Source organism: Chiloscyllium plagiosum, unplaced genomic scaffold, assembly GCF_037043375.1.
Source record: "Chiloscyllium plagiosum isolate Xiang-an unplaced genomic scaffold, Cpla_swu_hap1 HiC_scaffold_12, whole genome shotgun sequence".
Taxonomy (NCBI): domain Eukaryota; kingdom Metazoa; phylum Chordata; class Chondrichthyes; order Orectolobiformes; family Hemiscylliidae; genus Chiloscyllium; species Chiloscyllium plagiosum.
Window position 1 is genome coordinate 42,593,784 of NW_028270150.1, and position 288,358 is coordinate 42,882,141.

At 40.1% G+C, this 288,358-nt stretch overlaps 3 protein-coding genes across 5 annotated transcripts; 1 reads left to right on the forward strand and 2 right to left on the reverse strand.

Moving 5' to 3' along the window:
• Nucleotides 1–10,012: 10,012 nt before the first annotated feature.
• ildr2a (immunoglobulin like domain containing receptor 2a) lies at nt 10,013–138,111 on the reverse strand. 2 transcript variants are annotated; one of them, XM_043701023.2, is made up of 10 exons: nt 137,800–138,111; nt 81,094–81,432; nt 73,618–73,737; nt 54,546–54,602; nt 31,647–31,793; nt 30,785–30,940; nt 27,142–27,255; nt 19,861–20,056; nt 13,732–14,377; nt 10,013–12,394 (listed from the first exon to the last, which is right to left on the reverse strand). In XM_043701023.2, exons 1-10 carry the CDS (start codon nt 137,846–137,848, stop codon nt 12,359–12,361), a joined length of 1,860 nt encoding a protein of 619 aa, XP_043556958.1. In that variant the 5' UTR covers nt 137,849–138,111; the 3' UTR covers nt 10,013–12,358. The 2 variants fall into 2 exon arrangements, with proteins under 2 accessions (XP_043556958.1, XP_043556959.1); XM_043701024.2 differs by lacking the exon at nt 54,546–54,602.
• Nucleotides 138,112–153,862: 15,751 nt separating this feature from the next.
• On the forward strand, nt 153,863–215,682 carry LOC122555243 (protein maelstrom homolog). 2 transcript variants are annotated; one of them, XM_043701028.2, is made up of 12 exons: nt 153,863–153,994; nt 162,855–162,953; nt 171,904–171,976; nt 175,000–175,155; nt 177,549–177,590; nt 184,255–184,385; nt 184,698–184,752; nt 186,404–186,545; nt 201,835–201,897; nt 202,625–202,754; nt 212,140–212,215; nt 215,112–215,682. In XM_043701028.2, exons 1-12 carry the CDS (start codon nt 153,863–153,865, stop codon nt 215,237–215,239), a joined length of 1,227 nt encoding a protein of 408 aa, XP_043556963.2. In that variant the 3' UTR covers nt 215,240–215,682. The 2 variants fall into 2 exon arrangements, with proteins under 2 accessions (XP_043556963.2, XP_087848521.1); XM_087992395.1 differs by lacking the exons at nt 212,140–212,215; nt 215,112–215,682 and adding an exon at nt 204,491–204,621.
• A 1,609-nt stretch (nt 215,683–217,291) lies between these two features.
• On the reverse strand, nt 217,292–267,131 carry gpa33a (glycoprotein A33 (transmembrane), paralog a). Its single transcript, XM_043701022.2, has 7 exons — nt 266,981–267,131; nt 242,977–243,143; nt 230,553–230,763; nt 227,764–227,928; nt 225,352–225,468; nt 222,052–222,178; nt 217,292–220,274 (listed from the first exon to the last, which is right to left on the reverse strand). Exons 1-7 carry the CDS (start codon nt 267,012–267,014, stop codon nt 220,067–220,069), a joined length of 1,029 nt encoding a protein of 342 aa, XP_043556957.2. The 5' UTR covers nt 267,015–267,131; the 3' UTR covers nt 217,292–220,066.
• Between the last annotated feature and the right edge of the window lie 21,227 nt (nt 267,132–288,358).

Consider the following 288,358-nt stretch of genomic DNA (forward strand, 5'->3'; position numbering starts at 1 on the left):
CTTGAGGTGTTGGGGAACGCTGGCCAATGTGGATGCCAAGAGAAGATGCAGATCCACAAGTACCCATTCAGAATTTCATTTTGGGAATTGTTGTCGAGTCTCTCTCCACTGCCCAAGAAAATAGAACTTGCACATAAAATGTTGGCTCGTTGATCCAGGGGTATGACTTTCGCTTTGGGGGCAAGAGGTCCCAGGTTCAAATCCCAGATGAGCCCTGCTTTGGGCGGCTCGATAGCTCAGTGGTTAGCACTGTTGCCTCACAGCACCAGGGTCCTGGGTTTGATTCCTGCCTCAGGCATCTGTCTGTGCGAAATTTGCACATTCTTCCCTTGTCTGCGTGGGTTTCCTCCCACATTCCAAAAGATGTGCAGGTTAGGTGGATTGGCCATGCTAAATTGCCCATAGTGTTAGGTGCATTAGTCAGGGGTAAATGTAGGGAAAATTAGTCTGAGTGGGTTACTCTTCGGAGGGTCGGTGTGGACTTGTTGGGCTGAAGGACCTGTTTCCACACTATAGGGAATTTAAAATATGTGAAATTAGAAATTCCTGAAACTAGACCCCTCGCCACTCACAAGCACTCATCTTGCCATCTAATCCTATACATAATTTTTCTTTCCTCATGTCAAGAATTTCTTTTTTTTATTCTTGCCATACTTTCCCAACTGACTCACTATTTCCCAGGTTCAGCTCCAGGTTTCAACTTCTTATTCTGATAGTTGATTGAAAAGAAAATCAAGATTGCATTTGGATTTTCATATTGGTTTGCACACATAAAAGATGTAACTGATATAAAGATTTAACAGAGGTTAGATATGCCAGATTTCTGCCCATTTCTTGCCCTATTCAATTTACAAGTTAGGTCCAGACTGGTGTCAAAAATACCTGCTCGTTTCTAGTTAATTAAATTACGGTGTCTCCCATGTGATGATGTAGTGAAGCTGGTCTCCGTGGAGGTGAGTGGTAGAGTGAAGTGTGCAGAGGATTATGAAACTTTGCAAAGGAACATAGATAGTTTAAGGATCTGGCAAATGGAGTGCAATGTTAATAATGTGAAGTCATCTATTTTGGTAGGAATAACAGTAAAAAGGACAATTACTTGAATGGTAAAAATTGCAGCATGCAGAGGGACCTCAGTGTCCTTGTACATGAATCACAGAAGATTGGTCTGCAGGTGCAACAGGTAATTAAGAAAGCAAATGAATTTTGTCCTTCATTACTAAAGAGATTGAGTTTAAAAGCAGAGAGGTTATGTTGCAGTTGTACAGGGTGCTGGTGGGGCCACACCTGGAGTACTGTGTGCAATTTCAGTCTCCTTACTTGAGAAAGAATGTACTGGCACTGAAGGGGGTGCAGAAGAAGTTCACTAGGTTGATTCTGGAGTTGAGGAGGTTGGTTTATGAGGAGAGACTGAGTAGACTGGGATTATATTCATTGGAATTTTGAAGAATAAGGTGGGATCTTATAGAAACATATAAAACTATGAAGGGAAGAGATAGGATAGAAGTAGAGAGGATGTTTTCACTGGTGGGTGAAACTAGGACAAGAGGGCATAGCCTCAAAATTATGGGGAGCAGATTTAGGACTGAATTGAGAAGGAAAGTCTTCACCCAGAGGGTTGTGAATCTATGGAATTCCCTGCCCAGTGAAATAATTGAGATTCCTCAGTAAATGTTTTTAAACCTGAGATTTTTTGAAGGAATTAAGGGTTATGGTGACAGGGCAGGTACTGGAGCTGAGGCCACAATAAGATCAGCCATGATCTTATTGAATGGCAGAGCAGGCTCGATGGGCCAGATGGCCTACTCCCGCTCCTAGTTCTTATGTTCTTAAGCAGCATGGTCCACCCGAAAAAAATTTTGCCCAATGCTGTTTATGGAAGTAAATTTTAAAAGTCATATGGCGAAGCATTTGTAATCATTCCTATTTCCACTTTATTAGTGGAATTAGAATGGATTTTGTCAACAGCTCTGCCATTTTAATGCACATTCACAATATTATGATCATTGGTTTTCCTGAGGAATGTTTGTTCTGCAAATAAAATTTTTGAAAGCCTGAAACATACATGAAAATAAAGGCTGCAAAATGTGTCCACATAAAAGACCACATTCTTTTAAAGAGGTGTTTGCAATAATGATGAGCTAAAGTCATCATGAATTCAAATGCAATTTTAAGTTTCCTTTCCTTCCTTTCTGGTAGATTCACAGTATCAAGTCCAACATAGACAGGAAGAAAGAACACTTGATGTTAAACCAGCAGTGATCAACACATTAAGATTGACCAGGTACTAATACATTGATGAATTTGTATTGCCCAATATAAAGCTTAATTAGAAAATCAAACTAATCTCATCTTGCTAAACAGTGGTAGACACTTGAGATGTTGTCTAAATTATAACCTTTTTTTAAAACAAATGTCCCGCTATAAATAGGTTGCGCAGTTTGACTGGGTATCAAATTAACATTTTCTAATGGTCATATTTTAATGGTTTCTGAATACAGTGTTGCAGCTTTATGTCCGTGAAATAGCACAGTTTATTGAAAGGTTAAAAATCATGATTTTTAAAAAATGATCAAACACATTGCATTTCAGGCACAATTTTATGATAGCCAGATTTTCTGTGAAATTAGCAGTAATTTTATCAACACAGTTTAATAAATCCCCTGTTTATACTATAGCAGCAGGCTACTTACTGTCTTCAAGCACAGATTATGATAGAATTAAACTCTCTTAGTTCTGGAAAGAAAAGTAACAGTTTAATTTTAAAACCAAAGGTATAAGAACAACAATAATCTGAAATGTGACAGGAGTAATTTTTACCCAATCCTTATAGCTGTAAGATTTTAAAGAAATTTAATAATAAAATTCATTTAAAACCATTCAAAATACAATTATTACACAAACCTGAAATAACTTGTAGACTATAGATGCTCTTAAAATTGTTTCCTCTGTTTAGAAGTCTTAATTACAGGTAAGAAGTACACAACTAATACTGTACTCAGACTTTCATTTTCAAATTCTGAGAGATAAGTCACTTGCCAATCTTTGACAATGTTAAGATAATTTACATAGGAATCTTGATTATCCGGCAAAATCGCAAGGTCCCAATGCTTGGCTGAACTATGTTATCCAACATTTGATTGTCTGGAATTCAATTAACCAAACAAAATACTCCCTGCCCGTGTCCTTTGGATAATCGAGGTTTCTCTGTACTATGTTCTGCCTCAGTGAAGATCACTTTCCTTTTTAAAAGTTAATAATTAGAGACAGACTCCAGCAGCAGTGTCCAAAATAACCACCTTTAACTTTGAACAAGATTAATTATATACATTTTTTATGTTGCTTGAATCAATAAACAAATGACACTATTTCTTATGGCATGTTCTTCTACAGTACATCAACCTGCTACACATTACGTGAATTAATACTGAACGCAAGTACAATATGCACCATAATAAGAATTCCTGCTTTGAGATAAGTCAGTGATAGGTTCAGCTTTTAAAAGGCACCACAACAACTTTGCAGAGGAATTAATCAATCCCCGTTGGAAGGTTTTTATTGGGTTTAATGTAATATTTTCTTACACCAGCATAAACTTGTTTTTGCTTATCACAATTGTGGTAGTTCACCTTAATCTAAGACTGTGCCAATGCTTACAGATTTAATTGTGATACGTTTTTGGGAGCATGTCTAAAATTAAGAACAGTTCTCCAAGATGGTATATGGTTTAGTTTGGTGATATGGGGGAAGCTGAGAAAATAAATAATCCTTTTAAAGTAATACAATGTTCTTACTCACTCCCTTTGAATTAGCCCTGAAAACGTCAACTTTGGTCACTATTATTGTCAAATATAGATTTTCTTTCAATTTCCTCCACCATTTTCTTCCTTTATCACTTGTACTAGCTGTTTTCTCATCGACCTTAATATTGTCATATTCACATATAAGCTTTGGCAATGTCAGAAGGTTGTTTAGTCACATGGAACATCACAACTGAGGTCAGTTGGATATTTGTGCTTCAGCAGAAGATCATTGAGTAGCAATTGGGAACAGGAAACCTTGGCCAATTTACCCCTTTCCCCTGACTGCTGAGGATACTTGTAGTATCATTGCCCTCAACACAACTAAGAAGGCTTGGCTCAAGAATGAATCTGAGGCTTTCTCACTGTATAGTTTACTACTCAATGGAAAGACTCAGTGAGGCATTGGGAAAGGTAGCTCCAGAATAATGCTGCGAACATCTAGCTCATTATTCATAGTCATTGATTCATACAACAGAGAACCAGACCCTTCAATCCAACTCATTCGTGCTGACCAGAAATCACAATCTGACAATCCTATTTGCTAGCATTTGGCCCATACCATCTAAAACCTTCCTGTTCATATACCTATCCAGATGTTTATTAAACGTTGTAATTGTACTCGCCTTCAACACTTCCTCCGGCAGCTCCTTCATACGTGCACCACCCTCGACAAGGAAATGTTATCCCTCAGTAGGTCTTAAATATAGTTTTTCATTTAAAGAATTAAAATTTTAACTATAGAAAATGGGGTACCTGGTTTTGAGCAACTAGTTAAAGAACTGAAGTAATGGAATTCAAAGAAGCTTGAAGTTTATAACATTTAAAATGTTAGGGACATGTTGACTTGGGAAATGTGAAATCACAATCAGAAGGTGTACCTACTTAGTTAGATTGCTGTATGAGAGCCAACATGAATTTGATGGGCAAATAGCCTCTCTCTGTGTTAGAGTGATTGCCGATTTTTTACTTTCGTTATATAGATAAATAATACAACAATCCTGAATTGAGATAAAGGATCTTATTCATTTGTTTTGTTTGTTTCTAACACTGGAACCAGATAGGTGGTTGAAATCATTTGACAATACTTAGTCATATGTTCCAGATGCAAAATAGCTAAAGACTCATCAGCCTGCCATGACATTGTACATGGAGAAAGTGAGGTCTGCAGATGCTGGAGATCTGAGCTGAAAATGTGTTGCTGGAAAAGCGCAGCATCCAGGGATCAGGAGAATCGACGTTTCGGGCAGGCAGCATCCAGGGAACAGGAGAATCGGCGTTTCGGGCATAAGCCCTTCTTCAGGAATGAGGAAAGTGTGTCCAGCAGGCTAAGGTAAAAGGTAGGGAGGAGGGACTTGGGGGGAACCCTCCAACCACAAGGGATGAACTCGGATTTCACCAGTTTCCTCATTTCCCCTCCCCCCACCTTGTCTCAGTCAAATCCATCGAACTCAGCACCACCTTCCTAAGCTGCAATCTTCTTCCTGACCTCTCCGCCCCCACCCCAGTCTGACCTATCACCCTCACCTTGACCTCTTTCCAACTATCGGATTTCCGACGCCCCTCCCCCAAGTCCCTCCTCCCTATCTTTTATCTTAGCCTGCTGGACACACTTTCCTCATTCCTGAAGAAGGGCTTATGCCCGAAACGTCGATTCTCCTGTTCCCTGGATGCTGCCTGACCTGCTGCGCTTTTCCATGACATTGTACATGCGAAGTAAAAAAACAGGTACAGTATTTAGGTTAAAAAATACCAAGGGTTGGGGGTAACTCTGCTCAGATATAAAGAATGAGGTTGCAAGAATGGTGAGGGGAAGAGGGAAACTAGCTGAGATGTTGTTCAGTGGATCAGGTTAGCAATTCAGTAAGAGATAATGGGAAGAATAAGCCTTGCTGAATTAAAATGCTATTGGCGGAGGCTAAAATAAAGTATTGTAACATTTCTTAAAATTAAAAAGATCTTAAAAGATGCATTAAAGGACATTCAAGGATTCATGATGGAGAGTCAAAGTAGATATTGTAAATGAAGGATTGGGCCTGATACTCTATAAGAGGCTGTGGGAGAATAAAAGTATTTCAAAGTGATGTATGGGACATAAAGTGTTCTACACAGTGGGTGAGAGAATTACAATAATGCTGCTCAGTAATTGGGGAATTGGAGAAGGGATGCAAATACTAGTGAAGTAAAAGCCACAGAGAGCTGACTTATTCCCCCCTTGCTGGCAGGATTGATGTCTGCAGGGGCACTTAAAATCCAGCAGGTGCTCTTCCTGTTGTCTATACAATCTATAACTCTATGCACTTGTTTAAAATTTACAGGAGGTGGGGGTAGGCATTGGACAGTACACCACTCTGGGTTTATTGAATTCTTTAAATTACTAAGTCTTGGATCATTTCACCTCTACAGTATATTAGCCGTGGTGAGGTGAGGTCCAAATCATGTTAGAAGCCTGATGTCAGGAAAGATATTTGGGAGACGGGATGGCGAAGGTAGTTTGCTTCTGAAGGTCACTCAGATGCACTTTCTTAGAAGCAACTCCGTGACCATCCCCAACCTCCAACCCCACCATCGGTCTTCTGCCTATTTAACCCCTCCTCTTGTTGTCTTGAATTGGGGTCCCCCAACACTCACATTCAGCCGCTCATCCTGACTCATCCCTCACTATCACCCCTAAACTTGGACTTATCGGTCAGTTCTGGCTTTTCCAAATTGGTTATTGTCTGCTGGGACTACATGACTGCCACCCAATTGGACTGGAGGCTCTCTTATGCAGGATTTTCTCAAAGGGTGAAAAGCTTGCTTTGAAGTCATGTGATTGCTGTGTGTCAACTATCAGGATCATGAGTGGGTTTCCCATTGTCTTTTCAGACAGGGTCAGAGGGTAAGGTAACACAGCAACCATGGCACCCTGTAAAATTGTGCCCAAAGTGTGTGTAGGTCCTTCAAAAATGCTGGGCAGCAGATGTCTGCTTGGACAGGTGTTCATGGAAGGCAAGTGACAATGGGCAAGTAATGCTGTTTCACTTAGTGTGGAAAGAGATGGCAGGAAGAGCAATTTTCAAGCAGACCACAGAATCTACCAGCATATGGAGATAATTTATTTTTGTTGTCTGGACCTAATGGAATGACAGTAAGGTCATGTGAACAGTAGGTAGGCTGGCAGTTTTATATGTGAGGGCCTTAAAGGCAATGACTTTGGTTATTGATTAATGAGAAAGGCGTTTTAGTCAGTGACCATTTGCAGAGACCAGATGTGGCACACTTCTGAAAAGGTGCTCAGAACAGGCAAAGTGGACAAAATTCAGGAGAACTGCAAGATGCCAGGAAAGCTTTTTTTAATGAATTAATTTAATGTCTTAATGTTCAAAATGTACCTTTTCTCACTCCTACCAACATGACTGAGTTTGGAAAAACAGCGGCTTATAGAAAAAAGACTGTTTTGTAGTGCAACTCCATGATCAGACTAGATCAGAAATTACACTGAAACTGAACCAGGTTGTTTGGTGTTAACTTCCAATATGCAGCACAGGAGCAATTCCTTTATCCACAAACATTCATTGAGGAATGCTTTCACAGTATCAAATATGTTCATAATAGTTGACACTTTTATGATGGGTTTTCTTAATGAAATAGTATAACATGTGACTTTAATACATTTTGAAGGAGAACGTTATACTCATTCAGAATTTTCAATTCTGTTTCATGCAGTTTTGAAATCAATTTGGAGATCATGCTGGCAGCAAGCAAAATATTAAATAAGGCCCATTGTGTTGCATTTGACCAACTAGTAGGTTATTCCATACAGACCACATAGGCAGAAATAGTTTCCTTCCAACGCAGTACTGAGATACAGGCAGCCCTCTATTTTCCTAGTTACCGGGTCAACCAAATCAATCAAAATACTACTATTTTGCTTTTCTACCACCTATTTTTTTCTTCCAAAACAACAATAATAAAATGAACATTGTAAAACTTTGGCTGCCAGTATCATACAGTAGGTACAATCATAAGAGGTATTCAGAGAGAAATACATAAAATGTTGCTAATGCAAATAATCTTATTTTCTTATCAGTGTACGTCATCAAAGAGGAAATCTGGAAGAGGTTCGATAGGACAGTCAGCCAACCTCTCCTAAAGCAATAATGATATTCTCCTACTAGCATTCAGAAAGTAATGAAAATGAGATACAATAGTTAGTAAAATATTAAATACCTGACTAATTATCAAGTACCTGACAGTGCTTTAAATCTACTACAACTGTCAGATGGATAAAGTGAGTCACCAGACATAACAACACTATTCTCAGATAATAACCACAGGAAATTACAGCCATTTTTTTACATCACCAATGACAGAAGGTGGAATTAATACTAGACAGGCACTCTAATAGACCCATCCTTCAATGTGTTAATTATATATATATATATGGCCTCTCCCAAGAAGTTACATGGTTCTTGGGTGAGGTAGGAGTCTTTATATTGTAATGCACAAGGCATTGCAGTTGTGTGGGACAAACTGGGCAGACCAGTGGGTCTTCTCCTGTCCATTGATTGCAAATGTTCTATTCTTGTTGTGAGAAAGATTGGCGTATATGAACATGTAAGAGATAGATCTGATAGTTCGTATTGCTGATTTGTTTTTTTTTTGCTTCTCTAAGATTGTCATTGGAATTAGCCCCGTTTTGTAGTGGAGTGTGATTATCCTACCTCCAACTGTTCCATTTTAATCAAGCTATCCAACACTAATACTAGACTCCAAATAAATACCATAGCTAATTTATTCATTTTATAAAGCACTAGTCCAAATTCTACTCCTAAAATTCAACCCAGGTTACTTTTATATCAAATTACCAACCAGATTTTAGGTAGAAACTTTATTGACATATTGTAAATTGGGCATTTTAGATTTTATAAATCGGAGATCGCAAAAATTTAGTTTGTAATGTAATCAGACAGCAGCTATTAAATATGATTGATTGAAAACGTTGTTAACATGTAAACGTTCTTGCACATAGCTTAGAACAATAGGTTACTTCTGTTGGTATCATATTCAGATTAAAACAAAAAAGCCTTTGTGGCTTTGGGTGCATTGTGTCTGAATGGCTTGAAACATTTTACTCTACTTCACTGTGTTCTGAATTTCACCTAAGTGAAGGGGTGTAAATTTTACATGGGAATCTGATTGGCTATGCAGCAAATAAGTTACGAAATCTGCCAGTTGACTGCAAAACAAGGCAGGCCCTGGAGGGACATGTATGGGAGTGTGAGTGATGAGGAACACTGGGAAAACAATTAGCATACAAATGACTAATCCAAATCAAATGAGGATCTACTATTTAGAGAAAATATCTGATATCACATTTGTCCTGTGTGAAACGAGAAATCAGATTTGATAAAATGTAATATTTGCATTAAATAAAATTTGGTTTAACTAAGATTTTATCTGGCAGCTTCAAGTAATATGTTCAGCCCTTAGACATTCATCTTCACCACCAGACTGCTCCTTTACTGTTTCTCTTGAACAGATCTAAGGCAAGAGATGTGTGGAGAATAAGTTAATGAGGCATTTTACTTATTCACAAAATACACAAATTATAAATGAATCGTTCGTGATGTTGGATTACCACATATAGTGGGTCTAATTAGGAACATCTGTAGTTTCAATAAGCCTAACCTTAAGCCAATTGAATTAGGAAAGATTCACAATATTTTGAGATAGACAGCTGACAAATTCAATAAAATCCAAAGAAACTTAATACTTTGTAATCATTTATGGTAATGAATTCCATTAATGAATACTATCTTAAAATCAATTATTATAATGATTTAATACTTTAATGAAAGTGATTGAAAGATTTAAGATCATCTGTGATAAAAGAAAAGCTGTGAGGTTAGAAGAAACCAGTTTGAAGTTGCTGTAGAGAGGGAGGGGGAAGTGAAATCTTATCAAACAAGCATCAAATTCACTGAGCTTAAAGTCATGACCAAAGACATTGATGGAGTCCAAGCCAGAAACAGAGGTAGTTATGGGTCAGTGGAAGGGAACTGGGTGGTCACATTGTCAGCATACAAGAGGAAATAAGTCCATTTGCCTGGATAATGTCACCCAAGACAAATGATACATGGTGAAGATGGGGTGGAAAAAGGGGAGTCCAAGGATTGTATATGTCAGGGATGATGATGGAGGAGAGTCGGACCGGTTGCTGCCATAAATGTATTATCTTAAATACATCAAAAATTACATCACTTCATCTGACAAAGAGCAGTGCTCCGAAAGCTTGTGATTTCAAATAAACCTGTTTGACCATAAACTTGTGTGACTTTTTTTATTTATTCATTCATGGGATGATGGCGTTGCTGACTAGGCCAGCATTTATTGCCCAGAGGGCAACTATATTACTGTGGGTCTGGAGTTACATCTAGGCCAGACCAGATAAAGATGTCAGTTTTCTTTCCTAAAGAACATTAGTGAACCAGATGGGTTTTTCTGACAATCAAAGGTTTCATGGTCATCAGTGGAATTCAAACTCCATCATCTGCTGTAGCGGGATTCAGACCTGGTTTCCTAGAACATTACCTGGGTCTCTGGGTGAACAGTCCAGCAAAATTACCACCAGGTAATTGCCTGCCCATATAGACTTCTGACCACATCAAAAGAAACCAGAGTGCAGTAACCTGTAGGAGGACTTCAGGGGAGAAAAACTGGGATCAGATGAAGCATAGATAAGAAGGATCAAGAAATTTGATGAGTAACACAGTTATGCCATAAATGTGTCTTTTGAGGTTTTGATGAATAAGAACTTTGCACATTAATCAGACAGTAGTGTGTGTTAAGGAACTGAGAGAAGATATCCACATTTTTTTGGGGACGGCAAGGTTTTGGGGGAGTATGGAGAGAAAGTGAAAAGTTAGGTTAAGGTAATAATGGATAACAGAATTGAAAGCTGGAAGTTTGGAATGTGCGATTGAGGATCAGTGGCTGCTAAACGAACACCCTCAATTTTGGATGCAAACAAGGGGATATTGTGAGAGTAAGGGATATTAACGTTTACAGATGAAGTTGTGGTTGAGAAGTTGTTTTTGTTCACCGAGGAAGTTTTGGGAAGAACATAACAATAATGTAACTGGAGGTGGTCCAGACATGGACGTGTTGGATAAAGAGGCTAATGGTTTTTAGTCTCTTGGAGGCAGCAGAGAGATATTTATATTGGGTAACTGTGGGCATGTGAGATTGTATGTGCAGTTTAGCATTTGGAACATCAAAGCAAGAAAGGTGAGAAAGCCACTGAGAAGGTGAATTGTCATATTAATAATATTGCAAGTGGCAACAGAATTGGAGAATTGTAGTGTCCAGGATTGTAAAATTGCACTTGAACGATGTTGAAACTTTTTAGGCATTGATTCATAGAATTCAATAGATGAAAATTTATTATCAGTGGTTAATTCTCAGGATAAATTAAGAAACTGGGGCTCTTTTCATTAGAAGAAAGAAAATTAAGGTGATGTCAGATTAGATTCCGTACAGTGTGGAAACAGGCCCTTCAGCTCAACCAGTCCACAACGACCCACCGAAGAGTAACCCGCCGAGACCCTTTTCCCTCTGACTAATGCACCTCACACAATGGGCAATTTAGCATGGCCAATTCACCTGTGGACTGTGGAAGGAAACCAGAGCACCCAGAGGGAACCCATGCAGACACTGGGAGAATGTGCAAACTCCACACAGACAGTCGCCCAAGGCTGGAATCGAATCTGGGACCCTGACGCAGCAGTGCTAACCACTGAGCCACCATGCCACCCTCAAAGAGTTGAAGGAAGGATTGTAATGGAGACGGAATTTAACAGAAATGTTCAAGTTGAGGGGAGTTAATAAAGTAAACAGTAAATGAGCAGGGCATAAATTTAATTTTATCACCAATAAAACTAGGAGTTAAGGGAATTATTTGTATGCGGTGGTTAAGATGTGGGATTCTACAGCAGATACTGTTGCAAAACTGGTTCCATTGTGGTGTTTAAAGCGATGATGCATAAATATTTGAAACAAGAAAATAGTTCAAAGAACTTGGGAAGATAACTATGTAAATAGTTCCTTCAGAGGAAAAGCATAGATGATGATTACCTGCATGACTTTTTTTTTCTGTACTACAAAACTCCATGATTCTATGGTTCATTTGAGATTTTATAATGACAGCTAGTGTCTGGACCAAATGGGTAAGGTAATGTTCACACTCCGCTGTATTGAATTGGTAAACCAACACAAAAAAATTGTTCCTAAGTTCTAGAATGTCATCAACCATCACATAAATTATGGCAGGTACTAAAACCACCATATTAATACTGTACATGTAAACCAATCTGACAAATTTCCCAGAGACTCATAATACTTCAAAATATGGAACTGTTGTAATCAGTTCCGAGTGTTTTGCAATCCATTTTATCAAGTGTTGTAGAGTTCCCATGTAGAACAGATGTTGTCCCCAACATTCCGAAATCCTTGGCATTTCTCATTTGTCAAGCAGTACCATCTTGGAAACAGAATCTTCCCTTAATTCTTTTTTAGTTTCACACCACAAGAGCATCTCTGGCTGGGAAATGATTCTGGGGAAAGATGTTCAAAGATATATGTGATGGGGCAAATTAAATGCTGAATATTTTAAATATCATTGATTTAATATTTCTTATTCAAAATGAGTAAAACTTTCAATCGACATATTACATAATCATCGGTCAAATTAATAGAAACAGTTTTTTTTATTGTAGAATCAAATGTGATTGCATGCCAAATATGTTTGAATGTAACTTGCTTGGTCGAGAAACCACTTTATTTAGACTATAGAACAAACAGTATGTCTGAAACTAGAGAAAAGAAGGGGCTTGATAACCAGCACTTGTCATCTACTTTTTGCTGCAACCAGCATTATTGACTCCAGAGGAGTCCTTTGAATACCACTTATGATGGTGGTTCTCTGCCTCTGTGGTGGCAGCTGCACTATTTCCTTTCTATGATAGCACTCCTGCAGCTCTTGTCACACACAGACCAAAATGTACAAAGAGCTTACTTTTCAGCCTCCAATGTATTCTTTTTGTTTTCAATGAATCAGAATTCATATCAGCTTTTATAAATTGACTATATTGAGAAAGATGATTTTCCTCTTTTGTAGATATTTTAAGTATGCCTGATAAACGTTTCATTTAAAAAATGTCATTACAACTGAGCCAATTTATTTAAAACATTATTACAACACACTTACAATGTAATTTTTTTAAATAAAAAAAGTACTGCTGAATTCTCAGCATTATTAAAATCAGTGGGCCAGTTTTTCTTGACAGTGATGGTGGAAAGCTGGTGACTGTGCTAGTTACAGATACTTTATGTTCTTCCTTCCCATTGTTTTAATATTCAAACCACCATGGACGGTCTCCCTGGTTCTAATGCAATTTCCTTTTAGCGTAGAAGTAACAGAAAAAAGTAAAAGAAATATTTCTGCCAAGTATATGCCCCTTTATATTAGAAAGTTATATTCTTGTTATTTTTTTCTGCATTTTCCCATGAAAATGTAAATGTTCCTTCTCTGGGAATGTCTGTCAAGAGAAGTTTCTCACTGCATTCTGGAATGGTTTAATTGTAGACAAAATTTCAATTCAGCTCGTGAGTTTAAGCCATTCAATTCTAGAATCCACCAATCCCAGGGACTACAAGAAGCATTGTACCTTTATCCAATGATATGCTTTAGCTTCTGTAAGATACTAAAGCCTTTAGGTTGCTTTGATTGGATGCCAGAAGTGAGAAAATACTCTGTTTGCTAGAGCTGACAAGCTGCTCCTTGGCAAGCATAGAATTCATTAGCACAAAGTTACGTTTAAATCCAGCTAACACAGTTCTTTTCAAATAAAGTAAAAATACAATTCTTTATTAAAAATACAATTGAACTTACAGCTTTCTTCTGCCTTGGTTGTTCTTTCCTCTCATGAGTGCATTCCATTTTCTGGTAGTAAGCCCTTCCTGCCAGTTCTTCTGGCCTAAGCCTCTGCAAGTGCATTTCAGTATATGGAGGCAGTGTCTCTTCCTCTTCTGCCCTGTAGCTTGGAGGTTTCCCATAGTAATGGTCATTCCCTCGCTTGATGCTGGTTTTGGAAGGGGTTTCACTGCCATAGCTCTCGTTGTAAGATTTGCATTTGGCTTTTCTCTCCAAAACATTGCTCATAAAAGCATCATCATAAGCTCTGACGCCCTCATTTGTGCACCTTAGTGGATATTCTTCCTGCCTGTCTCTCTTCCTTTGACTATTATAAATATGTGCCTGATCAGTATCATAAAGCTCATTCCTGCTTCGACTCCTTTTGTTATAGTAATCATCCAAAGAGCTATCTTGATAGTGGTACCGGTCTCTGAGTGCTCTATAATACTCCCCTCTGTCTGTACTTTTTCTCTCCCACCGTTCAGGCTCTAGGGAATTACCCCTCCTCCCCTTGTAATGGTATGATTCTGCAAATTGTTCTAGTTCATCCAGTGACCTTGTTTGGTCTTTGTCATGGAATTCAATTCTTTGTCTTTCACAAGATCGAGATCGAGACCGTGACCTAGTGAACAACAGAAGTGAAATTATCTTAGTGGTTTTCTACTGCAATTCAAACCAAATTAAATCTGGTTTGATGATGTTCCTACTTCAACTAAAGTTCATTCACTTCTGTGCACTTTGTACATAGAAAAGACATTTTCCAAGTAAAGCTTTGCTAAACAATATTCATATCAGTATACTTCAGTTCCATCTTTATTTTGGAATGTTGGAAAATGGAATATATATAAGTCACAAACACAAATCAAGTACTTGTAGTCCTTGGAACCGAAACCATTAAACTAATAGCATGGAAAATGAATAGTAAGCTTGAGATTTGAATGGATTGTTAAAATTTAGTAAATTATGATCAAGAATTTGAAATGTAGGATGTGAGTAGATATTAGCTGTAGAATAAAAACAAACTGCAAAACAGAAGAGATTAGAGAACATAATTGTGGGTCCCTCACAGGCAATGAAAGATGAAAGTGTAATGGAGCATAAAGAAATCACAAACATTAAACAATTATTTTATGTCTTTGTTCATGTAGAAGCCACAATGTATGTAGGATACTGGGAAACCAAAAGAATTACTTGCTAATACTAATTATTAAAGAACTAGAACTGATGAAATTAATGGAACGAAATGCTGACAAAATCCCTCGGATCCAATGTGGCAAGAAAAGTAATGGTTTCATGGGTTTTGAACATACAGAATTCCCTGGGTTTTAGACTTGTCCCCAGAGATTCAAAGGTAGTAAACATGATCTCATTGTTCAGAAAAGGAGTGAAAGTAAAAACAAGAAACTATAGGCCAGTTAGCTAAATCTTAGTGTTGGAAAATTACTCGATTGCATGATTTCAGATGTAAGAAAAAAATCGTTTTGATAAATGTGCAATAATGAAGTAAGTCAGCATGGATTTATTAATGGCAAATTGTGTTTAACTTGGTTTAATGAGGTAACAATGGGGATTGATGACAGTAATACAGTTGATGCGATGAACATGAAATTGAAAAGAATGATTATGTTAAATGCCACATTACAGGCTTGACAACAAGCTTGAAGCTCAAAAAATAAAACTTGTCAGCCTGAATAATAAATTGATTGAGTAACAAGATTAGAAATGAACAAACTAGTAGAAGATATATATGATATAACAAGATGATGACCCCTTTTCTTGATCTGTATTCACGGATTTTCGTGTGTAAGGCACAATTACAATGTGTATCAATGGGTATTATGAACTATGTAGAAAATAGTAATACAGTTTAAGATAATGTGCGCTGGTGGATCAATTGGATATGTAGCAGATTACATTTAATACAGAAAAATGTGAACCAAAACATTTTAGATGGAAGAATGAGGACTAGATGAAATTAAAAGATACCATTCTAAAAAATGGTGCAGGTACAGAGGGACTTGCACAAAACATTGAAGGTAACAGAGCAGATTGAAAAAGCAGTTGTTCATAAGGTATAAGGGCTGGTGGGCTTTATACATCAAGGAATTGAGTACAAAGGCAAGGATGTTACGGTAAAGCACTAGCTTAAACTCAATTAGAGCATTGTGCCCATTTCTTGGCCCCACATAATTGTAATGATGTGAGGCCACGAGAGAGAGGCTGGAAAAAAAGATTTATGAGGATGGTTCAAAAGATGAAGGAGTTTGGTTACACAGATTGGAGTAACTTGGGCTTCTCCTTGGAGAAGAGAAGGTTGAGAGGAGATCTGACTGAGATGTTCAAAATCATAAGAGATTTTGGTTTCTACCCACATTCCAAAGATGTGCAGGTCATGATCATCTGGAAAGGAACTATTTGATTAGGGATAGTCAACATGGTTTTGTGAGGGGATAGGTCATGCCTCACTAACCTTATTGAGTTCTTTGAGAAGGTAACCAAACAGGTGGATGAAGGCAAAGCAGTTGATGTGTTGTATATGGACTTCAGTAAGGCATCTGATAAGGTACCACATGATAGACTATTGCATAAATACAGAATTTCAGGATTGAAGGTGATTTAGCGGTTTGGATCAGAAATTGGCTAGCAGAAAGAAGACAGAGGGTGGTGGTTAATGGGAAATGTTCATGCTGGAGCACAGTTACCACTGGTGTACCGCAAGAATCTGTTTTGAGGCCATTGCTGTTTGTCATTTTTATAAATGATCTGGATGTAGGTGTAGAAGGATGGATTAGTAAATTTGCGGATGACACTAAGATAGGCAGAGTTGTGGATAGTGCCAAAGGATGTTGTGGGTTACAGAGGGTCATAGATAAGATGCAGAGCTGGGCTGAGAAGTGGCAAATAGAGTTTAATGGGGAAAAGTGTGAGGTTGTTCACTTTGGAAGAAATACCAGGAATGCTGGGCTAATGGTAAAATCTAGATGAAGAGAGAGATTTCGGTGTCCTGGTGCATAAATCCCTGAAAGTTGCCACCCAGGTTGATAGGGTTGTTAAGAAGGCATATGGTGTGTTGGCGTTTATTGGTAGGGGATTGAGTTTTGGAACCACAAGGTAATGCTTCAGCTGTACAAGACACTGGTAAGGCCGCACCAGCAGTATTGTGTGCAATTCTGGTCACTGCATTAAAGAAAGGATATGGAAGCTTTGGAAAGGGGTCAGAGGAGATTTACTAGGATGTTGCCTGGTATGGAAGGAAGGTCTTACGAGAGAAGCTGAAGGAACTGAGGCTGTTTTCGTTGGCGAGAAGAAGGCTGAGAGGTGACTTAAATCAAGACGTATAAGATAACCAAAGGGTTAGATAGGGTGGACTGTGAGAGCCTTTTTCCTCAGATGGGGAAGGCTAACATGAGGGGACATAGCTTTAAATTGATGGATGAATGATTTAGAACAGATATTAGGGGTAGTTTCTTCACTCAGGGAGTAATAGGGGCGTGAAATGGCTCACTTGCAACAGTAGTAGACTGGCTGACGTTCAGGGCATTTAAATGGGCATTGGACATAGATATGGATAATAATGGAATGGTGTAGGTTAGATTGGCATCAGATTAATTTCACAGATCGGCGCAACATTGAGGGCCGAAGGGCCTGTATTGCGCTGGAACTTTCTATATTCTATGCTCTATGTTAGGTGAATAGGCCTTATTAAATTGCCCATAGTATTCAGGGATGGGTGCATTAGGAAGGGGTAAATGTAGAGTAGTAGGATAGGGGACTAGGTCTGGATGGGTTACTCTTCAGAGGGTTGGTGTGGATTTGTTGGGCCGAAATCCCTAAAGGTCTGGACAGAATAGAAAGTGAATTGGTGGAACATTTGAAACTGGGCTGAAAATGTGTTGCTGGTAAAGCACAGCAGGTCAGGCAGCATCCAAGGAACAGGAGAATCGACGTTTCAGGCATAAGCCCTTCATCAGGAATGAGGCGTTTGTTTAGTGTATGGATTCTTCTGTGGATGAAGAACAGTAGAGGTCCTTTGCAGGTCTGTGAGAGTTTTGTCCTGAGCTGGGGTAGGTCCAGTTGCAGGGAATATAGGTAGCGGCGCATGGCTGCAAGTGTGGAGCGGAGGATCCGGAGGGAGGTCCGTTGCTGAAGGCTTCGGATTTGTTGCAGGTACTGGGTGTCCTGGTTGGGTCCAAATTTTGTTGGTTGGAACATAGTCCGGAGTCCGTGTGGAATCAGTCGGTTCCATAGGCAGGTGCTGAGGAAGGCGATGTGGCTGTGGTAGCGGGTTTGTTTGAGAATGTGGCTGAAGAGCTTCTGTGCAGAGGAGATGACCTGGGGGGTGCAGTGAGAGAGGGACTCATTGAAATCCTTGTAGAGGGAGGAAGAGAGCTTCTTCAAGGAAGGCATCCTTTTAAGAGGATTCGCAGTAGGTTGAAATCCTTGAGGAGAAAGTGAGGTCTGCAGATGCTGGAGATCAGAGCTGAAAATGTGTTGCTGGTAAAGCACAGCAGGTCAGGCAGCATCCAAGGAACAGGAGAATCGACATTTCGGGCATAAGCCCTTCATCAGGAATGAGGCTCATTCCTGATGAAGGGCTTATGCCCGAAACGTCGATTCTCCTGTTTCTTGGATGCTGCCTGACCTGCTGTGCTTTACCAGCAACACATTTTCAGCTCTGATCTCCAGCATCTGCAGACCTCACTTTCTCCGGAACATTTGAAAGCCAGAGAACTTTGGCTTGAGATGAATATGAAAAGAATAAAAAGGGGCATGAGGGTTTTTTAAATAAATAGAGCAAGTGGTTAGCTATGGAATGCATTGGCTAAAAAATGGTGGAGGCCGTTTCAATGATAGCCTTCAGCAGGGAATTGGATAATCACCTGAAGAGATACAAGAAATACAGGGCTACAAGAAAATACAGGCTGTATGACCAGATGATTTGCTGTTGCAGACAGCTGACACAAACACAAAGGTCTGAACAGCTTCTTTCTGTAATCAGTCTGTGTTTCCTGAGTTTTGTTGAGCTCTTCTGCCAAAATAAAGTGAATGAGCAAGTAATTCCTGAACGCGTCATGTGTCATAACGATAACTTGCATCTCCTTTTTAAACAAACTAGTCAGCTACAATTCTGATGTAAATGTTGGGATTTCCGCCACATAGTTTTGATCCTCATTACCCTGCTATTTACAAACATGGACCACTTTGGAGCTGATATCTACTTCTACTGGAATTTATTGTGCATTTTACTATCTGCAAAAGTTTAAGTGCATAGGAATATCATCACCACTAAGTCACATGCCATTCTTATTCCAAACTAAAGCAACATTCCTTTCATCTTGGCCATTATTGGGTGAAAATCTGGGAACTCCCTAGTTAACTGTGTGGTCTCAGCCTTTAAGATCTGATAAAGGGTTTGATTTTCCTGCTCCTCTGATGCTGCCTGACCTGCTTTGCCTTTCCAGCTCCACATTTTATCGAACTCTGACTTCCAGTATCTGTAATCTTTACTAATCTCCAGCCTTTGGGATCTGAAGTTTTAGCCATGTCAACCCTTTCTGTCTACTGGGATCCCTGTCCTAGGAGCTCACCATAGGTGAAAACATGTTTGGAAACTAAATATTAGAGAAAATGTGAAACTTCACACACAGGAGACCATCTAATAAACATTTTATGTATTATTTATGCAATAGAAAATTTAAATCTGCAAACTAATGATTCTGTTATATTTAGGCAATTCTGAGCTGTTTATTCTTTGCCCTGCTTTACTAAATTATGTACATTTAATCAAACATGAAAAGATAGCATTTATTATTATCCTTCAACTGCATAATTATTCAAATGAACTTTTTATAGAAAGCATTAATCGTAAACAACAGTTTAAATCTATACTTAGATTTTTTGACTGGCTGATTTGCTAATACAAACGCAATAATATTTCTTTACCATCCTAAAAAGCAATGCCATATTTAATAAAACGGTCATGACTTTATGATCGGTGAGAATATGAATGGCCAACAGTCTTCATGTGAAATAGTACAGGTTCTTGTGAAGAAACGTGTAAATGTTTTCATGATTTATTTCAAACTGAGTAGTTCATTGCTCTACCTGCTACTGCAACATTCGTTGTCTCTTCTTTCTTTGTTCTTGAAATGTCCCGACCCTCTTGTCAGCTGACCCCTGAATGCTGAGTCATCGTCCTGGGCAGTAATTGCAGGGAGCACTTGTTTTCGACCCTGAGGAAAGGTCTGGCGGAAATCAGTGTCCTGATCGTGAAGTGAACTGAGCTCCGACATGTTACTGGCTGTATAATATAAAAACGTTTAAAATATTTACTCATATTCTTTGTCTAACGTTTTCCTGATAGTTTCAATTACAAACTGGCAGCGCTCGGAAGCAACCCAAGTTTTTTTCAAAGCTATAATGCAAATCACAGCTGCTAATTTGCATTTGAAGGGGGAAAGAAAGTCAGAACAGAAAGTCGAGGAAAACTTTCTTCCTCTCCCACAGAGATGGTCTCTGACTGAACCCTGCAATGGCATCAGCTGAGCATCTGTTATTGTGCAATGTCAGTCTGCTTGTGAAGCAGCTATATAGTATTAGATTATTGTTCACAATAAATCTTCCCATTAAAATAAATCCCGTGAAGGCTGTAAATGAATAACTGCAGTCAGATATTTCAGATATACCATTTGCACCTTGACATCCAAAAACCAAACACAAGACATAATACTAATGATAGCACAATTTTGAGCTGGAGAAGACGCTCACATTTGCCAAATAATGTTTCAACACAAGTCAGTCTTTTCAGAACAAACTATATATTTTCCAGAAGGTGGTAGGAACCAGTTTAATTTTGAAGACTACAATTGAATTTGTTTCCACCACAAATCTTAATGATTTGTTGAATTTATCTTTGTGTTACACCCAGTTCTTTTGCAAATCACCTGAACTGTGTGCCCTCTGGTTAGCATTTGGATGTATTGTAGTGCTCCTGGTGCTGGGCCTGTAGGCCATGTCCCATCTCAGGATGTAATGGCCACTGAGGTCTACCATAACATGTTCAAACAGTTAAAAAAAACACATCTTCAATCTATCCACGTAACAGTAATTCCTCTTGCCTGAGGAATTCTTATTAACTTTGTTTTGTACTCTCTCCAAAGAATTCACATCCTTCCTAGTGTCCTGTCCACAATTAGATGTAAAGCCGAAGATGGGGTAGAAATATTGTAAACAAATGGTCAGCATTACCTCTTTACCTTTGGAGTCTAAAGTGCATTCTCATGCTTCTGATCATGGGCAGAATAGTGACAGGCAGGCAGGTGCATTTTATAAATAGTATACAGGGCCCAATTCGAGAAGTTATGCTCCCATTTCTGTCATGTTAATTCTGGTAGCATAGGATAAGGGTGCAGTTTTTCAAGCCCATAAATATCATTCCCTACCTTGCTGGCTCCACTGTGCGGTTGGCATTTTAGAAACCCCCATTATGTTCATGGAGTTGGGTCAATTTTGCTAAAAAAAACATGAGTTATGGCCTCCAAGATGGCTACTGATCTCCATGGAATCACAAACTTTTGTTGTAAATTCAAAACCTTCACATGCCGTCATTCATCCAATCAGGTATGATAAGTCATAGTTATAGTGTAGAAAGCATGGAAACAGACTTTTCGGTCCAACTAGTCTACGTTGACCATGTTCCCAAACTAAACTAGAACCACTTACCTGCGTTTGACCTCCAAATCTTTCCAATTTGTGTCCTTATTCAAATGCCTTTTAAATGTTGCAACTGTACCTGCATCCACTGCTTTCTCTGGCAGTTCATTTCAAACATGAATCACTCTCTGCACAAAAAAAGTTGCTCCACTATCCTTTTTAAAACTTTCTCCTTTCTCACCTTAAAAATATGCCCCCTAGTTTTGAATTAGTTTTACTATAGAAGGAAGGTCATTGGTGGTTGGGCAAAAGACATGACCATGTAGAAACCCTGTAGTGAGATGTCCTGCTACTAAGATGGTTGACCTCCAACAATCTTCCTTTTTTGCTAGCTATAACTCCAACATATTAGCTTTATTAACTGCATCATTAATCTATCTTGACATTTCAAACATGTTTCATTATACACCCCAGAGCTCTCTTTATTACACCATTTAGCCTGGATTGTCTGTCCTCATTCTTATCAAAATGCAGCAACATGCAGCTTTCAGTATTGAATTTAATTTGCCACATTCACTCATTCTATCATTTTGTCATGTCCTCTTAAAAGTTATTCCTATCTTCTTCACTGCTTCACTACTCTCTAAAGTTTCATATCATTTGCAAATTTTGAAATTCTGATCAAAACTTGTCATCTGATCATTGTGATATTTAGTTTATCTTCTGTGTTTTGGAATGATAGATGAAAATAAGTGCTTTTGCCTTGTAAATAACAAGCAGTTACTGGAGTACTATGATCAAATGAATCAAATAATTATTTGCATAGTATTTAACTTTCTGCATTTTGCCACAGAACTTGCAAATAAGTCACTACCATTATACCAGTGATTAGTGAGTTTGGTCCTTCGGAGCAGGCAAAGTGGGGACCATGAGACAGGAAGTCAAGATCAATGTCATCCTAGAGAGGGAAGTGATCTGACAGCTTAAAAACGGCATGAGAGGTGAGCAATCCAAGATAATGAAAAGGTGAATGTGGAGTCTTGCATAAAGCATATTGGCGTAAAAGCGAAGAAATTGCTAAACACCAGCCAGTCTAAGACATCCATGCTGACTGTGCAGCAGTCCTCTGAGTCTATTGTGTTTCTTCATTGGTATTCCATTTCAGTTACTCAATTTGGTGACACCAAGTATGACTCAGCCATTCAGGAGGTGAAGGAAGAAAAATAGAGGAGCAATAGCAATAGAGGATACCATAGCTACAGCATCAGGTCGGTGTTTCTGTGACTGTCCGTCTGACTCCAGGGCAGTGCCAGGGTCAGGTTTATTACTGAGCAACTGCAAGACCTTGTTCTGGGAGAGGTGATCAATCAGAATTCATAGTCCACATTAGTGCCAGTGACTTGGGTAGGAATGGGAATGAGATCATGAAAGCAGATTTCAGGGTGCTTGGAAGAAAGGCAGGACTTCTAAAGCAGTAATCTCAGGATTACTCCCAGTCCCAGTGCTAGTGGAGATAAAAATAGGAGAACCAAGCAATTGAACACATGGCTGAAAAACTGGTGTACAAGGGTGAGCATCAGATTTTGGTCATTAGTACTGATTTTGGGGAAGATGTGACCCATACAAAATGGTTGGTCCCTAAACAGGACCATGATACATATCTTGCAGGGAAGCTAGTGCCACTAACAAACTATCAAGATTGTCAGGGGTTTGGAAAACTGAGATTAAATTCAGCAGGAACGGGAGGAAGAAGCTTCACAAGTGACTCTGAAAGACAGAGGAAGTAGAGGTTAAAAGAAGTGCAGCAAAGCAAATTGGCAGTCTTAAAAGGTAGATATGTAAGTGCAAAGAGTATAGTAATTAAAGGTTGATGAGGGCACAGAGACAAAAGACAGCATGAAATCACAGCCAAAATTGAACATTGGCTTAAAGATGGCCAAGGATGATTGCTCAACAGGCCTGGATATTTTCAAGCAGGATAGAGAAGGGGATAAAAAAGGTAGAGGTGCAATATTATTGATTAAAAAATCAATCACAATTGTGAGAAGGGATGATATACTAAACAAAGCATCAAATCAGATCATATGGGTTGAACTGAAACAAAAAAAGGGGGCAGATACACTGCTTGATGTGTACTATAGACTGCCAAATAGTGAGAAAGAGAGTTAGAAGAGTAAATAGGTAGGCAAATGTCTGACTGTGAAAACAACAGGACAATAATAGTTGGGGACTTCAACTACACAAATACCCTTGGATTCAAATATTGTGAAGTACACAGAAGACACAACATTCTTGAACTGTATTCAAGAGACCATTTTTAGCTAGCACATCAGAAGCCCAATGGGAGAGGTTGCAATTTTAAGCTTAGTCTTAAGAAATGAAGCTGGGCATGCGGAAGAAATAGCAGTGGTTGACCACCTAGAAGACATTGATCATAATATAGTTACTTTTAGCATCATTATGGAAAGGGACAAAAATAAAACAGGAGTAAATTTCCTACATTGGGGGAAAGCAATCTTTACAAAGCTAAGAATTAATCTATCAAAACTGGACTGGTTGCAGCTACTTGAGGGAAAATCAGTGCCAAATCATTAGGAGGCATTTAGAAATGAGATTCTGAGCCACACTATGGATATGTCCCTACAAAGAAAAAGAGTAGAACTACCAAATCTAGAGCATCCACTTTTTCAGTTATGGAGAAGCATGCAAGGTAAAGGAGAAAAAAAGAGAATTTAAGATAATTTCAAATGTAATACATTAGGAAGCTTAGAGGAATATGGAAAGTAGAAGGATGAAGTGAAAATGTAAATTAGGAAAGCAAAGGAAAATCTAAAAATGTTTTCTCAGTAGATTAAGAGCAAAAGGATGACTAAGGAACAGATTGGATCCATTTGATGTGCACAGGGTAACTTGTGTGTATAAGTAGATGATGTAGGTAGGGTTCTAATTGAATATTTTGTCTTTGCCTTCACAGAGAGAGATGATACAGACATTCCAGTTGAAGATCCAGGTAGATATTAGATAAAATATAATGAAAAAGGAAGTATTGGAGGAACTGACCTTGAAGAGGGATAAACACCAACACCAGATTAATTGTATCCTAGGATGTTAAAGGTAAAAAAGGAGGGAATAGTGATTGCTCTGAGGATCATTTTCCAGTCCTCACTAGATTTTGAAATTCTGATCAAAACTTGTCATCTGATCATTGTGATATTTAGTTTATCTTCTGTGTTTTGGAATGATAGATGAAATTAAGTGCTTTTGCCTTGTAGATAACAAGCAGTTACTGGATTACTATGATCAAATGAATCAAATAATTATTTGTACAATGTATTTTGAAAATTGCATTACATAACTTCCTGCATTTTGCCACAGAACTTGCAAATGAGTCACTACCATTATACCAGTGATTAGTGAGTTTGGTCCTTTGGAGCAGGCAAAGTGGGGACCATGAGACAGGAAGTCAAGATCAATGTCATCCTAGAGAGGGAAGTGATCTGACAGCTTAAAAACGGCATGAGAGGTGAGCAATCCAAGATAATGAAAAGGTGAATGTGGAGTCTTGCATAAAGCATATTGGCGTAAAAGCGAAGAAATTGCTAAACACCAGCCAGTCTAAGACATCGATGCTGACTGTGCAGCAGTCCTCTGAGTCTATTGTGCTCCTTCATTGGTATTCCATTTCAGTTCTCAAGTTGGTGACACCAAGTATGACTCAGCCATTCAGGAGGTGAAGGAAGAAAAATAGAGGAGCAATAGCAATAGAGGATACCATAGCTACAGCATCAGGTCGGTGTTTCTGTGACTGTCCGTCTGACTCCAGGGCAGTGCCAGGGTCAGGTTTATTACTGAGCAACTGCAAGACCTTGTTCTGGGAGAGGTGATCAATCAGAATTCATAGTCCACATTAGTGCCAGTGTCTTGGGTAGGAATGGAAATGAGATCCTGAAAGCAGATTTCAGGGTGCTTGGAAGAACTACCAACTACAGATTCCTGAACTACAGATTCCTGAAGAAGGGCTCATGCCCGAAACATCGATTCTCCGGCTCCTTGGATGCTGCCTGACCTGCTGCGCTTTTCTAGCAACACATTTTCAGCTCTGATCTCCAGCATCTGCAGTCCTCACTTTCTCCTCACTAGATACAAGCAAGGTACCAGAAATGTTTTGCCATTATAATAAAACAGTACAAGGAATAGATCAAATACTAAAAGGCCAGTCAGTCTGACCTCTGTAGTAGGCAAATTACTGGAATCAACATTGAGAGACAGTGTTAATTGATTCGTGTCGAAGATTAGATTAATTGAAGAAGTCAGAATGATTTGTGAAGGGAAGGTCACGTTTTGCCAACTTAATTGAACGTTTTGAGGAAGTAACAAGTATTCATGAGGATAGTGCAGTGAATATTGTCTACATGGATCTTAGTAAGAGATTTGACAAAGTTTCGTACTTCAGATGATGAATAAAAATTAAAACTCATGACATACAGAGGAATGTGGTGAGTTGGATCCAAAATTGGCTCAGTGACAGGAAGCAAACAGTAATAGTTGACAGATGTTTTTATAAATGGAAAGCTGTTTCCAGTGGTGTTCTACAGCTAGCAATTATGGGTCTCTTGTTTTTGGTATGCAATGAATGGTTTTGACTTAAATGTACGAGACATGCTTAGGAAATTTGCAGACAAAAATGGGTTGAGTATTTGATAGTAAAGAGGATGGCCTCTTTCTGTGCTGTGACTTCTCTATGATTCTGTGATACAAGGGTCAGGGGAATGGATTCCATCTTTAGATTCTTCAGGAGACGAGGAAAACTCTCACGGAATTTCAAAGGTTGTTATATACTACAGGGTGGACTACCATAATGTATGTTTCATTAACACAAATTTGCTATGACATGATTGACGAATTGGGGACACTGTTTCTACAGCACAAAGTCTTAAAGTATGTACTGGTTATAACATGATTCCAGCCCAGTAGTTTAATGGTGCTGCTATTACACTATTTATTCATAACATAGGATTGCATGAGAACAGAACTACTGCATTATAGCAGTATGGAAATGCTAACCATAACAGGGTTAGCACTGCTGCCTCATAGCACCAGGGACCCCGGTTCGATTCCAGACTCAGGCAACTGTCTGTGCGTAGTCTGCACATTTTCCCTGTGTCTGCATGGGTTCCCTCTGGGTGCTCTGGTTTCCTCCCACAAACCAAAGATATGCAGGTCAGGTGAATTGGCCATGCTAAATTGCCCAAAGTGTTCAGGGATCTGTAGATTAGGTACATTAGTCAGGGATAAACACAAGATAATAGGGTAGGGGAATGCATCTGGGTGGGTTACTCTTCGGAAGGTCAGTGTGGACTTGTTAGGCCGAAGGGCCTGTTTCCACACTGTAAGGATTCTGTGAATACACTTGGGGATTCTATGAATGAATACAATAGAATATTGCAGATTAAAATTGGTAGGTGGGTCACAGCATTCTTTTTCAAAATGTGTATTTAAAAATCATCCACATTTATGAAATGCTTTTAATAGTCTTTTTACAGGGAGAGAACATAAATGAATTTAAATAGCTACACTGCTAAAGCTGCATTGATCACGGCAGTGCAAACTTAAATGAAACATTGGAGGTTGAAAGTCTCTAATGAAGTTAATGCTTTTGCTGAGCTAGTATATTATTAGAAAATAGCCACAGTAAACATGCCTCAAATCTATCCTATTACAAATCACCCATACATTGTTCATATTTTCTCCGAGAGGGGTCAAATTGTGCCAATTCCTTTTCCACATAATAAAGGACCTTCATGGAGTCTTGCTCTTTGTTGGCTTGAATCCTGTAGCCACTTCGTACTAGAGAAGAATGAGAAAAAAATAGGTGTGTTAAATCAATCTATTGTTAGTAGATTACTATATAATATATAGCTGCAAGGACCAGGAATAATCCACTCAATTCCAGGATACTGCTTGCTTCTATTCGTGTTTTCCCTCAACTTTACCTCGCCCCCATTTTCTGGTCACTACCACATTGATAGCTGATTTAATGTTAAAGAAGTCCAAACTGCTAACAGCTGGTGGTTTTGCCTCAACAGACAAGACATCATGTTTATCAATCCATATCTTATATATAGGAGCCACTTTTAGTCAAATGCAGCTTTATTTACAATCTCCCAAGAAGGTTCAGAGTATTTTAAATTGACCTTCTGTGTATAGTCATCCATTTTAGAACTGCATGCGCACTTGAAAAACTCTAGTCTTTCTTTCAAATATAGTCTTCCCATTTCTCGTAGTTTAGGTGCATGTGGGGGTGTGACTGATTAACTCCTCAACCACAGAACTCATGTGCCTTAATTTCAAGTTATCCGCCCAGTGGCTCTAACCTTCATAATTCTGAAAGTGCTTCGAGAGGTTAGTCATGGCTCACATCAACTCCAGCCTAACAAGTTGCCTTGACCCTTTACAATTCACCTACCGGCACAACAGGTCCACAGCAGATGCCATGTCCCTTCCCCTGCACTCATCCCTGGAACATCTGGATAACAAGGATACCTATGTCTGGCTTCTGCTTATGAACTACAGTTCTGTCTTCAACACTATAATCCCAAACAAACTCATCACGCAACTCTGAGACCTAGGTCATGGCTCCCCTCTCTGTAACTGGATCCTCAACTTTCTGAGCCATAGACTGTAATCAGTAAGAATAGATGACTGCATATGGAATAGAGGGAGAACTAACCATTTGGATACAGAATTGACTCAGAGATAGGAGACAAAAGGGTGGTGGTGAAGGGTTGCTTTTCAGACTGGAGGTCTGTGACTAGCTTTATGCCACAAGGATTGGTGCTGGGTCCACTGCTTTTGTTATTTATATAAATGATTTAGATGCGAACATAGGAGGTAGTAAGTTTGCAGATGACAGCAAAATTGGGGGTGTAGTGACAGCAAAGAAGGTTACCTCAGTACAACAGAACCTTGATCAGATGGGCTGACGGGCGGAGGAGGCATCTCATTGCAGCTTTGATTAAACAGAAGTTGTCATTTAAAGATAAAGAGAACGCAATCACTTCCTAATCATTTACAACTCATGTGTCACAGTCTAATCCTGAAGGAATGGAGAATTGTGCACTGTCAGTTAGTTCTGATATAGAATGAAAGAAGTAGTATTTACATTTTCCTGTGAAAACACTATTAGTACTGGCACTTTGTTTTCTCATGACATATAAAATAATCAGATATTGATTGATAACAGTCAGAATCTCACCGCGAGCATTTAATAATTCCTCATAAGAAATTCCCTGGAAAGGCAGATATATGTATACCAGGGCTCAGATATACTAGCAGAGAAAACTCTGGCTTAATTTGTGTTCCAAAGGGAATCCTGAGGATAACTATATCATTCCTTTTGCAATGCGTTCTGAGATCAGCTGATTTAACATAAGCCTTGACTCATTTCCAGATGTATTATTGATTACATTTACCAACCAAAGGCTTCGCGAGGTTATACAGGGGACTGGTGAGACTGAGAATGTATCTGGAGTATTCTTGGATTATTCTGTACTGTTTAGGTCTCCTTATCTGAGAAAGGATGTTCTAGCTATGGAGGGAATATAACAAACCAGACTGATTTCTGGGATGGCAGGACTGAATATGGAGAGATGATGGATAAGTTAGGTCTATATAGGTGAAAGTGAGGACGGTAGATGCTGGAGATCAGAGTCAAGATTAGAGTGGTGCTGGAAAAGGCAGCATCCGAGGAGTGATGTTTTGGGCAGGAGCCCTTCCTCAGGGATCTATATACACTATCGTTTGGAAGAATGAGAGGAGAATCTCTGAGAAACCTATAAAGTTTGAACAAGGTTGGACAGGCTAAACACAGGAAGGATATTCCTGATGATTGTGTTGTCCACAACCAGGGGCTACAGTCTAACGATATGGGGTAGGACTAAGATGTTGATAAATTTCTTCATCCAGATGGAATTCTCTGCCATAAAAAGTACTTGAAGCCAAAGTACTGAAATGTTGAAGCATTGAAATTCCTTCTTGAAAGGAATTGTGGGTGTACGTACAGCATGTGGACTGCAGCAATTCACGATGACAGCTCACCACCTTCTTATAGGCAACTAGGGTTTGGGCAATAAATGCTAGCCAGCCAGGAACACCCATGTCCCATGACTGAATAAAAAAAATTTCAAGAAGGAGTCATATATGGTTTGTGGGACTAAAAGGATAAAAAGGTACCAGAGAAAGCAGAAATGGGAAACTGAGTTGGACAATTGGCCATGATCATGTTGAATAGCAGCACAGGCTCAAAGGACCAAATGGCCTACTTCTGCTCCTATTTTCTATGTTTCGAAGAGTCCTCATGAGGAAGTAGAAACAGAGTGTTTAAATATTTTTAGGGCAGGGATAAATAAGTTCTTGATAAGTAAAGGGATGAAAGGTTACCTGGGATATGAAGTTAAAGGTTACAATCAGATGCACCATGATTTTAGTAAACAGCAAAGCAGGTTCAAGGGGTCAAATTATACACCTGTGCTCCTACCCTGTACGTTCAGTATGTTTGTGTACAATCCTCACTGAGTTTGTTCTCTGGAATCAGCCTTAAAGCGACCTTATTGTGGCCATGCCTACTGTGCTCCAGGAGAGTAAAACGAGGAAAAATGTCCAGTTTTCAGATAATTCCGATTTTCATAGTGCCAGATTTTAGATGTAGTACCTGTAGTTTAACTCTGAAAACAAACAGCAACACCGAGTACAATTTTCCTGTGGCCTCCTAAATCCCAGTGTCAGACTGAAAGTGCATAACCTTATGGGAAACAATCACTCAGCTGTGAGTTTTCCTGAATTGGCCAGTTGTAACGCAGGTTAAGGAGAGGCATTCCAGCTTGGAAGCAGCAGCAGCAACATCCAATGGCTGGCAACTGAACAAGAAGATGCTTCAAAATTGAGGTGCTGTCTTCAGAAGATTTTCAAATTTAAACTAGAAAAAGCGGCCTTAGCTGCCATGTCACCATTGTGGATGTGGAGAAGTCATCAAATGGTGACCTGTGACTGCAGGCAAGGAAGAGGACCTCTAAGATGGAGCTGCAGACCTGCCTCACCTATCCCAAGGAATTAGGTTATCACATAAAATGATTGAGTATGATTGAGTAAAATCCAGGATAATGAAGAAAGTGTGGTTAATAAATGAAAAAAGGCAAATTATTAATGCTAGTTACCAATTTGTATCATTTCCACTAGCTGTTATTATGTAGTTATGTTTGGAGCTTTGTCTAGAATAAGTTTAAGAGCTTCTTTCTATACACGATTTGATATTGTTGATATTGGACGTGGTAACCGAGGTCCTAAAAATGATTTTTGTTTTGAGTAAAAGTTTTCTTACCAGATCCTCCCATATCATTGTCCACATGTGCAGTCGAAGACAGAGGTTTTGAATCAATTACACTTGGTGATATGGGTACCCTGGGGATGTAATACGGTGGATAGGCTGCAACATTAGGAAGATGTCCAGCTTTTACTGCTTTCCCAGCTGCATATACTGGTTAAGAGAGAAGAATAATATTGAACATTTCTCTTTAATTGGTAAAGGCCTTGTTCCATACAGGAACATTGATTTTCTTTTCTTGTTTAATAAAAGACTGCATGCCCTTGAATGATTATTTGTGTGAAATTAACCCTCTTGCTGTTACTCATAGCTGCACTATCACGATGTCCCAAATAAACTGATGACGGCTCCCACAGTTTCAATTTATCATTTCTTTAGTCACTTTAATATTTAATTGCCATTGTAGAGTTTTGTACAAGTGATGGGGCATTTTGCATCTTTTGAAATTATCAGCTGGTGTCTACCGAGTCCCCTGGCTTGATTTCTTTCTGCCAACATGATATTACACTCCAAAATGCTTTGTGTTTAGTCTGTAACATATTAGAATGAAAGTATTGGAAGGTAACTTTTTTTCTGTGTTTTATCTGTTACGTAGCTTTATTCAATGAACACTATTTCTTTTCAGATCAGTGCATAATTTTTGTTTGTATCACATAAAATCATTTTCTAAGGGCAGACACGTATATAGGTGCACTGAAGAAGAAACAATCTTGTTGATTGTAATTCCTGAAATTTATGAACAATCCTATTAATCTTGTGTCTTTAACTAAATAAACCTTCCTAAAAGGTAATGAAAAGAAGAAGTCAAGAGACAGAAAATAATCCCTTTCCCAACTGAACTGTAGAAAAGTGTACTTACAGGCTCGAGGGCAACAGCAAGACTCTGGACAACATGGGCAGCGGACGTAACAACAGCATGTGTGAGGACAGCACTGGCACCAGCATACACCAAGTAAGATGAGGAATATTAAAGATCCTGAGAGCACTAAAGCAACAAATGCCCATTCTGTAATACAAAAAAAATTGTGAAAATTATATAAAGAATTATATTGCCTTGCTGATCACAATAGCTGACATAATTTGTGTTTTTATCCCTTATTACACAGCACAGCATGCTAGATTATTCATAACTGCTTTCAATTATTGTATTTCCTGGTAAATATAATCGTTTGATTTCACTAATTCATTCTCCCTAAAAGTGTTTGGAAAATTATCTAAATAAAGAAGTAGCATTTCTATAAAGTTTAAGGAATTTGCAAGGGATGGCACGTTTACATTAAATGTTGATGTGGTATTAGAAAATGATCCACCATTGTACTTTGATAAATCTCATTATGAGTTGGGCTTTAAAAACAAGTCCAGAATGTCAACACAGTGATTATCCCATCCCATTCTTCTGAAGTCAGTCACTCATGCTAGGATATGGTTCCACAGGGAGCATTCCAGAGCCACTTATTAATTGATGCAATTTTTGTTGGAAGAATGACTTCACTGTAAATATCTGTCTACTCTGCAGAATCTGGTAACCTTAGTTTGGCATCAACCTTGTTAGACCCCCACAAAGTACTGTTGAAGTACTTTGTTCCTGTGGAACTGCACACTGAATCAGCAGGGAGGGAATCAGAAGGACTTTACCTTCACCCAACATCCGCATATACTGACCGTACAAAAAGAACACTAGAGTGTGGTCAGAGTGGGACTTTATGCCGGTTTTCTCCACAGGAGCCTGTGATGGCAATTATAGTTCCCATATAGTTCTTATGGCTGAGCTCAGCTATCTCAGCTCACACCTGGGAAGTAACATGGAACAAATAGTCTGATTCTGTATGTCTCAGCATTCCATGCTAACAGCTGTTCACCAACAAAGCCCAGTAATTATTGTGGCTTTACTAAAACATATTTTTATAATGAAATTTATTAAAATCAGAGTAAAGCATTAAAATGAGCTCAAATGTAGATGCTATATTGTGCGCATAATATTGTCAGTGATGTTTAGCCAATAAAATTAATGTCCTTAAAAATTGTATGTCAGTCGTCCAGTTCTCTATTGCAGGAGGCAGCTATAATGAAGTCCCCATGGGAAAATTTGAGAGAACAAATTACAATAAAAATAACAGAAGTTTAAAATTGTGTTTTGTTTTCAATTTACACTGAAGATGAGGTGATGAGAATCTATGAACACCACCACCCATGTAAAACCCGGAGGATTAATCAGAATTTTGCGTGGTTATATATTTCTTTCATCACTATTTTTGTTGAGGCAGAACTTTTCCAGCTCATCTATTCCCATAGATGCTTTCTCAATAGAAAATACATAATAGGATTTGGTATTAAGATTTTATTCACTGCCTTAAACTTAACTGTTCCAAAAATTTATTTTGAACTTACTGTCCTTTCTACTCGTAGAATCCCTCTTTCAATCTCCTGCTGCTCTTGCTTGCTGCTTCCTTGTCTATACTCCATCAGGCTTGCTGTTTCCCTCTCCTGGCTACCTTTTACTGCCTTGCTCCTTTCCTGTTCTCCCTTGTAATCCCTCAGCTGAGTGATTGCTCAGTTTGAGGGCATGAAAGAGGTACAATAGCCGGGAAATAACAAGGAGGTTGGAAGAGGGAAGTCGTGAAAGGGGTGACAAGTGAAAGGGAGTGAGGGAAGGAGTTGGGAGAGGTGTTAAGCAGACAAGTGATGTATGTAAAAAAGTCTAAAGAGCAAAATCAGTTATAGCATGGGTGGGGAACCTGCAGCCTTAAGGCCGCATGTGGCCTTTTGAATGAATCCAAATTTTGCCGAACAAATCTTTTATTTTTTATTAATATGTTTTCTTCGTCCTTTATTATTTTTATTTTAATCTTAAAATGAATGTATTTAAAATACCAGAGAGTAAAAGAAAATTCAACGAAATAATCCTCACAGACCATTGGTAAGTCATAAGGGCTATTTCGACACCTGTTATGCTCGTGATTTAGTTATAATGTGACTCTAGTTAGATTTTTACAAAATAATGTGAATTTTGAAGAATATATGATTGAAGTTTCTTGGATGTGGCCTTATTAGATTACAACTAACATAATGCGGCCTTCCAACATGAAAAAGTTCCCCACCTCTGAATTACAGTGTTTTTTTGGTGCACAGTAACTGGACTAAAACAAAAATGTAGGAAGTGCTCTTCAGGTAGGTTTCATTATTTACAAATTGCTTTAAATATGATATTTGAATCATTTTAAATAGGGAATACCTGTAAACTAAGAGGCTTCCTCTTGGTCACTGATCCACATAGACAGTATTCCCTGCCTGGTGGAGCTGCTGAGATTTCAGAAATGTTGGTCCTGTGAGTTGACTGACAGCATTGGCAGCTAGTCTGCCATCATTAATTGGTGACGTCACACATCCAATTAGGAGGCCACTCCAGGAAAATATCTTTCTTGGTCTCATTGCTAGCGTGAGGACTTGGGATCCGATTTGTCAAAACATCAAGGTCTGTATTCCCTTATCCCGCTTTTGTTCCATACAAAGTAAAAATGTAAGAAATATAAGTAGGAGTAGACTATTCTACTTATTAAGCTTACTCTAAATTTGTTTAGATCATGGCTGACTTTCTACCTCAGCCTCCCCTTCCCATACTAGCCCTTCTCTCCCTTATTTCTGATTTGAATACAAAGAACTGAGCTTTCACTGCACTCTAGGTTACAGCACTTCAGAGATCCACAAACTTTTTAGTGAAGAATATTTTCATGTCATTCCTAAATGCCTAACCCATTATTCTTAAACTGCACCCCTCTCCTTCATGTAAACTCCCAATCAGGGTAAGCATTTTCCCAATAGTTATCTTGTCAAACATCTTAGAAGTTTTTTGTTTCAATTAGATCACCTATCATTCTTGTAAATTCAGGGAATGTACCATTCATCAACTGAATATCTCCTCAAGGACAATCCTGTTATGCTAAGAATCAGTCTGGAGAACGTTACTTGCATTGCCTCTGACACAAAGATATCTAAGAACAAAACTGTTCAGTTTTCACCAACATTCATATCCACACCCTTTAAACCTCACTCTTTGAGACAAACATCACAACATGCCAAAAAACCTTTTACAGAAATGGTGGGGTCCATGCAAGGGCACTGGAGACAATTGAGAAACATCCAGGAAAGAAATAGTGACGCAGTTAAATATTTGTGCTTATGCTTTCCGCACTAATTTCTAAGAGGTAGGGAGTGGATTTGGGGTGCACATGAAAGTTTCTGATTCGAGAGATTTTTTAATTTTCAGAATTCAGACATTGTAATAATACCATGCTACCCCAGTTTGACCTGAAATTTAATATTTTATCCATGCACAAAAACATAGTACCAGCCTTCCAACTGAAATTACTAGCTTTTCAAAACAAGAAGGTTCCCACTGGTAAACACTGACACTTGTATCATTTATTTTTAAAACATAAGCTACTGGTTATCTAAAACCAGATCAAATGTTGGCATACTCATGAATTTTGCTCTAATTGTTTTCAAAGAAATTGATGCTTATCCAGTGTAGAGAGCCCGGTTATCAGCATCTACGTTCATAGCTGAAGTACAATACAAGTTAGTCGTGTAAATGGTCCGATATATTTTTGGTGACTGTTAATCTAAATCAGAATAGGAACTTTTTATTAATTAATTCATCACTTCCATTTCCCATACTAACTAATCTTACAATTCCATGAGTGAAATGGTTTATTATTCAACAGTAATTCATTCTAAGCACATGGATGATGATGGGATAGTGTAGGGGGATGGGCTTAGATTAGTTTAAAGTTGGTACAACATCAATGCCGAAGGGCCTATTCTGCACTGTATTGTTCTGTGTTCTATATTAAATAATTCAAATCACACTGCAAATTTATTTCAAACACAAGGGCAAAAGAGTCAAGTCTCCGCTTCGGAATTGAGATATTTCATGGGATAGTGATGGTGGGTTGATTGAAATGTGGTTTCCTCCCCAATGTGATGTTGATAAAATATAGCTTTCATTCATTGTTTGCAGTCTAGTGGACATATATCAGATTGATAGTTAGTGCCAATGCTCTGGTCGCAATTTTTAATTTTGCCAACAGCGATGTTCCAGCAATAGTGGGCTGAATATTCATCCTGGAAACAATAATGGGAATTGTGAAAATTGCAGTTTTCACATGCTCACCAATGCTGGAAAATCTGGGACTAGAGATGGGACCTTCAATGCCAGCAAGTGGTGCTGACTGACATTGGGGCAGTTGACTCTGGGAAAAGCCACTGGGATTGCCAGCTGTGAAGGTGAGCAGTTGGAAAGGTCCACCTCAATGCCATAGGACTATCCAGCTTTAATAAAAAAACACAGGTTTTTAAGCCTTCAACCCTCACACCCATAACCCCCTTCCCCACCCCCACACACACCCATGTCCAATATATCCATACATAAACAGGTGAATATTTAAGATATTTAGGATATTCAAACTAAGATTCAATCACAAATACTGCCAGCCTGTAATATTGGTCAAACATTTAGAAGTCACTGAATTAAACAACATGGCCATTTCTATCTCAAAGGATAATAAAGCTGATACATGGGAACACCACCACCTTCAAGTTCCCCTTCAAGTCACTCACCATCCTGACTTGGAAGTATATTACTGTTCCTTCACTGTCACTGGGTCAAAATTCTGAAATTCCCTCCCTGAGGACATTGTGAGACAACTTTGGACTGCAGCAGTTTAAGAACACCAGTCCCATAAGTGAATTAAAATAAACACAAGGAAGTGATTCACCCCGTCACATCTGTGTTGGCTGTCTGAAAGAGCTAATCACCTAGCTCAAAATAAAAAAAAACTGGAGAAACTCAGCAGGTTTCTCAGCTGGAGAAACTGAAACAGGTTGTGTTTTTTTTAATGCAGCAGACAGAGGGTAAAGGAGAACAAATGGAACAGATTGTAAAGGTGCTAAGAGCCAAAGGGTAACTAAAGGTGGTGAAGGAAAGACAGAGATGTAAACATGTGTAAATTAAAGTGTGAAAAGGAAAATGGTCAACAAAATAAGGCTGTGTGTTGGGTGGGGTGGTTGGAATTTGGAGGATGCAAGAAAAATCAAAGATACAAAAGTTTCCACTACAAACCCACATACTCTGATAGTTACCACAAGTATACCACTTCAAACCCTGCCTCTTGCAAGAATTTCATTCCATTCTCCCACTTTCTGTTTTTCTCTGTTTAAATGATGCCACCTTCCACTGGAGTGCCTCTGATACCTTTTTCCACAACCAAGGATTTGCCCCTTCCCCCTCCCAGGTTGACAGGATCCCAAACAGTTCAACATGTCTCCCACTCTTCATCCCTTAACCCTTCCCCTTCATCCCTGAACCAATAAAAAGATAACTTTGTTCTCACTTGCCACTCCACTAGACTCTGTATTCAAAAGGTAATTTTCTGCCAACATCAAACACATATTCCCGTCCCCTTCACTGTCACTGTTTCCTCCGCAACACTCTAGTTGATTCCTTCGAACACTTCCTCTCTTCCCAATTTCACCCTCCTCTGCAATATGTAGATGATATACCACTTACCCATTCATTTCCTCCCTCCTCACTGTCCAAGGACCCTAACATACCTTCCAGGTCATAGAATCATTGATTCATAGAGATGTACAGCATGGAAACAGACCCTTCGGTCCAACCTGTCCACGCCGACCAGATATCCCAACCCAATCTAGTCCCACCTGCCAGCACCCTGCCCATATCCCTCCAAACCCTTCCTATTCATATAACCATCCAAATGCGTCTTAAATGTTGCAGTTGTACCAGCCTCCATCACTTCCTCTGGCAGCTCATTCCATACATGTACTGCCCTCTGTGTGAAAATGTTGCCCTGTAGATCTCTTTTATATCTTTCCCCTCTCACCCTAAACCTATGCCCTCTAGTTCCGGACTCCCCGACCCCAGGGAAAAGATTTTGCCTATTTACCCTATCCATGCCCCTCATAATTTTGTAAACTTCTATAAGATCACCTCTCAGGCTTCCGACACTCCAGGGAAAACAGTCCCAGCCTGTTCAGCCTCTCCCTATAGCTCAAATCCTCCAACCCTGGCAACATCCTTGTAAATCTTTTCTGAACACTTTCAAGTTTCACAACATCTTTCTGATAGGAAGGAGACCAGAATTGCACGCAATATTCCAACAGTGGCCTAACCAATGTCCTGTACAGCTGCAACACGACCTCCCAACTCCTGTACTCAATACTCTGACCAATAAAGGAAAGCATACCAAACACCTTCTTCACTATCTTATCTACCTGCGACTCCACTTTCAAGGAGCTATGAACCTGCACTCCAAGGTCTCTTTGTACAGCAACACTCTCTAGGATCTTACCATTAAGTGTATAAGTCCTGCTGAGATTTGCTTTCCCAAAATGCAGCACCTCGCATTTATCTAAATTAAACTCCATTTGTCACTTTTCAGCCCATTGGCCCATCTGGTCAAGATCCTGTTGTAATCTGAGGTAACCCTCTTCCCTATCCACTACACCTCCAATTTTGGTGTCATTTGCAAACTTACTAACTGTACCTCTTATGCTCGCATCCAAATCATTTATGTAAATGACAAAAAGTAGAGGACCCAGTACCGATCCTTGTGGCACTCCACTGGTCACAGGCCTCCAGTCTGAAAAACAACCCTCCACCACCACCCTATGACGACTACGTTTAAACCAGTTCTGTATCCAAATGGCTAGTTCTCCCTGTATTCTGTGAGATCTAACTTTGCTAATCAGTCTCCCATGGGGAACCTTGTCAAATGCCTTACTGAAGTCCATTTAGATCACATCTACCGCTCTGCCCTCATCAATCCTCTTTGTTACTTCCTCAAAAAACGCAATCAAGTTTGTGAGACATGATTTCCCATGCACAAAGCCATGTTGACTATCCCTAATCAGTCCTTGCCTTTCCAAATACATGTAAGTCCTGTCCCTCAGGATTCCCTCCAACAACTTGCCCACCACCGATGTCAGGCTCACTGGTCTATAGTTCCCTGACGTCCATACCACCCTTCTTAAACAGTGGCACCATGTTTGCCAACCTCCAGTCTTCCGGCACCTCACCTGTGACTATCGATGATACAAATATCTCAGCAAGAGGCCCAGCAATCACTTCTCTAGCTTCTCACAGAGTTCAGGACCTGGGGATTTATCCACCTTTATGCATTTCAAGACATCCAGCACTTCCTCCTCTGTAATATGGATATTTTGCAAGGTGTCACCATCTATTTCTCTACAGTCTATATCTTCCATATCCCTTTCCACAGCAAATACGGATGCAAAATACTCATTTAGTATCTCCCCCATTTTCTGCGGCTCCACACAAAGGGCCCTATTCTCTCCCTAGTTACCCTTTTGTCCTTAATATATTTGTAAAAACCCTTTGGATTCTCCTTAATTCTATTTGCCAAAGCTATCTCATGTCCCCTTTTTGCCCTCCTGATTGCCCTCTTAAGTATACTCTTACTTCCTTTATACTCTTCTAAGGATTCATTGATCTATCCTGTCCATACCTTACATATGCTTCCTTCTTTTTCTTAACCAAACCCTCAATTTCTTTAGTCATCCAGCATTCCTTATACCTACCAGCCTTTCCTTTCAACCTAACAGGAATATACTTTCTCTGGATTCTCATTATCTCATTTCTGAAGGCTTCCCATTTTCCAGCCGTCCCTTTACCTGCGAACATCTGCCCCCAATCAGCTTTCGAAAGTTCTTGCCTAATACCTTCAAAATTGGCCTTTCTCCAATTTAGAACTTCAACTTTTAGATATGGTCCATCCTTTTCCATCATTATTTTAAATCCAATAGTATTATGGTCGCTGGCCCCAAAGTGCTCCCCCACTGACACCTCAGTCACGTGTCCTGCCTTATTTCCCAAGAGTAGGTCAAGTTTTGCACCTTGTCTAGTAGGTACATCCACATACTGAATCTGAAAATTGTCTTGGACACACTTAACAAATTCCTCTCCATCTAAACCCTTAACACTATGGCAGTGCCAGTCTATGTTTGGAAAGTTAAAATCCCCCACCATAACCACTCTATTATTCATACAGATAGCTGAGATCTCCTTACAAGTTTGTTTTTCTATTTCCTTTTGAATAGGGGGTCTATAATACAATCCCAATAAGGTTACCATCCCTTTCTTATTTCTCAGTTCCACCCAAATCACTTCCCTGGATGTATTTCCAGGAATATCCTCCCTCAGCACAGCTGTAATGCTATCCCTTATCAAAAATGCCACTCCCTCTCCTCTCTTGCCTCCCTTTCTATCCTTCCTGTAGCATTTGCATCCTGGAACATTAAGCTGCTAGTCCTGCCCATCCCTGAGCCATGTTTCTGTAATTGCTATGATATCCCAGTCCCATGTTCCTAACCATACCCTGAGTTCATCTGCCTTCCCTGTTAGGCCCCTTGCATTGAAATAAATGCAGTTTAATTTATTAGTCCTACCTTGTCCCTGCCTGCCCTGACTGTTTGACTCACTTCTGTTCTCAACTGTACCAGTCTCAGATTGATCTCTTTCCTCACTATCTCCCTGGGTCCCACCCTCCCACCTTACTAGCTTAAATCCTCCCGAGCAGTTCTAACAAATTTTCCTGCCAGTAAATTAGTTTCCTTCCAATTTAGGTGCAATCCGTCCTTCGTGAACTGGTCACTTCTATCTCAAAAGAGATTCCAATGATCCAAAAATGTGAATCCTTCTCCCATACACCAGCTCCTCAGCCATGCATTCATCTGCTCTATCCTCCTATTCCTGCCCTCACTAGCTCGTAGCACCGGGAGTAATCCAGATATTACTACTCTCGAGGACCTCCTTTTTAAATTTCTGCCTAACTCTCCGTAATCTCCCTTCAGAATCTCAACCTTTTCCCTTCCTATGTCATTGGTTCCAATGGGGACAATGACCTCTTGCTGGCCCCTCTCCCCCATGAGAACATTCTGCACCCTCTCTGAGACATCCTTGATCCTGGCACCAGGAAAGCAACACACCATTCTGCTTTTTCGCTGCTGGTCACAGAAACGTCTGTCTGTACCTCAGACTAAAGAATCCTCGAACACAACTGATCTCTTGGAACCCAACATACCCCTCGTTGCATTAGAGCCAGTCTCCATACCAGAAACTTGGCCGTTTGTGCTTTGTTCCCCTGAGAATCCATCACCCCCTACATTTTCCAAAACAGCATACCTGTTTGAAATGGATATATCCACAAAAGACTCCTGCACTAGCTGCCTACCTCTCTTGCCTTTCCTGGAGTTAACCCATCTATGTGACTGAATCTGAGACTTTCCCCCCTTCCTATAACTGCCATCCATCACATACTGTTGCTGTTACAAATTCCTCATTGCTTCTAACTGTCTCTACAACCGATCCATTCGATCTGATAAGATTTGCAGCCAACAGCATTTATGGCAGATATAATCTGCAGTAACCCTTAAACTCTTTAAACTCCCACATCTGACAAGAAGTATGTATCACTCTATTAAAGGCTATGTTTTCTCCTTCACAATCAACAGACCCAGAAAATAACACCATCTTATTCTTCTACAAACACTGCCCCAGGTTAAATTAATAGTTATGGATTATACTTTAAGTTTAATCAAGAGACATATCTTCAAAAACAAATAATCAAGAAAGAACCCACTCTACTCACTACTGCAGATTCTTTTTAGGCCACACTAAAAAGCAACGATTAACTTATCTGATTCTGTGCTGTGAACTTTGCTCAATAGTTCCTCCAAGATCAGTTGTGAATTTCACTGTTTGTTAATTTTCCCAGATGCACTTCAATGTCCAGTGATATATGTATTCAAACAGCAAAGGCAGTAACTGTGCAGGTTCTCTCTATCTCTCTCTCCTGCAATGACCTCACCATGTACTTCCTTTGTCTGTTCTTCTCCCTTTTAAAACTGTTCTTGTTTTGACTTTTTTTTCTCAAGTTCCAAAACAATGGAACAGCATATAAAACAGTAATTGCTGCTCCTGGAATTCAAGGAAATCACCTCCAGCACCTAAAATACCTCAAAAAAGGAGCAGCTGTTACAGCCAGAAATTCTTCCCATCCTCCATCTTGGATTACCCAGAACCCTTGGTGAAGCAGCATTTTATTGTACTTCTCTCAATGTAGTCTACTCTATTCACTCTCCACAATGTGGTGTCCTTTACCAAACGCAGACTAGGTCCCCACATTGCAGAACATTGATACTTCCTCCATAGGAATGATCCAGATCTTCTAGTCACTTGACATTTCAATAAACCACTGTGCTCCCATTCAAACATTTCCATCTCTGGCTGATTACAGTATTCCAACAGAACTTAACACAATCTGGAAGAATACCACCCGATTCTAGATCCCCAACCAAGGCAGACATCTGACCTGCATCTACCCTATCTATCTTTTTAGGTATTTTGAAAGTTTCAAGTAGATCACCTCTGTTTTCTTCAAAGCTCTAGAGATTATAGGCCCAATTTATCCAATCTGTCTTCACGGGACAGTCCTACCATGCTAGGAACAAGTTTAGTTAACCTTTGTTGCACTCTCTCTCTGGCAACAATATTTTTGAGATGACACCAAAACTGCACACAGCATACCAGATATGGTCAAACTAACATTTATTACAATTGAAGCAAGACTTCATTAATTGTGTACTCAAATCCTTTTGCAATAAAGGCTAAAATTCCATTAGGCTACCTAATATTAGCTTGCTGCATCTGCATGTTAGCTTTCGGTGACTTTATTGACAAGAATATCTAGTTCCTTTCCTAAGTCCACAATCTCCACCCTTTTTTCGTTTAAGAAATAATCTGCACACCTATTTCTCCTGCCAAAGTTGTTAGCTTCACATTTTCATATTTTATTCCATCTGCCATGTATTTGCTCAATCATCAAGTCTATCCGGATCCTTTTGAAATCATTTTACATTTTCTGTTCAACACACATACATTAACTTTGTATCATACATCTCCCTCTTAATTGAGATATGAATTGATACCTGTTTCTCACATGCAGATGGCAGAATCTACTCACAGCCCATCAGCAAACATTGCCCCTTGTAGAGGGAATAAATTGGAGAATCAAATCAATACATGAGACTTTGACATTCTCATCTCATTCCATCCACATTCCCCAATCCAATAAAACTGTTTTCATGGGTTTGGATAAGCTACTACCATAGTCTGTTGCTGCCCCTGCCTAAGCTAAATTGACGTTGAGACTCTCATTCATGCCTTTAATTTCGGCCTTTTTACTCCTGTGTTCCAGCTGGCACCTAATCCTTGCACCCTTCATAAATATAAGCTCATTCAAAGCTTTGATGTCTATATTCTAACCAACAGCTTGTGTTTGCTGAACAGTGGTGTTTTTCCCATTCCCATTCCCATTCCCAATACCTCAAGTTTAAAATTCTCATCCGTGTTCTCAACTGGATGTAAAGAGGAGAGCAGAGACGTTTTGTCTCGTATGGCCAATCCTTTAAGCAGCATAGGTAAGACAAAATACCTGGTCACTATCACAATTTTGTTCATGGGGTCTAGCACATTGTTCATCATTCTTCCTACATTACAGCTGTGACTATGCTTCAAAAGTACTTTGTTGCTTGGAAAACTCTTTGGAGCATCCTGATGTTGTGAAAATCATGATATAAATGCCAGTTCTCTTTCTCTGAAACAACAAACTATCCATTTGTCTGATTCTGACCTTTTCTGTAACCCTCCTTTCTTCAGCCTGCTGTTGGTAGCATTCTAAGCTGTGTGCAACATGGCTGTGGGTTCAGGTCCCATCTCAGAAAATTGAGTGCAATATCAAGTTTAACATTTTAAGCACTGTACTGTCAGAGTGCTTTGTGGTTGGTGGTGCTGATTTTCAGGTGGGACATCAAGCCAGGACGTCGTTTGCACTATCAGTTTGTCAAACATCTTCGGGTGCTATTTTGAAGTTATGGAATTCTGTCTCGTAACCTTATTGGTATTTATCCCTAAATCAGTATTACTAGAAATGGATTACTCGCTCATTCGTTTTTGTGTATGAAACCTTGCTGTATGAAAATTGGTTGCCACATCATGAACATTATAACAATGACTACAAGTTGAACGTACACAATTAGCAGTGACATGTTTTGAGACATCTGAAGTTACAATAAGAATGTTCTTGCTTTCTTTTAAATGTATTTGTAAAAATGGTTTGAGAGTTTCTGTGAGATTTTAGAGGTCATGTCTTATATAAAATGTCAATTCAAGATCCTATCAAATTATTCAAAGTAATTAAAACGTTTCCATCCATGTTTTTCACCTCGCCTTTCAATTAGCCTTTGGCTGATTTTAGATCAAATTTGGCTCCCTTCAACAGGAACAAACCAACCAAATCCAACAGTTGACAATCTAAGAAAACCTCCAGATACTTCCAGGGCCAATCCATAAAATGTCCTGAGGGGGGTGTACCTGAGCAAAGTCTTTAAAGTGAGCAGTCAGGCTGATGGTTACCCACCATAGCTGTGCACCAGACCCTAGGCAGCACTTGAATAATATCAGAGATCAGCTTGGTGATCCAAATAAATGCATTGTTCAGTTAAATAGAATCATGTCAAGGTGCAGTGGATTATAGCAAAACAAATTCATGACGCATTCAATATAATTATCTCATCATTACATCATTCGAGAATTACAATCTGCTGCATCATTCAGAGGTTGATTTTCCATTATTCATGGCATTCTAATTATTTATTGTCATATATGTCTAGAAGATACAGTGCAAAATGTTTTGTTGCCACAATGCATTATGAATTACAAAAATAAAAATAAATTACATAAAGAGAGTTTATCTTCTGTACAAGGGGTCTTCAAACACAACTCCAAGGCTTCTGCAAGATCAGTAATGAGTACCTGGCCTCAAGGCATCGCTGTGCTTCAGGCCTACTGCAGCCACTCTGGCCACTACAGCTCTGGGCCTCCTGCGGCCAGCAGTCCTCACTCTGGACACCGCTGCAGCTGACGACCCACTGAGCATTGCTTTAGCTTCCCCACAAAGTCAGAAGGTGATGGAAAGAAAAAGATGTGAAAGGAGAGAAAGAGGATGCAGCCAGCCTGCAGCAAACAGGCTCAGGAGCTCGATGTGGGTCTCTTATAAAACCCACTCAAAAGTTGATTTTTTCAAACATAAAGTAGAATACTTCAGGCAGTAAGTCTCCCTGGGTGAAATGCATATCTGTGATTTGTGACTCTCTTGTTCCAATCAGATCATTCAGGCATGAAACAACATCATTCAAGATCAGCAGCAAACAGAAAAGCAGCTACCTGGAAAAATCAGCTCATTTGCAAGCTATATCCCAAACTCTGGCCATTTCCCTTTGATCATAAAGTCCTTTAAGAGGTAAGTTAAAATCCACACTATTTCTTCTTTACTTGTATAAACTGCCATACGAATAAATGAAATATTCTGACTTATCAGATCGGAGGAAGTAATATGAAATAATATTTCATTAGTCATGTTCAGAATTTCAGTACAATTCTTGTCCAGTTGAAAGCATTGTTGGTTCTGGATTCAATGCTACTTCAGCTTTAAGTGCATAATCTGAGACTGCACAAAGGAGTGTTGCATTATTCAAACTGTCATCTTTGGCTAAGATGTTAAAATGTAGCGCTATTAATCTAATTCCAGTGGATGCTAAGATTGCAATATGGTGTTTAACCAACATTTCTCGCTCAGCCAATGCCAAAATGACCACATTAAGCAATTAATTATCTCATTGCTGTTTGAGATCTTGTGCACAAATTAACTCATTTAATTATCTAACAATAATTGTATTGCTAAGCAGGTCATGAAGAGTTTTGGGGCTGTTTACAAAAAACGTGGTAAGATATTACATAAATGTACATTTGATTTTGAGCTGAACTTATGACATATGAAAGCAATTACTTCTGGTGAACAATTCTTCTAAATATGATACTATTGCTTTAGCATGTGTAATCGCACAAAACAATTTGAACTTTCCTTTAAAGCTTGAAAAATTCTTAACTTATTTTTGTTACATTATTTTGCTCTGAACTTTCAGCAAGATACTCTCACATGGACAATCCAATGATGGATAATTCCTTTCTTTTGATAAATTGTCAATTTGATGTGACCACAATGTCCTCTGTGCTATTTAAACAAAATTAATGATACCTTTGCATCAGACCCCATTTATAATTTGGCTATAGAAACATACAGGAAATATTGTCCCTCTGACTTAATCAGCCACATGCTCTGATTTCTCTCACAGTCCAAAGATGTGCAGGTTAACTGGATTGGCCATGGGAAATTGACTCAGTGTCACAAAGATGTATAGGCTCATTTGATTAGCCATGGTAAATGCAGGGTTGTGGGAATAGGATGGGTGAATGCTGGCTGGAACTGGGTGGAATGCTGTTTGGAGGATCATTGCAGTCTTGACAGGCCAAATGACCTCTGTTTGCACTATTGGGATTCTATACAGTTAATGGTCCATTAGTAGCTTGGTGTTGAGACCACTGAAGGAATTCTATCAGCAAGGCCTCTGCTGCATTCTTTGGCTTCAATAGCAGGAGCAACACATAAATGCTAGTATCCTCCTTGAAGCCAGCTTCACAAGCTTTCAATCAAAACTTCTAAAAAACCAACTACGGTGACTGGACACTGTCCAGATGGTTAGAAAGCATCTAGGAGAAAGTGAGGACTGCAGATGCTGGAGATCAGAGTCGCAGAATGTGGTGCTGGAAAAGCACAACCAGTCAGGCAGCATCTAAGGATCAGGACAATCAACGTTTCAGGCATAAGCCCTTCATCAGGAAGGGCTGCATCTCCCTGACAGATCCTGTTTTCTCAAACTCTCAAATGGCCAATGTTCCAGAAGAGGACAAAGAAAATACTACAATAGCACAATGACGCTTTCCTACAAACAAGCAGGTTTGACATTAATGAATGCAAAGAACTTGCTATTAATTGTTCAAAATGGGCCATTTTAAGCTACATCATGCTTTGAGGTCAAACACTTCAAGATGAGGCAGAGAGACAGCAAAGAAGGAAAGAAAAATATTCTGAAATCCAGATCCTGCCCTATGCACCCCGAGAATTGAGTATCAGGATTCAGTCTGTTCAGTCACATGAAGATCCCCGAGTAGACTTCACACACAAATTGAGGGACAGCTGATGATTTACTTGGACTGGCACATTCTTTCATGAAAAAGAGTCAATTAAGTGGGGACAGCTTTGACTTTGGATCAATGGTTCTCCAGGGATTCCAGTGTATCCAAGGTCACCTATTGTTCAAAGTATTTCCCTTAAATAGCTAACCAGTATAAGAGAAATAAACAGCATTTAGGGACAGGTAATGAATGCTGACCTGCTGGTGATGCCCATGTCCCACAAGTGAATTTTTAAAAAATCTAATTTATGCAGGAAGATTCAATGAAGATCAATGTAAAGTTTATGCTTTGGCTCTGTGTTCACATAGGAGGACACAAATAAGATATCAAAAATGTTGGGGAATACAAGGTTTAATGTTAGGAAGGAACTGAAGGAAATCAGTATTAGTAGAGAAATTGTATTGGGAAATTGATGGGATTGAAGGCAGGTAAGTCCACAGGGCCTCATAATCTACATCCCACAGTACTTAGGGAAATGGCTCTAAACATAGCCGATGCTTTGATGGTCATCTTAGACTCTGGAGCAGTTCCTATAGATTGGAAAGTGGCCAATGTAACCCCACAATATTCAAAGAAAGGTCGAAGAAAACTGGGAATTATAGACCAGTCAGCCTGATATCAGTAGTGGGGAACATGCTAGAGTCATTATGAAAGATTTAATAGTGGAGCATTTGGAAAACAGTGGTAAAGTCAAGCATTCCTGAAGAAGGGCTTATGCCCGAAACGTCGATTCTCCTGCTCCTCGGAATCTGCCTGGCCTGCTGTGTTTTTCCAGCACCACATTTTTCAACTCTGGTACTCCAACATCTGCAGTCCTCACTTTCTCCTAGTAAAATCAAGCATAGTCAACATAGCTGTACGCAAGGAAAATTATGCTTAACAAATCCACTGGAATTCTTCGAGGATGTGATTCATAAAATTGATGAGGAGAAACCAATGGATGTGGTTTATCCGGACTTTCAAAAGGCTTTTGACAAAGCCCCTCATAAGTTAACAGGATTGAGGTAGTGTATTGACATGGACAGGTCTGATTCCAGACTGGAAAAAAGAAAATGAATAGATGGGTGTTTCTCTGAATGGCACGCAGTGGCCAATAGGGAACCAAAGGGATCAGTTTGGACCCAAGTTTCTACAATATGTAACTAAATGTAATGTCTCCAAATTTGCAGATGTCACAAATTTAGGTGGGATGGCGAGCTGTGAGGAGAATGCAGAGGTGCTTAAGTGTGATTTGTCCATGCTGAGTGAGGGGGGGCAAATGTATGGCAAATGAAGTATAACATTGATAAATGTGAGGTTATCCACCTTGCTAGCAAAAACAGGAAGGTGGATTATTATCTGAATGGCTATAAATTGAATGAGAGGAATGTACAACGAGATCCGGGTATCCCCTTACACTAGTTGCTGAAGGTAAGTGTGTAGGTGCAGCAGGTGGTAATGAAAGCCAATGGTATGTAGGCTTTCATAGCGAGAGGTTTTGAGTACAGATGCAGGGATGTCTGGCTGCAATATTGTTCTCTGAATTCTCTGCCGATTTACTTAAGTCGAAATATGACTTCCCAAGTGACAGCCTTGGTGAGACCACTTGGAATACTGTGTACGGTTTTGGTCTCCTTATCTGAGGAAGGATGTTCTCACATTAGAGGGAGTGCAGCGAATCCAGACGGATTCCTGGATGGCAAGACTGACATGTGAGGAGAGATTCAGTTAGGATTGTATTCACTGGAGTTTAGAATAATGAAGGGGAGGAATCTTGTAAAAACCTATAAACGTCTAACGGGACTAGACAGGATAGATGCAAGAACAATGTTCCTGACGATGGGGGAGTCCAGTACAGTCTAAGGATATGGAGTAGATCATTTAAGACTGAGATGAGAAATTTCTTTATCCAGACAGTGGTGAGCCTGTGGAATCGAGGCCAAAACATTATATAATTTCAAGGAGGAATTGAAATGGCCTAGTATTGCTCCTATTTTTGATTTTTGATTTCTTTATATAAAAAAATGCATATTATGACAGGACGTATGAAATGTGTACAATGAGCTATTTCACAAATGAGCCAGTAGAATGTAGAACTAGGTGAAAGTTCTACTCATTGGATGTCAAAAATTCCTCTTTTAGGAAAAGTCAGTAACTCAAGGAGGTGAAAAGTAGAAAGCTGATCAGAACTAACTTTAATCGTTTGGGAATTCTGACTAAGACAACACTACAACAACCATCAATCAATTTGGGAAGCTCGGATGGAAAAATAATAAGAATTTGTTGTGATAATTAATCATGCATTTAAATATTTTGTTTACATGCTATCAATAAGAGAGTTAGTTTGAAAACAAAGGTATTTCAGAGGTCAGTTCAAACTAATCTCTTAATGCTCAGGTTAAATTAAAACAATAATTCCATTGATTTTTGGACCAAATTTGGCTACAACAGTGGGGTAAACAAGACAACATTGCTGGAGGCACCAATGCTGAACTAAGAGGCAGCTTTGTCAGTGTCCTATGATTTCCCAAGTGACAGCTTTTAAAATTTTCTCCTATTGATGGAAATGATTTGGTGGCCAAACATTAATTGTAATCAATCACGCATGATTTAAAAAAATATACATGAGGAATTAACACTTACCCATTCAACTTCCTGCACTATTAAGCAAATCTTTGTGAATGCTAAGGTGGTTTTGACTCATTTGTGAGAATGTGACGTTATTTGTCTGAGAAAATGGGGACTTATGGTTGGGTAGTTACATTTTCTAATGGCAAGTAAATCAGTTTGATTGGTTCAGAGTAAGCCAAGACATAGTTTTGCAAAATAACTAATTATGTAATATTTGTTGGTTCAAAATAGTAATAATTTCAGTTCAAGCAAAACTCTTCAATCCATCTAGTCCACTGATCCACAGCATTTATTCGTTTTTCTGTTAAATATGAAAGATTGTCTTCAAATATTGACAATACGTTGTCCAATTCCTACTGGAAACTCATTAACATTCTTGGTCTATCACTCATACTGGCAATCTGTTTCAAACATTTAATATCCTTTAAGTAAATAGAAGTCCTTGTGCATTTCCCAATTTTCTTTATTATCCTTAATTTGTAAATAGGACTTCTTGGGCTTTTATTTGATACATAAAAGAAAAATGTTCTTAGATACCAGTTTTGGCAGACACTGTGGCATGGACATCAGTACATGTGCAGAATGGTAGAAAATCAGCACATGCGCGGAACGGCACAAAGACATCGGCGTAGACATTGCCGCATGTGCAGAGAAGCACAAAGAGTGGTACTGGCATCGCACAAGCGTGAAATGGTGCAGACACTGGTGCATATGCAGAATGAAGCACGCGGATCAATCCGCACTGGAATTGTTCTATTGTGAATGAAGGTAAGCGTTCTCAAAAATGCCATTCCCTAATTCTTCAGTGACATTATAGTCCTTTAGCACTGCTGAAACGCATGTTATCCTACAACCACCTGTACTTAATTTTAGACTTTATCAGCTACCCCAGTTCACTATTTCTTTTGGTCAATTGGCATGCATAGAACCTCTAAGCATAACTAAAAGGGAATGTGGTCATTCATTTCATCAAACTTGCTCTGCTATTCAATAGGATCATGGCTGATCAGTTGTGGACTCAACTCCATTTTCCTGCTCCAGTCTTTCCTGTCAATCTAAAACATGTCTAACCTGGCCTTGTTCATTAACCTTAACCCCAATTTAATGAACCAGCTTCTACTGTCTTTGGGAAGAGTATTCCAAAGACGATGGACCTCTGAGAGAAAAATTCCTACTCATCTAGAGCAGCACAGTGGCTCAGTGGTTAGACTGCTGCCTCACAGCACCAGGGACGTGGGTTCGATTCCTACCTCGGGCGACTGGCTGTGTGGAGTTTGCACATTCTTTCCGTGTCTATGTGGGTTTCCTCTGAGTGCTCCGGTTTCCTCCCGCAATTCAAAGAGGTGTACGTCAGGTGAATTGGCCATGCTAAATTGCCCATAGTGTTAGGTACATTAGTCAGGGATAAATATAGCATAAGTGAATGGGTCTGGGTGAGTTACTCTTCGGAGGTCGGTGTAGACTTGTTGGGCCGAAGGGCTTGTTTCCATACTGTAGGGAATCTAATCTAATCATCTCAGGTTTAAATGTGAGACCCTTATTTTTAAACTGTAGCCCACCGTGATTCTAGATTCCCCCATTTGAGACAAGAACTTCTGTCAAGCCCCCTCAGAATTTTTGATGTTTCAATATGATCGCTGCATTCTTCTAAACTCTGATGGATACAAGCCTGACCTGCTTACACCTTCCACATAAGACAATCCCCTCATCCCATGAATCAGTCTAATGAATCTTTTATGAATTATTTTCAATGTAACTACATTATTCTTTAAGTTAGGAGATCAAAACTAAGTACAGTACTCTAGTTGCAGCAAGATTATCCAATTTTTATATTCCATCCCACTTCCAATGAAGGTCAACATTCTGCACTCTCTCTCAATTCAATTAATAATCTGTTTTACAATGCATCCTGCCAGAGTGGATATCCTCACATTTTCTATATTATACTTCACCTATGAAGTTTTTTGTTTTGCAATTGTTTGCAATTTACATAAATGGTTTGAATTTGGGGACCAACCGTACTCCGTCAAAGTTCACATGACAAGAAGGTGAGTGGTCGAGCAAGGTGTGCAGATGATGCTGCAAGTGTGTAGAGGACATAGATAGGTTAAGTGAGTAGTAAATGTCTGGCAGACAGAGTATATGTTGGTAAATGTGAGGTCACCGTTCTGGTAGGAATAACAGAAAAATTGCCTGTTATTTAAATGGTGAAAAATGGCAGCATGCTGCTGTACAGAGGCACCTGGGTATCCTTGTGCATGAATCACAAAACATTGGTTTGCAGCTGCATTCGGTAATCAAGACGACAAATGGAATATTGTCCTTCATTGCTGGAAGGATGAAGTTTAAAATCAGAGAGGTTATGCTGCAGTTGTATAGGGTGCTGGTGAAGCCACACATTGGAGTACTGTGTACAATTTTGGTCTCTTTACTTGAGAAAGGATGTACTGGCACTGAAGGGGATGCAGGAGGCAGTTCACCAGGTTGATTCTGGAGTTGACTTATGAAGCAAGATTGAGTAAACTGGAACTATACCATTGGAATTTAAAAGAATGAGGGGCAATCTTATAGAAACATATAACTATTATGAAGGAAATAGATAAAGTAGAAGCAGGAAGGTTGTTTCCACTGGTGCGTTACCTCAAAATAAGGGGGAGCAGATTTAGAACTGAGTTGAGGAGGAACTTCTTCACCCAAAGGGTTGTGAGTCTGTGAAATTCCCTGCTCAGAGAAGCAGTTGAGGCTACCTCGTTGAAGGTTTCTAAGACAAAGATAGATAGATTTTTGAATAGTAAAGGTATTAATGGTGAGTGGGTGGGTAAGTGAAGCCGAGTCCACAAAAAACAATCAGCCATGATCTAATTGAATGGTGGAGCAGATTCCCTACTCCTGCCCCTGTTTCCTATGTTCTTAATTGCACGCTAATAAGTGTCTCAAACAGACTTTTCTTTTCACAAAGTCATGTTGACTATCTGGGAATATAATTTTTCCAAATGACTTTCTACTTCCTCCTTAATAATTGATTTCCAGCATTTTCCCAATGATAGATGTTAGACTAAATGGCCTGTAGATTACTGTGTTCCATTCACCTTTTTTCTTGATCAATGGTATTACATATGAGGCTTTCAATCCATTGGGATCTTTTCAGAATCTAGGGAAATGTTCAAGGGTAGTGAATCCTAGTTGTTACATCAATCCCCTCAGTTCAAGGATTTACAATATAGCTCTTCTCCCCTACCCCACTTCAACAACTGAATATCTTTCTAAAATCGTGTGAGTAAAAATGCTATCAGTTTTTATGTGGTTTCATCAGGGCAGAAACAGTTCTTAAAATTACCTCTTTGAATTTTACATCTTATTCTGTATCCCAATACCCCGTTCACTTTAAATCTAAGAGGCTTGAGAACATCATGCTGATGATTTTAGAGTGGCTTTAAAGTTGAAAATACCAATATCTCCCTTTTGCTCCAATAAGGAAGTTACATTAATACATTACATTCAATACGTCAGCAGATGACAGGGAAGGCAAATGGAATGTTAGCCTTTATTTCGAAGGGAATGGAGTAAAAAAAAAGGCTCATCTTGCTAAAATGTATAAGGCAGCAATCAGACCACACCAAGAATACTGTGAACAGTTTTGGTCCCCTTGTCTAAGTAAGGACATGATGTGGAGATGCAGGTGTTGGACTGGGGTGGACAAACTTAAAAATCGCACAACACCAGTTTATAGTCCAACAGGTTTATTTGGAAGGACAAGCTTTTGGACTGCTGCTCCCTCATCAGGTAGCTAGTGGGGCAGGATAATAGGACACAGAATTTATAGCAAAAGATCATTGTGTCATTCAACTGATTTGATAAATTGAACAAACCTAGATTGCTGTTAAGTCTAGGTTTGTTCTATATATCACATCTGTTGTATGACACTATGATCTTTTTGCTATAAATTCTGTGTCCTATTATCCTGCCTCACTAGCTACCTGACAAGGGAGCAGCACTCCAAAAGCTTGTCCTTCCAAATAAACCTGTTGGACTATAACCTAGTGTTGTGTGAGTTTTAACTAACTAAGGACATACTGTCAAATGACATAGTCCAGAGAAGATTCACTAGTTTCATTCTGGGTATGGTGGGATTTTCTTTTATGAAGTGAGGTTAAGTGGGTTGGGCTTGTACTCACTGGAGTTTAGAAGGATGAGAGGAAGTCTTATTGAAACACAAGATTCTTGGGGGGTGAGGGTTTGACAATTTTTTTCACCTTGCAGAAGACTCTAGGACTGTCTTCTGTTCAAGGTAAGTGAACCTGTGGAATTCCTTATCACAGAAGCTGCAATGGTTGGGCATGAAGAATATTTAAAGCTGACATAGATTCTCAATCAATAGGGATAAAAGGTTCAAGAAAAAGGCCAAAAAAAAATAATCGATCAGATCAAATATGATCTCACTCAATGGCAGATAAGACTCAATGAACCAAATGGGAAAAAATGAGAACTGCAGGTGCTGGAGATCGGAGTCGAGAGTGTGGTGCTGGAAAAGCACAGCAGGTCAGGCAGCATCCAAGGAGCTGGAGAATTGATGATTCGGGCATAAGCCCTTCATCCTGATGAAATATCAATTCTCCTGCTCCTCGGATGCTGCTTGATCTGCTGTGCTCATTGGGCCAGATGGCCTACTTCTGTTCCTCTGTCTGGTGGTATCACTAAGTGTATTCTAATTTACCACATAACCCACATCAACATTTTCTTTGCCAAACCTCACATTATTGTGTTAAATTGTAGCTGCTATTTCTCTGCTGATTTATTACCAACATCCGTTTAATACATAACTCTTGGTGCAGTCATAAAAAACATAACGATAGCAATTTGCGTAAAATGTCAGGCCGTGATGACAAATAGAAGCATCATGGTGAATATAAATGATGGGAGTAGGTAAGAAACAAATGGACTTCAGAAGAATACCAGTACCTGGCATAATCTCTACATCAAAACTGGGCAAGAGATCTGCAACCACTTCACTCCTACCTAGGAAATCAGAAAGAGAGAGAAAGAGAGAGAGAGAGAAAAAGAGAAAGAAATATTACTAAGCATGAATAGAGTACAGTTCAATCTGTACTTGTGACCGAAACATGCTCAGTCCTTGAACCTACTGATGTCAGCGGTTAAAGCTACATTCTGCAAAACAATTCTGCCGCTCTAGATTCTGCAGTTTAGAAAAATAACTATGCACATAGATTTGATTGAACACATTATATTGAAAGAACAGAAGAAAATAAATTATCCAAAAGGGATTTGTAAAAGATCTGGATAACTGGAATTTAATATAAACAACATGACCTCCCCCATTTGCTGTGGTGTGCAAGAGACCAATATGCATTCCAATATAAACAGGCGTTTCACTATAGTGGCTTCTAAAGTTACCACTTTATGGGTGCACATAATTTATTTTTGCTTATCAAGATAAAGAATGACTGTACAAGGAGTATTACATATTCTAAAAATATTTACTCCCTTTTTTAATGTAAAGGTCAGAATCATGAATTTATATATCCATCTTTGAATGGCTCGGGTTACGTAGAGTGTAAACTTTACACTTTCAATGTCTTCCAGCATTGGCTTAGAATTCATACAATGTCATCAATTTGAGGGAGATTATCTGTTAATTTTTATGATCATTATTCAGTAGTAGTCATTTTAGTTCCCCTTCCCACTCACTTTCTGACATGACTATCCTTGACCTCCTCCCTTGCCACAACGAACCAAACCCACAAATTGGAGGAACAATGCTTCACCTTCTGCCTGGGCAGCCTACAGCCTGGAGGACTCAGCATTGAGTTCTCCAATCTCTAAAAACCTCCCTTCCCTTCCCCCGACTCCCTTCCCCTACCTTCCATTCCTCCCAGCGACTAAGGTACCTTCTACCTGTCTTCACCTATCTCCACTTCACTACCCTGCCCCCACCAACCCCTTTATCAGCAGCTCCCCCCATACCCACCCCCATTCCTGAAGAAGGGTTACACCCAAAATGTCAACTTCTCCACTTTCTGATGCTACCTGGCGCAGTGTTCTTCCAGCCTCCTGCTTGTCTAACTAGACAATAAGGCCAGGTTGGTAGAATTGATGAATCATTATCTAGTTTTGTATTCTTCTCATTATGACTGATGCAAGTCCAGCTAATTATGAGTCTTATTTCTGCAACACCAGTTACATTTTTTTTTAAGGTCTCCTCTCTGTTACAAGACAGACACAAAATAAATAGTACTCTAGTACTGTTAAAGTTGAAGTCATTTTGAATTCCTCATTTCAAGACTGTTTAGATCAGATTAGATCAGATTTAGATCAGATCAGATTAGATTACAGTGTGGAAACAGGCCCTTTGGCCCAACAAGTCCACACCGACCCGCCGAAGCGCAACCCACCCATACCCCTACATTTACCCCTTACCTTACACTAGGGGCAATTTAGCATGACCAATTCACCTGACCTGCACATCTTTGGACTGTAGGAGGAAACCGGAGCACCCGGAGGAAACCCACGCAGACACGGGGAGAACGTGCAAACTCCACACAGTCAGTCACCTGAGGCGGGAATTGAACCCAGGTCTCTGGCGCTGTGAGGCAGCAGTGCTAACCACTGTGCCACCGTGCCGCCCAATCTCACTGTTGGATCTCATGTTCTAATATTTATTGCTGTTGCTAATAACTGATATTTTAAGTTGGTGCAAACTCAAAGACATTTTCAAAATGGAGTTTAGACTCCTATTTCTTCAAAATTTCAAGTGTTAGAGTGATGGCTTATTTCAAATGACAACTTGATTTTGAACTGAGCATTGTTTAAAAATCTAAACTGTAAAGTCCTGAGCACATATTTAGTTAATGGCAGTTTTAAGATTAATATACTGTAATTAATTGATAGGAGGATAGGTGTGCATTAGAAAAGTGTTTATGGTAAAGGTAAAACTACATGGAACCAAAACTGGGTCAGATTGTTGTGAATTGCATATTCTATCAAAATGTACTGTCACTTATTGCCACAAAAAGCACTAGATGGCACTGTTATAAAAAATTCAGTTAACATCAGAGCTTGTATTTAGGTCAGAATTAAGGGTTAATCAACAGTTGAGGTTTTGTTTGGAAGTGCATTGATACATTTTTGTGTTTTCTTCAAGAATGCGTCATCTTTGCTAATGTCATGCATTTTGCCACTTTCATAATATTTCCTTAAAATAGTAGATTCATTTCACCAGTTCAATTTTACAATTCCCTTCAATCTAAACCAGAGCTATGTAAAGATGCAAATAAAAATGAATAGATCACTAATAGTTGAAAGAGAATGACAGTTTCAACAGGTGGCTTGCCTTCCATTTTGTACATACACACTATCCAAAATAGCCAATAAAAAGGCCAGAAGGAGGTATTAAATGCAAAACAAATCAAAATTGGAGACCAAAACTAAATGAAATACTGTAACATTTTGTGACTAAATTCACAGTTATCGTAAATAATCCAGAACCTATAGCAGCAAAACCTCAATTAATTTGCAGATTGAGCCACAAACATTCCAATAGCATAATATTTAAAGCATATGTGAAATTTGAAGCATAGAAACAGACGGTTGGCCCTTATTTAAAGAATTTTATACTTTGCATGAGCTTCCTCCCAATCTACTTTAAATTAAGTAGTGAGACACACAAGGAAACTTCTGGCTGATTATCTAGAGAGGTCTTGAAATAGGTTATGAGCTTGGGTAGTATAGTAGTCTATCACCATATGCAATTGATGACTATCACAAGAAAGTCTGGCATTGTACAAAACTGCTCATTTAAATATAACTGTCTACAGATGATCAAAGAGTGATTGAGATTAACTGGATTAAGGTTAATGATTAGTTCTCACTTGTTTTCTGTTATTTTATTACATATTATTTTAAAATTTAAAAAAGGAATTTTATTTTGTTTTCAACAGTATATTAAAATGTCTATATATAAATAAGTGTGTAAGTGTTTTCTAGGCTTTTTATAAAAAATCCTCATCATTAATTCTTTATTTCTGTTGGCTTAGCTGATTCTAAAGCTATTTCACCTGAAGTCAGATAGTTTTTGACTTAAACTTCACTCCAGGATTCGAGAAAGTAAACTGGCCTGACGCATGTTTGCTGTCTCAGTGATAAGGTACTGCTTTTTGGATGAGATATTAAACAGCTCTGCTGTATCAAGATGTTAGTTATCATACAGCATTATTTGATGAAGTGTGGGAGGGGACTGCAATATCTGCAGCATCAACCACTGATGACATTGATAGATTGACAAGTCATTAATTCCATTGCTGCTTGAGTGCTCAATGTGCTGGCCACACTTGCCTGTGTAACAACAACTGTCACACTTCAATGTAATTTATTGTAAGTGAGATGTTTTGAGTTATTTTAGAGAGAAAAATTCCAGAAGCATTTCTGAAGTAGCATAATATGAATGTCTGCAATTCACTAATGAAAGCTAATACAGGTTTGATAGAATTACAACAGATCCAATCTTCCCCAAAGATTGTTTGTCTTATTTTGTAGGACTAAAAATTGAAGAAATGGAACATAAGGCTTTGCTTTTCTGAAGAAAGGTTAATGTCTTGTTAATAATTGTACTTTAATTAAATGTGAGAGAGCTCTATGGTGTGCACCTAAGTGATCCACAGATATAAGAAGCTTCGGAATTAAGACCATAAGACGATGAGAAATATGAATAGGAATAGGTCATTCAGCTCCTTGAGCCTGTTCCACCATTCAGTAGGATCATAGCTGATCCAACATTCCTTATATCCACTTTCCTGCCTTTTCCCCATAATCCTTCCTTTCTGCTATTGACAAAAATCTATTTACCCCAGTCTTAAATATACACAAGGACTCTTTGCCACAGAGAGCTGTGGGACAGAGTTTGAAAGACTCTGAGAGAAGAAATTCCTCCTCATCTCAGTCTTAAATTGGCACCCCTTTATTCTGAGACTGTGTCCTCTGGCCCTAGACTCTCCCAGGAGGGAAAATATACAAGATTCACCCCCATCAAGCCGCTTAAGAATGATAAATGAAACTACCTCTCGTTCTTCTCAACTCCAGTAGTAGAACCTGTTTAACCTTTGCTCATATAGTCATAGAGATGTACAGCATGGAAACAGACCCTTCGGTCCAACCCGTCCACACCGACCAGACATCCCAACCCAATCTAGTCCCACCTGCCAGCACCCGGCCCATATCCCTTCAAATCCTTCCTATTCATATACCCATGCAAATGCCTTTTAAATGTTGCAATTGTACCAGCCTCCACCACATCCTCTGGCAGATCATTCCATACACGTACCACCCTCTGTGTGAAACAGTTGCGCCTTAGGTCTCTTTTATATCTTTCCCCTCTCACCCTAAACCTATGCCCTCTAGTTCTGGACTCCCCGACCCCAGGGAAAAGACTTCGTCTATTTATCCTATCCATGCCCCTCATAATTTTGTAAACCTCTATAAGGTCACCCCTCAGCCTCCGACGCTCCAGGGAAAACAGCCCCAGCCTGTTCAACCTCTCCCTGTAGCTCATATCCTCCAACCCTGGCAACATCCTTGTAAATCTTTTCTGAACCCTTTCAAGTTTCACAACATCTTTCCAATAGGAAGGAGACCAGAATTGCATGCAATATTCCAACAGTGGCCTAACCAATGTCCTGTACAGCCGCAACATGACCTCCCAACTCCTGTACTCAATACTCTGACCAATAAAGGAAAGTATACCAAACGCCTTCTTCACTATCCTACCTACCTGCGATTCCACTTTCAAGGAGCTATGAACCTGCACTCCAAGGTTTCTTTGTTCAGCAACACTCCCGGGACCTTATTATAAAGTGTATAAGTCCTGCTAAGATTTGCTTTCCCAAAATGCAGCACCTCGCATTTATCTGAATTAAACTCCATCTGCCACTTCTCAGCCCATTGGCCCATCTGGTCCAGATCCTGTTGTAATTTGAGGTAACCCTCTTCGCTGTCCACTACACCTCCAATTTTGGTGTCATCTGCAAACTTACTAACTGTACCTCTTATGCTCGCATCCAAATCATTAATGTAAATGACAAAAAGTAGAGGGCCCAGCACCGATCCTTGTGGCACACCACTGGTCACAGACCTCCAGTCTGAAAAACAACCCTCCACCACCACCCTCTTCTACCTTTGAGCCAGTTCTGTATCCAAATGCCTAGTTCTCCCTGTTTTCCATGAGATCTAACCTTGCTAATCAGTCTCCCATGGGGAACCTTGTCGAACTGAAGTCCATATAGATCACATCTACTGCTCTGCCCTCATCAATCATCTTTGTTACTTCTTCAAAAAACTCAATCAAGTTTGTGAGACATGATTTCCCACGCACAGAGCCATGTTGACTATCACTAATCAGTCCTTGCCTTTCCAAATACATGTACATCCTGTCCCTCAGGATTCCCTCCAACAACTTGCCCTTCACCGATCTCAGGCTCACCGGTCTATAGTTCCCTGGCTTGTCTTTACCGCCCTTCTTAAACAGTGGCACCGCGTTTGCCAACCTCCAGTCTTCCGGCACCTCACCTGTGACTATCGATGATACAAATATCTCAGCAAGAGGCCCAGCAATCACTTCTCTAGCTTCCCACAGAGCACTCAGGTACATCTGATCAGGTCCTGGGGATTTATCCACTTTTAACCCTTTATACTGGGGATTATTCTAGTGAACCTTCTCTAAACTGTCTCCAATTAAATAATATCGTTCCTTAAATAAGAGGACCAAAACTGCTCATAGTACTCCAGACATGGCCTCACCAGCATCTTACACAGTTTCCTGTAAGACTTCCCTGCTGTTACATTCCAACCTCTTTGAAATAAGAGCCAACATTCCATAAGCCTTCCTGATTACCTGCTGTCCCTGTGTCTTAACTTTTTGTGTTTAGTGCAACTCCCACCAAGACCTCTGTGGTGCAGTTTTCCTCCATTTATTCTTGTACCAATTCAGGGTGCAATGAAAATACCAATGCAATCTGCCTATCAGAAGAGCTGGACTCTTCTCAGTCCAGAAAATAAACAGTGTCTCAAGGATGCCAAGGCCTATGTAAATAACATGAATGAATTAGTAGGTAGCATAATTAAAATACTCATAGGAAATATGTGAAAAGGAAGTCTAAAGCTAAAGGTAAACCACCATAAGAAAAATAAATTTGTTGTTGATGCTGATTTACCTTTTCAGAGAATGACTAATGTGCACATACACTGACATATTGATCTTTCAGCTTGGAGACAAAAGGTCATTTTCCAAGTCCTCATATCTGCAAGCCAAAAGTTAAATCTTATTTAATAGTTTTTGCAAAGCACATTAAGGGTTGGCAGGGAGAGGAGCTCACTTTGACTTTGGGCATTAGTGTAAATCGGTGATGTTGATTCATCTTTCCTGAGTTTGAATTCTGTTGTGGAAATGTGTAAGGGCGGAGAATCAATATTGCCTGTTTAACAGCATCATCAAAAGTTAAAATTATTCTATCATCTGTGGCAAATGGTTTAAAAAAAATTTTTACTAACAACCCCAGGGTGTATGTTCATCAATCCACATATCCTAAGAGCCAGTGAACTGCAATGAAAAGTTAACGATAGTCAGATAGGTAGGACAAAATGTTGTCAAGAGGAGGTTAAGAAAGAGATCAAGATAGATTAAGTGAGTGGACTAAAGTTGATAGGTGGAATATAATGTAGAAAAATGTGAACAGTGTTTATTTAATAGTTTGCTTTAATTTTTGTATAGTGAAATTAATTTGTTATAAACTTGAGTGTGTGTATTCCTCTTTACATATTAATGGTTTTCTTGGGGATCATAACACTAGCCATAAAATTAAGCTGGACTTTTGTCGTTAATCATAACTAATATCAGTGACAGTCAAGAAAAAGCATCACCTTGCTGGGACATGGGAGTTGGCAAAGGTACTGTCCTTTTTAAGGAAATAGACACTTTCCAAACAATGAGAAATGATGAATATTGAGAAAAGCTGTCAAATTCACACTTGATAGGTTTTCCCATATTATTTATATAATCCTTCCTTTAGTTGTGTATGACAGTCAGAAATTAAAACCGATACCTTTGTATATCTATTTAATTTTAAAAGCCAATGCATACCTTGGATATAAAGTCTTTGAACTTTCCTTAGTATACAGGTAGAATTAGTAGTTTGCTCTTAGAATGATTAAGAACCACATTACATACAAACATTCTTTGGCAGTTTAAAATTGCACATTACTATAAACCAGATTCTTGACATAATCACTTTTCTTCCTTCACTGCATCTGACTGAATAGAGGAATCCAACTCATATTTGACCTTTGACTCTACCCTCCACTTAACCCAACAGTTGTCATACCAACAGCCGATGAAGTTGAGAGACCCAAAGAAACAACATTCTCTAATTGGAAACTGATTTTCCATTAAACTTTTGCAGACAGAATATCATTGCAGATTTTCATCACAAATTTATGTTTGTTTATTAAGGAAAAAGATAACCACCATAGTGAAAGATTACTATAGATTTATTGCTTGGAGATGTGAGTTCAATTAATTTGTTTATTTCTATTTTCCTGATTCTATTCTCTAAGAGCTTTAGAAACCTTCAAGAAAGCAGCAGAGGGAGGCAAGTACACAAAAGAAGTACTTTTGAAAAGATCAAAGGCCTAACAGGCGACAAGAGGCTTGCAAATGCAGTTGCTATAGAAACTCTCGTAGCAGAGGCCTTAATCCTCAAAACCTATACTGCTTACAGCTTATTATTTTTATCCTTACTGAGAATAAATCTGCAGTTGCTGTACCTCAAAATCAAAAGATGCCTTGCCATTTTATATAGAAAATTGTTGAGGGTGGCTGATGTTAGGACATGTTTGGATTGCAAATTTAGGAAAAAATACAATTTCACCATGTACAAAAGAAAGGCCAGTTTAAAAGAATTCCATGTATTAAAGCTGTGTTCCTTGATTATTAGTGCAGCTGAATGGACACCTGCCTTGTTTCTTACAGAGTTGAAGTAATTCTAAGTCTTATCTTTTAAATGTAAATGAAACATTACATAGAGTTGAGGTTTTCAATTTTCGGCAGGAGTAGGGGGAGGGGATGGAGGTGGGAAGAGAGGGGATTAGGGAGTCTGGCTCTCCTCAGCCCAATAACATTGTCTGACAACCAATCACTCAGCAGTACTGATAAAACCAGCACACAACACTGCATCACGTATCATTCCATCCTCAGCTGGAGGAGAATAAGAGCTTGTGAACAGTCAGCAGGAAGAGGCAAATGAGAGAAAATGGTGATGAACAATAAACGGATAAGCTAAGCAACACAATGAGAAGGGTACTGACCGGTAAAATTAGATCACCAAGTTTGAATTTGGTGGACCAATGATGCATTTGAATTCCGGTAACTCTCCTTACAGCCAATTGTTATTCACTTTCCATTTATTATGAAACTACATTTCTTTATCAATTATACATAGAAGTTATAACCCTCTCAATAACATAACTATATAGATTTAATTCACACTCAACTAGGTATTGGGAAGTAGGTACAATACTAAAATTTTCATGAGACCCCTCTGATCTATAATAATGTCATAAAGACATGTTACACGATCACTAAAGTTCTCAGTGGAGATAAGAAACTGTAGAGGTAATAGAAGGCTGCTTGATCCATTAGAGCTCACCTAGATGTGTCTTTCCCATCATACTATCTGGAAAATAATAAAAGCTGACAGCATAGAAGGCATGCTGCTAAATAAATCAAATTATTTTGAATGGTGGTTGTCCTTTTTCCCCATTCTTACCTGAGTCAGAAATTTGTGGTTCAGTTCCCATTTTGAAAAGTTGCGCACATAACCTAGGATAGTATTGACGGGATGCTGCGCAATTACAAATACTCTCTTTACAATGTGTTAAGTCCCCATCTGCCCTAAGATGGATGTAAAATATCCCCAAGCAACAATTGAGATCTCCTTGATGTCCTGGCTGTTCTTAATCCATCAATCAAACTAATTAAAACATTTATTGGTTATTATTCCTTTACTATCACACTGTGTTCACCTTTAAGTCCATAAGTTGGCCACATTTCTTTTAAAAAGTACTTCATTAATAAAGTGCTGTTGCACATCCTGAGGTCATGAAAGGTGTCACATAAATGCAAGTTCGTGTTTTCTTATACTTCTGGTTTTGAGATATGTCACTCAGTAATTGTATTGGCATTTTTTGATCACTGTATTCAAAAACAAACGTACCACAGATGAATGTGCTCACTATTTAAATTTGCACTGGAAACAGATGGTAGATCTAACCAAACTATATTTCAAAGAATATAAATGGTGAAATAAGGCCTATTAATTATAAAATAGCCACCACCAAACAAACAGTGTTCATATTTTCAGGCCTTTGTCGTTTGCTCCACAGTCATAGTGCAGTTTGGGTTACGCTGAAAATAAGAATGATCCATTTCCCATCATGTTTCTCCAACCATAAGGTTGGCCCTAATGTATATTAAGTCTTTGCAATTCATATATCACCCTTCATAATGTTATCTGAATCTGGTCAAAACTAAATTTGACATTTTGGTTAAGAAAATGGATTGCCAACACTATTTCTTAGACTGAACTCTTGCACTGTCCTGCAAGTCAGTCAGGAGACTTGTTAAAGGTCCCACGTTCTACCGTGGTTGAAATTATGAAGACTATGGGTGTTGTGGTGCTGACGGCATCGGACTAGTTGAAAGTAGGCATGGACCATATCAGGTGTGCACCAGGGATTCAGGACATGTTTTTGCAAGTGGAGCTAAGGGCTGATCAGACAGCAATGGAGTTATCCCATTGTAGGAAAATTTGCAGTGGTCCATTGCAGGTTAGGGGAAGAGTGGTTCCTGCTAGTCCAGAGGGGTTATCATGCTGCTGGAATCACATGGGCATTGGAACAGTGGGCAAGGCAGTTGTACTCTACCTGAACACCAGGAACATGGTAGCTGGAAAAGAGCTCTGCACCCTTTAAAATCAAGAACCTTGGAGACGACGAGCAGCAGCCTGGGTTAGAATCCCAGGCATCCGGAAGTTTGGGTGCTGCAAGGAGGAGATATTACTTAAGCACAGGGTTTTACTGCTGAGGTGAAGGGACCTACACGTTATTGAGAACCATTAGTGTGGAAGTAGACTGTGACTCGCCAGGCAGACATTATAGTTCTCAAAGCAGACCATGCTGAGGAATGAGTCGAGAGTGTCGTGCTGGAAAAGCAAGCAGGTCAGGCAGCATCTAAGCATCAGGAGAATTGACGTTTCAGGCATAAGCTCTTCATCGGGAATGAGGCATTTGGGCCGGGAGACTAAGAAATAAATGGGACGGGGGTGAGGAAGGTAGCTGAGAAAGCAATAGGTAGATAAGGGTGAGGGAGAAGGTGATAGGTCGGAGGGGAAGGTGTGGAGCGGATAGATGGGAAAGGTGATGGACAGGTCAGGAGGCGGTGCGAATTGGAGGCTTGGGACTGGGTAAATGTGGTATGTAGATTTAGTTTCCTCATTTCCCATCCCCCCCACATTATCCCAATCCCAAGCCTCCAACTCAGTACCACCCTTCTGACCTGTCCATCACCTTTCCCATCTATCTGCTCCACCTCTTGACCTATCACCTTCTCCCTCACCTTCATCTACCTATCGCTTTCTCAGTTACTTTCCCTCAAACCCTACCCTCCCTCCCATTTATCTCTCAGCCTCCCAGGCCACAAACCTCATTCCTGATGAACAGCCTATGCCCGAAACACTAATTCTCCTGCTCCTTGGATGCTGCCTGACCTGCTGTGCTTTTCCAGCACTATACTCTCGACTCCAGGAGCAGCAGCAGTCATGAACTGTGGCTTTGAATTTCTTCACCTCTAGAATCTTTTAAGGATCAACTGTGAATCTCTGCAGGACCTGTCAGGCAGCTGCACCCTGATGCATCACCCAACTGACAGATACCTTCTTCACCAAGGCTGTACAGCATAGCACATTCATAACTTAGGCTCAGGCTGAGTGGGCACCTTGACTGAATTAACCAAAGTGCAAGGTATGAGCAAAAACACTCACATCGTTACTGCAGACTGACTAGCAAGACCAATACAGGAAGAATTTGCACAACGTCAACATCTAACTAGTCTGTAATCACAGCTTCCTCTTGGCATGTGCTTCCATTCTTAGCAGCTGCTGTCACTCTTTCATCTTCCACCAGTCCAGCCTGCGTCAGATTTTTGTTTCAGCCCCCAAGTGCATAGATGTTAAGCAAAAGGAAAATCATCTAAACAGATAGCATTACAGCCAATGCCAGCTACTCAGCACAACCATTGAGCATACAAAAGGTGCAATTCCTGTTCTAGCACATTTAGTGTTCTGCAGTTGTCTCCTACACAGAAACTGAGACATTGTAGTGGTCTCTACAATGTCCATAACATGGCCAAGCAGAGGGGTGTGCAACAAAAGGTGTGAGAACTGGAAGGAAGTGGCTGATCAAGGGAGAGCAGCAGGAAGATCTGGATGCACATAGTGTTGAAAGCAAAGGTGTTCCTGTCTCTGGGAAGAAGACACCCTCCGGTATTACATCCAGGTTAGCACCGATGAAGCATGGGGCAGCCCTTCCCCTTGTGCTGGACCTCAGGCTTTGCTATGAAATCTTGCTTCCCTCTGGTGAAATGGAAGGCTTTGCCAAAAACCACTAATCCTCTCTCAGGTCAAACAGCAGCCTCAGTAATGGCTGCTGTGATGTATCTACTGACTCTCCCATTTAGTGATCTGGTTCTATTCACATTCTCATTGCTTCTAATTGGACAAGAAATTTGCTTCCATAACAATAAAAGTCTCATCCCAGTAAAATTCTGAATGTCATTCATTTTCCTTGGGAGTCACATTTTTGACCCTGTTTGCTCCATCACTGGTTATATTCTGATGCAAAGCATTTTTCGAACGTTTTGTGGTGCTTCACAGTTACTAATATAGGTCATGAAAAATTGAGGCCTCAACACTGGTTCCTGTGGTAATCCAGTAGTTTTAATTTGTCAAGTTGAAAATGACCTATTTATTCTCACTCTGATTTTTGGTAGTTAATCAATCCTCTATGAATGCAAATATCTCACCACCAAGACAGTGAGCTGTTGTCTTGCGTAGTAAACCTCTTTGTGGCACCTGTTATGAAACACCTTTTAAAAATCCAAATATATCACTTTTGGTGGTTCCACTTGCTTTCTGTATTCTCAAATTACACTAATAAATTTATCAAACATGATTTTCCTTCATAAAAACATGCTGACTGCCCGATTGTATTCTGATTTTCTAAATATTCTGCTGCTACTTTCTAAACAACAGATTCTGGAATTTTCCAACGACAGGCTTTAGTTTCCTGTCTCCCTCTTTGCTATTATAGTTTTCCGGTCTGTGTGGGACTTTTCCAGAGTCTGTGCAACTTTGGAAGATTATAACATACATTCACCATCCCTGTAACACTTTTTTAGAGACCTTAGGAGGCAGGCAGGAACTTGGTACTTTATAGCTCCTTGAATTTTCCTGATATTTTTTTCTCTAGTGGTTGTTTTCAGTCCTCTCTCCATGTTGCCTCTTCATTTTCTACTATTCATGACTTTTTTATGTATTCCACTGTCAAGACAAATGCAAAATACTCATTCATTATTGCCATTTCAGTCACTGCATTTTCTTTGTTTCCCATGGTTAACTCCCCAGTCGCTTCCTGTAAGGGACCGATTATTTCTTTAGTTACACTTTTTTAATATACTTGTAGAAGCTTTTATTGCTAAGTTACTTATTTCTTGTTGATTTTCTCTCATACTGTGACTTTTTTGAAGTTATCCTTTTCTAATATTTACAAAGTATCACACACTTCTGGTCTGCTTTCAAAACTTCAGAACTCGGAGAAGACAAATTCCTGATAACTAATTCCTACATTATTAAATCTTTGCAGCATTGTATGTTTTTCTTTTCAATTTAATATTATCTTTAACCTTCTTAATTAGCTATGGATGGTTCTCAGAGTTTTTAACTTCTTAGCAAAATATATCATTGAGCTCTGAACTATTTAATTGTCTGCCCCTACCTCTCTATCATCTTCTCTTTCAACCTGTCTTCATGTCCTTATAATTGCCTTTAATTACTCATTTCTAATTCCCAAACTGAATGTGAAATTCTATTAAAGTATGTTACTGTTGCCCAGAGGATTGTTTACTATGAGGTTATCAATTAAAGCTGAGTATTATACAATCTGTCTCATATGTACCAATATATTTAACGTAAGTGACTTCCATGACTGGCTTGCACTCTAAAATGCCAGGCAATTTAATATATCTGGGGTCAGATTCAAGGTAATTTTCCTTTTTGATTTTAAAGAATGGAGACTTTGGGTAGACAGAGGCATTAGCTTTGACTCAGAACTTCTTTTACTTAGTTTTGGGCAACCTTCTAAGGTTGACATTTTTGGTTCAATTGACATTTTTTGTCTTATTACAGCTGAGAAGCATCATGGGACATTTTGCTATTTAAGGGCTTTATATAAATTTACATATTATTGATCCATTGCATCTGGGAGCAAATCCAGGAAATCTCCAATTCTACCCTCAGAAATGCAATCATATATTCACTTTAATTCATCATCTTCACAAGTGGCTAATCTGCCCAGTAGTAGATTAATGATGTAATCAGTAAAAAGTGTTTCTTTCCCTGTTCATTTATTGAAGGGTAGGAATAGCCTGGAGTAACAATTACTTTAACCTGGAAAAAATATGTTTTATAATAAATGGGTGTAACCATAACAAAGTAGAGCATATTATTTAGGAATAAATTTGAAATGATTCAAACAGTAACACATTTATTCTGATTAAAATTATAATTTATGAGTGTGTTTGCTATTCAGATAAGCACTTTACAAATTCCATCAATCAAATGTTTACAGGCATCCAATGCTACTTGCTGGCTACATGAGACACAAAAGTGTTTCATTCTTTGTAGATATGTCCAAAGAAACACTGTCAAATTGCTTTAACATACAACCAGTAAAGATACATAGAAACCCCTTTAACAACATGGAAATTAGTTGCCTGGAAATTATGGTTTCTACATTTTCATTGTGAATTTAAATCACTGAAGAATAGCATGGGACACATTTTAAGTGTAAAACCCACAAGTCAAATAAATTTCTATTCATTGACATATGCATCCAGAATTGATTGGACATCCACAGGCATTTTATTCTATTTTTAACAGTTCTTGAGAATTTACTTCTCATCTAGTGACGATGGCTATATTTACTGGAGATTTTTACATCATTAATAAAAATGAATTTATTAGCTCAGAATTTGTAGTGATAGTGAAACTGTTGGAATCACTGTCTAAACTGATAGCAACTTCTGGTGTCCTCATGTGCATAGTTAATCAAGGAATTCAGAACTTGCTGTCAATGATAATTCGCTCCTCCACAGATTGGGCTGCTGCACTCCATGTAGGTATAATCAGCACAGAAGCAGCGTGGTTCTATAAGTGTACATATAATATAATATAAATTTGTAAGTGGAAATGTGGAACATGCCTCCATTTCTAATTTCCTGATAAAAATTCAATATATTCTTACAATAAAAATAAAACAAATTACGATATTTCAGCAACCATTACTCTGTCACCCTGACTGCATATTCAAGTGGTAGACAGGATAAAATAATTGCACAACCAATAGATCAGATCTAAGCTCTGCAATCTTGCCACATCTACTCTTGAATGGTGGTGGACAATTAAACAACTCACTGGAGGAGAGATAAAAACAGGTTTACCTGTTCACTGCCAGCTCTGGCTTGACCATATGAAACACTGTGAAGCACTGTTCCTGTCTGCAAATACTGCTCACTAATCCAGGATCATTCTAGGAAGCAAATACAACTTTCTGGTTTATGTTATTTACTATTAGTTGTCACACTGAACTGCTTTCCCTATCTCTTCCATCCTCACCTCCGGATATTGTATAATAATTTGTGCACATATAAAGAGGCCATTATTGACATTGATGGGTAGGTTGATCGAGGGTTAGGAATTTTATATTTGTAATGTTTCACTTTATGAATAAATCTGAAACTGAGTAGGGGTGGACTTCAGGTCTGTTCCTTCACCAATTAACTGTAAGAAGATTAACACACAGCTGGTCTAAACATCTTCAAAAGTCCCCCATTCACATCCTAAACACATTTCTCTTGTTTCTCTCCTATTTCCCCTCATGTCCTCACCAAGCTCATCTTGTCTATTAAAAGGTACTCACTCCTGTTGATCCTATTCAAACAAAATTGCTGATCATCTAATATTCTTTCCTGACTCCAATAAGGTTGACATTGTTAATCATCATTTCTTCTCAGGTTCTGATCCACTGTTATTCAAATCTGCTGGGATCTCCTCTCCTCAAATAACAACATTTGACCACTATATTGATGTAACTACCACCCCTTCAACAACCCTCCCTCTCTTCATTGTGCAATTTCTTCTGGAACTCTATGCTTGAATCCATCCTATTAGGTTCCGTAGTATTGAAAAGGCTTTTATCAGAATCAAGTTGAATTCCACTTCATGACCAACTCTCTTCACTCTACTGTCTCTAAATTATCATACTGCTTGACCGATGTTCTGTACTGGATGAACAGAAGTTGCTTGCAAATGAATTTTGGGAAGCCCAATGTCATTGCTTTCAGTTCCTGCACTAAACTTCATCCCGAGCTATTGACTCCTTATGTGTCCCAAGCAGCTCTATGAGGTTAAAGTGATTGTTCACAACCTTGATGCCATATTTGATTTGAGGAGATGCTGATTGTATATCTGGTTCATCACTAAACCACTTATTTTTATCTGTGTAACATCATCTGTCATCACCCCTCTCTGAGCTCACCTGGTTCTGATATCCTCATTTTGCCTTTGACACCTCCAGACTTGGCAATTCCAAAATTCTTCTGGCTAATCTCCCACATTCTACACTCTGTAAACTCGAGCTCATTCAAAAATCTGCTGCCCATATCATCAGGTCCTGTTCATCCACCACATGTGCTGAATGACCGACGTATGTTCCCAGTTAAATAAAGCTTCCATTCCAAAAACTCTTATCCACATTTTCAAGTTATTCCAGAAGATCAGCCCTCACCAGTGTTCCATCCAAGTTGTGTGGTTCCTCTAAAGTTCCATACAAACTAATCAGCATGAACAGCATTACCAACACAATGATTTTTGGTTTTGGAATTCCCTGGCGAACTCGACTTTGAAAGTCGACACACTGAAAATAAACTAGAGGGAATATTGCCCCTCAATATCTCTAATTTTCTTTAGCCTCAGAAACCCTCCTAGATATCTGTGCTTCTTTAATTCTGGTCTCTTAAACATTCTCCATTTTAATCATTCCATTATTGGTGATTGTGTCGACAGCTGCCAAGACTCTACATTCAAATTCTCTCTACAAACTTCTCCAGTTTTCTGCCTTCCTGTCTTCCTTTAAGATGCTCTTCAAAAGCCTCCTGTTTGTTCAAGTTTTTTGTTATTTGACCTAATATCTCCTTAAAAAGCTCAGTTTCATGCTTTGCTTCATCGCACTCATATGACATGCCAAGGGATGGTAATTAAGTTAAAGTTAATATGTACACAAAATCTTGTTGCAGTGATTTTATTTTTATCTCATCTGTAACTCCAAATCTTCATTTCTCTCTCTTCAAAAGTAATTAAAATACTTAACAGACAAATGATACTCCATGGTTTTCTTAATATGACCCTTTTTTCTATTTAATTAGCTGCTCAACCTGTTTGATGACTTCACTGATCCAAACACCAGAGATCACAGATGGCGCAAGGATGAATTTGACTTTTTTAAAGGGGAAATTCATGCCAGAAGTCACTAAATCCTTGTGGGCAGCTTTTTCAGTATCCACAGGGAGAACCATCCTGTCATCACTGATTAAAAAATCTGGGCTATTATATTTCTATAACACGGTCTAAGAGTTTGAGTCATTAACCACCTCCAGAGTTTGAGTCAGTCTCATGTAGTATTGTTCCCCTATTTATTGCATCCATCAAATCAACTCCTGTGTGAAGGTTGTATTAGTTGGGTGATATTACAAAGTTTAAAATTACAAATTTAAAGTTTACTCCAGTAATTATACCTGCTAAATGTATGTCCTAATTATTTAACTAACTATTTTCTCTCCATTTCACGGTAATTAACAGTCACAATAATTAATCAGGTATGAATGACCAGTTTGATCTTTTACAAGTACTGAACTGGTATCAAAATGTTCACTTGACCAGATTAGTATAAAACAATTTTATTCATAATATTGTACTACAATCAGACAAATGTAAATGCCATTCAATAACAAGTTCAATAACATCTTTTTAGTGCTTAGTCAGTGTCCTGCATCTGAGCACCAAAAAGTTATGGTCCACTGAAGCACAAACAGTGGCATATCAATGACATTTGAATCAAGCATTTAAACTTAAGCATGTTAAGAATTTTTCTAGTGCCAAAGGATATACTTTCTGAGGTTAACATTTTTATTATGTATAATTTTTCTAAATGATTTTACATTTAATACTTCGATATTTTAAATATTAGCCAGAATTATTCTTTGCAGTTACAACATAAATACTATAATATTCTTTTAGATAGTAATATGCTTGTATATAATTTATGAAAAATAATCCAGATGTGCACTTCAGAAAATGTTCTGACAAAGAAGCTGTGTACAAAACATCAACTTGCATCTTCCTTCCAAAATCCCAATAGACTCAGTTCACATTAACAGGCCACCTGTTGGTGAAGGGAAAAACTAATATCTAAAATTGCTAAAGTCAGAGTTCAAGCTGGAACAAGTTAAGGCATTGAATTGAATTATACAAAGTACTAGGTTCCCTAGCCAGCAACTCCCACTGACTCACTCTCAAGCAACAACACCCCCCCCCCCCCCCCCCACAATCTAAAAGGCAATTGGCTGTTAATAAACTGAGAGTAGCAGTTTTGCCTCTCAAGAACAGGAAGTCCTGTCTCATGGAGCTACCAGCCAGAGGTTAGCAGCCCTACATTACTTTAGGACAGAAGTGCACTGTACTGATTGGGCTTATGTGATCACTCCAGCTGCCAAGTTGACAAATCTTGATGGCAGGGGTTGGGATGAGCTGGGTTTTCACATGTCAGTGTGATGGAATGCAATCTGGAGATGTGGTCAACCTTGAATCTGTCCTTCAATAGCCCAGGGGTATGTTAAGGAGCTGACCATTTGGCTGGTTAAATTTCAACAATGGTGTGATGAGGTACTTTAGTAGGAATAAATTGGCCCACTGACAGGCAGGCTGCGAACTGGTTTTAATGAGACACCTTGCCTTCCAACTCACTGGCAAGGGAGCAATAAAATTCAACCCAATGTTCTGGTGCTTAGGCCAAATTTGATTGAAAGGATATTTAACAGCATATGAAATATTAAAAAACACAGCCCAATTGCCCCTTTCTTCTACTTTAGTCAATTAGTTCTGATTAAAGTTTGAACAATGGACAATTTGTGAACATAATACAGGAAAGTGAATGGTGTTAAATGTGTGCACTTGAACTTCCTTAGTTTAAGGACCAATTCTAAAAAAATGCAATTATGCAATAATCAAACACTAAAAATGTGAAAAGGTTAGTTTAAAATGGAATTTACTATAAGTACAAAAATTAAAAATTAGATCATTGTTGATCCTTAGTAGCAGTATCTAGATCATTTCTACATATATTTCCTGTCCAAAGAACTGTTTTAATAGTCTATACCAGCGCAGTTCTCTGGGTCATATAACATGTACTCAAATCTTTACAGTAAGTGAAAGAAAGATTTGTACTTATACATCACAATAAATAAATGTGTGTGCATATAAAACAATATAATACAAAAATCCTTGAGGATTAATCCAGTTGCTATTTATTTGTAATCCCATTTGCAAGTACCTCCTTAAACATACTTGTTATTTATACTCACCCAACACAAGAAGTTCCATTCTTTGTTCGTTGTTACCCACAATGTCATCTGGAGTGATAACAGAGCAGTAATAAGCCCCACTATCTCCCCAATGTAACCTCCCAATCTGGAGATCTGCATCTGTAAGAGACACATAATTGATACATAATTGACCTGGACAAAAAAAGAGGCCAAACTTTCATCTACAAACATGCAACATATTGTCATTAATGTCATTTTACCATCAATTTAGAAAGATTACTGCAGATAGAGAAGCCAATTTTGTAACATCACAAATGGTGACAGACAGCTGCAATCAATTGTAATTTGAAATTCTCAACAGACTGAAAATCAGGAGCATTTTAAAATTTCAAGAATGATGTGTGTTGTGAAAATGATTAAGTTTACAGTGATTCATCTGACACAAACACTGTCAAACAGGCTGCTGTTCACGATCACCCATTCCACACTCCTGTTCAGGGCAAATTGCATTGTCAAAATTTATGCTCGAAATTTTTGTAATAAGAGAATATATTTATATATATTTTGTATTTTTTATTCATTCATGGGATATAGACACTGCTGGCTGGGTCAACATTTATCGCTCATCCCTAGTTGCTATTCAGAAGGTGATGGTAACGTGCAACCTGTGTGTTGATGTAAAAACCACCACAGTATTAAACACAAAATTCCAACCAGTATCACCAGTGAAGATACAGATTAAATTAAACACAAACATTGGACATCACTGATTAAACATCAGCTAAGAGGCGAAGCTAAATGTATGCACTTATTCCAAACTGCAATTCCAGTAACATGAGGGAATTAGAAAATAAATAATTTCTTCCCCTCTTCCCACCATGCATGCATGCCACTGGATTGTTTAGCTCTTGGAGTAAACTTTTTATTCCAAATTAATTGAATGATGTTCTCCTTTAGACTTCCAATTTCTCACTCAATCTTATTAGCCAATTTCCATCATAATCTGTTTGAAGCAATGAAGCAAAGATGTGCAGGATATTTACATTATATTTTGCATAAAAATAATTTGAATTATTTAGGTGTCCCCAACACCTATTGTTTCATGACCACCAGCTCAGATTGACATTGCATGTATCTTAGAGGACAACATTGGGGCAGAATTTACATGTAGTGAAACAACACTCATAAATCCCCTCATGTACTTCTAGGATTACAACTTCTACCTGCGAGTATCTAAGGGTTCGATGTCAAAGAACAATACAAACTAGGGTCACAGATTTCTGATGCCGTTAGCGCACTTCCAAATTCAGCTAAGAACAACGATATTCTTCTTGACTTACAAGTGGATATTGTTGAATCCAGGTGAGAAGACAGTCTCTACATTAATCTCATTCATTTTGGTCATTGCCAAGCAGAGCAGTTTCACCAAGCTATGTCTGATGATGTCCTGTTTCAACAACTCAAGAAGATCATCATCAGCGATTGGCCTGAACACATCCATGTGCAAAGGTATTCTTTCTAGTCAAACTAGAAGAGACAAACTAGGTCTCTCTACATATTATTTCCAAAGGCAAAATGTAATAATTCCATGTGCTTTAAATCAAGATACGCTTGATTATGGACACAGATAAACATGAAGAGATATATAAAGACATCAATCAATTGGTCAAATCAAAGTTATGTAAAACATGTCAACTCCATCAATCTCAACAACATGAAAGGACCTCTTGTTTCACATGAGATTCCTTCTGTGCCATAGTGCAAGATTGCGATTTAATATTTTCTATGTCCACATTCTGTGGACTGACTATTTCAACAAGTTTCCTTTTGTGAGATAATCAAAGATTCCACTCCTGCAACAGTTGTTGACATATTGACCATTATATTCAGTATGCTTGGTGTTCCCTGACAAATTGTCTGACACCATTCTGCAATACACTATTGCACCAATCCAAGATACATGCAAAAATTGGAATATTCATTGCATTACCTCCTCCCCTCACTGTCTGCAATCTAATGGTCTTGCATTGTTCGCACAGTGAAGTCCATGATCATTAAGGGCAAAGCCACTTGCCAAGGTTTTCAGAAAGTCATATTAAATTTATGAGCAACTCCTCAGGGCAATAGTTTACCAGAACTGCAGCTCTCATGTTTAGAAGACAGATCCATGTGGTTATTCTATCACACATTATGGACATGATGTATTATTGGAAAGAAAGGGGAAAGTAGTACAAAAGCATGTTCAATGAGCAAGGAAACAGTTATTCCAACATGATTTAGGGCAAAGCAGTTGAAATATTTTGCACAAATATATTGTTTTGTGGAAAGATGCTATGAAATTGTGTCCAGAACAGATTATACATTGTTGTCACAAACAGTGGCACAGTCCCTCGGTGGATACCATTGCTGGCTCACAGAGCCAGGGACATAGGTTTTATTCTACGCTCGGGTGAGTGTCTGTGTAAGTTTGCACATTGTCCCCATGTCTGTGTGGGTTTCCTCTGGGTACCCCGGTTTCGTCCCACAGTCCAAAGATCTGTAGGCTAAGTAGATTAGCCATGGGGAATGTAGGGTTGCAGGGATAGGATGGGGATAGGTCTGGGTGGGATGCTGTTTAGAGGCTCAGTGTGGACTGGATGAGCCAAATGGCCCAGTTTCACACTGTAGGTATTTTATGATTCTATTCTATGGTCAAATTCAATGATGAAACTGATGACAATCTGAATTGTACATGTCCAAATCCTTTGTCATAGAAGGTGATGACTTTGATGTTGAAAGTATTACATCAGGCAGTAACTAGAAATCCATAATATAAGATATACATCCATAATGATAGATGGCATGGTGCAGAGTGGAGCTACACAGCCGAGTTGTGATAATTGAGTAAAAACTAGGTCCAGTTGCACTGTATGACCAAAGTGTATGCCCATCAAGTTTCCTGTGCTTCTAATGGAAAAAGGGGGATGGTGTATCATTGCAAAGGACTCAGAGGGGCATTTCACTTTTAATGGATGGCATATGATATATGACCCTTGAATCTAAAAAGACTCCTTCTTCCTATTCATTCATTCAATCATTTATTCTGTTAGCAAGCAATCAGCCTGTCAGCTGTGTATATCATATAATAGTAATGTAAATGGAATAAAACCCAGATTGTATATGTAAGTGTGAGATGTAATTTTAGTGTACATAGCTAGTTGTTATAAAAACGTGTAGACATCGGTGTGAATGCGAACCTGAGGAGTATGTTCCCTGGTTTAACATATGGTAAACTACAAGCATAACAGAGAGTGTGTAGCTAGTAAAACATCTGTAACAGTGTGCATTGAGAGAGTTAAACAGCATGAGAGTTCACCGAGAGGGACCAAATTAATTGCAGTAAACTTTATTATTAGCAGTAAGGTTCATTGGTATTTGTAAAGTTTATTACCAGTAACAACGTTAACTAATAAATAGTGAAATGACAGAGCTGTTCTGTTCTCAGGAAAGCACATTCCATGCTATGTGGGAACTCCAGGGCACTAGAGGGGTCCTGGATAATTATTTGTGCAGGAAGTATTGTCAGTTGCAGCAGCTTGAGCACAGCTGGAGTCATTGAATTGTATCCATGAAGATAACAGCTTTGCGGATACAGGTAGGACATTTATAATTGGGCAACCCAGAGTTTAAAAGGGTGCAAGAAGAGAGGCATTACAATCAAAAATGAATAGGCAGGTAGGGGTTGGACTACGGTCTAGAGTTCTGGTCACCCTGCTATAGGAAGGATGTTATTAAATTGGGGAATGTTCAGAAAAGATTGACAAGTATGTTGCCGGGACTGCAGGATTTGAGTTATAAGGATATACTGGATAGACTGGGACTTTTTTCACTCGAGTGTAAGAGATAGAGGGGTGACCTTATAGAGGTTTATAAATTCATGAGGGGCATAGCTACAGTGAAAGCAAAAGGTCTTTTCCATAGGGTGGGGGAATTCGGAACTAGGGGCCATATTTTTAAGGTTAGAGAGGAAAGATTTAAAACAGAACTGAGGGGCAACCTTTTCACACAGCGAGTGATTTATATGTGCAACGAACTGCCAGAGGAAGTGATAGATGCAGGTACAGTTACAACATTTAAAGGACATTTGGATGGGTACATGATTTATAGAGGTTTAGAGGGATATGGGACAAATGCAGACAAATGTGACTCGTTTAATTTGGGAAATTTGATTGCATGGACTATTTGGACCGAAGAGTCTGTTTCTATGCTGTATGATTTATGGCAAGAGTCCATGAATGCACCCCACTTTCCAAACAATGTTCATTTCTGAATACTGATGACAGTGATGATTCACCTGGAGAGTGCAGTGAGAGCTTAGTCCATAGCTCCAGGAGTATTTCAGCTGTACAGAAACTCTGAAAAGCAATAGTAATAGGTGATTTAATAGTTAGGGAAATAGGTGGGCCTTTCGTCAGCTGCAGATGTGAATCCAGAAAAGTATGTTGCTGCCCAAGTGCCAGGGTCAAGGTTGTCACTGAGCAGCTATAGAGTGCCCTGAATGGGGAGGAGGAACAGTCACCAATTGTTATCTACTTGGAACCAATGAAAACTGGAAGGAAAGATGCGGTCTTGCAGTCAGACCTTCGGGAGCTAGGTAGAAATTTAGCAAGCAGAACACAAAATTATTAATTACCAGCTTTTTCTCTGTGCAAGTGTGTATTGAAATAAGAGGATAAAGCAGATTATTACAAGGCTGGAAAAGTGGTTCAGAGGAAGGGTTTTAGATTCTTGGGATCAGCTTTGGGGGAGATAAAACCTATACAGACCAAACAGTTTGCACGTAAATACAGCTGTAAGTGAGTTACATGCAGGCATTTTGCCAGTGCTGTTGGGCAGGTTTGAAACTAATTTGACAGGGGTGTGCAAACAAGAGGTAACAATCAAACAGGAACAGCAAGATACACAGGATATTAAGAGATATGGATGGCACTAGAATAGAGAATAGCAAATTCATGATTGGGCTAAAGTAAGGGAGAAAGTAATAATGTCTAAATCAGGGCTACATGCATGTATGTAAGTGCACTGAGCGTGGTAAATAACATTGGTGAATTATAGACTCAGAAAGCCATGTGCAAATACAATGTTGTGGTGTAACAGGTACAGTAGGAACATGGATACAGAATTAGCTGAGTAAGCAAACATTGTAGCAGTAAATAGATACTTTTTGGGTTGAAGAAGGGTGTAATGGAGTGTCCCAGGGATCAGAATTGGGACTTGGTTTTCCTGATTTATATTCATGACACAACTTGAAAGTTTGCAGCTGATACCAAGCTTGGTAGCATTGTGAACTGTGAGGAGGATAGTGTAGAATTTCAATAGGACATTTAAAATTTGGTGGCAGATACAGTTCAGTGCATAGAAATGTGAAGTGATTTGTCATGACTAGAAGAACATGGGAGGAGACAATATCAAAGGGCACAATTCTAAAGCCAGAGCAGTGGGAATTGAGTGCATAAATGTGTAAGTCATTGGAGGCTGCAGTACAGATTAATAAAGCATACTACATCCTTGGTTTATTAAAAGGAATATAGAGTAAGAGGGAAGGAGTTTATGTTGAACTTGTGCAGAATGCTAGTTTGGCCTCAGCTGGAGTACTGCATTGAGTTTTGGCACTATACCTTAGGAAGATGTGTAGGCATTTGAAAGAGTGTAGAAAAGATTCATGAGAATGTTTCTGAAATGAACCATTTCAGTTACGAAGAGAGATTACAGGTATTAGGACTGTCCATCTTAGAGAAAAGAAAGCTGAAGGAAGGTTTGATTGAGGAACTCAAAATCATGATGGTTCTGGACAGAGCACATAAGGGTTCCACTCATGAAAGGATCAAGGACAAAAATTCATAAACTTACAGTGACTGATAAAGAAGCAAAAGTCACATAAGGAACTACACATAAGTTCCCATATTGCTCTCATTAACCCTCTCTGCTACCTATTTAGAAAACTTTAGTAAGTTGGTTAAACAGGATTTTCCAATAAAAAAACACATTAACTTCCTTCAATTCACTCCAAAGTTGTCCATGTGATTGTCAATTTTGTCCCAATTATTGTTTCTAGACGTTTCCCCACCAAAGTTAAACTGACAGTTAATCTGAAGCTTCAACTAAAACATTCAAAAAGGGCACTAGACTGTTACCTGAAAATGAAAAGTAATGTAGGGTTACAGAGGTTAAAGTGGAAGAATAGCACCAAGTGACAAATTGTCTGTGTTCACAGGGTAACTGCATCCTCAGAGAATGGAATCTCTTCCTGTTCCCATATAGATCAGAGAAGACACCTGCAAAGTCATGTGTCTGCAAGGATACCATATACCATGGAGAAGCCTCCAAATCATTATGCTTCCTGCATCTACTTCTTGTTGACAAAAGGAAATAAAATCAAGTTACATGTTTTTGTTTGAGTAGAGAACTCAGTGACCTTCCTGATGTGACAATGGATTACGAACTTTAACATGCTAGAAACATCTCTAACTCCAGCCTGGAAGGATGCCGTTGCATACAAGATCATAACAATAGTCATCATCATTGCAACTCGCAATGCAGTCCTTTAATGCACGGAATTTGAATTGTGACTGCAGCAGACAGCTGATGAACTATTTCATTTCACACACATCTCAAACATTGATTCGTACTGAGGTTCAAGCAGCAGAACTGTGCTATGAGTAGATTTGGCCTCCTGCTGAAAGTCCTTCATTCTTCTCCTCCATCTTCCATTTCCAGTAGCCGGTTCCATTGTATGGGCCCTCTCTTCATTCTTTCAACTATGTTGTAATCAAGGGGAATGCCTATTAGGGTGCCCATGCCTGGGTGCAATTGGTCTATGCGATACCCATGAACTCTGCAAAAAGTACATCAGAAGTACATTCCCCCTTGTCATTTGAAACTTGAAACAATAATAGAGAGCATGAAAAGGTGTGTACAATAGTAGTGAAGGTAAACCAACTATTAAAATGTAAGCAGTTAATGATCACTTTAAACAGCATTGCTTACGGGATTTCAGGCGGTTTAATATGCCTATGGTTGTGCCAGGTTAAGAGAAAATATTGACTGGCACATCCAGCTGCAAAATAGCAGCATTGAGGCATGCTGATTGACATCTGATCTGCCCACTCAGATTGCAATAGATGTTGAGTGCATGTGCACAGAGTGACAACTGAAGTGTGTTGCATCAACCTCATGCACACTGTTGACACCATTGTGGATCCCAAATGGCAGTCACAATGGCCTAAACAAATATTACTGAGCTCACTTTTATCCCATCAATTGTGTAGAAAGGGGTTATGTTTATGCAAGCTAGGAATGTCACGACAGCATCAACTTGAAATAGAATGGTATGATTGTTCTAATGAATATTAATTAAGTCATTATTTAAACCCCTTATGCAAATAATTATGCAGTAAAAAGTCAGTGATAAAAACATCCAATTCACTTATCATCCTTATTCATAGAATGCAATTTGTTGGAAATAAAATTCCTTACTATTGATAATGGTGATTTCTCGTCCTTTGTAGTACTCTCCTAAGGTGACTGCAGAACCCTGACGGGAAGCCACAATTCGGACAGTACGACTGTTGTCTGCACAGTCTAGATATGGGTCCCACGTAGGACTCTGTTCTTTCTGGCTGATGACGTGTGCAGCTGTGCTGTGAATGCTGAAGGCATCTCTAGTACGGTCCTTGCAGTATGATTTAAAGCGCCACTGTACCACTGGTTGTTGGGCAGATGTAGTAGAATACTGGCAATGTAGGACAACAGGCTGGAACAACATAGCTATCTTCTTCTGTTCTGAAATGGTCACTTGAACACCAACGGATACACCTGTAAGTATGAGAAAAAAAATGATGTGGCATGAAAAAGACTTCAGTTTACTTCAGGAATAAATGTTCTTATGTTCAAATCATGTCACATCAATGATTCAAAATCTCATTCAATTCAGATTCTTGCAATCCAACTTCGATAGGCTGTTATATTCCCATTATATTGTCACAAGGTTAACCAATGTAGCAAGTACGATGAAAGATTCATTTTGAATAAAATTTCTGGCAGACATTTTTATGAAATGATTTATTGTCTATTGGCTTATAATTGGACCCACATGGTTTCAGGAATACCCTTAGTTGTTGTAATATATTTGGATGTACTGTAGAGACTATTTTGGGGGGTTCAGTTGTGTCAGTTATTCCCATAAATAGTCTGGATGAATTTTAAAGTCAGAAATCACATGACACCAGGTTATTGTCCAAAAGTTTATTTGAAATAACATGTTTTTGGAGCGTAGTCCCTTCATCATGTGAAGTGAGAGAGAAGCACACAGAACACAGAATTTATGGGCAGAGAGATCAAAAGATCATACAAATGGTGTGAGTGGGGAGTATCAAATAATAAGTCTCTGCAGGTGACCAAGGGTGTTAGATGGTGTGAGTAAAGTGTAAAGTTGAATAACAAGTGAAGGGATGATCTATAATCTGATTAAATGAAGCAGAGAGATAATGACAAAAACTTAAAACTAAGGTGATGCTGGAGACAAACCAAATGACTGGAATAACATGAGACAAAAACCAAAGGTACTAGTAAAACCCAGAGGAAGGGTCACCAAACCTGAAATGTTAACACTGATTTTCCTTCACAGATTAACGCCAGACCTGCTGGGCTTTTCCAGCAACTTCTGTAACTACTTGACAGCCTTGACAAGTCTAGAGTCACCAACTTCAAAGTCATTGTATTGTAATGAAAATTAATGGCATGAATTTTTGGGTGATGGTGAACCTCTCGGTCATTGCAAAGATTAGTCTGGAGGCCTCGATCCTGACATCATCCTCATGAACAGAATACTTTCTGTTTTTACCGGGTGAGCGGTAAGGAGGGTGGGATAGCTTCTACATTGCATTCTACATAAAAACAGCAATTGCCTCTGGTCATGTTATTATCAAGATATGTCTAGTAGGAACTGATGAAATGTTTGAGAATTTACTTAGTTAGTTAAGATGCCCTTTTGTAGAAAGATACCCTTCTGCATGTATTCTTGCATTTTCAATTCTATCTTCATTGATGAATATTCCACATACTAATTTATTAAAAAAAGGTTGAAAATTATCTCATACACAGGGATCACCTTGCACCCTATTTAGATTTATTAATATACCACCTGATTTGAAAACATACTTGCAAAACTACTTTAAAAAGAATCTTCTACTCAAATATGTTAATTTTTCAGCTTTCTACAGCAACTTTTTCCAGCACATATAGAATTCAACCCAATAACTTTCTAATATAGGCATCTTATTGTGAAGCAGTACGTCATAATACAATTTTATAGTGGTGTTCAACTGGATGCTTTTAACAGAAGTTCAATAGCAAATGTAAAGAAATGGGAAATAAAATCAATGTTCTGAAGGACTTGTTCCTATCCAAGCTTATTCTATATTGAATAACTTTAAAAACTTTTTGCTATTTCATCAAATGGATTTTTGAAAAAAAATCATGTCATTAGTAGAATTACAAAGTACTGTAATATAGTTTTGATTTTAGACATATTTAAAACAAATATTTTGGTATTTTGTGAATTCTGAAAATTGCAACATATGTAACTGTTTTTGTAAAGTCCAATCCCTATTCACATGTTATTTACACTTTTATAATATTACTTTAGGAATTTCCATATTGATTGCTAACATGTTGAGGAATTCATTACTTTTCTATACCTTGTTTCAGCCACTTGGAAGAGGATTTCACCTGTGTGACAAAAATGTACTCCAATCTTTTTTTTTGTTATTGATTTATGATCCATTAAAAAGAATTCAAAGGAATTCCTCCCACTCAACCAGAAGTATAGCATTGACTAATTAAAATGCCTCATTCCAAGTTTTCGGAAGTTACAGGGATAAAATTGGATTTTGCCAGTATTGCCCTGAGCTGAGATTTTTGTGTTTATTTTTCAAAAATATTATTTTTGCAATAATAAATCAAAGATTTAAATCACACTCTTCCTAATTAGCATTCTAGTACAATGGTAAAAGAAAGTCATAATTTATCTTTGGTATTTTACACCATGTAATAAATTACTCTTTTTTGTAACATCCAAGCACATGGGTATTATAATGCCTGATTCAGACTACAAGGCCATAAGACGTAGGAGCAGAAGTAGGCCATTCAGCCCATGAGGATCTGCTCTACAATTCAATAAGATCATGGCTGCTCTGATATTCCTCAAATTTACTTTCCTGTCTTTTCCCTATAAACCTTGATTCCCTTACTGATGCCAAGCCTCTCCTAATGACCCTCTTGACAGCCCTCTGCTTTTATACATAGAAATAAAGAAGGTAGGAGGAGGAGGAGGCCATTCAGCCCTTTGAGCCTGCTCCATCATTCATCATGATCATGGCTGGTTGTCCAACTCAATAGCCTAATTCTGCTTTCTCCTCATAATCTTTGATCTCATTGCCCCATGTGTCATATTTACTTGCCTCTTCAATGCATTCAATCTTTTGGCATCAACTACTTCCTGTGATAATAAATTCCACAGGCTCATCACTCTTTTGGTGAAGAAATGTCTTCCCATCTCCATCCTAAATGGTCTACCCCAAATCCTCAGATGGTGACCCCTGGTTCTGTACACACCCACCATCTGAAATATCCTCCCAACATCTACCTTGTTTAGTCCTGTTTGTCACTTCCCAGGAACCAAAAAACTATCTCATGTTCTTCGCAGCCTGCAACACTTATCAATGAGGATGAGCACCTTGCCAAGACCTGCCCCATGCCTCCACTTTTCACCTTTAAACAAGTACCAAACCTCAGACAGATCATTGTTTGCAGCAAATTGCCTGGCTTTCAGGACAACACCATACAACCTTGTCACAGTAGTCACTGCAAGATGGGGCAGAGTGTTGACATGGATTACACGTGGGGACACCAGGGTGCCCTGAGGCATGGTACATTGGAGAAACAGGGGCTATGGCAACGGATGAATGAATATCACACAATAATCAACAGACAGGAGTGTTCCTTCATAATTGGAGAACACTTCAGCGGTCCGGGACATTCGACCTCAGACCTTCGGGTGCCCATCTTCTAAGGCAGACTTCGGGACAGGCAACAAAACAAAGTGGCCAAGCAGAGGCTGATAGCGAAGTTCAGCATCCATGGGGATGGCCTCAACCGGGACTTTGGTTTCATGTCACACTGCAGGTGATCCCACTGCACTACACACACCAACACATCCATATACACAAACTCCTTAAGACCCATACACTCATGTAGTCCCTCTCTCATACACACGCACACTCTCACCCTCTCACAGACTTAAACCCCTTTACACTCACACACACTTTCTCACAGACACTCATACCAACCCCCCCCCCCCCCCCCCACACACACAAACACACACATGCACCCACACACATATATAGGTTTGTGGAGTGAATTTGTACTTGCAGAATTACATTCTATTTTGCTCAAAAACTATATGAATCCATGTAAGATTCTGTAAATCCGTTTTTTAGGAATAGAATCAGTCTGAACATTGGGGCACAGACAGCCTCACACAGGGCATCTCACACCTTCAATGCATTATCTGGGCTGACATGGCACCAATTGTTAAAGTTCACTTGAGAATGTTCTGGGTTTTACGTATGAAAGAACTGAAACCAAAATGGTCATTCTAAAAGATGAGAGACTTAACAAACAATCCAGGGCTTTTTAAATAGAAAGTTCAGTTGTAAACTCTTGCTATAAATTCTGTGTCTTACAATCTTATTCTTCACAACCACCTGATGAAGGAGCAGTGTTTCGAAAGCTAGTGCTTCCAAATAAACCTGTTGGACTATAGTGTGGTGTTGTATGATTTTTAACTTAGTCTTGTTAGAATTTTAAAAGTTTCTATGAGATCCCCCCCATTCATCTGAACACCAGCGAAAACCATCCTAACCTAGTCAACGTCTACTCATATGTCAATCCTGCCATCCCTGGAATCAGCCTGGTAAACTTTCGCTGCACTCCCTTGAGAGCAAGAGCACACTTCCTCAGAAAAGGAGACTAAAATTGCATACAATATTCTAGATATGGCTCACCAAAGCCTTGTATAACTGCAATAACACATCCCTGCTCCTGTACTCAAAATCTCTCGTAATGAAGGCCAACGTACCATTTGCCTTCTTTATTGCCTGCTGCACCTGCCTGCTTACCTTCACCAATTGATGCACAAGGACACCCAGGTCCCGCTGCACACTCCCCTCTCCCAATGTACAGCCATTCAGGTAGCAATCTTGTCATTTTGTTTTTGCTCTGCCTTGTTGTTTTTGCTTTAAAGAAAGCTTAGCTCAGGCTGAAGATGAGGTGCCTTACACTCACATATCACAGACTTAATTGATTGATTCTTGAACTTTACCATCTCAGGTGAAAGATGTATTACTTATTTTCCCTACAGGACCCAAAGTGGCAAAAAGGTCATTAAAGTTCACAACTATATTACCAAAACCATAAATTTAAGAGTTGCAGTTGAAAAGATACAGGAGTTGAAAAATGTTGCAGAGATGGAAAGATGTGATATTAGTGACAAATAAGATACAGGTTTGAACTTAAAACTTGAAGTTGAAAAGACCAATAAAATGGCATACCATTTCAACTGACTTCAGCAGTTCGGGATAGAGATGCAGCCAGCAACAAAAGTACAGATGTTTTAGCATGAGCTAAATAAAATGTGGGTTTTCCTCAATATTTTACAAGAATAAATTATATAATACCTATATCTTTAATTTCATAAAAGTAAATAAATATAGGCATGGAACAGATAGAGTGGAACAGGAGATTTGAGTTTTGTCAACATAACTATGAATCCAGCCCTGTCATTCCACTTGCAAATTGAGCCAAAGTGATTATTGGTCGAGACTATTTGAATGTAATCCATAACATTTCAATTAGAACATTATACACCATAATGTTTCATTAACACATTTGTTTTAGTCTATAATTTTAGTTAACCTACATAAAAGCAACAGTTTTTGTGCTTACATTTTTTGATATAAAAAAGACATTTCAATGTAGATTTTCTCATCATGGTATTATGAACTTAAGTTCTAAGAAAATGTAAGAACAGAAGTTTTTTGATATTTTTTGAAATATTGAATTATGTAGATCAATTGTTTTATCTGGAGAGTTCAATTCCTTTGTTCAGCTTGAACTTAGAAGACGTGGGAGACATGGCAGGATTACAAAATAGCATTTCCTCATCACGTACTTCCTAAAAAGCCACAATGGTATCCTTAGAAACAAAGCTCGTGGCCTTTTTTATATGATACATAGTGGAGGTCATTTTCATCTCAAACATACCTAAAGGAATTTTAAGCCTTTGTGGAAATCTGCACCAAGATAATAAAAAAGACTGAACTACAATTACTTTGAATTTTATAAACAGTAGTTAATAAAAAAAGGTGAAAATGACAACATGGTTCTGAACATTACTATGATTCTGCTGAACAAATATATTGGAGACCATTTTTGCTGATCTGTATTTCTTTGAGAGGATGCGTATATTTAAAAAGTTGCAAAAAGTAATCAGTTTGAAAATGATTGTTGCAGTTGCCACAAACAACAATAGCCCATTGTAAAACCTGATGTTAAAACATATTACTGGGTAGCATATTGGAAATTCTTGGTCAAAACTGATAAAGAGGTAAATATATTGTAATGTTTGGTCACAGTGTATTAAAGGCTAAAATGAATTACATATCATTTAACACGATTCTACTTATTATTAACAAAAAATTATTACCTCCAGTTGCCAGTTTTTTGCTGTTTCATTTGAAGGCTATTGGTGGAATCTGCCCAGCCCCGAATGACAAGGGCAATGGTGAGAATGGAAAATTAGATTCTTGGCATCCAGAGATAGACGATGGATTTCCATTCATGGTTTAAACAGCAAGATGTGAATCTCACCAGTGAGCTTTGAGAGGCCCATTTGCATACATTTACATATTGTTATAAGCATTTCTCAGCTCATTTATATGCAGTTTGCTATTCTCCCATGCGGCGGAGAGTAACCAGACAATGATAATCAGCAATATGAAAGTCAGCGCAGGTACCTGGCAGCTCCAGTTTATTTGCTCTCTCAGGCCTCTATTGTGTACAAAAGTCCCCAGGATCTCAGGGCATACTTCTGGATAGTGACTGCCTACACAACCCCATCCATGGAGATTGGCATCAGACATGCACTAGCCTCATCATATTATCATGGTACCTCTTCAATTCACTTAAAACACAGTTAACCACCAATACTAAGTCCAATATCTTCCATAGCAATGCACGCAGGGAAATATAGCCAGATAATGCATTGGAGCAGGCTGCACCTCGGGGCTCTTTGCTTCTCTCTTAATGTTCGTTCACTTTGCGTCTACTTGGATGTTCACAGCACCTCTTCCATGCCTTGCCTTTTGTACTTCGCCACCTCATTCAGAACTTAGATGCTTACAATATTCCTGTCTTGCCTTTTAGTACAGGAACAAATCCAGGCTATTTGTCATGATTGTCAGCAATGATCAGTCAAGAGGGCAGACATGTTCCACAACATTATTCATGCTACCTCAATGTCACACTGACAGCATGTGCCAATGCAGCAAAGACACTGCATGGGATTTTATCAAATGGCCATGCCTCAAAGTTTAAGAGGAATAGTCCTCAGTCAAGTTAAGGAGCGGGCTATTATCAGTGGCACAGTGAGTCAAGGGCAGCATTCAATATCAGTTCAACGGCTTGGACATGATCACTTGGGTAGTCAGGGTCAGGGGCATTGTATAATTATAGATCAGGGAGTGGGCCATGGTCAGTCATGTATGTCTGGTGCAATAAGTCTGGAATTAGTGAGTCAGTCAGGGAACTCAGAGATCTGTCAGGGGTCTGATCATTCATTTTCATCCAATTAATCAATCATCCCGAACCAGAGGACAGAGTTTAAAAATAAGGGGTGGGCCACTTAGAACAGAGTTGAGGAGAAACTTCTTCACCCAGAGAGTGGTGGGTGTATGGAATGCTCTGCCCCAGAAGGCTGTGGAGGCCAAGTCTCTGGATACTTTCAAGAAAGAGTTGGATAGAGCTCTTAAGGATAGTGGAATCAAGGGTTATGGGGATAAGGCAGGAACAGGATACTGATTGAGGATGATCAGCCATGATCATAATGAATGGCAGAAAGGCAGAATGGCCCACTCCTGCACCTATTGTCTATTGTCTATTATCAGGATAGGTCATTATCAGCCCAGACAGACAGTCTATTCACAAACATCAAGGGGGACCATCATGGTCGACTCCTGTGATAAGGATGTTGGGGATGTCAATCTTGGGCAGTGGAGACAACATACTGGGCTGCTGCAGAGGGGACAATAATTGTGATATAAAGGTAGGAAATGTCAGTGCATTGGAATACATGAGATAATGTGGGAGGGTAGTCATCAACTGGCTTTAACAGAATGGATGTGGTCAGTGCAGCACAATAGTTGTCATGGCTAGGGTCAAGGCAACTTCTCTATCCTTCCTTCTGTATAAAGATCAAAATGTAGTCCAAGTGTTGTTTTCCTAAAGTCAAATACAATTACAGCAAGGTTTCTCTACTCTTGTACTCAAAACCTCTTGCAATAAAGGCAAATAAACTACTTATCTTCTTAAAACTATCTGCAAGTTAACCTTCTTGTATGAGGACTAAATTTCTTTGAACACTAACATTAAATAACTTATCAACAATTTTTAAAAATCCTTTTCTATTCTTCCTCGCAAAGTGAATAGCCTCATTTCTCATATTATATTTTATTTGCCACCTCTTGCTCACATACTTAATTTGTCCTTATCCCTTTGCAGACTCTGTCTCCTCCTCACAGCCTTCTTTATCATTTAGCTCTGTATGGAGAGCAAGCTCAGAAATATTATACACAGTCCCTCCACTAATAGGAACATGGGTCATTTGGCCCTTTGAATTTGTTCTACCATTCAATAAAAAGCAACAGTTGCCAACCTGAAAACAACACATTCTTACTCTGTTGTTTAGTTCCTTCAATTGGTCATCTATCCATGCTAATATATCTTCACCATCAGCCCATAAGGCCTTCACTTGCACAATAATCTTTCATTTGACACCCCATTAAATGAAAATCCACTGATGAAGTGGCTTCTGCCCGAAATGTTGATTATCCTGCTCTTTGGATACTGTGCTATTCCAGTGCCAGGCTTTTCGACTCTGATCTCCAGCATCTGCAGTCCTCACTTTCTCCATATTTCAATGGTTTAAGGAAGATCTTCTGTACAAGAAAACCTTAAACAGCATAAAGTAATATACCACTTATGCATTGGCATCATGAAGGCTAGGCAGATATTGTTGCAAAGTCATTGCAGCCAACTCAATCAGAGCAAATAGCTTCCAGGCCGAAACTTTGGATGAGTGCAGGTGGGCATAATCATTTGTAAAAAGAGGCGCATTGATATTCTCATAAAGGCAGCAGGTCATCTGCAAGTGTCATTAATAACTCATGATTGGTTTAAATTTTCTGTCGGCACAAAGCAGCAACAATCTCCAATCAATTCAAAATCTGACTCTTTGACTCAAATGACCAAGAGTGCAAAATTGGATCCACATTGTCTGTGGAGACAGCACCACAAAGCTGATTACAATTCCTAAGGATGCCACTACACTGCCAGCCACTTTGACACAGTCTGCCCTATCCACAATCTTAGAAGAGTGCTCATGCTAACCCACCCTGTAAGTAGTGGAGCTGCTGAAATAATTGTATCATGACATCACACAAACCAACCTGATGATGTTATGTCCATTTTCCAAACTTGGATCATGAAAATCCATTCAATGAATTTGTACTTTGCCCACAAAAGGTCAAACATTCAGCTATCTTGGGCTAGTGTTACTTAAAGGGCTAGATAAACAACTTGTAGGAAGATGATTTTGAAAAACGTACACTATTGAAGATATGTCAGAGTGCTGTGGAGTGTTTTTGCAGGTGTAATGAGCTGCTGGCTTTGTCAAGGAGTGCTGCTATGTTGGAACAGGAGTAGGTGACCTCTCCACACAAAAATCGCAAAAGGGAGAGGGACACCAGTAGCTGTGTCTCTGGATCTCCAACAGGTAGATGGAGCACAGGTGCTGGACTCCTCCATACTCTTTGACAGTGACAGGAGGCTTTCCGGCAGGATAGCTAAACACCCATCAGCTTGGTGTGCAAGTTCATCAGAATCCTACTATACAATGCCCCATCACATTCCTCATCTGAGACCCTGTAGGAGAATTTGTCCATGGCATTTCCCTCCAATGACCTGCACATGTATCATCTATTATCTGCTGCCTTGGCTGCAAACCAATTGTGCCTAGTGACTATCCAGACAGAGGAGGAAGTGCTGGATGTCTTGAATGCATAAAAGTGGATATATCCCCAGGACCTGATCAGGTGTACCCTAGAATTCTGTGGGAAGCTAGAGGAGTGATTGCTGGGCTTCTTACTGAGATATTTGTATTATCGATAGTCACAGGTGAGGTGCCAGAAGTCTGGAGGTTGGCTAACGTGGTGCCACTGTTTAAGAAGGGTGGTAAGAACAAGCCAGGGAACTATAGACCAGTGAGCCCGATGTCTGTGGTGGGCAAGTTGTTGGAGCGTATGCTGAGGGACAGGATGTACATGTATTTGGAAAGGCAAGGACTGATTAGGGATAGTCAACATGGCTTTGTGCGTGGGAAATCATGTCTCACAAACTTGATTGAGTTTTTTGAGGAAGTAACGAAGAGGATTGATGAGAGCAGAGCTGTAGATGTGATCTAAATGGACTTCAGTAAGATGTTCGACAAGGTTCCCCATGGGAGACTGATTAGCAAGGTTAGATCTCATGGAATACAGGGAAAACTAGCCATTTGGATACAGAACTGGCTCAAAGGTAGAAGACAGAGGGTGATGGTGGAGGGTTGTTTTTCAGACTGGAGGCCTGTGACCAGTAGAGTGCCACAAGGATCGGTGCTGGGTGCACTACTTTTTGTCATTTACATAAATGATTTGGATGCAAGAGGTACAGTTAGTAAGTTTGCAGATGACATCAAAATTGGAGGTGTAGTGGACAGTGAAGAAGGTTACCTCAGATTACAACAGGATCAGGACCAGATGAGCCAATGGGCTGCAAAGTGGCAGATGGAGTTTAATTCAGATAAATGCGAGGTGCTGCATTTTGGGAAAGCAAATCTTAGCAGGACTTATACACTTAATGGTAAGGTCTTAGGGAGTGTCGCTGAACAAAGAGACCTTGGAGTGCAGGTTCATAGCTCCTTGAAAGTGGCATCGCAGATAGATAGAATAGTGAAGAAGGCGTTTGGTATGCTTTTCTTTATTGGTGAGAGTATTGAATACAGGAGTTGGGAGGTCATGTTGCGGCTGTACAGGACATTGGTTAGGTCACTGTTGGAATATTGCATGCAATTCTGGTCTCCTTTCTATCAGAAAGATGTTGTGAAACTTGAAAAGGGTTCAGAAAAGATTTACAAGGATGTTGCCAGGGTTGGAGGATTTGAGCTATAGAGAGAGGCTGAACAGGGCTGGGGCTGTTTTCCCTGGAGCGTCGGAGGCTGGGGGTGACCTTATAGAGATTTACAAAATTATGAGGGGCATGGATAGGGTAAATAGGCAAAGTCTATTCCCTGGGGTCAGGGAGTCCAGAACTAGAGGGCATAGGTTTTGGGTGAGAGGGGAAATATATAAAAGGGACCAAAGGGGCAACTTTTTCACACAGCGAGTGGTACATGTATGGAATGAGCTGCCAGAGGAAGTCGTGGAGGCTGGTACAATTGTAACATTTAAGAAGCATTTGGATGGGTATATGAATAGGAAGAGTTTGGAGGGATATGGGCTGGGTGCTGGCAGGTGGGACTAGATTGGGTTGGGATATCTGGTCGGCATGGACAGGTTGGACTGAAGGGTCTGTTTCCATGCTGTACGTCTCTATGACTCTCTGACTTATCATGTGCTGAACCCAACTCCATACTAGTATTTAATTGATGCACAATGCCAATATCTGAACTAGTGCCTGCATGAGTCAGATCAAACAGCCTCTTTATAAATGCTGAACTGTCTGTTGTTTTCTTTCCTCCTCCTCCTCCAACTATGGCTGCTGTTTTATGTAGATGACCAATTTTGAGTGCCTGGAAACTGAAAATCAGAAGATGAAATTTTGGGCCAGATAAGGAGAAGTGGAATAAGAAATATATGGTAACCTAATCTCAGGCACAACCATTCCATCATCCTCAATGTTCTCAGCAATGACAGATGCCAAGGGCTTTGTAACAACTGCATCTTGATGCACTGAATAATTTCTTCAGTTGGGCTTGGGAGGTATTGAACTCTATTTCATCACTAGCATGACTCTCTCTCTCCTCTTCCAGCACCACTAATCCAAAGTGTGTCACCTTATCCTACAAGACAGTGGGGAAACTCCCAGTGAGCATCATGTGTTTGGGTCAAGTGCCTTCCATAGCTAAGTATTTGGAGATATGTACAGTCAGTAACAGGAAGTTAGCAGCATTGGAAACGTATATGAGGATAAGATGGAACATCTGGATATTAGGCATGAGTGGTGGATGGCAGGGTGTGCTGCTAGGTAAGTGATGGTGTCCTGGTGTTTTGAACAGAATGAAGTCAAAAAGTGTGGCACTGAAAAAGCACAGCAGGTCAGGCAGGATCCAAGGAGCAGGAGAGTTGATGATTTGGGCATAAACCCTTCATCAGGAATGTTGGGGGGTAGGTGGGGAAACGGGGCTGAGAGGTAAATAGGAGAGGTGTGGGATTGGGGGGGGGGGGGGGGGGGGAAGGGTAGCTTGGAAGGCCATAGGTCAGAGAGGAGGGTGGAGCAATTAGATAGGAAGGAAGATAGATAGGTGGAACAGTACAAGGGGGCGGTCTTGATAATCACATGAAATCGGCAAACTCCTTTTGGTACTTTATTTGGTATTCTGGTTAATTTGCTGGGGTGTGACCTCCCTGAACATCTATATGGACCTCCAATTTCCCATCCACCCTCCAACTGAATCAAGATATTTGTTCTCTTGCCCACTTCTATGACAAAGAAGTGTAGATTTATCTTTGTGATCCTGATGTCCCCCTGGTTACAAGGGCTCCTTTTTATTTTCTTTGGATTGCAGCGATAATATTTTGCTGCAGCAGCCACCTGTCATTCAGTGTAGCTTCCCTTTAGGATGAAAAGACAGACTTTAAGAACAGAATGCTAACTGCCTCATAAGTTATTAGCAAATGCTTCTTGTTTCCCTGCTGAATTCAGGGCCAGCCAACAGCACAACGTACGCACAGTCTTACGTTACAATCATAGAATTTATGTGACAGCATTAAATTTGCAAGTTACTATCTCCAATGGAACTGGGATAAGGAGGGAGTTCAAATTGTGACCCCCTATACCTAAGAATTGGAATAGACCAATTTTTCGGTCCTTAGTATTTCTTACATTTATAGCAAAGCATTTCTTTGCTAATGTAATTGTTAAAGTTTCTTCTTCCTTATCTGCATAATAGCTGTTGCATAATTGGCTCCAATGCAATTATTCTCCTGAATATATTCCATGGTGCTCTGCTTATAGTGCCAGTGATTAACATTGACATTAAGATTTCAAGCTGTCACTAAGCAGTTTTCTATCAGTATGATGTGTGTGCTTTTGGATGAAGGAAAAAGATGTCAAATGAGGAAATAGACAATTTTTTCCCCTTTTTTAACAGCATTGACTGTTACAAGCCAAGTATAACTCAGGAAGGTGTAGAAGATCCCATAAAATTTCCTCAAACGTGATTTTTTTCCAAGGATATGCTTAACATAAAGTATGAATTTTTCATTGTCCACCTTTGTGATCTCTCTGAGTGAGATACTGTGTTCTATGCCAATTAATGAGAACTTTATTCTGTCTCCTCAGATTCATTCAGAGCTGGATTCTGACTGCCTGCACTCATTTTAACTAAAACCTTGGCCAGAAAATTCAATTATGAAGCACCTGGAGTCTCATTTGTAGGTTTGTCTCTAAAATGCCTTCTGTGTCACATGCACACTTTACGAGAGATATGTTTGATACCATTTTGAGCAGGTCATTAGTGTGGGCAGTGGAAGCATTTACTCTGCACTGTTGGTACTGTTAGTGTGTAACATTAATTTGACTCTAATGTCATTATTTACAACCCGAATATTCAATATCATGCATTCTCTTAAACTTGCACAACTGAGCTTACAGGAAGGACTGCCCATCCCACATATTCCTACACAAAGCTAATATAGTGTCTGTGATATGGCTTGAAGAAGCCTGCACATATCCTTGTACATGGACTTGCAAGACAACTCCATGGAGTTCTGGGTCTAAAAAGCTTAGCTTCAATCTGCGCCGCCTTAGTGTGGGTGTCAGCAGTCTGGGGCTGGCTGGATTTTTGCACTGGCAGATTAGCAGTAGTGGGAGTACCTGAAGGGAGACAACTACTTTGCACTCTTTTGAGCTTCTGATATCCCTACCACCAACTTCCCAGTTATCCCAGCAGTTTTTTATATGATGGATTGCAGGATTGCTGTGAGACCCTATGAGCTATTTTAAAGACTGGTATCTGCAGCCAGTCTGCACTTGTATATGGCAACAAACCCCTCTTGCATGGTAACAAGCTAATGCTACATGACCTCAATCTGAGTACATCATTCAGATCTTTAAAATTTCTTTCAGGTGTTGCTAGCTAGGACAGCATTTATTGACCAGTCCTAATAGCCCCCTTGAGAAGGTTGTGTTGAGCTGCTTTCTTAAACCACTGCAGTCAGTAGGGAGGCACATATGCATATATTAAAATTCATGTGGGATTGGGGCGTCCCCTAGCTGACCAGAATAATTTATTACCCAGCCCTAATTGCCCTTGAGAAGATGGTGGGTGAGCTGCCTTCTTGAACCGCTGCAGTCCACATGTTGTAGGTTGACACACAGTGCCCTTAAGGGGCACTGAAAAGAATATATCAAAAAAGTTATAGGTGTACCTACATTCCATAGACTGCAGTATTGTTACAGTGGGAGTTCTAGAATTTTGAAGAATGACATGTTGTTCCAAGTCAGGATGGTGTTTGGTTTTATGGGGAACTTGCAGGTGGTGGTATTCTCTTGCATTGACTGCCCTGTTCTTCTAGATGGTAGAGACTGCAGATTTGAAAGGTGCTGTTGGAGACTTGATGAGTTGTTGCATTGCATTTTACAGATGTTGCCACTATTCATTGGTAGTTGAGGTAGTGAATGTTGAAGATAATGGGTGTGATGTCAATTAAGTCCTAGATACTGTTGACCTTCATGAGTGTTGTTGAAGTTGCATTCATCCAATAAAGTGGACAGTATTCCATCATACTCCTGACTTGTGCCTTCTAGATAATTGTCAATCATTTAGGAGTCAGAAGCTGAGTTACATTTTGCAGAATTTCTGGTTACTGACCTCTTGTGGCTACATAATTTATTATAATTGATCCCATTTGGTTCTGGTCAATAGTAACCCCAAAACGTTGATAGTGGAGCATTCAGCAACGGCAATACCTTTGATTTGATTTATTATTGTTACATGTACCAAGATACAGTGAAAAGTATTGCTTTGTGTGCTAGCCAGACAAATCATACCTTACATATGTACATCAGGGTTATAGAACAGAATACAAAATATAACGTTACAACTGTAGAAAAGGTACAGATAAAGACCAACTCTAATATATAAGAACATCAAGATATGGAGGGAGTTTGGGGTGTTGGCGATGGGAATGTCTCATGTTTGAGACAATCATTATCTGGCATTTGTGTAGTTCAAATGTTACTCACAATTTATCAGCCAAAGTTTAAATGTTGTCCAGTCTTACTGCATTTGGACATGGACTTCTTCAGTGTCTGAGGAATTGGAAATGATACTTCACATTGCATACACAAGGTAACATCCCACTTCTGACCTTATAATGGAAAGAAGGTTATTGAAGAAGCAGGTGAAGGTAATTGGAGCAAGGATATTATCCTAAGGACCTTGTACAATGGTGTCCTAAAATTGTCCGGTGACCATAAGCATCTTGCTTTGTGCCTGCTATGACTCCAACCAGCAGTTTCCCAGTTTTACTGGGCTTCTTGATGGCATACTTGATCAAATGTTGCCTGGATGTTAAAGGAAGTAATTCTCACCATATCTCTGGCAATGAGCTCTTTTGTCCATTTTTGGACCAAGGCTGCAATGAGTTCCAATTCTGGAACTGAGTAGCTCTGGTACGTAAATAAGGGCAACTTTGTGAGCATAAAAGCTGAATCATTTGAAATGAAATGGCACACTAGGGTAGGGGATAGATCAATAGAGATACAATGGGGATTTAAGTGGATTTTCAGAATACATGAAATAAATGTTTCCCTGCTATAAAGAACTATTCTCAAGGGAGGAAACACCATCTAGGGTTAACTAAATATTTAGAAATAAAGCATCAAATTTCAGGATTAAGTGCGTAGATGATTTGTTGGCCTGATGGATTCTTGATCAATAGGGAAATCAAAGGTTATGGGGAAAGGGACAGAACATGGACATGAGGAATGTTGGATTCACCATGATCGTATTGAATGGCAGAGCGAGTTCGATGGCCAAATGGCCTACTCCTGTTTCTATTTCTTTTGGTCTTATGGTTGGTCAGGATATAAAGAACAGTAGTAAATTACTGAAAGTTTAATTAGGATTAGCTAATCAGAATTGCAGAATGCTGGCTAGGAATGTAGAAACTGATAGCAAGAGTTTCTCTTTGCATTTAAAAAGGAAATGAGTGAGTAAAGTGTGTTTTGGCCCCATAGAGAGTGAGAATGGGGAGTTAATAGGAGATAATAATGAAATGGCAGGTGAAGTGAACAAATATTTTACTTCTGGCTTTACTACAGTGGATATAAAATCATTCCAGTCATTGCTATAAATCAGGGGAGGAAGGAAGAGGTAAATTTAAAATTACAATCCTGAGGCAAGTGGCACAAAGCAAACTGATGCAGCTACGGGATCTCAAATCTCAAAGTCCAGGTGTACTGCATCCTAGGGTCTCAAAAAAGATTACGAATGAGGTTGAGGTGTTAGTGCTAATTTTCTAAAATTCCCCAACACAGGAAATGGTCCAACTGACTTAATGATTCTCAGTTTGGACTCCACCAGGGACACTCAGGTCCTAACCTCATTACAGGCTTAGTTCCAACATAGACAAGAGAGCTTGAATTCCAGAGGTGAGGTGAGAGTGACAGCCCTTGACAGCAAGGTTTCATTCGACTGTGTCTGGCATCAAGAGGCCCTAGCAAATATGGAATCAATGGGTATCAGTGGGCAAACTCTCCAGAGATTAGAATCATACCTGACACATAGGAAGATGGCTGTGGTTATTGGAAGTCAGTCATCTCAGAACAACTCTGCAGGAGTTCCTCAGGGTATGTCCTTGGCCCAACCACCTTCAGCTGCTTCATTGATAACCATCCCTCCATCATAAGGTCAGCAGTGGAGACGTTCATCAATAATTTAACAATCTTCGCACTATTTGCGTCTCCTCAGATACTGAAGCAGACCATGCTCAATTGCAACAAGATCTGGACAGTATCTAAGCTTGCACTGATAAGTGGCAAGTAACATTCATATCACACAAATGTCAGGCTATGACCATCATTAATAAGAGACAATCTAATCACCACAACTTGATATTCAATGATGTTCCAATCTCTGAATCCCCCACTATCAACATTCTGGGAATTGCCATTAACCATAATCCTCACTGGACTCAACACATTATTACAGTGGCTACAAGAGCAAGTCAGAGGCTATGGATACTGTGGTGAGTAACTCACCTCCTGATTCCTCAATACCATTCAGGACAAAGCAGCATGCTTGATTGGCACTACATCCACAAGCATCCACTCCCTTCACCACCAGTAGTAGCTGTGTGTACTATCTACAATAGGCAATGCAGAAATTCACCCAAGATCCTCAGATGGCACCTTCCAAACCCACGACCACATCCTGACTTGGAAACATATTGCTGGTCCTTCACCGTCGCTGGGTCAAAATCCTGGAATTCCATCCCTAATGGCATGGTGGGTCAACCCACAGCAGGTGGACTGCAGCAGTTCAAGAAGGCAGCTCACCACTACCTTCTCAAGGGCAACTAGGGACAGGCTGGCTAGCCAGCAATGCCTACATTCCACAAATGAATAGAAAAAAAAAAGACATTTCATAACAAATATGACTCCTCTATTCAAGGAGGGAGGAAGGCAGAAAACAGGAAACTATAGGCCAATTAGCTTGATGTCTGCTGTGGGGAGAGTGTTAGAATCGATCATTAAAGTGATTGTAGCTGTATTCATGGTAACTAGAAAGAGTAAGCATGACTTCATCAAAGGCAAATCATATTGGATGAATTTATGGGAAGTCTTTGAAGGAGCTACATACATTGTGGATAAAGAGGAGCCTGTAGATGTATTACACATTAATTTCCAGAAGGCATTGATAAGGTGCCATATGAAAGGTGATTGTAGAAAATAAAAGCTCATGATGTGGGAATGGGGGTAACATGAATAGAAGCTTGGCTGGCTAGCAGAGAACAGAGTATGCAAAAATGTGTCTTTGTTTAATTGGTAGGCTGTGATGACTGGGATCTGACAGGCCTCTGTGCTGGGGCACCAGTTTTTCTTTTACAATTTACATCAGTGATTTAGATGAAGGGGACAAAAACATGGTAGCTAAATTCACAGATGACACCAAGATAAGTAGAAAAGTACATTGTGAGGGAGACAGAAGGAGGTTGCAGACAAATATAGATAGGTTGGGTGTGTGGACAAAGATTTGGCAGATTGGAATACAATATGGAAAAATGTGCAGTTGTTCAATGTTGGATATGAAAAATGAAACAAGTGGACTATTACTTAAATGGAGAACTGGAGAAGTCTTGGGTGCAGAGGATTTAGGTGCTCTAGTGTTTGAGTCACAAATGTTAATATCAGGTACAAAAATTAATCAGCAAGGCTAATGGGGTGCTAATATTTATTACAAGAGAATTTTAAGACATGAGGATATTAAGCTTCAGTTAGACATTGCTTTTGTGAGACAACATCACAAATACAATGTGCAGTTTTTATCTCCTTATTTGAGAAAATATGTAACTGAATTAGAGATGGTTCAGAGGAGATTCACGAGATCAATAAAAACAAAGGGTTGGAGAAACTCAGCAGATCTAACAGCACCTATGAAGAGAGGAACATTTAAGATATTGTTAAATTCAGAGTTCTGAAGAAAAGTCATAGTGGACTCAAAATATAACTTAGTTTTTCTCTCCACAGATTTCCTTTTTAAACATCCCCCTACATTATTTGTGCTTTTAAAGGGATTCCCCTGTTTTTATGCTTCTTTCTTTTGTTTTATCAAACTCTCAATATTCCTTGAAATCCAGGGTTCCCTTGGCCTACCCACTGCCCTTGCCTTTCACTCGTGGAGGAAAATGCTGGCCCTGAACTCACTATTCTACCTTTAAAAGATTCCCACTTTTCAAATGTAGACTTGCCTGCAAGTAGCAATTCTGAGTCTATAGTTGCTAGATCCTGTCTAATGATATTGAAGTTGACCTTCTCACAATTTAGACACTCAACATCAGCACTATGCTTATTCCTTTCCAGAATAGCTTTGAGAATTAGAGTTACGGTCGTTATCCCCAAAATGCTCAGGTCATTGCATATTTGTAAGACAGAAATAGATGAATTCTTATTAGACAGGGCCACCAAGGCATCTAGGAGGAGATGCAAATGTGCAATTCAAAACAGCAACAGAGCAGCCATAATCTTACTGAATGATGGTGCAGTCTGGAGAGGATGAATGAACTACTTCTGCTCCTATTTCATATGTTTCCATCGACAAGGTTCCCCATGGGAGACTGATTATCAAGGTTAGATCTCATGGAATACAGAGAGAGCTAGCTATTTGGATTCAGTACTGGCTCAAAGTTAGAAAATAGAGGGTGGTGGTGGAGGGTTGTTTCTCAGGCTGGAGGCCTGTGACCAGTGGAGTGCCACAAGGATCGGTGCTGGGTCCTCTACTTTTTGTCATTTACATAAATGATTCGGATGCGAGCATAAGAGGTACAGTTAGTAAGTTTGCAGATGACACCAAAATTGGAGGTGTAGTGGACAGTGAAGAAGGTTACTTCAGATTACAACAGGATCTTGACCAGATGGGCCAATGGGCTGCAAAGTGGCAGATGGAGTTTAATTCAGATAAATGCGAGGTGCTGCATTTTGGGAAGGCAAATCTTAGCAGGACTTATACACTTAATGGTAAGGTCCTAGGGAGTGTTGCTGAACAAAGAGACCTTGGAGTGCAGGTTCATAGCTCCTTGAAAGTGGAGTCACAGGTAGATAGGATAGTGAAGAAGGCGTTTGGTGTGCTTTATTTTATTGGTCAGAGTATTGAGTACAGGAGTTGGGAGGTCATGTTGCGGCTGTACAGGACATTAGTTAGGCCACTGTTGGAATATTGCATGCAATTCTGGTGTCCTTCCTATCGGGAAGATGTTGTGAAACTTGAAAGGGTTCAGAAAAGATTTACAAGGATATTGCCAGGGTTGGAGGATTTGAGCTATAGGGAGAGGCTAAAAAGGCTGGGGCTGTTTTCCCTGGAGCGTGGGAGGCTGAGGGGTGACCTTATAGAGATTTACAAAATTAGAAAGGGCATGGATAGGATAAATAGGCAAAGTCTTTTCCCTGGGGCCGGGGAGTCCAGAACTAGAGGGCATAGGTTTAGGGTGAGAGGGGAAATATATAAAAGAGACCTAAAGGGCAACTTTTTCACAGTGTGGAATGTGTATGGAATGAACTGCCAGAGGAATTGGTGGAAGTTGGTACAATTGCAACAGTTAAGATGCATTTGGATGGGTATATAAATAGGAAGGGTTTGGAGGGATATGGGCCGGGTGCTGGCAGGTGGGACTAGATTGAGTTGGGATATCTGGTCGGCATGGATGGGTTGGACTGAAGGTCTTTTTCTATGCTGTACATCTCTATGACTCTAACTGCACCTGCAGCTTGTAAATCAGAATTGTGGCATTAGGGGCAGATGGGATGCAATAAAGAGGATAAAATGAACATTGTGTCATCTTCAGAAGTTATGGCTATTCCACTAAGGGTATATTCTATCTCCCCTCAGGATGAAGACATGCAGCCATGCCTAGCCCTCTCTAGCTATGGCATTGCATGGAGTTCTGTACCATTTTGTCTAGCAAATGCAACCTGTTAGTGATTTGCCTATCGTGGTTGATGGGCAATGTGTTGATATATGATATCAAAGTTGTGATATATGGGTCTGGAGCTTGCAAGAGTGTGAAGTGTGTGAGCATGAGGTGTAGCTGAGAATATGAAGTTTGAGTCTTGATCAATAAAGATTGTTGGTAGGTGTGTGAAAGAGGGGTGGTGAAGTGAGAAATGTTTGAAATTAATAGCTCAGGTGCAAGGACATCGTATTTGAACATGGTTACAGTAGCCTTAACCCTTCACATGAGATCACTGAATTTCTTTTGGCACTGTATTTAGCCCTTTGGGACTTGTCTGCTGGCATAGATGTAAACAACTACCTGCTCCCACTGTCAGTCTGAAAGGCCTTCTGGTCCATACAGATAGAGGACCTGTCTTCTGTTGTCGACCTTCTGCACTCCAGTGCTCCTTGGAGAACATTAGAATACGCTGAATGAATAACATGCCAAAACATTGTTCTTTTTTCTTATTCTTCCCCATCTTCCAGAACCTGTCACAATCAAAATGCACTTCTCCCTTTAAGAGATGCTGGCTGGTTTTAAGTGGCTCGAGTCTCACACAAACCTGAGACTACACATCCCCGCTGGAGTGGGCAGTCACTCAACAGTGAGTTTAACACTGTCTGCACGTACCATCATGGTAATGAGCAGACAGCATGATATTTGCATGCTGCCAGCATCAGAAAGAATGGGCACAGATTAATAATGCACCATGAATCTATATCCATTTTCAAGGATCACTAAACCTCATGTTCCCTTCCCTTCTACTCATTAGAAAAATGAGATTCACATCCAATTAGGATCATGCCAAATTCAAACTTTAAAAACAGGTGACAGGGAAGCAGTCTAACATTGTGGCACATGAGATGGGCCAAACTTAATACTCCCATTCACTATTGTAATAAAAAACATCAGTGCTTTTGATTGAACTGATTTATAACACAACTTGTCCTGGAGAAACTACTGTAACAAGGCAAATTCAAGAAGGACTGAACTCCTGTAGGATGTGTCATAGTTAACACTGATTTCAACCCACATTGGGAGTATGCACTTGCTGAATTTACTTAAATGAGAAAGAACAATAATGTCAATAGTGCACTTTTTTTATTTTTGCTGATGATACGGGAGTTTCATTCTGAAATGAACCACTCCAAGTACAGCAACACAATGTCAGCATTAAACACGCCTAGATCATGGACAATATTTTTGCTGCAAAGTAAGACTCAGTGTTCCTTGGCCCAACAATGACCTCAAAAAAGCAACTGCTTCAGTACTACTTGGAAGCAAAAATAAACTATTTGTGTTGTTCTTTAACTTTGTTCAAAAGCAATCCTATTATTCAACTGATACAAATATTTATTCCTTGTCTCAGCCACTGCCTATGACAAAACATTAGACGTTCCAAAATTAATTCTCTGAATATTTGTTCTCACTTTTCTAGTTATCATTTTAAATTGATACCTCTCCATCAGATATCCCGTATCGAGGAAACTGTATTTTCCTTTCATGGTACACTTTAAAAGTCTTCTGTCAAGCCTCACCTGGTCCAACGGAAATTGGACCATTATCTCAACTCACACCCATAACTATACTGTAACATTTTGGCTTCATTCTAGTGATTTTATATTGCATGCTGTCCATGGAATTCATGTGCTTTCTATAATGGACAGCCACAAGTTGTATGCAATGCATTAATTGTTACCTAATCACTACTTATGGATTCAACATTAGTTCTTTGCTCTTGTAGTTTTCATCTTTATTGCTTAAATCATATATTCAGAAGTTTACAGACATAAGGAGTAGTAAGGCTTTTAAGGATTTGTAAACAAGGATGTAAAGTTTTGAAAAACAAGATTTTTTGCTTAACTGAGAGTCAATGTTGTTCAGTGAGCAACTTCACCTGAAGTGTGTTAGGACACAAACAGCAGAGCTTTGGATGACCTCAGCATTATAGAACGTGAAGGGAGGCCCATTGGGAGAGCATTGGAATTCTCAAGTCTAGCGGTATTAAAAAGATACGGATGATGATTTCAGCAGATAATGAGCTCATAAAGAGGTGGAGTTGGATGATGTGATAGAATTCTAATTTATTTTAATAACTTGGTTCCAGTGGACTGACTAGCTTAAGTTTTTTATTATTATTTTTCAGATAATTTCTTTTTTGAAAATTCATTTCATCAGTCCTTTTTTATCTTCTCCTATGACAATTGTATTCTCAGTTCCATGATCATTTGTGAAAAGAAATGCAAAATATTTATTTAATCTCTGCCTTACCTTTCTCGTCCCAAATTATAACTTGCATAATTCTACCATCTCTAAACCATTTTTTAAATTTGCTTTTAAAACCACATTATAATCTATTTTATCAATTTGTCACGACATAACAAACCCTTGTTTGCCTTTTCTAGAACTCCACTTTTGAATCCCTCAAGTCAGGTTTCCAGCCCAGTCGTAATTGACATCCTATGTGATTGTGAAAAAAGTAAACTATTCCTTCATGGATGACCTGTCTGCAGCCTTTGACACAATTTACAACATCATCATAGAACATAGAACATAGAACATAGAACAATACAGCACAGAACAGGCCCTTCGGCCCACGATGTTGTGCCGAACTTCTAACCTAGATTAAGTACCCATCCATGTACCTATCCAAATGCCGCTTAAAGGTCGCCAATGATTCCGACTCCACCACTCCCACGGGCAGCGCATTCCATGCCCCCACCACTCTCTGGGTAAAGAACCCACCCCTGACATCTCCCCTATACCTTCCACCCTTCACCTTAAATTTATGTCCCCTTGTAACACTCTGTTGTACCTGGGGAAAAAGTTTCTGACTGTCTACTCTATCTATTCCTCTGATCATCTTATAAACCTCTATCAAGTCACCCCTCATCCTTCGCCGTTCCAACGAGAAAAGACCGAGAACTCTCAACCTATCCTCGTACGACTTCCTCTCCATTCCAGGCAACATCCTGGTAAATCTTCTCTGCACCCTCTCCAAAGCTTCCACATCTTTCCTATAGTGAGGCGACCAGAACTGCACACAGTACTCCAACTGTGGCCTAACCAAAGTCCTGTACAGCTGCAACATCACTTCACGACTCTTGAATTCAATCCCTCTGCTAATGAACGATAATACTCCATAGGCCTTCTTACAAACTCTATCCACCTGAGTGGCAACCTTCAAAGATCTATGTACATAGACCCCAAGATCCCTCTGTTCCTCCACCTGACTAAGAACCCTACCATTAACCCTGTATTCCGCATTCTTATTTGTTCTTCCAAAATGGACATCCTCACACTTGGCAGGGTTGAACTCCATCTGCCACTCCTCAGCCCAGCTCTGCATCATATCTAAGTCCCTCTGCAGCCGACAACAGCCCTCCTCACTGTCCACAACTCCACCTATCTTCGTATCATCTTCGTATCATCCTCTTCCAACTCCTCTATACTATCATTCAGCTTCGATGGGACCACAGTTACGTGGTTCCATTTCTACCTGATCAAAGTCAAAGAATCACCTTTAATATTAACCTACTTCCCTGGTCCTCCAGAACTGTCTAATAGCAAAAAGGACACCTTGGTCACTTTCTGTTTCTCATTAAGGTAATATCCACCAAGAAAGCTTCCCAATACCATGAGAAAGTCTCAGGAGTAAAAATGCGCAATAGCTCAGCTACCCACCTCTCCTCAGCAGGTAGAGGTTAACTGATTTCATTAAGCAGCTGGTTAATGAGCAGGATCTGACCCCCCCCCCCCCCCCCCCCCCCCCCCCAACCCCTCTGAAATGTCACCATTACTTGGACAGAACCCTGCTGCATTGAGCCAATGCTGTGCCACATTGAGAGGCAGTCAGGTAAACATTCAGTCCTAGCAGTCGAACTTTACTCCATCGTTATTTCTGAACATCACCAACAACCCTGCTCTCCTGTCACAGACATCATACTTCACTGGCTGTTGATAAGGTTGATACTTACGTGTCATATTTAACCCCAGATGAGCTTTCAAAACATACATACATTCATGACTAAGACTGTCTACTTCAACACTGTAACATTGTCCGACTTCAACCTCACATTTCTCCCTTCATCCATGCCTGGTGACTTCTTCCTTCCCCACCCTCATCTCTTCATTCTATGTACCAAAAATTTGATCCCATCCAAAGTTCATGTCCTAACTTGCAACAAATCTCTTCCACTCACCATTCCTTTGCTCGCTTGGCTATACTAAGTCACAATGGCTTGATTTTAAAGTTCTCATCCATGTTTTAAAAATCCTCCCTGGTCTCAGCCCTGCACCTGACAAAAGGGCTGTGCTCCGAAAGCTGGGTGATTTCAAATAAACCTGTTCATCTATAACCTGGTGTTGTGTGACTTCGGGCTTTGTCCACCCCAGTCCAACATTGGCACCTCCACATCCCTACCTGATCTGCTCTTGTCCCATGACTATTTGCATTTTTTTGTACAGTTTTAATTCCGACTGTTGAACATCCTGATTTTAATTTCTCACCCATTGATAAGTGTTCTTTTTAGCTGCCTAGCCCCCAAGTTTTGGAATTCCCTCTCTAAACCTGTTCACCACTTGGCCTTACTTTTCTCCTTAACAGAATTCCTTTGAACCTATCTATTTGACTAAATATTTAGACACCTATCCTAATGTAGCTTCATGTCAAATTATGTTTTATAATGTTTCATGAAATGACTTGAATATTTTGTTACATTAATGTAACTATATAAATGCAAGTTGTTATTGTACTACACTTTAATATTCCTTATGACTTTTAGTACTATTAATCCTAATATCGCAGCATTTTAAGTTTAATGCCATGTTAGTATTTCCATTCAAGGAAGACTTTATTTTGATGCCCTCTCTTTTCACATTACGGGACTATTGTTATTTTGTACTCTTTGCATCTCAATTATATGATTTCCCACTGCTATGTTATTCTATAATTTATCTGCCAGTTAGTTTGAATCAGAGTTTTGTACATGTTGCAGTGCATGGAGGGTGAAGGAAGAGAGATTAACAAGAACATTTGACTAAAGTCCAGAGGTCAAAGTAGCAGATATGAAGGTGTCAGCAACAGAGTGGCTAAAGCATATTGGTGAAGTGAAGTTAACAGTCTTTTGTAACTGCAAAGGGTATGGGATTGATCTCAAATGAGGGTCAAATAGAATACCACATTCATAACCAGTCTGGTTTGGCCTAAGGGAAACAATCTCCAACATAATTGCTATTGCCACTCAAGGAACTCTCCTATTAGAGAGTGAAAGGATTCACTCACTAATAACATTTTTTCCATTCAATGCATCATCTTCTGAATTTTTAGTTATGTTCAATGTTCACATTGCTGCTTCACTGATTTTCCAAATTTTAAGTTATCAATTAGATTAAAGCTCTGCTGTTATCCAGATTACATCCTTTGAATTCAAACCCCTGCTCTCTGTTATTAAAATTTTGCATGATTTGGAGATGCCGGTGTTGGACTGGGGTGTACAAAGTTAAAAATCACAACACCAGGTTATAGTCCAACAGGTTTAATTGGAAGCACACTAGCTTTCGGAACGACCTGATGAAAGAGTGTTGCTCCAAAAGCTAGTGTGCTTCTAATTAAACCTGTTGGACTATAACCTGGTATGTGATTTTTAAAATTTTGCAGAAAGACTCATTCGGACATAGTGAGAAGCCTAAACAGAACTGCCCAGAAAGAAATGGTTAAAATAATTTTGCCATTGTAGTTATATTTAATGGAAAAATAAATAGCTCGATGCAGTGAAGTCCACTAAAATTTAATGCTTTTATAATGGGTAATCCGTAGGACCTAATTGACCCACAATTCAGAATCAAGTGGGGACTTTGCAGTATTTCTCCTCCATTATTTTTACAATTTTTGACCCTTTAGCTAAGTCCCTTTCTTATGTCAGGTAGAACACAATTTTTATTTTCAGGTGTACAGGTTTACAGAAGACTGCGCAAAAAAATAGTATTTGTGTTGAACTGGAAATTAAATAGGAGCAGATTCAGCAAGCGACTAAGGGACATTACTTGGCAAGTTTCATCCTCTCTATGGCCTCTTGGAGAATTCCATTTAAAACTTCTGAGTTTAAAAGGTCATGGTCATTAAGCAATTCTGGCCCAGAGAATAACAGAATGTCTTTAATGCTGTGAGTTAATTTTATATACTTCAGAAGCTCCACAACTTTTTTTTAAAGAGGTCACAAAGAGTGATGAGAATGCTGTTTGATTTTGTGATAGGTTTAAAGCCTAATTAATTCTCAACTGCTGTTATTAGCCACTCCTTGAAAAAAAAATTCCCTTAGCCCCATTATTCTTGGAAGTGGAGATGATAAATGGTTGTTGCAATGAAGGAATGGCATCAAGATAAAGGATTAAATGAAAATATTTTAAACTGGACATTTTAGAAATGGTTGTAATTGAGTAGTCCAGAGGGTGAAGAATAAAATGTACAGAGCCAGAGAAACAGGCCAGATGACTGAAAAATTATGAGAATCAATGACACATCAGATCTTCAGAAAATATGCTTTTTAAAAAAGGTACACATCTGAGCAATGTACAGTAGTTAAAGGTTGTAGAACATGTGCACTTAAGATCTGTAAATAGTATGGAAAAGTTTTTGATTCCTTTCATGTTAGGGATATTCAACAATTAGGATTAAACTCATTGGCCCTCGACTGTTTACTTCCTGCTGACCTACATTTTTCTACATCTCATATTTTTCCATTTGGAGTCTATTTCAAAAAAGCTTGTCAGAAATCTGTCATTTTTAAGAAAACTTTTAAGCCCAATAATTAATGCCCAAGCAGGCATTAACTATTTTAGTTTGATTAGAGTTATATTTAGTTTTATTCTAGAAGCGATGATTACTGAAATTCATGCATGGTATAACAGTTTTATTCAACATATACCAGCATTTGAATGTTATTAGTTACGTAGTGCACCTGATTTCAAATATTAGCTAATAAACATCATGCTATCATTTTTATGCTTATTAAACAAAATAATTGAAAGAATATCTGAGAATAATATCCTATTTCTCCAGCAATATTCTATGTAGCTAATATATCAGCTAATTCTACATGAGTTTTAAAATGAATGTTTACAGCAGAGACTTAGTCAAATAGCAATAGTTTAGTCATGCGTGATGGAATATTGTGACCTCTCAATATGAGGAATACTGCAGGTTCTAATCAGATCCAATGATGTCAGCTTTCCAAGCTATCGCTATGTAAATGAAGCCAATTGTGCACTTCATGGTTTGGTAGTACATCTTCCCATTCTGAAATCTGGTCATTAGTTCCCAATTTGTTTGTATCACTAAGGCCCAGATTGAATGGAGTTTTCACAATCAATAGGTGTCTGTAGAGAGAACATATGGAGAAAATGTTCCCACTCATAAATGGATCGAGAACCAAAGGCTTCGCTTGGTCATGGTAGGCACTGCAAGAACGTGTCAGAGTGTGGACATAGATACCACCATTACACGTGGGGACACCTCCCACCTTGTACATGGCAGGTACTCGTGTGACTCAGCCAATGTTGTCTATCTTATACGTTGCAGGATGCCCTGAGGCATGGTACATTGGGGAAACCGAGCAAAGGCTACAACAACGGACAAATGGGCACCGCACAACAATCAACAGACAGGAGTGTTCCCTCTCAGTTGGGGAACACTTCAGTGGTCCAGGACATTCGCCTCGGATCTTTGGGTGACCATCCTCCAAGGCGGACTTCGGGACAGGCAGCAGTGAAAAGTGGCTGAGCAGAGGCTGATAGCTAAGTTCGGTATCCATAGGGAGGGCCTCAACTGGGACCTTGGGTTCATGTCACATTACAGGTGACCATCATTGCACTGTACACACACACACACATATACACAGACGTGCACACAGATACCCACACACACCCCCACACTCACACATGCACCCCCTCACAAACTTAAGACACTCTACACTCAGTCCACACACAAAGACCCAGATGCACACATATATTTTGTGGGGTGAATTTTTACTTGCAGGGTTACATTGTACTTTGCTCAAAAACTGCATGCATTCATGTAGAACTGAGTTCAAAAACTGCATGAATTCATGTAAAACTCTTATCTCACTTTTTAGATTAAAGTCAATCTAAGCATCATGGCATAGACAGAGAACACAGAGGGCTAACACCTTCAACATATTGCCTAGCTATCACCATTGTTAACAGCTAACCTGAGAATGTGACTTTTTAAAAAAAAAAGGTTTTGTGACTTACACATGAAAGAAGTGAAACTATCATGGAATTCAAACAGATGAAAGACTTAACAGACAATTAATTTTTCCAATGTATAATTTCAGCTACATCACACTGTAAATCTTTACTATAAATTCTGTGTTTTAGGATTGAGCCCCTCCATTATCACCTGATGAAGGAGCGATGCTCTGAAAGCTAGTGTGCTTCCAATGAAACCTGTTGGACTATAACCTGGTGTTGTGTGATTTTTAACTTTGTACACCCCAGTCCAACACCGGCATCTCCAAATCATAATTAGGATGGGGAATGCATTTCTTAGAATTGTGATGGAAGCAGATGCAACTGAGGCATTCAAGAGGGCATTGGATGATTTCTTAAATATAAATAACATGCAGGATTATGTGGAAAAAGCAGGGGATTGGCACTAAATAAAAATGCTCAGAGCAAGTGCAGACATGATGGGCTGAATAGCTTGCTTCAGCATTGTAACAATTCTGTGATTCAATGTCAACTCACTGAAGCAGGCCTTCTGCACAACCCACCCCTACAACCAGCAGCCTCTGCTCTTAGTCTGAGGTTGCAGAGACCAGCAGAGATGTCCCAATTCTGCTACTGACCTGGGAACAAAAATCCAGTTTAAATTCTTTTAATATATAAAATGTCTATAGAATTGAGGGCACCCGTACAACCTGTTGTGATGCTGAACTAGAAAATCAAAAATAAATGGATGAGCAGTTGTGCAGAAGTAGGGCACACAGATACACAGAATGAGTTCATAAACCTTCAGGCATAAAGTAGGCCATTGGAACTTCTTTTTGTTACTGTCTAGGCACATACACCAAGAAGAGATGCTTAGAAAAATTAAGATATAAATTATACTCACATATAAAACTGAACTGTATGCTTAATACAATAGGAATGAATGTTCACAGAATTCTCCCAATTGTTGACTATAGCTCCAAGGAAGATCTACAATTTAAATGTACTTTGGGTTGTTGTTCAAGGGTTAATGCAGGTACAATAGGTAATTTGGATTGGATTTTCTTGGAAAAGGAAAATTGGAAATCAATACTAGAACATTTAAAATGTACTAAAACTTTCATGTGGGATAATGTGCTTTCAAAAGAATAATGGTGCAATTATTCATCAAGAATTATGCTGTCAACATATGTCTTGGAATGATATTGACCCTTCTCAAACTAATACTATGAATCAATATTAATTTATGTTAGAACTGCTTGATTAACTTAGCTAATTTTTAATTATAATTATATTAAGCCTACCTTTATAATACAATTTTTTAAAATGTCTATATTACACAGAAGCAGCTACCTCAAAGGAATAAAGTTGAATTGAAATGTATTTGCAGTGGAAGTTAGTAAAAAAAAACTGGAATATTAACAAATCTGATCACATTTTAACATATTTTGCTGTTTCATCATGAGCCAGAATACTATATGGACCAGAATGCATTATTTAGTCCAAAATGCAATCAAAACTACTATTGCCCCAATGAATATTTTTCAACCACTTTCAATGCAAAACCCATTGTGTCGTGTGTAAATGTTTTTCAATTTGATCACTTTCTGGTAGGTAAATTAGTGGAATTATAATGAAGAAGTAAATAGGCAGCAGGGTAAATACTGTGATAGAAAATCAATAGAAAACGATTTTCCTAAGAAAAGGAGAAAGGTGCAAATTGGTGTGAAATATTACTCTTTTACTTCATTTTCTTTTAAGTAAATAAGGCATCTGAAATTTAAATGTACATTTCTGTCCATATACGAGTTAAACTTGCATTAATTGAAAGGGCAAAAAGGGTATTCAGGACTCAATTGGAGTGACTATATTATAGTATCTGCTGAAGGCAGCACAGGATCCACATCCAAAATGAAGAGAAACATGTATTTTGGTCTCAAAGTAAGCTCGCATCTCTGCAGAATTTCTGGGCTAATTTCTTTGAACTGCGATGTTTGTTTGTTTAATGTCAGCTTCTGACTTTTCCCACTGTTCACTGCTTTCAGTGAGCGTGTACAGGAGTAAGCCATCAATTATGGTGCCCCTAATCAGAGATGAGATCCATCTCTGTTTTTAAATTAGAGATGGATGGTTTTTGTGTGAACACAAAGATGAGAAAGTCTTTATTTTATAGAATTCTTTTGAGCCTTGAACTACGAAGTAAAAGATAAAAAGGTTGCAACAGCTTAGTACAATAGTCTAATAAAGTCAGATGAATGAGAAAATAAGTATTTAAAAAGGCAACATGTTTGTGCCAAACTATTCAGCTATGTTTGAATAATTCTAAATGACAGTTTTATTTTAAAAAAGTTCATTGCATATTATTTTTAAAAATGCGACAGCTAGAACAGAAAAGCAAAGCATAAATTACAAAACAAATCCCAATGAGTCACAGACAAAGTCATAAGGTAAAATGAGTCACTATGAGCAACACTATGGGAGATTTGCTTACAGCAGTTATTGTTTCATGGTAGTTTTGAACTTTTATTTTGACGTGTGGTGCAAAAGCAGCTTTTACCATTTTTAGGAAGTGGAGAATTGGCTGAAATAATTCAGTAGAAGAGGTTGAGTGAGTTAATTACACTCTTCACTTTTATTGTTCTTGCTCTGTTCCTCAAGCATGTCTAACAAAGGAAACTTGATACCACACCAATGCTGTGTTTATTGGTGTATTCCTTTTTGTCAATGTTGATCATTTATTCCTTTCTCTGTGAAAGTTCTCAATTCTATTAGATTGCCACTGATCATTTTCTGTGGCATTACATCCATGTCCAAATCAAGTAAATTCTGTCTGAATTAGTATGTTTCTTATTAACTGTTATTTAAGTGGCAAATAATGTAACTAAAATTCACACTCCTATCTTACCAAATGCAGCAAACAAGCCAGATGTGAAGAATTCTCAACATGGATATCGGAATGGGTAGATGGTGACTTCATCTTGACACTGACAGTCTCTGGTTCACTCAGCACCAAATGCCATTCAGGGTACAATCTATGGCTACCAAACACACAGACCTCTTATCCAAGGTCTTTGCCATCTGCAAATCCCTGATGACCATCATTGCACACCTCCAACCCAATTACAGGCTGCTAAGGAAGCACAGACATGCACTACACAGCACACTGACAACGAATATTAAAAGGCTGAGGTGACACTTTGTGCACACGGAGAAACATCCAGCACATGGATTAGACCAGGCCGCATCTCAGAGCTTGTCTTAATACTTGCTCACTCGAATGCTCAAAATATCCCTGCCTTGCCTTGCCTTGCCAATTAGCACAATCAAACCACCAGGCAGCTTGCCCTGCTGGTTCGGCAGACCTCATTTGAGGGGGTATATGCTGTGCTGTACAGCAGTGTGCTAAACCAATCTCACATTGCTCATGTACCAGCAACTTATGTGGCAAATCCTCTGCACATCGAACAAGCAACAGCCATGTATCAATGTCTTAGATGAGTGGTCCTCATAGAGGTCAATGGAAGCACCTATCAGTCAGGAGGTTCTAGCACAGTAACTCGAGCTCATTGAATCTGGAGATTTGGTCAGTAAACCTCAGGTGCATTATGTCTGGTTTGCCCAGGCTGGTTAATGGCGTCATTGAGGCAAGTAGAACCTCTCTAGCTTCAACTTCCAAGAGTTGTTTTGGGAGAGGGGGGTTGTTGGTGGTGAGGGGGTGCAGGCCAGATGGAGGTAGATAGCCTAGCAATGAGGGGCCTGTGAATGGATTCTCCTCCACTGCGTCTCTCTGGATACCACCTTGACTCCTTGTGAGGAAGGGGGAAATTCTTTGATCTTGGTCTCATGTCTTCAGTCCTGAGAATAAAGGACTGGGATGATGGAGTGTGTGTGTGCATCTCTCCAGCAGAATCTGAGGGTGCTGGACTGGTCTGTCTCTCTGGCAATTACATCCTGTCCATGGAAACAGCAAAATGAGCACACACGTAGCAGCTCCAGAGGCAGCCAGGTCAGAAAACCTGCTTTGGGATGCCAAAACTATAGTCAAAATTTTAAAATAAAACCAAAATATATAACATCCCTCCTGACTATACACCTTGCCCACACACACACCAGGCCCCAAACAATCAATTCTATGCTCCTCTAAACATCCCATGACTCTTCATATGCCTTATGATACTCCATAACAATACATCCACTCCCATGGTTCCTCATACTCCCTGTTCCACCCCAGGCCCATTTATCCATCCTCCAAGGTTTATATAGCCCCATGGCCACCCTACATCAATGTACACATCCCCCAATCTCACTTTAGAGGGCCGAAATGTCTCTATGCCCAGCTACCCCTTCCCATGGCCTTCTTTATTCTTAGGCTGGTTAGAATGTGGAACTTGCTACCACAAGGAAAAGTTGAGACAAACAGCATCAATGCATTCCAGAGAAATCTAAACAAGGAGACAAGGGAGAGATAAATTAAAAATACATGTTAATGGAGTTAGATTCTTCCTGCATCTTGCTGCTTGACAAATTGAAGTCTGAGGTGGATAATCAATTCTATGCTGTCATTTGGACTGTCTTGAAATCTGTGATGAATTTTCTTTAGTACATTAGTTTGCAATGGAATAACCAGTCTAATCTGGGTGACTACAATCCCATACTGGACTGTCCTTGAAATTCCGTTTGGGGAGAACGTGTTAAATTCTTGCTGGATTATGCAGATTCTGTTGAATGTAGACTATTGGAACTAAAGTTGAACCCAGATGCTCTGCTATTGAATCATTCCCAGATCTTTGATAGCAATATTGGTGTTGACTCCGAAGTTGTGCCAATTTCCTTTTTAACATTTAAAACATCCTGTCTAAATTCTGTCTCCTGACAAGGTCAGAAGGAAAAAAAACAGTGACGAAATTTGATTGCATTGAACTCATCTCAGAACAATCTATGGAGATCTATGGAGATCTTCAGAACGTATCTAATATGTAAGTTAAGCCATACACATATTCATGGGGTTAGGTGAAGAAGAGTGGGAGGAGGCTCATGTGCAATAAAAATATTGACATGGACCTGCTGCGTAGAATAGCCCATTCCTATGATCTATACACACTGAAATCTGAGTATCTTAGCTTACAGTCACCACTGAAAATGCCCAACAGTCCAATGAAATTATCTGCAGCAAAATGAACAGCATTGCTTCGATTTAATTCAATACTTTTTCATTAGGTTCCACTTGAGGAACTGAATTGTAAAAAGCTTTAATAAAAACAAATTAATGACCAATAAAGAAAAAACTAAATTATCCTAAATTAAACAGAATTCTTTTCTTGAGTTACATATATGAAATGTCCATTTAGCATTCAGGATAATTAGTAATTAAAAGTGCTATTTCAGGAATACAAAAGCCAAAGGTTTCAAAATTTCATAACTTCCATAGTTTCCAGGAAGGAGATATCTATTTGGGGAGTGTGATGTGATAAGTGATTTTAGAAACATTTTGCAGTTTTTCAGCTCGATATATTTTGCAAATTGCTGTTAACAGTTTTGTCATAGTAACAACCCAATGATTCTCAGAACTGTAACTACAACCTTTGTGTCACTTACTATTCCAAATGGTTTATGTAATTATCCAGAAAGAGGGAACCGGGCTATTTTAAGTAAAATTTATGTTTAATATGTACCAGATTGTGAAGTTTGGAATGCATTGTCTTTACAATAGATATAAAAAGGATTGTTCATCCTTTTTTTTCTGCATTATTGCACTATGTTTCATAGGAATTCAGAACGAGTGGCACTTTGTTTATTTTCTTGTTTTGATGACTATAATCATCTGAGACCATTTTAAATTGTTTACTCTTAAGAGATAGAATTCAGAATCAAAGCAGTTATGATAAATCTCTGCAATGCAATACTTCAGCCAGAGTTAATATACCAAGTACACTTTCAGACATCTTATTATAGAGAGAAGGTTAAAGCTATGGAAGACACAGTATAGATTCACACAATAATATCAAAGATGGAAACCTATGGCTCTGACAGAATTGAAATACTGGAATTATTTATCCTGGAGCTGTGAATTGGAAGTGATTCAAGAAGACTTTTACATTTATAAAGGCTTTTTAATTGGTTAAATAAGGAAAAATATTTTCCCCGTATTGTGAAATCAGTTGTTAGCTATTAAAGGTATGTAATAGAGACGGGGGTGGCAGTTTCTTCACATAATTGTCAGAGTAGGAGATTTACTTTCAAAAAGTATGGTTGAATTCAAGACCTCGGACTTGCTCTTGCAGCCATGCTATTTAAATAGCTTGTTCAGTTTCTGTTCAATGGGAAACTCTACTTTTCATTCCAGGCTATTGATGTTGGGGAATTCAGTGATAGTAATGTCACTGAATGTCAAAGAGCAATGTTTAGATTCTCTCGAGGTTCTTGTTGGAGATGGTCATTGCCTAGCACATGTCTGACATGAATATTGCTTTCCACTTGTCAGTCCAAACCTGGAGATTGGACTTGCAGCATTTGGACATGGACTGCTTCAGGAGTTATGAATGGCGCTGACCATTATTGAATCATCAGTGAACATCTGGGACAGCATGGTGTCTCAGTGGTTAGCACCGCTGCATCACAGCGCCCAGGATCTGAGTTCGATTCCCGCCTTGGGCGACTGTCTGTGTGGAGTTTGCACATTCTCCCTGTGTCTGCGTGGTTTTCCTCCGGGTACTCTGGTTTCCTTCCACAGTCCAAACAATGTGCAGGTCAGTTGAATTGGCCATGCTAAATCTCCCATAGAGTTAGGTACATTAGTCAGGGGTAAATATACAGTAGGGGAATGGGTCTGGGTGGGTAACTCTTCAGAGGGGTGGTGTGGGCCAAAGGGCCTGTTTCCATACTGTAGGGAATCTAATCTTCCCCCTGGTCTTATAAGGGAGGGAAGGTGATTGATGAAACAGCTGAAGATGGTTTGATCAAGGATGTTATCTTCAGGAACATCTGCAGAGATCACTGACTTTCAACAACCACAGCCATTCCCCTTTGAGTCAGGGATGATTCGAACCAGCAGGTTTTCTCCTGATTCTCATTGATTCCAGATTTAGGGCTCTGTGATGCAATAAGTGCCTGCAGATTATACAGTAAACCCTCAGCATGTGCTTCCACCTATTTATAAGAGTTGAAAATCAAAGGAGACCAGTGCTTAGTGGGGTCAAGGAGGACTATAGTAAGTCAGAGATATAGCTATAGTCAGTCAAGAGGCTCATCTAATCCCAGTCCAGGGGATTGACCACTGTCATTCAGGCACTTGGTCCTAGCAGACTGTGGGGACTGGGCCATAGTTAGTCCTGCAGGTCAAATGCAAGCAGTGTAGGGAATATAAAGAGGTCAGATTGGTGCTGTAGAGACATCAGTCTTGCAGATGAGTGAAATCTTCCTGCAGTTAGAATGAGGGAGCATTGATTGTGATGGAAGTAGATGGAAAAGCAGATGGTGATAATGCAGCAACAGGGGAGATGGTGAAGTGTCCCCAGTAGGAAGTGCAGAGAAAAGGACAAGTTAGTAGTTTTGGAGGATAAGGTTGGTAAGTGCTTGAAGCATGCAATAGAATTGTGGTTCATAATTCTACAGAGGCAGAGTTAAATGGAAAAAGGGCCCTCTGCGTGAAAGATAGTATAGAGAAGGTGATGGCCTTGTAATAGCACAGAATATCATTAAATTTGCTACTGTACTACTGGGCATTCTTTTTAAACCTGGAACACAGCACTGATCTGGGTTACTGTCTAGGTCCAGGCTGGCTATGTTTGGTTGTGTGGCCTCCTGAGGCAGTAAATAACTGCCCTCCTCTCCACCATTCTATTCCAACAGCCCCAGGTCCCTATCCACGAAGTGGGGAATGTGATTTGCTTTCTGAGCCTACTCCTTAGTGCATTTCAGTGTCAGGGCAGTTCCTAGCTTGCAGCATCTTAGGTGGTGCACAGATAGGTTTTAAATATGATATTACTGATGTGAACCTTGAAATGTCTTAGTAGCAGCAAGCAGTTCTGCCTATCCTGCCATGCAGTTCCATAAGAAGAGCACAAAAGAGCTTGGATGAATAATTAATTTGGTGAAAAACAGAAGATTACTTAATGAAGGTTGCTCTGAGCATTGGCAGACCAGGTGCCATGCATTTTAATCTTTAATAGAAAATGGGAAAATTCTGTCCCATGTTTTGATGGGAACACATGGACCAACAGTTTAGTATGTAGTAAGTTTTGCTTCATCCCATGGAATTGATGGGATGGAGTTGGGCCGCTGTGTAGATATCTGATTAAGTGCATCAATGCTGAGATATAGCAGATCACCTTCTAAAAGTGGTCTTACAATGATTGTCTGTGTATAGGGTGGCACATAAGGATATGAATCTGATGTAAACCTAAGCTTTGACAGCTCCAAGGCATTGGAAATATTTTATTGATAAATTTTCAAAAATTTGAACATTAAAGGTGTTCGGATTCATGCTTACTTCCTTAACATCGTTTTATGAGATGATCTAGACTGTATAAGTCTATGTTGCATACACATGCGAGTCTCACTTAGTATCACAGCACCTAGAGTCTTTCTTTCATCAACTACAAGGATTAACAAAATAAATTTGGACCACTTCTAATGTGTAAAGGAATGAAGAACAAAACTGCTCATCACATGGCTCTCAATTAGTATTGCTACCCAAGGAGACAGAGAAATTTATATTGATGCTGTGGATGAATGGTTTTTTTTGGAGCTTGGGGTTAGGTTGCATTGCTGAGGAGATAGGAAGAATTTTACTCCAATCATATCTGAGTGTTTGATAGTCTTGGAACCCACAACAGAATCCGAGTCAGCTAAAGTTCAGCATTTTAGACTTCTTATGATTCAGACATCACTGTTCAATTGGCATTTCCATTCTCTATCTATATCCAACAATTCTGTGTGTTTATTGTTCTTCATTATTGCAGTTAAATCAAAATTAAAAACAAACCAAATGTCCAATGGTATAGAATTTGATTTATAAACATCTCACTTATTTTGTGTTTAATGATAAGAAAACATGCAGTATATTGTCTGGGAAGTTAATGGTTTCATGGTTTTAAAGTGTTTACAATCACCTTTTAAACAAAGCAGCAATGATGTGAATGAAGCTAATAGTACTGTTGTTGAAAAATGAGCCACCAGTAGAAATATTTAATATGGTATTTGTTGCACCATCCAAATAATTTTGTAAATTTGTCAAATAACTTACATTTGTTTTTAAGAAAGCTGGAATTAGATTTTTGGTAATACAGAAATTAAACATTGCTAAAAGGAGCACAAAAATTGAAACTTTTCATCTTGTGTTCATCAAAACTAGGATGCAAGAAACAAACTTGAACAAAGGTCACTATTTTATAAAGGATGAGATGATCTTGCTGACTTGTTGGGCCATTGCATGGCTATGTAGCAGGAACAGTTAACTGCCAATCTTAATTCTCAGAGCAGGCAGGTAGATTCTGGATTGATCAGTGTGTTGTCAGGGAGAGCAGCTGAGTCTGGCTGTCTCCATGACCATTTATTGTAGAAGGTGTAATGTATGTACAAATTCCCTTTGCCTCCGTAAAACAGAGTCCTCAGTATTTATGCATGTAGCTCCAGCAACAGCAAATACCATGGGCCTGACTGATGATATTAAATTAGTTTCTAGTACAAATCTCAGCACAGTCTCATGGTGGATATAATTTCTTCAGGTTTGCAAGCTCAGAATGGTTGAGCATGAATGGGCTGTCAACATTTGTTGCAGTCTACCATTCTTTGGGACATACAGTTTACATACCTGGCATCACACTTGTTCTTTTCCTTGCATCATGTCAGCTCTCAGAAATTTAACAAAATTGCTTTATTTTGTGCCTAACACTTAAAGACTGGGTGATGAATATAATATTGCTGTTGAGATTGCAGTAACTCCAATAGATACAATTGAGCAGTTAAGCTCTATCACAATTCTTCAATAATTCCCAATCTGATTTATGATTGTTTTACTATGTCACCTACATATGCTACATTGCAATGGCTGAGAATATACATGATGGGGATTTAATCTTCTCTGATAGTTTTACTTTCTGTTAAAATGCTCTGAACATTCTAGATGAATACCAAGGAATAATAAGTTCTTATTTGTATTATAGATAGATTTTTTAGTTGGCCTCAAAGGATGAGTGAGAGGACACTGTGAAATTAAAATACACAACATACTGTACTAGCACATAAACTGACCTAATTAACTACACTTCACTAAAGTTTAATAAAAGAATTCAGGTTAAGTTAGTTTTTTGGTATATTGTTACTGTATAGCTAAGACAAATAAATATTATGGCATTTACTCAACCAGAAATAAGGAGGTTAGAAAATTTACAATTTTCACCGACAAACATTTAATCATAACTTGATAACAGATTAAATATTAACTTTCAGTGTTAATAAAAGTGAAGTTTAACTACTTTATATATTTTTGTATAAATATGTTGCAAGAATATAGCAAAGTTTTAAAGTTAACCCAATATGCGAGTAAAAGAAATAAAAGGGATATGGGAAACATTCACACGCTGGTTGAAGTCTGGAATGAAGATATTCAAAGGGGAAATAGACAATTAAGTTGGAAGGAACATTGTGCAGCATTACAGGAAGAAGGCAGGAGAATGATACTAAGTGAGATGCTCAGTCGAAAAGCCAGTACACACATAATGGGACAAATGACCTACTTCTGTGCAGAAATGGTTCTGTGATTCCATGTTAAGTTTTCTGCATTTTATCAATATCACTGGTAAACTATTCAAATTCTATTCTGCAACAGCTCTGGAACCTATGTATTTGCATTGAAGAATTAATGTTTGCATTGTAGCACATCATAGCCTGAGCTTGAAGAACCTGAGTTTAAGGAAAGAATTGTCAGTGATTAATCTGACCTTTCACAGTATGTGCAAAGGGACATAAATTTGTGTCAACAATTATTTTGAAGAACCCTCGGGTGGTGAGTTGACCAGCGAAACAATAATATTTAGAGTAAAAGGAGTCAAGCCATTCATTCTTCAGGGTAGTGTAGGAACTTAAACTGGATCTTTGAATATTTTTCTGTTTTGAAAAAATCATTTTCTCAAACATACATGAGCACTAATAGCAATTTGAATGCTCAGCAATGTAACATTGTGAATGTATACAATAGATCTAAAAAATAATTCAGAAATATGGTCATTTCTGGCAAGGTTGAAATTTATTCCTCCTTCCCTCAAAAAGGTGAGAGTGGGCCTTCTTCACAAGCAGTGGTGTGATACAACTGAGTGGTTTGCTAAATCACTTCAGAGCGCAGTGAGGAGTGAACCACATTATGTAGGAGTGGACTCATTTAATTCTGAAAATGTTAAAGATGGCAGTTTTCATTCTCTGAAAGTTAGGAAACCAGCCAGGTGTAGCCAACTGAAATCTGAAGTAAACAGTGCAGTGTCCACGGTCTGCAAGATCATGCACCAATGCCATAAGCTAAATGATCTTTTGTGCTTCACACATATATGCCAGAATTTGTGGTACACCAAGTATGCAGCTACAGCAAATGATTAGGAAGGCAAATGTAATGTTTGTTGTAAGAGGAATGGAATGTGACAATAGGCAAGTTTTGCTGCATTTGCACAGGACTTTGGTGAGACCAAATTTGGAATGTGTGGACAGATTTGGTCTCCTTATTTGAAAAAGAATATAATTGCATTAGACACAGTTCAGAGAAGGTTCACTCAATTCATTCCTGTGATGAAGGTCTTATTTTGAGGTAAAGTCACGTAGATTGGGTTTATACGAATAAATGGTGATCTTTTGAAATATGAGTAGACTTGATAGGTTCATACCATGTGCATATTTCCTCTGGTAGGGGATACTAGCATTAGACGGCACAGACAATAAGAATAAAATGTCTGCCTTTAAGATAGAGATGAGGAGAATATTTTTCTTCTCAGAGGGATGTTAGCATTTGAAATTCTATTTCCCAAAAAGCAATGGGAACTGGATCTTCAAATTGATTCAAAGCTGAATTAGAGTGTCAAGGTTTATGGGGTGCAGACATGAAAGTGGAGTTGAGAACACATGCAGAACAGCCATACTCCTAATGAATGGTGCAGCAGCCTTGAAGGGCTGACTAGCCTGCAAGTTTCACATTCCTATTTAAGTTTAGAACCACTATTGTAGTAGAAAAGTAGTGAGGCTTGCATCCAGTAGTTCTGGTTTGAATTTTAATTTGAAAGAATAATATTTTAATCCAGTTACATTTTTTCCCTGAGCCAGTAATCTTAAGGTTGCACATTATGATGCAACTGAGTTTTTGCCATCTTTGTGGAATAACAAAATGATGCAATCTCACTAGATATCTTAAAGAAAACCTGCAGCCGAGTCCAAAGTATCATTTCACATTGTTACACATGTCATTGTACAAAAGATTTGTAAAACTTGCTGTGATGTGATCAGGCCTTTAGAAATGTGGCATTAAATTTTAGCAAATGCAAGTTTTTTTTTAAATTATTGAATTTAATGTAAAATGTTATTTGAATTTAATTTACATGAATTGTTACTTGAATGTAAAATTTTGAACATTGTGGATATTTGGAACTGGTCACAAGTATTTTTAGAAAATTTGCAATTGAGCTACATTTCCATTGTCATGGAGCTGAAGCTGTTCTTATCTGTTACAATACTGAGAATATTTCCCAATCTCTCCATGAGAGCACATTGTGCCTTTAAGATAAACACAAAGTCCTTGTGTCTTTTATTAGGCTAAAGGTAGTGAAGCAGAATGGAATGTAGAATTGGAATGAATATTTGTGTTCCTTTATATCTAAATTAATTAAAATCATAAAACTTGGATCTAGGCCATTGCTATTGTTACATAACTGAAAAACATAAATTAGAGATTAACGATTTTGCTGTCCATAATTGGATAAGGCCTCATTTGTTAGAGTGAAACTCTTCTTATACCTAATAATTTGGTGCATTTTTGACATTCAGATGTTCTTTTCAAGTCTCCCTATAAGAAGCATCATTCCTTCAGAGATAGAGAGAAAGTGTCTTTCTCCCAGGTTTTCACCTAAATCTTTCTTATATCATTTATTAAGAGTAGTGAGACTAATCAAGTTGAGTTGTCCCAGGATTTCACCCACACTTCTCTTAAAACAAAAAAGGGTGAGAATGGAATGGCAATGTGCAAAATGATTGCAGCATATGAGTCACAGAATACTCTGTAACACTAAGTCACCATTTTAAACACTACTCCTTGAACAGAAAAATTACATTTGAGGGCATAGTGTTATAAAACACTACATTTAATGGTTTTGACAGTCCACTTCTTTCTCACCGTAAATCAATATAAAAAGGAACATTGTACAACAGCTCTCCATATAACATTTATGCTTCTGTTAAATTTAATTCTGAAATCTTCCCCTTCATCTTAGTCCATTGCTGCCTTACAATGAAAAACAAAAAAGTATGAGGCAATATATCATATTCCTTAAATATAGAAGAAAGAAAATATTGTTTTAAACAAATAAAATCCTCAAACTTGCATGGAATAGACATGTGAAAATCATGAAATGAAAACTTGAAAATACTTAAACTGAACAAATATTGGTTAAAATAAGTAATTAACAGTGTTAGAATGTAGTTTTGATAATAAAATGCTGCAGAAATATTGGTGCCTAAATCTCTACACACAAATGTTATTCTATATTAATAAAAAGTGATATTTTACAAGAATCATTATTTCAGAAATGCAAATTATTCTGATCTACCATATGTACTTAATTTCCTGTTGCCTTTTATAAGATGAAAAGTAATACAACACTGTAAAATTCTCAAGTTTACCCGTTGCTTGCTGGACAAAAAGTGCCTAAAATTTGGCCTCCAGCAGGAGCTGAATTAGCAAATCTTAAGCAAGGCTGCAGTAGATATGAATTTTAACAATTGGCTTTAGTGTCCCTACAGAGAGAATTTGATGGGATTTTCTTGCTTCTTGTGTACTTGTTTTAATCACTTATGGGCTGTGCTTCATTACCTGGATTTATTGCCCATTGCTAGTTGCCATTGAGAACTTGGTGTTGAGTTGTCTTCTTAAACTGCTCCAACCTATTTGGTCTAGGTAAACAACAATGTTCCTAAGGAGGGAGTTCCAGAATTTTGATGCAAGTAACACTGAAGGAACTTTGATATGTTTCCATGTCAGGATGGTAGGTGGCTTGGAGAGGAATTGCAGGTAGTGGTGTTCCCATGTATCTCTGCTCTTCTCTTTCTTGTTGGCAATGTTTGTGGCTTTAGAAAGTACTGACTAAGGAGCCTCGGTGAATTTCTGCAGTTCATCTTGTAGATGGTAAACACTGCTAGTTCGGTACATTGATAGTAAAGTGCATGTCTGACTTGATTGAGTTTTTTGAAGAAGGAACAAAGAAGATTGATGAGGGCAGAGCAGTAGATGTGATTTATATGGACTTCAGTAAGGCGTTTGACAAGGTTCCCCATGGGAGACTGGTTAGCAAGGTTAGATCTCATGGAATACAGGGAGAACTAGCCATTTGGATACAGAACCGGCTCAAAGGTAGAAGACAGAGGGTGGAGGGTTGTTTTTCATACTGGAGACCTGTGACCAGTGGAGTGCCGCAAGGATCATTGCTGGGTGCACTACTTTTTGTCATTTACATAAATGATTTGGATGCGAGCATAAGAGGTACAGTTAGTAAGTTTGCAGATGACACCAAAATTGGAGGTGTAGTGGACAGCGAAGAGGATTACCTCAGATTACAACAGAATCTGGACCAGATGGGCCAATGGGCTGAGAAGTGGCAGATGGAGTTTAATTCAGATAAATGCGAGGTGCTGCATTTTGGGAAAGCAAATCTTAGCAGGACTTATACACTTAATGGTAAGGTCTTAGGGAGTGTTGCTGAACAAAGAGACCTTGGAGTGCAGGTTCATAGCTCCTTGAAAGTGGAGTCACAGATAGATAGGATAGTGAAGAAGGCGTTTGGTATGCTTTCCTTTATTGGTCAGAAGTTGGGAGGTCATGTTGCGGCTGTACAGGACATTGGTTAGGCCACTGTTGGAATATTGCGTGCAATTCTGGTGTCCTTCCTATTGGAAAGATGTTGTGAAACTTGAAAGGGTTCAGAAAAGATCTACAAGGATGTTGCCAAAGTTGGAGGATCTGAGCTACAGGGAGAGGCTGAACAGGCTGGGACTGTTTTCCCTGGAGCATCGGAGGCTGAGGGGCGACCTTATAGAGGTTTACAAAATTATGAGGGGCATGGATAGGATAAATAGACAAAGTCTTTTCCCTAGGGTCAGGGAGTCCAGAACTAGAGGACATAGGTTTAGGGTGAGAGGGGAAAGATATAAACGAGACCTAAGGGGCAACTTTTTCACGCAGAGGGTGGTACGTGTATGGAATGAGCTGCCAGAGGATGTGGTGGAGGCTGGTACAATTGCAACATTTAAGAGGCATTTGGATGGGTATATGAATAGGAAGGGTTTGGAGGGATATGGGCCAGGTGCTGGCAGTTGGGACTATTTTGGGTTGGGATATCTGGTTGGCATGGACGGGTTGGAACGAAGGGTCTGTTTCCGTGCTGTACATCTCTATGACTCTAAGATGTGATGCCAATTAAGCATATTGTTTTTTCCTAAGTGGTGTCAAACTTCGAGTGTTGTTGGAGCTGTACCCATATGGGCAAGTGGGGAGTATTCCATTACACTCCTGACTTGTGCCTTGTAAATGGTAGACAAGCTTTTGGGGGTGTGGGGGTGGGGAGGTGCAGGGGAAATGAGGTGAGTTACTCACTACAAGATTCCCAGCTTGTTACTTTCTCTTGTAACCGCAGCATTTATATGGCTAGTTCAGTTCATTAACTGGTCAATAGTACTGCCAGGACGTTAATAGTGAGGGATTCAATGATGGTAATGCCACAGAATGACAAGGGATGGTGGTTAGATAGTCTCTTAATAGAGATACTTATTGCCTGGCATTTGTATGGCACACATGTTACTTGCCACTTTTCAACACAAGACTGGATATTGTCTAGGTATTGTTGCCATTCGACATTGACTACAAAATCTGGGGAGTCACAAGTGGTGCTGAACATCAACAAACATCCTCACTTCTGACCTTATGATGGAGGGAAAGTACTTGAGGAAATAAGCCGAAGATGTTTAGACCTAGGACACTACCCTGAGGAACTCCTCCAGTGATGTTCTGGAGCTGAAATGACCAACATCCAGAAATCACAACTTTTGTGTAAGATATGCCTCTAACCAATGGAGTTTCCTCCCTGATTCCCATTAAATCTAGTTTGCAGGGCTCCTTTGATGCTGCATTTATCAAATGTGGCTTTGATGTCAAAGGCAGTCACTCTCACCCTGCCTCTGGAGTTCAGCTCTTTTGTCTGTTTGAACCAAAATGATAATAAGGTCAGGAACTAAGTGTCACTGGCAGAACCCAAACTGAGTATCAGTGAGCAGATTATTGCTAACTAAGTATTGTTAAACAGCACTGTTGATGACTTCTTCCCCTTCTGTGAGAAACAAGGTATAAATAAAGTTAAAGAGAAACATGCATGTACAAACTGGTGTACTGTACATGGCTGTAAAAAGTCCTTATGTTGTTCTCAGACTATTTCTTTTCAAGTGAGGGCTATATAATAGAATATATTTAAATCAAGTGAGGAAATGATTGACTGAATAACGTGTGATTAACTCAGTGTCTGTCTGCAGATGCTGCCTTATCTGATGAATATTTCCACCATCAGCAGTAATTCACTTGTAAATTAACTATTCACTTCCCATCATTTATTCAAATCCTTTTTCTTCTTAGACACTTTCTCAGGATTGAGGATGACTTGTTTGCACACTGGTTTAAATGGATTCTGAGGTGACTGACCAGTCCAATGTGCAATCTTCAAACTGCCACTGTAGTTCCTGGTGGTTACAGGCTGGGTGTTTGGCAGTAAAAGTGCTGACAGCAAAATGTCACCCTGATACATCTTCAAGGTATTCAATGTTAACTTCTTATTGCTTGAAAGATTAGGTAGTTGGAGTTTTGTGCATTCCCAGTGAGGTTTGATTTCACCTCTGCATGTTCTCAAAGTTTCTCAAAGTGCCTTCCTGATGAGTTTTTCCATTTTTGTCAGTCACAAGCCAGGGACTCAATTGTATCAGCAGGGGCATTTTACTTCTTCAGGGATGCTTTAAAGATATCCCTAAAGTCTTTCTGTTGTTCACATCTGAGTCTCCTGACATAAAGTAGTACCAAGTAGAGCAGAAGAGGACAATGTTGCAGCAAAATTAACATTGACTATCTCAAAGACCCTATCAGAGTGGCTTTTTTCTGTCACACCTCACCATCAAGGTCTGGTGGAAATGGACTCTTGGCATTGCTTTATACATTCATGTCACTCAACTGAGATGAAGAGCACATGCAGGTTGGATGTCCAGGTTGCTGGGATGTTGACTATATTCAAGAAGAAGTCCAATTGTAGTAGCTGAGTATTAAACAAGTGATAAATAAATATTTTTAGAAAGACGGGAAATACTGACAAGGAAAAGTTTTTAATTTGCAATGTAGAAAAATGAAGTTAACAAAAGCACCTTGTCATGTAACAGGGTGAGTTTGTGTAGAGAATGTGGCCAGGTCACATCAATGTATTGGTTCACAATTATTTTCTCTTGTTGAGACCTAACGTATGAAGTGCACTTTGCGTGTGCTTCACCCATCCAAGACTCAGACAATAGGATTAGACCAGGAAAATTAGCATCATTAATCTTTCTGATTATTCCCTAGTGAGGTCACTAGAACTCAATGTTTCAATGCAGAGAAAGGATTTTTGGAGTTACTCATATTTATTTTTAAACGCTTGCGATACAGTTCGAATAGTTAAACTCCTACTCCTTGAGTGGGAGTGTTGTTTCTGGAAATTGTCTGAGGTAGATCACTCCAGGAGTAAAATAGTTCAAATCTGCTGAATGTTTTTGGCAGTTTGGAAATATAGATGTAAACTTAGAGTTACAGTTACTTAAACAACACAAATGTGTTTGGGATTTCAGATTATATTTTCATTGTCAAGACTTCATGTCATGAATGTGCTGAGTTTGTTGATAATGCTGAAAAGGACTATACATTATGAAAATAATGAGAGTATAACATTTCAATTAGGGAAAAGATGTCACAGGAAATAAAAAAAAATGGACAGACAGCTGATCCATATAATAGATTAATATTAATAGGAACAGATTCTCTCTGAATGTTCTTCCCCCATCTCCTACTGCATATAGTTGCTTAGCATCAGCATTTACAAACTTGTAATAGATTAAAAGTTGGTGCCACAAAACAGTGCTATGGAGGAGTACCACATTCTTCCGGTGTCACATTTGTTTTTAGTAACAGCTCCCTGTCATGCTCTTTCTTATCAATTTCAGCATTAATAGTTTTGCTTCTTTAAGTAAAGCATTATTGTATGTATAGGAATTCAAGATTTGAAGGAGTGTGCATGGTTACTGTCCTTGATTGACTCAGTAGGGGTGTGTGACAGAAGCCCAGTGTGAACCCTATGTTGGATTCTTCTGCCTCCACAAAATCCCACTACTTGCTGTACTGTGTGGGTTTTGTTTTCTGATGCACTGCACCTGCACACTGCCTCAAAAGAACAGGTATGAATTTAAAGATAATAATAGGGATGGTCCAGAACGTAAATGCTTTACTTGGTATGCATTGAATTATACAGATCAAGAAGGTTGCAGTGTTATTCCTTGGTTTTTGCTCAGACAGGCAACAGTAGAAATGTTAGGCCAGTAAATGGTGATAATGTGCTGAGGACATGGAAGCAAGGGAACTTGGGGAATGAATAGTGATATCTTGAAAAGAGTTCATATTACAGAAGAGAATTCTTAAAATGCAAAAACATAGATAAATCCCTGCAACTGGATCAGATGTTTCCCAGAACTTTATGGGAAGTTAGGGAAGAGATTGCTGGGCATCTTGCGGAGATATTTGTATCATGGACAGTCACGGGTGACGTGCCAGAAGACTGGATATTGACTGTTGTAGTCCCATTATTTCGGAAAGTCTGTTACAAAAAGCGAGGGAACTATAGACTGGTGAGCCTTACATCAGTGGTGGGTAAGTTATTGGAGAGGATTCTGAGGGACAGGATCTACATGAATTTGGAAAGGCAAGATTGATTAGGGATAGTCAACATGGTTTTGTGCATGGGAAATTATGTCTCATAAACTTGACTGAGGTTTTTGAAGAGGCAACAAAGATTGATGAAGGCATGGTGGTGGATATTGTCTGCATGGACATCAGCAAAACGTTTGACACGGTTTCGCAGGGTAGACTGGTAAGGTTACATCACATAGAATCCAGCAAGAACTAACTGATTGGATACAAAATTGGCTGGAAGGTAGGAGACAGAGAGTGGTGATAGAGGGTTTCTTTTTGGACTGGAGGCCTGTGACCAGTGGTGTGTCACAAGGATCGGTGCTGGATCCATTGCTTTTCATCATTTATATAAATGATTCGGATGTGAGTATTGGAAGTATGGTTAGTGAGTTTGCAGATGACACTAAAATAGGCAGTTAAGTGGACAGTGAAAAAGATTATCTCAGAGAATAAAGGAACCTTGGTCAGATGTGCAAATAGGCCGAGGACTGGTAGATGGGAGCTTAATTTAGATAATTAATGGTTGGCCCCTGGGGAGTGTTACTGTACAAAGAGACCTAGGGGTTCAGGTGCATATTTCCTTCAAAGTGGAGTCACAGGTAGACAGAGTAGTGAAGAAGGCATTTGGCATGCTTGCCTTCATTGGTCAGTGGAGTGAGTGTAGGGGTTGGGATGTCATGCTATGGCTGTATGGGAAATTGGTGAGGTCACTTCTATAATACAGTGTACAATTCTGGTCACCCTTCTATCGGAAGGATGTTGTGAAACTGGAGAATGCAGAAGAGATTTATAAAAATGTTGCAAGGACTGGCGGGTTTGGATAATAGGAAGAGGCTGAATAGGCTGGGACAGGTAGCACTGTGGAAGTGAGGAGGCTGCAGAAGGATTTAGACAGGTTAAGAGGGTGGTTAAAGAAGTAGCAGATGAAATACAACATGAGAAAGTGTGAGGTCCAGCACTTTGGTAGGAATGGGGAGAAAATATGAAGTGCAAAGGGATTTGGAAGTTCTCATCCAGGATTGTCTTAAGGTAGACTTGCAGGTTGAATCAGTAGTTAGGAAAGCAAATACAATGTTGTCATTTATTTTGGGAGGACTAGAATATAAAAGCAGGGATGTACTTCTGAGGCTTTACAAGGCTGTTGTCAAACCACATTTAGAACACAGCAATTTTGGGCCCCATACCTCAAGAATGAGATAATGGCCATGGAGTGAGTCCAGAGGATGTTCACAAGAATGATCCCAGGAAAGAAATATATGAGGAATATTTGAGGATTCTGGGTCTATCATTGCTGGAATTTAGAAGGATAAAGGGGGATCTAATTGAAACTCAGGATACTGAATAACCTGGACAGAGTGGACGTTGCGAAGACGTTTCCAATAGCAGGAGAGACTAGTAACCTGAGAGCACAGCCTTAGAGTAAAGGAAAGACCCTTTAGATTAGATTACTTACAGTATGGAAACAGGCCCTTCGGCCCAACAAGTCCACACCGACCTTCTGAAGAGCAACCCACCCAGAACCATTCCCCTACATTTACCCCTTCACCTAACACTGCGGGCAATTTAGCATGGCCAATTCTCCTAACCTGCACATCTTTAGACTGTGGGAGGAAACCGGAGCACCTAGAGGAAACCCACGCAGACACGGGGAAAATGTACAAACTGCACATAGACAGTTGCCCAAGGCAGGAATTGAACCCGGGTCTCTGGCGCTGTGAGGCAGCAGTGCTAGCCACTGTGCCACCATGCCGCTGGAATAATCAGGTTATTGAATATATTTAAGAGAGAGGTAGATAGGTTCTTGATTGTCAAGGAGATCAAAGGTTACATGGAGAAAGTGGGAGAATGGGGTAGAGAAACATATCAGCCATGATTAAATGGTGGAGCAGACTCGATGGGCCGACTGGCCTATTTGCTCATATGTGGAGGGACGGCATGGTGGCTCAGTGGTTAGCACTGCTGTCTCTCAGCGCTAGAGACTTGGGTTCAATTCCAGTCTCGGGAACTGTCTGTTCTCTTCATGTCTGCGTGGGTTTCCTCCAGGTACTCTGGTTTCCTTCCACAGTCAAAAGATGTGCAAGGTAGGTGAATCGGCCATGCTAAATTACACATTGTGTTCAAGGACATGTAGGTTAGATGCATTAGTCAGGGGAAATGTAAAGTAATAGGGTTGGGCAATGGATCTGGGTAGGATACTCTTTGGAGCGTCAGTGTAGACTTGTTGGGCCAAATGGCCTGATTCCACATTGTACGGATTCTATGCAATGATTTATGGTCTTATAGAGATTTATAAAATCATGAGGGATGTGAATAGTCAAGGTCTTTTTTCTTCGGGTGGGGGAGTCCAAAACCAGAGGGCATAGGTTTAAGTTGAGAGGGGAAAGATTTAAAAAGGATTTATGGGTAAATTTTTCACGCAAAGGGTGGTATGTGTATGGTATGGAACAAACTGCCAGAGGAAGTGGTGGAGACAGGTTAATTACAACATTTATAAGCATCTGTATGAATACGTGAATAGGATGGGTTTAAAGGTACAGGATCAAATGCTGGTAAATGGGACTAAGTCAGATTGCGGCATCTGGTCGGCACAGGTGAGCTGGATGGATGGGTCTGTTTCAATGCAGTATGACTCTATGAATACGTGGGAATGGGTGACTGTGTTAAAAGTAACCCATGTCATAACATTGAATTTGCAGTTGAGTAGTACAATAAATTTAGAACATGATTCCATCTTTTCATTTTTTTTTCACCCACCCCTTGCCTGGTCCTGTTATGATATGTATTGCTTTTAGCACAGTCTGCCATTCCCATATACTCCTCAGCTCATTATCACATTAAATGGGTTGCATTCAGCATAGATAACCCATTTTCTTACCCTTAGCTCTTCATTATCACCTTTTTTCTGTCATAGAGATATACAGCACAGAAACAGTCCCTTCAGTCCAACTCGTCCACGCTGATCAGATATAATAAACGAATCTAGTCCCATTTGCCAGCACTTGGCCCATATTCCTCTAAACCCTTCCTATTCATATACCTAAACAGATGCCTTTTAAATGTTGGAATTGCACCAGTCTCCACCACTTCCTCTGATAGCTCATTCCAAACACGCACCACCCTTTGTGTGAAGGTTGCCCCTTAGGTCCCTTTTAAATTTTTCTCCTCTCACCCTAAACTTTTGGTTCTGAACTCCCCCACCCCAGGGAAAAATCCTTGTCTATTCACTGTATCCATGTCCCTCATGATTTTATAAACCTCTGTAAAGATCACCCCTCAGCCTCTGATGCTCCAGGGAAAACAGCCCCAGCCTATTCAGTCTCTCCTTATAATTCAAACCCTCTAACCCTGGCAAAATCTTTGTAATCTTTCCTGAACCCTTTCAAGTTTCACAATATCCTTCCGATAGGAGGGAGACCAGAACTGCACACTATATTCCAAAAGTGGCCTAATCAATGTCCTGTACAGTCTCAACCTGATCTCCCAACTCCTATACTCAATGCTCTGACCAATAAAGGAAAGCACAGCAAATATCTTCTTCACTATCCTATCTACCGGTGACTCCACTTTCAAGGAACTATGAACCTGCACTTCAAGATCTCTTTGTTCAACAATGTTTCCCAGGACGTTACCATTAAGTGTATAAGTCCTGCCCTGCCTGGCTAATCAATCTCCTTATTTACCTATCCATTTTAATCTCTCTCTCTAGGTTCCATCTGCATCTTTGCACTCACCTCTCCCCACCATTCCTACCACCAACTTTGGCTTCAGCATAAATATCACTTTTTCCTCACTACTAACAGTTCCAATGAAGACATTATTAACTCTGTCACTAGACATTGTTAACTCTGCTTTCTTCCCACAGATGCTGCCAGACCTGTTGAGTTTCTCGAGCACTTTATGTTTTTTGTTACCTTTGAATGTTGGATCTTGTATCAAGATAATGTGATGTCCAAGCTTCTGGAATAGCAAAGTAACTTGCAAAGCATTTTGTGGATTTCCTTATTTAACCATTCATCTCCAGTCACCAGTTGATATTGTTCAATTTACACCTTAATAATATAGATTTTTTATTACTGCAAAATGCCAGTTTCAGTATGTTTATGCTGAATGTGAGGAACACTATTTGGGAAACTGTGTAATAACACTTAGTGCTATGATGTCCCCATTTAGTGAAAAGCCTGTTGACTCTCACAGTCAAGGTTCGCACATGAAAAATGAGACAAGAGGCAGTTCGTGCAGGAGTCTCCAACTGAGATAGTTAGTTCAGGACAGCAGAAAAGATATTGACGTTGGGGAACAAATTAATAAAATGAAAGTAAATGCATCTTTTCATCAAAAGATGAAACCATTTTTGATCCTTAAAGTCATAGAATGTTTACAGCACAGAAAGAGGTTACTCAGTACATCATGTCTGTGCCAACTGAAAAACAAAACATCCAGCTTATTTCCATTTTGCAGCATTTGCTCCATAGCCCAACAGGTTGCAGATCTTGAAGTACATACACAGTCACCTTTCATATGAATTGAGAATTTCTGCCTTGACCGCTATTTCATGCATTGAATTCCAAACCCTTACCATTTTCTGGGTGTAAACAATTCTCCGCTACTCCTCTCTGATCTTTCCACCAATCACTAAGTCTATACTCATAATCACTGATCTCAATGCCAATGTAAATAGGACTTTCCCATTCACCCATACAGGACCCTCAATTTTGTACACCTCAATCAGTTAAATTCAATTGAAAGCTAGTGTCAGTAATGATAATCTTGAAACTATCATTGATTGTTAGTTAACTCTCAACCTGGTTCAGTAATGCCTTAACAGGTCCCTTAGTTCAAGGTAATAAATAAATAGGCAACAAATGCTGTCCTTGCCAGTGATGTCAATATCCCATGAAAGAATAAAGAAATATTAGGCATAGACCTTCACATTTCAGAAGCTAAAAACTAAACTTGAATATAATGAAAAGGGGAGCGTGAACAATATTCTAATGAAAATGTCACTGATAGTAAAATATATGAATTACTGTAGATGGATCGGCTAGCCACTTAAGTTTTCTCTGTCATTCAATAAAATCATGGTCGATTTGATTGCTGAACTTAAACATTGCTAAAAACAGTCAAGAACTTGAAGCTTTTTGTCTTGCACTCGTCTGAACTAGGACATAAGAAATAGACTTGAACAAATGGGCATTATCTCACACAGTATGAGAAGAGGGTGTTGATTGGTTAGGCCATGATTGGCATGGAGATGCAGCAAGAACAGTTAACTGTCAATCTTAACTCTCAGTGCAGGTAGATTACGATTGGTCAGGGTGTTGCCATGAGAATGGAGCAGAGACTTCTTGTCTCTCTTTTGGAAAAAAGTGTAATGTTTGTACAAATTTCTTTTGTCTACGTAAGTGTGCTTATATATGTAGCTTCTAGAATACACAAATGCAAGCCCAGATTTTAATTGAAGTCAAACTCCTCCCCCCGCCACCCCCCCTGCTGTGGCAGGATTCAAACCCATGTCCCCAGAACATTTCCTGGGTCTCTGGATTAACAGTCCAGTGATAATGCCACTCGGCCATCACCTAGCTCCCTGGACTGTAAGTCTAATTGATGATTTTAAATTGGTTTCTAGTGTAACTATTCACACAGTCAAGATTATTTATTACTTGATTTCCAATAGCAGAATCATTTCTGTTGGCTGTTATTTTCTGCTGCATGCAAGCTTGGGATGGTTAAATTCAATTGGCATACTGCCAGCTGTGTAAATTGTATGTATGTAAGCTGCAGGTCCCAATGACTGCTGGTTGGTATGAAACAACACATCCCATTGACCATTCACAGCAGGTAGCATTCCAACTATGCTCAATCAATCTGACTTGCAAGCCTCAGAAATATACATCCATGATTAGAAATGATTCATTAAATAATCTGTGCTAAGATTTGCACCAAAAACCAAATTGAGATCATCAGCCTTTGAGCATGCTCAGAGTTACATGTATTAATAATCAGAGCCCTGTTTTATGTAAGCAAAATAAATTTGTATATACAATACATCTTTGTGAAAATAAAGGTTATAGAGTCAGCCAGTTGCTGCTGTTTTCCCATGGCAATGCCCTAACCAATCAGAATCTACCTACCTGGTCTGAGAATTAAGATTGACAGTAAACTGCTCTTGTTGCATCTCCATGCCAGTGATGGCCCAACCAATCCGCACCCTCGTCTTATTCTGTATAAGATTATGTCCTTTTGTTTGAGTATCTTTTTTCTGTCCTAGTTTTGATGAATACAAGATGAAAAGTTTCAATTTTTTATGTCCTCTTAATGTTTAAGATTGGATTACTTCACATTTCCACTTAACCTTGATAACATTGCACCCTCCACACACACACACACTTTTAAAAAAATATTCAAGGTTAGAGTTCAAAAAATTCAAAATCTTCTGTGAGAAAAGCATTTCTCCTCAAATGTATCTCAAATGGGAGAACCCTTATTTTTAAATTAATTCTACATTCTCCCATAAGTGGAAACATCCAATCCACATGCAACCCACCAAGGACCCACAATATTTTGTATATTTCAACCGAGTCTCCTCTTCCTGTTCCAAACTTCAGCAGATAAAAGTCTAGCCTTCCAATCTTTCCTCACAAGACTGGCCTCCCATTTCAGCCTTAAGTCTGCTAAACTTTTTCTGAACTTCTTCCAACACATGTATATCCGACATTATATAAAGAGACCAATGCAGGGCACAATAATCTAGGGGTGGTCTCACCAATGTTGTTTATAGCTGAAAGATAAATCACTTCTTTTGTATTCAATTCTCCTCACAATAAATGAAAGCAATTTATTAACTTTTTTAAAAAATGCTGTATCTGCATATTAAATTTTAGCACTAGTACATCCAAATCATTCCCCACCTCAGAGATCTGTAATCTCCCACTGTTCTGATAAATTTTTTTTGTTCCTCCTGCCAAAATGGACAATTTCACATCTTTCCACATTAAATTTAATTTGACAATTTTTTCCCCACTCACTTAACCTATCTATATCCCTTTGTAGTCTCTTTATGTCCTTTTTCATTTAATTGTTTCTTCCCAGCCTTGCTCTGTTCACTTTTCATACTGTCATTATGGCACAGAATGAGGCCATTCAGGTACTCCCTTTTTTTTGTTATTTTCACTTTCAGACAGCAGCTGACCTTATCCAGGCAAATCTTTTGTTTCTTTTCCCTCCCTTGTCCCAAAACCATTCCTTTGGCTGGAAGACCAGCTCTGCTGTCATTCAATTTCTCCTGACTTTCAACCTATCACAGAGGTTTCTTTTGTCCTTGTTCCACCCACTCCTTGCTCATAACCTATTACATCTTCAACTTTTCCATTTCTGATAAAAAGCTCATTGACCTGAAACACTAACTGTGTTTTTCTCTCTCCATGTAAGTTGCTCTTCTCCTGGATTTACTGTTTCTATCTCGTATTTACGGCCAATGTGGTATTGTGCTTTTCATTCTTGTAACCAATTGTACTCATGTGCAGTTCCACTTGCAGCCCATTCCAGCAGAAACTCCAGCAAAATACCAGTAGTCCTGCAAAAGCTTTGTTCCAATCAGTTATAAAGTTGAACAATATAACTGATCGGAGGCAATCACACGCATTTGTATAGCTTTATTTTAGATTTTAAAAAAATATGTTCTAAGACTACAATTGGAATTTTGAGTAAGAGAATGTACGTGCTAAAATCAGGCCTTGAGAACAAACACAGAATTTCGAGATGCGGGTTTTCATTATTCATGTTCAGTTGCAGTCTTCAGAATTTCTGATCCAAACGTATAATTAATTTGGGGAAAACAGGATTCATCTAGTATAATAGTCGCAATGCAAGTCTTTTCCATCTATGATTCAGTACATCGATCGTGTCTTAAGAATGGCATGAGTCACGTACTGAGTTTTAGAAAATAACACATTGTCTAGTATTCCGGTGATTAGGATTTCAAATCTTTTGTAGTCACTCACTGAAAAATGCCATTTAAAATATCTAAGATTTTTAATTTAAAATGAATGGTCCCTTTTTGCTGAAAATTGTAAGAAGCTATCAACTAGCATATTATGCTGCTCAAATATACATATTCAATCGGTCTTGGTACGTATAACGGTTTCGTTAGCTCTGGCAAAGGAATAACTTTGAAGCAAGTGTCGATCTTCAAATTAAATACTCGAGAGATAGTAGAGCATAGTAACAAGTTGAACAATCATTATTTAACGTAGGCAGGTAGAGAGAGGATTAACGGGTAAATTGTGAAACATCCCCAAAATAGCAGGTGATCTCAGACATAAGGTACGGAAGGAACGATAAACCCGTCGTTGGACAGCCATGTTCATTCATCGTTTTTTTTTGCGGGAGCCAGCGGTACCATCGCATTTACTAAGTTAAACGTAGTTTAACTCTTACCTGCCAGGCAGATAATGGGCATCCACCATGAGAATCCAGAGACCCACATTTTCAGCGCCTTTCACATCCCAAATATTTTGTTAATACTCGATACAATTTAATCCCCGATGATGAATTAAATTCCGATTCCTCATTGTAATCTGTGTGTGTGTGCGTGTCCCTCTGTGAAACTGACAGACACAAAAGTATCAAGCAGGCTTTAACTGGCACCTGTTACTCATCTACCGTGGCGAGGGGTGGGGATTTCTATGCACCCTAAGACAGACAGACCAAAGGGTGGAACGTAGCCTTAACCATTCAAATAAACGCAAACTCGACTTTGAGTGTTTTTCAATCAGTTTACATATCGGCTTGAAACAATATCGAACACGTACATTCATTCCAAGTACGAAGGTCGAAAATCCCCCTCTCTGAGGATGGACCTTTCTGATCACATGGCTTCATTGATGCTGCTTTAGGTTTTGCCGTAGCTGAAACTGACAGCATTACAAAAACATGCTCATAATCCAAGCATCCTTATTCTACTCATTTCTCAATTTTCATTTTTGTTACTGAACTGGTTAAAGCCACTGTTTTCTGTGGGGTTGTATTCGTATGTAATATATCTCAATTCTAATGAAAATGTACAAAGCGCAGACATCTCCGAATGTAATAAACGCTCCAATTGCTATGCAACCGCGTATGTACAAAGCCAGTTTGCCGGACGTTAATGAATTTAATTAAGAATGCCCGCTACACTATTCCCACCAGGAAATCCTGACAGTTCACAAACTGTTTTAAATTAAAATTTGTAACGCTCCACTTGTGTTTGCGATATATCTGTATGCACAACGTACAGTGTTACCCAATTTTACTGCAACAGCGCAACGAACTTGCGGCATTCAGACACATAATCCAGTAGACGATGATCAGAATTTACAACCTTGTCAGGAAAAAAATGGGACAATCATCCAGATTCTGAATGTTACATTCTAATCTACTGGGTTCCATAACAACAGAAACTTAAATACACACGAAGGGGTCATTTCCCTACCTTCACTCATCTATCCAGCCTCAAAAACCTCAACACTCACCACAACCCCCTTTCTGAAATGTCGAATCAAGTAAAGACCCCTCTCCCCTCCCCACGCCTTTGCATGTCGACAGTTTTTGATGTGAACGTGCTCTTTACGCTACCAGTTCGGGTTTGACCTTACTCCTGCTCTTTTTTTGTACTTTGTTCTGGCTCAGTGGTGCCATCGAACAAAGCCCACTGACCGACATTCAGTTCTGATTTCGTAAACGCCACTGGGCTCCAGACCACATCACTACCTGATTCAAATGTGTACGAAAGAGCTAAACGCTCAAGGACCGGTGAAAGTAGCTCTCCTTGACTGGGCAGAACTCTAAATAGCATTTGTAACACCGAAGTGTGGGAATGGTCAACTGAAATTAAATACTCTTCAGTGGTCGGAATGGTACCTGACACAAGAGGAAATAGACAATCAGTTGCTTGTCAATCACAGCAACCCAAGGACATTCTCCCTCCGACCAAACTGCTGCTTCATACGAGAGTTACATGAAGATCCTTTCCAATCACACCAAGATGAACGCAATCCATTCTCATTAATGAAACTACCAAAACATCCAGGATATATATATATATATAGTGACCAAGAGCAGCATGAGGCAAACTTAAAATGGCGGGTCAAACTGATGAAGCGACAAAACGGAGCTACTTGCAAACCAGAGGCAAGATTAGAATGGTGCTGGAAAAGCACAGTAGATCAGGCAGCATCCGAGGAGCAGGAAAATCGACGCTTTTGCTCGAAACTTCGATGTTCCTGCTCCTCCGATGCTGCCTGACCTGCCGTGCTTTTCCAGCACCACTCTAATCTTGACTCTGATCTCCAGCATCGGCAGCCCTCACATTCGCCTACTTGCAAACGAGTTTAAGTAGCAAATGATCCACAGTGCTAAGTGATTTCACAACCAATGGATCAGACCTCTCCTCTAGAGACCTGCCGCAATCAGTTATGATGGTGGTGGATAATTAACCAACTCACTGTAAGAGGGGGCACCACAACCATTGCCACCCCAAATGATGGAAGAGCTCAGTATTACAAAATGCTGACGTGTTTGCAACAATCATCAGCCAGCAGTGTCAAACAGATGATCCATCTCAGCTTCCTCCAGAGGTTCCTGCATTACAGAGTCCAGCCTTCAGACAATTTGATTCACTCTACATGACAGTACGATTTAAGGCACTGTTTACTGAAAAGGCTATGGGGTCTGACAAACATTCCATCAATAGTACTGAAAACTTGGGCTCCAGAGCTTGCTGCACCCCTCGCCAAGCTTTTCCAGTGCAGTTAGTACTGGCATCTACCTGACAATTGTCCAGGTATGTCCTGTATACAAAAAAGAAAACAAATCCAACAGTCAATTACCACCCCATCAGTCCACTCTCGATCATCAGTAAAATGATGGAAGGTGTCATCAACATTGCTATACGCAGCATCTGCTCAGTAAAAACCTGTTCACAGATGGCTAGTTTGGATTGTGCCAGAGCCAATCAGCTCTTGACTTCATTACAGTCTTGGTTCAAACATGAACAAAAGAGCTGGATTCCCACAGTGAGGTGAGAGTGACAGTCCTTGACCTTAAGGTCATATTTGTCCAATTTTGGCATCAAGGAGCCTTAGCAAAACTGAAGTCAATGGGAATTGGGGTAAACTCTCTAATGAGTAGTCATATCTGGCATGTAGGAAGATATCTATGGTTGTTGGAGGTTAGTTATCTCAGTTCAGAGACATCCCTGCAGGAGTTCCTCTGTGTAACGTCCTAGACACAACCATCTTCAACTCCAATATAAAGTCTGAAGTATGGATGCTCGCCAACATAGAGTCATAGAGATGTACAGCATGGAAAAAGACCCTTCGGTCCAACCCGTCCATGCCAACCAGATATCCCAACCCAATCTAGTCCCACCTGCCAGCACCCGGCCCGTATCCCTCCAAACCCTTCCTATTCATATACCCATCCAAATGCCTCTTAAATGTTGCAATTGTACCAGACTACACCACTTTCTCTGGCAGCTCATTCCATACACATACCACCCTCTGCGTGAAAAAGTTGCCCCTTAGGTCTCGTTTATATCTTTCCCCTCTCACCCTAAACCTATGCCCTCTAGTTCTGGACTCCCCAACCCCAGGGAAAAGACTTTGCCTATTTATCCTATCCATGCCTCTCATAATTTTGTAAACCTCTATAAGGTCGCCCCTCAGCCTCCGACACTCCAGGGAAAACAGCCGAAGCTTGTTCAGCCTCTCCCTGTAGCTCAGATCCTCCAACCCTGGCAACATCCTTGTAAATCTTTTCTGAACCCTTTCAAGTTTCACAACATCTTTCCGATAGGAAGGAGACCAGAATTGCACGCAATAGTCCAACAGTGGCCTAACCAATGTCCTGTACAGCCGCAACATGACCTCCCAACTTCTGTACTCAATACTCTGACCAATAAAGGAAAGCATACCAAACGCCTTCTCTAGTCGGTACATCCACATACTGAATCAGAAAATTGTCTTGGACACACTTAAGAAATTCCCCTCCATCTAAACCTTTAACACTATGGCAGTCCCAGTAGATGTTTGGAAAGTTAAAATCCCCTACTATAACTACCCTATTATTCTTACAGATAGCTGAGATCTCCTTACAAATTGGTTTCTCAATTTCCCTCTGACTATTGGGGGGTCTATAATACAATCCCAATAATATGATCATCCCTTTCTTATTTCTCAGTTCCACCCAAATCACTTTCCTGAATGTATTTCCGGAAATATCCTCCCTCAGCATAGCTGTAGTGCTATCCCTTATCAAAAATGCCACACCCCCTCCTCTCTTGCCTCCCTTTCTATCCTTCCTGTAGATTTGTATCCTGGAACATTAAGCTGCCAGTCCTGCTCATCCCTGAGCCATGTTTCTGGAATTGCTATGATATCCCAGTCCCATGTTCCTAACCATGCCCTGAGTTCATCTGCCTTCCCTGTTAGGCCTCTTGCATTGAAATAAATGCAGTTTAATTTATTAGTCCTACCTTGTCCCTGCCTGCCCTGATTGTTTGACTCACTTCTGTTCTCAGCTGTACCCGTCTCAGATTGATCTCTTTCCTCACTATCTGCCTGGGTTCCATCCCCCACCTTACTAGTTTAAATCCTCCCAAGCAGTTCTAGCAAATTTCCCTGCCAGTATATTAGCCCGCTTCCATTTTAGATGCAATCCGTCCTTCTTGTACAGGTCACTTCTACCCCAAAAGAGATTCCAATGATCCAAAAATGTGAATCCTTCTCCCATACACCAGCTCCTCAGCCATGCATTCAACTACTCTGTCCTCCTCTTCTTGCCCTCACTAGCTCGTAGCACCGGGACTAATCCAGATATTACTACCCTTGAGGACCTCCTTTTGTAAATTTCTGCCTAACTCTCTGTAATCTCCCTTCAGAATCTCAACCTTTTCCCTTCCTATGTCATTGGTTCCAATGTGGACAATGACCTCTTGCTGGCCCCTCTCCCCCGTGAGAACATTCTGCACCCTCTCTGAGACATCCTTGTTACTGGCACCAGGGAAACAACATACCATTCTGCTTTTTCTCTGCTGGCCACAGAAACGTCTGTCTCTACCTCGGACTACAGAATCCCCTAACACAATTGATCTCTTGGAAGCCGACGTACCCCTCGTTGCATTAGAACCAGTCTCAATACCAGAAACTTGGCTGTTTTGCTACGTTCCCCTGAGAATCCATCACCCCTACATTTTCCAAAACAGCATACCTGTTTGAAATGGGTATATCCACAAAAGACTCCTGCACTAGCTGCCTACCTCTCTTACCCTTCCTGGAGATAACCCATCTATGTGACTGTATCTGAAACTAACCCGCCTTCCTATAACTGCCATCCATCACATACTGTTGCTGTTGCAAATTCCTCATCGATTCTATCTGTCTCTCCAATCGATCCACTCGATCTGATAAGATTCGCATCCAACAGCATTTATGGCAGATATAATCCGCAGTAACCCTTAAACTCTCTTTAAACTCCTACATCTGACAAGAAGTACATATCACTGCAAAGGCCATTTTTGCTCCTTCACAATCTACAGACCCACAAAATAACGCCATCTTATTCCTCTACAAACACTGCCCCAGGTTAAATTAATAGCTATGGCTTATATTTTAAGTTTAAGACTTATCTCCAAAAACATATAATCAAGAAAGAACCCACTGTACTCACTAATACAGCCTTTCTCTTGGACATACTTAAAACAACAATTAACTTATCTGATTCTGTGCTGTGAACTTCGCCCAACAGTTCCTCCAAGATTAGTTGTGAATTTTATCAGGAAATGACCATTTCCAGTAAGAGACAATCTAATCACAGCCTAATCACAGTTACATTCAATGACGTAACTGTATTAACTCAGGATGCCTGACTGGAGAGAAACATCACTTATTGCTGAACAGTCAAACAGAGCTACCATTTGTGGCATACATAGGATAGTCTCAGTCTGGGACAGTTAGTTCTGCAGACCCATCCCTGGGTCTGCTTATTTTTTTAAAAATTAACCTATTTTCCTAATTGGTCTGTTCAGATGTTATTACACACCTCTGGAATAGGTGGGACTTGAACCCAGTTCCAGGGGTAGGGACATTACCACTGCGCCACAAGAGGGCTCCTACCTAGGTCTGCTTATTATTTTGTGTGGAAAGGTCTCTACCTTTTCTTTAATTTAACCTATTTTTTCCTAATCAATCTGTTCAGAGATATTAAAAAGAGTAGGGACTCTACCTCAGTGCCACTTGTTACACTAAACTACAGAAATGATAACCTTGGTTAATATCTCAACATGACCGAAAACCCCATGCCACATACAGCATGCTTTCCTGAGAGTTACAGACTTTTTAGGAAACAACCCCCACTTATTTCCAACTTCTAAAGTATTCACCTCTTCCTGTTTAGCCAATTCATGACATCAAGCTACCACCAAAAGATCCGAACCTCAGTTTTTAGAGATTTCCTCAACCAACTGCTAGCAGTGAGATCCAATTCAATGATTTCTCCTTATGACTTCACCTTGGCAAATTTGCCAGAGTTTTTAGAATGCTACGGGCAGCATCTCTCTGACAGGAGACTGTTTTTTCTCCTGTGATCTGCTTGGTAGCTTGCAGAGAGTCCTCTGCTGCCTTATCCAATCTGCAGATTTTTCTGCCTGTGAGACCACTCTCTGTTTCTCTTTCTGTCCAAAGAAATGTAAGACAGAAAGTCTCCCACCTTTGTTTCCAAGTGTGAAATATGGCACATGGGTTCATTAAATCTTAACCTCAGTCCTGTGTCATGATTGTAACCACGATTAGTCATTAGACAAAGTCCAATGCAACTTCACATCAACCCCTTCTTCGTAACATTCTGTTTTTCTTTAACTTAAAAAAGGACAATTAAACATGACCATCTTACAAGCACTACATTTGTAACTGAAGGATGACCAGGTTGCAATATTAGAATATTTTCATCTCCTTGATCGGTTCCAAATCAAAGACAATACTATAGAAAAACATTATGAGAATTATGTTTGTTTCCAAAAATGAAATGGCATCACAGCTGGACCTTGTTACTAAGGAATCTCTGATTTTCTTTTATTTTTAAGAGCAAAGTGAAGATTTAAATAATAAATTTAAATAAAGAATTGATTAAATAAATTTAAATAATAAATTTAGGTAAATAATTAATTCTTATGGAAGCCAAGAGAGCTCCACACTATGAGCAAATTTACGGTGCATTTAACCATATTATGGCAGAATTCCATTGTATCTTGCAATTCCTCTGCAACTGATAGATCAGTATTCTAGAAAAAATATAGATGTGTTCATTGGGAGAAGCTACCATGACGAGCACTGTGATGGTTCAAAGAAAAGATCACAAATATCCTCTCAGGGCAACCAAGGATGGATAATCAATATCATCTTCACTGTGTCATCCAAGACCAAATAAAGAAGAAAAAGTGTAACCTATTAAATGGTAACTTCACTGTCAACTCCCAGATCATTTTTAGTTTCATTTTTATTTTAACTGCACCAAAGTTTGCATGCGGCAGCCATTTCAGTTCCAAATTGCAGTTTCTTTTAGGCACCCATAACAAGTTTCACCTGCCAGTGAACTGTCAAAAAGCACAAATTTAATCTGGTTAATTATACTGTAAAGATTGTTCTGCTAGAACAAGCATTTCATCAACGTGAATTCACTATAATGCGATTGACGAATTTGGGATGCTGTTTCTAAAGCACAAACTTTTAAATCGTGTGTTGGCTGTAATGCGATTACATCATCAACACTTTAAGCGCAGTTTCTAAAGCGCAATTTTTCTACAACACGGGGTTGCACAAGAATGCAACTACCACATTATAGAATAACTGACAATGCTCATCCTCATATTGGCTGCCCAATTCATCCAATATCACCTGTGAAATTTATGAGATTACATTCTGTTTCTGAATTAATCAATAATTAATTGGAAAGAATTAATTATTAGTATTGCTGAGGTATTCCACTAAACATGTACTACCTTGTCCCTTTTTCCTGGGCTCATTTTCACTGCTTTCTTCAGAAAACCTCTCATCCATATTTACTTTGAAGAGCTACTACTTTCAACTTTTGTAACTACCTTTCCTGAGGAAGGTTATCAAAAGATTCTGGCTTATGTTATATCATCCTGTTATTTCTTCAAACAAATAAAGGAAGTTAGTCAGGTACAAACAATTCTAAACTATTGTTTGCTTTTCATTTAAATATTATTGTCTGATAATTCTCATGTTTCCTCTTGAGTTATGTCACTATATTGCTAGCTGTTGATTCAAAACTAACAGGTTTCAGTTGCAGATGTAGATTTATCGCCTTTTAAAATGGATTACTGTACAACTTTAGCCAAGTTCTCTATAACTCCCCTACATTGAAGCTTCCTTGACCCACAAAGATGTCATGCAGGTCATAAGTTTTTTTCTTTAGTACCATGTGAGAATGATCATACACCATCACTAACATATTTGTTTTAATGACTTCAAAACTATATAGAATCATCATTTTGCTGATACACAAAGCCTTTCGTCCATGTGGATTATTTCTGTCCAGAGAAGGGATATTACTTAAAGGGTTAAATGTTCTTAGTCCATCTTTACCAGGTTCTGTCAAAGCTGATTGTGCAGCAGAAGAAGCTCTGAGCAACCTCATGCCATAATCTTTCCGATGGATGTTTCAAGGAGTTAACTGATTATATCATTTATTCTCTCCTTGTCTTTGATTTCAGTCTATTAGGATCTTCAAAGGTCTTTATCCTGGTCAGAAATCCTCCTAATGGTTGGAATTTTTCACTAAATTTTGAACTGAAAAAATGAATAATGCAGGCACAGAGATTCAAATTTCTTAGAAACCAATAAATTTGAAAAGAGACTTGAATTCTCAGTGTCTGACATAATGGAATCACATGACAAAATTTCGACTTATACTGTAACAAACAAACGAAAATTAACATTGTTTAAATATTAAGCAACTGTAGAACCAGTATTCCTTATTAATGTCAGAACATAAAATTGATAACCTCACCCCTCATTTATGCATTATTACTGTTCTCTTCTGCAGATGGAAATACTTTATCTCTTGCTAGTATATTTCCCAACATTAAAAAAACCATAACCTAAGACACAATCTCTCAACTATCAGAAATTAAAGCAATTCATATTAACTTTATGCCATGGAGAAATTAATCTCACTTAGTACACTGCATCAACACATTTTCATGTGGCAAACCTTCTAGAGGGAAATCTCCCATCATCTGTCACCATCAACAATTGACTTGTCCCTATATCTTTAAAAGTATTTATTACTTGCCTGCTTTAGCAGCTAAAAATAGAGATATCTTACTCCAAAGACAAAAAAATTTCTGTTTATATATACTCGAATTCATTCCAACAATAAATATGTTCAAAGCTCTAGTTTGTTACATGTTCTTTTCAGAGGAAAGGTATTATGTGATATCTTTGCAGGACAGACATAGGACACAGCACATTTGAAATCAAGACTCATCAAAAGCTGGGTAATTCTAGAATCACTTAAGAAAGCATAAATGCATAAACGTCCACAGGAGGGTGCTATTGCACTCACCCCTCCTCAAAGAATACATTACATAATGTTCAAAATTCCATACAACATAATGTCAATATTTTTCATTGATTTCCAAACCTAACTTAACATGTATTCCTTTTTTAAAATTCATTTAAAAATCTAACTTAACCAGTCATTTCCTATTCTTAAGAGAATCCTTAACCCAAACTTTCTAACATTAACTTTGTTCTCAGACTTGATAATCTATATGCAACAATTGAACTATACAAAATATCTAGAGTTTTGAATTTTGATTTATTGGAAATCTCTCAATCCACTCTGAGTGACAATCTACCGCAAAGAACAGCTGTTGTCCTTCAAAGTTTGCAATGTCAATGTGCAGCCTCTGCCACACTCCAGCTGGCTAATTCCATGGCAGCAAAGGTACCAATGGCAGTTTCTTTTCTGCAGCTTGACATATTCGATGTTGTTTTACTACATCTTCTATGTTCTTATATAACCCTGCCCACCAAAGGTAGCTTCTTGCTGGACTCTTTGACAACTCATCCCTTCGTGTTGATCACAATGGTCACAAAGCAACCGTGTTCTGTACCTTTCCAGAATTACAATTCTGGCCCTCTGCATAACACAACCATTATCACCTGACAACTTACTTCCTTGCGCATAAAATGCATTGAAAATGTTCACCACCAACTGTTGACCCTCTGTTATGGAGGCTTTATATTTAATAGTTTTTGTAGACTTGAGTTTGCTGAATTGTGGAAACCTGGATTTTTTTAAAATGCAGGTCAATTAAAGTACCTTGGAACTTTTCTTTAACAAGGTGTTCTTATAATAACTACTTATTTATTGGAGATCCCTGCTTGGGTTTATGACTGTCAGGTTGCAGTGTCTGCTTTAAATATTGTTTGTTGTAGTTAGTGACTAGCCTACTGAAGCAGAGAAGCTTTCCAGTTTAGCTTTCCTGTTCCTGTTCCTGGAAAGATACTTGTTGTGGGTCGAGTGTCATAACTGGTTCAGCTGATTTGGTATGAAAAGCCTTTGAAAGAGTTTGTTGAAATATCCTGAATGGCTGTGGCTGTAAAGGGTCCCATGACAACTACTTGTTCAGCAACACTGGTCTTTTTGTGCCAGAACAACAGATCAACAGCCATATCAATCTGTCAAACCTTATACTTTTTGTGTTCCAGAACTAATGGTTATCAGTCAAAAGTATTTTTTTCCCCTGAATTACATCTCTGCAGAGAGAAATCCATTTTGTTTCCTTTACCTGATATGGTTTGTGTGTGTTTTATGTTTTGGGTTATTAGGAGAGATAGACATTTATATTTTCATATTGTAAGCTGTGTGTGTTAACCATTTCTGCATCTATTTTATAATAAACCAATAAATTTGTCTTGATTAAAGGATCCTGATTAATGGCTCACTTTATTCTAAATCTAATATTGAGAAAGAGCATAAAATTGCCTTTTCAGGAACTGGATAAAATAATTAACTTTATGTTGTGACCCAAGGTATAGTTGGATAAGTGAGAAGCTGTGCATTCCTCCAGCCTTGGTCATAACATGAAAGTCAGGACTCCAGCAGGAAATGCAACACTGACAATGTTTAATTGGAAATAGAGTAACAGTAATTCGAGAAAGATAAAAGAAACAAAGCTATGTTTCTTGTGCACTATTAAACCAAAATGACTTTAGCAGTTGGAAGATTTATCCGAGTGATTTATAAACAATAACCTAGGCTAGCATTTTAGAATTGGTGGACAACCTGAAGTTAGAATTAAAAGCAGGAGGTTAGGGAAGCAAGCATATTTGGGATAATAGCACAGCTTTTGAAATTGGAATAGAAGGAAGACAATCTACTTGGTGTTTCAATTGGATTATCAGAAATTCAGTTTCACAGGAAAGAGCTTCAATATGAATATGAAATGAAAAAACCTGAGCTTGGTAAAGAAAGAGAAACATAAAAGAAAAATCTTGAAATTGAAAGAGAAGCACTTTTGTGAGAGGACAAATAAAAGGAAAGAGCACTTCAGAAGGAGGAAAAGGAAAAAAATGAGAAGCTGAAACTAGAATTGCAAAGGGATAACGAATGGCAAAAAGAGAGATGGGAGAGATAATGAGAGAGGGAATATTTACTTAAAAAGGCTGGAAATGAAAAAAAGGAGGCCTCTGGCTACAGAAATATTCTGATGAAGAATGATCAGTGTCTAATCCAAGACCAGTGGTGGGGGTTGTTAAAATTTTTGCCAGTTCCCCCCCCACCCCCCCCAAGTTTTTATGAAAGAGATGCTGAGGTAAGCTTTAGTTTTTTGAAAGACAGCTAAGCAATTGAGGTGGTCAAAAGAAAACTGAAAACTGTTTGTCCAAAATGGTCAGAGGATGTGAGGTTTATACCTTCCTTTCTGAGGAGGCTGCTATAGATTAGAAAATCGTTAAAAAAAAGACTATTCTCAGTGAATACAAGTTGTCCCTGAGACCTACAGGTAGAAGTTTCAGAATATTCAGATACAGCTTGTGCAAACTTATACAGGATTTGAGAAGGCAAACCAAAATAATTTTGACCATCAGTATAGGCATTAAAGGTGGAGACTACAATAAGATGCTCAGGGAAATAATTCTCCGACTGAAAATTAGAAGAATGAAAGGTGATCTCATTGAAACATTTAGGATTCTAAAGGGGCTTCCTCATTCCTGAAGAAGGGCTTATGCCCGAAACGTCGATTCTCCTGTTCCTTGGATGCTGCCTGACCTGCTGCGCTTTTCCAGCAACACATTTTCAGCTCTGATCTCCAGCATCTGCAGCCCTCACTTTCTTCTTCTAAAGGGGCTTGACAGGGTAAATGATGAGAGGATGTTTCCTCTTATGGGAGAGGCTAGGACCTGAGGGCATAATCTCAGAATTAAGGGGCACCAATTTAAGACTGAGATGAGGTGGAAATTCCTCTCTCAAAGGTTTGTGAGTCTTTCTTGCCACTAAGGGCTCTGGCTCCAGGTGTCCATCTGCATCTCCATTCGCCAACATTTCATTTTCAGTGACAGCCTCGACCCTTCATTCACAGAAGTTGATGCTGGCAAAACACCAGCCTCATCACATCATCATGGTTGACCTCAGAATACACTACAGCACTTCAATGTACAACTTTGGAATTCTCTGACACCTTCTATTACAATACTATTGGGTCATTGTGCACATGGGGACACTAACACACTTGATGTATCTCAGGTCTCTTAGCTTGCTTTTTTAGCGCTCGCTCACTTTGAGCTTACGTAGATGCTCTCTGCTTTGCCTTGCCCTTTAGCACATTGCCACTGCATTCAGAATGCATAGGCTTGCTGAATCCCCGAATCACAGCCACATATTCTTACAGTACCATCTGCCTTTTGCACTACACTATGGGAGTAACTCAATTTCTCTGTTCAACTTTTGCGATCATATTGTCTGTCTCTAGTCTTTTCAAAACTTGCCTTAGTTTCTCCCTTAGAGAATAGGCACAGGGTAAGGTCTGCAGTAAACCGGTCTGGTATTTCTCTACAACCTGTATTGTTGTGCCTTGTATCCTTGAATTGGGTTGCTAGTTTCACCAAATAGCTGAATAGATTCAGTGGTCATGCTATCCTATGTTGTCAGTTTCACATCTATATGACTGGAAGTGGCAGAGCTTAAATGTTCACTAGGATGATCCATGGTATGGAGAGAATATCTTGAGCAAAGGCTAAAGAGGTTGGGATTTACTTACTGGAGATGAGAAAAATGTGAGGTGATCTCATTAAAACATATAGGATCCTTAAGGAGCTTGACAGGGTAATTGCTGAGAAGATGTTTTCCCTCATGGGATGGTCAAGGACCAGAGGGCATAGTCTCAGAATAAAGCAGGGCCACTTGAAGACTGGATTAGGATGAATATCTTCTATCAGAGGGTTGTGTGTCTTTGGGGGAATTCCTTGTCACAGGCAGCTGTGGAGATAGAGTCCTTGTGTAAACTTAAGGCTGAGAACTATATATTCTTCATCATTAGGGTAATCAAGGTTTATGGGGAAAGGGCAGGAAAGTGGACATGAGGAATGTTGAATCAGCCATGATCCTATGAATGGCAGAGCATGCTCAAAGGGCTGACCAGCATGCTTCTGTCCATACTTATTGAGTCATAGAGATGTACAGAACGGAAACAGACCCTTCGGTCCAACCCATCCATGCCGACCAGATATCCCAACCCAATCTAGTCCCGGCCCATATCTCTCCAAACCCTTCCTATTCATATACCCATCCAAATGCCTTTTAAATGTTGCAGTTTTACCAGCCTTCACCACTTCCTCTGGCAGCTCATTCCATACACGTACCATCCTCTGTGTTAAAAAGTTGTCTTTTAGGTCTCTTTGATATCTTTCCCCTCTCACCCTAAACCTACACCCTCTAGTTCTGGACTCCCACACCCCGTGGAAAAGACTTTGTCTATTTACCCTATCCATGTCCCTCATAATTTTGTAAACCTCTATAAGGTCACCCCTCAGCCTCTGACGCTCCAGGGAAAACAGCCCCAGTCAGTTCAGCCTCTCCCTATAGCTCAAATCCTTCTTATGATCTTAAATCTGATCCATTTGTCATGGAAATGTTTACCTACAATTTATGCTGCTTAGCATGCATATGGTCCCGTTTTGTAGCTTCACAAGATTAAAACCTTGTTTTAGGTATGTTTCACGCTATTCCTGACTTGCCCTCCTGCACTCTTCATTGAACAAGCATTGATCCCTTAGCTTGATGGTAATGGCAGGGTGATGATTATGGCCATGAGTTTGCAAATTGTGTTGATGTACAATTCTGCGACTGCTGATGGCCCAGAGCACCTGCTGGATGTTCAAACTTGAGTTGCTATATGCGTTCAAAATCTATCTCATTCAACATGGTGATACTGCCAGACAACATAGTGGAGGTTATTCTTATTGTAAAGAAGAACTTCATCTTCACCATCTGCCACAGACTCGATTTATTAGCCTTTTAGGACTCAACCAGCTTGCTCAGTAGAGCTACTGAGAAAGTCTTGGTGGTGGACAGATAAGTCCTCCGTCCAGAGTACATTCTGCACCCTCAGAGCTTACAGTATTTAATATAGAGTATTAATTTATCTGGGGGTAGTGGTTGGCACACGGTAATCAGCAGGAGGTTCCCTGGCCAGTGTCTGACCTGATGCCATGAAACTATATTGGGTCTGTAGTCAATGTTAAGACTTCCCAGAACTTTCTCTCAATAGTTTACCACTGTGCCACCATCATGATAGTGTTGGGACATTGTCAGGTATGACTTTGTGAGTGTGTCTACGTCAAGTTGTTGTTTGATTCTGAGTCAGCTCTCCCAATTTTTGCGTTAGGCTCTAGCTAATAAGGCTTGCAAAGTTGAAAAAACTGTGTGTGCTGCTATCATTTTCAATGTCTTAACTGATGCCCGGTGTCACTAAGATTGCATTCCTTTTTTGAGGTTTTTGAGCTGTTAATCCATCTGAATGGCTGTTAGGTCTTTCAGAGCATTGATGTGGGTTTGCATTCACATGTGTAGGCCTGACCAGGTAAGGGTGGAACATTTCCTTCCCTGAAGGGCATTAGTGAATCAGAGGGGTTTTAACAATCTTCAAGAATGATCATCATTAGACTTTTAATTCCAGATTTTTGTTGAATTCAGATTCCACCATTTACTGAAGAGCATTTAGTGATTCAGAGGGGTTTTAACAATCTTCAAGAATGATCACCATTAGACTTTTAATTCCAGATTTTTGTTGAATTCAGATTCCACCATTTAAATGGTGGAATCTGAATTCAACAAAAATTTGGAATTAAAAGTCTAATGATGATCATTCTTGAAGATTATTAAAACCCCTCTGATCTGCAAAACTGGATCTGCAAGACGTTATCTGTGTGTCTGGATTACGACTTCCAGCAGCAATACCAAGCCATTGCCTTCCCATAAACAATAAATGACCCTTGCAAACCATATCTATGTTGCATTTGAATGTATACTGTTACATCATAAATGCAAGAAAGTATTGAAGGCATTTGTTTCATCGCAGATATTTTAGTAAGTTATGGTACACAAAACATCAACATCAGTTCATCAGTTCCAATCTGTCTGATCTTTCCAAACAAACCTTTAAAGCAGCCAAAGACACAGTTCCCTAAACTTACCTGCACGAAGAAGGGTTAGTTCTCTGTGACTCCAGCTGTACCGGAGCTTTGTGTAATATCCTCCATCTGTTTCCCAGCTTGTAAAAATATAGCTTCAGCATTCCAGATGTAACAGCAGATTTATTTTGCTCTGTACTGTGCAAATGACCTGGTTCTGCATTATAACCCAATCTTGCGACATTTAAAATTCAGACAAATTATTTTTAAAACTTACATATGCATAATAAAATTAATGGCAATTATTTCATAATGGCCATGCCCAGAAGTCCTAGCAATCTCTTGATATTAATCATATTGCCACAGGGAAAGAAAAGTAATATTTTGCACGCAATAAGTTATATTCCCAGTGGAGGAAACTCAGTTAAAGTGATCAGCAGAATATTTTCTCTACATAAAATATTGAACTCGACTACATTACAGCCTGCAGTGGACTGGGAAGAAGAAACCAGCGTAAGTGTGGTTATTATGTCAATGGACAGAGTTTGAAAATGAGACCATAATTTGGTTGCAATTGCCTGGATTGAAATGCAGCAGCAATAGTCACTAAAGCTGCAGGGTGGTGATTGCATCTCGAGCGCCTGCACACACCCACCCACACTCACGTGCTCTGTGCCCAAGATTTGCCGCCAATTTGTCGCGCCTGTTGCTGATTGGCTGGCTTCCGGATTGAGCCAGATCTGACCGGCTCGATTCTCTCGGCCCTTTCTCCCTCCCGCCCAAGCCGCTCCCGGATCTAGGTCACGATGTCGCGGAAGAAACCGACGAGAAATCCTTTCTATTTCTTCATGTTGGAGAAGATCCCGGAGCTGAGGCGGCAGGGCTTTGAGGTGAAGGGGCTGAAGGACGCGGCTCCCCTCTGCAGCTCGGCCTGGACGGTGAGGAGAAACAAAATAACAGAAATTGCTGGAAAGGTCTCAGTAGGTCTGACAGCGATTGTGGAGAGAAGTCAGAATTAAAGCTTCAGGTTCAGTGACCCTTCTTCAGAACAGTTAACTCGAAATGTGAACTGATTTCTCTCCACAGACGCTGTCAGACCTGCTGAGATTTTTCCAGCACTTTTTTGTTGTTGTTGCAAGTTTTAAGCTTCCGCAGTTGTTCTTGCTTGTTTTTGCTTGTGAAGTCTTGGGCCACGGACACGACTTTAGCTATAAACGGGTCAGTTTGTTGCATGGACATGAAGTTGACTGATTGGTAAACAGTGTGTGGCGATGAATGGTTGTTTCTAGGCTGAGAGAGGCATACACCTGGGTTCCTTCAGACGTTAGTTTTAGCCCCACTGTTACTTTAAGTCTGCATTAAAGAGCCAGCCTTGAGTTTACAGGGCATAGTTTGAAGATGACAAAAAAACCTGGAAATGTGTTTTGAGAGGAGGATGGCAGTAGACCTCCAAGAAGACACGGATTTGTGGAATGTGTAGGCATTTCAAAGATCCAATTTTAATGGAGACATGTGCAATGATGTCTTTTGGTAGGAAGAATGTGGATTTTTTTTTAAGGTGTAGATGTTGGCGGCTGGCCAGCATTTATTGCTGATTTCCAGATTCTTATTGAGAATATTTAAAAAAATACAAAATAAAAGGGATTTTTATGGACGAGATCAAACCCCCTCGAAAATATTCAGAGGATGGTTTAGACCGGAAGTTGTTCTTACTTTAAAAGTAAATATATGGAATTGTGTTCTAGCTACAATTCTGCCGATCACATTGGATTTAAAGCAAAACCCACTTTGTTTGTGCTCAATAGTTAAAATACGACAAAATGAATTGTAATAACAACTCTGGAAACCTTAAACAGAATAGTCGATAAAACAACTACAGAGGAACCTTGAGAATCCGGCATTCGATTATCTGATTGTGCAGCAGGATCACAAGGTCCTGATCCTTGGCTAAACTGTTTTCCAGCATTTTTTATTATCTGGAATTTGATTAACCGAACGAAATACTCCTGGCCTATATCCTTTGGATAATTGAAGTTCTTCTGTATTACTAATTAACTGTTCCAACATAGTAACATCCAATAAACACACCCTTGGCGAAAGGAAAATTCAGAAGACAGATTATCTCTCAAATAACTCCCTGGCAGAGAACCTGCAGCTTTTTTCTGTAACTAAGAAGGGGAAAGAATAGCTTTCACATCAAGACCCCCAACTGCAAAAAGTTAAACCTAAAATCTCTTTGGGTGGGAGCGTGACCACACAAGTTGTTGCTTTTGTTACAGCTTTTCCTTAAAAAGCACCCAAGATTTCATAAGTTGTTGATTTTTCTCAAAGACCGCTTGGCACCTGCACCCCAATATCTTGCTCAAATAAACCAGACCAAAACACATCTCTTAGAGACATAATAACATTACAGGAGCAGAAGAAACTAAGAGTATATATTTTTTGATAGATCAAAGAAATCAACTCCTTTAAAGTGGCATAAATATTATTACAACTAAAACAAAAATACAAAAACTTATCATTTCTTTATATCTTTACTCAATTGAAGTAGAACAAATGAGGCATTGTAACAAGCAAATCCTCAAGGATCTGTTCGCCGAGCTGGGAATTTGTGTTGCAGACGTATCGTCTCCTGTCTAGGTGACATCCTTAGTGCTTGGGAGCCTCCTGGGAAGCGCTTCTGTGATCTTTCCTCTGGCATTTATAGTGGTTTGTATCTGCCACTTCCGGTTGTCAGTTCCAGCTGTCCGCTGCCGTGGCCGGTATATTGGGTCCAGGTCGATGTGCTTGTTGATTTTAATCAATGGATGAGTGCCATGCCTCTAGGAATTCCCTGGCTGTTCTCTGTTTGGCTTGTCCAATAATAGTAGTTGTTCACTGATTCAATCAACAAGCACATCGACTTGGACCTAATATACCGGCCACGGCAGCGGACAGCTGGAACTGACAACCGGAAGCGGCAGATACAAATCACTATAAATGCCAGAGGAAACATCACAGAAGCGCTTCACAGGAGGCTCCCAAGCACTGAGGATGTCACCAAGACAGTGGACAAAATGTCTGCAACACAAATTCTCAGCTCGGCGAACAGAACCACAACAACGAGCACCCGAGCTACAAATCTTCTCCAAACTTTGAAAACCTCAAAGATCAAATTTTGAAATCTTTTTTTCAATTAAAAATATTTTAAAGTTTTTTTTAACAAGATTACAAAACCATTACAAAATAGTATAACCACTTCCTAATATAATAACAATAGGAAACAAACTATTACTCTACTCCACAAATTACCAAAACATGGAAAAAAAACTCTGCAAAAACTACAATTCAATAAATAACCAAGGAAAAAGAAGAAAAATAAATAAATAAAATTAAACCAAGTTATAGCAATGGAACTTAAGTTATATTCAATTAAATTACTACACTCAGTGAAATCTCACCGAAGCTCCCCACCACTGGGAGCAATAGTAAGTAAACCAGTGTTTGATCAGGAGGCCCCGGACCACCAGACACAACCCTCACGGCTACACAACGGCCCTGATCAGTATAGCCGACAAGTCTGTATCAATATAATTCAAAAAGGGCCACCTTGTTTTGTAAAACAATTCAGTTTTCTGGTGCACCACACTCTTAAGGATGTCATGGGGAATGTGTTCCATGACTAACCTATGCCAGCTCGAGAGCCCCGGGGGATTCTCTGACACCCAGCTCATTAGAATGTTCTTCCCCGCACAGAATGAAAGAATTTTAAACAATTCTTTCTTACGCACATCCAAAGAGAAGACCCAAAAGGAGGGACACTGGATCCAACTTAACTTCAGTTCCCAAAACCTCTTCCAAAACACTCACTATGGCATCCCAATACCTGCGAATCTTGTGGCATGACCACAAGATATGATTAAGTATGCCAACATACATTATACACTTGGGGCGCAATGGGGACACTCCTGTCTTGAATTTCACAACCCGTTCCGGTGCCAGGTGAGCCGTATGGAGTACCTTCAGTTGAATGGCCTGGGTCCTATTGCAAATCGAGATCTCCTAACATTTTCCCAGATATCCTACCACATCTCTGATGAGATTTCTACCCCCAATTTTGAGTCCAGGTTCTGCATAGCTACTCTATGTCCTTCGAAATATTACTTCCTAACAAGTGATAGAGAGTACTACTGAGAGGGCGCTCGTAGACCGGAGTGCACTCCTCTCCATGTTCGACTTGTAGGGACTAACCATCATTGTAGTTTTTTTTTATGAAGTTTCTAATCTGGAAGTAATGAAAGAGATCGCTCTCCTGGGTAGCTCAAATTTCTGACTCAGCTGCTCAAAAGACATCATGACCACTCCGTCAAATCGAACTACCAAACAAGAGATTCCTTTGGACTCCCAGAACTTGAAGCCAGAGTCCATGTGGAAGCTGCAGTTTATCCAGCTTGATAAGAGACTGGTGCCAGATAAAAGATTCAAGCTAACTGTAAAGCCTCTGTAGTGCTCTGCCTTGGCAGCATCAAAGGGAGCATTTGCATGGGATATAATAAGCAAGGAAGAACATTCATTTTAACCACAGCTATTCTACCCAACCAAGATATCGGAAGAACTTCCCAGCGCTGAAGATCCTGCCTTATCTTCTCTAACAACTGCACATAGTTTGCTTTTATATAGTTGATTGAAGATCAGGGTGATAAAAATATCTAATTACAAAAACCTCCCTGTAACCACTGGAAAGGGAAACAGGTTCCATCCCTAAAACTGGATACACTAGTAAGGCCCCCCACAGGCATGGCCTTTGATTTTCATGGAATTAATTGTATACCCTGAAAACAAACCAAATAGATTAATCACTTGTATTAAGCGGGGCACAGATGGCATTGGATCAGTTAAAAAGAACAGGATATTTTCCAAAGAGAGGGTGCCTGACTCTACCTCCGGGTCAGTTATATTGGGATCCATCTGGGTGGCCTCCACCAGCAGCTCGATCACTAATGTAAATAATAGTGGCAAGAGAGGGCACCCTTGTCAGCAGCCTCTGCCAACACTAAAACTATCTGACTTCATACCATTAGTAAGAACCGCTGCTTTCGGATCACAGTGCAACGCTACCCCACCCATTTGGCAAAAACCCCTCCAAGACCAAATCGTTTCATGACATAAGAGGTATGGCCACTCCTCCTGATCAAATGCTTTCTCTGCATCCAGGAAGACAACCAAATCCAGGATCGATCTTTGATGACATATTTGGACCATATTTAGTACTTTTAAAAAATATATTTTTGGTAGGCCTGTGACCCTTCATAAAACCTGTCTGGTCCTCCTTTACAATAAAAGGCAATGTCCTCTCCAGCCTTAATGCTAACATTTTCGATAAGATTTTAAAATCTGCATTCACTAATGATATGGGCCTGTATGAAGTGCAATCCTCTGGGGTTTTTCTTCAGAATAAGAGAATAATTTGCTTCTCTCAAAGAAGATGGGAGACAGTCCTGACTGAATGAGTAATCGTACATATCCAAGAGTGGCCCAGCCAGCTTGTCTGTAAACATCTTTATAAAACTTTGAAATCCATCTGGGCTGGGTGCTTTACCACTCTGGAGCAGCCTCCCCGCCTCCTGTATTTTCTGAGTTGTCAGGGGGGCATTCGGAGGACGCCTGCTCTGAAGTGACGCCCGGAATGTTCAGAGCCTTAAAAAAGGTTTCCATTTTCATTCTGTCATCACAGAATGATCAATACAGCTCAAAGTAAAACTTTCTAAATGCTGCGTTAATCTTTTTAGCATTGCAAGTAAGAGTACCAGCACTCTCTCTGGATCTAATAGATTGGGGGGGATTCTTCTTTCTGGCTAAGTTCTGGCCATCTACCTGGTTTATCACCATACTCTCACAATCTCTGTTTCGCAAACAGAGATTTCCTTCTTTGCTATCTGGGTGCGTGCAGCATTCAAAGTAGCCCTCAGGGCTGTAATCTGCTGCAATTTAGTTACAGACGGTCTGTCAAAGTATGCTAACCCAGCTGCCTTCAGATGAGCCTCGAGCAAGCGTTGATGTTGTCCCCTCTGTCGCTTTCGGGTCGCAGAGTAAGAAATAATCAAGTCCCATGCATAGGCCTTGGCAGTCTCCCACTGGATGACTGGCCGTACCTAAATAATATCCCAAAGGATTTTAAACGTCCGCAAAAAATATTGTATAAACTTGCTATCTTTAAGGTGGAAACTATCCATGCGCCAGTGCCGAGAGCCCATCCCGCAACCACTGGCCTTGACCTCCATGTACACTGTTGTGTGATCAGAAACGGCGATGTTCCCTGTTCTGCAAGACAGTACTGAGTTCAAAAAGGTTGATGGGACAAAAAATCCTGTCAATTCTAGTCTGGCACTTATGTGGATTAGGAAAAAAAAGGTAAAATCCCTACCTTCGGGGTAAAGACATCTCCACATAGCGAGTTTTGAGAAGATTTGTAGCTCAGGTTGAGGTTTTGGATGAAGGCTTACTCGCTGAGTTGGAAGGTTCATTTCCAGATTGTTTTGTTACCCTACTGGGTAACATCTTCAGTGGGCCTCAGGCAAAGCAATGCTGAAAATTCCTACTTTTTATTTATGTTTGAGTTTCTTTGGTTGGTGATGTCATTTCCCATGGTGAAGTCACTTCCAACTCCTTTTCTCAGGGGGTGGTAGATGGGGTCTAACTCGATGTGTTTGTTGATATAGTTCTGGTTGGAATGCTATGCTTCTAGGAATTCTCGTGTGTGTCTTTGTTTGGCTTGTCCTAGGATGGATGTATTGCCTCAGTCGAAGTGGTGTCCTTCCTTCCTTTGAATATAAGAATACTAGTGAGAGAGGGTCATGACTTTTTGTGGCTAGTTGGTGTTCATGTATCCTGGTGGCTAGTTTTCTGCCTGTTTGTCTAATGTAGTGTTTGTTACAGTTCTTGCACGGTATTTTGTAAATGATGTTAGTTTTGCTCGTCTGTGTAGGGTCTTTCAAGTTCATTAGCTGCTGTTTTAGTGTGTTGGTGGGTTTGTGGGCTACCATGATGCCAAGGGGTCTGAGTAGTCTGGCAGTTGTTTCAGAAATGCCTTTGACATAGGGGAGAGCGCCAAGGCTTTCTGGACATTTTTTATCTGCTTGTTTGGGTTTGTTGCTGAGGAATCGGCAGACTGTTCATTGGGTACCCATTCTTTTTGAATACACTGTATAGGTGATTTTCCTATGCTCTGCATAGTTCCTCTGTGCTGCAGTGTGTGTTGGCTCGTTGAAATAATGTTCTGATGCAATAATTATGACACTGACATATATTAAAACTACCCCGCCCCGAACAACCAGGTAAACCAGGCAAATTTGGAGACAAAACAAAATAAACATAATTGTCCATATTATTCAAGCCAGTCAGTGTATTTTAAAGCATCCAAGAAGTCTTTGCCTTTTCCAGTGAATCAAAATTGAACACGGATCTTCTGTGCCTGAAACGCAGTATTGCCGGATATCTAAGGGAATACTGAATATTCGAGTCCCTCAGCCGCATTTTTACCTCCTCAAAGTCCTTTCTCTTATGAATCATGACCAGAGAGAAGTCTTAGAAAATCTTAATTAGTGATCCTTTTTATATCAGAGCCTGAGGATCCTTCCCCAGTGCTCTCAAGGCTTCAGCATCATTTATTTATCTCTGTAACGCTGGAGTCGCACTATGACCAGGCGGGGGCACTGCAACGTGGTGGGCCTGCTTGACCTGCACCTGGCCCACCTTGACTTCCAGCTTCAGATACTGCAGGAGCCATTGCTCCAAGAAGCTGATGAGCTGGCCTTCCTCTTCCTGTTCAGGAAGCCCCCGCCAAACAGATGTTCTTCTGACTATCTTACTTTTCGAGGTCATTGACCTGCTCCTCCACGGCCCGCACTCTCCATTCCAGGGCCTGGACCCAACCCGTCAAGGATTCTGCCGCAGTCTTTGAAGCTGTGGCCTGTTGCTCCACCTCCCCGACACACTGCCCGAGGGGCTGGATCTCCTGGTCATGCCTCTGCAGCATGACCGAGATTGATTCAAGCCTGGACTGGCTGTCTTTCATCGACAAACAATCTTCTGAGTTTCACGAACTCCATGGTCAGCCTCTGCTGTACAGGTGAGTCCCCTGGGGAAGTCATGGAGGCCGACGCTATGGCCACTGGTGTGTCAGTTGTGGGGGGGGGGGGGCTCCCTGCCTGATGTGATCCTCAATTTCAAACTAATATTAAGATGGTTCTAGGGTCAAGAAATGGTTATTTCCAGCGCTTTAAGTAGTAAAGGGAGGGGGAGTGTCCCACTTTGTTTGGGTTCTGGTGCAGAGCTCAGCAAAGCAGACTTACTGGGTCGCTGCCATTTTGAATCCCCCCAACTGATCAAATTTTAAATAAAGTTCAAAGGACTGCTAAGAGCCCCACTATCCCTGAAAATCTAATCTTATAATTACAGAATGTAAAAAGTTTACATTTTAAACTCCTTAGGCTGAAATATAATAAATTGACATACCTGCATGTGCCAATCATTTATTTCTTCTCCAACAATTTCAACTAAGTTGACTTTGTTCTGAGTACTTTGATGTGGTTGACTGCTTACCCTGTTTGATATTGCTGAATGCTTGGAGATCCCTGGACCAGGTACTAGATAAAAAAATTGTTTGCAAAGTGGAAATAGATGCCACAGATGGCAAGGTATTTGGCGGGGGCTGTCAAATCGACTACTCAGCGTCATAACTTAGTTAACTTCAAAATAAGAGCCAATGAATTTTGTGTATTTAATTCTGCTGAAGCAAAATTGTGATCCTTGCAGGAAGAAAGAAATTACATTATAGATATATAGTATATTTTAAGTTCTCTTCTCACTTATACTAAAACTTTTTCTTTTCCTGTTTTTGCAAGCATCTTTTGATCTTGTTACAATCACTGGCTGAGTTTCTGTTTATCTTACCACATTCTCCCTTCCCTAATATTGCTTCTCTTATTCTCTACTCTTTTTTTTCCTCTTTGTTTTGTTTGGGTTTTCCTATCTTAAAATAGCCTTTCTTGAGATTCTATTTTGTAAGTGCCTAAGAAACTGCTTGTAGACCGAGAAACTAGCATGTGAACCAAATAGGCAAATCCAAACTAACACACTGGATATTCTGAAAGTGGAGGTTTGGCATCTGTCACGTTGCTGGCCATGCAACATACACTGAACTTGCTTGATTCGTTAAAGTTCACCGTCAAGATGCAAGTTTTTGCCTTCTGTCCGTTCTTGTATTAAGTAACCAAACATACATTTTTGAAATATGATTAATTTGTAAGTGCTGGAAGGAAAAACTTCCAGCAATTATTTAGTCTTTTTCTTTACCATCTCCTTGTGGGAAAACACTCTTCACTCCACCAATTACAGGTCAATACTTCCTCCATCCATACCTGCTCATTGGTTACATTGTCTATTGCCATTTATCTTCATTCTTTCTTGATATCAAAATTCAACTTCTTCTTGAGACTGAAGTGATCAACTAGTTTTAAAATAGGATCCAGTAGTATTTTGTTTCTTACTGCCTATGGATGCTGTAGTCAACCTCCTATACAACCTCAAACTTGGCAGTAGATATTGTTTTACATATGTTCATTGCATTGCTCACACCAATCTTTTGGTCATACAGGGCCAATTGGGTTTTGGCTTTCAATCTTGCAATATAAAATGTCTTACAAAAAATCCAGCACTCCCCACTGGATCGATTTTGTTTTTCGTACTTGTTTAAAAACTAGGAGATAACATGCATAGGTGTAATATCTATAGTGTGATTCAATTTATTTTCTGTTGAAGTCACTGACGGTGTTGGAAAAAGAGAAGTTTGCACAGATGGCCCACGAATGGAAAGCTGAGAAGGATGACAAGACATTTAATGAACCTTCAAAGAGACAGGTCAGTGCTTTTGTTACCATATAGCTAAATTAATCTAAGTAGAAATAATATAATATGACTTGTTTTGCTGAATAAGATTTTTTTTTTCTTGTCTCCACTCAAGTTTTAATGCGTTTTGAGAGGATTTGTAGCTCGGGTTGAGGGTCTGGATGTTGGTTTGCTCGCTGAGCTGGAAGGTTCATTTTCAGACATTTCATCACCATACTAGGTAACTTCTTCAGTGAACCTCCAGATGAAGCAGTGCTGATGATTCCTGCTTTCTATTTATAAGTTTGGGTTTCTTTGTGATGGTGATATCATTTCCTGTGGTGATGTCATTTCCTGTTTTTTTTCAGGGAGTGGTAAATGGGGTCCGACTCAATGTATTTGTTGATAAAGTTCTGGTAGGAATTCCATGCTTCTAGGAATTCACATGCGTGTCTCTGTTTAACCTGTTCTAGGATGGATGTGTTGTCCCAGTTCTTCCTTTGTATATAAGAATACTAGTGAGAGAGGGTCATGTTGTTTTGTGGCTAGTTGATGTTCATGTATTCTGGTGGCTAGTTTTCTGCCTGTTTGTCCAATGTAGTGTTTGTTATAGTTCTTGCACGGTATTTTGTAAATGACATTAGTTTTGCTTGTTTGCATGTAGCCACCAGAATACGTGAACATCAACTAGCCATAAAACGACATTACCCTCTCTCGCTAGTATCTTTAGGTAAGGCAAGGAAGGTCACCACTTCGACTGAGCCAACACATCCATCCTAGGACAAGTCAAACAGACACACACGAGAATTCCTAGAAGCATGACATTCCTACCAGAACTTATTCAACATACATTTGAGTTAGACCCCATTTACCACCCCCTGAGAAAAAGAACAGGAAATGACATCACCAACCCAAAGAAACCCAAACATAGAAAGGAGGAATCATCAGCAGTGCTTCATCTGGAGGCTCACTGAAGTTGCAGCTCAGCGTGCAAACCTACATCCAGATCCAAGTTTTAATAATGGATTTGGTAACTTCTGATTGAAGGATTGCTTGGTAAAAGCTTTTTTTTAAAAAAAGTTTAGTCTTCTGGCCTTCCACACATGGAGGGAATAAAGGCATGAAGAAAACTTCAGCAGCATGAGAGATGTTCATCTTCTCTCTTCCAAGCTAGTTCATTGTCTTCATGAGTGCACTCACTAGTGCAAAGTACAGTCGCCGTACTGGACCATAAGGCTGCTTTAGAGAGAGATGATTGGTGATTTAACCTGAGGGTCTCCATGCCTCAGACAAGGGGGAAGATTGAAAAGGAAGAGTACTTCATGGTAACCTCAGCTGGTGCAGGGATTGAACCAACACTGTTGGAATGACTCAGAGTCATAAGCACCTGGGGGAAACCCAGGCAGAAACAGGGAGAATGTCTGTCTGTGTGGAGTTTGCACAATTGCCCACGGGTAGATTTGACCCTGGATCCCTGGCGCTGTGGAATGGCAGTGCTAGCCACTGTACCACCTATAACCACTGAACCACCATGCTGCCCACAACTTCTGAGTACCACCCACTCTGCATCACAAACCGGCTACCAACCCACTGAGCTAAGTCATCCTCACCTGTCTGGAAATTGAGTGCTAACAGGATTGTTTGGATTTTGGCACCTTTTTAAGAATCACCTGTAGGGGGGATCCAAGATGGCGGCGACCCAGCAAGTCTGAGTCTATAGTGCTCCTCCCAAGACTTGGACAAAGTGGGCCACCCACCCCCACCACACTCATCAAATCATTTAAAATTGCTGTTTAATTTAATTAGTTGCTTAGTATTAAATTTAAACAATCTAATCTTTAGTAACAATGACTAAAGGGAAGGGAGCCCGCAGCTCTCAGCAAGCAGGAACCCCTCCTCCACCCTCTCCAGCTGCAGCAGAGGCGTCCGCAGCTGCCCTGGGGCACTTACCTACGCTGGCGAGCCTCGTGGAAATCATCTCTAAACTGGATGTGAAGATCTACGCTTTTATTGAAGAATCCCGAAGCCGATGGGACTCACTCTCGGCCGCGCTGCAAAAGCACGACCGAGACAGTAAAGAAATCGAGCGCCAAGTCGGAAGGGCGGAGCTAAAGGCCGCGACCTCCGAAACTACAGTGCAATCGGCCGTGCATCAGGTCCGGACTCTCGAACAGCAAGTCCAGACCTTAGAGAATCATATTGATGACCTCAATAATCAAGGTCATCAAAAAAAATTCATTTGCTGGGCCTTCCCGAACGGGAAGAGGAAGGCCAGCTTACAGCGTTCCTCGAGCAGTGGCTGCCACAGCTTTTAAATCTGGAGGCTGGATCAGGCCAGGTAAAGGTGGAATGGGCCTACCAGGTTGCAGTACGCAGGCCCGGTTTGAACCAGCGCCCCCGCCCAGTCCTGTTCCAGCTGCAGAGCTATAAGGAGAGGCAGATACTCTTAGAAGCCTCTAGAAATCTTGCAAAAGATCCCCAAGCCATGATCTATAAAGGATCCAAGATCATGTTATTTCAGGACTTTTCCCTAGCTCTGGTCCAAAAGAGGAAGGCATTCGATGAGGCGAAGAAGTGTTTAAGGGACTTAAATATTCAGTACCCCTTACGCTACCCAGCGACGCTATGCTTTAACCATGAAGGATCCGTGTATAACTTCGGATTGCCAGGAAAGGCTAAGGAATTTTTGGACTCTCTTAGATAAATTGTAAGAGATGTTGGTTTGCCTCCCCCCCCCCCCCCTTCACTCCGGTTTATATCCCCCCCTTTTTTCTTTTTTCTTACCTTACTGTTTAATATTATCTTGGGGGGTGGGGAGAGGGATTTATTTATTTGTTCTTTATTTAACGAATATATGGGCCGGGGGGTATAGTTAATGTTGTTGGGGGGAGGTGGTTACCTTATTATATTTTACCTCTGTCTCTAGGAGCGGGGTTGTTTTCCCTTGTTATTTTGTATTATTATATTTAATTATTATTTGTTGAGGTTGTAATTTTATAGTTAATATGTTTACACATGGTATTAACATTACCAAATATAGCCAGGTGTTGGTGTGGGTGGGGGTAGGGTACTCACTGTTAACTCTCTAGCTTTGTATTATATCTGAATTCTCCTCATCCTATTGAGGAGCGCCTGGGTCAAGGGTGGGGCATTGGTTGGGAGAGGATATGCTAGACCTTTGGAAAGTGACACCCCCTGGAAACAAGGGGGAAAATCTCCATTTAAATACGTTTTATTTTTTTTATTGTTTAGAAATAGTTTTCTATTATACTGTTGTGAGTGTATTAGAGAGCCTTTAGTTTTGTGAATTTTATATGCTCTATGCTTGGGAGGTTCTGGATAGGGTTTCCCCTCCCGAAGGGTCTCAGATTTGCCCGGACGATTATGGTTGTTCAGTCGGTTAAGTGGTGCACCTGGAATGTCAAGGGGAGTAATTCGCCAGTCAAAAGGAAGAAAATATTATCAAATCTCAAGAAAGAAAGGGTTGATATAGCTCTCCTACAGGAGACACACCTGTTGGATAAAGAACACTTGAAATTACGACAGGGTGGATTTGATCAGGCCTTTTTTTTTCCTTCTTTTAGCTCAAAAAGTAGGGGAGTTGTTATTCTTATTCAGAAGAATTTCCCTTTCAAAATCCTAAATCAGATAAAAGACGAATCTAGACGATATATTCTGATTAAAGCCCTTATAAATGGAGAGGAATATGGGATTTTAAATTTGTACTGCCCCCCGGCACACCCCTTTAAATTTATAACAAAGCCTTCTCAAAATTGATGGCTCTTGGTGCCCGTCATACAATTATAGGAGGAGACTTTAATTGTATTATGGATCCGGAAATAGATAGGATTCCCAAGAGTACTGCAGGAGTATCTCCCAGATCTAGACAATTGGTGGATTTGAACAAAGAATTAGGATTAGTAGATGTATGGAGATGTCTTCATCCACAGGGCAGAGATTTTTCTTTTTACTCCAATCCACATAAATGTCATACCAGAATTGATATGTTTTTCGCCCCCTCGATTTTCTGTTTTAAATTCCATATCATCCTGTAAAATAGGTAGTATAGCAATTTCCGACCACGCTGCTGTATATATGGAAATCAAGGCGAGGAACAACGGGACATCCTCTCGGTATTGGCGTATGGACCCCTTCCTAATGAAAGATAGTAAATTTGTAAAGTACTTCTCTCAAGAATTTAAAACTTTTTTAGAAATTAATTTAGGTACGGCTAACAAGCCATCAATGATGTGGGAGACCATCAAAGCTTACACACGAGGTTTGATCATCTCCTACTCAGCGACCCAGAAAAAATTAAAGGGAGAACAACAGCGTCTGCTCGAAGCTCGCTTAAAAGCAGCTGAAACAACATACGCTGATAGATCTTCTATCATCAAATTGCAAAGGATTACGGCCCTTAGGACAGCTCTAAACACGCTTACCCAAACGGCTAAGAGGGAAATATTATTTGCAAAACAAAGGTTATATGAATTTGGCGACAAACCGGGTAGATAGCATTTCTTGCAAAGAAAAAAAAGGCCCCTCAAACTTTCATGTCTATCAAGGAAAGTATGGATAGTTTGACTCATGATCATAAAAGGATTAATGCAATCTTTAGAAAATTTTATTCTGATTTATATAAATCGCAAGATTGTGAAGACAGGACTAGGAGGATGCAATCATTTTTTAAAAATTTGACCTTTCCAGGCCTAACTCCGGAACAGGTATCGGTCTTAAATGCTCCCCTAACAGTCCAAGAAATACATGATGCCATCAGGCAACTTCAGAGCGGTAAGGCAACTGGCCCAGATGGTTTTCAAGCTGAATTCTATAAAGAATTTACAGAAATATTGGCTGGTCCACTTATGGACATGTGTAACTACGCATATAGTCAGGGCTGTCTCCTGCCTTTGCTGAAAGGGGCAAATATCTCTCTTATCCTTAAAAAAGGAAAGGATCCAGAAGATTGTGCGTCGTACAGACCAATATCCTTGCTAAATGTAGATTTTAAAATCCTTTCTAAAACGTTAGATTTGAGACTAGAAAGGGTACTGCCACATATCATAAAAGAGGATCAGACGGGGTTTATTAAGGGCCGTAGATCATCCAATAATATTAGAAGGGTTTTGAATATGATTCAAGCCTGCCATCAGGGAAAGATACCAGGAGTAGTAGTCTCATTAGACGCGGAAAAGGCATTCGATAGGGTTGAATGGTCATATTTGTTTTACACATTGGAAAGGTTTGGCTTTGGAAAGGTGTTTAGCAAATGGATCTCAACATTGTATAGTGATCCCAAAGCAGTTGTGGTTACCAATGGATTAGGTTCGGATAGCTTTAGTGTGAGCCGGGGCTGCAGTCAGGGATGTCTTCTCTCGCCATTGTTGTTTACGCTAATAATTGAACCACTAGCAGAAGCTATACGGGCTGATCCTAATATAACGGCCCCGAGGATTGATACAGGTAAACATAAAATTACCCTTTATGCAGATGTTCTTCTATTCCTCAGTAATCCTCTGATGTCTGTACCTCGCTTAATCCAAGTTATTAATACATTTAGCGCATTCTCAGGCTATAAAATTAATTTCTCAAAATCGGAGGCTATACCAATGGGTGGCCTTGCTATGATACCCCACTTAGTGGACGGATCCCATTTTCCCTTTCGTTGGTCCCTGGAGGGTTTCTTATATTTAGGCATTTTTATTGCCCCAGAATTTGGTCAGTTATACAAGGCTAACTTTGCATTTACTGGAGAGGATAAGGCAGGACCTCCAGCAATGGGGAGACCTTCCAATTTCCTGGCTGGGTAGAATAGCACTAATTAAAATGAATGTCCTGCCCTGTCTCCTATACCCAATGAGAATGCTTCCGGTGATGCTGCCGAGGCTGGCACTACGTAAATTATATGGTTGGTTGGGTTCCTTTATTTGGAATCATAGATGGCCCCGTATTAAGCTGAAGAAGCTACAGCTGCCACAGGCAAGGGGAGGATTGGACTTCCCAGATTTTAGGAAATATCAGTTAAGTTCCCTATTAAGTTACATAGCTGATTAGTTCTTGTCTGATCCACAATCAATCTGGCTGGACATCGAGGCTTCTCAAGTACAATGCCCACTTATTAACCTTTTATTTTCAGACAAGAGGAAAATCATTACGGATCACTGTAAAAACCCTATAATACTAAACACAATTAAAGCTTGGAATATAATGCGGCAAAATGAGGGCAACTCACATAAAACATCCCCCTATGCGCCAATAGTGGGAGTGGGGATTCCAACCGGGGTTTACAGATGCCACTTTTAAACTCTGGAGATCCAGGGGTATCTCATGTCTAGGGGACCTATTTAAAGATGGGGTCCTGATGTCTTTTGAGCAGCTGCGTCAGAAATTTGGATTACCTAATGGAGACCTCTATCGATACTTCCAAATTCGAAGAAGACTACATTATTAGATAGTCTTTATAAATCAGATAGAGAATGTAGAGTACTACGACGGGGTATCCTCCGTCAGTACTATTTATCATTTACTACATAATGAAGTATCGGGAGATATGGACAATCTGCTTAAAACATGGGATCAGGAATTGGGACTAGAAATCTCTATAGAAACGTGGAATGACATTTGGGAAAACGCCCGAAGAATCACCATCTGTAACAGAACTCAGGCTATCCAACTGAAGATACTTCATAGGGCCCATATAGCACCGGATCGATTGGCAAAATTTAAGGCAGGAGCAACTCCAATGTGTCCCAAATGTAAAATAGAGGTGGGTACTCTTGTACAATGCCTATGGTCCTGTCATAAGATCCGTAGATACTGGACTAAAGTAGCGAGTACCCGGACAGAAATTTTAGGAATGGAAATTAAAGTGGACCCTGTATCTCTCCTTTTGGGCTTTTCGAACTTTCCCTCCCAGGATATGCACAGGAAGAGACTATTTTCTATTCTCTTTTTCTGTGCAAGGAAAAATATTTTGGTAAACTGGGTGGCTGAGGGCCCCCCTGGACTTTCAAATTGGCACAGATTAATTATGGAATGTATTCCCCTTGACTTCCTTACAAATATGGTGCACCGAAAGACCGAATTATTTTATAAAATATATCAGCCTTTCTTGAATTATATGAATACAGATATTTCGGCTATCCTAACAAAGGCTTTTATTTAATTGAGATTACGAACCTGGCTGGTCCGGGGCCCCTTAGGAGAGGAATCCCGCATGAATACGGGTTTTGTTACATGTGATGTTAACACATTCCGAGCATGTATCTCACTACCCAATTTCTATGTTATCCGTTGTTTTTTTTTTTGTTTTTTTTTTCTTTTTCTCTTATTTGAATAATGTAAGAGACTTAAATATAGACTCTGGTTAATTGTAGGTTAGCTTAGTAGTTAGTTGAGTTTTTTTTCTTGGTATTTTTCTTCTGTTAAATTTTGGTTATTATATATTTAAGATTTAATTGTATATCCATGTTTGTACTTGAGAGTTTTGTTTATTTTTGTAAACTTGTAAAAAAGTTAAATTTCTAATAAAAATATCTATATAAAAAAAAACCACCTGTAGATGCAGTGCCTGTGCTCACATGTAGAAATGCGATCATTTGGGCAAGCTATTGAAAATTGTTACTGTTCCTTCCCCTTTCTCTTATGGTGTCCCTTTCCTTCCCACTTCACTCTTTCTTCCATCCTTCCCTCTTGCAGCTCTTGTCCCAGGTTGACTGATTTTTTTTTTAAATCACCTATTCCATTATATAGGCTTAATTTAAAAAAAAAACTTTTGACTATTGTTTGGAATCTCACTGTTAATTTTTAATTTTAAAATAAAATTCAACAGCATATTCTATATGTGATTGAAGACAGTGAGTGCTCATGCATTATACACTCTCCTTGCAGTTGGGCCTTTTCTTACCACTTTCATCACATATAAGCAGCTTTTAATTTTGTGAAGTGTACCTTTTGTGGAAATTTGTCTTGGAGTTAAGTATAAAAATAACTATTTCCTCCATTTCTACTATCATTGTGCAGTGTTGAAAGTCACTATCAATACTCTATTTTTGACCAAAGTAGAACTGTAGATTATAGAAATTAATTTTTAAAGTTTAGATTGTTAATTTAACACACTCTAAGGTGACCTGTTTCACTTCCTTGAATTTCTAATATTAGAAACCTTTGATTTAATCTTGCATTGGAAATTTCAACTTCCTTCAAATGAGAAAAAAATAACTTGATCAAAGTCTTTTGCTCACAAGCAATACACCTTCATTCAAGTATACAAGAAGGGGGCCCTTTTTTCTGAATTGAGTGGGATGAATGCCATTTGCTGCATTTCCAGAATTGTTACAAATGATTGCAATGCCTGGTACAATTAGCTATTTGTCTTCATTGACATTGGTACCTCCCTGGAATAGAAATGCACAATGAGAACACTGCAGATTGATTGTAGCTTTCCATCTGTGCTTTTAAGTACTGTGGCATTAGTACTCAACAGTGTAGAAAATTTTCAAATCTGAATGAAAGTGATCAAAAATAATGCTTTGAGGGGATAAAGACGGGCTGTAGTTGATGCAGTAAATCCTAACAGACTGGATACTTTCTGCTGTACAAGCCATAAAGAAGGGCATAAGTCTACATCACTGCCTGGAAAACTACATTTCATTGAGGAGTAGGTATTTTCCCTACTTGTTGCTCCTTCAGTAGTAGTATTTTCACCTGCTCTGGCTTGATTTTCTGTGCTTTTCTCTTATAAACACAACAGGGCCTTTCCTCCATTTTGAAAAGCTTTCTGAAAAGTTAGTTCCTTGACTAAATTAACTCTTTGCTTACTTATAATTTTTAATCTAACATACTCAGCATCTCTTTATTGAACCCTGGGTTATTTTATTCGATTAAGTGTGTTTTGTCATCTAATTTTCATAACAATGTTTTTGAGCTGTCTTTGTATTTTGTCCCACCTATCACTATATTTTGTTATTACTTTGTCTTACAGTTGCTGAACCCAATATTCTCTGTAACAGCAAAGGGAACAAATAATCCACCTATGTCCTGGTCCAGTGATGAAGGTAGATCATCATTGTGCAATTTAATTTTTATATTGACAGTAAAGGGGTTAGTTTTTACTCTTGAAGTGCTCAATAATGTTTTTTTTTCTGTAGATGTCCATGACAAAAGCAACCTCCAATGGCAGTCTTGAATATGACTGTCACTGTGAATTATCTCTTGAACAGCTGCAGTTGTGTGATTTAAGGTATTGCCCCAGTAGGGATAGAACTGTAGTATATTGACCCAGGGGCCTGAAAAAATAGCATTATATTTCTAATTCATGGTGTTTTATATCTTGGGTCACTTGAAAGTATTAGCGTCATAGAGATGTACAGCACGGAAACAGACCCTTTGGTCCAACTCGTCCATGCCGACCAGATATCCAAATCCAGTCCCACCTGCCAACACCTGGCCCATATCTCTCCAAACCCTTTCTATTCATATACCCTTCCAGATGCCTTTTAAATATTGCAATTGTACTAGCCTCCACCACTTCCTCTGGCAGCTCATTCCACACATGCACTACTCTCTGCGTGAAAAGTTGCCCCTTTGGTTATCTTCTATATCTTGCCCCTCTCATCTAAACCTGTGCCCTCCCAGTTTTGGATTTCTCAGTGCCAGGGGAAAGTCATTATTTATTTACCATATCCGTGCCCCTCATGATTTTATAAACCTCTAAGGCCACCCCTCGGCCTCTGACACTCCAGGGAAAACAAACGTAGCCTGTTCAGCCTCTCCCTGTAGCTCAAATCCTCCAATCCTGGCAACATCCTTGTAAATCTTTTCTGAACCCTTTCAGGTTTCACAACATCCTTCCGATAGGGAGGAGCAATATTCCAACAGTGGCCTAACCAATGTCCTGTACAGATGCAACATGACCTCCTAACCCCTGTACTCAATACCCTGACCAATAAAGGAAAGCATACCAAATACTGCCTTCACTATCCTATCTTGATACTCCCTTTCCCTTTACAACTTAGGACAAGAATAGATAAGTCATTGGTTGAAAGTTACCATTGGCAATTTTTAAAGATTGCTGAAGTATACCTTGTAGCTAGTGTAATGAAGTCAATGTTTTCTTTGGCATCCAGCAAGGCACAATGTCATTGGCAAGATCAAAATTTATTGTTCAATGTTGAACCACAGCAGTGCATGTAGTATAGGTGTGTATGCAATATGCTTGTGGGGAAGTCGTGAAGTCTGCTTTGTCTTGGATAGTGTTGTGCAAGAGCTCAGGAAGTTACTGAAGCTGTACTCACTCGGGTAACTAGAGATGACTTGTGCTTGTAATGGTGGAGAGGCTTCTTATTTTGCATTTTTCCATTAGCATACCTTGAATGATGTCTTTGGTCTCCATCCACTGCCATCTTCTATTAGGACTAAGACATTGTGGGTTAAGTCTAAGATAGGAATAATTGGTTCATAAGCTGTTAGCTCAGTTCATGACTCAAATTCATCCATTTGTACTTCTAATTGGTTGTAAAATGCAGTCAATTACAATTAGTCCAACAATAGTTGTAAAATCTGACAGTGTATTGATCTGTCACACCGTTATCCAATTTCTTGTCTTATTTCTCCATGGTTAGCTGTAGTATAATACTGTCCATTCCTTAGTGATCTTATTCCAATCTCCAGCTTTTTGAGTTACTAAAGTGGCTTAAAAACATTTTATTAATTGTTCAGTGTTCCTTAATTTCTTGCACATGATTTTAAATTTCACATTTTAAGCCATTGTATTGAAATTGAAATATTGGAACATACACATGGTTTAAAGATGAAATGGAAATATTGGATTGCATGTTTGTAGATCTTTTTCAAATATAAAACTTTAATACATTTGAGGAAATGAGACTAAAGATTCATAGTCATACAGCACAGAAACAGATATTTTGGTCCGACTCCTAACCTCGTCCTATTTGCCAGCATTTGGCCATATTCCTGTAAACCCTTCCCAGTCATTTATCCATCCAGATGCCTCCTTAAATGTTGTAATTTATACCTGCTTCCATCACTTCCTCTGGCAGTTTGTTCCATACAAATATGAAAAATGTTACCCCTTGGGTCCTTTTTTAAACATTTACCCTTCTCACCTTAAACCTTCATCCTCTAGTTTTGGACTTCCCCAACTGTAGGAAAAAAAGATCTTGGCTATTCACCCTATCCGTGTCCCTCATTTTATAAACCTGTAGAAGACTGATGTAATATTTGTATCTTCAAAGTCTTGGAATGTTCTACAGTAATTTTATTTTGTATACTGCTCTGAGATTCAACAAAGATTAAATCTTTCGTTGCCTTACAGTAACAAAGGTTCATAAATGGCTGACATCATCAGTGACTTAGCCTATTCAGTTTATGAAGTCTTCAACTTGTGATGGACCCTCACCCATAACCATTCCTTGGTTTGTGCATTTAACTGGTCATTTGTGAATTCCAGGACTTCCTGTCAATTTTATAGAATAATGAATGCTATTACTTGTGTGGTTATTACAACTCCAGATTCAGCACCGCAAGCTTGAATTAATTTCTCAACAATTGATTTCATTAATTAGAAATAAATTGGATAAACAGTAGTTAGATTATTTTCAAATAATGTCTCATTGGGGCAAGAGAGGTCTGCTTTGTCTGTAGAAACTTAAACGAAAGAGCCAAGCAAATAACCTCCAAAGTACCTTTGTTAGAGATGTCAGTCCATAAGTCGTAAGGTTAAGAAACAAATGGATTTAATACCTGGCTTAGGGAAGAAAGTTGACAACTGTAGGAATGTACGTGGCCCTGAATGGGAAACTAGAATTTGCTGAGGGGAAAGTTGAAGGAGAACATGGACCTGACACGTCACTCTGACCAATAATAAAAATATGAATGTGATGCTGATTTATACTGGCAAATCAGTAGAGTTTACATTGCTAAAATTATACAGAAGCTACAGAATACTCTCATCTGACTGCTGAATCTGGTTTCTGCAACCTGACCAATATTGTTCATATTTTTTAATTGTAAAATTGCCCTACAGTGGTGAAATTATGCATTTTTCTTTCTTCCAAAGGAGTCTGTGATGAAGTTTTCCATTTTGTTAGTTTTTTGAGCCTGGCAGATCTCCCCCCAAACTCTGAACAACGCTTCCTTCCTTGTGAAATGGCTTGTGTTAAATATTCACTGAAGAATGGCATCATCAGTGAATTTCATTACTTCATAGATCCAGGTGAGTAACTTTCCATTTTCATTCTCATTGAAAATGTAGTGGTGAGCTGCCTTGTTGAACTGCTGTAGTCCATGTTCTGCAGTCTTGTTCTCTAAAGGAGTGTGGAATGGGGCCTTTAGGGGATAATGAAGCAAATTGTGACTCTTACAAAATGACCTGTTTTATTTTACTTTTATACCCAGACTCCCTCTTCTGTGTACTATTGTAGATTTCCGTTTTGCTGGAAGAATGGAAGGAAATGCTATGCAATATAATGTGCATAAACCTTTACTTTATAAATGAGAAATGAAAATGAATCTTCAGCAATGTTTGTTGTGAAATTGAAGATATGATAATAACACAAGTTTGCTGGAGGATGTCACCTTCAGTGTATGTGAGCATCACAGATATTAAAACTATTTAATTAAGCCTTGGAAGGAAGGGCTTAATCTTGCTCACAGTTGTCACATGTCTCCGAACATGGGTGGGATCCAGTTTTCTTTTGTTCAGGTAATGTGTAGATCAGTGAGACAAAAATAATGAATGAGCCTAATGAATGAGTCTTGAGATTAGACTCCAGTTTAGGCAAAACTGCTGCAAGTAAATAAATGCTATATATGGATTTGGAGGAATGGAGCTATTGTTCCCTGTTCTTCTGGAAATTCATCTACTGTAAACATTAAAAATGCAGAAAATACGACTGGTATCTGTGGTGAATGAAATAATGAGTAGAACCCCTGTGGAGGTGGCGGTTTCACCTCCTGACTGCAAAATAGCAAGAGATTGCATTGTCTCCTCTTTGAAGTAAGCCTATTGAACTGTGAGCCAGTCTTTCAGAGAGAAGAGCAGCAGGCTACCTCTGGGATCAGAACCCTTTAGGGTGGGAGTTCCATCTACCAAGAGCTGCTGGCCAGTGAGAGACTGTTAGCTGTTTGTCTCAGCAGCAGTACAGGAGAGACAGTGGTGCCAGAAAAGAGAGCCAACAGAGGATGATGGAACAACCCAGCCAGTGGTTATGGTACAGGAGTTTTATAGTGTATGGGTTGGCATTAAGGGGTGCATTGTGAGGTGAGTTCCTTGATCAAAGTTTTTTCTTAATTCACTACTTAAAGATCTTGATTAGTTGCTGATTGGGAAATACATCAATGGAGCTTCCTGCTCAAAACCTAATTGCTGACATGGCAAAGAAGGCAATAAGCCCTTAGATGCAGCATGCCCAACTATTTTTAGTCCTTGCCACATGCCATGCCATTTCTAGGGAGGGGAAAAGTTCAATCTACAAATCCAGCATTTTCCCTTAATGCTAATGTTCATGTAGTCTCTATATGCCTGAAATCGCTATAAAGTGACACATGCTGAATGTTGCAATTAAACGCAACAAAAACTACCTTTTATTCTCTCCCTTGCAGGGGAGAAATATAATTTTGTGGAAAATGTATTGTGCAATATCCAAATTCAATTTCAATGTGACTATGCTGCATTAGTAGCTGTTTAGTAAACCCTTGTACGATTAGCAAATCCAGCAAATGTCCAATTGCAGAATCAATATCATACTATTTGTGGTGTGAGGATAGAAAGTGCATTATACAACTTTGTGCTATGAGCTTTACGTTGGTCAGTTGACAAAGGACCAAGTAGCCCAATTAGGTGATTGATTAAAAATTGTGCATTAAGTAGGGAACCTGCCATTGTATATTGCAAGAAATATGTATTAATTTTAGTACAAAAGAGGCAAAGCAGCCTAATGGGGATTTAAGAGAAAATCTCAGTGACTAAATTTATTACTCAACCATGACAACCAGTGAACGTGCGTTTAAGACTAAATCATGTGGCTGCTTGCCATTCTCTAGCAGATTGTTCTTCATTTGATTATAGGACTATTAAACAGGGTTATTTTTGATAGTTATGACCTCCATCATATGTAATGTGTTCCTACTGCAGTTGCTTAAATTGCCATTTTATTTTATTGCCTTGGTAAAGAGCCTTTTGGGATGCTAGACTTGTGTATATATTGAACGTGGATAACATTTATAGATTTTAAATTTATTTTGAATTTGTTTGGGCTATGGATTCAGATACTTCTTGTGCAGTTAATGTTTACATTTTTGAATTCTGAAGAATTAATCTTTTTATGTAATGTTTTAAAGTGGTCTTTGGAAATTATAAATGAAGCCAGCATATCTCTACTTTTAAGTGGGCTGTAAAACTCTCAAGGCTAATTGAGTTGAAGATAAATTTTCCCTTTTAAATTCCCCTCATGATACAACAATGCACCTTGAAGCTCCCTAACATTTTTTCCTTAAATGTTTGCAAAATCCTAAGTGCAAACACGTGCTATCTCTGTGTACAAAGACTTAATTTACTAGTAATTTTGTTTCCTTCTCTTTCTCTTCTATTCCGTCACCTGAGCACAGGTATGATCCCTTGTGGTTTTCGGTACCATTGTCAAGTATCAAGTAAGTAACTGAAAATAATTATTTGTATCGGAGTTCAAAGTACAAAGTTGGAAGGGATGGGAGGAGTCATCCCTAAACTGCCCAGGAAAATTCAGTCATGGGAACGACCAGTGTGATGGGAGAGATGGAATCTGTAGGGAACTGATTCTCCAAAAGAAATTTACTTTCTCCAGTTTCTCCAATCAGTGATCCTGCCTCTCTCCTACTGTCTTGCTTCCCGAATCAGAAATGTTGACTTGTTATGCTTCTCCAGTTGTAGATTACATACAAATGAGGAACATGAGGAGACCATTCAATACATTGAGCCTCATCAAGGTTTGTGTGAAGATTTGTAGCTTTGGTGTCAGTTGCTGTAATTGTAAATGTTTGCCAAGCTGGGAAGTGGATTTGCAGACATGTCTGTGACATCTTCATTGCTTGGAGCCTTCTGTAAAGTGCTGCTGTACTGTTTGTTCTGGAATTAATTTGGTTCTGTTCACGGAACCAAACAAATTCCAGAAGTGACCATATGGAAGCGCTTCACATCAGGCTTCAAAGCAATGAAGATGTCACCAGACGGGGGATGAAATGTCTTCAAATCAACTTCCCAGCTCGGCAAACATACCCACAACTATGGCAGCATTGAGCCTACTGCGACATTCATGGAGATCATGGCTGACCTGAATGTAACTTCAAAAGCACATTCCCACTTTCCTGATAACTTTACAACCCTTTCTCAACAAGAATCCGCCTATCTCTGCATCATAAATACTTGAAGGACTCTGCTTGCACTACATTTTCAGGAAGAAAGTTCCAATGACTCGAGAGAAAATGTTTTTGCCAAATCTGTTTTAAATGAGCAACCCCTTAATTTTGAGTGCCCCCACTTCCAGATTCTCCCCTAGATGAAAAAGATCTTCACACCTACCCTTTCAAGACACTTCAGGATTTTGTTTTGATCAAATCACCTCTTATTCTAAAACTCAGATAAGAGCCTAGTTTGCCCACTTTCCTCAAAAGATACTATGTCCATTTGAAATATTAGTCTTCTAAACCTAAATTGCCTCCAGTGCAGTTGCATCCATCCTTAAATAAAGTAACCAGTACAATGCATGTACAGTACTTCAGATGCAATCTTGTCATAGACTTTTACGATACAGAAAGAGGCAAGTCAATCTATTCTGTTACCTGTTCTCCAGTCTGATCTCTGTAGCCCTCTAAATTCATTCTTTCAAATATGTATCCAGCTCTCTTGTAAAACCTTCTAATTCATCTTCTATAGTATCTGCCTCCACTCTTCCAGGCAGCATATTCCAAATCCTAAAAACAGAGCAAGTTTCTTCTCGGTTTACTCCAAGCTGTCTTGCTGACAAGTGTGAAATTATGACCCATAGTTACTGACATACCAACTGGTGGAAACAGAATATCCTCCTTCACCCTGTCAAAATTGTACATAATTTTGAAGAAAGGATTGCGAGGATGATTCAAGAGAAGAGTGAAAGTAATAGGGTGGTTGTTATGGGGGACTTTAACTTTCCTGATATTAATTGGGAAAGCTATAGCTCAAGTTCATTAGATGGTTCAGTGTTTGTCCAATGTGTGCAGGAGGGTTTCCTGACACAATATGTAGATAGGCCAACAAGAGGTGAGGCCATACTGGATTTGGTTCTGGGTAATGAACCAGGCCAGGTGTTAGAATTAGAGGTAGGTGAGCACTTTGGGGACAGTGACCACAATTCGATGACTTTTACTCTAGTGATGGAGAGGGATAAGTGTGCACTACAGGGCAAGAGTTATAGATGGGGGCAGGGAAATTATGATGCTGTGAGGCATGACTTAGGATGTGTGGCCTGGAAAAGTAAGCTTCAAGGCAAGGGTGTAATTGATATGTGGAGCTTGTTCAAGGAGCAACTATTGAGTGTCCTTGATAAGTATGTGCCCGTCAGGCAGGGAGGAAAGGGTCGTGTGAGGGAGCCTATGTTTAATAAGGAATTGGAATCCCTTGTTAAATGGAAGAGGGCGGCCTATGTAAAGATGAGGTGTGAAGGTTCAATTGGGGCGATTGAGAGTTATAAGGTAGCCAGGAAGGACCTGAAGAGAGAGCTAAGAGCAGCAAGGAGGGGACATGAAAGGTCCTTAGTTGGTAGGATTAGGGAAAACCCTAAGGCTTTCTATAGGTATGTTAGGAATAAAAGAATGACTAGGGTAGGAATAGGTCCAGTCAAGGATAGTAGTGGGAAGTTGCGTGTGGAGGCTGAAGAGATTGGGGAGACACTGAATGAATACTTTTCGTCAGTATTCAATCAGGAACAGGACATTGTTGTCAATGTGAGTACTGAGTCACAATTAAGTAGAATGGATGGCTTTGAAGTATGTAGAGAAGAGGTGTTGGAAATTCTGGAAAGGGTGAAAATAGATAAGTCCCCTGGGCCTGATGGCATTTATCCTAGGATTCTCTGGGAAGCAAGGGAGGAGATTGCAGAGCCATTGGCCTTGATTTTTATGTCCTCGTTGTCTACAGGAATAGTGCCAGAAGACTGAAGGATAGCAAATGTGGTTCCCTTGTTCAAGAAGGGGAGTAGGGATAACCCTAGTAACTATAGGCCGGTGAGTCTCACTTCTGTTGTGGGCAAAGTCTTAGAGAGGATTGTAAGGGATAGGATTTATGAACATCTGCCTAGGAATAATGTGATCAAGGATAGTCAGCATGGTTTTGTGAAGGGCAGGTCGTGCCTCACAAACCTTATTGAATTCTTTGAGAAGGTGACTAAGGAGGTGGACGAGGGTAAAGTGGTAAATGTGGTGTATATGGATTTTAGTAAGGTGTTTAATAAGGTTCCCCATGGTAGACTACTGCAAAAAATACGGAGGTATGGCATTGAGGGTGAGTTGGAGGTTTGGATTAGGAGTTGGCTGGCTGGAAGAAGACAGAAGGTAGTAGCTGATGGCAAAGGTTCATCTTGGAGTGCCTTCACTAGCGGTGTTCCGCAAGGATCTGTTTTGGGACCATTGCTGTTTGTCATTTTTATAAATGACCTGGAGGAGGGGTTAGAAGGTTGGGTGAGCAAGTTTGCGGATGATACGAAAGTCGGAGGAGTTGTAGACCGTGAGGAAGGATGTGGCAGGTTACAGCGGGATATAGATAAGTTGCAGAACTGGGCAGAAAGGTGGCAAATGGAGTTCAATGTAGCTAAGTGTGAGGTGATTCACTTTGGTAGGAGTAATAAAAAGATGGGGTACTGGGCTAACGGTCGGATACTTGGTAGTGTGGATGAGCAGAGGGATTTTGGTGTCCATGTACACAAATCTTTGAAAGTTGCCACCCAGGTAAATAGTGCGGTGAAGAAGGCATATGGCGTACTGGCTTTTATTGGTAGAGGAATTGAGTTCCGGAGTACTGAGGTCATGTTGCAGTTGTATAAGACTCTGGTGCGGCCGCATCTGGAGTATTGTGTGCAGTTTTGGTCGCCATACTATAGGAAGGATGTGGAGGCACTGGAACGGGTGCAGAGGCGGTTTACCAGGATGTTGCCTGGTATGTTAGAAAGATCGTATGAGGAAAGGCTGAGGCACTTGGGGTTGTTTTCATTGGAGAAAAGAAGGTTTAGGGGTGACTTGATAGAGGTGTATAAAATGATTAGGGGTTTAGATAGGGTCGACAGTGAGAATCTTTTTCCACGTATGGAGTCAGCTATTACAAGGGGGCATAGCTTTAAATTAAGGGGGGGTAGGTATAGGACAGATGTTAGGGGTAGGTTCTTTACTCAGCGAGTCGTGAGTTCATGGAATGTCCTGCCAGTAGCAGTGGTGGACTCTCCCTCATTATGGGCATTTAAGCGGGCATTGGATAGGCATATGGAGGATAGTGGGCTAGTGTAGGTTAGGTGGGCTTGGATCGGCGCAACATCGAGGGCCGAAGGGCCTGTACTGCGCTGTATTCTTCTATGTTCTATGTTCTATGTCTCAGGAAGGACCCCTCTTAATCTTCTCAGTGCCAAGGAAATAAGCCCAAATTCTTTAGTCTTGCCTTGTATCCAAAATCCCTAATTCCTGTTAGAATTCTAATAAATCTCCTTTTGAGTTCTCTCTCCAGGCTTCTAGTATCTTTTTTTTTCGAAAAAGTGCCCAGAACGCAATACAGTACTCCAAATGGATCTGACCATTGATTTGAAGAGGTGTAGCATCATTTCCTGGCTTTTTAAATTCTACCTCTATTTAGAAACCCAAGGACCCTATATGCTTTTGTAACAATTGTTTCAACTTGCCTGGCCACCTTTTAGAGAGCTGTGCATGTGAGCCCTGAGATCCCTCTTCTGCTACACTTGCCTTAAAATTGTACCATTGAGCTTATTTTTCCAAAATAAATATATTTTTTCATTTTCTGCATTTAAATTCATTTGCTGGGTATCTGCCCATTTGGTCAACTTGTTTATGTTCCCCAGAAGGCACTCCGCATCAGCCTCGCATTTCACTGTCTTCCCTAGCTTAGTCTCATCTGCAAATTGAGATTTTGCCATCAATGCCCATCTCCAAATTGCTATTTCTGATTTATGTGAACAAGGGTCCAAGCACTGATTTCGAGCAGACACAACTTTCAACTTGCCTCCAGTTTGAGAAATGCTCATCTATACTTACCCTGCATTTCTAACCTTTTTTAGGTCCTTGGCAGCATTAGAAGTTAACTATCAATCCCAAGCATTTAAATTGCTAACCAACCTGCCTTGTGGCACCATATCAAATGATTTCTGAAAATCCAAATATACAAAGTCCACAACACTGCCCTCAACCACTGCCTGTGTCACCTCGTCAAAGGAATCAATCAGATTTGTCAGATGTTACCTGTCCTTGTCAAGTATTAACTTTCTTTTTGTATATTTACCTTATCCTGTATTATGGTCTTCATCAGTTTTCCCACTACTGATATTAAGCTGGCAAGTCTGTTGTTCCTTGGTTATCTTTCCTTTAAGAAACGAGCAATGCTGTTGCATTTGCAATCCTCCAGTCCCCTGGGACTATATTGCTGGAACAGCACAGCAGGTCAGGCAGCATCCAGGGAACAGGAGATTCGACGTTTCGGGCACAGGCCCTTCTTCAGGAATTCCTGAAGAAGGGCCTGTGCCCGAAACGTCGAATCTCCTGTTCCCTGGATGCTGCCTGACCTGCTGTGCTGTTCCAGCAATAAAGTTTCAACTTTGATCTCCAGCATCTGCAGACCTCACTTTCTCCTCCCCTGGGACTAAACTTGTATTGAGAGGGATTTGGAAACTTTTTGTCTCATGCTATGCTATTTGCTCCCTTCCTTCTCTTAGCAATATAAGTGCATCCTATCCGGGCCTGGCAACTTCTCTACTTGCAGTGCTGCCAGCCTTTTTAGTACCTCCTTTATCTATCCCTATACTACACAGCTGCTCAACATCCTCATTTTCAACAATGCCATTGTCACCATTTTCTAATTTGGTAAATGCAGAAGCAAAGTACTTTATCCTTCACTGTCATTTACTGTTAATATATTTTGTTTTAGCGCAGCATGCCATACTTGTACTGTCTCTTAGCCTTCCTTATTCCAGCATTAGTGTGTCTCTTTCTCTCCCCCCCCCCCCCCCCCCCCCCCCCCCCCCCCCACCCCCATTTGACACATTCTCCCTGATTTTGATCGCTATTATTAGTCTGGAATGCATCATATGTCTTTTTTTTTTCTTCTTACTTTCACGTTGACCTCTGATACGGGAATTAAACCCACATTGTTATAGTCACTCTGCATCATAAATCATTCCTTCAATCAACTGGGCTAACCGACCCCACTCCTGATGAAAACGTGTCCTTACTGGAATATGAAACTTTGTTCCAGAGTAGAATGATTAATTCTGATTTTAATCTGCATTTCAGCCTGTTTTATTTGAGATTGGAATATATTCACCTATATCTACTTTGTTTATTACTAAGGGAATAAAACATTTTCTGTTTCATCACAGTTGAAAGAGTACATTTATTTCCTGTTGATCCTAGTTTAATGACAAGTGATTGGTAAATGGGGTGATGGTATTGTTACTGGACCACACTTCAGTGGCCTAGGTTAAACCACGGGGACATGCATTCACACTGCACCATGGTAACTGGTATTCATCTGTTCGTTGAATTTATGGAATTAAAAGCTAATTTTGGTAATTTTGACCATAAAACACCCCAACAGTTTTAGAAAAGTAATCTGGCTCACTAATGTTCTTTAGGAGAGGACATCTGCAATCTTTGCACTATCAGGCCGAGAATTAATTCCAGTTGTCCAGCAGTGTGGTTGACTCTTAATTGCCCTCTTCAATGACCTAGTAAACTGCTTCATTCAAGGACAAGTAAGGGTAGAAAAAAAAGATGATCTTCCCTGTCAACTTGCATCTCTTGAAAAGAATATCTATTTTAAAAAAAACTATTTTAAAAAAATGTTTTTATACACTGCCCCTTTCTCCAGACTGAGAGAACAGGACTAGGACTAAGAATTTGACCTGTTAAAGCCTAAACTGAGCTTAATTGGGAATGGTCAAAATTAAATATTTTTAGAAATAATGTTCACTTCATTGTGACATGGAAGAGAAAAACAATTAACGGGAGGGATTTTTGCAATGTTTTTGACTAAATCCAAGTGATGCTTATGTAAAGGAAGTTATTTCTATTAAAACACTTTCTTTGCTAGGTGATGCCACTCACAAAATTCCACTTTCAAACTTTGAACTTGCAAGTTCCAGTTACAGTGAGATCTTTCAACAGTTTTGTGCTTTTCTGAGGCAAGAAAGAAGCTGTGGTTTCCCTCCAGTTTACTGTAAGGTAATATATTACATGGTAAAATTCCACTGCTTGAGGAAATAACTGCAGTTAAATTGGAGCAAGGAAGTAGAATTGTAATTAGCAAGCTTTGTCTTCCTAGTCTCAAGAGAACCATGGATTTTTGGGGGGATTGGTGGGGGAGGGGGAATGTTGTTGAAGAAATGTTCTAATTTATTTCTATACCTTCCATTGAAGATAATTAAATAAGCATCTGCCTAGCGGTATAGAAAGGCTAATCTTGTGTAGGTCAGTGCATGTCTTTGTTCAAAGGTCACCTTTTTAAATTTGATAATCTGTTTATTTCAATTCTAGTTAGCTGAGTGCTTCAGAGTGAATTGGTGTTTGAACTGGTTGGCCAGAAAAGCAGGTATATTATCTTTTCCCCTTTTTTAAAATTTAAAACAAAAGCAAACTAGCGTTGAATATTTTGATCATAGTGAACAGCAATACTTGGTTAGGAGTTCCTGCTCTATAAACGCGATGAATTTTCCTTCTGATCACTAAATTTCAAATCTCAATAACATTAGCTATCTCGTGCATAATATGAATCTCGTATTAATTAATAATAATTATAAGTTTTATTTGAGGATTTAGGGTGGAAGTTGAATATTTGAGCAACATGCGTTGTAAATTAGTGAATATAAATTCATAAGACCAAAGACATAGGAGTGGAAGTAAGGCTATTCGGCCCATCCACCATTTAATCATGGCTGATGTGCATTAGAACTCCACTTACCTGCACTCTCCTCATAGCCTTCAATTCCTAGTGAGATCAAGAATTTATCAATCTCTGCCTTGAAGACATTTAACGTCCCAGCCTCCACTGCGCTCCCGTGGCAATGAATTCCACAGGCCCACCACTCTCTGGCTGAAGAATTGTCTACTCATTTCTGTTCTAAATTGACCCCCTCTAATCCTAAGGCTGTGCCCAAGGGTCCTAGTCTCCCAGCCTACAGAAACCACTTCCCAGCGACCACCCTTTCTAAGCCATGCATTATCTTGTAAGTTTCTAATAGATTTCCCCTCAACCTTCTAAACTCCAATGAATACAATCTGTAGATGATACAGATGGGTATAATCTAGTTGATTTCCAGATGTTTTGCCTATAATACTTTATAGTATAAGCCTCAGTCAATGGTTAAAATGCCAAGTATTTTTCCCCAGTTTGAAAATGATCTGCAATGTAAGTTAGGATAGCATAACATTTTTATTGTGAAACCATTTCGATTGGCAACAGTAAGTGAGCACATTTTTGTTTAAAATACCTTTGTTTTTTGTTTCTCATGGATAAAGGAAACAGAATTGATGTTTTGATATTTTTAATTTATAGCTTAGCTAGCTACTAACGTGGCATTACCACGTAGTAGTACAGCTACTGTATAAAACATCTAATGTTGGTGCATCTGTTGCAAAGAAGTTAGGAATACCAAGGTAAAGAAGGAACTATTGATCCATGACTTGGTGGGGCCAAAGGTGTGGGTTTTATAAAAGATCTTAAAGGACAGGTGGACATGGAGGGGATTCCAAACCATGGGGTCTGGGGAAGCTTTGATTACGGTTAGCGAATTGAAGAATGAGAGCATTGACTTCCAGGGTATTCCCTTTTTGTTAAATAGGGCATTCCCGATGTCTTGAAGTTGACTTTTTTTAATTGCAAACTCCCTTTTTATGAGTGCTGTATACTTGTGGTTGACAACTGTACACAAAATCCGAAAACTGCGGATGCTGTAACTCAGAAACCAAAATAGAAGTTGCTGGAAAAACTCCGCAGGTCTGGCAGCATTTGAGAAATTAGGGTTAACATTTTGGGTCAAGTGACGCTTCCTCAGAACTGAAATGTTAATTCTGATTTCTCTTCACTGATGCTGCTAGACCTGCTGATATTTCCAGCAACTTCTGTTTATAATTTTCAAAATATATAGTTCATTTGTTTTTTCTGATTTTAAAAATAAGAGAAATAACATTTTTATTGTTTTCTTCAGTTATTCAGTGTCCTAATTTTAGTGTTTTTATGACAGGTAGAAGCACTCCTGTGAATGTTTTTGAGCTTGAAGAACTGATAGAGAAACTTTATGAACACAAGTTAAAAGAGAAACCTTCCAAAGCTAGTGTGGAGAGAATGCTGGATGTAATGATTTGGGATTATGCTGCAAATACTAGGTCTGTCAATTTTTAAAAATTGCACCCTTTTTAAATATGTAAAAATGAAAGAAATGGTAGCATGATATAAATCTTCTTGGCCAGGGATAAGGAAGCTTCCTTTTTGGCTCTATTCTAGGTGACTGTATTTCACATGATTATTGGCTACTACCCATGTTCACCGTCCTAATCTATTCTAAATTTGTGAACACTTAAAAGTAGGCTTAAGACCTGATTACCTTACAATTAACCTGTACTAAAACAAAAAGGTTTGAAGATTCAGCAATGATTAACAGTTGGGTGGCATGAACCCCAGTCAGTCAAATGAACAGTTTGAAGAAGGATGCTGGATGTTCTGGAACTGAATAGTTTTTAAGGATCAGATAATCCAATTTCCTGATGCATATCACAAGCTGATGTTTGGTCCTGGTGTGTAGTGGAATATACTGGCGTTGATAAATGCAAATAATCCATGTATTTATTTTTATCTGCTCATTTGTTATAATGCTGTGATTCTCAAATAACTGAGTTATGGGGGTCTTTTGAAACTAAGTACCATATATACTCCAGTAAAAGTAAATCTCATGTAAAAGTTGACCCTTATTTTTGGCCAAAAAATCTAGAGTTTTCCATATCTCGTATAAAAGTCGACCCTAGTACATAAATTTTAAGGCTACAGTGATTGGTGAGACTGTATGAGAGTCAAATGTTTAACTTTTTTTATCAGAAATAAAAGCTTAAAATGTTAGTTTGAAAAACTAAAACAACTGCAAATGAAGAGTATGGAGGGAAATGGAAGAAACTGCTGGGAAAGTTTAAGTTCCATCAGGTCCGAGTCCGATGAGTGCAGTTCAGCTGAGCTCCGTTCCCTTGTAACACTCATTGATTACAGTCATACCCTGTCAGGCAGGGAGGAAAGCGTCGTGTGAGGGAGCCGTGGTTTAATAAGGAATTGGAATCCCTTGTTAAAGGGAAGAGGGTGGCCTGTGTAAAGATGAGGCGTGAAGGTTCAATTGGGGCAATTGAGAGTTATAAGGTAGCCAGGAAGGATCTGAAGAGAGAGTTAAGAGCAGCAAGGAGGGGACATGAAAAGTCCTTAGTTGGTAGGATTAGGGAAAACCCAAAGGCTTACTATAGGTATGTCAGGAATAAAAGAATGACTAGGATAGGAATAGGTCCAGTCAAGGATAGTAGTGGGAAGTTGCGTGTGGAGGCTGAAGAGATTGGGGAGACACTGAATGAATACTTTTCGTCAGTATTCACTCAGGAACAGGACATTGTTGCCGATGTGAATACTGAGTCACAATTAATTAGAATGGACGGCTTTGAGGTATGTAGGGAAGAGGTGTTGGAAATTCTGGAAAGGGTGAAAATAGATAAGTGCCCTGGACCTGATGGCATTTATCCTAGGATTCTCTGGGAAGCAAGGGAGGAGATTGCAGAGCCATTGGCCTTGATTTTTATGTCCTCGTTGTCTACAGGAATAGTGCCAGAAGACTGGAGGATAGCAAATGTGGTTCCCTTGTTCAAGAAGGGGAGTAGGGATAACCCTAGTAACTATAGGCCGGTGAGTCTCACTTCTGTTGTGGGCAAAGTCTTAGAGAGAATTGTAAGGGATAGGATTTATGAACATCTGCCTAGGAATAATGTGATCAAGCTTAGTCAGCATGGTTTTGTAAAGGGCAGGTCGTGCCTCACAAACCTTATTGAATTCTTTGAGAAGGTGACTAAGGAGGTGGACGAGGGTAAAGTGGTAGATGTGGTGTATATGGATTTTAGTAAGGCATTTGATAAGGTTCCCCATGGTAGGCTACTGCAAAGAATACGGAGGTATTACATTGAGGGTGAGTTGGAGGTTTGGATTAGGAATTGGCTGGCTGGAAGAAGACAGAGGGTAGTATTTGATGGTAAAGGTTCATCTTGGAGTGCAGTTACTAGCTGTGTTCCGCAAGGATCTGTTTTGGGACCATTGCTGTTTGTCATTTTTATAAATGACCTGGAGGAGGGGCTAGAAGGTTGGGTGAGCAAGTTTGCGGATGATATGATAGTCGGTGGAGTTGTTGACAGTGAGGAAGGATGTGTCAGGTTACAGCAGGATATAGATAAGTTGCAGAGCTGGGCAGAAAGGTGGCAAATGGAGTTCAATGTAGGTAAGTGTGAGGTGATTCACTTTGGTAAGAGTAACAAGAAGATGGGGTACTGGGCTAATGGTCGGATACTTGGTAGTGTGGATGAGCAGAGGGATCTTGGTGTCCATGTACACAGATCTCTGAAAGTTGCCACCCAGGTAAATAGTGCGGTGAAGAAGGCATATGGCGTACTGGCTTTTATTGGTAGAGGAATTGAGTTCCGGAGTCCTGAGGTCATGTTGCAGTTGTATAAGACTCTGGTGTGGCCGCATCTGGAGTATTGTGTGCAGTTTTGGTCGCCATACTATAGGAAGGATGTGGAGGCACTGGAACGGGTGCAGAGGAGGTTTACCAGGATGTTGCCTGGTATGGTAGGAAGATCGTATGAGGAAAGGCTGAGGCACTTGGGGCTGTTTTCATTGGAGAAAAGAAGGTTTAGGGGTGACTTGATAGAGGTGTACAAGATGATTAGGGGTTTAGATAGGGTTGACCATGAGAACCTTTTTCCACGTATGGAGTCAGTTATTACGAGGCGGCATAACTTTAAATTAGGGGGTGGTAGGTTTAGGACAGATGTTAGGGGTAGATTATTTTCTCAGTGAGTCGTGAGTTCATGGAATGCCCTACCAGTAGCAGTGTTGGACTCTCCCTCTTTGTGGGCATTTGAACGGGCATTGGATAGTCATATGGAGGATAGTGGGCTAGTGTAGGTTAGGTGGGCTTGGAGCAGCGCAACATCGAGTGCCAAAGGGCCTGTACTGCGCTGTATTTTTCTATGTTCTAATTAAGGTTTTGAAATTTCTTTTTTGTGTAAAAGTTTCCTCCAGAAAAAGCAAAAAATATACAGCAGTGTTTAAACTTAACGTTACTGAAATTGCAGAGAAGACAAATAACTGTAGCAGCAATTTGTTGTTTTTTCTAATTGTTTAGAGATCAATTTGGCTTCTGCTGATGATATAGTATTTTGGACGATAGCATGAATTGCAACTCCTCAAAAGTAGTATCCATGTAATAGTTGACCCCATAAATTTAATCTTAAAAAAAGTCTTTTAAAAATTTGACTTTTACACAAGTATATACGGTATGTTTGATTATTTTGTAATATATTGCCTGCTCTCTGTGAAGCAATCTTGCAATTAACATTGTTCCGTACAGCTCAGTTACACCAAGAACTTCACCTGTCACTAACATAGACAGTACTCATTCTTATTTTACAATCAGTGAAATTGATAAACAAATACTCAGACACACAGCAACGAGAAAGGGGTAGTAACAGTAGAGACCGTGGGGTTAAAGGGTCAGTTAATGCCTGATGTGATTTCAACAAGTGTTCTGGTATACCAGCAGGACCATGTTCTCTAAAAGAATGGGTAGTGGGTATGTTTTGAGGTAATGTCCTGCCATTTTCCTTATCAGTAATATTAGTTTGTTAGCAGTCTGTATTGTAATCTGCCATTGTTAATAAAACGTCAGAGGTAACTGCAGTGGGCCTTGTATTTAAATAGACTTCATTGCACATAGTAAGCGGGAAGGTATGATTTCAAAATCCCGTCCCCGCATTGTTCTATGTTAAGGCTGACGATTGATTATGACTCTCTGCAGCAGTGATGGATCTCTGTGATAGAGGAGCAAGTGAATGTAGTAATTTCGGTCATGAGCAATTCCATAAATGGGATTCCAATGCTGACATGGATTTATTAATTTTGAATGTTAAGGACCAGACCAAATCTTCTCAGAATTATTAAGGTGATAGTGCCCATACTAATTTTTTTCATTTCAAAAGTAAGTGTAAGGCGTTGCAGTTTAATTGGTCAAACTACTCGACTTTAAGTAAAGCACACTTTATTTTTTACACTACAGTTAAAATACAGACACAAGAAAATAATTGGCTTAACTGTAACTATCAATGCTTGAAATATATATAAAACTGCTGCTAATTAACTGTTTCAATATAGTAACATCCCATAAACACCTTTGACAAAGGCAAATTCTGTAAAATAGATTTTCACATGCAATTCTAGCACCAGGAAAAAACCTGAGCTTTTAGTTGTAACCGGAATAAGAGCTTCCACATGCAGCTTCAAGATCCCAACAACTGCTGAAAGGTTAAACTTAAAAATCCTGGTTGTGTGGAAGCTTGATCCTGTCTGTTCAGGCTCTCAGGCTGTTTACTTATTGGCTTTGACTGGATTGCTCACCAAGTCGGTCACAACCTTTTTGTTCATAAAAACCAGGACAAAATATACCTCTTAATGCTTAAGATTCATCTAATACCCCCCCTCCAACCCCACAGCCAAAAGAATGAACTATCAATAAGAGCCTTGGTCTTAACTACTAGTACACTACAATATATGTACGTTACATTGACTCTAAGCATGCAATCATTCACTACTACAGTCCATTTCAGTCTTTATTTTCCCACCACCAAATATTTCTGCCTTTGTTCATCAAAGTTGCAAAAATACATTGGCAATTGCGTTCTCTTGGTACATCACGTGTTTGATTTTTAATTGAATGGTTGCTACAATAAGCTCCATCTAAACAGTCTGGAATTTGTACCCTATTTTCCCCAAAAATTTAAGGTGTTGTGACCAGTATATACGATTGTCTCCAATACATTACTGGCAAAGAAAATGTCGAAATGCCAACACAAAACTCATGGGTCCCCTTCTGAATTTTGGAATATTTTTAATGGATTATTATTCACTTTTCAGGAAAAATACACAATAGGTCTTTCTATCTCTTTGTAAAAGTAAAGCACTGACACCCATGTCACTTTTATCGATAGCCATTTTGAATGGCTTCATGTAATTAGGCATGGCAAACATTGGGGCAGTGATTAACACAGCTAACAGGCTATCACATGCTTTCTGAACATTCCTCCAGCCACAAACTTTCTGCACCGCTTCAAGTCACTCAGTGGGGCAACTGCATATGCTGAAATTTGGTGCGAGCCTTGGTCTTAACTACTAGTACACTACAATAATTCACCAAATTAAAAAACACTCAGTCTCGGGAATTTTAGTAGTTCCCTCTTTGTCGATATGGGGAAGCTCCCCAATAACCTTTATTTTCACGAACCATGGGGGTGATCCATCAATATCCAATGACATGGCCCAGGAATATGACTTGGGCTTTTGTGAACTCTCACTCTCAGCTGGGTTTATTACCAAGCCTGTTTCCTGAAGTCAATTGAACATTTCCAAAAGATGCTCCAAATGTTCCTTCCATATATGATTTAAAAACCACCGATTGTCAATATATGCAACACAATTGGGTAATCCTGAAATGACTGTATTGGTTAGTCTTTGAAATGTGGCTGGTGCATATTTCATTCAAAATGGTATAACTTTAAACTGGTAGTCCATTTGATGTCTCAAGCTGAAATTTCCTTCACTCCTTTTTTGGATAAAGTACCTGCCAGTACCCTCTGAATAAGTCCAACTTTAAAATAAAGTTGCTTGTCCTACCTTAATATAGTCTTCCAAATGTGGAATAGGATATGAATCAGATTTTGTGACTGTATTGACTTTGTGATAGTCCACATTTTTGGGTACCATGTGGTTTTGGCAACATTACTATGAGTGTGAGCTCCATTTGCTGCAACTCACTTCAATTAATTGTTTTTACACCAGTATTCAAGCTCATCTTGAACCTGTATAGACTTCACAGGGTTAAGTTTGTAAGGATGTTGCTTCATTGGAACAGCATTTCCTATATCAACATAGTCCGATTAATACTTCCCAGCTTATTCCCACATATTCCCCCCCCACCCCCCCATATGATTGTAACAATCCCTTTTTTTACAGCTCATTTTGATTTTCCAATGGAAGGTATATCAATTAGAGTCAGAGTCATGGAGATGTACAGCATTGTATCAGACCCTTCAGTCCAACCCGTCCATGCCGACCAGATATCCTAACCAATCTAGTCCCACCTGCCAGCACCTGGCCCATATCCCTCCAAACCCTTCCTATTTGTATACCCATCCAAATGCCTCTTAAATGTTGCAATTGTACCAGCCTCGGATTTTCATTAGATGTTCCCATGTCCGGACAATTTTTTAAAAAGTGTCTCCGTTTTCACTTTCCCCCTTTTTTGGTCAATTAGAAACAAGAAGGGAGAAAATCTGAGAAAGATTTTGTCCTTTTCCGTTAACACCCACTGCACCGCAGACTATTATGGGCAATCGAACCATATCGCTGCCCCACCACCTAAAGCTACCATTTTAATGGCTTCAATGCTGATGATGCCTTTGAAACCATGAAACAGGATTGCTAACTTTGATAGGACAACTGTCATCACATTACCTCCCATCATAATCTGTCCCTCCCCAGAGTTCAGCCAATGATTGCTGAACACTGCAATTATCATGAGGCCCAACCTAACCATAATTTTTCAAAATCTGGTCACCATACTAAAGTGCTACAAAATGTTAGGCTTTCTAAGATGGTTACATCTTACATTGTCTCCTTTTAATTCAGGTTAAAATGGGGTAGCTTGGAGATGTGATCTCCATACTAAGTCTGCCCTGCAACAAACTCATCCTGCTTGTTATCAAGGAAGGAAGAAACTCAACAAAATTCATTGAATTGTGCAAATTTTAACACCTTGAAACAAAGAAGGCAACATGCCTTGCTGCATGCAGGCTTTCAAAGTCAGAAATTTGGGGAAGGATGCCGTTGCTAAAAGACTAATGATTAATGTGGAAAGAAAAATCAGAGTACAAGAAAAAGCTAGCAAGAAATTTTAAAACATTTAGTAAAACTTTCTACAGACATTTAATAACAAGATGACAAAGTGAATGGTGGTGCTATAAAAATGAGTATGGGGGCACTAAGGGAAAATAAGCTCATTATTAATAAACAGATAATTTGCACACCAGAAGATACAGTAACACCCCACAAATACTGGAAATAAGGAAATGGAATGGAATTAACTCAAGAAAATTTGCAGTGGTACTGGGTGAAATTGTTTGGAGATACAGGCTGATAAGTTCTTAGAAGTGGCTAAATGAGATACTTTTCCAAGATTCTGGGAAGGTTCCATTAGATTGGAAAATAGTCAATGTAACTCCTTTATTCAAAAATGAAAGGAGACAAAAAGCTGGAAAGTAAAAGCAAGCTAGCTTAATACTTATAGGGGACATGTGATAAGTTATTATTTAAGACTAATGACAAGGCACTTGGATAAATTCAAGGTATATGGGCAAATCAGCATGGTTTTGTGAAAAGAAAAATCATGCTCAACTAATTTCCTGGAGCTCTTTGAAGAACTAAAATGCTGAGGATCAAGGCAAATCAGTGGATGTACAATATTAAATCTCATAGTAATTTGATAAACTGCCATATCAAGAGGCTACAGTGGCAAATAAAACCTCATGGTGTGCAGTTTTATCCCAATTTTTGACAACTTCTCATCGTCCAACTTAATTTGAGGAATGTCCATTTCAGAACTATCTGAACTTGGTTCTTCGCTCTGGTGTAACTAGTAACAGATTCTCATTTTGCTTTATTTCCCTATCAAAGTACCTTTTGAGCATATTCACATGACAGATTTCTTTCTATCTGGCATTCTTACCAAATAATTCACCTCGCTCACTTTCCTTTTGATCTGATTTAGGCTCATTAAGCTTTGCCTTTAAAAGTTACTCCACTGGGAGTAACACTGATATTTTATCTCCACTGGCAAAATTAGGAAATTTTTTGATTTCTTGTCTGCTTCTGATTTCATTACAATCTGTGCTATTTTTAAATGCTGTCTAACCAACTCGCCTTTTCTTTTTAACCTTGCCCAAAAATCTGATACACAGTTCAAATATGTGGTCTCCGAACTCTGACTTGTCAATTTCCTCTCACCACATGCCCAAACTAATTCAAATGGACTGAATTGCAAATTGTGCATGGGACAACTGAATTCCTTTATCCTAGTCCTCTGGATAGGTCTTGTCTATAAGCCCTCAACATGGTCTTTAGAGGTTTGATACTATCCTTCTAATGCTCCCTGTGATTCTGGATGGTACGCAGCTGATGTGAATTGTTTTATTCCTAAGATATCCATAACTTTCTTGAATAATTTTGATGTAAAATTTGATCCTTGATATGATTGTATTCATGTGGGTAGTAAAAAAAAAAGTAACTTCTACAATCCATTTAACTGGGATACTGCATGATGGGATGGCCAATGGAATTCTAATAGCCTCATTTATCATGGTCAACAATACTGCTTCCCACTTTTTTGATTTAGCTAGGGCTCCTACTCGATCAATTACGACTGTTGTAAAAGGTTCCTGAAATGTGTGAATGGTTTTATCACTGCCTGAGATTTTCCAATTACCTGACATATATGAATGTCAAACGATATTCAACTAAATCCTTCTGCACTCCAGGGCAATAAAAATATTTTTGTATTTTGGCGTGAGTTTTCCTTACTTCCAAATGACTTTTACTGATAATTCGTATGCTACCCACGTGGTAGAATGCACTAAGTGATGTATTTTCAACTTGATGAACTTCTGCCCGTTTCTCATATGCCTGATTGTGTGATAGTCTCCATTTCCTCTTTAAGACATCATTTTTAAATAGTAACATTCTTGGATACACTATCTTTGTTTGTTTTTAATACAACTTTCCATTGTCCTCTTTCCATTGTAATTCAGTTAATTTCTTTGAACTAAAAATATCCATTTTGTCTTCCACCTTTTGTTTTTTTTTTCTCAACCATTTAATCAAACACAGTTTCTGGTAATTGAATTTCAGCTTCCTTAACTTTATTCTTTGATTTCTCCTGTTTCCAACTGTGGCTTTGTGACCTTGTTACCATACAGTCAGAAAAGATTCCAGTGTATGCTTTCTTCATATCTCAATTACCTGATTTTTTTTTTCCCCATTGATTTTTCAACCACAGTAGGCATCACCCCCAACTGTGATCCCACGCTATCACTACGAAGGATAAACCACTTCTGGAACCAAGAATTTCCCTCCTCTGACTACCACTTCACCAAACTTTCCAACCTCCATTTACATTATGGGTCACTGCTCATATTTATTCTGGCAATACTCTTGAATTACTTGTCTCCTCTTTCACTATCAAAGATTGACATGCTCCCATATATCTGAAAATCTTAATTTCTTTCCGATCTTTGACTCTGATGGGATTGTTGTTCATCATTGTGATCATCATTACTCCTATCTTCCACTTTGACCTCTGGCATTTTAAGTCTGCTTTGAGTTTTCAGTTGCAACCTCTTAAGTTTTTATTTAAAAAAAAACTCTCACCCTTTCTTCTGCCCTGAACCTCCTTTTTCTTTCTGTTCTACTAGAGCTATTTATCTGCTTTCAATCATAATTCTAACTGTTTCATTGCCTTTTTGTTTCAGCTGCTTCATTTGAATCTGAATTTTAGCCATTTACAATGTCAAGCTATTACTGCAATTGCCTCCATTTTTTTGCATGGGAAAAAGACAACCCCAACTCCAGAATCTTTGCCTTGCTTCCTGTCAGTAAAACTCCTGAAGTGACTTCTTCCATCCCCAGGAAACCCAGTGACTGAAAGAGCCATTACTACACAAGGTACATCCTATTTAAGCCAACCAAATTCAACATCTGAAAAAAGAAAGTTAACCCTGACCTCTTACTCCCTTTTGAGCCCAATAATCCAAAATGCAACCTGCAATTTGAGATTTTCTTCCTGACAAGAGCAGCAGTTTATTATGGACAAGAGCAGCAGTTTATTATGGACCTGACCAAATCCCCTCAGAATAAGTTAAGAAGGTAGCAAGGACCTTTTTCTTATTTTAAAAGTGTAGGATGTTGCCTTCCAGATGCAGTTCAGTTGGTCAAATTACTTGACTGTAAGCAAAATACATTTGTATTTTGACTGTAGAGTAAAATTAAACAAAAAAATTGGCTTAACTTTAACTCTGTCACAATGTGTAACAAAATGATATATATAAATTACTAATTGTGTTCCAATACAGTAACATGCCATAAGTACACCCTTGGCAAAGACAAATTGCATAAGAGGTTATCTCTTATAGTGACAGGAAGAGAATTCCAGGTTTTAGCTGTAACAGAGGAATAAGAGCCTCCACATCCAGCTTCAAGACCCCAGCAACTGCAGACCACAAAAACTAAAAATACTGGTCATGTGGGAGTTTGACCCCACTCATTCAGGCTGCTTCTATTGTTCCAAAGTTTAAAAAAAAAAGCTAAGACCCCTCTGTTTATTTTATTGGCTTTGAGGAGACCACTTGACCTTTGTGTCTCAACCTTTTATTTTAAAAAAAATACTAAGTGCACCTCTGACGATATTTTATTATCGCTTTAATAGAGTCATAGAGGTGTACAGCATGGAAATAGATCTTTCGGTCCAACTCGTCCATACCCACCAGATATCCTAAACAAATCTCGTCCCATTTGTCAGTATTTGGCCCATATCCCTTTTAAACCCTTCCTATTCATGCATCCATCCAGATGCCTTTTAAATGTTCTCGCCTCCATCACTGCCCCTGGCAGCTCATTCCATACATGCCACCATCCTCTGTGAAAAAGTTGCCCCTTAGGTCCCTTTTTAAATCTTATCTCTCTTCCCCTATGCCTTCTAGTTTTGCACTCCCCAACCCAGGGGCAAAAACCTTGCCTACTTACCCTATCCATGCCCTTCATGATTTCATAAGCCTCTATAAGGTTACCTCTCAGCCCCTGGCGCTTCGGGGAGAAAACCTCCAGCCTATTCAGAATTTCCCTACTGCTGAAATACTCCAAAACCAGCAGCATCCTTGTAAATCTTTTCTGAACCCATCAAGTTTAACGGCAACTTTTCTATAACCGCGAAACCAGGATTGAATACAGTATTCTAAAACTGGCCTAAACAGTATCCTGTATAGTGCAACATGATGTTGCAACTCCTTCACTCAATGCACTGACCATTTGAAGGTAAGTTTGTCAAATGCTGCCTTCACCTTGTCGACCTGTGACTCAATTTTTAAAGAACTGTACACCTGCGCCCCTAGGTTTCTCTGTTTGGCAACACTCACCATTAACTGTATAACTTCTGCCCTGGTTTGCCTTACCAAAATGCAGCAATGCACATTTATCTAAATTAAATTCCACTGCCTCTCCTTGGCCCACATGCCCACTTGATCATGGTCCTGTTATTTTGCAGCAGCATTCTATTGGGTGTAGTGAGGTATTTGGATTTCTTTTTAAATGTTAATGATCTCAAAAAGTATATGCTTTGAAACCAAAGATTCCATCACATTACAGTACATTTGTGGAAAAATGTTTTTGTATGTATTTAGATTACTTTGTACAGTTGCTGTTTGTTATAAGTGGATGCAAAATGTACTTCAATTTAGCAAGCATGTCATGCACTTAATATCGTGCATGAAACTTAGCAAATGTGTAAAAAATCAAGTACTTGCAATCATAATTCTGAAATTATATAATCACAGTAGGAGCATGTCAATTCTGTATCTACAGTTGCTTTGCTTCAGTATTGTTGAAATAGGACAATATATTTGTTTTAATATTGAGCTTCAGTTTTTGTTTCCCACAGACTGTGTTCAATTCCTGCTTTCAAGATGACTTTCCCCATACTTCTGCTCCCATATTCCATTCCTCTGTTCATGTCTTTAATCCCGCTTTGCATCACTCCACCCACACTTTTAAAATCATTAAAGTTCTTAGTTTAAAACCCCCCAGTGTTGCTCTCTACTGTGTATCTTTTTGGAATTCAGAATTAAGTCCTGGCCTCTGCCCAGTGGCAGATGTTGGTCAGTGCATGTAATTCTGTTTGCACAGAACAAATCCTGCTGCTAGATGGCACCAGTCAATTAAAACTGATCCATCAAGTAAATTTAAAGCACACATTTGGTAATACGACATATTTTAAACGGTGTTTTATTTACGAATGTAGGCATTTATGAATGTACACCACTTCATTATTGTTTAAAAGTTGTTTTCTGCTGCAAAGGCCCTGAAGTACCTAACTGAGTACCATTTATAGTCTCAAGTTATTTTGGCTAGGGATGCACAGCATACACAAGCCATTACAGTATTTTATAGTATTTAAATTTGTTGTTTTTCCAAGCAAAACTGCAAGAACTTAAGCTATGTTTCACAGTTATTTTGTAGAATTTGTGGCTGCATGCTAAGTGGAAATTCTGTAACGTGTCTTTTGTATTGACTAGTTAGTTAACTCTGCAGTCATCAATTACTAGTTAGCTGAAAGAACAACCAGAATGTAGCATATGTACAGCAACACACCAGTTCTTTCACTATAAGAGACCAATGTATGAAGAAGCCACAATAATCAAAAGCTATTTACACTACATAATTTATATCCTGTACAGACCAACTGGTGGAGGTATTCAGCAATGTCGTCAACCTCTCCTTCCTGCAAGTTAAAGTCTCCACCTGGTTCAAGAAGACCGCTGTTATCCCAGTACCTAAGAGAGCACATGCAACATGACCTAATGACTATTGCCCAGTGGTTTGAGTTCCATAATTACTAAAGTGCTTAGAGAGGCTGTTTTAAGACCCATGTCAACTCTGGTCTCCCAGCTTGCCTCAATCCTCTACAATTTACCTACCACTTTAACAGCGGAAGCTATATCCCTAGCCTTGCACTCATCGCTAGAGCATGTAGACAACAAGGACACCTACATTAGATTCCTGCTCATCAACTACAGCTCTGCCTTCAACACCATTATTTCCTCCCTCCGATCGCAAAACTGCGAGACCTAGGTCTTGGCTCCGCCCCCTGCAACTGGATTGTCAGCTTTCTGACCCATTGACCGCACTCATAGACAGCTGCATCTCCTCCACAATAACTTGACACAAGCCTCCCAAGGAAGCATTCTCAGCTCTGTACTGTATGCTCACTGATCTCAGCTCTGTACTGTACGCTCACTGTGTTGCCAAATCCCGAACAAACGCCATCTACAAGTTTGCTGATGACACCACCATGGATATCAAATAACAACAAATCAAAATACAGAAAGGAGGTAGCAAGCTTGGTATTGTGGTGCAGTGAGAGCAACCTCTCGATGTCGGCAAAACTAAAGAACTAATCATTGACTTCAAGAAGAAGGGAATAGAACACACCTCCATCTACATCAACAGAGCTGAAGTTGAGAGCATGGAAACATCAAGTTCCTAGGACTGGCTATAACTGACAACTTGTCCTGGACTTCCCATGTATATGTAATGGCCAAGAAGGCACAATAAGGCCACCTCTTCCTCACCTGGCTCAGGAAATTTGGCCTGTCCACAAAGTCCCTCGCCAACCTTTGCAGATGCACCATTGAAAGTATAGTGTCTGTGTGCATGCCGGCTTGTATGACAACTGCTCTGCCCAGTACTGTTTTTTTTTTTAAAAATCCTACAGAAGGTTGTATGCATAGCCCAGACTTTCATGGAAGTCAACTTTCCATCTATGGACTCCATTTACACAGCACGTTGCCACGAAAAGACTGCCAACATCATCAAAGACCCATCACATCCTGGTAATGCTGTCCTACAATCTCTTCTGTCAGGTAGAAGATACAGAAGCTTGAATATGCACCAGCAGGTTCAAGAACAGCTTCTTCGCTGCTGTTATTAGACTGATGAATGGACTCTCTTAAGTTCAAATAATACTGATCTTGCTAATGTTGATCTTGCCAAGCACACACCCTGTGTGATGTAAATTGTATGCTTCTGTCTAGTTATTTTTTCCACCCTATGATCTATGTCTTTGCTTACTATGATCTGCCTGTACTGCTCGTAAACTGTTTTCACTGTACTTAGGTACATGTGTCAATAAATAAATCAATCAATTTAATAAAATACATTAACTTCAATGTGATTCCTTTGGTAAGACATTCACTTATTGTGTAGGGAAGAAGGCATTGATGTTTACAAAAATCAATTATTGTGATATCAGTGCAAAGCTACTGACCTTATCTTTTAAAAGTACATTACAGATTATTCTATTTCCGTTGTAAATCTCTGTAGGCCAGTCTAGTTACTACAGTTGCATTGCCGTTTGAAGTGGTTCTGTCATGTTGTGGGAGCTGGTTGTGTTAGGAGGAGAAAGTGAGGTCTGCAGATGCTGGAGATCAGAGATGGAAATGTGTTGCCGGAAAAGCGCAGCAGGTCAGGCAGCATCCAGGGAACAGGAGAATCGACGTTTCGGGCGTAAGCCTGAAGAAGGGCTTATGCCCGAAACGTCGATTCTCCTGTTCCCTGGATGCTGCCTGACCTGCTGCGCTTTTCCGGCAACACATTTCCGTAGCTGGTTGTGTTATACTTGCTACTGAATTCAGAACTGAAACAAAGTACATATTTCCTATTCTTCTGTACTCTCAGCTGTCCTCTGCTCCAGTACTGCATATCCAAAAAGTGTTGCAAAATCTATATTTAGAGCAAAAAATGAACTTGTTTGTTCTACAGCAAACTTTATTTTAACCATCACCTTAGCAACCAGGAAAAACTATATATCTCAAATACCACAATTTACCACGATGTCAGAATATTTTTGCTGTAAATAAAGTATTACAGCGTGTATATCTCCTACATTATGTTTCTGTTACTGTGTGTTTTTACATAGATCTTTTTTAAGGGATGTTGATGACTTGAAACATCACTTTGTCAGGGGTTGACTGTGGTTATGTCTCTCGATGATCTGGAATATTTGATCAACCAGCATGTTTCTTTTCTCAGAAATGCCAGTTAATAAAAAGTGGTACTTTGTTCTGTTGCAAGTTCTCAGGATCGTTCTGTTCATTTAGTTCACTAATCCTAGAATCAGCCTGTAGTAGGTTGCTTCAGCCTCCTCTAAATTATTTTTCATATCCTACATGAAGTTATATTGTTTATTTAAGGAAGAAAGGGATGATCAAAGCATCTCTAAACATTTCTAATCAATCGTCTGTACTTTTCAAGATTAATATCATTATGTTTTAATCCAGATTGTTTTGTTAAAAGTGGTGCAGCTGAGAATTTCAACTCTTTATCCCTGCAATTGATATAATGATTTTGATTTCAAAGGGAGACCAATTACAAGTCATCAGTGTATTATCTGATACTTCAACATGATGTGATATTGTTACAAGAAATGTTAAATTTCAGCAGGTCTTGGTGATTAGTGTAATTCTTGACTTTATCGAATCTATAAATGTTTACTCTTTCTCTCAGATGCAGATGGCATGATGAGCACGACATTGTGTACTGTGCCTTGGCAACAACCAAGAAATATGCGTAAGTAAGATCCTCACATTTTTCTTCAGGAAAATTGCCTGATTTCTATATTTCTTGGTTAAACATGGGTAGAGTAGTTAATAAAGTTATAGGATTTTTAGGAGCTTGCATCACTTTTAAGTTTCATGCACTATTCCTATGTATTATTGTTAAGCCTTGCATTAGTGAGAAAGTTTTGTCTCTGATATCTTGCAGCACTAATTTCATCAAAATGCATTTGTGAATAAACATTTTCATGTATAGTACTGCAAATATTCTTTTTGCCAGTGAGTTCCTCTTGCAACAATTCCATCCAGTATCTCTGAATCATGAGTCTCATGCGATAGGAGAATACATCAAGTACTGTATTTTGAGCTGGGAAATGGTTTTTAAATCTTTTCCAAGTCTACTAATTACGCAATTTGTAAAAAGTAATTCTACACTCTGTGCCTACTACATAGGGTACGAAAGTTGATATCATTAATTTTGAAAGGCTTTTTGCTGCCACTAATTTACCTATTGTACAGAATATGAATTGTGTAGGACAGAACTACCTAAATGGAGTTACTTAATACAGTATGTATTGCTGTACTATTTATTGCATTTGGCAAAATTTTTTCTATTGTATCCACAATTCATTACAACATTCTTTGTTAATGTGCTGCTGGCTTCCAGTCAAGGATCTGTAATATGCTGGTATTTCAGTTGTTATTGCAAAAATGTTGATCATTTTTATTGCACATTTTAGGTATTGTATCAGTAATTCTTTGGCTTCCATCTATAAATTTGAGGTTACATCAGCACACGTCCCAAAAAAGGAGTTGACTTATGGCACAAAGTTGAACCCGAAAGTGCTAGTACTGGACAATTACTATCAGGTATTTCTTCAATAGTTTTAATCAGTTATTTTTCTGATTTAGTTACTTTGTGGTTAGGTCCTTGAACAAATTAATTTTGACAAAATTCAAAAGATTTAATAGTTCTTCTTCCCAGTTTGTGAGAAGATTTGTAGCTCGGGTGCTCAATGTTGTGGTTCTGTTCGCCGAGCTGGGAATTTGTGTTGCAGACATTTCGTCCCCTGTCTAGGTGACATCCTCAGTGCTTGGGAGCCTCCTGTGAAGCGCTTCTGTGATGTTTCCTCTGGCATTTGTAGTGATTTGTATCTGCCGCTTCCGGTTGTCAGTTCCAGCTGTCCGCTACAGTGGCTGGTATATTGGGTCCAGGTCGATGTGTTTGTTGATAGAATCTGTGGATGAGTGCCATGCCTCTAGGAATTCTCTGTTTGGCTTGTCCTATAATAGTAGTGTTGTCCCAGTCGAACTCATGTTGCTTGTCATCTGAGTGTGTGGCTACTAAGGGTAGCTGGTCGTGTCGTTTCGTGGCTAGTTGGTGTTCATGGATACGGATTGTTAGCTGTCTTCCTGTTTGTCCTATGTAGTGGTTTGTGCAGTCCTTGCATGGGATTTTGTATACTACGTTGGTTTTGCTCATGCTGAGTATCGGGTCCTTTGTCCTGGTGAGTTGTTGTCTGAGAGTGGCTGTTGGTTTGTATGCTGTTATGAGTCCTAGTGGTCATAGTAGTCTGGCTGTCAGTTCAGAAATGTTCTTGATGTATGGTAACATGGCTAGTCCTTTGGGTTGTGGCATGTCCTCATTCCGTTGCCTTTCCCTTAGGCATCTGTTGATGAAATTGCAGGGGTATCCGTTTTTGGCGAATACATTGTAGAGGTGTTCTTCTTCCTCTTTTTGCAGTTCTGGTGTGCTGCAGTGTGTTGTGGCCCTTTTGAACAGTGTCTGGATGCAACTTCTTTTGTGTGTTGGGGTGGTTGCTTTCATAGTTCAGGATTTGGTCTGTGTGTGTGGCTTTTCTGTATACCTTTTGTGGTGAATTTTCCGTTTGGTGTTCTCTGTACCATCATGTCTAGGAATGGGAGTTGGTTGTCCTTTTCTTCCTCTCTATTGAATCTGATTCCTGTAAGTGCGGCATTGATGATCCGGTGTGTGTTTTCTATTTCTGTGTTTTTAATGATTACAAAGGTGTCATCCACATATCTGACCCAGAGTTTGGGTTGAATTTGCGGTAAGACTGTTCTAATCTTTGCATTACAACTTCTGCTATGAGTCCAGAGATGGGTGAGCCCATGGGTGTGCCGTTGATTTGTTCATATGTTTGGTTGTTGAATGCGAAGTGTGTTGTGAGGCACAGTCCAGTAGTTTGAGTATGCAGTCTTTGTTGATAGGTTCACCATCTTGTTGTCTGTTCTGTATGTCCAGCAGGTTGGCTATTGTTTCTCTGGCTAGGGTTTTGTTGATAGAGCTGAACAGTGCCGTTACATCGAATGAGACCATAGTTTCTTCCTTGTCTATGTGTATATTTCTGATGATGTCCAAGAATTCCTGTGTTGACTGTATAGAGTGTCTGGATCCGCTGATCAGGTGTCTGCTGTAGTTCTTTAGCCAGTTTGTGTGATAGTGTCCCTGGTAGTGATACTATGGGTCTGAGTGGGATGTCTGGTTTGTGCACTTTAGGTAGTCCATAGAATCTGGGGGTGGTATTGCTTTCAGGTTTCATTCTCTGTAGGTCAAACCTGGTTATCTGTCCGTTTTTTTGTAGGTTCCTCAGTGTGTTGTTTATCCTATTGGTGAGCTGTGGGGTGGGGTCAAACACCCTCTATCAACGTAGTGTACAAAATCCCATGCAAGGACTGCACAAAACACTATATAGGACAAACAGGAAGACCGCTAACGATCCACAGCCATGAACACCAACTAGCCACGAAATGACACGACCAGCTATCCTTAGTAGCCACACACTCAGGTGACAAGCAACATTAGTTCGACTGGGACAACACTACTATTATAGGACAAGCCAAACAGAGAACAGCCAGGGAATTCCTAGAGACATGGCACTCATCCACAGATTCTATCAACAAACACATCGACCTGGACCCAATATACCGGCCACTGCAGCGGACAGCTGGAACTGACAACTGGAAGCGGCAGAGGCAAACCACTATAAATGCCGGAGGAAACAACACAGAAGTGCTTCACAGGAGGCCCCCAAGCACTGAGGATGTCACCTAGACAGTCTGCAACACAAATTCCCAGCTCGGCGAACAGAACCACAACAGTTCTTCTTCCCCTCTTTCGAAGAACAAAATGGCAATAATGTAAATTGCAGCGCAATGCAACCTTTGGGCTGGGAGTATGTTTCTTGAATTATTAAAAAAAAACGTAATTTGAAACTATATTATCATCTTGACTTCCTAAAAAAATGAGCATAATTTTTAAGAAAAACATAGTAAATTGGGTGTTGGAGGTCTCCTTTAGAATCCAAGGTGATTGCGAGGTATTACATTTTGGTAACCAACAAAGGTAGGGATTTTACGGTTAATGGTAGGGCCTTAGGGTTGATTTACATAATCTTTTGAAGTTTGCATCACACTGGGTAGTTAAAAAGGTATTTGGCACACTCCTTCATTATTCAGTCCTTTGAGTGTAGGAGTTGGGAAGTCATGTTGAGGTTGTACAGGACATAAGTGAGGCCTCTTTTGGAATACTGGTGTGTCCAGTTCTGGTCACCCAGTTATAGGAAGGATATTATTAAGCTGGAGAGGATTCAGAAGAGATTTACCAGGATGTTGCCAGGTATGGAAGGTTTGGATTGTTAAGAAAGGCTGGATATGCTGGGACATCTTTCACTGGCGCATAGGAGGTTCAGAAGCGACTTCTCAGAAGTTTATAAAATAATGAGGGATAAAGTTAATGATAGTTATCTCTTCTCCAGACAAGGGGGCACATTTTTAAAGCAAGTGGAGAGAGATTTTAAAAAAGACATAAGGCGCACACTTTTTTTTCAGTGCAGTTAGTGTGTGAAATGAACTTCCTGAGGAAGTGGGTGGATGTGGGTCCAATAGAGTGATACCCAATAGGCATTTGGGTAAGTACATGAATAGGAAAGGTTTGAAGATATGGGTCAGGAGCAGGAAAGTGGGACTCTGTTAGTTTGGTATTATGTTCAACATGGACTGGTAGGACTGAAGGATCTGTTTCTGTGCTGTATGACTCTATGGTATTGGACCATATCATGTTACATAGTGCAGTGAAGAGCTGATCATAATTCTCATTCCAAGACCATAAGATCGAGGTCTGAGAGAAATGCAGTTGTCACACTTAAGTGGCTAATCTGATTAAGTGGCTAATCTATAAGGTAAGAAGAATGTTACCGAATACTTTGAGGGGGCTTGTTTGATCATGGATTTTACTTCTTGTGCTTAAGGTTGTAGTTGCTAGTACGTAAGTTTCTATTAAACTTTCTCATAATTTTTCTTCAAAAAACAATTCTCGTGTGACTGGAGGTTAGGATAAAGGTTGAAAAATTCTGAGGTCTTAAGGTGTCTCAAATAAAGTAAATGTCAGGCAGATTGACACCACAAATGAAAAAGTTACCTCTTCACATTGAGGTATTACTAATTACCATGTAGCTGACTGTTTGAACATAGAAACAAATGCAGATCAGAGAGATTCCGGATTCAATTCTTGATCTATGATGAATTTAACAGGTCTGTGCTGGGTAGCATTATTAATCTAATGCAAGAAAACATTATTGATTTCTTGTATATCTCCAATGGAAAATATAAACAATAGAATTGAGCACTAATGAGAGGATTCTGGGTAATGCAAGATGAAGGACAGGAAAAGTTTCTGGCTGTAACAGGCTGCTCCTCATTTGATTTCCTCGAATTTCAGGAGTAGCAATTACTGTTTTATATGCTGTTGCATTGTTTTGGAATTTTGGAGGAAAAGAGAAGTCAAAACAAGAACAGTTTTAAAAGGAGAGGAACCGACAAAGGCAGCACATGGTGAGGTCAGTACAGGAGGGAGAGAGAGAGAGGGGGGGAAAAACCCACACTGCTAACTGACATAACAGTGAACCTGCATAGTTCCTGCCTTTGCTGTTTGAATTCATATATTACTGGACATCGGAGTGCATCTCGGAAAATTAACAAACAGTGAAATTCACAACTAATCGTGGAGGAACCTGTTTGGGAGAAGTCACAGCTTAGAAACAGATAAGTGAATATTTTAAGGTGTGGCCTTACAGTGAGTCTGCAGTAAAGTGCATTATTTCTTGATTATATGTTGTATTGAGATATGTCTTGATTAAACTTTAAAATATAAGCCATAGTATTAATTTAAGCTGCAGCAGTATTTTGTAGAGGAATAGGATAGAGCTATTTTCTGGGTCTTTAGCTTGAAAGAAGCAAAAATGGCCTTTAGTGGAGTGATATGCTCTTTGCTGTGGTTCTGTTCGCCGAGCTGGAAGTTTTTGTTGCAAACGTTTCATCCCCTGTCTAGGTGACATCCTCAGTGCTTGGGAGCCTCCTGTGAAGCGCTTCTGTGGTGTTTCGGCCGGCATTTATAGTGGCCTGTCCCTGCCACTTCCGGTTGTCAGTTTCAGCTGTCCGCTGTAGTGGCCGGTATATTGGGTCCAGGTCGATGTGTTTGTTGATGGAGTTTGTGGATGAGTGCCATGCTTCTAGGAATTCCCTGGCTGTTCTTTGTTTGGCTTGCCCTATAATGGTAGTGTTGTCTCAGTCGAATTCATATTTGTCGTCTGCGTGTGTGGCTACTAAGGATAGCTGGTCGTGTTGTTTTGTGGCTAGTTGATGTTCGTGGATGCAGATCGTTAGCTGTCTTCCTGTTTGTCCTATATAGTGTTTTGTGCAGTCCTTGCATGGGATTTTGTACACTACATTAGTTTTGCTCATGTTCGGTATCGGGTCCTTCGTTCTGGTGAGTTGTTGTCTGAGTGTGGCTGTTGGTTTGTGTGCTGTTATAAGTCCTAGTGGTTGCAGTAGTCTGGCTGTCATTTCAGAGATGTTCTTGATGTATGGTAGTGTGGCTAGTCCTTTGGGTTGCGGCATGTCCTCATTCCGTTATCTTTCCCTTAGGCATCTGTTGATGAAATTGCGAGGATATCCGTTTTTGGCGAATACCTTGTATAGGTGTTCCTCTTCCTCTTTTTGCAGTTCTGGTGTGCTGCAGTGTGTAGTGGCCCTTTTGATAGTGTCTTGATGCAACTTCTTTTGTGTGTATTGGGGTGGTTGCTTTCATAGTTCAGGATTTGGTCTGTGTGTGTGGCTTTCCTGTGTACCTTAGTGGTGAATTCTCCGTTTGGTGTTCTCTGTACCATCATGTCTAGGAATGGGAGTTGGTTGTCCCACAAACTTTGAGTGATATGCTCTTCTTGTCGGATATGGGAGTTTACGGGTTACTGAGGATTATATCTGCAATAACTGTCGTTAGTTGCAAACACTATTAGATTGAATGGATCGGTTGGAGAGACCGTTTGAGAAAATGAGGAATTTACAGGAGCAAGGGGATGTGATGGATGGCAGTTATAGGAAGGGAGAAAGTTGCAGATACTGTCACATAAATGGGCTAACTCCAGGAAAGGTAAGAGAGGAAGGCAGGTAGTGCAGGAGTCTTCTGTGCCTATCCCCATTTCAAACAAGTATGCAGTTTTGGGAAACGTAGGGGATGATGGATTCTCAGGGGAACGGAGCATGAGCAGCCAAGTTTCTGGTATTGAGACTGGCTCTAATGCAATGAGGGGTATGTCGGAATCCAAGAGGTTGATTGATTGTGTTAGGGGACTCTCTAGTCTGAGGTACAGACAGCTGTTTCTGTGGCCAACAGCGAAAAATCAGAATGGTATGTAGCTTCCCTGGTGCCATGGTCAAGGCTGTCTCAGACAGGGTGCAGAATGTTCTCAATGAGGAGAGAGGCTAGCAGGAGGTCATTGTACACATTGGAACCGATGACATAGGATGGGAAAAGGTTAAAATTCTGAAGGGAGATTAGAGTTAGGCAGGAATTTAAAAAGGAGGTCCTCGAGAGTAGTAATATCTGGATTACTCCGGGTCCTAAAAGCTAGTGAGGGCAGGAATAGGAGGATACAGCAGATGAACGCATGGCTGAGGAGCTGGTGTATGGGAGAAGGATTCACATTTTTGGATCATTGGGAGCTCTTTTGGAGTAGAAGTGATTTGTCCAAGAAAGGTGGATTGCACCTAAGCTGGAAGGGGACTAATATACTGGCAGGGAGATTTGCTAAAGCTGCTCGGGAGGTGGGGAGGAGAAGAAGAGATCAATTGGAGCCTGGAACAGTTGAGAACAGAAGTGAATCCAACAGTCAAGGCATGCAGGAACAAAGCAAAGAACAAGGCTGGACTGATAAGTTAAACTGCATTTATTTCAATGCAAGAGGCCTAACAGGGAAGGCAGATGAATTCAGGGCATGGTTAGGAACATGGGACTGGGATATCACAGTAATTAAAAAAACGTGGCTCTGGATGGACAGGACTGGCAGCCTAATGTTCCAGGATACAAATTTAAAAAAAAATTAGATTCCCTGCTACAGGAAGGACAGAAAGGGAGGCAAGAGAGGGCAGGGGAGTGGCATTTTTGATAAGGGATAGCATTACAGCTGTACTGAGGAAGGATATTCCTGGAAATACATCCAGGGAAGTTATTTGGGTGGAACTGAGAAATAAAACACTGATCACCTTATTGGGATTGTATTATAGACCCCCGAATAGTCAGAGGGAAATTGAGAAACAAATTTGTAAGGAGATCTCAATTATCTAAAAATAATAGGGTGGTTATGATAGGGGATTTTAACTTTCCAAACATAGACTGGGACTGCCATAGTGTTAAGGATTTAGATGGAGAGGAATTTAAGTTGGTACAAGAAAATTTTGATTCAGTATGTGGATGTACCTACTAGAGAAGGTGCAAAAATTGACCTCTTGGGAAATAAGGCAAGATAGGTGACTGAGATGTCAGTGGGGGAGCGCTTTGGGGCCAACTATCATAATTCTATTAGCTTTAAAACAGTGATGGAAAATGATAGACCAGCTGTAAAAGTTGAAGTTATAAATTGGAGAAAGGCCAATTTTGATGGTATTAGGCAAGAACTTTCAAAAGCTGATTGAGGCAGATGTTCGCAGGTAAAGTAATTGCTGGAAAATGGGAAGCCTTCAGAAATGAGAACGAGAGTCCAGAGACGGTATATTCCAGTCAGGGTGAAAGGAAAAGCTGGTAGGTATAGGAGATGCTGGATAATTAAAGAAATTGAGGGTTTGGTTAAGAAAAAGAAGGAAGCATATGTCAGGTTTAGACAGGATAGTTTGAGTGAATCCTTTAAGTGTAAAGGCAGTAGGAGTATTCTTAAGAGGGAAATCAGGACGGCAAAAAAAGGGGACACGAGATAGCTTCGGCAAATAGAGTTAAGGAGAATCCAAAAGGTCTTTATAAATACATTAAGGGTAACTCGAGAGAAAATAGGGCTCCTCAAAGATCAGCAAGGCAGCCTTTGTGTGGAGCTGCAGGAGATGGGGGAGATGTTAAATGTGTATTTTGCATCAGTGTTTACTGTAGAGAAGGACATGGAAGATGTAGAATGTAGTGAAATAGGTGGTGATCTCTTGAAAAATGTTCATATTACAGACGAGGAAGAGGTGGATGTCTTGAAATGCATAAAAGTGGATAAATCCCTAGGGCCTGATCAGATATACCCTAGAACTCTGTGGGAAGCTAGGGACGTGATTGCTGGGCCTCTTATTGCGATATTTGTATAATCGATAGTCACAGGTGAGGTGCGGGAAGACTGGAGGTTGGCTAATGTGGTGCCACTGTTTAAGAAGGGTGGTAAGGACAAGCCAGGGAACTATAGACCGATGAGCCTGACCTCGGTGGTGGGCAAGTTGTTGGAGGGAATCCTGAGGGACAGGATGTACGTGTATTTGGAAAGGCAAGAACTGATCAGGGATAGTCAACATGGCTTTGTCAGTGGGAAATCATGTCTTACAAACTTGATTGAGTTTTTTGAGGAAGTAACAAAAAGGATTGATGAGGGCAGAATGGTAGATGTGATCTGTATGGACTTCAGTAAGGTGCTCGACAAGGCTCCCCATGGGAGACTGATTAGCAAGGTTCGAGCGAACTAGGTATTTGGATACAGAACTGACTCAAAGGTAGAAGAAAGAGGGTGGTGGTGGACAATTGTTTTTCAGACTGGAGGCCTGTGACCAGTGGAGTGCCACAAGGATCGGTGCTGGGTCCACTACATTTCATCATTGGTATAAACGATTTGGATGTGAGCATAAAAGGTACAGTTAGTAAGTTTGCAGGTGACAGCAAAATTGGAGGTGTAGTGGACAGCGAAGAAGGTTACCTCAGATTACAACGGAATCTTGATCAGATGGGCCAATGGGTTGGGAAGTGGCAGATGGAGTTTAATTCAGATAAATGCGAGGTACTGCATTTTGGGAAAGCAAGTTTTAGAAGGGCTTATACATTTAATGGTAAGGGCCTAGGGAGTGTTGCTGAATAAAAAGACCTTGGAGTGCAGGTTCGTAGCTCCTTGAAAGTGGAGTCGCAGGTGGATAGAATAGTGAAGATGGCTTTTGGTATGCTTTCCTTTATTGGTCAGAGTATTGAATACAGGAATTGGGATGTCATGTTGCGGCTGTACAGGACATTGGTTAGGCCGCTTTTGGAATATTGCATGCAATTCTGGTTTCCTTCCTATCGGAAAGATGTTGTGAAACTTGAAAGGGTTCAGAAAAGATATACAAGGATGTTGCGAGGGTTGGAGGCTTTGAGCCATAGAGAGAGGTTGAATAGTCTGGGGCTGTTTTCTCTAGAGCGTTGGAGGCTGAGGGGTGACCTTTATAGAGGTTTATAAAATCATGAGGGGCATGATTTTATAAGGTGGGGGAGGCCAGAACTAGAGGGCATAGGTTTAGGGTTAGAGCGCAAGATATGAAGGAGACTTGAGGGGCAACTTTTGCATGCAGAGAGTTGTGTGTGTGTGTGGAATGAGTAGCCAGAAGATATGGTAGGGGCTAGTACAATTGTAATATTTAAAAGGCATCTTGATGGGTATATGAATAGGAAGGGTTGGAGAGATATGGACTGGGTGCTGGCAGGTGGGACTAGATTGGATTGGGATATCTGATTGGCATGGACAAGTTGCATCGAAGGGTCGGTTTCCATGCTGTACATCTGATTGTATGATGAAGCAAAATCCTCCCATTAGTTCTCAGGCCAAGAGTGGCTAATTGGGTGGTTTACCTGGTTGGTGAGTAAATGATAATTTAGGAAGGGCAGATTACTCTGTATGTTGTCAACATTTTTAAAGAATCGTTTAATGAAAATAGCAACATTTAAGAATTTTCTGATCTCTTTTAAAAGCAAGCAAAACCAAGGAATAATTTAAGACAATACATCCATTTACCAGTTGAATCTACAGCTTCGAACATCTCTGGTGGTAAGCATAAACTTTTCTGAGTACTTGCGAGCTGTTTTGAGTATCCTAAATTTTAATTTGGTGCAAAGGAACTACAGGATTACTTCAGTATAAAATAAATTTCAGTCTAATGGTCATTAGTAGGAAATCATAACAATCAAAATGTTTAAAGTTCAGCTTCCAAAATGCTGCAAACCACTGGTTGAATGAATGTCAAAGCCCCAAATATTTTAGAACTGGCTATATGGTCATGAATTGCTTTTGCAGCTATAGGTCTGGATTTCAGAAAATGTTCCAATTTATTCAAGAGATTTAAGTGCTGTGATGCTTCTATGGAATGGTGAGCTGTAAGGCTGACTTGCCTCCTTCATGTTTTATGTATTTTTAAATGTTTAACAAAGTAATTTCAAGAGTTGTACAGAATGCTGAAAGCATCCATCATTTAAAAGCTGGATCTATAAATTTGTACTTTCAAATGACCACATGCAAGTTAATGAAGAAAGTGAGGACTGCAGGTGCTGGAGAGTCCAAGTCGAAAAGTGTAATGCTGGAAAAGCACAGCCGGTCAGGCAGCATCAGGAGCAGGAGAGTCTGTTTCTGACATAATTCCTTCATCAAGAATGTGGGGGGAGAAGGGGGCTGAGAAATAGAGGGGTTGGGCCTGGGAAAGCCATAAGTGAATGCAGGTGGGGGGCAGGTAGTAATTGTGATATGTAAGTGGGAAGGTTGGATCACATAGGTGGGAAGGAAGATGGACAGGTACAGCAGGTCAAGAGGGCAGTGCTGAGTTGAAGGTTTGGATCTGGGGTGAGATGTGGGGGAAGGGGAAATTTGGAAACTAGTGAAGTCGATGTTGATGCCGTGTGGTTGAAAGGTCCCAAGGCGGAAGTTGAGCCGTTCTTCCTCCAATTGTCAGGTGGCTTGGATTTGCCAGTGGTGGCGGCCCAGGACTTTCATGTCTTGGGGAAGTGTGAGGGGGAGTTGAAGTGGCTGACTGCAGGATGGTGGGGTTGTTTGGTTTGTGTCCCAGAGACGTTCTCTGAAACATTCCGCGATTTGGTGTCGTCTCCCTGACGTAGAGGAGATCACATTGAGGTGCAGGAAGTGGAGGAGATGTGCTGAAGGATGTGATTGATCACGTGAGAGGCGAAGTTATGGTCCTTGAAATAGGCCAAGAGTGACTAATTGGGTGGTTTACCTGGTTGGTGAGGAAATGATAATTTAGGAAGAGCAGATTACTCTGTATGTTGTCAACACTTTTAAAGAATCACTTGACAAACAAAAAGCAACATTTTAAGAATTTTCTGATCTCTTTAAAAGCAAGCAAAACCAAAGAATAATTTAAGACAATACATCCCTTCACCAGGTCCATCTACAGCTTCAAACATCTCTGGTGGTAAGCATAAATTTTTGAGTAATGAGAGGCCAAGTTGTGGTCCTTGAAATAGAAGGCCACCTGGGAGCGAAATTGTTCCTCTTAGCACATATGGCAGAGATGGAGGAATTGGGAGTAAGGTATCATGTTTTTACAGGGGTTGGGAAGCAGATGTCGTCAAGATAGCTGTGGGAGTTGGTGGATTTGAAATAGATGTCTGTGTTGAGTCAATTGCTAGAGATAGTTTGAGAGATCCAGGAAGGGATGGGAAGTGTTTAGAGATGGTTCGTATGAACTTCAGGTCAAAGTGATTAACCACACCCACCAGCGCATCTTCTCCACTTCCCGCACCTCTGCCCTTGAACCCCAGCCTTCTAACCGCAACAAAGAACCCCCCCCGGTCCTCCTCTTCCACTCCACTAATCTCCAGGGGGATACAGTGCATTATCCTCTGCCATTTCTGCAACCTACAATCAGTCCCCACCACCAAAGATATATTTCCCTCCCCACCACTGTGTTCCACAGAGACCATTCCCTCAGTGACTCCCTCGTTAGGTCCATGACCCCCATCAACCCACCCTCCACACCTGGCACCTTTCCTTGCCGCTGCAGGTGATGTAAATCCTGCGCTATCATCTTCTCCTGTCACCTCTATCCAAGGCCACAAAGGCTCTTTTCAGATCTCGCAGAGATTTTCCTGCATGCCCACCCTCCTTGTCCACTGTCTGTGGCTCTTGATGTGGTCTCCTGTACATCGAGGAGACAGGATGCCAATTTGCAGGGCGTTTCAGGGAACATCTCTGGGACATGCACTAAACAGTCCCACTGCCTTGTAGCCAACCACTTCAACTCCCCCTCCCACTGCCCCAAGAATAGTCCTGGGGCACTTCCAGAGCTAAATAAAAGACAACTGACAACTAGAGGAAGAACACCTCATCTTCTGCCTTTGGACCCTTCAATTACACGGCATCAACATCAACTTCACCAGTTTCCAAATCTCTCTTTTCTACATCTCATCTCAGATCAAATCTGGCACCGCTCTCTTGACCTGTTCTACCTGTCCACCTTCCTCCCACCTATCTGTTCCACCTATTGCAATTATCCCCACCTGCATCCACCAATTGCCTTCCATAGTTACATTCCCCACAGCCCTAACCCACCCCCTTATTTATTTTTCAGCCCCCTTCCCCCTCCATATTCCTTGAAAGGCTCGTTCCCAAAACATGCTGCCTGACCTGCTTTTCCAGCACCACACTGACGTTGATTGTAAAAATGGTCAAACAGTTAAATATTTACTGAACTCAATTTTGAAAACCAGTGAAATTGATTTATAAACATAAATACACAGATGTGTTTTCTGCGCTGTGCACTAATGATGAGAAATTTGTGTATCCTAGTGGAATTTCATTGGCTCATCATTGTACAAATAAAAGTTTTTTAAAAAACATCTCTGGGTTTTGGAGCACTAAAATGTATTATTTTGTTGAACAGAACATGTAGCCAGATGTTTACCCTAAAATAATACCTGTTTGTATGTTATAGATAAAAGCTGTGTTTCAGCATCCAGTTTAAGGGATTATCCTATTGCAGCACAATTTGGGAGAGGAAGAGGTGCCCTGGCTGCATGGCTGAATTTTCCATCTCGCTCACCGCCAGGATTTCAGCAGTAAATACATTCAATAATACTCGATGGTTTTAAAGAAAATCATTTAATATAGCTGTTTGTTTTGATCTTTGGTGATATTATTCTCCTGTGCGTGTACTTGAAGCAGAAATAATGTCAGATGTAGGAATACCCCAATATCTCAGTCTGAAACCTAGTAATGGGCTGGTTTTCAGGGCTGAAAATTGTAAGATTGCAGATGCACGATTATAGCAAACTAAAACCTTTTTTCTAAAATGTAAAAGATAAATACTGCAAAAACATGCATAAGCCTTTACAATTTTCAAATGATGATAATATAATGGGAAATCGACAAATGCATATTTTATGCATCTGAAAATGGATTTTGTTTTTTGTTTTGGAGCAGTGTACTAAGTTCATTTTGTGTTCGAATGATTGTTCTTGAAATTGTTCCTGATAAATTTGTTGAATAAAATAATTTGAATTTAGCGAGCATTTAATTGTGATTGTGGCTCAATTTGTAGAGTTAAGATTACTTTGTTTATTTAAAAGGTCCTTGTGCTAACTAATGCTACACCATGGCATCTACTGCACCTTTTAAAATTCATTTTCTGATTTGATAATGACCCAGCCAAACAAAGACAGAACAAGATAAACAAAGAAACGTTTTTACATCATGGTCTTTATGAAGAAAATGCTCAAAAATAAAAGTTCACTTGGAAACCACATTTGTTACTACTACTCTGGCACCATTAAAGTCCACAATACAAGTTGGATTCTTTTGCCCTAGAGACTTGGTTAGACTATCAGGAGTGGTGCTCTGTGATGGAATGACTATCCATGTATGATTACACAATGGCCAGCTAACTAAGTATGCATGTGCAAGGCACAGAACACTTGCAGCAGCAGGTAGGACAGCAACATATCTGCTGTTTCTTCATGAAACCAGTGATCTGGCTGTTGTCTTTAAAAGGCACTGTGCAGTCATTTGTTTCCTGAAAGCCAGGCTTGCTCAGTATTAGTTAACCAAGCCACTCTTGAAGGACAATGAAGTCCTCCATTATGAGGACATACTGTGCCCTTACCACCCTCAGTGCTTCCTCCATGTGGTGTTCAACGGGGAGAAGATGTAAAATGTAGGAGTAGACTGAGGCCATTCACCCTATTGAACCTGCTCTGCCATTTATTGAGATCATGGCTGACCTGGTAATCCTCAACTCCACTGTCTTGTCATATCCACAACCTTTGATTTCCTGACTGGTTAAGTGTATTCAAGGCTGGGTTATAACAGTGTTTCAACAACCAGCTTCAATGGCATCTATAGTAAAGAATTCCACAGATTCACTACTCACAGAAGAAATTCCTCCTCATCTCTATCTGAAAATGCATGACACCTTATTCTGAGATGTATGCCTCTTGGTCCTAGACTCTTGCACGAAGGAATTGGAGGTGACACAGGAAGAAAAGGAATGGGAGAGAATAAGGCAAGAAGTTCTGATAGGATCATTGTTTCACCAGAATAAGTGGTGGACCTATAGACAGGCAAGGAAGGTTTCAGTGAAGAGCAAGTTAATGTCTAGTCAGCCAGGTTTCGTTAAGCTGCTGATGTCAGTGCAGTCATCTAAATAAGGTCATGCTAAAGCATCTTGTTGACAAGTGACAAATCCCCTTAGAGGCAAAAGAAGTCAATGATGATTGTTTGTCTCTTGTTTTGCCTCAATGGATATCTCCATCCCATTGAAAGGAAGGGTAGGTGTAACCCTCCATGGGTATGCTGGATAGTAATGTCGGTGAGAGAGGAACAGAGCAAGTGATTGTAAAAAGGTCATGGACAATGCCTTGATGGGCCCTTAAGGTAGTGCCCAGAGATACAAATGAAGCAGTCTCCCATCTACAAATCACTGGTTTCACAATGTTTAAAACTCACCTTGGATGAGTGACTGCATCAATTAGAATTTCAGCAACTTGTTTGAATGAAACACCTTCCGTGTCAGAACAAAAACAAACAATTACACTTATTGGCCTAAATGATGAAATGTTGATTTTCTGATCCCATGAGTATTGAAACTTAATCCCTTAAAAATGACAGAGTCCATGATAAATTTAAGATTTTTATATAATGCATTCAGTAAAATTAGGGAAAACAGAAAAACTTTGTATAAAAATACACAATTTTATAAAACAATTAAAAATGTGAAACTTTTGAACATTAGCTGTCCTATTGGCACAAGTGATCAATGTGAATTGCCTTTTTTTTTACATTTCACATTCATCATTGATGTTTGTATGATTTCACACTTAACACTGAAATTTGAATTTTTATAAAATTGTGCAGTGCGTTACCAACCCAGGAGAAAACAGATATTGTTACTGCACCCCCAAATGGTTATGGGCATGTATGACAGTTAAGAATGGCAATTTTCAATTATCCACTTCTAACTCAACTGTACATGGGTAACAATAACAAGTTTCCTCAAATCCTTTTTCATTTCCTTATTCAGTGATGAAGATAACATTTTTGATCAACATTCAGGAGTTAAGCACAAAAGCACATAAACAGATTCAAATTTCTGCAGTGCCTAGCAAGAAAGCATTTTTTAAAGAAATGTCTCAGGAATTTTATAGCAATTTCTTAAGAGATCACAACAGGTTGTGAAGCCAGGTAGCCATATGTGAAGATGCTTTTTTTTCCAAACTTTTTAACAGACAAGACTTTCATAATAACTTCCTTCAGCAGTTTTTAAAAAAGTGTTATTTAGAACAAGATACTTCAGAATGTCAACACTAAAATCGACAATAAATCTATCAGAAACATTTTCATGTAGTACCAACCATGAATAAACATAAAACTGTGACTAGCGAATCAAAATAATTTACTTTTCCTTCCGAAAAGAAAAGCTAAATGGAAACAGAAGGTCAGTTGGAAACTGGCTTTCATGTTTGTGACTAACTTAATACCACTTGTGAATTACAAGGTAAGAAAGCTATGCAGACAGTCCTCACCAGACTTTAAGTATCATCATGGGAGCTCCATTTTTAATGTTTGGCTAAAAGTCCAAGATGACTTTTAAACATATGCAGAAACAGTTAATGACATGAAAGATTTTATGCTTGGAAATCAATAGTGATATTGAATCATCATTTATTTGTTTGAAAATACAATTGCAAAGACATTGGATTTTTCTTTGAATGGAAAAATGTGGGAATAGGGATCAGGTAATTTAGGATGTCCATTTACTGATTCATTCAGATCTATTTTCTAGACCATATCATCTTTAAGCTACAGGCCATATTTTAATCAACTGAGCATCATGTAGCCTTTGGAACATGATGGCATAAGAAACCAGAAACATCACGACAGCATTGTTTTTTTTTTCCCCCTTCCTTCACTTTACAGAAAGTTTTTATATTCCTGAGCTAATCCTAAGATCTGACACATTTTCAGGAACTGAGCCTGGAATTTGAGATGAACTTTTGTTGCCTTTTAGCATAGCTGTCTTAAATATTAAGTGGTAGTTTACAATAGCCATGAACAAATATCTCAATATTATGGTTAATTACAGAAAAAATAATGATTTAAAAACTAACTCAAGTTTTTAAATTAGTTAAACAGGCACCCCATTACTTTTGAGATACTAATTACTTAATATTTGAGAAGAGTACATGGATTCTGCCACAAATAGGAGATATGCAGACCTTCAATCTATGCCAGTTCTTTTGTGGAGTAATTTAGTAAATCAAAATCCATGACATTTATAAACAAATCCCTGTCATAGATTGCTGTCTACTAATGTCTGAATGGTTACATTCCAGATGACAATTTGGTCCAGTGATTCCCCACACTACCTCTGGTTCTCATGCCAATCACCTTAAATCTAAGACTAGTGCTCATCAACTCTTTAGCACTGGAAGTGGTTTCCCTGTCTTTATTCCATTCTGAAGTTTCTTAACCTCTATCAAATCTCTCTGAGCTTACTTTGCTTTAATTTCATTTAATAAATTAAACTTGTGTTTCTCTGAAGGCTAAGTTCCCCATCTTTTTTTGAATTCTCTGCCTGAAGGCAGGTCTAGCCCACATTGCCACAACCTTCAATACAGGCTGGGCAAGATGGCAGATCTTGACTCCACCCCAACCCCCATATTGGAAGGATTTACACGTATTTCGTCAACCTGTTTGGCCACATTGTAAATGCAACCTACTTGGCCATCAATTCCAACCGGAGTTGGGGTTGAGATATCTAGCTCCAAAAGAAGGAGAATACCCATCCCCATAAAGTGTGGGGATGGCAGTAGTGTGATAGGGGGTGAGCAAACACCAAGATAATTATACCAGTTAATAAAGCTAAAATTTAAAGGATATCAATTATCTAGGCCGTAATTGACATCTTGCAAGAAAAAGTATTCAATAGCCCACATTTAAGAATAACTTTAAACAAATTACATCCCTCCTTTTTTTTTAAGAAAAAAAGGACAAATTAAAAGTAACATCTTAAAAATAAAGTTGCCATTGTTCCAGAGGAACTTTTGTTAGAGAGAGATGAGTTTAACCTGAAGATAGAGAAGGCAGGACTTCATACTGAACCTGCGCTGTTGCGGTCACTCTGCACTACAACCAACTAAACTAACCAACCCCCAAAACTGCTAAGTTGAAATGATGAAAATGATACTTAAGACTGCCTTTTTCAGGGCATAACTAAAATCTAAAGACATACTTGAAAATTGACAACTCCAGAAAAAGTAGCTTTCTATTTAAAGAAAATCTTATATGTATACTCTTATATTAAACTGTTCCAATAGTTTAATATTATATTTTGCAATTTTAAGACCCAGTTTGATCCATTAAACTAAAGCTACTTTTAGGAAACTGCTTTTATTACACATCATGATTCTCTGGGACGTATTTAGGTTTATTGGGAGGTGCCAATGGAGCTCTTACAGTAGGACGGGGAGAGTTCTCCCCTTCATTCTCATAAGGAACTTCATCATAGTAAGCTCCTCTATGGTCATGCCTTGCAGAATTCCGTTCTGGTAATTCTTCGTCTTCTTCACCCTCTTCATATTCTGCCTGGTGGTGTGGATCCCTATTAAATATAGTAATAATATTAATCCTTTTTAACATAAAAGTAACACTAAAAATTTGTACCATGAAAAGTTTTTGTTCACCAGGATTGCTTCCGTTTATGTTGGCATATGGAACGCCTACCACCTGTGGAGATGTTCAGCATCAGCTTAGGACCTCAGAACCTTAATCTTCTCCTTTCAGAAGGATTCACAAATCCTTTCTATTTTTCTAATGGATGAGTAGCCATTCATGGCATTTCCCTGATGTTAAGCAGATTAGTTTCCCAGGAGAAAGTGAGGTCTGCAGATGCTGGAGATCAGAGCTGAAAATGTGTTGCTGGAAAAGCGCAGGTCAGGCAGCATTCAGGGAACAGGAGAATCGACGTTTCGGGCATATGCTGCGCTTTTCCAGCAACATATTTTCAGATTAGTTTCCCAACCTGCCAAGGCTTGCCAATTGCTAGATTGTAGGGGAGGGGAGTAGTTTTTGACACAACCATATCCTTCTACTAAGGGGCACCAGAGTATCTCCAGACCTTTGTAACATTAAAACAATACAGAACTTGAAATTCTGAAGCCTACTTTCCCAATTCACTGCAATTTACTATTGTCAAAAGAGGAAGAGAAAACAAGATCCATTTGTAATGTTGGATGATAGCTTTCTTCACTGAGCACCATGCCACTAATTTGGGGGTCACCTGCAAAATTTACTAATATGCTTCCTAAATACGCATCCAAATCATTTATATAAATGACAAACAACTATGGACTCAGCACGGATACCTGTGAAACATTGCTGGTCACATGCCTCCAGACTGAAAAACAACTCTCAACCACCATCCTCTGTCTCCTACCGTCAAGCTAGTTTTGCATCCAGTTGGCAATTTCTTCCTGAGCAGATCTGCCAGCATATTTGTGAAGTAAACACCGAGCTAATGTTTGAAGCCTGGTGACTGATGAGTCTGATGAAATGTTAACTCTGCTTTCTTCCCACAGATGCTGGCAGATGTGCTGAGTTCCTCCAGTAATTTCTGTTTTTGTTTCCTGTTTTACATTACTTTTATTCACCAACATTCTGTGAAAGGGAACAATGAAAAAAGGCGACTGCTGACAACATTGAGGACAGGGATAAAAACAGAAAATGCTGGAAAAGTGGGCCAAGAAGGATTCTACAGCGAGAGGAAAATTATTTTCTGAATGTACACTTTGGACGAAGCGCAGCAAATGACAGGCTAGCGACACGTGCAGCCAAGAGCATTGCTGATGTAATTTGCTGGTTTAAAACTATTTTAATTTGAAAATCAAAAGAACAGACACAACAATGCTGGGAAGGGGGTTTGGCATAGCTTGGTGATAGACTGCACTATCAGAAACAACTTGGCCAACTACTGTCTCAGCTGAAAATGTGTTGCAGGAAAAGCGCAGCAGGTCAGGCAGCATCCAGGGAACAGGCTTATGCCCGAAACATCGATTCTCCTGTTCCCTGAATGCTGCCTGACCTGCTGCGCTTTTCCAGCAACACATTTTCAGCTCTGATCTCCAGCATCTGCAGACCTCACTTTCTCCTCAACTACTGTCTCACACCAGTAGGATTTAACGCAAGACAGATTGTATTTCTAGCGCTGTTGTCATTTCCCCAAGGCGTAACCAAATGTCAATGCAATTTGGTTATCCCATTCTCTATATGAAGATGTTAAATTGAGGTTTCATATTCATGTCCAGGCAAATGTATAAAGTTTCATTTCACTATTTCAAAAACAATGAGTATTCCCGTTGTCTATTGTATTCACTACTCACCCCATTTCATAATCTTCGGGTGCCTTTTCATCACGACAACAGCAACAGTAAATAATGATACCAAGGATTACGATGAAAGCAATTGCACCTCCAATAATTCCACCATAAAAGCCAAGATTCATTGAAGCTAACAAAGTAGGGGAAGCAAAGCTTTAAATATGAAGTATCATTTTACATTAAAGGCTTTATACAAAGTTACTTCTCCAAAAAAAAATGTGAACACCCCTCCTTGTTACACTTAAGAGTTTTGCAAGATTGATAGGCTTTAGAATGGTCTTCAATTTCAGGTAAAACACAGGATCAAGTATTCTGTACTGAAGTTGCCTTAACAGGTCTGGGATGGTTAAAGATAGAAAGGGAGGCCCTGATTGTGTTATTGTGGTAATAATGTAAGATATAATGGTTAGACACTCAGGGCTTACAGTGGGCAGAGTCAAACCCCCAAAGCCCCAGGGGAATGACTAAGCTGCCAGGTTTTATAGAGCTGCCCTTTAAACTGTCCTCCAAGATGAGAGAGAGCTGGTCTCTTCAGTATTGATAGTTACTAAGGTACAAAACTCATGATTCACATTTCCATGGAAAGGGTATAAAAGGAAGCCCAGGTGTAGTGGTAGTGCCATGTAACTTTTGTTTCTATTCATTTGTGGGATGTGAGCATCAATGGCTGGTCAGTATTTATTGCCTGTCCCTCTGCGCTTGAGAAGGTGGTGGTGGTGAGCTGCTTCCTTCAACTGCTCCAGTTCATATGCTATATGCACAGACTCACAATGTTGTTCAGCAGGGAATTCCTGGATTTTAACCCAGTGATAGTGAAGGAAAGGTGATATATTTCCAAGTCAGGGTGATGATCCAGTTTATTTAGTAATTGTTCAACCTAATTGATTTTTTTTCAAATGGAGATATAATTTTAAGGTGAAGGGCAGGAGTTTTAAAGAGAATTTGAGGAAAAGCTTTTTCTCATCTAGAGGGTAGGGATCTGGAATGCCCTGCCTGGAAGGGAGGTTGAGGCTGGAAACCTCACAATCTTTAAATAAGTGCTTGGATGAGGACTCAAAATGTGTTGCCTGAAAAGCGCAGCAGGTCAGGCAGCATCCAAGGAGCAGGAGAATCCACGTTTCGGGCATAAGCCCTTCTTCAGGAATGAGGAGGGTGTGCCAAGCAGGCTAAGATAAAAGGTAAAAGGGACTTGGGGGAGGGGTGTTGGGAATGCGATAGGTGGAAGGAGGTTAAGGGGAGGGTGATAGGCTGGAGAGGGGGTGGGGGCGGAGAGGTCGGGAAAAAGATTGCAGGTCAAGAAGTCTGAGGGTTGGGACTGAGATAAGGTGGGGGGGGCGAAATGAGGAAGCTGGAGAAATCTGCATTCATCCCTTGTGGTTGGAGGGTTCCTAGACAGAAGATGAGGCGCTCTTCCTCCAGGCGTCGTGTTGCCACGGTCTGGCGATGGAGGAGGCCAAGGACCTGCATGTCCTTGGCGGTGTGGGAGGGGGAGTTAAAGTGTTTTAACTGGTCGTCACTCTGAACAACTTCTCTTTCCAATCCTCCCACTTCCTCCAAACCAAAGGAGTATCCATGGGCACCCGCATGGGCTCCAGCTATGCCTGCCTCTTCGTCGAATATGTGGAACAGTCCATCTTCAGCAGCTACACTGGCACCAACCCCCAAATTTTCCTCCGCTACATCGATAACTGTATCGGCGCTACCTCGTGCTCCCACGAGGAGGATGAACAGTTCATCCACTTTACTAACACCTTCCACCACGACCTCAAATTTACCTGGACCGTCTCAGACTCCTCCCTCCCCTTCCTAGACCTCTCCATTTCTATCTCGGGCGACCAACTCAACACGGACATTCACTATAAACCGACCAACTCCCACAGCTACCTAGATTACATATCCTCCCACCCTGCCCCCTGTAAAAACGCCATCCCATATTCCCAATTCCTTCACCTCCGCAGCATCTGCTCCCAGGAGGACCAATTCCAATACCAAACAAACCAGATGGCCTCCTTCTTCAAAGATTGCAATTTCCCCTCGGTTGACGATGCTCTCCACCACATCTCTTCCACTTCCCGCTCCTCCGCCCTTGAACCCCGCCCCTCCAACCAGGACAGAATCCCACTGGTCCTCACCTACCACCCCACCAACCTGCAGATACATCATATCATCCTTCGTCATTTCCGCCACCTCCAAACAGACCCCACCACCAAGGATATATTTCCCTCCCCTCCCCTATCAGCGTTCCGGAAAGACTACTCCCTCCGCGACTCCCTTGTCAGGTCCACAGCCCCCACCAACCCAACCTCCACTCCCGGCACCTTCCCCTGCAACTGCAAGAAATGCAAAACTTGCACCCACACCTCCCCCCTCACGTCCCTCCAAGGCCCCAAGGGATCCTTCAATATCCGTCACAAATTCACCTGTACCTCCACGGATCATTTACTGCATCCACTGCACCCGATGGAGCCTCCTATACATTGGGGAGACAGGCCGCCTACTTGCGGAACGTTTCAGAGAACACCACTGGGACACCCGCACCAACCAACCCAACTGCCCTGTGGCTGAACACTTTAACTACCCTTTCCACTCTGCCAAGGACATGCAGGTCCTTGGCCTCCTCCATCACCAGACCATGGCAACACGCCGCCTGGAGGAAGAGCGCCTCATCTTCCGCCTAGGAACCCTCCAACCACAAGGGATGAATGCAGATTTCTCCAGCTTCTTCATTTCCCCTCCCCCCACCTTATCTCAGTCCCAACCCTCTGACTCAGCACCGCCTTCTTGACCTGCAATCTTCTTCCCAACCTCTCTGGCCCACTCCCTCTCCGGCCTATCACCCTCACCTTAACCTCCTTCCACCTATCGCATTCCCAACGCCCCCCCCCCCCCCCCAAGTCTCTCCTCCCTACCTTTTATCTTAGCCTGCTTGGCACACCCTCCTCATTCCTGAAGAAGGGCTTATGCCTGAAACGTCGATTCTCCTGCTCCTTGGATGCTGCCTCACCTGCTGCGCTTTTCCAGCAACACATTTTCAGCTCTGATCTCCAGCATCTGCTGTCCTCAGTTTCTCCTGAGGACTCAAAATGTCATAATCTTCAAGGCTGTGGGTCAACTGCTGGAAAGTGGGTTTTATTAATGCAGACTCAATGGGCCAGAGGGCCTATCTTCTGTATGGTTCTAAAACCAATATATGTGCAACAAATAAGTACAATTAATTACATAATGGAAAGTTCCCAGCAATTGTTTAGCAATCAAAAGTAGAGCAAATTAGATTGGTTTATTTTAGCTAAGTAAGATACTTACGAGGCATTACTGCTAAGGTTATGTTACAGGAGACCTCTTTGATTTTATTTTTTGAGGTGCATATGAAGAAGCCAGATGTTTCAGCTGAAAGGTTTTTTAGCATTAATTCACCAGGTTCTGAGGGAAAATAAGAATTAAAGAAATATTAGGAGCATCTACATATAGTTTAATTCAGTAGGAACTCAATGTTACTAAAAATGTGTTGCAGTATTTGTTTGTCCCAAAAACTAAATTGACCATGTTTGAGTTTTGACATTTTTCAGTTAGATCAACAAATGAAACACTGCTTGTTAACAAGGTTACCATTTTATGCAAGAACTGACAATTCAGGTTTGTCTTTCCAAACCACTGCCTCCCCAAAACAAAATCCAGGACTCATTTTAAAAGAAAAGGATATTTTACTGTTGTAATCTTTTAGATTGGCTTTACTAACATTACATTCCAGATCACAATTTAGTACAGCAATTCCTCACACTACCCCAGTTCTCCTGCCAATTACCTCAAATCTAACCCTGGTGATTATCAAACCTTCAGAAACTGGAAATGGCTTTCCTTTATTTACTTCATTTCAAAGCCTTAGGGTCACAATGGATAGGGCAATAGTAAATAATAATTATGACATACAGTAGACAAAGTAGACTTAACATTTTGAATCCAGTGACTTTCTTCAGTTTGATTTGTTAACTCTGCCTTCTCTCTATAGATGCTGCTAGACTTGCTCAGTTCCTTCATCAATTTCGATTTTTGTTTCAATTTCCAGCATCCACAAGTTGAAAAATCAATCACCCACAAAACTAGCCATGCTAGGAAATGAATGACCATTGAGAGCTTCTGGTAATTATGATTATTTGCTGGCCTTCCAGAGGACTTTTAAAATGAAACAGGTGCCTTTTGGTGCAACAACAACAATACTTTTTTTTCATACCTTGAGTGTACATGTTCCCCTAATTGACTAAGATACAGGCTACTGAAAATCAGAACATGAACTTGTTCCAATTAGTCTGTATAATCATTTTTCCAAAAGTCAGCTATTAAATCAAGTTACTCAGATGGTGGACTGAAATTAAAAATACTTTTTTTCTGTGTGAAAAATCCATTTAAAACTGTATTAGATGAGACTGTATCAAATTACCAGACACAAATGCATGCAGTCTTTTAAAAAGAGTAAACATACTTTAGAAAAGTACATTCTAAAAAGCTGTCCAATTGTGCTGGCTCAGGAAAGATTGTCCATTTGGCAATATGCAAATAAATTTGAGCAGAAACATAGACACTTCTCAAATCAAGCAAAATTTCGAGCACTGATTTGTGCAGTTTGTGCTTAGATTATTGACTGCAGAAAACATGTTAACCCTACTCCATTATGTTTAACATAATTGGCTTATAGGTATAAAGGCTATAATAAAATGATGGCTGTCACTATAAAGAACAGCAAGTTTTGAGAAGATTTGTAGCTCACATTGAGGTTCTGGATGTAACTTTGCTTGCTGAGCTCAGTGAACAAACTTACATCCAGAACTATAATGAACAGTTTAATAAAAAGTTAATGATTTAAATCTCAATGAACAAAAACCAAAAGACTAAAATATTTATGACCGATGAAGACAGGTGATCACAGGATACTGGTGTCACAAAACTGATCTAATGTATAATGACAGCAGGCAGATTATAACTAGCAAAGATAACTCCTACAATTAAAACACGGTAATACATAAAATTCACAAGTTAGCATCTGATGAACAGGAGCAGAGATTTTGATATACTGATAATACACAGCAAACAGAGATAGTGGTGCAATGGTAATTTTAATGTTACTGAACGATTAATCCAAAAGGAGAAAGTGAGGATTGCAGATGCTAGAAATCAGAGTCGAAGAGTGCAGTGCTGGAAAAGCACAGCTGGTCTCAGCCCCCTTGGCCCACAAGCCTCATTCCTGATAAAAGGCTTATGCCCGAAACATTGATTCTCCTGCTCCTCGGATGCTGCCTGACTGGCTGTGTTTTTCCAGCACCACACTTTTCGACTAGTAACCTAAAGGCTTAGGCTGATGCTCTGGCGACATAGATTTGAATCTGACCACAACAACGAGTAGAATTTAAACTAATAATAAATGGAATTGAAGCTATTTTCATGATAGTTTCATGTCTATCATTGCCATCATAACTCAGCTGGTTCATTAATGTTCTTGAGAGAAGGAAATTTGCTATCCTTACATGGTTTTATCTACATGTCACTCCAGACCCAAAACCAATGCTATTGATTTGTGATTACTCTTTCCCAGCCTACAACTCAGTTTAAAAAGGCAATCACAAATATGAACAAATGCTGATTTTGTCAGTGATAGACACATCCCATGAGAATTTTTTTTTCTTTAAAGTTCAAGATTAGGTATAATTTACAGTAAATACTAACCCTGAGAAGACACTTGGGGTAACTGTCTTGGCTGATTCTTTACATTGAAACTCTTCCAAGAATATATTGGTTTTGGAGATCCTTCAGCAGAGTGACAGGTCAGCTTAACAGTTTGTCCATATTCAGCTTTTCCTTCAATTGCACAAACCGGTGGAGATGGAGGGACTGCAAATCAAAGTCAGGACAGATCATTCAGGGTTTTTCTTCATTTTATCTGTCAAAAGCAGTTGCCATGAAAAAGATAATTCAAAAAATCATTATATTGTAAATGTGATAGTTTTAAATTTAACTACAAGTTGCATTTTATAACATCTCTGATATGTAAAATATCTCAGACCAAACCACAGAAGTGTTAGTCAAACTAAATTCCACAGAGGCAATAAGTAGGGTAATGAAAAGCTTGACTAAGAGTTAAGGAAGTGTCCTTATCAATAAGAGAGAAAGAGACTGAGCAAGTCAGCATGAATGAGCTCTACAGAAAGATATTTAGGGGGACATTTATATGCTTGTGGGACTGATATGATTGCACAAACACCAATTATGCAGTAAACAAACTGGGGAAGCACATAAGGCCAAAGTTGGGTGAGCATGGGAATCTTAGGATTGCTGGAGAAGGTTACAAAGGTGGGAAGCATTGAGGCCATGAGGGATTTGTACACTACTATTTTTAAAGTTAAGTATGAACCTAACAAATTAATTTTGATGTCATAGAAACAATGTGATTTTGTTATTTTTGATATTCCAACATGATTGAGATTTTGTACAATAATATGCAGGAAAGTCCAACAATAAAACTGCATTTATGGTTATCCAGATTATTAAACTTTAATTTTAAAATATGCAGTATCAGATATTGGAAGGAAATTATATTAGTTTATGGGAGAGGAGCTAAAAATAATGTTGTTCACTAGTACCAGTTTGAATAAAAACAGAACATAAACAGCAAGGGCAACATGGCCCCTAGATCCTGTTCTGCAATTCAATATGATTATGGCCAATCATTAATCTTAACACTCCACTTACCTGTCTTCTCCAAACATCCCTTGGTTCTCTGTGGAGACCAAAAATATCTCTGTCTTTTGCAACCTTAAATATACTAAACAACAGGAAAGGAGTGGCAGATGGAGTTTAACTTAGATAAATGAGAGATACTGCATTTTAGAAAGGCAAATCAGGGCAGGATTTACATACTTAATGGTCAGGTCTTGTGGAGTGTTACTAAACAGAGACCTTGGAGTGCAGGTTCATAGTTCCTTGAAAGTGGAGTCGCAGGTAGATAGAATAGTGAAGGCAGCATTTGGTATGCTTTGCTTTATTATTAAAAATCATACAAACCAGGTTATGGTCCAACAGGTTTATTTGGAAGTACTAGCTTTCAGAGCACTGCTCCTTCATTAGGTAGCAAGTACAGGTACTTCCAAATAAACCTGTTGGACTATAACCTGGTGTTGTGTGATTTTTAACTTTGTCCACCCCAGTCCAACACCGGCATCCCCACACCATTCCTTTTTTGGTCAGAGCATTGAGCATAGGAGTTGGGAGGTCGTGTTGTGGCTGTGCAGCTCATTGGTTAGGCCACTTTTGGAATATTGTGTGCACTTCAGGTCTCTTCTATAGGGAAGAATGTTGTGAAACTTGAAAGGGTTGGAGGGTTTGAGTGACAAGGAGAGGCTGAATAAGCTGGGGCTGTTTTCCCTGAAGTGTCTGAAGCTGAGGGGTGACCTTATAGAGGCTTAGAAAATTCTGAGGGGCATGGATAGGTTAAATAAATCCAGGTCTTTTCCCTGGGTGGGGAGTCAAGAACTGGAGGGCATAGGTTTAGGGTGAGGGGGGAAAAGATATAAAAGGGATTTAAGGGGCAACTTTGTCACACAGAAGGTGGTGTGTGTGTATGGAATGAGCTGCCAGAGGAAGTGGTGGAGGCTGGTACAATTAGAACATTTAAAAGGTATCTGGATGGGTATATGAATAGGAGGGGTTTGGAGACTTTTGGGATAATGCTGGCGAATGGGACTAGATTAATTTAGGATATCTGGTCAGCATGGATGAGTTGGACTGAAGGGTCTATTTCCATGCTGTACCTCTCTCTGATTCTATCTGTACACTCAGGGGAGAAACCCTTCGAATGAAGAAATTTCTACTCATCTCCAAAAGTGATTGAGTACCTGTGTCCCACACATCCGGAAGCTACACCCATGTTCTAGATTCTCAAACCAGATGAAACAACTACATAATAATATGTGACATTTGAATGCAGAATTATTAATTTTAATTATTTTCATTACAACATTTAATATTTTAAATGTTCTATACCTTTTACACAACTTGTAAACAGAAAATATTGAAAATATGTATTTATCAGAATCACAAACCTGACAATTAGTTACAAGACATTCATCTCTCATTCATCTAAACTCCCGAGAGCATATGTGCAACTTGCACAACCTTTCCTGATAAGACAACCCTTTACATCCTCGTGAATGCGAACCTAGAGAATATTCTTGTAACTGCTTCCAATCCAAGAACAGTATACTTTTCATTAAGCAAGTCAACCAAAACTATACAAAGTACTATCAGTGTGGTCCGAACAATCCTTGTATAGTTAAGAAATGTCTGTATGGAATGTTGTAGCTCTCCTAGATCTGCATGGAGAAACTGGGCTGAGATTCATAACTATAGAATATACTAATTAATCTTTTTCCTTTCAGTGACTAGAACAGTGTAGACATAAATGCTAAATACATTACTATTACACAAATAAGCAGAAACAATTTAGTCAGTGTCCTTACCCAGTACAATCACATTAACTCTGCCTTTCCCGTTGCCTCCCACATCCACAGGAGATTTAACTTCAACCTCATAGGTTCCACTGTCTGTCATAAGTGCATTCACAATCTTGATTGAGCAATCGTCCTTGTCAGCGTTTCCTGTGAAATTTGCTCTCCCCTTATATTTTTCTCCAACTATATACATTTCACCAAAGTATTGGACTACATCAGCCTACATAAAAAAAATTAAAATCAGTAAACTCCAGTACCATATATATTTACTGCTCATTAAAGCTTCATGTTTGCAGACGACTGCTTCCTCAAAAACCTTTTTAATGATCGTTTTTATGAAAATAGACAATCCTAGAATGATCACCAAGCAGAATGTCGTGGATGGACAGGCTGCTCAAAATAATAAATTTGTGATGTATTTGATAGAGTGGACAAGGTCTAAAGTATGCTGGGAAATGAAGCTAGCCTTAACTAGTGACTGTCAATCAACATGTTGCAGAATCCAGACAGGCTGCAACTGCCCACCAACAGTTTGTAAACAAATCTGGTAGCTGCAGACCCTACGACATACAACAAGATTTGGGTTTGAACGGGTCAATGGAATGTCGCTGACGGGACAATCAAAAACATAGAGGTGTGTACCAGACACGGAGGCGCCTTGCACCCTTATTTGGAAGAGGCTACGAGCACCCCGCACCTCCAGTAATGGACACTTAAGGACCACCTTGCCATCAGCATGCCAACACTTGGTTGGGTCCGATCGATCAGGGTGATTGAACCTGATCGATCCATTGGAAGATACTCAAGACCCTCCCAAAGGGGCGCATAGACTTTGGAGTATAAGAATTACTGCAACACCACCCTCAGTGGTAACTCAAACATAATCATGGAACAAGACGACTCCTCTGAAACCATCAGAAGACCAGACAACATCACCACGTGGAGCCTGGCCAAGTTCTAAGTGGTAGTATATGATCAAAGTTAAATTAAAGCATAAGATAGATTTGTAGTGTTTGTTGTTAGTTCATAGTGTATTTGTAGTTCTAATATTAATTGTGTCAAATAAATGAATATTATTGTTTTACTATTATTAAGAATCGACTTGCAGTTCTTTTGTTAGATATAAAATTTCAAACACACTGTGGCAGGCACAACAAACTGGCACCCCAGATGGGACTTCTAAAAAAAAAAGTGATTTTTATCACTCGGAGATCGAATCCCGTGGAACCTAATATTCTTTGAGATTTTGCCTGAGCTGGTTGTTAAGAGGACAGCTGTCCCACGCGAAGGCCAGGATTTCAAGTAAATAGAAGGGAAAAGAAGGTCTGAAACTGAACTCCTCTTTAAAAGATAAAGCCAATAGACAAGGTCCATTGTCTATGCGTGTTTGGGATTGGTAAGGTAAAAACACCAAGAGTTGGTAGAGACCTGGTGAGATTAGGACCAGAACATAGCGGTACCCTCAATCTGATCCACCCCCTACACCCAATAGTTTAATTGGAAACGGCAGAAAAAGGCACTGGAGTAGAGGATTGTCCTGTATGGGAAACAAAACTGAAACAGTATATCAATAATAAAAAAAAGGCTCATATGGGCAGAATTTTGTTGCAACAATGAAACAGGATCAGGATCCCTAGGTCAGAAGTATTGGGATGATTTTAGGAGGACTCAGGGGAAGCGGGCTTACAAACTTAAAAAGGTCACAGTGATAACGTGCTGTTGAGAGCAGTTACTAGGAACAGAGCAGGAGTTAAAAACCATGTGTAAGGAACTAGAAGACACAAAAAGGGAGATCACAGAAAGTTGAAAAACACAACCTAAGTTCAGAGGAATCAGGCAAAGTTGCTCCACATGGGGCAATTCTAGTCCCAACGTGAATGAGCAAATCAGGTTACTCAGCACGCTGCATGAGAGAGAGAGGTCGCTGAGAAGGAAGTAAGGCAATTGAAAAAAATGTACAGGTTTGCAGGTGGCAGACAGAGTACTGCACCGGGTATACAGAGAAAAGAGACAGGCAGCTACAGACCACACCAAGTGTCCGCAGGAGATCTACAAATTAAAAGCGTAGCTCTGAAATTGAAATTGAATTATATGCACAAATGAGAGGTCAGGGAGGAAGGAGAAGAACAAGGGATAGACTGGGATGAGCTCAGAGTTCAAAACTGTTCAGGTATTAAACAAGGATAACAACAACAAAAAAAAAAACCAGGACAACCATAGAACACAATTAAGATATACCTCATTGGGATTGTAATCATCATTAGGAACCAACACCAATGAGAGACCAAACACACCAGGATATAGGTCTGGAGACCTCACTTAAATTTATGGTCTCCCCGAGTAAATATGTGACTGGACCTAGCGAAGAGTCAGTCGGTCAAGCAGCATCCGAGGAGCAGGAGAATCGATGTTTCAGGCATAAGCCCTTCATTAGGAATGAGGCTTGTGGGCCAAGAGGGCTGAGAGAGAAATGGTAGTGTACTGGGGCTGGGAGGAAGGTAGCTGGGAAAGTGATAGGCAGTTGAAGGTGGGGCAGAAGTGATAGGTCAGAGAGGGGAGTGGAGCAGATAGGTGGGAAGGAAGATGGACAGGTAGGACCAGTCAAGAGGGCCGTGCCGAGTTGGAAGCTTGGGACTGGAATATGGTGGGGGGGGGGGAAAGAGAGGAAAATGGGGAAACTGGTGAAATCCTTATTGAATCTTACTTACCATTGGGTATAAAAAAATGTTCTGTAATGTTTGGTCAATTTTATTTATTATGAATTTTTCTTTTGTGATTTGATAATGTTTTTTGATTTTTCAATTTCTCATGAATTTTTTTTGGTATTTGGCTATTTCTCCAATGTATAAAATATTCCTCAGTTTTATAATGTTTGTTAAGTTTTCAAGTTTCATTATGAAAATTTTTATTATGAATTTTTACTTGTGGTTGGATAACATTTGTTTCAGTTTTTTTTATTTATTGATAATTTTTTTGTTGCTCTTGCGTAATTTATAACATTCTTTTTCATTTTTCGTTATGAATTTGTTTTGTATTTGCTTATTTCTCCTTACTTAGTTTACTCTGTTTGCTTGTTTCTTATATGCTACCTACAGCAGTGTAGTGGTTTCAGTGTACATCATGCTACCGACAGCAGTGTAGTGGTTTCAGTGTACATCATGCTACCGACAGCAGTGTAGTGGCTTCAGTGTACATCATGCTTTGCTTGAGCTTGATAATAGCGTACTCTCTACACAAGAGATTGGTCTTTTATTATGCGATCCATCACGCTTCGCGTTCAGGATCAAGAGGAGGGACTGTGACCAATAAGGCTGCTCAAAATGATAAATTTATGATGAATTTGATAAAGTGAACAAGGTCTGAAATATGCTGGGAAATGAAGCTAGCCTTGACTAAAGTGACTGTTTCAATCAACATGTTGCAGAATCCAGACAGGCTGCAATTGCCCACCGACAGTTTGTAAACAAATCCGGTAGCTGCAGACCCTACAATACACATCCAGATTTGGGTTTGAATGAGTCAATGGAATGTCAATCACGGGATAATCAAAAACATCAAGGTGTGTACCAGTCATGGAGATGCATTGCACCCTTATTTGGAGAAGGCTATGTGCACTCCGCCCCTCCAGTAAGGTCCATTTAAGGACCACTCTGCCATCAGCATGCCAACACCTGGTTGGGTCAGATCAATAAAGTTGATCAAATCTGAATGATCCATTGGAAGATACTCAAGACCCTCCCAAAAGGGCACATAGATTTTGGAGTATAAGAATCGCTGTCGGGGTTTCTGGACTGTACATCTCTATGACTCTATGACCACCATCAGCAGCGGTAACTCGAGAATAACCACCAAATGTGAAGACACCTCTGAAACCATTGGAAGACCAAATGACATCACCACGTGAAGCCCGGCCAAGTTCTAGTATGGTATATGACCAAAGTTAAATTAAAGCAGAAGATAGATTGTAGTGTTTGTCGTTAGTTCATGATGTATTTCATAGAATAGAATCATAGAATTCCTCCAGTGTGGAAACAGGCCATTTGGACAATTGACACTCCAAAGAGTAACCCAACCAGACCCATTCCCCTACCCTATTACTCCTGACTAATACATGTAACGTACACATCCCTGAACACTATGGGCAATTTAGCATGGCCAATTCGCCTAAACTGCACATCTTTGGACCGTGGGAGGAAATGGGAGCACCCGGAGGAAACCCATGCAGACATGGGAAGAATGTGCAAACTCCACACAGACAGTTGCCTAAGGCTGGAATTGAACCCGGATCCCTGGCACTGTGAGGCAATAGTGCTAACCACTGTTGTTCTAATATTAATTGTGTTAATATTATTGTTTTACTATTATTAAGAATCAATTTGATAGTTATAAGAGTTCAAACACAGATGGCAGGTGCAACAATGTATTGCAGAAATATTCCCAGTGTATTGAATTATAACTATAACAAATAGTTATGAAAAAGGATAGACCTGATATAAACTTAAATTGGAGCAAGGTCAATTTTGACAGTATTGGGCAAGGACTTTCAAAAGTTGATTGAGATGCTGTTGACAGATAAAGGGATGGTTGGAAAATGGGAGGCCTTTAAAAATGAGATAACAAGAGTATAGAGAGCGTATGTTCCTATTAGCATGAAGGTCAAGGCTGCTGGTGTAGGGAATGCTGGATGACTAGAGAAATTGTGGTTCTGGTCAAGTAAAATAAGAAGGCTCTTGTCAGGTATAGATAGCTGTGAATTCCTAGAAGAGTATAGTATAAGGGCAGTAGGAGTATACTTAAGAGGGAAATCAGGAGGGCAAAAAGTGGGCAAGAGATATCTTTGGCAAGCAGTTTTAAGGAGAATCAAAAAAGAGATTCTACAAATACATTAAGGGAAAAAGAGTAATTAGGGAGAGAATAGGGCCCCTTAATGATTAACCAGGCCCTGTATGTGTGGAACCACAGAAGATGGATGGCTTACTAAACAAGTATTTTGCATCAGTGTTCACTATGGAGAAGGATATGGAATCTGGAGGACTTGGGGGAATAAATAAGGATATCTTGAAAAAAGTGTCTACATTACAGAAGAGGAGATGCTGAATATCTTAAACACATAAAAAGGTGGATAAATCCCCAGGACCTGATCAGGTGTATCCCAGAACTTTACAAGAAGCTAGGGAAGAGACTGCTGGGTCCCTTGCTGAGATATTTGTATCATCAATAGCCACCCCAGGTGAGGCACCGGATGTCTGGAAATTGGCTAATGTGCAACCATTATTTCAGAAAGGTGTCAAGGGAATGCCTATAGACTGGTGAGCCTGATATCAGTGGTGGGTCAGTTGTTGGAGGAGATTCTGAGGGACAGGCTTTACAAGCATTTGGAAAGGCAAAGACTGATTAGGGAGAGTCAGCTTTGCTTTCTGCATGAGAAATCATGTCTCACTAACTTGATTGAGTTGTTTGAAGAAGTGACAAAGAAGCCTGATGAAAGCAGAGCGGTAGACATCTACATGGACTTCAGCAAGGCATTCGACAAGATTCTGCATGGTAGGCTGGTTAGTAAGATTAGATCACATGGAATCCAGGAGGAGTGAGCCAATTGGATAAAAAATTATTTTGGTAGGAGACAAGAGTATAGTAGTGGAGGGTTGTTTTTCGGACTGGAGGCCTGTGACCAGCAGTATGTTGCAAGGATTGGTGCTGTGTCCACTGCTTTTTTGTCATTTGTATAAGTGATTTAGATGTGAATAGAGGAGGTATGGTTAGAAAGTTTGCAGATGACACGAAAGTTAGTGCTGTACTGGATAGTGAAGGAGGTTATCTAAAATTATAAAGGGACCTTGATCAAATGGGCCAATGGGCCGAGGAACGGCATATGGAGTTTAATTTAGATAAGTATGAGGTGTTGCATTTTGGTAAGGCAAATCATGGCAGGACTTACACAGTTAATGGTTGGGCAGTGGGAAATGTTGCCAAACAAAGGGACCAAGGGGTGCAGGTAGACAAAGAAATGAAGGTGGTGTTTGGCACTCTTGCCTTAATTGGTATGGGAGTTGGGAGGTCATGTTGCAGCTGTTGGTTAGGCCACTTCCAGAATACTGCATTCAATTCTAGTCTCCCGGCTCTAGGAAAGATGTTGTTAAACTTGAACAGGTTCAGAAAAGATTTACAAGGATGTTGTTGGGATTGAAGGGCTTGAGCTATAGTGAGAGGCTGAGTGCACTGGGACTATTTTTCCTGGAGTGCGAAGGCTGAGGGGTGTCCTTACAAATGTTTTTAATATCATGAGAGGCATGGATAGAGTGACTAACCATAGTCTTTTTCCAGGGTAGGGGAGTCCAAAACTGGAGGGTAAAAATTTAAGGTGTGAAGGGAAAGATTTAAAAGGGGGAAGAGACTGAATAGACTGGGGCTATTTTCCCTGGAGTGTTGGAAGCTAAAGGGTGACCTTATAGAGGTTTATAACATCATGAGAGGAATGGATAGGGTAAACAGACAAGGTATTTTCCCATGGTGGGGGAGTTAAGGGGAGAGGAAAAGATTTAAAAGGGATCTAAGGGTCAACCTTTGCACACAGAGGGTGGTGTGTGTATGTAATGAGCTGCCAGAGGAAGTGATGGAGGCTGGTACAATTATAAAATTTAAAAAGGTAACTGTAAGTGTATATGAATAGCAAGGATTTAGAGGGATATTGGCCAAATGCTGACAAATGGGTTTAGATTAATTTCTGATAGCTGGTTAGGATGGACGAGTTGGACCGAAGTGTCTGTTGCCATGCCATACATGTCTATGCCTGTGTCCTGAGAAGCAACTTTTCCACGCAGACGATGGTGCATGTATGGATTATGCTGAAGGAGGAAGTGGTGGAGGCTGGTAAAATTACAACTTTTAAAAGGCATCTGGATAGGTATATGAATAAGAACGGTTGAGGGATGCTGGCAAATGGGATTAGATCAGGTTAGGATAGCTAGTTGAGTTGGATCAAAGGGTCTTTTTCCTTGCTTTATAACTCTATGACTACTTAATTATTAAGAAATTTAAAAGAAGAAAATCTTTGATACATAACAGAAGGAACATATACAAGAAACTTATCAAAACAATTCAAAAACTCAACAAAAGAAAAGGGGAAACCACTACTATTATTGTATAGAGGAGAATGCTAATTGGCTGACAAGTGGACTCTGATTAGTAGAGGTATTGCCATGGAAAATGCAGTTGTTAAGGATTGTTGCGTATGAACGGCCAGGTTTTGTTTAGATTTCAAACCATGCAGGTTGACTCTTAATTTTTCAGGGCAATGTCCTAACTAATGAATCAATGCATGACTGTCATCTTTTTTGTGGAGTTGAAATAGGTGTGGTGCATGTACATATTCTGTTTGCACAGAACAGCACCCTATGTATTAATATATACAGCTTCCAGTACAATCATGTTTACATAGAGGGGTCAGAGACAAGAAGTGTAAAAACACCAGTGATGGGTAACTTCATCCTGATCGTTTAGGTAGAAATAAGATGTATCCAAAGTGTTCATAAGTGGGTTTAAATTACTTAACTTGGGGCACAGATCAAACAAAGGTTGAAAGATGGTAAATCAGGGAAATTCTTAGTGTTGATATAATTTTCAAATCAAAGGACCAGCTTGAAATCTCTATCTAGAACATCACCAGTTATGCCATACATCATGGGAACAGATTATAGGAAGACAGTCTTTTGGATCTGTGGATATTGTGTCTCATATGGAATGGGAGTGAGAGCAGGAGTGTGAAACAGAGAAAGCTGTTAAGATTTAATTTGAAAAGCTATAAGAAGGCAATGTTGCACTTGCCAACAACCAAAAAAGTGAATAGAGAGATTATTGGAAATGAGTTGTTCCTGATTGGAGTAACTAGGTTTAGAACGAAAAGGCTAAAACAATTAAAATTGTCAGATCTGCCTGATACAAAAAGAAATTAGCAATGGAATTGTCACAGAGAAATCAAGCTCAGGAAATCTAAGTGCCAGATTAGAAAACGGAGGAGAATCAAACTGAATTCCTGAGAGGTATGGCAGGCTATGGTTTGGTTCCAGGAGATCTGCAAGAACCTTTGAGATCCCGGGAAGTACATAGAAAATTTTAGATAGAATTAAGAATAGAACAGGAAGTGGTCTGTTAAGGTTTTAGGGTTTGAATAATAAGGGTTTACAAAATATAAAGAGTTAGGTCAGTACGACTTGCTGTTACTTTATTTTTTAAAACAGTAGAAGTTACTCGGTAATTTACAACTTTTGTGGGACAGTTCTTTCAGTTAATAACAGGAGTTTAACTCATTTTTTTAGAAGTTAATACTCTTCCTGGAATTCCTAACATATATGAGATGAAATGGAATGCTTTAAATGAGCAATGCCAGCAAAATTTCTTGGAATGAGCCTGTGGTGAAAACTTAAGGCAACCATGACTTAAACAGCTATTGGCAGGGTATGGCAAGCAGTATTGCAAGGTCTGAGGTCTTCTCAGTAAGATCGAAAGTCTCAGATACCATCTGTCAAGATTAACACACAGTATTCTGCCACACAGATTCTCTGGCATTTCCAGATAGCTCATTGCTGAAATTTTAAACTTAGTTGTCTTCCTACCATTTGCTTTTCTCATCTGCTATCCTAATAAAGGATCGGTTCCTAAGGATACTGATCATAGTCGGCGGCAGAGTGGCAAGCACTGCTGCCTCACAGCGCCAGAGACCCGGGTTCAATTCTCGCCTCAGACGACTCAGTGTGGAGTTTGCACATTCTCCCCGTGTCTGCATGGGTTTGCTCCGGTTTCTTCCCATAATTCAAAAATGTGCAGGTTAGGTGAATTGGCCAGACTAAATTGCCCGTAGTGTTAGGTGAAGGGGTCTGGGTGGGTTGCGCTTTGGTGGGTCGGTGTGGACTTGTTGGGCCAAAGGGCCTGTTTCCACACTAAGTAATCTAATCTAATCTAATCTAATCTAATCTAATCATTGACACTTGTCCCCTTCATTGACTAGATTATTCCCATAACCAGCTACTGCCTTGCGTGTGGTTAGCTGTGCTCAAAAGATCAGGGGACTGCTCTCAGTATCATTTCTAGTCTCAATTTCCTGGGAGATGGTGAGCACTTAACACTGTCTACTACCCAAGCACTGAACAGTGTTCCTATCGCACTGACGACCAAATCTGGCACATTATGAACCAATTGAAATGTCACTTTGTTGAGCCTAAATGATGAGATAGAGTCATAGTCATAGAGATGTACAGCATGGAATCAGACCCTTCGGTTAATCCATGCCGACCAGATATCCCAACCTAATCTAGTCCTACTTACCAGCATCCAGTCCATATCCCTCCAAACCCTTCCTATTCATATAACCATCTGGATGCCTTTTAAATGTTGCAATTGTACTAGCCTCCACTACTTCCTTTGACAGCTCAGTCCATACATCATTAATGTTAATTCAATTCACTTGTTGTAATTCTTTTGTTCAGTATCGTAAAAATACCAGAATTAATTATGATGGTAATAATTTAATTACAAAAGCATTAGTTGCTAATTTCAAAAGCAGCAACTTATATTTATAAAATGGTTTTATTGCATAAAACATTTGTTTTATAAAAGTCCAAATGATAAGCAAGAGAGCAAGTGGGAAGCAAGAGAGGAAATTGCAGAGCCGTTGGCAATGATCTTTTCATCTTCACGGTCAACGGGGGTGGTACCAGGGGACTGGAGAGTGGCGAATGTTTTGCCCCTGTTCAAAAAAGGGAATAGGGATAACCCCGGGAATTACAGGCCAGTTAGTCTTACTTCGGTGGTAGGCAAAGTAATGGAAAGGATACTGAAGGATAGGATTTATGAGTATCTGGAAGGACACTGTTTGATTAGGGACAGCCAGCACGGATTTGTGAGGGGTAGGTCTTGCCTTACAAATCTTATTGAATTCTTTGAGGAGGTGACCAAGCATGTGGATGAGGGTAAAGCAGTGGATGTAGTGTACATGGATTTTAGTAAGGCATTTGATAAGGTTCCCCATGGTAGGCTTATGCGGAAAGTCAGGAGGCATGGGATAGTGGGAAATTTGGCCAATTGGATAGAAAACTGGCTAACCGGTCGAAGTCAGAGAGTGGTGGTAGATGGTAAATATTCAGCCTGGAGCCCAGTTACAAGTGGAGTTCCGCAGGGATCAGTTCTGGGTCCTCTGCTGTTTGTAATTTTTATTAATGACTTTGAAGAGGGAGTCGAAGGGTGGGTCAGTAAATTTGCCGACGATATGAAGATTGGTGGAGCTGTGGATAGTGAGGAGGGCTGTTGTCAGCTGCAAAGGGACATAGATATGATGCAGAGCTGGGCTGAGGAGTGGCAGATGGAGTTCAACCCTGTCAAGTGTGAGGTTGTCCATTTTGGAAGGACAAATAAGAATGCGGAATACAGAGTTAACGGTAGGGTTCTTAGTTAGGTGGAGGAGCAGAGGGATCTTGGGGTCTATGTTCATAGCTCTTTGAAAGTTTCCGCTCAGGTGGATAGAGCTTATAAGAAGGCCTATGGTATATTAGCGTTCATTAGCAGAGGGATTGAATTCAAGAGTCGTGAGGTGATGTTGCAGCTGTATAGGACCTTGGTAAGGCCACATTTGGAGTACTGTGTGCAGTTCTGGTCGCCTCACTTTAGGAAAGACGTGGAAGCTTTGGAGAAGGTGCAGAGGAGATTTACCAGGATGTTGCCTGGAATGGAGAATAGGTCATACGAGGATAGGTTGAGAGTGCTAGGCCTTTTCTTATTGGAACGGCGAAGGATGAGGGGTGACTTGATAGAGGTTTATAAAGATGATCAGGGGAATAGATAGAGTAGACAGTCAGAGACTTTTTCCCGGTTACAACAGAGTGTTACAAGGGGACATAAATTTAAGGTGAAGGTTGGAAGGTATAGAGGGATGTTAGGGGTAGGTTCTTTACCCAGAGATTGGTGGGGGCATGGAATGCGCTGCCTGTGGGAGTGGCAGAGTCAGAATCATTGGTGACCTTTAAGCGGCAATTGGATAGGTACATGGATAGGTGCTTAAGCTAGGACAAATGTTCGGCACAACATCGTGGGCCGAAGGGCCTGTTCTGTGTAGTATTGTTCTACGTTCTATAGGTCAATACCAACCACATGAGGGAGGGAATCAGTCAGATGACCCAAAATTTGGCAAAAATGCTAGGCTTTAAGGAGTGTTTTAAATGCACAAACTGGAGTAGAAAGACAGAGAAGCGCAGCAGGTCAGGCAGCATCCAGGGAACAGGAGAATCGACGTTTCGGGCATAAGCCCTTCTTCAGGAATGGGGAAAGTTTGTCCAGCAGGCTAAGATAAAAGGTAGGGAGGAGGGACTTGGGGGAGGGGCGTCGGAAATGTGATAGGTGGAAAGAGGTCAAGGTGAGGGTGATAGGTCAGACTGGGGTGGGGGCGGAGAGGTCGGGAAGAAGATCTCAGGTTAGGAAGGCGGTGCTGAATTTGATGGATTTGACTGAGACAGGGTGGGGGGAGGGGAAATGAGGAAACTGGTGAAATCCGAGTTCATCCCTTGTGGTTGGAGGGTTCCTAGCCGGAAGATGAGGCGTTCTTCCTCCAACCGTCGTTTTGTTGTGGTCTGACGATGGAGTCGTCCAAAGACCTGCATATCCTTGGTGGAGTGGGAGGGGGAATTGAAATGTTGAGCTACAGGGTGGTTGGGTTGGTTGGTCCGGGTGTCCCAGAGGTGTTCTCTGAAACGCTCCGCAAGTAGCCGGCGGACAGGCCGGCTACTTGCGGAGCGTTTCAGAGAACACCTCTGGGACACCCGGACCAACCAACCCAACCACCCTGTAGCTCAACATTTCAATTCCCCCTCCCACTCCACCAAGGAGATGCAGGTCTTTGGACGACTCCATCGTCAGACCACAACAAAACGACGGTTGGAGGAAGAACGCCTCATCTTCCGGCTAGGAACCCTCCAACCACAAGGGATGAACTCGGATTTCACCAGTTTCCTCATTTCCCCTCCCCCCACCCTGTCTCAGTCAAATCCATCAAATTCAGCACCGCCTTCCTAACCTGAGATCTTCTTCCCGACCTCTCCGCCTCCACCCCAGTCTGACCTATCACCCTCACCTTGACCTCTTTCCACCTATCACATTTCCGACGCCCCTCCCCCAAGTCCCTCCTCCCTACCTTTTATCTTAGCCTGCTGGACAAACTTTCCCCATTCCTGAAGAAGGGCTTATGCCCGAAACGTCGATTCTCCTGTTCCCTGGATGCTGCCTGACCTGCTGCGCTTTTCCAGCAACACATTTCCAGCTCTGATCTCCAGCATCTGCAGACCTCACTTTCTCCTCCTAGAAAGACAGAGGCAATTCCAGAACTTAGAGGCCTAGGCATGAAGGCATAGCTAGCAATGATACAGTAATTAAATACAGTAATTATACTTACTGGTCCTTCATTTGGAATATCTGAGAGTTTATGCCATTCGATGACACGAATAAGCGTATCTGGACTATTCAGACTGTATTGACAACTGATAACAAATTCAGCACCTCTGCCAATCTCTAAATCTTTGGAGTTGATAACAACGTTGGCTGCATCTGTGGCTGTTAGCACTGTAAATTCAATGAAATTTAAATCACAAACTTTATTAGGTCCAAGTTAATCTGTACCACATCATGTGCTAATTTCTACAATTAGATTTTTTAAAACCTGGCTCAGATAATAATACAAATACTTCCCTCAATTAAGATTCTCAAGACACAAGATAAATGAATATCTTATCAAGGTGAAGGAGGGACATGATCCCCATAAGGAAATAGTCCCTTTAAAAAGCTAATAATTCCCAGCCCAGTTATTAAAAAAAAAAGAGAAGGTTTAAAGGACAGAGTGGAAGCTGAGGTAAAAGGTGTTGGCAGTTGAAGAACTGAAAGATGAATTGGATGAGTTTATTTTGTGTACTGTGCATTAATAAGAGATATTTGGAAATTAGATCAAATCACAGACCACTTTGTGAAGCAAAGTCAACCCCAAAATGACAGGGTCCTTTTAATTTGATGTGCATAATTGTTTTACAGCCCCACAAGATCATGAGAAATAGGCTGAATAATAGTCTCTGCTCCTTTCTTGTATGCTCTGCCATTCAATAAAAATTATGACTGATCTGTTTATTGCCTTACCTCCACTCTCCTATCCTTCCTCCGCAACACTCAACTCTGGGGTCAATCAAACATCTGTTTACCCCAGCCTTGAACAAATTCAACTGTTGTTTTGATGTTTGTGGTAAGATCTATATAACTTTAATATTTTGTAGCTTGGTTTGTTTACATTCTTGCGTAATTAATTTCTGTCTATTATTAAATGAATATTTACAGCCTCACAAGAGCATGTTACAATGCTTAATTACCATTTAACTAAAATAAGACTATCAAACCAGATTTCATTCCAGGATCTGACTTACCAAGTATCACTAACTGGGATCATAATAGGAGAGAGGACTTTAAAATTTGATTACTACTTTCATGTATTGCTTTCAAAAAGATAATGGTGAGCCACCACCCTGAAGTGCTGCAGTCCAAGTGGTATAACTTTGATCACATTACTTTGAGGGAGGGAGCCCCAGTATTTCACTCAGGTACAGTGAAGAATCAATGATATAATTCTCAACCAGCATTGTGTGTGGTTTGAAGGGGAACTTGCACATCCCACGCAGCTGCTGCTGATGTTATTCTGACTATGGTACAGGTCATTGATATTGAGGGTGCTGTTGTAAGAATCTTGGCAAATTTCTATCATGCATTTTCTACATAGTACATCCTGCTACCTCTATGCAGGAATGTAGAGGCAGTGAATGTTTTAAGATGGTGGATGGATGATTCATCAAACACCTGTTTTGTCTTGGATGCTGTCAACATTGAGTGCTGCTCCAAAACCACTCATTTAGGCAAGTGGAATTCATTTCATCACAGTTTTGAGTAAGATCTTGGAGACAATTAACAAATTATAGGACATCAAAAGAGTTATTCATCTCAGAATTTCCAGCCTATGAATCACTCTTGTGGCCTCAATTTATATGGCTGTAACACTCCCACTTACCTCTGATTTTGATATTGGGGTATTTAGTAACGGTGATGACATGAACATCAAGGGAGATAATTCTCTCTTGTTGGGGAAGGTCATTGCTGGGCACTTCTGGGAATGGGTAAGAAATGTACTGAAGTAACTTATCCCAAGTGGCAGCTGCTCCACATTTCAAGTTTGAGGGACTGTAGAATGCAGAAGTATAGAGGAATCTAGGTTTCCTTACACATACATCATAAGACATTAATCACTCACCACCTGTACACTAGAGTAACAACCAGAGTACTGTTTATGGCAAGAAGAAAAGTATATAAAAGTAGCAATTGTTTGTACTTGGTTTTGGTGAAACCAAAGTTGAGGTACGATTTACAGTTTTGATCTTAAGAATATAAATTGCATTACAAGTAATTCAGAAAAGGATCAGTACTGATTCCTGGGATGAGGGGCCTACCTTATAAAGGAAAAGTTGAGTCTGTGTCTATTGCAAGTTAGAACAGGTAAAACATACATGATCTTGAGAAAATTTGACACAGCAGATGCCTGAAGGGTACTTCCCTTGTAGAAGAGACAAGAACAAATAGTCAGTTTAAATAGAAGGGGTCTTCCATTTAAAATAGAGAGGAAGATTTTATTTCCTGAAGACGGAGGTCTCTGGAACTTTCTTCCCTAGGAAGCACCGGAGGCAGGAACATTGAACATTTTAAAAGCTGAATATCCATAGATTCTAGATGAACAATAGAGTCAAACATTTTCAGGGGTACTCAAGAAATCAAATCTAATCAAAAATCTGATCAACAGTAACCCCCAGGATTATGATTATAGGGGATTCAACTATGGTCATAGGGGTTGAATGTCAAAGGGGAGATCGTTTTATTGGATATAGTTATTTGTGCCATGTAACTGCCAAGCAATGTTACTTGCCACTTGACAGCTAGGCAGGAATTTGATTAGATTCTCTACAGTATGGGAACAGGCCCTTCGGCCCAACAAGTCCACACCACCCCTCCAAAGAGTAACCCATCCAGACCCATTCCCTACCCTACATTTTCCCCTGACAAATATACCTAACATTATGGGCAATTTAACATGGCCAATTCAGAAACCGGAGCACCCGAAGGAAACCCACACAGACACGGAGAGAATGTGCAAACTCCACACAGTCACCTAAGGCTGGAGTTGAACCCAGAACCCAGTGGAGCTAACCACTGAGCCACCATATCTTGCTGATTTTTGATTTAGACTATCCATAAGAGTCTGATAAACATTGTTTGCTGACATTACACATCTCCATCTGATTTTTTTTTAATGGAAGGAAGGTCATTGATGAAGCAGTTGAAGATGCTTTGCCAGGGACATTACCCTGGGGAACTTCTGTAGCAGTAATTCCTGACCTCCAATAATGTCCAACATCTTCCAGGGATGATTCCAACCCATGCAGAGCTTTCCCCCTCATTTCTAAAGACTGCTTGATAACATTGTTGATTATACTTTCCATCACTTTACTGATGATCAAGTGTAGACAGATGGAATGGTAATTAGCCAGGTTGGATTTGTCCTGTTTAAGCGTACAGAACATACCTGGACAACTGTTCACATTGTTGGGTGATGCCAGTGCTGTGGCTGTACAGAAAGAGCTTGGCTAGGACTGCAGCAAGCTCTGAAGCATAAGTCTTTAGTACTCTTTTTTTTTTAAATAAAAGATTTGAATTTTTTTACAAAATTATAAAATTACAACAAGAAAGTATATCAATCCTATAATATAACAACAATAACAATAAACAAACTACTACTCTACTCCATAAACAGTTTAAAAGAAAAAAAGATTTTTTTAAAAATCTACCCACACTACAATTCAATAAATAATTAAACAAAAAAAAACTAAATTAAATCGGATTGAACCAAGGCAAATTAAATTAAGTTACAACACTCTGTGTAACCCCATCAAAGCTCACCGTCACTAGTTGGCATACCTGTATTTATTTGGGATTCTTATTCTCAGGAGCCCCCGGCCCATCAGACACAGCTCTCATATCTACACAAAGGCCCTGACCAATACAACTGATAAGTTCGCATCTATATGGTTCAAAAAGAGCCACTACATCCCATAAAAAAGTTTTGTTTTCTGGTGTACCACAATTCTCTGGCAGTCCAGGGGGATGTGCTCCGTAACTAACCTATGCCACCCAGAGAGTCCTGGGGGATTTTCTGACACCTAGCTCATCAGGATGTTCTTCCTTGCACAATATGAAAGAATATTAAACAGTTTCTTCCCATGTGCATCCAAAGACGGATGACACGGCAGACCTAAGGAGGGACACCGGATCTACCTTGACCTCGGTTCCCAAGACCCCTTCCAAAACACTCGCTATAGCACCCCAATACCTACGAAGCTTGTGGCATGACCATAAGCAGTGAGTAAGAGTACCAATATCTGGTTTACATTTGGGGCACACTGGGGACGTTTCTGTCTTAAATTTCACAAGCGACTCCGGTGCCAAATACGCCTTGTGGAGTACCTTCAGTTGCATAGACTGCGTCCTATTACAAATCAAAATCTTCCTTACATTCTCCCAAGTATCCTCCCAAGCCTCTGACAAGATTTCCACCCCCCATTCCTGAGTCTAGATCCCGCACAGCCTCTCAATGTCCTTTGAGACATTACCTCCTAGTAAATGGTAGAGGGTACTGATCGAGAGAATACCTGTGGACCGAACTCCATAACAGACTTATAGGAACTAACCATTAATGTAGAGTCTTCAGTACTTTTGCTGGAATGTTGTCAGGACCCACAACCTTTGCAGTATCCAGTGTCTTCAGTCAAGTGAATCAAACTCTGAAAACTGACATTTGTGATACTGGGGACTTGGAAGAAGCTGAGATGGATCATCCACTCAGCACTTCTGGCTGAAGATTTTTCAGTTGCAATTTCAACTGCTTTATCTTTTGCACTGATGTGCTGGGCTCCAAGTTCATTCAGGGTAGGAATATTTGAGGACACCTCTCCTCCAGTGAGTTGGTCAACTGTCCACCACCACCCACGATTGGATGTGGCCACCACTTCAGAATTTAGATTTGATGTTTGTGGAATCACTTAGCTCTGACAAATCAGTTGCTGGTTATGCTGTTTAACATACAAATAGGCCTTTGTTATAGCTTCACCAGGTTGACCCATCAGCTTTAGGTATGCCTGGTGCTGCTCCTCGCATACCCTTCTACTCTCTCCATTCAAGCTGGGGGTAACCCTGGTTCATTGTATGGTGGAGTGGTGGATGCGCTGGGCAATGAGATTGCAGATTGTGTTGGTGTACAAATCTACTACTGTTTATAGATTTCTTATAGATTTGCAATCTTGAGTTGCTCAATGGGAAGTTCATCCCATTTTGCACGATGATAGGCCATACAAAATGATGGAGAGTTTTCTGAATGTGAAGGCAAAACTTTCTGTCCACAATTACTCAGTCAGTGTCAGTCAGATGTATCTGCAGCAGACAAATTGGTGAGTATAAGACAAACTATGTTTTTCTCTGTGTGGTTCCCTTAGCACCTGTCTCAGACCCAGTTTAGCTTCAACATCATTCAGAAGTGGTCAGCAATGGTAGACATTAAAGACTTACACCCAGAGTACATTCTACACCCCTGCCAGCCTCAATGCTTTCTCCAAGCAGTGTTCAACAGAACAGATGCATCAGCTGAGGGGGCAAAGGGCAGCTTCCTTGCCCATGTTTGATTGCATGAGATTTCAAAGGGTCTTGAGTCAATGTTGAGTATTCCTGGGCAACTCTGTCCTGACTACACACCACTGTGTCATCACTTTTATGGTAATGATGTTGTCTGTGATGGTGTGTGTAAGGTACAATTTCATATGACTATGTCAGGCCATTCCTTGACTCTGCTGTGAGACAGCTCTCCTAATTCTACACTTACCCCCAGGTGCTGGAAAGGGTTTTGCAGAGTTGACAGAGGCTAGGTTTGCTGTTGTCGTTTCTGGTCCTTTAGTTGATGCAGATGGCACATCAGTTTCATCCCTTTTATGAGAGCAAGACTAGAGGCTTGATCAGGCAATGAAGAAAGTATAGAATCAACCACATTGCTGTGGTTTGGAGTCACACGTAGGCCTGACCACGTAAGGAAGGCAGATTTCCTTCCTCAGGATTCAACCCTAGAACATTATCGGAGTCTCTAGATTATTTGTCCAGCAGCAAAACCGCTACAGGGGAACCTCAATTATCCAAACCTGATGGGCAGGCACTATTTTGTTCGGATAATCGATTAAATGCTTTTCCTCTGGGGCTTGGAGTTTTTGAAGTCTGCTCGCCGTTCAGGAGACTGCAAAAGCTCACAGCGCGCGAGGTCCTGCCCTGTCCAACATCGACCCCTGCCCCCAACAGTCCCTGCCCTCAACTCCATCCAACATCGCCCCCCTGCGCTACACCGCCCCTACTCAACATTGACTCCCTTCCCCAACATCACCCCCCGCCCCCGTGAAACACCGACCCCTAATTCCTTTATTGTTCAAAAAAATCCATCTTAGCTTTAAAAACATTTATTGAAGTAGCATCAACTACTTCACTGGGTAGGGAATTCCATAGATTCACAACCCACTGGGTGAATGACCCACTTCTCAATTCAATCCTAAATCTGCTCCCATTAATTTTGAGCCTATGCCCTCTTCTCCTAGTTACACCCACCTGTGGAAATATCTTCTCTACGTCCATCTTATCTCTTCCCTTCATAACTTTATATTTCTATAAGATCCCCCATCATTCTTCTAAATTCCAGTGAATATAATCCCAGTTTACTCAGTGTCTCCTCATACGCGAGCCCACCAACTCCAGAATCTACCTAGTGAACCTCACCAGCACCCGATACAGCTGCAACATAACCTCTCTGCTTATCAACTCAATCCCTTTAGCAGTGAAGGACAAATTCCATTTGCCTTCCTAATGACCTGTTCTACCTGCAGACCAACCTTCTGGGATTCATGCACAAGGACACCCAGGTTCCTCTGCACAGCATCATGCTGCAACTTTTTACCATTCAAGTAGTAGTCCTTTTTACTGTTACTCCTACCAAAATGGATGACTTCTCATTTATTAACATTGTATTCCATCTGCCAGACCTTTAACACTTTATGTGAATTGGCAATGTTCCTCTACAAAGTCTCACAGTCTTCTGCACACTTTGGTCTGCCACTCATCTTAATGTCATCTGCAAACTTTGACACATTAGACATGGTCCCCAACTCCAAATCATCTATATAAATTGGGAATAATTGCGGTCCTAACACTGATCCCTGATGCACACCACTATTTACTGATCGCCAGCCAGAATAGCACTCATTTATCCCCACTCTTTTCTCCCTGTTAATCAACCAACCCTCTACCCATGCTAATACTTTACATGTAATACCATGCATCTTTATCTTATGCAACACCTTGTTGAAGGTCATTTGGAAATCTAGGTCCCCATTGCCCACTTTGTTCGTAATGTCTTCGTAGAATTCCAAAAGATTTGTTAAGCATGACCTGCCCTTCATGAACCTATGCTGTATCTGCCCAATGGGACAATTTCTATAGAGAATCCCTGCTATTTCTTCCTTGATAATTGACTCAAGCATCTTCCCCAATACAGATGTTAAGCTAACCAGTCTATAATTCCCCATCTTTTATCTACTGCCCTTTTTAAACAGTGGTGTCACATTTGCTGTTTTCCAATCTGCTGGAACTGCCCCAGAGTCCAACAAATTTTGGAAAATTGCTGGAAATGCACTTGCTATTTCTCACACCATCTTGTTTAGTACCTGGGGATGCATTCCATCAGGGCCAGGGGACTTGTCCATCCTTAGTTGTATTAGCTTTCCCAACACTACCTCTTCCACAATAATGATTGTTACTCACCCACCTTCATCTCTTTGTCAATTATTGGCATGTTATTCATGTCTTCCACTGTGAAGGCCAACAGAAAATACCTGTTCAATGCCTCAGCCATTTCATCATATCCCATAACTAAATGCCCCTTCTCATCCTCTAAAGGACCATCATTTAGATTAGATTAGATTCCATACAGGGTGGAAACAGGCCCTTCAGCCCAACCAACCCTCTGAAGAGTAACCTTCCCAGACTCATTTCCCTCTGACTAATGCACCTAACACTATGGACAATTTAGCATTGCCAATTCATCTAACCTGCACATCTGTGGACTACTTTAGCCATTCTTTCGTTTTATATATTTATAGAAACTTTTGCTATCTGTCTTTATATTCTGTGCTAGTTTTTTCTCATGTTCTATCTGACTTTTCTTTATAGCTTTCTGTTGACCTTTAAAGCTTTCCTAATCTTCTAGTTTCCCACTGATCTTGGCGCTTTGTCTGCTTTCTCTTTTAATATGATAGCCTTCCTTATTTCCTTAGACACCTATGGCACATTACCCCTTTTCTTACAGTCCTTCCTTTTCACTGGAATATACTTTTGCTGAGCACTTTAAAAAAATGTTTTGAAAGTTCTTGAATGCTTGCCAACTGTCCCACCATAAAGACTTTGTTTCCAGTCTACTTTAGCCAACTCCTCCCTCATCGTATTGTAGTCTCCCTTGTTTAAGCACAGGACACTGGTATTGGCTTTATCTTCACACTCTCCATCTGAATTCTAAATTCAACCATACTGTCATCACTGCTTCCAAGAGGATCCCTAACTATTAGGTCATTAATTATTCCTGTCGCATTATACAGGACCAGATCTGGGATAGTTTGCTCCCTCGTCAGTTCCATTACATACTGTTCAAGAAAACTATCACAGATACACTCAAATAACTCCTCCTCAAGGCTACCCTGACTGAGCTGGTTTAACCATTTGATGTGGTCTGATAGAAGTTTGTAAAATAATTTAAGGTACAGAGTTAATAATAGTTGTCTTTTCCCTCGGATGGGGGATTTCAAGACAAGGGTGCATATTTTTAAGGTGAGAGCAGAGAGATTTTAAAAAGACACAAGAGGAAAATTTTTGACACAGAGGGAAGTTCATGTGTGGAATGAACTTCCTGAGAAAGTGGTGGATGTGGGTATAATTACAACTTTTAAAAGATATTTGGATAGATACATGAATAGGAAAGGTTTGGAGGGATATGGGTCAGGGACAGGCAAGTAGGATGAGTTTATGGGACAATGTTTGGCTCTGGTTGGACAGAAGGGTCTGTTTCCTTCCCCCTTGACATTAAAATCCCCCATGATAACTGCTGTACCATTTTTACAGGCATTTGTTATTTATTTGTTTATTGCCCACCCCAATGTGATGTTATTATTTGATGACCTATAGACTACACTGATCAGTGACTTTTTCTTCTTAGAATTTCTCATTTCCACCCAAATGGATTCAGCCTTATTCTCCACAGAAACTATATCATCTTTTAGCACAGCCCTGATGTCATCCTTGAATATCAGAGCTACACCACCTCCCTTATCTTCCTGTCTGTCTTTCCGAATTGTCTGATACCCTTGGATATTTAACTCCTAGTCATGACCATCCTGTAACCACGTCTCCGTGATGGTTATCAAATCATATTCATTTGCAACGATTTGTGCCGTTAGCTAATCGATCTTGTTACGAAGGCTTACGAGCATTCAGGTAAAGTGCCCTTATGCTAGTTTTCATACCATCATGATTTCCACATCTCTAATAATATCTCCCGAGTTATCCTTCCTTTTTACTTCTTTCATAGTCTGCTTTGTACTTAAACTCTGCTGCACACATGCTAATCTGCTGCTTACCTTTTTATGTACCATCATACTTCCTGCTGTTTTCCACTTTCCTAGTGACCACTCTATTTACCCTTTTTGCTAGAACACGGATTCCAGATTGGTTCAGGTGGAGACCGTCCCATCGGTACAGCTGCCTCCTGTTCCAAAACTAATGCCAATGCCCCATGAAATGGAACACCTCTTTCCCACATTCACTCCCTTGGCCACGTGTTTTCTTCCCTTATTTTCTTATCATAAGCCAATTTGCACGTGACTCAGGTAATAATCCGGAGATTATAACCCTAGAGGTCCTGTTGCTTAATTTTGTTCCTAGTGCTCTGATAATCCCCAAACAGGTCCTTATTCCTAGCCTTGCCTATATTGGACCACAACAACTGCATCTTCTCCCTCCAATACATCATAACGTATTACCATTCTCCACCATTTCCCCAGTAACCGACGCATTATTTCTCTTTAATGAGATCATCTAATACCCTCTGGAAGCCTTGATTGAATCTGTCCTCACCACACATCCAGGCAGTGCATTCCAGACCCAAATCATATACGGAGTGAAAAAGAATATCTTCGGCAAGCTATTTTAAATCTGTGCTGTCTCATTCTTGATCCTTTCGTACATGGGAACAGTGTCTTCCTGTTTACTCCAACCAGATCTCTCATGATTTTCAAAACTTCAATCAAATTGCCTCTTAGTCTTCTCTCCAAGGAAGACAGTCCCAACCTCACCAATTTATCCTGATAATTCAAGTTCCTAATCCCTGGACATATTCTCATAAACCTGAGTACGTCTTCTTCATTGCCTCCAATGCTTCCTGGAGTGTGGTGCCCCATAGTTGCACACAATACCCCATGAATCTAACTACTGCCTTATACAGGTTCAGCACAACATCCCTGCTCTTGTACTCTATGCCACGATTAACAAAGATTCTGTATGATTAATTGTCACACTCTCCAGTTGTCCTGCCTTTTAAAGACTGCTGCCCATATATACCCATGCACACCCTTTATGGTATACTTTACTTGATACTGTCTCCCCATATTCTTTGTAACAAAAGTATCACCATGACTTCTCTGCATTGAATATTATCTGCCACCCATCCAGCTATTCCAACAACCTTTCAATGTCCTTCTGAAGTTCTACACAGTCCTCTTCAAAGTTCAAGTTTTGTCTCACTCACAAACTTTGAAATTGGCCCTTGCAGATCAAGATGGAGATCAATAACATAAAATCAGGAAAATCAAAAGTCTCAATACTTAGACCTGGGAAACCCTATGATAAACCTTCCAAGAGATTGAAAAAAAAAAATCAATTATCAATACTCTGTTTCCTACCGCTCAGTCAATTTTGGACCCACATTGCTACTGTCTCTTCTATTCCATAAACTGGGTTGAGATAAAAAACTGCAAGGGGCAGCAAACATTGATATACTGATAGGAGTGCTCCATGCATTGCCAACCAGTACTAGCAATATAGAGCTTAATATAAATCCAGAAATTAGAGGTGCATATAGCTAGAGGAGCATTTCGCTGGATCAAAATCTCGAACTCTCTCCCTATTGGCATTGTAGGTGTACTTACGACAAATGAGTTGCAACAGTTCAAGATGACAAATCTAAAAAAAAAAAGGTAGTTATGAAGGTATGAGAAAGAGAATGGCTGCAGTAGGTTAGAAAAATACATTCGAAGATTTGACAGTAGATAAGCAATGATTAATGTTGAAGAGAATAATGTTTGATTTCAAAAAGCCTGCGGATTGAAATAAAAGTACAAAATTCCAAGGAGAGAGAAAAAGAAATTGATAAAGAAAGAGAATAGAATGTGAATAGGAAAACAGCAAGAAAAATAAAATTGGATTCTGAAAGTCTCTATGGATGTTAAAAGAAAAGGATTAGCAAACACAACTGTTGGTTCGTTACAGGCAGAGAGGAAGAACATATAACAAGAAAGAAATGACTGAGACGCTAAATCAGTACCATATCTTTTTCCCAGAGAAACGTAAGAAGGTTTCCTGGGATAGTTAGATAGTTAGATCTAAGGGTCTAGTGAGAGTATGTGGAACTTGAAGCAATTAGTGCAAGTAATATTGGAGAAAATTAAATATGGAAAATCCCCAGCATCTAATAACCTTCACTCTAGGTCACCCTAGAGGTCTAAAGAGATAATGGAAGCATTGATGACCATGTTTCAAAACGCTGTTAATTCTGCTACATGCCTACAGATTGAAAGGTTGCACGCCTAACCCTACTTTTAAGAAGGGAGAGAGGGAGAAAATAGGATATGAGAGACTGGTCAGCTGAACAACATTAGTTGGAAAAATACTAGAGTATTATAAAGAAATTACAAAAAAGTTTAGAAAAATAATCTAATCAAAGTCAATATGAAGGGATATGTGGGCGGCACGGTGGCACAGTGGTTAGCACTGCTGCCTCACAGCGCCAGAGACCCGGGTTCAATTCTCGCCTCAGGCGACTGTGTGGAGTTTGCACATTCTCCCCGTGTCTGCGTGGGTTTCCTCCGGGTGCTCCGGTTTCCTCCCACAGTCCAAAGATGTGCAGGGTCAGGTGAATTGGCCATACTAAATGGCCCATAGTGTTAGGTAAGGGGTAAATGTAGGGGTATGGGTGGGTTTCGCTTCGGCGGGTCGGTGTGGACTTGTTGGGCCGAAGGGCCTGTTTCCACACTGTAATCTAATCTAATCTAAAGGGAACAGTCATGTCTCATAAACCTCATGAATTTCTTCAGGATATTACTACTACAGCTAATAAGGGGCAACCAGTGTATTTGGATCTTCAAAAGGCTTTTGAGAAAGGCAAGAAGTTAATGAACAAAATTGAAGTGATGGAATTGGGGCTAATATAGTAGTATAGCCTGGGATTGGTTGACAGGCAAAAAGCAAGAATAAATGGGTCGTTCTCAGGTGGACAGGCTATGACCAGCAGGGTACCCCAAGGTTTGGTGCCTGACTATTCCATAATTCACAATCTGTATCAATGATTAGGACCTGGGCACCAATTATAACATTTCCAAGATGGCAGATAATAAAAAAACAACTTTGTGGGAATGAGATTTGTAAAGAAGATGCTAAGAGGCTTCAAGGGGATTTAAAGAGGCTGAGTGAACAAGTCCTTGACAGATGGAATATAATGTGGATAAGTGTGAGGTAATCCACATTGATAGGAGGAACAAAGGTGCAGAGTATTTCGTAAATGGTGAGAGATCAGAAAATATTAACGTCCATAGTTCACCAAAAGCTCGCACACAGGTGCAGCAAACAATTCAGGAGGCAAATAGCTTATTTATCTTTATTGCAAGAAGATTAAAGTACAGCAGTAAATATAGCCTTCAATTGCACAGAAGACTGGTGAGACTGGAGCTGGAGTATTGTGTGCAGTGCTGGTACTCTGCCAAAGGATGGATGTATTTGCCATAGAGGGAGTTTAGCAGAGCTTTACTAGATTATCCCTAGATGGATAATCCGATGAGGAGAAATTCCATTCATTCACAGGATGTGGGTATCACTGGATGGGCCAGTATTCATTGCCCATCCCTAATTACCCAGAGGGCAAACGACAGTCAACCAAATTGCGGTGGGTCTCAAGTCACATATAGACCAGACTAGGTGAGGCAAGTTTCCTTCCCTGAAGAACATTAGTGAGCCAGGTAGCTTTTTATGGCAATTGACAATAGTTTCATAGTCATCAGTAGATTATTAATTCCAGGTTTTTTTCTTATTGAATTCAAATTTCACCAATCTGTCATAGCATGATTCGAACCCAGAACATTAGCTGAGTTTCTGGATTAATAGTCTGAATATAATACCACTAGGCCATTGACACCCTTTCAAACTCTTTAGAGTTTAGAGGAATGAGAGGAATTCTCATAGAAAAACTTAGAAAATTCATGAAGAGGTAGAGAACGCAAAGAGAATGTTTCCTCTAAATGTGAAGTCAGGAACCTCAGAGCATAGTCTCAGAATAAAAGACAATCCCATTAGGACTGAGATGGGGAGAAGCTTCTCCACCCAAAAGGGTGGAGAAAATTTGGGATTCTGTACCTGGACAGCCGTAGGAGCTCAGTCATTAAGTAATTTCAAGAGAGGTTGACAGATTTCTCAGGATCAATGGCAGTAAGAGGTATGGGATAGCATGGAAATATGGCATTTAGGTAGGTGATCAATCATGGTCTAGCATAGCAGAACAAACTCTAAAGGTTAAATGACCTATTCCTGCTCTAACGATTGCAAGTTTTCACTTTTTTTTCTTCCTCTTATTTACTTTTCACCTCCTGAACATTTTAGTCTGGATTTTCCAATGGACATCCAGTTGTTTTTCCATCATACATGGGACTTAAACATGTGAACCTTGAGGAAACCTCATCACAGCAGTCACAGAGTCATACAGCATGGAAACAGACCTTATGGTCCAAATCGTCCATGCTGACCAAGTTTCCCAAACTAAATTAGTCCCACTTGCCTGCCTTTGGCACATATTGCTCTAGACCTTTCCTATTGAAGTACCTGCCCAAATGTTTTTTTAAATGTTGTAACTGTACCTGCATTTACCACTTCCTCTGGCAGTTCATTCCACAGACAAACTACCCTCTGTGTGAAACAGTTGCCCTGCAGGTCCGTTTTAAGTCTTTTCCCCTCTCACCTTAAAGATATGTCCCCTGAACTCCCCCATATTAGGGAAAAGATCTTTGCTATACACCTTACCTGTGCCCCTCATGATTTTACAAACCTCTAAAAGTCACCCCTTAACCTTCTATGCTCCAGTGAAAAATGTCTCAGCCTATCCAGCCTCTCCTTAGAACTCAAACCCTCCAGTCCTGGCAATATGCTGGTGACTCTTTTCTCAACCCTCTCCAATTTAATAATATCCTTCCTATAGCAGTGCAACCAGAACTGTATATTGAACTCCAAAAGTGGCCTCACTAGCATCCTGTACAACATCTACATGGATATCCCAACTCCTATATTCAATGGTCTGAGCAATTAGGCAAGCATACTAAATGACTTCTTTACTACTCTGTCTACCTGTGATGCAACTTTCAAAGAACCTCTAGATCTCACTCCAAAGGAATCACCTGAGAAATTCTCCTAAACCTGGAACCATCAAATTCTACATTTAAATCAGAGAATGCCAACAAAATTAAGTAAACCATTACTCAGGAAAAGTTACAATATGAAATACCCAGTCTAACCTCTAGGTATCTGTTCAACTGATTCAATGCTTATTTCACACTCCTCCCATCTAGAACATGTGCACTCCTGCCCTGGGCACCCCAGACCATGAACTGACGCCCACTGGGACCCACCCCTCCCCTGTCAGGCCACACCAGAACTGACCTCCACCAACTCCTGACCAGAGTGGAACACTCACCACCCCCAACGACCAGACCAGATTGCCATTCCTTGGAATATCCACCTCATGTATTCAGCTTGATTGTCATGAGGACAAATATTACACAGCGAATGATTGGCTTCTGAAATGCACTGCCTGACTGGGTGGAGGCAGGCTGAAATGAAGCATAACAGGAAATCAGAAAAGAAAAAGAACTAAGAGTGCAGGTCTATAGGCAAAAGGCAGGGTTTAGCAAAGGCAAATTCTCCTTTGGAGAGCCAGTGCCCACATGATGGGCTGAATGGCCTGCTTCAGTGCAATAATGTTTCTATGATAAGATCATAAGACATAGGACCAGAAATTAGGTCATTCAGCCATTAAGTCTGCTCCACCATTCAATCACGGCTAATAAGTTTCTCAACCACATTCTCCCGCTTCTCTCTGTAACCCTTGATCCCCTTCATACTCAATAGCATCAACAAATAATTCATAAATGAACGTTCCTCTGTCTGCTGTTTTAAGAGGTTGAATATCTGGGTGTAACTATCAGAATGTCACTTAAAAATTTAGTTTCATTATCAGCTTATACTTAAGCCTTCCAAAGCTACTTAAAAATATTGCTTTTTGTTTCAAAAATCTCCATATCAGTAATTTATGCAATCTCACACAAGCTGTGTGAGTATAGAGTGTATAGTGGTATGGTATAGAGAATACCACATCAGTGAGACCATTTTGAATTATTGATGTAGGATGTATTATTTCTGATGATTGAGTTCTGAAAGAATTTCAGTTCAAAAATTCTCAGTGCGCCATCGGAAAAAGGGAGATTAGAAACTGTAGACACACTGGGCATAATTTTCCAGTCCCCCTTCAACTCAGGTTAATGTCAACGTATTAGAGAATTATAAATGTCATATCATTGTTTTAAAAAGGATGCAAAGGCCAGTCACTTTCACCTCAGTTATGGACAAGTTTCTAGAAGTAACAAACTGGGTAAATGAATAGTCACTTGAATGGGTTACTTAAGAAAATGGATGGACTTTCTTTTAAAAATTAAGGGATAATTCTTTAATTAACTTGCCTGAGTTTTATGATGAGGTAACAGAGTGAGTTCAGGGGGGTGATGCTGCCAATGTGGTGTACATGGACTTCCAAAAAGACATTTGATAAAGATTTGAGCAAAAGGATGAATTTACAAATTAGGGGCAGTAGTAAAGTCCCTCAAGCATATTCTGCCATTTGCTTGGGTCATGGGTGATCAGATTTTGGCCTCGACTCCACTTTCTGCCTACCCTCTATCCACTGACTCTTCTGTGAATCAAGAACTTACCTACTTGTCCTTAAAAATATGTAATGATCCTATCACCACCCTCTCAGACTCTCAAATCTCAAAACAAATGTGGTTCATCTCAGTCTTAAAATGGGAGACCATGTATTTGTTTCCTTTAGTCATTCACAGGATGAGATCATCACTGGTTAGGCAGCATTTTTTACCCATCAGGTAGTTAAGAGTCAACCACAGTGCTGTGGGTCCAGAATCAAATCCAATTCACAATGGATTTATGGTCATCATTAGATTCTTAATCCCTAGGTATTTATTGAATTCAAATTCCATCTGCCAAGATGGGATCTAAACCCAGGTCCCCAGAACATTACTCTGGCCTCTGAATTAACAGTCCGGCAATAATACCACTAGGCCATTGCCTTCCTCCCTTCTTAAACTGCACCACTCAGTACTAGTTTCTCCAATAAAGGGAAAATCATTTCAGCACCCACCCTATCAGATCAACTCCCAATTCTAAATTACAATGGATACATTCCCAAGCTGTTCAACCTTTCCTGACAAAAACATTCACATCAACCCAGAAATCAGTCGCGGGAACCTTTTTTTGATTGCTTCCAATGCAGTTAAATCCTTCGGTAAGTAAGGAAACCAAAACTGTACAGAGTACTCAGGATTTAGTCTCACCAACACCCTGTAAAAAACATTCCTACTTTATGTTCCATTCCCTTTGCAAAAACAACATTCCATTTGCCTTCCTAACCACCTGCAGTACCTGCTTTCTAACTTTTTGTGATGCAACGTACCAGAACACCAAATCCCAAATTATAGTTCATGGAATAAAAGGGACAGAAGAAACATGGAATAAAAAAAATTTGACTGACTGACAGGAAATAGAATGATGCTTCACGTTTTTATTTTCAGATTGGGAAAGAGTTAGGACCCTTGCTTTCCCTGATGTACATTAATGACCAAAATCTTAATTTACAGGGTACAATTTCAAAATGTGTAAATATTCAAAACCTGGAAGCATCATGAATGGTAAAGGTAGTATAAAACTTCAAAAGCATACATTGATTGGTGAAAGGGGCGGATGTAATTCAATGAGAAAGTGAGGACTGCAGATGCTGGAGATCAGAGCTGAAAATGTGTTGCTGGAAAAGCGCAGCAGGTCAGGCAGCATCCAAGGAACAGGAGAATCGACGTTTCGGGCATAAGCCCTTCTTCAGGAATGAGGAAAGTGTGTCCAGCAGGCTAAGATAAAAGGTAGGGAGGAGGAACTTGGGGGAGGGGCATTGGAAATGCAATAGGTGGAAGGAGGTTAAGGTGAGGGTGATAGGCCGGAGTGGGGTGGGGGTGGAGAGGTCAGGAAGAAGATTGTAGGTTAGGAAGGCGGTGCTGAGTTTGAGGGATTTGACTGAGACAAGGTTGGGGGAGGGGAAAATGAGGAAACTGGAGAAATCTGAGTACATCCCTTGTGGTTGGAGGGTTCCTAGGCGGAAGATGAGGCGCTCTTCCTTCAACCGTCGTGTTGCTATGGTCTGGCGATGGAGGAGTCCAAGGACCTGCATGTCCTTGGTGGAGTGGGAGGGGGAGTTGAAGTGTTGAGCCACGGGGTGGTTGGGTTGGTTGGTCCGGGTGTCCCAGAGGTGTTCTCTGAAACGTTCCGTAAGTAGGCGGTCTGTCTCCCCAATATAGAGGAGGCCACATCGGGTGCAGCGGATGCAACAGATGATGTGTGTGGAGGTGCAGGTGAATCGGTGGCGGATATGGAAGGATCCTTTGGGGCCTTGGAGGGAAGTAAGGGGGGAGGTGTGGGCGCAAGTTTTGCATTTCTTGCGGTTGCAGGGGAAGGTGCCGGGAGTGGAGATTGGGTTGGTGGGGGGTGTGGACCTGACGAGGGAGTCACGGAGGCAGTGGTCTTTTCGTAACTCTGATAGGGGAGGGGAGGGAAATATATCCCTGGTGGTGGGGTCCGTTTGGAGGTGGTGGAAATGACGGCGGATGATACGCTGTATATGGAGGTTGGTGGGGTAGTAGGTGAGGACCAGTGGGGTTCTGTCCTGGTGGCGGTTGGAGGGGTGGGGCTCAAGGGCAGAGGAGTGGGAAGTGGAAGAGATGCGGTGGAGGGCATCGTCGACCATGTCTGGGGGGAAATTGCGGTCCTTGAAGAAGGAGGCCATCTGGGTTGTACGGATTTGGAACTGGTCCTCCTGGGAGCATATGCGGCAGAGACGAAGGAATTGGGAATGTGGGATGGCGTTTTTACAGGGGGCAGGGTGGGAGGAGGTGTAGTCTGGGTAGCTGTGGGAGTCGGTCGGTTTATAGTAAATGCCCGTGTTGATTCGGTCGCCCGAGATAGAAATGGAAAGGTCTAGAAAGGGGAGGGAGGAGTCTGAGACGGTCCAGATGGATTTGAGGTCAGGGTGGTAGGTGTTGGTAAAGTGGATGAACTGTTCAACCTCCTCGTAGGAGCACGAGGCTGCGCCGATACAGTCATCGATGTAGCGGAGGAAAAGGTGGGGGGTGGTGCCAGTGTAGCTGCGGAAGATGGACTGTTCCACATATACTACGAAGAGGCAGGCATAGCTGGGGCCCATGCGGGTGCCCATGGCTACTCCTTTCGTTTGGAGGAAGTGGGAGGATTGGAAAGAGAAGTTGTTCAGGGTGAGGACCAGTTCAGTCAGTCAAAGGAGGGTGTCAGTGGAAGGGTACTGGTTGGTACGGCGGGAAAGGAAGAAGCGGAGGGCTTTGAGTCCTTCGTGATGGGGGGATGGAGGTGTACAGGGACTGGATGTCCATGGTGAAGATAAGGCGTTGGGGACCGGGGAAGCGAAAATCGTGGAGGAGGTGGAGGGCATGGATGGTGTCCCGAACGTAGGTGGGGAGTTCTTGGACTAAGGGGGACAGGACCGTGTCGAGGTATGCAGAGATGAGTTCGGTGGGGCAGGAGCAGGCTGAGACAATGGGTCGGCCGGGGCAGTCAGGTTTGTGGATTTTGGGCAGGAGGTAGAAACGGGCGGTGTGGGGTTGTGGGACTATGAGGTTGGAGGCGGTGGATGGGAGATCCCCTGAGGTGATGAGGTTATGGATGGTCTGGGAGATGATGGTTTGGTGGTGGGAGGTGGGGTCATGGTCAAGGGGGCAGTAGGAGGAGGTGCCCGCGAGCTGGCGTTTATCCTCAGCGGTTTAAAGGTCGGTGCGCCAAACTACTACCGCGCCTCCCTTGTCTGCTGGTTTGATAGTGACGTTGGGGTTGGAACGGAGGGAGTGGAGGGCTGCACGTAATTCAATGTTGAGAAATCTGAAGTAATTCATATTGATAGGAGCAACATTGTGAGACAATGCAAACTCAAAGGCATAATACTGAGGGGGTGCAGAATCAGAGGACCCCCCATGTACAGGTGCACAAGTAATTTAAAGTGGAAGTACTGGTTGCAAAAGCAATTAATAAGGCATATTGTACATTAGCTTTATGAATAGGGCTCCAGAGTATATAAAGGAGGTTCCACTAACTTTGGTAAAACACTGGCATCAACTGGAGTATTGTGTCTAGCTGTGGGAGCCAAACTTTAGGAGGGATCTAAAGACATTAGAGAAAGTCTAGAAAAAAAAACGTTCATGAAAATGATTCCAGATATGAATAAGGTGGGACTGATCTCCTCGGAGAACAGAAAGGTTGAGAAGAGATTTGCTAAGAGTATACAAAATCATGAAGGATCCACACATGGGTGTACCCATGCATGCAAATGTCAAAAACAAGTTGGGACAGATTAAAAGGTAAGTGCAAGAGAAATAACAAAACATTTTCAAACAGTGGAGCAAGCATGATCTGGAATTCACCACCTAAGATGGAGGAAGATTTAATTGAGGTTATTAAGATTTGATTAAATTGTCCTATGTGTCAGATATGATTCCTCCCAGCAGAGAGTTTGGCCCCAATTCTCATTGATTACAGTTTTGCTGGGGCTCCTTGATACCAAACTCAATCAAGTGCAGCCTTGATGTCAATGATTGGTACTCTCACCCCATTGCTGGAATTCAGCTCTTTTGTCCATGTTTGAACTAAGGCTGTAATGAAATTAGGAGCTGAGTAATCCTGGCTGAACCCAAACTGGGTGTCACTGAGGCAATTGCTGCTGAGCAGGTGCAGCTTGATGGCACTGTTGATGATACGTTCCCTCACTTTACTGATGAGCAAGTATACATTGATGAGGCAGTAATTAGCCAGATTGGGTTTGTCCTGCTTTTTTGTGGATAGTACATACCTGGGCAATTTTCTACGTTGTCAGATAGAGATCAGACATCTCAGCTCCAGACCATCTCTGCTGGAGTCAAGGTAGTTTCTTCAGCTCAACCATTTTCAGATGCTTCATCAATAACCTTCCCTCCCTCATAAGATAGGAAGTGAGAATGATCGCTGATGACTGCACAAAGTTCAGCACCATTCACAATTCCTCTGATATTGAAGCAGTCCATGTCCAAATGCAACAAGACATGGACAATATCCAGGTTTTGGCTGATAAGCAGCAAGTAACATTAATGCCACACAAATACCAGGCAATGAACAACTCCAATAAGAGACAGTCTAACTACTGCCTCTTGCCATTCAATAATGTTATCAGCACTGGATTTCCCCATCATCAACATATTGAGGTTACCATTGAACAGGTGAATCAACAGTACCCCCCACATAAAGAATGGCCACAAAAGAAGGTCAGAGGCTCAGTATACTGTGGCAAGTAACTCACCTCCTGACTCCCTAATGCCGGTCCACCATCCACAAGGCACAAGACAAATGTGATGGAATATACCCCACTTGCATGGATGAATACAGCTCCAAAAATACTCAAGAAGCTTAACATCATCCAGGACAAAGCAGCTCTCTTGACTGTCACCACATCTACATGTATTCCCTTCACCAGTAGCAGCAATGTGTACTATATACAAAATGCACTGCAGAAATTCAAAGACCCTTAGACAGCACTTTCCAAGCACACAATCACTTCTACCTAGAAGGGCAAAGACAGCAGCCTACATTGGAACAGTGTGACCTGCAAGTGCCTCTTCAAGCCACTCACTGTCCTGACTTAGAAATATATAGTTGTAGCTTCACTGTTGCTGAGTCAAAATCCTGGAATTCCCTCCTTAAGAGCATTGTGTGTCAATCTACAGCATGAGGCCTGCAGCAATTCAAGAAGGCAGCTCAGCAACAACCTTCTCCATGACAACTAGAGATGATAATAAATGCTGGCCAGTCAGCAGCACCCATGTCCCAGGAGTGAATAAAAATAAATCCACAAAATAAGAGCCTTCAGCATAATGGGGAGAAGGCCAGAAGTGGCACTAAGTTAACTGCTCCTTCAGAAAGCTACACAGACACAATGACTGATTGGCTGTCTTTTATTCTGTAACTATTCTGTGATTGGAGGTAAAAAAAAAACTGAATACTATGAAGCTGTATTTAAGGTCATAATATGTTAAAAATATATTAGTCATCCAGCAGAGGTTCTTGTAATCAGAGAAATTGGGGATATTTTCCTTGAGCAGTGGGAGATTTGATGAAAGTGTCAAAAATCATGAACAGTTTTGGTGGAGCAAATAGAGAGAAACCACTTATACCACATGGTTACTAATTTAAGGTAATGTAAGGAAATGCTGTGAAGACAACATTTTTAGGTAATGGGCAGAATACACTGCCAGAAGCAGATTCAATAACCTTTGATAATTAATAATAATTAACTTCAATAGACTTTAAATGAAATTGCACAAATACTTTAAAGAAAACTAAAACCTCATTATAGTGATAGAGAAGCGACGTCAGAATGATTGGATAGGTTGTCTTCAAAGAGCCAATCCCTGTATGATGGACTGAATGGCTTCTAGCTGTGCTCTATCATTTTGTGATTCCAAATTATTTTTTGACTTGCAGGTAAATTATCGATGAATGTATTGACCAGGCAATTCAATTTTTAGTACAAGATTATGGGAATATATCTTGTTATAAATTTTACAATGAATGATTGCATAATCACATTTCAGTTTCACTCACACCCAGTTTCTGGCATCATAATCATTCACTTTGCTACAGATACACTGTATTACCCCAGTCATTGGCAAAAGGAGGAAATGTAAAAGACTATTCTTGTAGAATACTGAAGGAGTCCTGCATATTGCACTTCCATCATTGAGATGAAACAAAAATCCCAATAACCAGCTCAGGTTGGAGGGAATAATTTTTTCACACTAATGAAGGCAGAGCAGGAAAATTCTTTTAATGTTCTGACCAATATTATTCCTTGAAAAACACCACAAGGAACCAATTTTCTTATCAATTCTTTCATTGTATGGGATCTCACAGTGAGGAAATTGATTGTCAGACTACTTATGCTGTGATAGTGGCTATACGGCAATAAAACCTCATTGACTGTTAAAACATTGAGACCCAAGTTGGCGTGAGGTACTATTTTAATGCTTCCTTTTGCTGCAAGTGACAGGATCCTCTTACCTTCCTATGTAGCTGTCGAAAATCCTACATAATCAGATTGTACATAAACAATGTTATAATTACAGTTACATTGATCAATAGCTTAACAATCAGGAATGCTAATTTAACCACCGAATGTTGGATAATTGTAACAGCTTAGAATGATTGTTGGCTAAAATGTCAGGTAAACAGGTCCCAGGGGAAGTTGTAATTTCTGGTTATAGCATTACACAATACTGCAAAGTGTTGAACCAAGAATGTTAAAACTGAATTAAACCCAGGCGTGGAATGAAATGCACTATTGTACATTAAAAATCTGAAATACTACATATTGAAGCCTGTATTCTCTACAAAAAGTTAATTCAATAATATAACAATGCAAGGAATTCAGAAGACAGCAATTTGCTAATGTGGTGCTGACCAGTATGGCAGGATAAGCAGCGTCATGTTTTTGGACTATCTATAAACTCAAGACAAGTACCAAACATTGTGAGGGTGGCCTCATGACTGATAAATCCAACCCAGTGAGAGAAGAGGGAATGGTTCAAAATACAATTTGAAAATACTCTGGTACTTATTGCAGTCAACACTGTGGCCCTGACCTTCATTACCACCACTCAGCTTGTCCTGTAGAGGCAGGACATGAGTTGGACATTTATCAGCATGATCACAGGTAAACAACTTTATACCTTACATGGTAAGACTGCAATACCTCAATACGTTTCATTCTTTAAAATGTTACGTGGGCATCACTGGCTAAACCAGTATTTATAGCCCATCTAAATGCCCTGGACAAGATGGTGTTTTGCCACCATCTTGAACCCCTGTAGTATTTGAGATGCAGGTCCACTCAAGTGCTATTAGGAAGAGGGTTCTGGAATTTTGAATTCAGATAGGGAGGCAAAGATGATATACTACTCAGAGGGACAAAGTCTGGAGTTTCCATCTGCTGCCCTGCTCTTTTAGGAGAGGAATTGGAAGAGGCTATTGGAGGAATTCTGGAGAACTTTTAATATCTACTGTTGTGCAATGTTTCCTTGCGTTCAACGCAGATCTCACCTAACTCCTTTTTTTATATAACGACACCCCCTTAATCCATTCTTAAGGACCATTTCAAAAATGTCTTCAGACAAGCCTGTAGCTTTAGATGTGCCCCAGGAAAAGGAATAATGAATTCTGGTCTGGTTTGACAACTTTTTCGAATAAGGAAGTAAAATGGTTGGTGTAGGCTACACGGAGGACGGGAGTTGGAGGTTAGGAAGGTTCCTGAAAGTAACAAAAACAACTTAATCTTCAGCGTCAGGTCATTGAAGGCAAATTGGAACAAACGCAAAGGAAACGGCGTAGAATTAATTTCAAACTGAACGAATAGAGTCCATAAACTTCCAGCCTGATCTAACTCTATTCTCCGGTGAATTCGAAACCGAGGTCTTTCTGCAGCTTCGCTGTGAGGTGTGGCTCCCAGCCATGGCTCCGAGTCCACCATCTCCCGATCAATACCAAACCCCTACCTGTACACAGCGCCAGTCCCAGCTCAAGAAGCATCCTCCCGTTCTCTCTTCCAATGGACTGATGTTTAAAAGCAACACTCTTTCTCAAAACCTGAAGGAACTGATTTCGCGATAACCTCGCCCAACCTTGCTCTTTCCTCGCCTCCCTCCTCTGCCAGGTAGATTACACCCGGAAGCCTGGGGACTTGTCAATCATTGCGATAACTATCTTATTGGAGCACAGCTCCTTCACTTTGATTGGGGAAAACGTTTCTTCCTTCGTCTGCACCACAGAAATAAACATTCAGGATTCTAAAGAAAATCTCATTTTAACACATATAAAAGTCACATTAGCAACTTAGTCTTTGTTTTTGTCTCACTACTGTGTCACTGATTTGTTTCGTTTTGTAAAGTTTCACTTCTAATGAAAGTTACAGTCTAGAATTCCCATACGGTAGTACTGATGATGCTGGAGGAGTTTCCAAATGGTCAAAGTACCCTACACATGCTACTCGATTTTGTTTCTGGTTCGATGGACCAGGATAAGTCCAGAGCACTATAAAAAAGGATTTTGTTCTCAGCCAGACTGCCGTTCAATATTCGACTTCCCCACACAGTCTTTCCATGGGATGTTTGGACTGTAATCATTCCCTGCTGCCGGGTGGGGATCGGGGACCTGCGGAATACACAAACAACCAAACTGAGGTTTTGTTAATTAGCAGTGGAGAATCAAATTTGTTTATTATTATTCAATACCGAATCATGTAGAGAGAGTGGAAGAAAGGTGATTGAAGAGCTAGAAGAGATAAGAACAATTCTTACTCTATTTCTTAATTATCAACACCAAACGTTTCTGAAGGCAGGATCCGCTGCACTTGTAAACGTTAATTCGTTCAGTAAAAGTGACGATAAAATGTACTTTGAAGGGAATGGACAAAGTCTGTTTAGTGGAATAGTTGCACTGTCAGGCAGTTCCGTGTGATTCAATACCCAGGTTCTTGACTGGGTACAGAGGGACATCTCGAAGACACAGACCACTTTGACAGCGCTGTATGTACAGTTATTAAGACTGGATGTCTGATATTTGCATCGCCACTCCATTTGCTATACGCTCTGACACTGGGTACATAGAACATAGGTCTCTTCGGATGCTGCCTGAACTGCTGTGCTTTTCCAGCATCACTGTAATCTAGACTCTGGTTTCCAGCATCTTCAGTCATTGTTTTTACCTGTACATAGAACAAAGAACGTTACAGCGCAGTGCAGGCCCTTCGGCCTCGATGTTGCGCCAACCTGTCATACCAAGCTGAAGCCCATCTAACCTACACTATTCCATGTACGTCCATATGCTTGTCCAATGATGACTTAAATGTACTTAAAGTTGGCAAATCTACTACCGTTGCAGGCAAAGCATTCCATACCCTTACTACTCTCTGAGTAAAGAAACTACCTCTGACATCTGTCCTATATCTATCACCTCTCAATTTAAAGCTATGCCCCCTCGTGCTCGCCGTCACCACTCTTGGAAAAAGGCTCTCTCTGTCCACCCTATCTAACCCTCTGGTTATCCCTCTATTAAGTCACCTCTCAACCTTCTTCTCTCTAACAAAAACAGCCTCAAGTCGCTCAGCCTTTCCTCATAAGACCTTCCCTCCATACCAGGCAACATCCTAGTAAATCTCCTCTGCACCCTTTCCAAAGCTTCCACATCCTTCTTGTAATGCGGTGACCAGAACTGTACACAAAACTCCCAAGTGCGGCCGCACCAGAGGTTTGTACAGCTGCAGCATAATCTCATGGTTCCAGAACTCAGTCCCTCTATTAATAAAAGCTAAAACACTGTATGCCTTCTTAACAACCCTGTCGACCTGGGTGGCAACTTTCAAGGATCTGTGTACATGGACACCGAGATCTCTCTGCTCATCTACACTACCAAGAATCTTACCATTAGCCCAGTACTTGGCATTCCAGTTACTCCGACCAAAGTGAATCACCTCACACTTGTCCGCATTAACCTCCATTTGCCACCTCTCAGCCCAGCTCTGCAGCTTATCTATTTGTCTCTGTAACCTACAACATCCTTTGTCACTATCCACAACTCCACTGACCTTAGTGTCATCTGCAAATTTACTAACCCACCCTTCTACGCATTCATCCAGGTCATTTATAAAAATGACCCAACACTGACCCTTGCAGTACACCACTTGTAACTGGACTCCAGGATGAACATTTCCCATCAACCACCACCCTCTGTCTTCTTTCAGCAAGCCAATTACTGATCCAAACTGCTATATCTCCCACAATCCCATTCCTCCGCATTTTGTACAATAGCCTACTGTGGGGAACCTTATCGAACACCTTGCTGAAATCCATATACACCACATCAACTGGTTTACTCTCATCTACCTGTTTGGTCACCTTCTCAAAGAACTCAATAAGGTTTGTGAGGCACGACCTACCCTCCACAAAACCGTGCTGACTATCCCTAATCAAATTATTCTTTTCTAGATGATTATAAATCCTATCTCTTATAACCTTTTCCAACACTTTACCAACAACTGAAGTAAGGTTCACTGGTCTATAATTACCAGGGTTGTCTTTACTCCCCTCCTTGAACAGGAAAACCACATTTGCTATCCTCCAGTCTTCTGGCACTATTCCTGTAGACAATGGCAATTTAAAGATCAATGCCAAAGGCTTGGCAATCTCCTCCCTGGCTTCCCAGAGGATCCTAGGATAAATCCCATCTGGCCCAGGAGACATCTATTTTCACACTCTGCAGGATTTCTAATACTTCTTCCTTGTGAACCTCAATCACACCTAGTCTAGTAGCCTATATCTCAGTAATCTCCTCGACAACATTGATGTTTTCTAGAGTGAATACTGTTGAAAAATATTCATTTAGTGCTTCCCCTATCTCCTCTGACTCCACACACAACTTCCCACCACTGTCCTTGATTGGCCCTAATCTTACTCTCATCATTCTTTTATTCCTTAAATACCTATAGAAAACCTTAGGGTTTACCCTGATCCTATCCGCCAACAACTTCTCATATCTCCTCCTGGCTCTTCTGAGCTCTCTGTTTAGGTCTTTCCTGGCTACCTTGTAACCCTCAAGTGTCCTAACTGAGCCTTCACATCTCATCCTAACATAAGCCTTCTTCTTCCTCTTGACCAGAGACTCCACTTCCATCGTAAACCACGGCTCCTGCGCTCTACGGCTTCCTCCCTGCCTGACAGGTACATACTTATTTAGGACACACAGTAGCTTTTCCTTGAATAAGCTCCACATTTCTAATGTGCCTATCCCCTGCAGTTTCCTTCTCCATTCTATGCTTCCTAAATGTTGCCTAATCGCATTATAATTGCCTTTCCCCCAGCTGTAACTCTTGCCTAGTGGTATACACCTATCCCTTTCTATCACTAAAGTAAACATAACAGAATTGTGACCGCTATCACCAAAGTGCTCGCCTACTTCCAAGTTTAACACCTGGCCGGGCTCATTATCCAGTACCAGATCTAATGTGGCTTCGCTCCTTGTTGGCCTGTCTACATACTGTGTCAGGAAGCCCTCCTGCACATACTGGACAAAAACTGACCCATCTATAGTACTCGTACTATAGTGTTCCCAGTCAATATTTGGAAAGTTGAAGTCCCCCATGACAACTACCCTGTCTCTCTCACTCCTAGCAAGAATCATTTTTGCAATCCTTTCCATCTCTGGAACTATTCGGAGGCCTATAGAAAACTCCCAACAGGGTGATCTCTCCTTTCCTGTTTCTAAGCTCAGCCCATACTACCTCAGTTGACGAGTCCCCAAACATCCTTTCTGCAACTGTAATACTGTCCTTGCCACACCTCCCCCTCTTTTACCATCTTCTCTGTTCTTACTGAAACATCTAAATCTTGGAACCTGCAACAACCATTCCTGTCCCTGCTCTAACCATGTCTCCGAAATGGCCACAACATCAAAGTCCCAGGTACCAACCCATGCTGCAAGTTCATCCACCTTATTCTGGATGCTCCTGGTGTTGAAGGAGACACACTTCAAACCAACTTCTTGCTTGCCGGTGCCATCTTACGTCCCTGAAACCTGATTTCAGACCTCCCTACTCTCAAACTTTTCTATACTCGAACTACAATTTTGGTTCCCATCCCCCTGTTGGATTAGTTTAAACCCACCCCAATAGCCTTAGCAAATTTATCCCCCAGGATATTGGTACCCCTCTAGTTCAGGTGAAGACCATCCTGCTTGTAGAGGTCCCACCTACCCCAGAAAGAGCCCCAATTATCCAAGAATCCAAAACCCTCCCTCCTGCACCATCCCTGTGGCCACGTGTTCAACTCCTCTCTCTCCTTATTCCTTGCCTCACTAGCACGTGGCACGGGCAACAAACCAGAGACAACAACTCTGTTCATCCTAGCTCTAAGCTTCCATCCTAGCTCCTTGAATTTCTGCCTTAAATCCCCATCTCTCTTCCTACCTATGTCGTTGGTGCCTATGTGAACCATGACTTGGGGGTGCTCCCCCTCCCCCTCCCCCTTAAGGATCCCAAAAACATGATCAGAGACATCACGAACCCTGGCACCTGGGAGGCAACACACCAACCATGAGTCTCTCCCGTCCCTACAGAACCTCCTATCTGTCCCCCTAACTATGGAATCCCCAATGATTACTGCTCTGCTCCTCTTCCCCTTTCCCTTCTGAGCAGCAGGGACAGACTCTGTCCTAGAGCCCTGTGTCCCACTGCTTTCCCCTGGTAAGTCCCCCCCCCCAACAGTATCCAAAACGGTATACTTATTGTTGAGGGGAATGGCCACAGAGGATCCCTGCACTGCCAGCTGGTTCCCTTTCTGTCCCCTGACTGTAACCCATTTGCCTTTTTCTTGTACCTTGGGAGTGACTACCTCCCTGTAACTCATCTCAATAACCCCCTCTGCCTCCTAAATGATCCGAAGTTCATCCAGCTCCAGGGTGACTTGATGGACCAAAGGACCTCTTCTGTTCTGCACGAGTCTATGAGACAGAAATAATAACACAAATAATTAATCAATTAAATTATGCATTTCTATACATTCAAATATGCCTTTTTCCTGTCAGACTGTACCGCAGTTTAGATTACTGGCTGATCAAATCTCATGGGACAACATGGTTATCAAAATGTACATCAAACAAACACAGTTAATGTTTCAAGTTCGAAATGATTTCTTGACAACATATGTTAGACAGGAAATATTAACTTTATTTGGTATTAATATAAATATTTATCTCTGAACCATCTTTACTAAAAAGATTGTATAGTCATTATTACATGGTCATTTCCAGAAGTTTGCTGAGTATTTTGTTTCCACATTATAACAGTAACTATATTTGGAAGTATTTCATTGGCTGTAGAGTCCAATGGAATGTCTTATAGTTGTGAAAGACACGAAATAATAAAGTTTTCTTTCAGCTAGTATCCGTTATAACTTAACTGACCCCCACAACTAGTTTGAAACACATCATCCCATCATTCTTCTTGTACATTAAAACAAAGAGTCAGAGAGTCATAGAGATGTACAGCACAGAAACAGACCCATTGAGACCAAAACATAGAACATAAAAAAGTACAGCACTATACAGGCCCTTCAGCCCACAATGTTGTGCCAAGGATTAATCCTAATCTAAAATAAAATAACCTAATCTACACTCCCTTCAATTCACTGCTATCCATGTGTATGTCCAACAGTCGCTTAAATGTCCCTAATGACTCTGCTTCCACCACCACCGCTGGCAACGCATTCCATGCGCTCACAACTGTCTGCATAAAGAACCTACCTCTGACTTCCCCTCTATACATTCCTCCTAACACCTTAAAACTATGATCCCTCGCGCTAGTCAATCCTGCCCTGGGGAAAAGTCTCTGGCTATCAACTTTATCCATGGCTCCTATTATCATGTTCACCTCGATCAGGTCACCTCTCTTCCTCCTTCTCTCCAGAGAGAAAAGTCCAAACTCAGTCAACCTCTCTTTGTAAGACAAGCCTTCCAGTCCAGGCAACATCCTTGTAAACCTCCTTTGCACTCTCTCCAAAGCCTCTGCATCCTTCCTATAATAGGGCAATCAGAACTGGACACAATATTCCAAGTGTGGTCTCACCAGGGTTTTGTAGAGCTGCAGCGAAACCTCGCGGCTCTTAAACTCGATCCCCCTGTTGATGAAAGCCAAAACACCATATGCCCCTATCCACTTGGATGGCAACTTTGAGGGATTTATGCACTTGAACACCAAGATCCGACTGTTCCTCCATACTGCCAAGAATCCTGTCTTTAATCCTATATTCAGCATTCAAGTTTGACCTTCCAAAAATGCATCACTTCGCATTTATCCGGTTTGAACTCCATCTCCTATGTCACATCCCAGCTCTGCATACTATCAATGTTACACTGCAGCTCGCAATAGCCCTCAATGCTATCAACGGCACCTCCAACCTCTGTGTCATCAGCAAACTTACTAACCTACCACTCAACCTCCTCATCCAAGTCATTTATAAAATCTACAAAGAGCAGAGGTCCAAGAACAGAGCCCTGTGGGACGCCACTCACCACTGACCTCCAGGCAGAATATTTTCCATCTTCAACCACTCTCTGCCTTCTGTTAGTCAACCAATTCTGAATTCAGACAGCCAAATCTCCCTGTATCCCATACCTCCTGACTTTATGAATAAGCCTATTGTGGGGAACCTTACCAAATGCCTTGCTAAAGTCCATGTACACTACATCCATGAGCCTGTCTCATCACCTCCTCAAAGAACTCAATAAGATTTGCAAGGCATGACCTGCCCCTCACAAAGCCATGCTGACTGCCTTTAATCATGGAACGCTTTTTCAAATACTCATAAATCCTATCCCTCATAAATCCTGACCACAGACATAAGACTGACTGGTCTGTAATTGCCAGGGATTTCCCTATTCTCCTTCTTGAAAAGAGGAACAATATTCACTGCCCTCCAATCCTCTGGTACAACTCCCGTGAAGAGTGAGGAAGCAAAGGTCTTCGCCAGCGGCTTAGCAACCTCCTTTCTCGCTTCTCAGAGCAACCTAGGATAAATCTGGTCTGGCCCTGGGGACTTAGTGATCTTAAAGTTTGCCAAAATTTCCTGCACATCAACTTCCTCAATCTCAATCTGTTCAAACCTATTTCCCCGCTCCTCAAAGTTCTCATTCACAACAAGGTCCTTTTCCTTAGTGAAAACTGAAGCAAAAAATTCATTTTGGACTTTCCCTATCTGCTCGGACTCCACTCCACGTGTTCCTTACGGTATCCCTGATTGGCCCTACCTTCTCCTGATCATTCTCTTTTCTCTCACATATGAGTAAAGTGCCTTTGGGATCTCCCTTATCCTTCCTGCAAAGTTTTTATCATGCCCCTCCTGGCTCTCCTCAGTCCATTTTTGAGCTCCTTACTAACAAGCTGGATCGTTGCTTCTTCCACCTTACCCCAGTCTGTACTTCCCAACTCCTGTCTGATACTGTCATAATTTCTTTTTCCCCTATTAAATATCTTCCCATGGTAACTGCTCCTTTCTGTCTCCAAGCCTATGGTAAATGTGAGGCAGTTGTGGTCACTGTCACCAAAGTGTTAGATTAGATTAGATTAGATTAGATTACATTACATTACAGTGTGGAAACAGGCCCTTCGGCCCAACAAGTCCACACCGCCCCGCCGAAGCGTAACCCACCTATACCCTACATTTACCTCTTACCTAACACTATGGGCAATTTAGCATGGCCAATTCACCTGACCTGCACATCTTTGGACTGTGGGAGGAAACCGGAGCACCCGGAGGAAACCCACGCAGACACGGGGAGAACGTGCAAACTCCACACAGTCAGTCGCCTGAGGCGGGAATTGAACCCGGGTCTCTGGCGCTGCGAGGCAGCAGTGCTAACCACTGTGCCACCGTGCCTCCCACTGTGAGATCTGACACCTGTCCTGACTCATTGCCGAGCACCAAATCCAAAATGGCCTCTCCCCTACATACTGAGTAAGGAAACCCTCCTGAACACACCTGACAAAAACAGCTCCATCCAAACCATCTGCACTAAGGAGGTTCCAGTCAATATTGGAAAAGTTGAAGTCACCTAAAACAACAACCCTGCCACATCTGCATTTTTCCAAAATCTGCTGGCCTATGAGTTCTTCAATCTCCCTACTGCTATTAGAGGGTCTGTGGAAGACCCCCAATAAGGTGGCTGCTCCCTTGCTGTTCCTAACTTTCACCCATACTGACTCAATAGATGATCCTTCCTTGACAAACTCTGTTTCTGTAGCTGTGATGTACTCTCTGATTAGCAATGCTACACCCCTCTTTTTCCCTCCTCCCTGTTCTTTTTAAATGTTTGAAACCCTGGAACATCTAGCAACCATTCCTGCCCCTGTGAAACCCACATCTCAGTTATAGCCACAACATCATAGTCCCAAGTACTGATCCATGCTCTAAATTCATCACTCTTATTTCTGACACTCCTTGCGTTAAAGCATACACACTTTAACCAATCCCTTTGTTTCATCATGTGAAAACCTTCCCGATAGATTCACTACATCCTGTCACTGCCTCATCTACAACTACACCCTTCTCAGATATGTAGCTCTGGTTCCCAACCTCCTGCCAAACTAGCTTAAACCATCCTGAATCATTTGAGCAAATCTCTCACCCAGGACATTTGTGCCCCTCCAGTTTAGGTGCAACCCGTCCTTCAAGTACAGGTCCCACATTCCCCAGAAGGCATCACAATCATCTAAGTAACTGAAGCCCTCCCTCCTGCACCAGCTGCACAGCCTCACTGACTGTTCCTCACCTCACTGTCTCGTGGCACCGGTAGCAAACCTGAGAACACTACCTTACTTGTCCTGCTCTCCAGCCTCCATCCTAGCTTTCTGTAGTCACTTTTCAGATCCTCAATCCCTTTCCTGGCTATGTCATTGGTGCCAATATGTACCACAATTTCTGGCTGCTCACCCTCCCCCTTCAAAATTTTGTAAACCCGATCGACGACATCCCAGACCCTGACACTTGGGAGGCAACATACCTTCTGGGAGTCCTGTTTCTGACCACAAAATCTCCAGTCAATCTGTCTAACTATTGCGTCCCCTACTAGTTGCACTTTTCTATTCTCCTCCCTTCCCTTCTGAGCCACAGTGCCAGGCTCAGTGCTAGAGACCTGACAACTATGGCTTCTCTCAATCATTGTCCCACTTTCTTCATTTCTGCCACATCTATATAGTTCACCAAATTGACACTTCATTTTTAGGTATGCCTCGTGCTGTTCCTGGCATGCCCTTCTGCACTCTTCATTGACCAAATGTTGGTCCCCTGGCTTAGAGATAGTTGCAGATTGTGTTGCAGTATGATTCGACTGTTGATGGCCCACAGTACCTCATGGAGGTCCAGTCTTGAGTTCCTAGATCTGTTTGACGTAAATCCCATTTAACACAGTGTTAGTTCCACACAACAGTAAGTTGGTTAGATTAAAGTATGTTGCTTGAAGACATTCAGGTTCAGTTTGTTACCACAGTGGACCCTTAGTGGATTGTTGATTTCCCTGATTTCCAAGGATATCTTCTGGCATCAATGTTGCTATTGAACATTTCTCTCTCCTGGAAGGTCTTTAATTTCCTCAAATCCTGTCAATGAATGCAATTGTGTTTCTGAAATAATTAAGCTTCTCTTTTTTAATGTTGTAATGAGGTATGTTTCCATTCTTGTCTGTATTCTTTTGGCTAACACAATCATTTTATCAGGTTCAATTATCATGAGCAATAAAGCTCACTGCTGCTTTAGTGCTATGTCTTCTAAACAGCTGAAATGACTGTACCAGGACTCAACCTCTAACTCCGGGTGGTTGTGGTGTCAAGGATACCCTATAATCATATTTTAAAGATTCACCCATGAAGAAGGCAACTGATTAATTCCTCCAAACGTGTGAAGTCATTGGTATCTTCTGAACTCTCAATCATGAAGTATTGCCATACACCAACGTAATGAATCTCAAATGGTGCATTTTTTTCTCCTTGGTTCAATGAGTAATCTTCTGAGGTCTTCTGTAATCTTCCTTATATTTCGATTCCAGCAGAGATTCACATAGATGATCCCTGGACTGATCGGCTGAACATACGATGAACGACTGAGGATCCTGGGATTGTATTCATTAGAGTTAGAAGGTGGAGGGGAGAAAATGCATGGCTTAGAAAGGGTGGACGCTGGGAAGTTGTTTCCGTTAGGTGGAGAGACTAGGACCTGTGGGCACAGCCTTAGAATTAGAGGGGGTCAATTTAGAATGGAAATGAGGAGACATTTCTTCAGGCAGAGTGTGGTGAGCCTGTGGAATTCATTGCCATGGGAGCGCAGTGGAGGCCGGGACGTTAAATGTCTTCAAGGCAGAGATTGATAAATTCTTGATCTTGCAAGGAATTAAGGGCTACGGGGAGAGTGTGGGTAAATGGAGTTGAAATGTCCATCAGCCATGATTGAATGGCAGAGTGGACTCCATAGGCCGAATGTCCACTCCTATGTCTTATGGTCTTATGGAGTTACATTGATTACTGATATTTGGCTTCTGAGCTGTTTGAGATTCTTCATCCTAGTGTAGAATTTTAAGAATAAGGCATGCAATTCGATCCAAAGAGAGAAGTGTTGGTTTCCAATGATTTTGTCTCAAATTAATCCTGGTTGTACATCAGCACAATGGTGAAATTCTGAAAATGTGCAAAGATCTCACATAAAGTTACCAAAGGTTCTCCAGCAGGCTATGTTCCTATGTTGAATCTTACACTTTCTATCATATGACTTATAGTTGTTATAAATTAACTGCCAAATGTTCTTACAGTGCTCTCAAATGCATTTATCCCTTCTGTTATAACTTATCATTTTAAATGATGATTTGTTATGATCCTACTAAGAAGAAAACAATATTGACTTGTTCTTCTCTGGAGTTCTTGTGTAAACCTGGAGCAATTCTAAAAGAGCAATTCCTGAAGAAGGACTTATGCCCGAAATGTCGATTCTCCTGCTCCTCGGATGCTGCCTGGCCTGCTGTGCTTTTCCAGCATCACACGTTTCAACTCTGGTCTCCAGCATCTGCAATCCTCACTTTCTCCTAGCAATTCTAAATCAGTCCAGTTTAATTCCCTCTCAGAAGGATCTATGATTTTAAATTTGTTTGGATGTGTGATATACTTCTCCATTGTCATTACAGTCACAGAGAAGTACAGCATGGAAACAAACCCTTCGTCCAACCCGTCCATGCTGACCAGATATCCTAATTTAATCTAGGCCCATTTGCTAGCATTTGGCTTCATTTCCCTGTATACCCTTCCTATTCATATACCCATCCAGATTTTAAATGTTGTAATTGCACCAGCCTCCACCACTTCCCCAGGCATTTCATTCTATATACACATCACACTCTGTGTGAAACATTTTCCCCTCAGGTCCCTTTTAAATATTTCTCCTCTCACCTTCAACCTACGCCGTCTAGTTTTGGACTCCCCTATCCTCGAGAAGAGACCTTGACTATTCACCCGATCCATGCTCCTTAAGATTTTATAAAGGTCACCCCTCAGCCTCTGGCACTCCAGGGAAAATAGTCCCAGCCTATTCAGTCTCTCTCTACAGCTCAAACCCTCAAACTCTGGCAACAACCTTATAATTTATTTCTGAACCCTTTCAAGTTTCACAACATATTTCCTATAGTAGGAGACCAGAATTGAACACAGTATTCCAAAAGTGGCCTAATCAATGTCCTGTACAGCTGCAATATGACGCTTCAACTCCTATACTCAATGCACTGACCAATAAAGGCAAGTGTAATATATGCTCTTTACTACCCTGTCTGCCTGCGACTCCACGTTCAAGGAACTATAAACCTGCACTCCAAGGTCTCTTTGTTCAGCAACACTCCCCAGGATCTTACCATCAAGTGATTTTCCCCAACAAAAAGTAGCACCTCACATTTATCTAAACTAAACTCTATCTGCTACACCTCTCATACTTCATTATTGCTGTTTCTCTTCGTTAAATGATTTACTCGACAACTATTGCAGGAATTTTATAATTCATTGTAGATGTAATTAATTTTACAGTTAAGTGCTTTGAATTGCTTAATCACTTTACCTGTATTAAACACTGAATCTACATCATTCAATTGCTACAGATTATCATTATACCTTTAATTACTAGATGAATTGATAATAAAGCTTTATTCTTGAGAGCTTTGTTGTTTCTATGAAGATTTTTAAGTTCTCTCTTCCTGCTTGCCTTTAAAACTTTCGTTAGTTTCTGTTAATTAAAGCTGAAAAACCTATACAGGTTGCAGAATTATCCTTCTGGGTTTTTTTTCTATAAAATAGTTTTCCAGTATTTAAATATTACTGAAACACTTTAGATGGGAGAAATTTCAACATTTTATCCAAAATGAAGGACATGCTGTTTGCACAGTTATCCCTTTCTTTGTGGTTTTATGCCCTTTATTAGCACAAAGGATTTTTTGCTTCTTCAGGCCTTTTTTCACATTTTACATTGCAAAACACTGAGACAAGATTATAGCAATTATTTCAGCTGAACAAAATAAAGTCATGTTCTTCTTCAAAACACTACATTTGATCAATTCTTGTATCTTAAAGTATCCCACATTCATTAGTTAATCTTTATTACTTCCTCTTTCAATTTTCTTAGTGAGTGTCCTTTCCCACAAAGATTGTTTCACAGAGTTTTTCTAGTTTTTGACTAACATTATCATTCCTGACTGCCGTAAGAAAGAAGCTCTAAGAGGAAGTAGAGAAGTTTTAAGATGCAAGAAAGATTGAGCAAGAAGTGAAAATGGTATAAAGGTTTAGAATAAAACTGACCATGGACTGTTTCAGATGCAAGTAGAAACACTTTGAAATCAGTTAAGCTGGAGGTGTTAGAGGCAGTAACTTGCAAGAGCTCTGCTTTTGGAACTCTAGGACAAGCCAAACCGCGAGAACTCCTAGAAGCATGACACTCCAACTGGAACTCTATCAACAAACACGTTGACTTGGATCCCATTTACACCCCCTGAGAAAAAGAACAGGAAATGACATCACCACGGGAAATGACATCACCACAGGAAATGACATCACCAACCCAAGGAAACCTAAACACATAAACAAAAAAAGTGGGCCATACCACCAGGGCTTCACTGGAGGCTCACTGAAGATATGACCTAGTATGATGACGAAATGTCTGAAATGAACCTTCTAGCTCAGCGAGCAAACTTATATCCAGAACCTCAACCTGAGCTACAAATCTTCTCAAAACTCACTAACACCTATGAACGCAATGCACTAAAACTCACCCAAAAATGGTAAACCAATGCCATCCGACACAGCGCCACCCGTGAACAGCTGTACTTCCTGCACGAATGCCTCAGGAAACAGGTACTACCTAAATGTTTTAAATATAAACCTCCCTTTAACACCCCACTGGCCAAAAATAGCAGAGCAAAACGGCCACAGAATGCTTAGGAGAAATGATTAATGATGCCCACAACAGACTCCATAAATACAACTGGGAAATTTCACACCAAAAAACTTTACTCACTAATGCAACAGATCATGAATGGACAGACACAGTACAACAAGCCATAGATATTAGGCAGCGACAAACACAGAAAATGAAAAAAACTAGACCTGCAGAAAAAACTGGACAAATTTACACAAAATAACAACACAGACAAGACAGAAGCATGGATAAAAAAAAAACTTATCTGACCAACCCTTAATAGACACTGAGAAAGCCATCTTAGTAAGAGGATTAAATTACAACTTCCAGGATATGGATAAGAAAGATTTCTTAGCAGCATTAGAAACAACACTGAAAGGCAACAAACTCACAGAAGAAACCCAGCAAACCATCAGACAGACAGTCACACCAAAATTAAGCAGGAAGAAGGAAGGAAACACTCAATACACAAGAAAAGAAAGCATTAGAAGGACTAAAAAAATAAAAATAATGTTATCCTGCCTGCAGACAAAGGACGCTTGACAGTCATTTTAAATCAAAGAGACTACATTGAGAAAGCAAATGCACTGCTTGCAGATACCAACACTTACCAACAAGTGGCAATAGACCTGACCCCACAACTAGAGAACCGAATCACAGCCCCACTCAAAAAAAACCTCAGAAATCTGGAGAAATAAATAAGACCAACTTTCAAAAAATGAAACCAGATGGATCCAATACACCATGTTTCTACAGATTACCCAAAATTCACAAACCAGGAGTCCCCCTCAGACCCATAGTCTCGCTACCTGGAACACCAACTTATAGATTGGCCAAGGACAATCAAAGACACCAAGATAGAAGAGGACAAAATAATGGTCTCCTTTGATGTAACAGCCCAGTTCACATCCATCAACATCAACGTGGCCAAGGGAACGCTGACTACACTATTAGAAGAACCAAAGACACATACAGCAAACACCACCAACTTCATCAGCAAGGACAATATCATGAAGCTAGTGGACCTATGCCTTATCACCCACTTCACCTTCAACAACAAATCTACAGACAAACTAACGGAACACCCAAGGGATCTCCAATATCAGGGTCCTTAGCAGAGGCAGTAATGCAGAGACTTGAACAAACAGCTCTGCCAACCAGCCAATCCAAACTTTGGGTCTGCTATATGTCATCACTAAAGGAAACAAATTAGAGGAAACCTTCAAGACCATCACTAATATCTTACTGGCATAAAATTCACTAAAGAGGAGGAAAACAACAAAAAGTGCCATTCCAAGATGTTGCAGTAGAGCAAACAACCAATGGGGAACTTCAAATCAGCGTCTACAGGAAAACAACACATACAGACCAAATACTGAACTACAGAAGCAATCATTCCAACACCCACAAACGGAGCTGCATTAGAACGTTATTTCAATGAGCCACCACACACTGCAGCACAGAGAAACTACGCAGAGCAGAGGAAAATCACCTATATAGTGTATTCAAAAAGAACGGGTACCCAATGAACACAGTCCGCCAATTTCTCAGCAACAAACCCCAACAGCAGACAAACACGTCCATAAACCCTATATTAAAGACATCTCAGAAAAAACTGCCAGACTACTCAGACCACTTGGCATCATGGTAGCCCACAAACCCACAAACACACTAAAATAACAGCTAATGGACTTGAAACATCCTAAACAGTCAACAAACAAAACTAGTGGCATTTACAAAATACCTTGCAAGAACCCTACATTGCACAGACAGAAAAGTAGCCACCAGGATGCATGAACATCAACAAGCCATAAAAAGACATGACCCTCTCTCACTAGTATCTTTACATACAGAGGAGGCAGGTCACCACTTTGACTGGGACAACACATCCATCCTAGGACAAGCCAAACAGAGACATGTGTGAGAATTCCTAGAAGCATGGCACTCCAACCCAAATTCTATCAACAAACACATTGACTTGGATCCCATTTACCACTCCCTGAGAAAAAGAACAGGAAATTACATCACCTCAGGAAATGACATCACCAACCCAAGGAAACCTAAACACAGAAATAAAAAGCGGGTCATACCACTAGGGCTTCACCAGAGGCTCACTGATGATGTTACCTAGTATGGTGACAAAATGTCTGAAACGAACCTGCCAGCTCAATGAGCAAACTTACATCCAGCTCTGATTTGAATGGTTATGTTTGAGGCACTAACTCAAGGAAGCTGTGGTTTCAAGTGGCCAAGATAGAAACAGTAACATGAGGAGGCTATTGCCTGAGAACTGATGAAACAAGCAAGTGTTGAATGATGTGGTATCTCATTCATCACTATTCTTATGCTAATATTCCTCCAATTGGGTCACAGAAACAATAGAAATAATTAAGTCAGTCTGAACTAATCAAGCAGGTCAAATAAAATGAGTCAGAGGAGGATCACCTAATCACTCACATAGAACCGTAAGTGATGGTGCAAGAGATAGGTTCAATTTAAGACAGGAGGAAGCCAATAAAGCTTACTCAAACATTCAGGTCTTCATCCAAGGTAAACCTGAACTTAAACATACAGCTATGCAAGTAAAAGTAAAGGAACATCTAGGCAATAGTGACCATAATATTTTGCATCTTAAACTGAAAACAGAGAAGGACATAAGTGTAACAAAATCCAAATTGGTAATTTGGAGAAGAAATTGATTTGGTAGGTCTGAGAATAGATATAGGAAAATAAAATAGACAATGAAACTGAAATAAAAGTAGAATAACAATAGGAAATTCTCAAACGGTGTTCAATAGTGTGCAGGAAAAAATATTCTTCCCCAAATAAAGAACATGTTATATTTTAGTCAGAATCCATGGAGGAATGATGACATAAGTATGTAAAGACATAAAGACACTGGAAGTTGGAAAGATACATAAATTACGTACTTAGGCAGCAGAAGAGTGCATGACAAGAAAATATAAAATCAGATTAAGATGGAATCGAAGAAATGTTTAGGGAGGCACAGAACTATGAAATTAAGTGTTAACAGAACATAAACAGAAAACACATTAGTAAAATATTTCACAGACACATCATTATTTAAAGGCTGACTGTGATGGGAATAAGAATATTAAATGATAGACAGCATGATGCCACAGATATTGACAGAGAGATGGCTATAATATTAAATTATTATTTTGCTTCAGTATTTACTGACGTGTTAGAACAGCCAGACATGAAATTGAATGATAAGGCGAGAATGGGATCAATGCGTCTGAAGCAAAAAATGTTGATGCATCACATAGACTAAAGAAACTCTTCTTGTGATAGTCACTCAACACAAGGAGGACATTTGCAAAGCAGCCAAAGGAAGCAGGAGAAAGTGAGGACTGCAGATGCTGGAGATTAGAGTCGAGAGTGTGGTGCTGGAAAAGCACAGCAGGCCAGGCAGCATCCGAGGAGCAGGAGAATCGATGTTTCAGGCATAAGCCCTTCATCAGGAATTATCCCCTCATCCCTGATGAAAGGCTTATGCCTAAAACACCGATTCTTCTGTTCCCCAGATGCTGCCTGATCTGCTGTGCTTTTCCAGCACCACACAATGCATGGAAATAACCTGCATTTGTAGTCTTTAAACATGGGAGGCTATTGTATTTCAACTATCATGGGGTTGCTGCCTCACAGCGCCAGGGACCTATGTTCAATTCCAGTCTAGGGTGACTCTCTGTGTGAAGTTTGTATATTCTCTCTGTGTCTGTGTGGGTGTTCTCTGGGTGTTTTGATTTCCTTCACATTGCAAAATTGTGCAGATTAGGTGGATTGGCCATGCTAAATTACCCAAAGTGTTCAAGGACGTTCAGGCTTGGTATGTCTGGATTAGCCATGGTAAATGCAGAGTTATGGGGATTGGGTGAGGCCGTATGGGATGCTCCTCAGAAGGTTGGTGCAGACTTGATGGACTGAGTGGCCGCTATCTCCACTGTAGGGATTCTATGATGTGGTTCTGGCTGACTAGGAACCTCTCCCATTCTTAAACAAGTTGTTTTATTCTAATGAAGCTCATCCATTTTTTTAAAGAAAGAATCTAGAGAAGAGGTAACAGCAGTAATATTACACATAATTCATTCAAAAAAGGACTGGTGGATAGCTCATGTGATTTCTACATGTAAGAAAGAGGACAGAATATATCCAGGAAGTCAGAAAACAATCAAATCAAAATTAATGGTTGGAAAAGTAATGGAATTCCTACTAAAAAAAAAGACAAGAAAGCAACATCTCAAAAGAAATATAAGTATATAATGGAGAGTCAGCGAGGATTTCCCAAAGGAAAATCTTGCTTGACCAAACATGTATTCTTGAAGAGGTAACAGGGAAAGTAGACACTGGTAAGGTAGTAAATGTAATATATCGGCATTTTCAAAAGGCTTTTGATAAGGGGCCCACACACAAAAAAACTAATGAATAAGGTTTGAGCATGTGGAGTTATGGGATAAAAGGCAGAATGGATTGTTAGCCAGCTTCAGCTTGGAAAGCAGAAACAATGGAAGTAAAGGGTAATAATTTAGAGTGGTAAAATGTGGGAATTAGTGTCCCACAGGATAGTGAGGGGACCACTGATGTTCACAAATTACTTTAACAATGAACTGAACCAAAAATATAGTTTCTAAATTTGCTGCTTACATGTGGAAGGGTTGGGATGTTCAATACTTAGGGTGACAGCAATGATTTACAGGATAATCTAAAAAAAAATGTATATTCAATACAGTAGCAAAGTAAGGAGGTTACTTTGAGAAATGTCTGCTAACTATATTACAAAAAGGATATAGATCCATGGACAGAAAAGATTTACGGGAATGTTACCAGAAATGCATGGGTATACATGTAAGAAAAGGATTGCATGGCTGTGTGCCAAAAAGGCGGCTGAAGTATGACCCAACAACGATCTTTCAAATTGTGGAAGATTTTGAGAGAGTGGTTACAGAGTGCATTAGATTAGATTAGATTACTTACAGTGTGGAAACAGGCCCTTCGGCCCAACAAGTCCACACCGACCCGCCGAAGCGCAACCCACCCATACCCCTACATTTACCCCTTACCTAACACTGTGGGCAATTTAGCATGGCCAATCCACCTAACCTGCACATCTTTGGGTTGTGGGAGGAAACCGGAGCACCCGGAGGAAACCCACGCAGACACGGGGAGAATGTGCAAACTCCACACAGTCAGTCGCCTGAGGCGGGAATTGAACCCGGGTCTCTGGCGCTGTGAGGCAGCAGTGCTAGCCACTGTGCCACCGTGCCGCCCACTAACAGCAGTAATATTAAAGTGCATGTTTCCTTTTGTGGGAAAGAGCATAACTAGAGGCCATTAATATGAAATAGTTATCAAGAAATCCAATAGAGAATTCAGGAGAAACCTTTTCATCCAAAGATTATACAGACATGTGAACAAGGAACAGGAATTGGCCATTCACCCCATTCCACCACTTAATTTGATCATAGCTGAGTTGATTTTAACCTCAAATCTTTCACCTGTTATTCAACATCAATCCATCTACCTTCCTCAATGTCTCCAATAGATTGGTCAACCATCACAAGTTGGTGAGAATAGAGAAGCAAATAGAATAGATGCATTTGAGGGAAAGGTTAGTAAGCATGTCAATGAGAAGGAAATAGAAGTTTATAATGACAAATTTAGGTGATTAAAGATTAGATAAGACTTGAGTGGACCGTAACCTCTGAAATGGACTGTTAAGAACTGTTTCTGCACCTATCCTATGTAATCTTATGTTAAGTGCATAGTGTTGAATGGTCTGACCTCAAGAAACCAAAGGATTTACAGTTGACACTGACTCAAGTTTTTAAAAATTCTCTTGGGACATGGGATCACTTGCCATTCCTATTTGCCCTTGAGAAGGTGGGAGTGAACTGCCTTCTCCATACTCTGCAGTCCTTTGCTGTTTGTAGATCCACAATGTCTACAAGGAAGGGAATTTCCAAAATTTTGACCCAGTGACAATAAAGGTTTGGTGATAGGCTTGGAGGGGAACATATCAGTGGTGGTGTTCCCATGTATCTGGTGCCCTTGCCCTTCGAGATGGAAGTGGTTGTGGGTTTGAAAGGTATTGTCTAAGGATCTTGGGAAATTTTCTGCAGTGCATCTTGTATATAGTACACACTGCCGTTCGGTGGAGAAGGGAGTGGAAGTTTGTGAATGTGGTCCCAGTCAAGAGGGCTGCTTTATCCTGAATGGTGTCAAGCTTCATGAGTGTTTTTGGTGCTGCACCCATCCAGGCAAGTGGGGAGTATTCCAATATATTCCTGACTTGTGTCTTTTAGATGGTGGACAGACTCTGGGGAGTCAGGAGCTGATTTACTCACTGCAGTATTCCCAGTCTCTGCATTTATATGAGGAGTCCTGTTGAGGTTTTACTCAATGGTAACCCCCAGGATATTGATAGTGGGTGGGATTCAGTGGTGATTATACTGTTGACTGTCAAGGGACAGTGATTAAACTGTACCTCATTAGAAATGGTCATTGCCTGGCATTTGTGTGTGTGAACGTCATTTGCCATTTGTCAGTTCAAGCTTGGATTGTCCAGGTCTTATTGCACTTGGACATGGATTGCTTCAATATCTCAGGAGTCATAAATGATGCTCGACATTGTGCAGTCAATAGTGAACATTCCGACCTCTGAGCTTATGATGAAGGGAAGGTCATTGAAGAAGCAGCTGAAAATGGTTGGGCCTAGGACACTATCCTGAGGAAGTTCTACAGAGATGTCTTGGAGCTGAGATGACTGACCTCCAACAATCACAATAATCTTCCAAGTGCCATATCTGACACCAACTAGCATAGATTGTTCTTCCGATTCCTATTGATTCCAGTTTTGCGAAGGCTCATTGATGCTGTACGTAATCAAATATGGCCTTGATGTCAAGGGCGGTCACTCTTCCCTCACCTCTGGAATTCAGCTCTTTTGTCCATGGCTGAACTAAGGCTGTTATGAGGTCAGGAGCTAAGTGGCCCTGGCGGAACCCAAACTGGGCGTCACTGAGCAGGTTATTACTGAACGGATGCTGTTTGATAGCACCTTCCATCAGTTTACTGATGATTCAGAGTAAATTATTGGAGTGAGAATTGGCCGTGTTGGATTTGTCCTACCTTGTACATACATGACATTCCTGGGCAATTATTCACATTGTCGGATGGCGGCCAGTGTTGCCTGAAATGTTGACTCTCCTGCTCCTCGGATGCTGCCTGACCTTCTGTGCTTTTCCAGCACCACACATTTTGACTGTGATGTCCAGCATCTGCAGTCCTCACTTTCTCTCTTGCAAAACTTGACCTACTCTTGGGAAGTAAGGCAGGGCTGGTGACTGAGGTGTCAGTGGGGGAGCACTTTGGGGCCAGCAGCCATAATTCTATTAGATTTAAAATAATGATGGAAAAGGTTAGACCACTTCTAAAAGTTGAAGTTCTAAACTGGAGAAAGGCCAATTTTGACGGTATTAGGCAAGAACTTTCGAAAGCTGATTGGAGGCAGATGTTCACAGGTAAAGGGACGGCTGGAAAATGGGAAGCCTTCAGAAATGAGATAACGAGAATCCAGAGAAAGTATATTCCTGTTAGGGTGAAAGGAAAGGCTGGTAGGTATAGGGAATGGTGGATGACTAAAGAAATTGAGGGTTTGGTTAAGAAAAAGAAGAAAGCATATGTCAAGTATAGACATACATCGAGTGAATCCATAGAAGAGTATAAAGGAAGTAGGAGTATACTTAAGAGGGAAATCAGGAGGGCAAAAAGGGGACATGAGATAGCTTTGGCAAATAGAATTAAGTAGAATCCAAAGAGTTTTTACAAATACATTAAGGAAAGAAGGGTAACTAGGGAGAAAATAGGGCCCTT

Coding starts and splice junctions, on each gene's coding strand:
- LOC122555243 (XM_043701028.2), top strand. CDS start 153,863: ATGTCGCGGAAGAAACCGACGAGAAATCCTTTCTATTTCTTCATGTTG. Junction 177,591..184,254: donor GTACCATTGTCAAGTATCAA/GTAAGTAACTGA, acceptor TTTCTTTGCTAG/GTGATGCCACTCACAAAATT. Junction 212,216..215,111: donor AGCTTCGAACATCTCTGGTG/GTAAGCATAAAC, acceptor TGTATGTTATAG/ATAAAAGCTGTGTTTCAGCA.
- ildr2a (XM_043701023.2), bottom strand. CDS start 137,848: ATGTGGGTCTCTGGATTCTCATGGTGGATGCCCATTATCTGCCTGGCA. Junction 20,057..27,141: donor TCGGAGAAAATATGAACAAT/GTATGGGTGATT, acceptor TATATTATACAG/CCAGTAACATGTCGGAGCTC. Junction 12,395..13,731: donor AACCAAGGCAGAAGAAAGCT/GTAAGTTCAATT, acceptor ATCTTTCCCCAG/AATCATTTCCCAGCCAGAGA.
- gpa33a (XM_043701022.2), bottom strand. CDS start 267,014: ATGCTTCTTGAGCTGGGACTGGCGCTGTGTACAG. Junction 225,469..227,763: donor ACCCCAAGTGTCTTCTCAGG/GTTAGTATTTAC, acceptor ATTTTCCCTCAG/AACCTGGTGAATTAATGCTA. Junction 222,179..225,351: donor AACCTTAGCAGTAATGCCTC/GTAAGTATCTTA, acceptor CTACTTTGTTAG/CTTCAATGAATCTTGGCTTT.